General features: G+C 34.9%; 3 protein-coding genes and 1 pseudogene across 13 annotated transcripts; 3 read left to right on the top strand and 1 right to left on the bottom strand.

The window, feature by feature from the left end:
* Positions 1-24,318: 24,318 nt before the first annotated feature.
* Positions 24,319-106,295, top strand: Mtmr2 (myotubularin related protein 2). Of its 5 annotated transcripts, XM_076846498.1 has the most exons (17): positions 24,545-24,634; positions 32,940-33,010; positions 45,093-45,156; positions 61,409-61,514; positions 80,064-80,139; positions 83,435-83,529; positions 84,176-84,286; positions 86,073-86,174; positions 87,227-87,310; positions 88,979-89,128; positions 89,851-90,039; positions 96,116-96,301; positions 98,254-98,460; positions 100,261-100,353; positions 102,556-102,669; positions 104,324-104,500; positions 105,124-106,295. In XM_076846498.1, exons 5-17 carry the CDS (start codon positions 80,094-80,096, stop codon positions 105,283-105,285), a joined length of 1,716 nt encoding a protein of 571 aa, XP_076702613.1. In that variant the 5' UTR covers positions 24,545-24,634; positions 32,940-33,010; positions 45,093-45,156; positions 61,409-61,514; positions 80,064-80,093; the 3' UTR covers positions 105,286-106,295. The 5 variants fall into 5 exon arrangements, with proteins under 5 accessions (XP_076702610.2, XP_076964948.1, XP_076702611.2 ...); XM_076846497.1 differs by lacking the exon at positions 45,093-45,156; XM_076846495.2 differs by lacking the exons at positions 32,940-33,010; positions 45,093-45,156 and having other exon boundaries at positions 24,319-24,634.
* Positions 104,349-141,156, bottom strand: Cep57 (centrosomal protein 57). 3 transcript variants are annotated; one of them, XM_076846499.2, is made up of 11 exons: positions 140,933-141,156; positions 133,987-134,143; positions 123,177-123,356; positions 122,688-122,809; positions 120,528-120,644; positions 119,880-119,957; positions 116,815-116,922; positions 116,197-116,274; positions 111,784-112,028; positions 111,143-111,287; positions 104,349-109,806 (listed from the first exon to the last, which is right to left on the bottom strand). In XM_076846499.2, exons 1-11 carry the CDS (start codon positions 140,975-140,977, stop codon positions 109,573-109,575), a joined length of 1,509 nt encoding a protein of 502 aa, XP_076702614.1. In that variant the 5' UTR covers positions 140,978-141,156; the 3' UTR covers positions 104,349-109,572. The 3 variants fall into 3 exon arrangements, with proteins under 3 accessions (XP_076702614.1, XP_076702615.1, XP_076702616.1); XM_076846501.1 differs by having other exon boundaries at positions 109,689-109,802; XM_076846500.2 differs by lacking the exon at positions 120,528-120,644.
* Positions 141,157-142,067: 911 nt separating this feature from the next.
* Positions 142,068-162,445, top strand: Fam76b (family with sequence similarity 76 member B). Of its 5 annotated transcripts, none has more exons than XM_076846503.1 (11): positions 142,068-142,297; positions 143,121-143,185; positions 143,990-144,044; positions 144,962-145,117; positions 145,775-145,837; positions 146,995-147,194; positions 151,162-151,209; positions 151,400-151,480; positions 152,133-152,268; positions 155,320-155,421; positions 159,813-162,445. In XM_076846503.1, exons 1-11 carry the CDS (start codon positions 142,211-142,213, stop codon positions 159,900-159,902), a joined length of 1,083 nt encoding a protein of 360 aa, XP_076702618.1. In that variant the 5' UTR covers positions 142,068-142,210; the 3' UTR covers positions 159,903-162,445. The 5 variants fall into 5 exon arrangements, with proteins under 5 accessions (XP_076702618.1, XP_076702619.1, XP_076702622.1 ...); XM_076846504.1 differs by having other exon boundaries at positions 152,136-152,268; XM_076846507.1 differs by lacking the exon at positions 159,813-162,445 and adding an exon at positions 157,261-157,293.
* Positions 162,446-284,690: 122,245 nt separating this feature from the next.
* Positions 284,691-285,739, top strand: LOC143387753 (dnaJ homolog subfamily A member 1-like; annotated as a pseudogene).
* The last annotated feature ends 2,619 nt before the right edge of the window (positions 285,740-288,358 follow it).

A 288,358-nucleotide genomic window follows, 5' to 3' on the forward strand; every position in this document is an offset into this window, starting at 1 on the left:
AAAATGTCCCCAAGACTCATGTGTTGAAGCGTTGGTCCCCATTGTAATAGTGTTCAGAAGTTGGGCCTTTGGAAAAGTAATTGAATCATGAATTCTAACCTCATCACAAGATTAACCCATTGAGAAATATCATTATCTGGAGGCAGTGGAAGCTGTAGGAGGTGGGATCTTGTTGGAGGAAGTTGGTCACTGGGTATGTGCCCTAGGAAGAGTATATCTTGTCCTCAATCTCTTCTTCTCTCTTTCTCTTTCCCACCACGCTTTTCTCTCTCTGCTTCCTGACTGCCATGAGGTGAACAGCTTTCCTCCACTATGCCCTCTGCAATGATGTTCTGTCTTTGCTCAAGCCAAAAGCAATGGAGCTGATCAACCATGAATTGCAATCTCTGAAGCTGTGAACCAAAACAAAAAGCAAACAAAAAACAAAATCCTTTAACCCTTTGTTCTTTTGAGTTGTTTTTCTCAAGTATTTTGCCACAGCAATGAAAAGCTGACAAACACAACCTGGAACAGGACAAATATGCCCACATACACTTTTTTTTTCCCAGCATAGTGTTATAAGTCCTAGCCAAAACAATCAGGCAAGAGAAAGAAATAAAGGGCATCCAAATTGGAATGGAAGAAATCAAATTGTTGTTGTTTGCAGATTACATGATCCTATGTATAAGAAACCACCCCCCAAAAAAACTATTAGAATTAATTAATAAATTCAGCAAAGTTGTAGGATACAAAATCAACATACACAAATCAGTAGCACTGATATATGCCAATAGCAGATTATCTGAAATAGAAATCAAGAAAGCAATCCTATTTACAATAGCTACAAAAATAAAGTATTTATAAATAAATTTAACCAAAAAGATGAAAGTTACAAAAAATTGATAAAGAAAATTGAAGAGGACAAAAATAAATGGAAAGATATCCTGTGTTCATAAATCTGAAAAATCAATATTATTATTATGTTCATACTATCTAAAGCTATTTACTCATTCAGTGCAATTCCTATCAAAATGCCAGTGATGATCTTCACAGAACTAGAAAAAAACCCTAAAATTTATATGGAATCACAATAGAACTCTAATAGCTCAAGCAATATTGAAGAAAAAGAACAAATAAAACTTTATACTACCTGACTTCAAAATATACTGCAAAGCTGCAGTAATAAAAAACAGCTTAGTACTGGCACAAAAACAGACACATAAATCAATAGAGCAGAATGGATAGCCTATCACTTGGTAGCCAACTGATTTCCAACAAAGGAACCAAGAAAGAACCTGCAATGGAGAAAAGAATGTCTTTTCAACAAATGATGTTGGGAAAACTGGATTTTCTCAGGATGTTGAAATGGGCAAAGAGTTTTTGGACAAGACCTCAAGAGCACAGGAAATGAAAACAAGAACAGATGAGGGATGACTGAAACAAAATAAGAAAGCTTCTGCATTGCAAAGGAAATAATTGACAGAGTGAAGGCAGCTTCCAAATTCAGAGAAAATATTTGCAAACTATACATGTGACAAGGGGTTGATATTCAGAATAGATAAAGAACTCCAAAACTCCATAGCAAAAAAAGGCAAATAAGACAATCAAAACATGGGCAATAGATCTATATACAAAGAGTACCTGGAAAAAATGTTCAACATCACTAATGATCAAGAAAATGCAAATCAAAACCACAATAAGCTATTACCTCACCTCACTAAGAATGGATATCATCAAAAAAACTAATGATAACAAGTACTAGGGTGGATGTGAAGGAAAAGGAACTTTTTCACACTGTTAGGGGGATGTAAATTAATATAACAATCATGGAAAACAATATGGGGTTCCTAAAAAATGAAAAAAGAGCCCTATGGTTCAGCTATCCCACTACTGGGATGGATGGAGATATATATATATATATATCTCCAAGGGAAATGGAATCAGTATGTCAAAGAGGCATCTCCTCTCTTGTGTTCCTTGCAGCACTATTCACAATACCTGAGAAATGGAAACAACATAAGTGTCCATTGACTGATGAATGGGTAAAGAAATGTAGTACATACATAGAATGAAATACTCTCTAACCATAAAAGAGAATGAAACACTACCACTTCCAACAACGTGGATGGAATTAGAGAAGATTATCTTAAGTGAAACAAGCCAGGCATAGAAAGACATGTACTACGTGATTTAATTCATATGAGGAATCCAAAAATGTTGATCTCAGAAAAGTAGAGACTACTTTTCTGGGAGAGTAGTGGGGAGGGAGGGGTGGAGAGAGGCTGATCAATGGGTGCCAAGTCACAGAGAGGAGTGAGAAGTTCTGGTGTGCTATCGCATAGAAGGATGACTGTAGAAAATGATTATGTACTGTATATTTCAAAAAGCTAGAAGAGAGGATTGTGAATGTCCTCACCATAAAGAAATGGTAAATGTTGGAGGTAAATATGCTCAGACTGATTTAAACATAATGCGATGTATGTGTGTGTTGAAACATTACATGGCACCCCATTAAGGTGTACATTTTTAAATGTTTTTATGTATCAGTTAAAAATAAATTTATTGGAGCTGGGGTTGTGCTCAGCAGTAGAGTGCTCTCGTTGCACATGCAAGACCCTGGGTTCAATCCTCAGCCACATTAAAAAAAACATAAACAAGTGAAATAAAGGTATTGTGTCCAACTACAACAAAAAATAAATATTTTTAAAAATAAATAAATAAATGTAAGCAATCAAAATATACAAATAAAATATAACTAATTTCAAGAAAGAGGGACTTTTAATGTATGGTAATATTTTATTTCTTAATTTGCTTGTGTGTCTATCGATGTTGTTATATTATTATTCCTTAAATTATGCATATATTTTTATTTATGCTTTATGTATTTAACATATTTTGCAATAAATAATTTTTAAATTAAGCATGTGAAAAAATGGATGCTGGATTGTAATCAACTAATCAGTGATTAAATAAAAATATTTTTGCATTCAGGCTGCATTGTAAGTCTCTTTAGGTTTTATTCCATTTTAATGAAGCCAAAATTTGAAATAATAGAAATTGCTCTATGTATATGACTCACATAAGAAAGACTTCAGAGAGGAAAACCATACCAAAAAGAAAGGCCTTAGCCCTAGTAACAAAATATTTGTGAATGATAGCACTTCATAAGCTTTACATTAAAAAGAAAATTTAAAATTGTATTAAGTTAAAACATTTAATTTATGTAAATATGTATATAATGCATATATTATTATATGTTTAATCCAATTTTTTAATTTCTTAAAGCAACCAACTTCTAGTTCTATTCACCTCATATAAGAAGACATATACTCCATTGAACAACATGTAAATGAACTAAATAAAGGTGGCATAAGGCTTTAAGGACTAATGCGGGGTGAGGATACAATGGCACAGGTTATGTGCATTTAAAAAATAAGTTTGGTCCTTACATTTATTCCCCCCAAATATAAAACTTAAATATTATGAAAGATTATCTCCAATATAAATTAATATATCAATCTAGAATTTTCAAAGTTGTTTTTGCTCAGAACTCATTCATATACTAACCTGAAAGCAGCATGTTATTTTTTCAAAGCACTGTAGAAAAAGTTAAGTATATATGAATAGTGAGAGAGGAAAGATCTTATGTATAAATATAAACTAAATATATACATGTAATGTGTGTCTCTATTTGTATAATTCTGCCTTTCATCACTTTTGGAAAAATAGAAGATCATTCTACATCTGGTCTTTTGGTTAAAGTTAGCGGGGTGTTTTTCTTAATCTTTGGAATGGCTGGAAGATTTGAAGGATATCTTAATCCTGCTCTGAGTGGGTCAGAGTAGATGTCTTTGTTCATTTCATAAACTCAAATGAGAATGGTATTGTGAGGATTAGATTTTGACAATTCAATTCCGACAACTACTTTATTATGAAAAAATATTCATTGTTCTCTATCTAATCCAGAAAGTGTATTAATACAGAAATCAGTATAGCTACACTATAATGCAGTTGCAAATATTAAAATTAAAGGTCATAAGAAGAAATGCAGCTGTTAAAGGAGTGACAATGAATGTATTTGAGTGTTACATGGTTGTGATGATGTGGATTATTCAATATTTTTTCTAAAACTCATTTTTTAAAAGCTCTCATTTTAGCTTTAGGAAAGTATTTGAAAAAGAAGTTTCGCTTCTTTTAAATATGATAATCATAGAGTTTGAAAGCTAAATCTGAAATGGCTTGTAAAATAATGCTTACCAGGGTGTTCTGAATGTCAGTTGTGTGCACAGATGCCTCGGGACATGAAATAGTGGCCATTTCATAGTCATTTTTCTTTCTACAGAAGTTATTTGTAGTTGTGTAGTGACAAACTTTTTATGTGACATAAAGAAAAAGCAACAATATAAAAAAATGGATGATGGTTTGGATCTCCAAATTTAACTGACTCTGGAAGTGAGTTATTAAACATATCATTGCACATGTGTGCTTATTTCCTTTTATTTCAAAGATTCAAAACACTCTAAGGCCTATTTCACCTCAGAGAAGTATGCTCAAAATATTTTGAGTTTTGAAGTTAAAGCATATGGTTTCCATTTAGAAATAAAGGTTTTAAGGAGAAATTTTATTTAACTCCATCATCTTTCCAAAGTAATGATGCTTCTCTTCCTATTTCATTGCAGAGTCAGAGACCTTTTTATGAATTTCTCCTGTTAGTTATTTAATAACACAGCTGGACTCAGCCAGTAGAGACTTGATTAGGGAATTATGTCGTGACACATGACTAAACTGGTTAGGGTCACTCTAAGTGAATTTTGGCTGACTAAATAAAGACACAGACACAGAAAGTACCCTTTTGGGTTCAGTGACCACTCCTCAGCCACAGCTCCCAGAACAGGGGCAAGGCAGGCAAGAAAGAGAAGGAGCACACCTTGAACCCGGGTTTTACTGGGGAGAAGCCATTCAAATGAGGCAAGGGGTAGGGTTATAACAAACAAACGGGTGTAATCCAACCCCACAGGGTAATGCCCACTCCTAGAGCTGCACCTCTCTTATCCCAGTGGAGGTAAGGTCCGATTGCATTGCAATGTTCAGTACCTCTTTTACTCAGGACTTGAAGGTGTGTACATAGCTCCTGTCCAGAGTGGCTCCCAACAGAATTATACTTTTACTGTGGAGTTCTTGAAACTGCACTTCCAAAAGTATATTTTATGAAATATGACTTCTGGCTTTGCAACATACTTCAAACAAAGGGATTCCATTATTAAATTAGTGTGAGAAGTGCTAGAGACCATTTATAGAGATGTATAACAGATCAGTTTGAGAAATTCTCTTTAGAAAACAAAACTGTTTAACTTATCATAAAATCATAATTTCCTAATATTATTTGGCCATTTTCACACAGGACACATTGCTATTCTATGGCATTTTTAGGCAAAGGCTGTCTGGTGTTATTTAACCTAAGAGTACCCTCTGGTTGACTTTTTCTTATTGTTGTCTTGTACTGGGGATTGAATACAGGGACACTTTGTTATTGAGTTGCATCCTCAACCCTTTTTATTTTTTATTTTGAGACAGGGTGTCACTAAATTGCTTAGGGCTTGCTGCTTTGCTAAGGCTGACCTTGAACTTGCATTTCTTCTGTCTCAGCCTCCTGAGTCACTGGGATTATGCCATCGCACCCAGCTTGGGCTGACCTTCAAAAGAATGTTAATTTTTATAGCATGCAAACATGTCTATGTTTGTATTTGCAGTGAAACAATACTTTGTACATAGAGTTAAAAAACTAAAATTTTACTTAATCAATCTCCAAGATCAACACTAGTCTTTCCAGAGATGACTTCATTTGTTAGCTTTGCCTAAAACCAGTAAAGAGAGGAAAGAAACTGGAGAAGCACTGCTACATACAAGATGAGAGACGTCAGGTAAGAATGATATCAAGAAACTTAAGCTTTAAAATGAGAGGGCCAGAATGGAGAAGCTATCTGACATTTTGCTGTTTTGGAAAAAAAGAATTTGGAGCAGCTTTCATCTATATCTTCAACTGTTATAGATGAAAAAAGGCTGATTCGATGCTTAAGGCATAAAACAGGGTAAGGGAAATTGGTCTGTGTTCTAAAGGCATGAGCCTGAGCAATTGTTGAGGAAAACTTAGGACAGAAGTGCTAAGATTTTCCTGAACAGTTTATGTACTTTTGTTTAAAACCTCTGATTGCCCTTTTAACTGTAAGTAAAGATTTATTTCCTTCTTTTTAGCTAAATGGTTCTTATCTCTGTACCAGCTCTATGTTACACAGTAAAAATAGCATATTCATACTATTTTTATTTGATTTTACTTTTGTGTTATTACTTTAATTTTCATCGTGTAGTCCTCTAGTTGTGATCAATAATTATCAATAATTATACCAATAATTCTTAATCTTGGTTCTTCTTTATCTATTCATCTAGTTTGAATTCCACAGGGCACTAGTTTGATTCCATAACTTAGTTATTGAGAATTGAGCTGCTATAAACTTTGGTGTGGCCGCATTACTATAGTATGCTGATTTTAAGTCCTTTAGGTAAATACTGAGGAGTGCCATAATTGGGTCAAATGGTGGTTCCATCACAAGTCTTATGAGGAATCTCCATACTACTTTCCATAATGGTTGCACCATTTTGCAGTCCCACCAGCAATACATTAGTGTACCTTTTCCCCATATCTGCACCAAAATTCATTGTTGCTTGTATTCTCGTTTATTCCTATTCGGACTAAAGTGAGATGGAATCTCAGTGTATTTTTGATTTGCATTTCTCTAATTGCTAGAGATGTTGAATATTTTTTCACATATTTGTTGACCATTTGTATTTCTTCTTTTATGAAGCATCCCAGTTCCTTTGTCCATTCATTGATTGGGTTATTTGGGGTTTTTGGTGTTAAGTTTTTTGAGTTCTTCAAGATGGTATATTTTGTCTTCATTGTCTGAGGTTCTGTCTTCCAAGTAATCTAGTCTGTTGGTGATGTTTTCTATTGAATTTTTAATTTGGTACATTGTTTTCTTCATTTCAAGGACTTTTTTTTTTTTTTCAGAATCTCTCTTTCTTAAAGTAATCATTTGCTACCTATATTTGTTCTCTTATTTCTTTGTTGGAGTGATTCATTGTTGCCTGTATTTGCTCTCTTATCTCTTTTAGAGTGATAATTTTTTTACATGTATCTGCTTTCTTATGTCATTCTTCGATGTGCAGATCATTTTAATTATGTACATTCTGAACTCCTTCTCTGATATTTCACCTACTGTGTTGTCAAAGGAGCCTAGAGTCTTGGTTTGTTTGGGGCACTTTTTCCCCTTGTTTTTTCATGTTGTCCATGTGTCTTCCTTTCTTGCAGTATAGTTCTGAGATATTACCCTATAATCTTGTAGTGCCTTGCAGGTTACCAATACCTCACCTTTAAGGGAGAGATCAATATTTACAGCACCCAGTGCAAACAATATGTAACCTTAAATCAAATTGCTCCTATTTAAACAATTAGAGTTTGTCACTATAAACATAAATAATGTGTTCCATATCATCTATGATATAAACAGTCAGTTTGCATAAGGGTTTACATTTTCTGATGGTGGACAGAGAGAAAGGGGGTTTGTGGAATGTGATGTTTATGAGGTAGGATGTGAGAATATAGAGATATTAGATTACAGGAAGAGTGAAAGAAATAAACAGAAGTTGGCTGTTATTAGGAGAAAAAGAAAAAGAGGCAACCCCTGTACAAAGCTCTCTTTTGCTTCTGCAACAAGATGATGTCTATTAGCACACCTAGTAGGGATATCTCTGATGTAACCCAGTCCACAGGAACCTTTGTGATAATCTTCCAGATCCTGTTTTGTTGTCCCTAAATGGCAGCAGCCACATCCCTAGTTTGAGGCGGTAGTAGCATCAAACCCGTAGGTACCTTGATGTTGGGCTTCCAGGCCCAAGTCAATGTCCCAAGATGGAAGCTGCACCAGCAAAATATGGTGGAGGCAGCAGCTTAGATAACTCAAGATGGTGGCAGATGCATCTTAAGATAAAGGTGACCACTTTCAGAGATTGGGCTGAAAGGGCGGGCCATGCAATGGGCACCCCTTCCCATTATCCAATGGTGGAGACTACCACATGGGGAGGGCTATGGTGGTGGCTGCAGCATCACAAGATGGAGGTAGTCTGAGGGGAGCCGCACATTGATAGAAGGGGAGAAGCAGAGCAGAGCGGTCATCCTCTCCCCTGAGGCAGGGCGTGGTTGTCCTCTCTTCCAAGATCAGGTGCTCCCTGGGATGGGCCCTCAGGTCTCCTGCAGGTCATTGAGTTCTTTAAAGATCCTGGAGATTAATTTTCTATCTGAGGTTCAGGTGGCAAAGATTTTTCTCCCATTCTGTAATTTCTCTTCACATTCTTGGTTATTTCCTTTGCTGTGAAGAAGCTTTATAGTTTGATAACATCCCATTTATTAATTTTTGATTTTACTTCTTGTGCTTCAGGACTCTGTTGAAGAATTTGTTTCCTAAATCAACATGATGGAGATTTGGGTCTACTTTTTCTTCTAGTAGGTGCAGGGTCTTTGGTCTAATGCCTAGGTCTTTGATCCACTTTGAATTCACTTTTGAGCCTGGCAAGAGACAAGATTTAATGTCATTTTGCTACATACGGATTTCCAGTTTTCCCAGCACCATTTATTGAAGAGGCTGTCTTTTCTCCAATGTATGTTTATAGCACCTTTGTCTAGAATAATATAACTGCATTTAGTAGTTTGTCTCTGTGTCTACTACTCTGTACCATTGGTCTTCATGTTTTTTTTTTTTTTGCTTCCAATACCATACCATTTTTGTTACTACAGCTCTGAGGTATAATTTAAAGTTTGATATTGTGATGCCTCCTGTATTAGTTTTCTCACTGAGGATGGCTTTGGCTATTCAGAGCCTTTTATTTTTCCAAATGAATTTTATGACTGATTTTTCTGTTTCTATGAAGAACATTATTGGAATTTTAATAGAAATTTTATTAAATCTGTATTGCTTTTTTGGTAGTGTGACCATTTTGACAATATTAATTCTGCCTATCCAAGAACATGGGAGATTTTCCATCTTCTAAGGTCTTCTTCAGTTTCTTTCTTTAGTGGTCAGGTGGAGTTATGTAGCATTCTATTTCCCCCTTTTTATTTTTTAAAATTGTAGAAAAAAGTTAATATAAGCTGGAGCATCATTAGCCTTAAAATGTAGAGAATGGCTCAGCACCGTACAAGTATTTAAACAGTAAAAAGTGAGTTAATAAATATTTTTATTTGGCCACAAAAAATTAGCAAAAGTTATCTTTTAGGCATGTGAGGATTGCTAAAGTCAATGTTATTGAGCTGACAAGGGCATTACAGTAAAGGAAGGCATATTTACCAAATATATGCTTTGAATTGTCTCTAGTAATGGGCTGAGCAACAAAATTATGAAATGGGGTCAGTATAGATATTGAAAGGCTTTCTAGTTGTGAATTCTTTTAACTCTTGTTTACCATGGAAGGTTTTTATTTCATCATCAATTCTGAAGTTTAATTTTTCTGTGTATAGTATTCTTGGCTGGCATCCATTTTCTTTCAGAGCTTTGTATATTTTATTCAAAGACCTCCTAGCTTTGAGGGTCTGGGTTGAAAATTCAGCTGAGGTCCAGATTGGTTCACCTCTAAATGTGACCTGTTGATGTTTTCTGGAAGACTTTAAAATTCTGTCCTTATTCTGTATATTGGGCATTTTCATAATAATGTGCTTTGGTGTGGGTCTCTTGTAATTTTATATTTGGGGGTCCTGTAAGCCTCTTGCATCTGATTTCTATTTCATTCTTTAGGCTTAGAAATTTTTCTGAAATTATTTCATTGAAAAGATTATGCATTCCTTTGGTTTGTATCTCTGAGACTTCATCTATCCCAATAAATATTAAATTTGGTCTTTTGGAGTTATCCCATATTTACTGGAAGTTTTGTTCATGCTCTCTTAACATCTTTTCTCCATGGTCATCTTTATTTTTAAGATTATATATTTTGCCTTCATTGCCTGAAATGCTGCCTTCCAAGTGATCTCATCTGTTGGTGAGGCTTTCCATTGAACTTTTAATTTGGCTTATTGATTCCTTCATTTTGAGAATTTCTGATTTTTTTTCAGAATTTCTCTTTATTGAAGAGATACTTCACTTCCTGTATTTTTTCTCTGATATCCCTCCTTACATCATCCTTTACCTCACAAATTAGATTAACTATTTACATTGTAAACTCCTTCTCTGGCATTTCTTCCACTGTGGTGGTGATAGATTCTGCTATTAAAAAATCTTGGTTTGTATGGGGTGATTTGTTCCCTTGCTTTGTCATGTTGTTTGTGTTTCTACCCATCTAATTATGGATCTGAGGCAGTAGAGTTTCTACCCTGTATATTTATAGTGTCCCCGAAAATTTCCAGTACTTCACCTTTTAAGGGGAGGCAAAAAATAACAACAACTGATTCAAACAATGTACAACATTGAACCAAATAGTTGCTGCTATGGCACCTACAATGTTGCCACAATAAACAGAAATGATATGATGAGTTATTACCTATAATAAAAACAGTAAGTTTGCAAAAGAATTTACAACTTCAAATGGTGGATAGGGAGAGAACAGAAGTAATATAGGATGTGATGATTACAAGGGAGGAAAAGAAAAGATAGAAGTAAAACATATGGAAAAATACAAGACAACTATAGAGATTGGCTGTTAGCAGGAAAAAACAGAGAGAAACAGGATCAAGGGAAATAGATAAGTGAGAGAAAAAAAACATATAAAATAAAAATTTTAGAAATGAAAAATTTAAAAAGAATATAAAACAAAACTGAAATATACTAATCAAACATCTTAGACCTCAAAAAACTGATCCATGAAAAATAACTGGTTTCAAAAATGCTAGATATGAGAACAAAAATATGAATATGTATAAACATCCATAAACCATTAAGGTCACAATTAAACAGAGAAAAAGAAAAATTTAGGGAAAAAAAGATCTCAATGAAAAGTTAAAGAATTCTTTCTGTTGAAGTTCAAAAGATTCTCAGCTTCCCTTCTCAGCAGTGTTAGGTGGGGTTATCTGGAATATGATGCTTGCTCCACCCTCAGGCTGGGTTGCTAGAATGAGGGAGGTAATCCAGAAGGCAGAAATCCTGGAGGCAGGGTTTAGGCTTAGGTAGGCTTCAGGCTGTTTCCTGAGTGCAAATTAGTCTGGAGATTTAAATCAGTACACCTCCAGAGCCCAGCCCAAGCTGGAAGTCTTCACCCCAGGAATTTCCCTTGGGTTCCACTTGTCTGTTGGAGGAGCCAGTTCTTAGTCCATTACATCACCTTCAGACCCCATGTTTCCTGATTTTGGATTCAGTCTCCAAACTCAACCTCTCCCACCCCAACCCTTTTGAATTCCCAGGTCCTATAAGAAGCAGGGATGGAGGAGCAAGGGGAAAGCTGGGTGGGGTTTCACAACCAGTATTCCCCTGTGTGTCACATGGGTTGCATGTGGGTCACCGTACATCAAAGCCTAGTGAATAGAAATGTCTGGTGTCTGGGACTGACCAGCGGACATTTTTTCTGGTCAATTGCCCAGAAACATTTTGAATTTCTATCCTGCTCGGCCATGTTCCACATAGCACCTGAGATGGTTGTGACCTGCCAAGATGCCAATCAACCTGCTGACTGCAAGACATCACAAAGCAAGACTCCGCCTTGAAACCTTATCCCTGCCTTTGATGTACCTCCTTAAATAAATCACTAGAGCCATATTTTCTTCATCTAGTTTCAGATCTTGTGTGGACTGGATGTATCAGGGGCTCCACTTTTGTAAATATATTTCTGACTCTTTGTATTTTGTTCTTCACTAATTATTTTGGACTTTAAGTTCAGGTGGCTTACACGCTCCTTAGCAGGAAGAAGAACCCCCTAATGAGACACTGGCTATCACCCCCATTACCTGTGTAAACCTCTATTCACATTTGATTTTCTCCTGGTCATTAAGCACACTCTATGTCAGGCAGTGTGAGTTTGCCAGGCCTGTATTTCATGCCAAATTTGGGTTTGCCAGGAGTCAGCTCTCTCAACTACCAGCTATGACTGCAAAATGGTTCCTTTCTCTGTCCTCCACATGCCACCAGAGAGATAAGCTTTCTTTCCTGTACAAGGATATTGTGCAGCCCATCTTTCAGTTTAGTCAAGCAGTGTCTTTGATTTCTAAACTCTCCATACCTAGGCACACTTCAGGCCTTCCAGTTTCCTTTAATTAATTCCCCTATCCCTCCAGTTTGCTCATGGGGGGACTGCTCTGGCTGGTTCCTCTATCTGTGGCAACAGCTGTGGCACTGGGGATTCATCCTTAATTTATTATATCCAACCTCCTAAGTCCCTGATCTGTCTTGAGTGTCCAGTATTAAATTCCAGTTAAGTACCCACATCCTTTTTTTTTTGTTCACCCACCTTGCTGAGAAGCTGCCCGTCTGCTTTCTTGATTTTATACCATAGAGCAACCAGGAAAGGGAATGTCTCTATTCCACCATCTTGAAAACACTGCTCTAAGATTCTTTTAACATTGGCATATTTATACAGTCTATTTTTTAAACATTCTTTTGTTTTTAATTTGGGTCTTCTGTTATAAGATACCTCAAAATGTTTGTGTGAAAGACAGGAGATTCAATAAATATTTATAAAAATAAAATGCAGAGGAAGAGGGCAACCTCTGAAAATTCCCTTATTCTAGAGCAAAAATGAGCTATTAAGTCAAAATTCCTGCTTTTGTTTTCTTTCTTAAGTTTGGGTTTTTGTTTTCTAAATCATTTTCGATAGTTTGTATCTATTGGAATAATCCTAATGAAACTGCATTCAGTAAGGGATTAATTTATTAAACTTCAAGTCATATTATGAGGGGTTAATTAAAAATATTTGGCCTTGTATAAATGCTAAAACAATCCTTCATAATCAACATCCTTCTACTTCTTTTTTACTATTTACCTTTATAAGTTTCCTTTATGTGAACCACACTGACTCAACAACACACATATGTATATACATTTTGAAACTAAAGCCCTCAAATGGGTGAGGGGTAGAGGTTTTTTTTTTTTTTTTTTTTTTTTTTTTGGCTAACATTTCTTTTTTTTTTTTTTTGCCATTTAATTACTGCTAAACAGGTCACTACTTTTTCAATTTTCTGTTAATTCTTAATTTAAAAAAATGAGTAATTTGCTTTAAGAGCTTGAGAATACTATACATAACATATACAGCACAACATAGTGATTTTATAATCCAGGCTTTGAAATGTAAACACAGACCCAGAGATCTCTATTCAGATAATACAAAGAATCTTGCTAGTTTTTCATCTTTATTCTACTACCCATGTGTTGTATCTTGAACTTTTCAAGTCTTAAAATTATCATGAATAATGTGAAAGCATTATAAATAATGAACATGCATTTTTTGACTAAACCTAGTCAAGGATAGATTGCCTGGAAGGCAATACACAAGAATAAATGCATGTGTTCTACCAATACAACATCCTCTCAGAAAGTCATCACTCACCCAAGATATGGTCTGCATAGCTACCATTTTCCCCTTGTAATGAGGTGGGGTTCTCATGAGCATTATCACATCAGATCAATAATTTTATAAAATCATCTATGCAATATATTCATTCAGTCATTTAAATATATATTCATCAAATGCTTATTTTGTGCCAAGCCCTCTTCTAGATGCTTGGGATATATCAGTGGGCAAAACATAACAGATTCCTTTACAGAATTTACATACTAACTAAAGGTCACAGATAATATATAATAAACATAATTCTTAAGCTCATTACATGACAAACAGAAGGTAATAAGTGCATGGAAAAAAATAATTAGAGGAAAATATAGAAAATGTGAGTGCAGTGAGTGTATAAAATTTTGAATGGGATATTCAGGTAGGACTGAAGAAAGAGACATTTGAACAGAGATTTGGAGGTGGGAGAGCATTAATATAAGGATGGAAAAGTTGTGAGCACATATATATCAAACTTATTTCATTGTGGAAAGAAAGAAGCAAAAGGAAAGCATTAGGCCATTTTGACTCAATCTTGACTTTAATTCTAAATATTTAAAAAAGATTGCAACTCTAAATGAAAACATTGGGTTTTGATTAGTTTTCAGCTCAAACACAAATTTCATTTAAAGTCAAGGAGAAGTGATTTTCTTGTACTCATATTGGTTGTCATGAATCGGAGCAAAAATGCAGTAGATGACCTTGAAACTATAAGTAACTCACACCACATAAATGTGATATACATTAGATACTGCACATTTGACACTGAAAACAGGTACCAGAGCTTGACAGTTCATACAACAATTTCCATGAGATTCAATAACAATATATCAAGATATACTCTCCAGGACAAATTCATCCTTCCCAAGATGCCAGAAATCTTTTATCTATTTCACAGTACTTGAAGCAATATATCAAGCAGTCATGAAAATGCCATGAATGTGAATCAAAAAAAATGCAGCATATCCATAGATACATCATTTAGGAACTGTAATCAAACTGAGACAAATAAATTTACTCAAAGCTAAAGTGACAGTTAGTTGCTGGATTAAATCACAATCATACAGATAATATTACCTGGAAAGATGAAATTAATTGTTTTAAATACTAAGACAGATTTTTTAAAAAAAATGTATTTCAAATTGTTATGTCTGTTGATATTGTTTAACATCCCTTAGATCACTAGAAAAAAAGTTGGCATTGGGGACTTCAGTTGCCACCAAAATTTCAGCAATGCTGTATGGACTGTTCTTTTTTGGTTTGGTCTATACTTCATGTCTTTCTTATGGGTTTAGTAAATTTGATAGAGAACTACCATTTGTAGAACATGGATAACTTGCCAGGCACTTTACAAGATGCCTTACGTGTATCATTTCACTTAATTCCCACATTCCTATACTCATGTGTAGTTATGTGCACATCATGTAAGAGTATGAAGATGAAGAAGGAATATTAGAAAAATATTAGCCACATTTATTGAAACACAGATAGGTAAGATGGCCTAAATTCACATGCAATACTTAGGAAATACTAAAGCCATAATTCTTCTCAGGCTTTCTAACTATATTAAGCCATCTGCTACTCTAAAGAGGCCACTATAATAACTACTAATTTGCATAGCATTTTATTGTTTATAAAGCATATTCATATTTTGATTATATAATAATCCTAAGACAGTTATAGTCAACTTACTTTTCTTCATAATTATCAATCTATGGTATTGTTATAACTCTGCAAATTCTTTGAATTGGGCTACAGTTGTGTGACTGTCTTTCATGTATGAACTTTCACATACTATGCTTATGAGACAATTCATCCATTTGCCTGTATCTCCTGAAGTCATCCATGAAATTTTCAGCAAATACAATTATACATAATATGGTGCATTACTTAACTTCTGTAAGAGTATTTCCTGTACTATAAAATAAGGATAATAATACATAACTACTTCTTCACCTCAAAGATTGTTTTAAAGATAAAATGTGATAATACTGTGTCTATTAAAGAGAATTAAAATTGTATATGTGATACTAATGCTTCTTATTATTTAACCATCTTTAAATATAATTTATACTTTTATAAAGCATTTTCTTTTTGGCTTCTACTTCATTGCTTTGCAACTTACATAAATATGTGCTTGATATTGAAAGTTTAAAAAAGTCCCAAAATGTATAAAGCTAAAATTCCATTTCATATTGCCCTTCTCAATCCAACTTACTTTCAAAAAAAGATATTATCATGATTACTATCTTCTGGATACTCCATTGTATATAACAAAAAGATTTTTCATTGCTGCTTATAATTTCTATCTTTGACTTTAGGAAATTTGAAAATAATGTATCTTGGGTGATTCTCTTTAAACTTCTTAAATCTGTGTGTTCATTGTTCTCTTCAGATTTGAGAAAATTTCAGCCAATATTCTTTCAAGTAATTTCCCTGCCTCTTTCTATCTTCTCCTCTATTTTCCATAATGGGTATATTTGTTCGCTTAATAGTGTCCCTTAAGTCATTCAGGCTTAGTTGAAAAAAAAAAAAAACAACTTTCTTGTTCCCCTGACTCAATGATTTCAAATGACCTGTCTTAAAGTTCACTGATTATTTCTTCTACCTGATCAAACTTACTATTAAATCCCTCTAATGAGTTTTCAGTGCATTTACTGTATTTTATTACTTAATTCCAATTTGTTTTGGTTCTTTTTTATGGTTTTGATTTCATCGTCAATATTTATAGTTTGTTAATGCATTGTTTTCCTGATGTTTTTGTTTAGTTATCTATCCGTGTTCTCTTTTAGCTTACCTTTATAGCAGTTGTTTAAAATTGTCATGTAATGCAGTTTATGGTCTTTGTTTCTTTGGGGTGGTTTTTTAGAGTTTTATTTTGTTCCTCTTATTTGACCATGTTTTTCTGTTTATTTTTATTACTTGTAATTTTTTGTAGAATTAAAATTAAAACCCACCTTTTAGTATTGCATACTGATTTTATATAGAAGAATTTTACCAATCAGCTGTGCTGGAAGTTCTTGGATTTCTCAAACCTTTTCTGATTGTTTGCTTTCTTGGCTTTTGCGTGCAAAACTATTGCTCCAATGTTTGCTTGCCTCTGTTTTGGGCTCCAAATTCTGGTGTCAGTCCCATCAATGGTCAGAGTCAGGCAAGGACAAAACTGATTCCATAGCCAACATCCAGATGACCCAGAACATTGAATGCACAATCCACTCTTTCCTTTCTCTCCTAATGGAAAAATTCTGATAAGAGAGAATGTCTTCCTTATAGTTCCATGTTATTTCCTCTAAGGAGAGGGCCATGACCAGATATAGCAAGTTTTCCTACTGCTTCACTGGAGTCCTTGCTGCCTTTAGATTGGCCTGGGTTTTAAAGCTTTTCAACAGATCTCTTGAGTTCTTACAAAGATAGTCTAGTTTATACCTTGATATTAACTGAAAATCTTAGTTGGGGAACAAAGGCCTATCATTTCCTAGTCTGTCTTTCTGCGGGCATCACCATATATTAACTATTATTTCACTTAGGAATTCACTTGAGTTTTCATGTGTTCACAAATGAAAGGTTCATATATGAAATGTGTCAGGCGATTTTGTTTTTCTACACATTGATTACTTGAATATCTGTTAGACTCGACTGATGAAAATATTTTTAGGAGAGGTATTTGCTTCCTATTCTAATTTATGTTTTATAATTTCTTTACCCATTGTAGGTTCAAGGCTGAGGTCCATATTCAAAAGAGATTAACAAGGTAAATCCAAATTTATTTGACAAATTTTTGTTATATTCTAGGCTCATAAAAATGTGAGACCCAAATAAATAATTCCACTTGTATATATTCATGCTAGGTTTGATGAAGAGTGGGTAATTGTGGGGAAATAAGATAGGGTAAAAAGGGTACAATCTCATAGTAATATACTGGGGGGATTTAATAAGTTCTGCTTGTTCAAATTCTTTTCTGTAACCATTCATCTTCAGATGTAAGGATGTTCCTTCAGACACAAGGAGTGCATCTCTCACACAAAAATCTTAGGACCTATTTCAGAGAAGTGTCAGAAAATTTTTCCTAGGTTACATGCTCTACTTTAGGGAAGAAGGATGGGAGAAGGGTGTGAGAGACTTTCTTGTTTTTGCACTTTTATCAAATTCCTTCAGCTTAGTCACTATGCCAATATATGATATTTTGGGTACTGTGTCCTGAATCCCATCATGTTCTTGCAACTAGTGTTACCAAGAGAGGTTTGCTGTCAATCTGATCCTTACTTTGTTTTCTTTGTGTAGCACTGATGATTGAACCCAGGGGTGCTCTATCACTGAGCTTTGCCCACAGCTCTTTTTTCATTTTTTAATTCTGAGACAGGTCTCACTAAGTTGCTGAGATTGGCACCAAAATATGATCCTCCTGCCTTACCTCACAAATAGCTGAGATTACAGGAGTATGCCACCACACCCAGGCATTTGTAGATGCTGTTTTTCCTTTTAGAAATTTTAGTTTTATCTTTATGTTTAATGTTTTTAATTCCCTTAGGATGTGCGAAGCATGAAATTTATACACACACTATTCAACACCGAGAGCTCTTTTAATCTCTAGTCTCTTGTCTTTTTCTGGGAGAACATTTAAAAATCATTCTTCAAATATTACCCTTGCTTCCATATTGAATCTTATTCTATCTTGATATTGACATTTTTTGGTCCTCTCTCCACATCTCTTAATTTTTCTTTTGTGTTTTTCCATTTTTTTCCTGTGCTTTACCAGAGGGTTGTTTTATTTTAACTTCAAGCTCACTAATTCTTCTTTGACTAAATACATTCTAACATTTAACTCATCTATTGAATTCTTCATTTCATACACTATGTATTTAAAATACAATCTTTATAATAGGTCCTTCCTTTTATGCTTTTATTAGTGCATTTAGTGGCACATAATGTTGGGTTCATTTTGACATAATCATATATGCATGGAATTTAATTTGCTCCATTTCAGTCCCCAGTGTCTCTTCTTTTTCTTTTCTCCCCCTTTCCTCCTAATTCCCTTTCCTCTATTGTGCTGTTTTTTCTTCTATTTATTTATTTATTTTTATTTTCAATTAGTGATTAATTGGTGTAAAAGAGAAATTCACTTTGGTATTTTTTTTTATACATGCACATAAAGTAATTTTGTTACATTCGTTCTGCATTTCCTCCTATCCCTTCCCCTTCCCCTTCAATCTCCTTATACTCCACTGATCTTCCCTCTATCCTTGTGATATCCGACCCTACCTTTATTCCCCTTATTTTGCTCTGACTTCTTCATGTAAAAGAAAACATTCAACCCTTGATTTTCTGAGTCTGGCTTATTTCATTTAGTATAATGTTCTCCAGTTCCATTCATTTACTGGCAAATGCCATAATTTCATTACTCTTTATGGCTATAAATAAAACTACACTATGTACATATACCACGTTTTCCTAATTCATTCATCTAAGGATGAGCACCTGTGCCGGTTCTAACTTTGCTCTTTTGAGATGTGCTACTATAAACATTGACAAGGCTGTATCACCATAGTATGCTAATTTTAGTCCTTTTGGATAAATACCAAAGTCCTTTTTGATAACTTGTTTTTCCTGCTTCATGTAGCAATAGCCTTCTACTTCCTTAAGATATTTTAAAATTGTTATTTGTCCCCTACCGTGTGTATGTTTATAGTCATTGTTTTCTTCACATTTATTATGGTTTTCCCCTCAGAGCTCATATTCTCCTAGATAATGTATTTTGGAGGAGAAAAATACAAGCTTGTGTTTATCCTAGAGACTTCAGGGAAAGCTCATGCTCCCTTTGCCACTACAAACTGGACTTGAGGACTCTCCACTTGCAACCCTTCCAGCAATCAGGCAACACTGATCCTTAAGGAATTCTATTGTGCTTCTATCAAGGAAATGGGTTATTTCCATAAAGCCCTCTGAGCTTATAGGGTAAGCTGACAAGATGGAAATGCTTGAGACCTGGCTAGTTTTCCAGCATCTATTATTACAGTTTCCTACTCCAGCTGGCTATAGCACCACATTGTGGTTGCCTTTCCATTCCTTGATACAGGGCTGGCATTTATTTTCTGCTTTGCAGAAGAAACAGGAAGATAAAGATCTAATCATGGTAATATGCAAAAAAGAAAAATATTTACATTTTTTCTTCACTTTTTATATGGGCTGCTATTCTCCACTGTTGACTAGACTCTAGCCATTTTCTGGCTCTCAAAAGACTTCTCACAGTTTTTATGTTATGTTCTCAGCTGCACCAGTTTCCCTCCAGCTGTAAGTGTTGCATTGGGGAGGAAGACAGAGCCCACATCATTTCATCATATTGTCAGGAGCTGGAAATTCTGACCTTTTTCTATTATTGTATCTGTAGGGAACTTAATAGAGTCTAATCATAACTTCACAGAGGGGATCAATATGCAATAATCTCTGATTTTTGCAAGCAATATTTAACAATGAGCAAGAATGTTTACAGAGAGATTTCCTACAAAAATTTTGTAGGTGTATTATATTGTTAAAATACATTTATAAAACTAATACATTTTGGAAAAATACGGATTGCAGCATGATTTACTTAAGTATACCAGCATAATTTGCTAATCCCCTTCATCTTCAAAAGCATGGTGTACTGAAAATATGGAAATTATAGGAATTTAACCAAGAAACTTATAGAAGTATATGTTAGCAAAGGAAATTTTATTGTTCATCTTCAATGATTTTAACTCCAAAGACTGTAAGACTTGCATAAGTTATTTGTGAAGATGAACAGTATAAATATTAAGAAGATGGGCAGTACAGTTAAAGTCTACACTTATGTCGCTTCATGTTACCATAGGATATTTAAACTGCCAATGCCACAGGACTTTTACTTCTAATCTCTAAAAAAATAAAATAAAAATATAATAATAAAACAACATACCTTACCATAAAACAACTTTAGAGCATATTGTACAAGTTTACATAAAATATAGCAACTTTGCAATATGTAGGCCCATTTACCAACAACCTTAACAATCTTTATTTTCACATAGCTTATGTATACATGTATTAGAAAGTCCACAAGAAAATGCTATAATTTTTAGAATTTGCAGGGAAATGGATGGCATTAGAGCAGATTATGCTAAGCGAAGCTAGCCAATCCTTAAAAAACAAATGCCAAATGTCTTCTTTGATATAAAGAGAGCAACTAAGAACAGAACAGGAAGGATGAGCATGAGGAAAAGACTAACATTAAACAAAGACGAGACGGGGGAGAGAAAGGGAGAGAGAAGGGAAAGCATATGGAAAAAGTAGGAGACCTTCAATGTTACACAATATTATAAGAGGTTGTGAGGGGAAAGGAGGAGGGAAAAAAGGGAGAGAATTAAACAACAGCAGAGGAGGTAGAGAGGGAAGATGGGAGGGGAGGGGAGGGGAGGGGGGATAATAGGGGATAGGAATGGTAGCAGAACACAACAGTCACTAATATGCCATTATGTAAAAATGTGAGTGTGTAACCAATGTGATTCTTCAATTTGTATTTGGGGAAAAAATGGGAATTCATAAATCGAGTCAAATACATGAAAGATGATATATTAAAAAATTTTGTTTTAAACAGATGTATGTATTTTAAAGAAATTTAAAGGAAAAATAATTGCTTACATTTATCCAGGTTTTCCCATTCCTAATCTTCATCCTGAATGTCTGAGTTTCCTTCAGTATCACTTCTCTTAAACCTTAAGAATTTCCTTTAGAATTCATTTCTTGTAGTTGTGTGTCTGCTGGTAATAAATTATCTCAACTGTTCTTGATCTAAAATCATCTTTATTTTACTCTTTTGGGGATGGTACTAGGGATTGAACCAAGGGCCTCATACATGCTAGGTCAGCACTATCACTGAGCAATAACCTGGATCCCTATTATACCTTTTTGAAAAACGTTTTGCTGTATATATAGAATTCTTTCATCCTCCCTTGCCAGCCTTTTAGTACTTTAAAGAAGTTATTCTACTATTTTCTACTATCAGTACTTGCTAGGTATTTTGTGCTCTTTAGAATTGTGGTTCTTCCTTTTGGGACCATAAGTGCCAAATCCCCTCTCCTCAGTTTCTCTTTATTTTTCAGTGTTTGATCATAATACATTAAGTCATGATTTTCTTTGTTCTTTTTATTCTTTGTATTTATCATATTTTATGTGTTTAACATCTTAAATATGCAAATTTAGGTTGTTGGCCAAAATCAGTAAGTTTTTGGCTACTCAGTTTCTTTTTCCTAATTCTTTCTTTTCTTTTGAAACTCTTAATTACCTGCATATTATGCAATTTGATATTGTCCCACATGTGCCTCAGATTCTGTTAACATTTTTTGAAGTTTTTTAGATTGGATAAATTATACTGATTTGTCTTCCAAGTTCCTTATATTCTTCTCTATCAAGTCCATTCTTGCCATTAGGTCCAGCCACTGAATATTTTTATTGAATTTATTTAATGAATTTCCTAAAATCCTATTTATACCTCTTTTTAAAAAATTCAATTTCTGTGCTGAGATTTAGTGTCTTTTCATTTAGAATAGTATATTGTTCTTTACTTCACTGAATGTATTAATATTAGATGCTTTAAACCATTGTAGGATAATTCCAACATGTCCTCTTGAGTTTAGCAACTTTTGATGATCTTTTGAGAATTTGTGTGATTTTCTTGGTACTTTTGAATTATGTAATTGGCACTTAAAGTAATTTTCGATCATGCCCTAGATATTTTGAAAATTACCTTTTGGAATCTCTGAATTTTTGTTATATTCCTCTGGAAAGTATGGTTACTTTGGTAGAAAATTAATTTGGTTCAACACAAACCGTCTTGCTTAAAAAAAAAAAAAACTGTCTTGCTTATATAGGTAACAACTTAAATCTCATTTCAGTTCTTTCATCTGGACAAGTAAGAGGGATAGCTTACTTTTGGTTCTGTATCTGGATCGCTTGCATTGTTCTTATGTTGTTCAAATCGAATTAGGACTTAAATCAAAAAATAAGTTCATATACAGTTTGGAGTCCTCCTTTCTGGTTTGCTCCTTTTGAAATTCCTGCCTCACTTTCCAGCTTTCCTGGGCTCCCTTTTCTTTTTTTTTTTTTTTTTTTTTGGTACTGGGGATTGAACTCTGGGATACTTAACCACTGAACCCCATCTCCGGCCCTTTTTTGTATTTTTTAATTTAGAGACATGGTTTCACTGAGTTGCTTGGTGCCTAGCTAAGTTGCTGAGGCTAGCTTTGAACTCTTTGTTTTCCTGACTCCGCCTGAGGATCCACTGGGATTACAGGTGTGTGCCCCCAGGAACTGGGGTTCCTTACTGTTAGAAACATAGCACACTTTCTACTGGAGTTTTTACCATTCTGTGCTGCTTCACAGTTTTTGGCTGTCCATTAACTAAAGCTACCAAAAAAAAAAAAAAAAAAGGAAATTCATTCTGTTGGTCATGTACTCCATGTTTTTACCCTGCCTGCTTCTCTTTACTCTCCTGACTCCTCTGGTAGTTTTTTGTTATCTAGAGTTTTTAGTTACTTTTTGTAGAAAGGTCAGTCTTTGGACCCTGATTACCCACACATGAGGTGACTTGAGATTCAGTCTCAATTTGAAAAATTCCATTATGGTGTCCTTTCTATGTTCTTCCTGAATCCTTTGTAACAGAAAATTACACACAGAAACATTTCCCCTTTACCCAGTTCCTGTTCTCTTATCACAGTTTTATCTTCCTTCACTCACTTCCTGCTTTGCAGGGGGAATTTGAAAGGGTAAGGAATCACTAAAAGTTGGTTCCCTGTTCAAAACCAAGACATTCAGTAGTGTGTATATATATATATATATATATATATATATATATATATATATTTAATTCTTTTTGTGTTTATCAGTTCCCCCTCCAAACCCTCTTCCATACTTCCTTCTGGGACAATGGATTAATGTCAAAGTGCGTTTCCTTTACAGACACTTCCAAATCACACAAATCCATAAATCCAAGCCAAAGTCGACCCAGTGCTTGTTCTACAATGCTGGCCAGAGGTGGAAAGAAAACAATTTTGAGCATTCCATACTCCCTCACCTGTATTTTCTGCTACTCTTTCCTTACCAGCCCCTTCTTTCTGTTCTGCCACCCTTCCTATAGCTCCTACTCATAACATCTACTATTTATTGAATTTGTTAGTTTATGTCCAATCCATCCTACACACTCTTCTTAAGTAGGACTACTAATGGCTAATACTTGTGTGCTTATTACTTGCCAAGCACTTATAAATACATCTCTGTGAGATTATTCTTCCTTTTTTTTTTTTTTTTTAAAGATAAGGAAGCTGTTGATCAGTGCCTTGGGTTACACTGCAGGTAAATAGCAGAGCTAGACTCTCAATCCATGTCTTCGTGGCTCCAAGCAGCCTTTACATAAACCATTCTCATCCCACAATCAATATTTTCAGCCCCTTGTTCTGATGAACACTTTGTCATCATCTCTGGTCCCCCATTCTTTAAATACCCCCATTCTCCTCTTTCCCTGCTCCCCACCCGCCACGTTCCTTCTGCCTCTAGATCCGACAGCCTACCCACGTTCCTCTCTTTATTCCTCTCATTTTCTTTGTCATCACATCCCTGTCTCAATCCTTCCCACGACGTCAGCTCCTGGTTTCTTTCTTCCCTTGAGATCCTCCCTTTTCCCCTCATCTCCAGAATTTCCTCACTCCAGGCCGCACGCCTCTCCGCTCCAGCCCGCAGGCGTGCGTGGGGCGGGGCAGAGGTACGCAGGGAGCGCAGCGCTTAAGGCTCTGCGTCCGAGGGGCGCCGCGGGGTCCTCCAGTGGCCGCAGACCCCGGGCGCGGTGCAGTCTGGGGGAACATGGCCGCTTCCGGTCTTCCTCCCGGGCCGGCGCTGGCATGACCGCGGCCCCTGCGTGGTGCACTCCGCCCTCCGCTCCCTGCCTGGCAGTCGCGGAGGTCCCTTCAGCCTTTTGCTCCCGTTGTCCCTGCCGTGCCATGGAGAAGAGCTCGAGCTGCGAGAGTCTGGGGTCCCAGCCCGCAGCGGCTCGGCCGCCCAGCGTGGACTCCCTGTCCAGGTAACCGGGACTCCCAGGGCCCCGCCCAGCGTCCGAGGGGGATGGAGAGGGGCCGGGAACTCGCTGGATGGTGCCCCAACTCACAGATTCTGGTTCCTGAAGGTTGCTCCGGAATTTCTTCTTTGAGACTTGGAAATTACTTCTTCCTCTCTCTCTGGGGCATAGAGGGTGAGGAAAAGGAGGTCGAAAACTCGCTGTTTCTTTTTGGGTCCCTTCACCTTTCTTATTCAGTCTCGTTTTTTCCCGGGTATTCATAGCTCCAGTTCATTATTTTTTCTTATCTTTGATTTTCAATTTTTTCTTTGGGTAGCCCTTCCCCCAATTTCTTTCCCCTTCATTTCGTGCTTTTTGTCTTTAGCACTCTTTCCAAAACCATCTGTCACTTTTTCCTCCATCCGTTCTGACGTCTTTAGTTTTTGTGTTCATATTCAGCTCCGCCTTTTTTCCTTTTTCATCGCTTCTCTTTCACGCTTTGCCCTACACTTTCATTTATCTCCCCATTCCCCAGTTTTGCTTAAATACGTAAATAAAAATGTCCCCTGTGCTTTGAGTCTTCCGGCTGAAAGTCAGTATCTGAACAGTCTTTATCCTTACTGGTTTAAGAAAGCAAAGTGAATGTTTGTTTTCATCCCTCTTGGACTGCTGGTTCTACAGGTTGTCATTTCTCTGGTAACATATGGGTATTTTATTCTAGATTTTTGAGGAGGATTGTATACATCTTTGTAGACAGCTGTTGTGAATATTAACTGGACATGTTTTAGATACAGTCTTTTTAGAATGGTAATTTAAAATTTTATTAAGAAATAGTGTTTGTTTTAAAGCTACAATGAAATCAGGTCTTTTCCACTAAAACATAGTGTTATTAGATACTAAATTGCTGTGTGAGAGCACACAATTTTCATTTTTTTTTCTTTGAATAAGTTGAAATTGCTCTGTCTTTTAATTTGTTTTGGACTCTACTGCTCTAGAGTGGTACTGCTATTTTTTCCCCCATGGATATTCAGTACCTCATTGAGGAACCTTTGACTGATCTCATCATTCCAAATTAGATTCTTTCTATTATATGCATGTATAGTTCAGACCCACTCCATTTTCAGTTCTTAACAACTACACTCTTAATTGTTGGTTTAATTGTTTTCTAGTAGGTTATAGGCTGTTTGAAGGCAAAGACCTTATGAATCATCTTCATATCTCTAGCACTTAACATAGACCCAGCATGTCGTAGGTGTTCAATGATATATTGAATTTGTGCATTAAATTATCAAGAGATAAGAATTTTTCTCTTCCTCTCATTATATACATTATACGTTTGTTTCGAAATTTTAAAATTAAATTTAGAATGTTGAGGATTTACATGCTCAACAGTAAAACCTTTCATTAAAAAAGTTGGAAAATTATAATTTTATGGGAAAGTTACAAATGACAACTAATGTTCAGAATAATAAAATACAATGAAAACAGATGACACAGCTAGTATTCTAATGCAGGAGAGAGCAGTTAGAGGAGGCCTTATAGTATGTTAGAAGAAAGTACTGAAAGTCAGGAAGCTGCATGCTGAAGTCTGCTAGCTATTTGTCCTGTATCATTTAATTTTTCTAGTTTTCAGTTTTCTAATCTTTTAAAATATAGGATTGATGTAGAAAATCTAGGTATCTTGACACTCTAAAATTCTTTTTTTTTTTTTTTTTTTGCTTTTAATGACATTACTTAGTAAAGTGAATGTATACTTACTAATTATTAAGGCATTATCTTTGCAAACAACTTCTGTTTTGGATTTTGAAATTAGGCTAAATAAATATTATCTGTTATTAAGAACTAATGTTCCTAACTATTGCACTGTAACACATTAGTTTCCTGAAAAGAAACAAAGTTCAGCAGGTTTAAAGTTTATATATCTATCTTTATTTCTTAATAAAAAATGCGTTAACTGATACATGAATTTGAGAAAATAAAAACAACTAGATAGAATTTTGACTATAGTAAATTAGTCTCCTTTCTGGTCAGAAGTATAATTTCATATTTTCCACAAGAGAAAACCAGCTTTCTTTCCTAAGTAAGATAGAAAAATAACATTTATTGACTATCTACATATAGAAGTTACCCAACCACACTTTCACATTTTAAGTTTCATTAATCATAATATTCATTTGTGACACTCTTTCTAATCAACATGTATAATAGCTTCATCATATGTATTTGTTAGAAAGCTTACTTTTAAATTCTAAACTTCATTTAGGCTAACAGTCACAGATGATCTAAAATGCAAGTAGGATAGTTTTAAAAGCTGTTAAATGTCTATCTAGTTTTATATTTTTACTTTTTGTTAACCTGTGACAAAGCAAAATATCAGTGTTTTGACTGTGTTATCTCAGTTTTTTGCAGTACTGTCACCCATTAAGTGTAGTTTATTTTAGGTTTTTGTTTTTTATGGAGGCTTAATTAGAAAATTTTCTTGTGCATTTGTTTTGATATATTGATAAAGCTGTATAATATAGTTACACAATAGTTAAGACTGTTAAATATGTCACAGAATGTCTTTTACACAGTAGAGTTGACAAATTTCTGCTGAATTTAGCTATGTGGAAAAATTATTTATGCAAAAAAAAGAGTGCTATCAGGTTGTTAGAAAATAGAAACTATGTGACTTTCTCTTCAGCTTAGCAAGATACTTAGATCAAATATATAATTGAAGCTGGTAATATATTTAGCTCTAGTTTCTTTAGATACTTCTACCATGAGATGAACTGAATTGAAATATTATCTTATGTTTAAATGTTTATTGATAGATGTGTTGAGTCCTTCCGGGAAGAAGGATGGACATAAATCTGAAAAATAGTACAGCAACCTATTTGGTGGCCCATTGGTTTTTGAAAATGACACACATTGTTGAAGTTTTTGGCCATTGTACAGTGTATTAAACTCAATAGGTTGAGTCTTCATATACATTTGTAATTGTTTCAGAGTTGCTGTTGCCTTTAACTTTTCTATACCATGGAATTGATGCCGTTGATCGTAAAAGAGTAGTTTTACTCTTTATATGATAATTCAGATAGCTGTTCTGTAACCAATTGTGGTTTTGTCATCTAGCATCCTTAAAAAAAGTAGTATTCTTTGTTGAGTGTTGCTTGGTATTGCTCGACTTCTGCAAACTGTTTATCAACTCTTGTGTATCTACTGTTGACTAGTCTTTGCATGTGTCCAGCCTCTCAGAGAGAGTTGTGAAAAAATTCACTTAGCATACTGATAATCTTGCTGTAGTCCCTAATTTTATTCTTATTGGTCTTGTTGGTTCTTGGTGTAAATGGAACTGTATGGAATATAAATAAAACAAGATTGTAAGTTGGATGCTAGGATAGGCCTGACACTCAGAACTATACATTTTGCCCTCATAGTCTATTTTTTCATTTTTCATTTTCTATAGTATTATTTCCATTTTTCAGTCTGTGCTTGAGTAGGTTTCTTTCATTATTTTACTTTCTATTATGTGTAATCAAATAGTAAGATATCAAGTGCCAAACATGTGCTCTGTGAACATCTAAATAAAAGAATGTTATCTGAATTCTCACCACTAATCCTATTTATAGTTCCCATTCAAGGGATTGAAAAGGTTTTCTTCTTTTGGTCTGACCAATTACTATTTTAGGTTCAAGCTGAAGTTAATTTTATGTGGATTTCACTGAGTGCATTATCTTTTCAGTTCCCAATCTTAACTATATTAATATTATTATGGTCCCTTTCACTTACCTGTTTTACCCTTTGCTACTCTTGATTACTTTGGCTCCCTTTTCTCTTGTCATTCATTTTATTAAATTGCTTTTTCTTTTATCCATCATATAACTTTATGGTTTCATTATTCTATTCTGGCCACTACTGTTTTGTCCCAGTCTTTTTTTTAATCAGATGATTTTTAGATGATAAGTTCATTTGTATATTTGAGCAGTACATATTTACATTTAATTCACATTAAAAAAAAAAAAAACAAAGGGCGAGTACACATACTCAAAGTAGACCCCAACTAATTGCATTTTTAAATTGCTATTCCTTAAGATTACCATCGTTTTAAAATAGCAAATCCTGGATTTCTCTTTTCATGAGTTTTTATTATATTTATAGCCTGAAGAGGTAGAAGAGTTTCCGAGATTTCTAAAACATTTTATTGCAAGGTGTTGTCTTTAGTTTCAGCTTCAAGGTCTCTTAAAGGTGATATGTTGGTTGGAAGTATGCTTTTGACATATTAATTCAGTAGTGGTGATGGACTTTTGTACAATCACATTTTTGCTCACATTGTGACTCTTGGAATTTCTTTTGAGGCACCTGGCCAGAATTAGCGTTGCAAACTATAGATGTAGGGCAAAGTGAAGCTACCAGGTTGAACCTACAAACTTGATATTGTTATTAGAAATTTGCATCAGCTATTGAACATGTTGGTAATCTAAAAATTACTTATTTTTGATTTTATTTTTCCAGGACTCTAAAAGAACATTAAAGTTCTCTTAGATAAGACCCAGTATTATTGTGAATTAATCAGTAATTATCATTTAAATTTTTAAAGAAAGGACTTTTAACAAGATTAATTGCCACTTAAAAGTATATGCAGTTTCATATTGAAGCTGAGATTGGATCCTGTACACTTTTTCTTTTTTGCTTCTTATGCCATCATTAGTGGTTTTCTTTAATGTAAATTAGTAGTTCCCATAGTATAGTTCCTGTTTAGTAGTATCAGCATCTCTTGGAAGTTTATTAAAAATGCATTTTTTTTTCAGTCCTGGGGATTGAAGGTAGGGGTGCTTTACCACTGAGCAACATATCTCAGATCTAACTGAATCTAAAACCACCTGTTTATGTTTTAATATGCACTCCAGGTGATCCTGATGCTTGCGGAAGTTTGAGAGCCACTCACTGCCTTGGATTTTTTGCTGATTAGTGCCTCAGAGCTTCATCTACATTAGTTGAAACAGACTAAATTAGGGTTTATATTAGCCAGAAGTGTGATGAGCCCATTATTTGATAGCATATTTATAAACATGTTAACTGAAGGAGTGAAAGGTAAAAGTCGTCTCTTGTTGATTTACTATATCTAATTTTTAAAGGAAAATTTCTGACTTTTTCTCAGTCATGAGTAACAAATCAAAAGTACAAGTTGTAGGCTTTTAATTCTTTTTAAAAGATACTTATTGTGATATATTGTTGGTAACAAGAATTTTAAAAAGTGTTATAAAGAAGAAATTCCAGGAAGTTATCAATGACTTGAGTGAAATCTGGATTGTGTCCAAGAGAAGGAAATAACCTGGATATAGATGTCCAGAAAGCAGTAAGTTTATTTTAGAAAGTTGCTAAGTTAATACTATTGTATTCAAAATCACTGGAGCCAAAGACTGCATGTGAGTAAGGATTTGAGTAATGGAAATTCTCCAGATTTTAGTGTGGAATATTTTCCCTTTTAAGGCAAATGGTTTTGAATATGTAAAGCACTTTCTATCTTTGTGTCTTATGATTTAGTTCAATAAGTAGAGTATTAAAAACTCTTAAAGTGGTGATATTTGAGGATAGGAAATGATTTTACAAGCCTGCCTTGCACAGGAAATCAGGTTAAAAATGGAACGCTATAAAAAGGTTGGTACAAGGCTATTAAAATAAAAAGGACTATGGCAGATGCCCTCCTAATGAAAATAATAACTTCAGTTCCCTTTCCTGTGACTTTATTACACACAACTAATTGTGCTTATCTCTAGGACTCACAGTATTAACTACTGAAGCATTTTCTTTTCTTTCTTTTATTTTCATTCTTTAAAGACTCTTAGGCTTCTTAAATACTTTATAATTTATATTAATTAAGGGCATCTAACTGTGTTTTAAACATAATTAAATAAACTCCAAAATATGTTTTAATATATAAACTTCAAAAAATCTAAATACTAATATTTGGCAAATTCTTGATTCATTTTCTTAAGGTTGTATTTTATTATTTATTTATTTGCAGTGCTGGGGATTGAACCCAGAGCATCATGCTTGCTAGGCAAGTGCTCCATCTCTGAGCTACATCCCCAGCCCTACAGTTAGGTTTTAGATTTGACAGAATATAATAGAAAATTCAGGCTAGCAGTGATTTAAAACCAGATATAATTTTTAGCCCCTTGAAAGCCTAGAGATAGTCAATACAGATCTGATATGGTAGTACTGAGGATCAAGGACCCAGATCCTTTATGTATCTTATATCCATATTTATCTCATAAACCAAAATTGCTATTGGAGCTTTAGCCACTACAACTTCAGAAGAAAAGGAAGAAGCAGGACATAATTCCTCTCTTTAAAAGACTCTTGCCAGTCATATGTAGTTGTTGAGCTTACATCCTATTAGTCATTACCTGTTCCCATGACCATGGCTAACCAGGTTAGGGGGAGGGTTGTATATGCAGTCTTTTCTTAAAGGCCTTGTGCTGAGCTAAAAATGGAGGTTCTGTCATTAAGGAATAAGAGAGGATGGGTATTGAAGATAATCAACTGCTTCTCCATGGTGTACAAAGTACTCCTCGATTTGCAAATGCAATGATCAAAAAATAGAAAATAAATTGAAAGAGAGAGATGGCATATTGTAGCCACCTGAAAAAAAAAACATATCTTAGAACACTTTGAATTTTAATTTTGTACTTTTTTGTGTATTTGAACCATATTTTTACAATCCTAATTGAGGACCATAAAATGAAAGTGATACATTTAATAATTGCTAGATCATTACCTGACAGGCAAGTAGAAATCAAATGAAGAATAAACAACTATGCTGTTTCATTTGAAGAACTCAAGGAATTCCATGATAAAGTAGTGGTGATAATGAGCTTTATACTCTGTTTACTCCTTCTCCAGTTTTGTGTCAATTCCTAAACCATTTATCCCTGATTTATGTCTTACTAGAATATTGCATCAAGTTCTACTTAGGTATTTTCTATTGTTTCAGTTTTAAGTATGTTGTCTTTATATGGGAAATAAAATTAGTCATCTTATGCCATATTAGTTTATGAAAGCTTTTGCCAGTAGTTTGTGTTTGTTTTATATCCTTGACCTAAAAATTTTATTGAAAAATCGGAGAAATCTGTTCTTTATGTTTTCTTGTATTGCTTAATCTAAATATTTACATTTTAGTTGTGAACTTTCAAACATAAGGAGTGTAATCATTTTGGAGCAAGTAGAGGAGAGTAGATAAGTCTCCCTGGATTGATAGAACCTTTATTCATCAGGCTTTGAAGGTTTAATAGGCATAAGTCACAACTATAGCCATCTTCCTTCTTAGCAGGATTGCTTTTCCTGATAGAAGCAAGTGAGCAGTTGTTGAAGTAGCTTTTTGTCAGGAGTTTGTGTATTACTAAGGGAAAATAACTGCCTCAGAGTAATTTTCATAGTAATTATTATTTCATAATAATATTCTTGAGCTGAGCCAAGATGCCTGCAAAGGTCAAAAACAAAGTTTTGTATGGTTCAGATGTTTTCTGTTATTGATATTAGAAAACATTCTTTCATTACAACAAAGGCAGAAAGCTAAAAACAGAAACACCTGAGATAACCTGTGCTTTCCAAATGGTAGAGTTGTAGTAATTGATTAATACAATTAATATTAATAAATACAATGTAATATAAGTAATAGCATTTAACATTTATGTGTTACTTGTGTGCTTACCATGTGCTGAGTATGGTGCTAAATCCTTTATGCATTTTCTCATATAATCCTCATAACTGTGTAAAGACTATTAATTTTTCCATCTTATAGATTTTTTAAGAAAACTGAAGATTAGAGAGAATAGTTTGACATTTGAATCCAAATCTGCTGGACTTTAGGATCTGCGAGTGCTTCAAAGAACTACAGAACTGCTCATGCCTGAAGATCTGGTGTACTTGGTCCAAGCCAGATCTTTTTAGTTAGAGGGCAGTCCCAGGGCAGGTTTATTGGGTGGTAGTGATGAGGATGTGCATTTTTTCAATATGTTGCTCTGTTAGAGAAGGATAAAGTTACCTAGTACATTAACAAATTTGGAGAAGACATATTTGGAGAGAATTTTTTTTTTAGCTTTGAATGTTTTTTTCTTCAGATAGAAAATAGGATGATTTTTCTTCTTTGCCCTATGATTAAATGGGTAATGTATTTTTTGTTTAAAAGAAGTCTTATGTTTTGAAGATCAGATAAATTATGAGTCAGATAAATAATACCAAAGCCTCCCCCCACCCCCAACAACCTTTACACAGTGATTTAGAATACTTAACTCTAGGCTTCCTTAAATATCTGAATTCCCCTAAGTTCCTTTGTGTTTGTTTACAGTTAATGTGTTAAGAGCCATTGACATTTGAAGATCATCAGAAGTGAAGATAAAACATCTCAAAAATTATAATGTAAGTGAATGGGAAAATGCAAAAACTGGACAGAAGTTAATGTCAACAATATTTCTGGAATCCATATATTGTCCCAAATGAATTTTGTGCATATGAGTAACCAGTAACTTCAGATTTCAATCCCAGTTTCAAGTTCTGGTCTTGAAAATTCTTTGTTCAGTCCATTTCTTCCTGTGGAAGACAGTCATTGGATTTTAGTCATCTAATAATATTCCATGAGAAACTTTTTTTTTTTTTTTACTTCCATGTATTATTTTCTTCCTTTTCCTGCTTAGTACTTTGCAGTTTGACTTGAGAAGATAATGACAAAGGTTCATGTTATATTTAAAGTTGTATTTGTGTAGACAGAGGTCTTTGCTTTCCAGCTGCTGATGTGTGTTGTATATTTTACCTAAGTTTAATTTTGCATGTTTCTTAGCCTAAAATAATTATCAGTTTGTTAACATCCCTTTTTTCTTTTTCCCTTTCCCTCTCTTTACCTGATCCCTTCTTTCCTTTCTTCCATTCTGTGAATGTTTGTTTAGTTATCTATCTGTTGTGTCCTGCACACTATGCTAGATATTCCAAAGAGCTGAGTCATGAGGACTCTGCATATTTCCATTACCTGTGGTGCTTGGTGAACATTTAGCTTCCTAGGTTCCAGACCAGACATTCTGAATCATTGGGAGTGGACCATTGATCCAGATGCTTTCAGGAGTCTGGTCCAGCTCTGTTAAGTTTGCAAATGGGAGGATAGACTTGGAGAAGTTAAATAATTTACCTAATGGCACAATACATGTTAGAAGGTCAGGAATAGTTGATGATTTTTCTTTCAAGATCACAGAGATATTTATTGCTAAACATGATCTCCTGGGCTGTGATTGTGGCTCAGTCACAGAGTGCTTGCCTAGCATGCTTGAGGCACTGGGTTCCATCCTCAGCATCACATAAAATAAAGGTCTCCTGATTCTCAGTTGCATACTTTACTAAGTTATGCTATAATTTTTGTTGAGCCAGATTGAGTCATTGTGTTTCTTGTCTGTAAAACTCTCCTTTAATACCATATATGAAATCATAACCAACTCACCACTGTAACTGAAAAAATAACTAAAAGTACATGTCAGTTATATACATGAAAAACATGGATTGTTTCTTTGTGTTTAGTCAGATAAGTGACTTAATTCTGATTTCGAAATCATTGAGTGATAGTCTTGGTAGAGAAGAGCCTTTGTTTTTATATCCAGGATAATATTCCTACCTTTTAAGTTTTGTACTGCCAAAAAAGGAAAATCTGATTTCATTTTTGAATGAAATAGTAGGGACAAATTTCATAGTGTTTTATAAATAGTAGGTGCTTGGTAAATTGTACTGTTTTGTACAGTTTGCTCTTAAAAAGTTTTTTTCCCCCTTTGGCTTCTATTAGGAGTGGTTTTATTTGCTTGTATAGAAATTAATTTATAATACTGTATTGTCATAGCAGATATTCACAGTGTGTCTGAGTGACTAACATTTTCTAAGGTATTTTTTTAATTGTAAAAGTTCGAATTAATTTTACTAGTGTATATATTTTATATTATATTGTGTGTTTTTATAGTTCCTGAATTGTAGCTTCATATTAACAAATATAGTTACTATAATTTTTGGAAATATTTTTAATGCTTGAATTATTAGAAAGTTTAACTATAAACTGCTGTTACCCAATTTTTCTGAATATTTTGGGACATGATTTAATTAAATTATTTTTTAAAATGTTATTTCATTTATTTGTTTTGTAGTACTAGAGGTTCAACCTAGGACCTTGCACTTGCTAGGCAATTGCTCTATCATTGAACTATACCTTCAACCCTAAAAATGTTATTTTTAACACTTATTCATTTTTGATAAGCTTATTATATCTTACCATTTTAGATATTATTTTCTTTAAATCTTTTTACAAAGAAAGTATAATTTTAACTATAATAGCTCTAAAAAGGGACTTTATTAGTATAATTCTGTCTTTTTTCTTTCTTTTGTATGGGGCACAAATGTTAAGGGACTTTCCCAAGTGTTGAAGTTTTATACACGTTAAAATACTCTTGTGAACAAAACAGAATGATATTCATTTTATTTTTATAATGATATGTGTAAAATGTTTTGATCTGGATGAATGACTTGACATCTCTGATCCTTGATTTTCTTACTGTGTAATGGGTTACTAATTATTTCTGTATGTCCACAGTGTTTCCTTGGGACTTAATTGAATGTTTAGTATTACTTACTTAAAATTTAAAATCAGAAAGAAAAATGCATGCTCAGATTTTATTTTCATTTTTGGTACTAGGGATCGAACACAGAGATGTTTAATCACTGAACCACATCCTCAGCCCTTTTTAAATATTTTATTTAGAGACAGGGTCTTGCTGAGTGGCTAAGTGCCTTGCTAAGTTGCCAAGGCAGGATTTGAACTCGAAATCCTCCTGCCTGGCCTCCTGAGCCACTGGGATTACATGTGTGCACCACTGCACCTGGCTCAGATTTTATGGATTCTTCTTTTATCACATGATATTAGAATAGGTACTATGCAGGATACCTAAATTTCTCTTTCTTTGTGAAAGAATAGCAGTGATTAATCCAGATTGTCATCTTAAATAATCACACAAAATAATCAAGATAATATTATATTGGAAGACTTCTATCAGTCATTTTCTGTGGGAGAAAATGGATACTGAATGAATGAGTATTCAATATAGTTCTCAGGGTATTCAAAATAGCTAATAGTAAAGTTAATATATTTTGGTGTAGTTTTTAGTTCCAAAGATGTTTTACAGACACAATTTTATTTCTCATAATAATCCAGTGAGATAGGTCTTAATTTGACAGATAAGTAGCTGAGGCCCAAGAAGTATCTCTGGTTATAAAAGGTGGAACTGGAAGTTTATTTTTGACTCTAAATGCCATGTTGCTTCTACTCCCAGTGTAAATAACACAGAAGTAGTAAAATTTCATGGGGGTTTACATTTTACTGTTTAAAAGAAATTTGGAATCTTGGAAAGTTGTCAGCAGATTCACCTTGTTCAGTCAGCCTAATTACTCAGTGCATACTTTTCTTTTGAAGTCAGACTCAACTTTTCTTAAAATATTTAAAAGAAATGCCACTATCTTGGATAAAAGACTCATTCTCAATGTGGCTACCAGCATGTGGTACCTAAAATTATTTGAGTGTTTAAATATCTAAAAGAGAGTGATTATGATCTTTAGAAGCATATAGAAGTATATCAACAGGAAAAATTGTGTGATGTGTTATAGCACAATGTAATGAATAGTACTGATCTTTTGTTTGTCCTTAGTTTTAAAATTCTGATTCTGCTTTTTAAGGATGACTCTAGATGAGTGACTTGACATCTCTGATCCTAGATTTTCTTACAGGCAAAGGGCAAAGTGATAATCTGCTGTCCTACCTTTACAGGATTTTTGTGGAACCCAAATATGATGATTGATGATGACAATAATTTTAAATAATACAGTAAGTTTAGGCATCATTTTAAATATTTCACTTATATGAATTTAATCCTTATAGCAGTTTTTCTGGGTATAAAAATGACCCTTATTCCAACTTTATAAATGAGTAAACCAAGGCCTAGAATGGTTAAATAACTTTCTCAAGGTCAAAGTGATAGAAGCAGAATTCAGTACTTGGCAATCTAGCTCCAGAGTTGGTAATGTACATAGAAGATAATGTGTGTGAGAGCACACTGACATTTGTAAAGGGCTATGATAATGTAAAATGTTACTAATTAACATTTTTTCCTTATCCTTATTATATAAATAGAGAACAAAGCAAGCAGGAAAAAATGTCTTTATATGGTTTGATTTCTAACAGCCCCCTAATCTAGTAAATAGAGTATAGTATTTAAAATTATGGACAGATGCCCTTGGAAGATAGGAATAACTGAATGAAGTCAGTACTTTAATTTCTAATTTAGTTTTCTGGAATAGCAAGAGAAAGGGATGTTGAAGGCTCTTCTTTTTATACTGAATGTGACTGAAAATAAAACATCTATCTTTTTAAATTTATTATTCTAATTTGTTTTATATGACAGCAGAATGCATTACAATTCATACTACACGTATAGAACACAATTTTTCATATCTTTGGTTGTACACAAAGTATAGTCACACCCTTTGTGTCTTTATACATGTACTTAGGTTAATGATGTCTATCTCATTCCACCATCTTTTCTACCCCCAATGCTCCCTCCCTTCCCCTCCCACCCCTTTACCCTATCTAGAGTTCATCTAATCCTCTCATGCTCCCCGCCCCCAACACCATCCAGTTCTCCAAAACCAAATGCTGAATGTTTTCTCTGATACGAGGATGCTGATTCAATGTAAAAACGTCTATCTTAACTTCACGTGTCATTTTGAAGTTTATACAGGAAAGTGATATCTCTTCACATTGAAAGGAGAGTGACATATTATTGGTAATAATCACTTTTGCTTGTCTTAGGAAAACAGTGTCTATCCAGATAGCCAAAACAATGGATATATAACTGATTTTAATAATGAAATCAGATTTCGCATGATTGCCCAGGTAGAAATGTTTGTTGAATAAATGTTTTGTGAATAGATTACTCTTTTTTAGTATTTTTGCCCTTGTACTTTAGTTCGGATGAAAGTGTTTGTTTCAGAGTTTGTTTAGAGTTCTGATATCTAATAATCTAATTTTCAGCTTATTGTGACATTTTCCCCAGTTAATTGATTATATATATAGACCTGCTAGGCTACTTGTGAAATTCATATAGAGTTTGATTTAAGCTGTCTTCAGAAATTGGATCAGTGATTTTTGAACAAATTTTGAGAAGCTTTTTTAAGCTGCTGCATTGAACTGTTGGAGTTTTGTTAGATCTCAGGATCCTTCCGGCTCCCCAGTCCTAACCTACACTTCGTCATTGACACATTCATTTTGACTAGAATTTGACTTTTACCAGTTTTACTTAAGTTTTCAGGTAGGATCTCTGAAAAAACATTAAGAGAAAAAAAGATACGCTTGCAAACTGTTGTGCAAACTAGTTGCTGGTGGCCTTATCAAATATTATGCATTGATTTTTTACTTTGGGAAGTAAAATGGACAGACCTGGAAATAAAGTGATTCAGAATTAACTGTATGCTGGGTCACATGGACCTTAATCCCATGGATTGTTCAAAGACTATACCAGAGCTCAGATCCTCTTTGTTTCTCTGAAGAATACAAAATGTAGTCTCATTTTTATCAATCAGATGTAGTGATGAAAAGATAAGTCATGCTATCTCTTCTATCCTATAAATTGGTTCAGTTAAATAACGCTGGGTCTGGCATAGCATTTGTAAAATAATTAAAAACTGCATTAGTTTGGATAGGTTTGTAATTTTTTTTTTTTTAATTTTGGAGATACTGCAAATGTTCTGAGTTTGTTTGCTTTTTGTGTGTGTCCTAAATGCAGAAACACTCTGTAGGCCTTTTGTTGTTATTTTGAAAAATAAAATTTTCAATAGAATGACTAATAGAGCATGAACAGTGCTTATGACACTGTAGTCCATTGTGTAAGTATTGAGAGCAAAATTTGCATTCCTAGAAAAGCTTGTTCACAATCAGAATATAGAAGGCATTCTTTAATGTTTTTGGGAAAACATGGTGTGTAAATGCTCAGGACATTACTTAAAGAGGATATTTTTAAAACGTATCTTTTCTTTCCATGGGATACTGAAGAAAAATTGGCAGCAAGAGTGAAACAGTTTAAATAAGGCAAGTGATATAAATCTTAAAGTAACGACTGTGGTCAGAGGAAATAGGAAAAACGCAACCTTTCCTAAGTCATCTGGAGGTGTTTTTTACTAGGATATATGGAAAGATAGGTGACTTGTTTTCTGCTTTCTAGGTGGTTTTGAATTGAGAGTGATTAATGCTGGTATGTTTATTTGCGTCTCTAATTTTTAGAAATACTTCTGATTTTTATAAGAAATGTGTTTATTTAATTTTGAAATATTTGATTAGGAGAAGTAAAAGAAATGTAAATATATTTATTGCATGTTTTAGTGCTTGAATTTATTTTCTGCTCATTATTTTTAGGTATCTAGAGGTGATGGTGTGATTGACAATGAAATAGTGGTAATTCCATTAATAGTCAAGCAAACCAATGGAACCAGAGATGGTTAATTCTTTGCTGTTGATTTCGTTGAAAATTATTGGTGGTGGACTTGGTTTTGTGATTGAAGCTTGAGTTATTTTTCTGCTTGTATGTTTAAAGTTACATCAGATACTTATTTACATGTGTGGGTGAGTGTATTGTAAAGAATCCCCCTAATAATTTGTGTTTTGTGTTATGCTAAATTTATCAGTTTACTAAAAGTTTTATTTTGACTTTAAAAGTTTGTATATTCAATTTTCTCAGTGCTCATGAAGACATTTTACAATTCAGAACTAACAAAAAGAACCTTTAGGACCCATTTTAGGACCCATCTAGACTGTAGGTGGGTCTACAGTCTAGATCTAAATGAAAAGAACTTTTAGGATCAAGTGCTTTGCTTCATTTAAATTAAATTAATGGGTTTCTTTTTAAAAGGAGACCCCTTGGGCTGGGGTTGTGGCTTAAGTGGTAGCATGCTCACCTGGCATGCGTGCGGGTTCGATCCTCAGCACCACATACAAACAAAACTTAAAACTTAAAATAAATAAATAAATAAATATAAAAGGAGACCCCTATTTCTGATTCCATTCTATTTTTCCTTCTGATGAGGTTACTCAATGTGTTTTCCACAATACTATTTGTTAAGACAGTTTCTACCATTTCAGTATTTAACACTAAGTACTTTCTATATATCATGCTTTCTGATCATTGTTACAGTCTTATAAGGTATCATTATTTTCATAAAGAACTTAGATTAAGTAACTTGATTTATTTATTTATTTTTTTGCTAAATGATGAAATTAAATCTGTGTGACTCTAAAGTTCATGTTTTTAACCACTAAACACTTTGCCTGTGTTTGGAGGCAAAGGATCTCAGTTTCCATCTTTCTAAGGAAACTGAGTAGTGCTTTGAGGTATGGGGATATTTGGAGATGATTTGTAAATCCTTGTTAGTTGGTGACAGATTTCTCCGCTTTGCAGCAAGTGTCTTAAGCATCTTAACAGGATGCTTGTAAGCCAATGTACTCATAGATACCAAAGTTCATTTGTTTAGATATATTTTTTGTTGTTGTTTTTCAATATTAGGATTGAACAGAGAGCATTATGCATGCTAGGCAAGTGGTCTACCACTGAACTGCATCCCTAGTCCTAGATGTAATTTCCTTAATTTGTAAATTTTTATCCTTATCAGCAATATATAAGAAAGAAAAAAAACCTCCCCAATAAAACAAAAGGGGAGAGTGCTTTATTTTTTGATACTATTTTGAAAAGCATATAGAGGATAGTTCCTATCTTTCCTACCAATAATTGGTTTGTATAACTCTGTTCACTTAAATGCTACACTTTGAAATAGGAGAACTTTTGAGACCGAAAGTGTGGTACATTGCTTTTATTATAGCAAAGGAAAATGACATTCTGATATAACAGTAGACCAGTTAATATGTGGCAATGACTAAGAGTCAGATGATGGGATTTCTGTTTTGTTCTTGTAGTGGAAAGAAAGCTGTCACTCTGGCTGAGAAAGTGGCATGGTTATTTTAAAACAAAGAATGACTAGTGCTCTATTATATTTTGCCTCTTTTACTCCAAACCCAAGTTCTGTTATTTCATAGGTATATGTGTATGTATAACTTCATTTAGTTATTGTCTGGAACCAGCATTCAGTATTTAAATAATATTGACAGTTCTTTTTGCTTATGAGTTGAGAATAATATAATTTTGGATAGAATGAGTGGGTCAGAGAGAGGAGATTTTAGAATGACTTCCATTTATAAGAATCATGGCTCATTGAATTTGAATAAATACATTTATGAATATGAATTGTATGTTCATGTAATCTTTAACTGCTCGGAAGGGTTAATAATCAGAATTAGTACATTAGAATATAATTACAGTTTTAGTTTTAGAGGTATTTTGAATCTCTTGGGAAAAGGAAATCTATGAATAAGTATGAATACTAATTAATAGTATTCCAGAATGTTGGTTATGTTCTGATCAGTTTTGTTGTTCTTGGAAAATAAATTTCTCTCTGTAACTGTCTCATTAATTTCTAAAAGTATGTTTTGTTTATAAATATTTTTTGATGTAACATACTTGACTTATATGAATAAGATGTTAATGCTTTTGGGGGTAGAAATTACGTTTTTTGCCTACCTTTTGATGTTATGTTTGTTTCTATTAAAAATTATACATAACTGTTCATTATTTTTAATCTTGGTAGTTATTTGCAGGCCATCCAGGGCCTGGGAATGTTAATTTACTTATGGCTTAGATATTTGAGCCCTGTCAGTTTTTTTTAAATCTTCAATAAAGGATTTATAGGAACAAAAAGGAATTATGATTATAATTATTTATAAAAAATAAGTTATTTCTTTTTTTTTAATTTATAAAGAACATAAATTTATTTCTATATTACAGTTCTGGAAGCTGGAAATCCAAAATCAAGGCACTGGTATGTTTGATGTTTGGTGAGGGCTGCTTCGCTGCTTCCAAGACGTCACTTTGAGTATTGTTCCTCTGAGATCCTAGGGTCTTTGAAGGGTCCTTTTTTCCTTGGCCAACTTTGTGTGAGAATCATTGTCCCTCAGGTCCATGCAAGTACCTCTAGCTTGCTCAGCCTCTTGGCCTCTGCAGCAGTGGCAACATTTATGACCAGAAAATGTCTTCAGAAGAAAATATACTAGATGCCAGGCTGCCCATTCTGGGCTCCCTGTCTGTAGTTCTGGAGCTTAGGAAGTCCAAAAACATAGTCCTGGCATCTGGCCCCCCAAAAAAGGGCCTTTTTGCTGTGTCATAACATGGCAAGACAGAACAAGCATATCTAGTGTTATTTCTTTTTTTTCCCCAGGCGTCCATAATATTTTGTGTGTTTTATTGAAATATTATAAATTACAGTTAAATTGCTTCATCAACTTTTGAACAAATGTTTTATGTCTCATACTTGAAGTTCTCTTCTGATTCTTTGAAAATAATTTTAATTTAATTTTTTTACTTATTATTAATTTTTTTTTTTTTTTGCACAAATGAAGCATAACTTTTCATTTGTCTGGTTGTACACAAAGTAGAGTCACACCATTCGTGCAATAATACCCATACATAGGGATAATAATGTCGGTTTCATTCTACCATTCACCCCCCATCCCCTCCTTTCTCTCGCCTCCACTCAATCCAGAGTTCTTCTATTCTTCCCTTGCCCCCCACCCATATGGATCAGCATTCACTTATCCTAGAAAACATTTGGCCCTTGGTTTTTTGGGATTGGCTTACATTGCTTAACATGATATTCTCCACCTCCATCCATTCACCTGTAAATGACATAATTTCATTCTTCTTTAAGGCTGAGTAGTATTCTGTTGTGTATATACACCATAGTTTCTTTATCCATTCATCTATTGAAGGACATCTAGGCTGTTTCCATAGTTTAGCCATTATTAATTGAGCTGTAAATATTGATGTGAGTGCATGGTTGTAGTGTGCTGCTTTTAAGTCCTTTGGGTATAGACCTAGGAGTAAGATAGTTGCTTAAAATGATGGTTCTATTCCAGGTTTTCTAAGGTATCTCCATACTGCTTTCCAAAGTGGATGTACCATTTTGCAATCCCACCAGCAATGAATTGGTGTACCTTTTCCCCCACACCCTTGCCAGCACTTATTGTTGCTTGATTTTTTGATATTTGCCATTCTGACTGAAGTGACATGAAATATTAAGAGTAATTTTAATTTGCATTTCTCTAATTGCTAGAAATGTTGAATATTTTATCATAAGTTTGTTGCTCGATTGTATATCTTCTTCTGTGAACTGTCTGCTCATTTCCTTAGCCCATTTATTTATGGGGTTATTTGTTTTTCTGGTGTTAAATTTTTTGAGTTCTTTATATATCCTGGAGATGAGTACTGTATTTGATGTGTGTATGGTAAAAACTTGCTCCCATTGTGTAGGCTCTCTCTTCTCCAGTGTTATTTCTTAACAGCTCTGGTTAATGGTTTAGACAGAAATATCCACAGTAATTGGGAATGAGAAACAAATTTTTATGATGCTACAACTGTGTGAGAGGGCCTTTGGATGGGGAAAGTTTATGTAGTATAATTAAAAAATGATGTTGAAGGATAAGTCTTCGAGTCGCATTTTCAGATGGGACAATAGTTTGTATGTATAAGTGCTTGTATGAGGGAAAAACGAGGGTATTTTGCCTGTTAAGAAGTGAAGAGATTCTAAAAATGGTAAAATCTATTTTAGCAGAAATTTCCAGTATTAGAACTATCCAGTATTAGAACTCTTCATCTGTGATTCTAGAATTTTGTGCCTATGCTCGAAATCTTAGAATTTTGGATTTTATGACTATCTTGTAGTAAGTAGTACCCCTACCCACCTAGTCTTCCTTATGGCTTGTGAATATCATAATTGACAATACCTATATTTTTCAAACACTTCCTAAGCCATTTTGGAGCCCCATTTTTGATGACTAGGTGTTGTAGTACACAAGAAATGGAATTTTATGTAGCTTATTAATTAAATGGAAAATAGGAAATGCAGAATGATTGCTCATTGGAAGCATAGCTTTCTTTTTCAATTAAACAGACATTGAAAAAAATCTGGTTTTTGGAGGGACAGAAAGGCAGTGTTTAGTGATTACAACAGATACTGTGAAGGATTGATTAAAATTTGAAGAGGAGCATTGACACCTTTAAAATGTTGAATATTTGAAATCTTTGTGAAATCCCTCTGAGATGAAAAATCACCTAAAAAAAAAGTATATTTGGGCCATGAGCTTAAATGTGTTCTCAAATTTTGTCTAATTAGGCTTTTGTCAAAAGTGACAGTGATTATTTTTTGACGTTTGTTAACTTTTGCTCAAATCTTGTAGTCTTTGTTATGATAGTTTTGACTTCTCAAAAATTTATTTAATATTATAAGTCAGTTAACTCTTTCTTTTAATTAGGATAGCTCTGGCCTACCATTTTATTGCCATAGTGAAATATATATCTTGTTTAACCTATCTCTAAAAGAATTCTGATTTTTATTTAGAAGTTTTCTTGAGTTGTGCATTTATTGAGTTTATGCATTTTAAAACTTAACCAGAAAACAAACTGGCTCAAAAAACTTCAGAAACCAGTTAGAGAGATAGCTGTGAATTAAAGATGTATGTCCTTATAGCAGCATATATTCAAGAGAAATAGCATTAACCTAGAAGTCTTCCTGAGAAGATGGTTTTTGTTTCTCAGCCCCATACATAAGTATTTTTTCTTTAACTTTAAAGTCTTAAGCATTTTAACAGTAACTTCATTTTTCATATTTGACACCATTGTCAGTTGCAGGTTGCTGTCTGCTCATTTTCCAATTCTTTTCAATAGTTGTGTGTGTGTGTGTGTGTGTATGTGTTTTTATATATGTGAGTGTATACATATATGTATACACACACGTACACTACTTATTTTATATGTATACACACACACACACACATATATGAATGAACAGGATTGTTTAAATGGAGTTTTTAGTTCATTTCTACTTGGTCTTTATAAGAACATATAAGTACATAGTGAAATAAGTAGAACAGGTGTTTTCATTCCTACTTTGGGTATGAAACTGAGGTTCTGAGAGGCTAAATGACTTTCCATGATTTATGACACCCAGTTTTTCATTCTCATCTACTACTTAAATTTACATGTCCTTATTGGAATGGAAAAATAGTTTGTGTTGGCATTTGCTAAAATTTCCTATGCTTAATTAATAATTGAATTAATAATTAATAATAAATTAATTAAAATTTCCTGTGCTGAATTAATAATTAATAACTGTTTACTGAATGGGAAATGTGAAATTTTCTTTTCCAGAGATTATTTTCAGTTAAGTAAATTGTCTTAATTTTCCTCTGGCAGAGACAATGACTAGGGCTAACTCCTTTAAAGATAAAGTTGTTAAGAGTTTTATTCATTTTGATTTTTTGATTCATGTCTAGCTTCATTCTGCTAAACCAGGATTCTTTGATGGCAAAGAAGTGTCCTATTCAAGCCTTCATATAGGTAAAAATAATAGTTTACATAACTTTGTTACTGTTTGTCAGATGACCTGCTAAACTCTTTGCATTTATTTATTTCATCTTTATAAGTATGTGAATAGTTCCTAGCATATGGTAATTTCTCAGTAAGTATTAACTACTTGATTTAATACAGTTCAATAAAATCAAACTTTTGAGCCCCTTCTGCGTGCCAGGTATTAGTCTCCAGCTAGACAGTGTTTCTCAATCCTTTTTTAACTCTATGAACTAGTTTTAGATGCCCTCCACTCAACTGTCCTCTCCATGTATGAAAATATGGTAGCATAGATATAATACATATAATTTTATGTACTTTTTACTTTAGAATTTGTCTCCTTGCCTTCAAAGAACCATTTTTTTTTTTTTTTTTTTTTTTTTGCCCTTGGGGGCAATATTCTTATTGAATGTTCTAGATACTTAGGATACAGAAGTGAATAAAACAAAGCTTGGAACCCTCAAAGAGATTACATTTTAAGGGAGATGATGTAGAAGGAAATGTGGGAAAGAAAAAACAAGGAAGTAAGTAAAACAAAAAGAATGTCAAGTGAGAACTAGTTCTCTGGGGAAAATTAAGGTAGGGGATAGAAAATGAGTGGGTGGATTTGTGGTAGTTTGTCTTCTTAAATAAATGGCTAGAAAAGTTTCATTAAGAAGACAGTATGTGAACAAAAATGCTGAAGGAGGTAAAAGAAAAAGGTATATTTAGAAGAAGAGTTTTGAATGAGAAAATCAAAGCTTTTGAGTATATTAGATGCCATTGGAAGTATTTAAATAAGTTGGTTATTGGAATCTGGAATTCAAGGGGGAAGTTTGAAAATGAGCTATAAGCTGTGAGTCTGGATGAGATTATTAAGGGGAGAGAGGATATACAGAAGATTACATGATCAAGGACTGAGAGTTCAGGGACATTACAGTGTTTTGAGGTTAAGGAGATAAGAAGGAACCATTAAGGAGATGTGAGAGTAGTGGCTACTGAGCTAGGAGAAAAGTTGTAAGGGTAGAATGTTCTGGAACACAAATGGAGGAAAATATTTCAAATTATCTACCTTAATGCTGCTCAGTGGGTTTAGTAAAGTAGAGGCTATTGATGCCCTCAACAAGGGCATTTGTGTTGGTGTGATGGAGGCAAAAGCCTGACTGAAGTGGGTTTAAGAGAGAATGAGATGTGAAGAATTAGAAGTGGTGAGTATAGGCATCTCTTAAGTTTTACTCAAAGAAGCTCAGAGAAATCAAGTTTCTGAAGGGACTGAGGGAAATAATAACGTGTTTCAATGTTGGTTGGAATGATTGGATAGCAAGGGAGTATTTTATGATGCAGGAACCATAGAAGAGAAAAACTGGGCAGGTTTTTCTTGTACACACAAGAGGAAATAGTATAGGAGGGGCTTAAATGGGCCTGGTTGAGGTAAGTGGTCATGAATTTAAAGTGAGCTTGGGTCATATGGTTGGCAAATTTTCTCTAGACTCGTTTTGTGAGTATTACGGGTCTGGAGTAATAGGGAGTTGGCTTTTAAAAATCATGGAACTTTGTAGTATTGTAAAGAACCAGGTGATTCTGAAGCTAAATCTTCAAAGAATGAAGGACAGTGACTTAGAGATTGGTGGGTGACTTGAAAAAGGAGCGGTAATATGTACATGGTATATCCTGATGACATGAAATTTAATACTTGGGATCTTTTTTTTAAAGTTTTGGAGAAGAATAATCTGAAAGTGGCAATGAGGAATGAATTCCAGTTTCCAGGCCCAGACTGGGGAGAGAGGTATAGGAGGGAATATAAAGGGGCTGATTTCTTCATTTGAGAGGGCTATTGGGAAACTGTGTCCATAGGCAGAGAAAAAGGATTTAATAGGCATAAAAGATGAAGTAAATACAGTTTTTAGGAAGACATAATAAATACAGACAGAATTTTTGTGATAGAAATAAAGATTTTTTTTGCGGGGGGGTACATGCTGTACCTCCCAAGGGAGAGAAAAAGCATCCTAAGATATTTCTCCTTTTAGTTCTATACACTATATCAGAAGCAATGTAAGTTGGTCAAAAGGAGACCTGATTCTATGTCAGATTTATCTGCATATTTCTATCTATCTACCTGTGGTATATGTGTTTATATACATATATCGCTTTCTGGCTCTAATTTGTTATATTCAAAACCATGCATTTCACTTTTCTGAGCTGTGCTTTATATACAAATGAAGGGGCTTTTGCTAGAATGATCTCAGAGATCCTTTATATTTCTGATACTCTGTTAATTCGCTCATTAGCTATCAGAATAGTTGGCTAACTGATATCTGGACTTATATTTAAAAGAAACAATTTAAAAAAGCATTATTTGATATAATTCTGGCTACTCTGTGGCTTAATGTTGTTATAAGGTGTAGGCGATAGCCCAGCAGGATTAGAGTAAGAAATAAGGCTGGAGAGAGAGGGTAAAGCCAAACAGCAGAATGATCAGACTTACAGAGGGTATATGTGAATGAATGTGAATATGAGATATAAATTTGATAGTTGTTTGTACAGAAGTGATAAAAAGTACATTTTAATGACAACAGAAACCTAGAGAGAAAACATTTCCAAGAGGCAGTGAAAGTAATATTAAATATTGCCAAGAGTTTAAGGAGGGTGAGAAATGAGGAGACAGGGCTCCTGGATTTGTTCCTGAGGTTGTTAATAACATCTAGAAAGCATTATCAGTAAACTAATTGAGTCTAGAGTTCAAGTTGAGTGTTATTAAGTCTCACGTATGTTTAGGTAATCACTATTGAGTTCTTAGTAAATGTTCACTGTTGTTTAAATTATGCACCCCTACCTTCCACCCCCCACCCCCCCCCACACACACACAAAAGAGGAGACTGTGTGGGCCAGAATGAAGAGCACAGAATGAAGGACTGCCCTTGAATCAGAGAAAGTACATGTCACTAAGATTCGTGAGAAGGAAGAATGGATTTGGGTGTAGACAGGTTTACTGGAGAGGCAAGAAGTTAAGGAGTCCATGCTTTAGTACCTCTGTTTTTTAAAATTTATATCAGGTTAATGTTTTTAAAACACAATGGAGGCCATCTTGACGTAGTAACTGGTTTAACATGTTTTTTTTTTAAATTAATAAATCCAGTGGACTTTTCTCCTATTTTTCTTGACTGCTCTGTCGTGTTAGATACTATGAAGTACTTATTTTGAAACACTTTTTGGCTTTCATAACTTTTTTTTTTTTTTTTTGGTCCCACATTTGTACCTCCAGTATCAAATCTCTGATTCGTGGGCTAAATAATCCAATGTTATAGATTCGATTTAGCTATCACTTCCCTGTAACTACTCCAGGAAATCAAAACTGTTTGTTTTTCTGCTTGCATAATGAATAGTTCAACTGGAATATTTTGCAGGAATCTCAAATTCAGTGACAATTTTTTTGCATTATTTTCATAGACTATATATCATTAAAACCTGATATTTCTTGTGATTCCCATCTTTGTCATAGTGTGCCCTATTCCATTTATTTATTAAGTGATCTAGCTGCCTATTATAACCTGTTAAATAATCTAACTTCCTGTAGAATCTTTTCTATAGTTGATGCTTTATAAACTGAACAGAATATCCCTCTTTACATAGAAGTAATTATTTGAACTTTTTCTCAGAAAGCTTTGCTGTCTTCCTATCATCTACAGATTATAATCTGTCTGAATTCTTAGGGTGGTACCCATTTTTTTTTCATACAACATAGCCTCAACCTTTCTTGTTTTCTTCCCATTGAGATCCACAGAGTCCAGTCATGTAGATTTCTATATGAGTCAGGGTTCTTCAGAGGAACAGAACCAATTGGAGGTATGATTATAAAAGGGGGATTTATTAGATTGGTTTACATAAGAGAATCTGGATAGTCCACATGATCATCTGTAGGCTGGAAAACTTAGGAACCAGTAGCTTCGAAGTCCAAGATGCTGAAGCCCCAGAACAAGGGGGATCAATGATGCTACCCCAGTTAGAGACCAAAGGCTTCTGTAAACTCCCTGAAGAATCACTGGTGGAGTCCTCTTCGGAAAAGTGAAGGAGTGAGAGTTCGATGTCCTCAGGCGGTCACAGCAATAATCAAGAACCTATTCAAAGAGCTTGGTGGCACATGCCTGTAATCCCAGCTGCGAGGCTGAGGAGGAGGATCACAAGTTCAAAGCCAGCCTCAGCAAAAACAAGGCTCTAAGCAACTCAGTGAGACCCTGTCTCTAAATAAAATACAAAATAGGGCTGGGGATGTAGCTTAGTGGTTGAGTGCCCCTGAGTTCAGTCCCCAGTACCCCCCCCCCCCCAAAAAAAAAGAACCCATTCAAGAAGAATCAGGCTTACATCTGCTGCTGCTTCCTTGTTGTTCCAATATTTATTCCATCCAACTCCAACCTATTGGATGGTGTTTCCCTAAATGCTCCCTAAGTGTTTAGGGAGATTCTCCACTTCAGTTTTCCCACATGGCAGGCATTTGCAAACACACCCTCATTAACATATCCAGAAGCCTCTTAATCTTGGGCATCTTTTAATGTAATTGAGTTGACAATTCAGATTAACCATTACAGTTTCCCCATATAATCTGTTTACTTAGGCTGTTCTCTTTCAAAAGTTTTTATTCTAATGTTTCACTGTCAATTTCTAGTAACAGGATAGAGATGCCTGAATTTTTCTGTTACATTTAATCTTTTCTTTCTTTATGCTCCTATAGCGTTTTTTTTTTAAAACCATGAATAGCATTCTTTGTAATCAGATTCATAGTTAAATAGGAGTATACTCTTCTTTGACTATTATTTGGAAGCACAGCTAATATTGTTGTGTTGCATATATCTTCACAGTGCACCTATCTAACAGTAAATGAATACTGCCTGAATGAATGAAATGCACGATCAGGTAAAATCTAAAATCCAAAATCCCTTAGCTTATTAGTATACCTGGTGCAATGGATTTTCCTATGGAATTCTTTGCTTCCACCTCCCCTTGAAAAATTTGAAGATGAAATTCATCAGCTCCTCAAATGATCCACTTTTCTTCTTTACTCTCTAATTTGGCACAGTGGTTTCTTAGCAGATTAGAATCATATTTTGACTCTCCTCTCTCTTGATTGTCATGCCAAGTTATTTTCTAAGTTCTGTTGATTCTGATTCTAATATTGCTTGTATTCACTCCTATTTTATTTAGGTTGCTAGTTTAGGATTTCAGTACCTCTGACCTAAGGCCTCCTAATAGTCTCCAAACAGATTTTTCCACTTTTAAAATTCATTCTTTGACCTATTGCTAAAACAATCTTCCTAAAGCACAGAAACTTTAGTGGTTTCTCATTGCTTACAGAACTAAATGTCAGCATGGTTTTCAATACCTTCTATAATCTGACCCAAATCTATCTTTTCATGCTTATCTTTGTGCTATTTGGTACTTGTACTCACAATAAAAATGGTTCATCTTTTAGAGTTGCTTTAACATGCCTGGAATTTCTCCTCCTCCTCTTCATCCTCCATGCTGTTTATTTGCTTAGTGAAATTGTCAAGATTTGAACCTCTTCTTGCTAACCTCAAGTGCTACTTTTTTCTTAGAGCCTTTCTTGAGCCTCTAAATTTAAACTGTATATGAGTTTGTCAGTCTCCAAACCCCCAAGTTCTTCATTTCTCCCAATCATTTATCATACTATATTTTTAAAGTACTAAGTATACTGGAATGAAAGCTCACTAAAGGCAGCAACCTTGTCATATTTATCTCTGCATCTCTAGGAGTTCCTGGAAGAGTAGTATTTTGCATGTAGTAGGGGTATAGTAGCATTGATTAAATTAAACCGAGAGGTAGGATAACCAAAGTAACATGATAGTGAAGGGAGATGAGATTTATAGATTCAGAACTGAGGAAAGAACAATATTGTTTATAATTGAGTCATTAGTAATTATAGAAAGAGATTTTTCGGGCATTGTTTGATAAAGGCAGAACCTAGATTGTAAGAAATTAAGGAGTGAGTATGTACTGAGAAAATGGAGACAATGAGGATTAACAGTTTGCTGAAATGTGGAAGGTGGCTGAACTCTAAGAAATGGAATATGGTCTGCAGAATTTGGAAAAGATTTGTAAAGGAAAATTACATGTGGTGTTTGGAAGGAAAATGAATATGCTGTCAGAAATGCAAGTACTGCGATTACTTCAAGTCATGCATTTCCATTTTTCACCCTGGCAGAAAAGTACTCCAAATAAGTCAAGCCACTGAAGCTAATAATCAGCTCCAGAGTACTGAGGTTACAGGGCAGAGTAAGTATTACTCTGAATCACAGAATATTAAGGCTTGTAAACAATGCTGCTGAGCACTGGTAAGCTGATATTTTGGAGTCAATTGAATATATAGTTCTCTGTTCTAGGTCTGTCTGGTTAAATTATTAATTTAGAGTTATTGAGCCAACCAGTATGTATGTATGTATTTTTATAGAGTTCTCATTCTCCTTTGAATTATTATAGGTACAATTTAAAATGAGGTGTATTTTGGAATTGCATATACATTTGAAATGGGATTACTGCTTAGCCAAATTAGAATTTTTGGAAATATATTTTAAAAGATAGGTGTAATTCCTGGTAAAATCACTTATTGTAAAGAATAGAAATATTTAAAGAAACTGTGCTTATGTTTTGTTTGTTTGTTTGTTTGTTTGGTACCTGGAATTGAACACAAGGGTTCAATTCAACTTAACCAGTGAGTCACATCTCCAGTCCCTTTTTGTATTTTATTAGAGACAGCGTCTTGCTGAGTTGCTTAGGGTCTTGATAAATTCTGAGGCTGGCTTTGAACTTGAGGTACTCTTGCCTTGGCCTCCGGCCTCCTGGGATTACAGGCATGTGCCACTGTGCCTGGGGCATATGTTTCTTAATAGTATGCCATTTCTATTTATAGATAAGCAAAGGTATTGAATTTACATGGTGATAGCACAGAGCTGGATAAATGTAGAATTTGATTTAGTTTCCCTCTATTATATGTAAATGGTCTCTTAAACTTTTTATCATAAAAATACAATTTTGGAATAATTCGATTTAGTTTAAAAAACATTTAAAAGGAAACTTTCAAATATGAAGCTGTTTTAGTGTATGCATGCATGTATATGTAAACTTTTAGTCAATTTTTTAGTATTCATCTAGGTATTGTGGGGATGTTACAAAAGGTGGACTACTCATTTCAGAAGCCCTAGACTACATTAGAAGTAGCAATAATCATCCTGGCCAAGATTATTTTTTTAAAAAAAAAATTATATTTTAGTTTTAAGTGAAACTAGTTTTAATTAGCCAAGGTTGTTGCTGTTAGCTTGATGAGACTAAGATCCTGATTTCTCCATTCCCAACTACTTTCTCTTTACCACCCTAGTGAAAATAACAATACTCAATAACCAGGTCCCATCAGTTGTTTAAGGATTATTTGTCATTCTCTTAAAACATATAGCATCTTTAAAGAAATGTTTGCCTTAGTATCCTAAGGAACCTTTTGATGAGTATGGGACACTATTTGGGTATATAAAATAATATACACAAAAGGACTCCAGAAGGCCAAAAACTTGGTTTATTCTTCCCCTACTCTTTTTTTTTTTTTTTTTTTACTTCTCTCTCTATACCTTTACCAAGTTTCTTTTTCATTATATCTTGTATGTTTTTATTATAATCTCTGATGAGTTTGATTAGAATACTCCAATCTTTTGACCATTAATTTACTCAACATGTATTTCCTGAGTGTCTGCTCTATGCCAGGTGTCATACTAGATTCTAGGAATGGAATGGTGAGCAAATCCAACATTCTTTTTTCTTCTTGACATTCCCCTTCCTTCTTGAAGTTTCATGTCTTAGGGAGTATAGGCATTAATCAGAAAATTTCCAAGACATGTGAGAACAGACTGTGGACATGTAAAGAAAGAAAACACAAAGTGCTGTGTTTCCTTGAGGAGGTGATGTTTCAGTTGTACTTTCTCAATTGAGAACTAAAGTTCAGAAAGTGTTTGGCAGAACCACACTCCCTGCAGAAGGCCAGCTTATTTAAGAATCTCAAAGAAGTGACATGTAGTTGGACTGGGGAGAACAAAGGAAGAGAGAGAGATGCACAAGAGGGTATCTGGAGAAGGAGTCAGGGATTAGTTTGATTATATATTGTGAGGCTGTGGTTAAGTATTGATCTTTATCCTGAGAACATTGGGGAGCCATTGAAGGATTTTAAGCTGAAGAATGGCATGAGTTATTTTTGCTTTTTGGCTGTTACGAATAATGGTGCTATACATATTAGTATATGTATGTTCATGTGTTTTTTTGTGTGGACATGTTTCATTTTTCTTGTGTATATAATATGTTTAGGAGTGGAATTGTTGGGTCAAATAGTGATCATGTGATGATTTATCTGTTGCGAACCTACCATAATGTTTTCCAAAGTGACTGTTACCATTTTTGCATTTCCATCAGGAGTTTGTGAGTATTCAGATTTCTCTAGATCTTTATTAACGTTTGCTATCGTGTTGTTTTTGATTGTTGTTTTGATTCATGGGTATGAAGAAGTATCCTTTCACTAGCAAGGTTTTTAAGTCCTGAGTTAAGGATTCACCAGGTTACATTTTTAGCTTTTTACTTGTTTATTTCAAACAAACTACTTATCCACCAAATATGCTTTGTACTTTCTCAACTAATTTATTATTATTTATTGATTTTTGTGTGTTTATTTGTGATTTGCAGAGCCTCAGTCTGAGTCTTAGAATCTTTAAATGCCCACGCTTAATTTTTTTCTCTTTCCTTTAATTTATCTTGAGTTAATATTTGATTATTTAATCAACAATAGTAACAGTTTCAAATGGTTCAACTTATATTTCTTCGTTTCCTCTAGTTATAGTTACTATCATTTTCTTAAAGTTTTTTTTTTTTCCTTCTCCTGTCTCTTATTTGTGTCATCAATGTGCTTATGTGGTAAAGGTCTCTTATTGGGAAGAAATGTCAAGGACAGAGGCTATTCCTTATTATTATTATTATTATCATTATTATTTTAATGTTGGAGATTTAGTTGTTATTGCTTCAATCTCATTGTTTTTTATTTATCTATTAAGTTTCCAGCTTATTGGTATTTAGGTTTTCAAAATATTCCCTAATGAGCATATGAATTTTAGTGACATCTGTTGTAATATCCCCTGTTCTCATCTATAATTTTATTTTCATCTTTTGTCTCTTTCTTTTGGTTAGGTTTTAAAAAAATATTTTTAGTTGTAGATGGACACAATACTTTTATTTCATTTATTTCTTTATTTTTCATATGGTGCTGAAGACCGAACCCATTGCCTCAAGTGTGCTAGGCAAGTGCTCTACTACTGAGTTGCAACCCCAGCCCACTCTTTTGGTTAGTTTAGCTAAGGGTTGTCAATTTTGTTTCACCTTTTTAAAGAACCAAGTTCTTGTTTCAATGAGACTTGTTTTTTTTGTTTTAAGTTTCTATTTTATTTATTTGTCCTCTGAGCTTTAGTATTTTTTTTTTTTCTTCTAATGATCTTCAGTCTAGGGTTCCCCCCTCAAGACCTTGATATACACATTTGGTTACATATTCTGTTTTTTAATTGTAGGCACTGAGAGTTATAGAATTCCCTTTTAGTACTGCTTTCACTATATCTCACAGGTTTTGGTATATTGTGTTTCCCTTTTCACTGGATTCTAGAAATTTGCCGATTTTGCTTTTGATTTCTTCAGTGACCCACTGTTCATTCAAAAGTGTACTGTTCAATCTCTATGTGTTTGTATGATTTCTGTAGTAACTCTTGTAGTTAATTTCTAGTTTCATTCCATTATGATCTGATAATATTCCAGAAATTATTTTAATTTTTTGGAATCCGTCAATACTTGCTCTGTGGCTTAATATATTGTTTTGAAAAAAGTTACATATGCTGAGGAAAAGAATGTGTATTCTGCAGTTTTTGATGGAATAGTCTGTAGAAGTCTGTTATGTTTATTTGATTTATAGTATGATTCTGTGATGTTTCTTTGTTGATTTTTTTTTGGGGGGGGTGGATGTTCTATTAGAATGAGGTATTTAAGTCACCTGCTCTTCTTGTATTAGGTTAGTCTCTCCCTTAATGTCCAATAGTGTTTGTTTTGTGAAGTTGGGTGAATATTTATTTATAGTCATTTTCTTGAAGTGTTCCCTTTATCAAAATGTATTGACCTTCTTTGTCTGTTTTGATTATGATTTAAAGTCTGTTTTGTCATGACTTAAAATCTGTTTTGGCAGATATGAGTGCTTGCTTTTGAATTTCATTTGCTTGTAATATCATTTTTCATTCTTTTGGTTTCAATCTGTGTATGTCTTTACCAGTGAGGTGAACTTCTTACAGGTAGCATATTGTTGGGTCTTGTTTATTAATCTACTCAGTCTGCATCTTCTAAGTAAAGAATTAAGACTATTTATATCCAGGGTTTTTAGTGAAAGCTTGTGCTTGTTCTGTTTTGAGTTTTCTGTTTGTTTTAGATGTTTGATGGTTTACTGTATGAACAATGTTTGATTCTTTTCTAATTCTCATTTGCTTATCTACTATTCTAATGAGATTATTTCCCATATAATTATGGTTATGTTTATCTTTCTTACTCTTTTGGGTATAGGATTTCTTTGAGTATCTACTATAATGCTGGTTTAGTGGTCATGAACTCCCTTAGTTTATATGCTTATCTTAGAAGGTTTTTATTTCTGCTTTGATTCTAAAGGATAATTTTGCTGGGTATAGTAATCTGTGTTAGCAATCTTGAACTACATTTATAATTTTATAAATCATTTATAATTTTAATTATAATATGTTGTAGAAGGTTCTCTTTTGGTCATGTCTATTTGGGGTTTAAAATGCATTCTATAACTGGATGGCCATGTCTTAAAATTTGAGAAACTTCCTATTCTTTTACTATTAGATTTTTCTCTGCCATTAGCCTGTAGCTCTTCTCCCTCATCAAAATTTTGATTATTTGTAGTTTTTGCCTTTTAATGTTTTCCCAGGGTTCTTGAATGTTCTGGTTATTTTTTTCCCCATTGAATCAGTATTGTAATATTGCTGCTAGGTCCTGAAGACATTAAATTCAAGGTCCTTTGACTTCAGGAGCAGCAAGCTCATATGACACCCTCTCAAGATGGCTCCCCATTACAGTACCTTGTGTGTACACTGGAAAGTGTGGAGAATTTCTCCAGAGCCAGTTTGCTCTTGCATCCTAACCAGACTCTGGTTTTTTCAGAGTACATTTTTGCATGGTGCTGAATCCTGTAATAGTGGTTCTTACTTGGACTCTGCCGTGTTCATGTCTACCCTTGCTCTCTGTTGTGCTGCTAGGTGATTGGTGCAGGTGTCTGTTTCATTATCCAAAGTCTCTGGGTTTTTCCAAGTCCGCCTGGCCACTCTCAATCTTTAGCATTCTCCCTCAGCCACCAATCTTGATAAATAGCTGCTCTCCACTTGTTTTGATTCTGTCTTATGGAGGAGAGGTAAATGCTGGGTGCCTCTATTCCACCATCTTGGGTCACCTCCTTATAGAGTTTCACTAGATTCAATGTAAGAAACCATTAACAATAACTTAGGATTGTTTTCCTATGGGAAATTGAACTTTCAAGAAAGGTTTTATGTAGCAAACCCTTCAGTTGGTCAGAAAGGAAGAACATTTGGAGAGTAAAAAAAAATATTCACATAGAAAATAAAAGAAGACTGTTTCTCAGGATCAGTGTTAAGAGAAATGTTTGTCTAGATGGAGTGAAGTATAAGCTTCAACTAGAATTAGGTATGTTGCCTCATTAGTGGATATCCTTCATCCTCTGAAAGCTAGAATTATGAGATTTGATTCAGAGGCAGTTGGTGGCTGGTATAAGCATCTTCATTCTAATGAATACTGGTTCCTGTGAATCACTGAAGTGATGCTGGGAAAAAGTTATCCTTGTAGATTTGGATATAATATATTAGGAGGAACTAAGAATGACAGCTCTTAGATTTGGGGTAAAGATGGTCATGTTTAAAAACTCAATGGGGACATGAAAGTATTGTGGAGCACTGTCTTAGGTCTAGCTCATGTTTCTAATCATGATTGTTATGTGGTCCCATTTTGAAGATTTCCTTCACTTTAGTATGTGAGAAGGAAGATGGTTATATAAGTACAAATTTAGGGATTAGCTGGGCAGTTGTGGCCCATGGATAAGAGTATAAGAACACTGAGGATTGCCACGAGTAAGTATAAAATCTTAACACTCTATATTCCTGGTTGAATAGGAAGGAAAGTCAAATGAGTAATGGTGAACAATAAATCACAAAGTACAGTGAAAATGGAGAAGTTGAGGGACTAGTTGTCTATAATAGCTTGAAGATTAGGTGAAGGGAAGGTTAAGAAAGTGAGATTTGAAAAGGATAAAGTCTGTGTTCAGAGATTAAAATTATGTGCCTCCAGTTTAAATAAGAGAGGCACATTAGTTCCCATAAATGACAAGGTCCAGAGTATGACTGTACAGATGCATCGTAATGGGAAACGTGGATGAGGGATATGGAGACTTTAGGAATTTTGAGGTGACTTGTTAATAGTTTATCCTTATGGACAGTAAATTTCCTGTGATCATGGCAGCTTTAAAGTAGAATGAAATATCGGGGAAAGTGAACCAAATGAAAAATCCTGAATGAATGAAGAGGAGTGATTAAAAGGTGGTGAGTAGTAACAGGAGATTGTATATTGAAAAGCCATGATCCTTAGAGAAAGAAGACTTTTTTATATGGAGATGGAAAAGTAACGTACTATTAAAGAATACGAATTGAGCTGGGAATCTGCTGGTTTCATTTTGGGCTTCATTAGATATGGGAAAAGAAGAGTGTCCTCTGTTGAAGGCTGCAGATATGTGGATTCCTGGGTGATGTTAGTTGAGGCAGAGAACTAGAGGGTAGAATTTTAGATTTTGGAATTAGATTTTACTATAAAAATTAGGAAGACAGTTAGTAGTTGAAGGAAGATTGGGACAGAGAAAGTGAGTGGATGAAGCACAATAATGTGATGAACACATCAGACAGTGAATTGACCAGAAAGTCTGACCAGTTGAAAAGAAGCTCAGGATGACAAGGATAAACAAAATGTTTGGGTTGATTGTAATTAAGTTTGGGGGCCTAGGAAATCTGAGAAGTGGCATTTATAGACAAAATCTGTGGAAGTATAAAAGATTGGGAGTTAAATTGATGGAAGTATAAAAGATTGGGAGTTTAGTTCCAGCTATAAGGACTTGGAGAAGACTTCATGGAAAAAGCTAGATTTTTAACTGAGTCATAAGGGGTAGGTAGTATGTTAATAAATAGACTGGTATAAAGGAGCCTTCTGTTTTGGAGTGGCATGAGGAATAACATGAATTTTTGGAAATACAGAACTGGCTTATGGAACAGTTCATAAAAGGTAAACAGAACTTGACCTCAAGATGAGCGGGGAGAAATGGAAAAAGTTATGGAAATATAGGATGATTAATATCAGCAGCTGTGATTATCAGAAGCATGTATCAGTCACTGTGACACAAAAAATAACTACTTAAGGTAGAGCTCTGCATTCTAGTGTGCTTGTGGCCACTTTCAGTCAGAGTAGTACTAAAGGCAATAAATACTTAATGTTTGTAACAGGAAAACTTTTAGTAGGTGTGCTGGTATGTGTCTGTGTGTTTCTGCCACAATTCCAAGGATAGTACTATGATATATTCCCACCCTCAGTCTCCTCCAGCTCCTCATTGTTTGCCTAGAGTTTAAAATCTTTTGTAGAATGGTTATATTGAATTCTACATCAGTGCTTATTCAAACATAAATGATAGATTATTATATCTACCTGTGTTTATGCATGTCTGAAAAGATAAATTAACCCATAAAGTCTGTTTGTCACACTTTTGCTTGGAAGACTGATTTCTTTGAAATTGCAAAGTTTTAGTTGTAGTACATGGTTTTGTTATTTTATTTCTTTTAGATTTATTTACTTTGTACTTTGACTCTGAAAAGTCATTTGGTTTCTTGGTGCTACATGCTGCAATGTTCTGTCAATATTATTTTTGTAAATAGTACACTACCTATGATTTAAATTGTTTTCTCTTTACGTTTTCTCCTGTTCTGGGAAGATCATGTGCATAGAAAGTAGTAGTATAATTTTGAACTTTCCCAAAATAGACATTATGAGGTGATGATTGCTTTATTAGTTAGAATTTTGTGGAATAGAAAACTCTTACAGTGATTTAAAAAATGGAATTTTATTTGTTTTATATAACACAAGCTGAGAGTTGTTGATATGGATGTAGCTGCTCAATGATTCCATAAGCCTGTGCTCATCCTGCTGTTCAGCTTTTTGTCCTTAGCATGCCAGCAAGTTGCTCATGTTTACATGGTAGTTACTGTATAACCAAGCTTTACATTATTTCATGCTAGAGAAAGCGGTAAAAAGTAAGGACTGTCTTGAGATTCCTTTTCTTTACTAAGGAAATTATAGGTTTCCTTAACCCTCCATAGATTTCCTGTTAAATATCATTGACCAAAATTGTGTCTCATGACTTTCCCAGGGAAGACAAATCAAGCCTGTTATCTTGAGCTGTGCAAAAGATTAGGGAGAAAAAGGGAATCTATGTGGAATAGGAAGCTAACAACATCTGTCAAACCTGGTGCCTTAGGTTTGATTATTTCATCTATCGTATTAATACATTTGACATTTAGTTAGAAATTAGCTAAAAGAAAAGAAATGATTCTCAGCTTATCAGTTTTTCTTTTCTACATTCTAAAACTAGATAGTACAATTTCTGATGACTTATATAATATTTAAGGTTCTTGGATATAAATAAGTATATCATACTTGAAAATGATAAATAAAGGAATTTTTATGTTTGAAAAAAACCTGATCAATGTTCCCACTAAAATACCATTTTCATCCATTTAAATGAAGTGACAGTTTTCTTTTGGGAAAGATGATTTTCACATTGTATAAATAATTTGATTATTATAGATAGTTTATAATGGATAAGTTTATTTTAAAACTAAATCATGATTCTTCAATATGACCAATCAACCTCAACATAGGAAGTATTTTAAAAAAAATCTATAATGAAATAAAATTGGCTTTTTGTTTGGGGAAGACTTCTAATATTTTGGGAATGGAACTCTAACAAATATTTTTTAATGTGAACTTTAATCCCTAATTCAGAATGTCTGAGGTTTTTCCATCATTGATTTTTCTTTCCTTAAATAATTTTATCTTTTATTGAGAAAAGGAAATGATAGTAATCATTCAGTTTTTTGCATATTATAATTTTTTTTAAATTTACCAGATCTAGTAAATGGTAACAGTATATACAGATACCAAAGGAGATTTAGTGGAAAATAAAAATAAGGAAAGACTTAACAATTGCCCTTGGGGCACTTAAAATTTAGTTGTTGAGAAAAGAAATGTGTATACTTGGAATCAATAAACAATAAATGGTCATATGTGATCAAGTATCAAAAGTTCTTGAAGAATTTAAGAAAACACTGTACAATATGATTACTTAAAATGATGGAAAAAGATTATATATGTATGGCAGGCTTGTTAAAAGTATAGGGTTTAATGTCATGGGATGGTACAAGATAACAAAGGCTCATTTTTTTTTATCATCATGCTTTCCTATTCATCCAGCCTTTTTGAACTGTTTATATGTCTCAAATGTTCTGTGTGCCCTTTGATATTTCCATACATAGCAGTATTTATTGTTTGCAGAATTCTCTTACTTGTTTTTAATCCTGACAGTTTCCTGTCTTTTAAGACTGTTTACATATCCTTTCTTTCTTCTGTGAAGTCTTCCCTGAATTTTCTGGCCAGAGTTAGGGTTTTTTTTTTTTTTTTTTTAATCTAATATCCACATATGGAGCATGTTTCTGTGTATGTTTAGAGCCATTATCACATTTTATCATTTATTTACTTGTTTGTGCTACATACTCACAAGGTTTGGGAACATGAGGACTTTGCTATATTTATCTCTGGATCACTGTGCCTGGTATAGTGATTTTGCATATGGGAGCACTTAATGAATGTGAGTACTGGAAAAGTCTGCCCAGAGGGAACTTGGTAAGAATAATTAACTTTGAGAATAGAGTTTATAATTTATCTGCATTTGGATATAAAAATGAATAAAAAAGTATAATTTGTTGGAATTGGAATAATTGTCAATAAAATATCTAAAATTGGTCTTTTAAAGCTCCCCATTTTCAAACATAATTTTTTTTTTTTTTTTTTTTTTTAGTGCCTCCACTTCTCATTCAGAGAATTCAGTGCATACAAAATCAGCTTCTGTTGTGTCATCAGATTCCATTTCAACTTCTGCAGAGAACTTTTCTCCTGATTTGAGGGTATGTATGCCATTTTAAAGTTCTAATGAAGGACTTTATGTTAGTTGCTTGTTGCCAACATTAACAATAAAATTTTAATTAAGCAGGAGAAACTAGTGGAGTGTTCTAAAACACCTCAATCTTTACAAAATATCCCAGACCAGGTCAGCATATTATTTGTAAAAGAAAAAAATGTGTAATTTATTCTTAAGACTGATACTTCTAAGTTCTTTGCCAAAAGATAACTGGTGGATTTCTTTGTGGTATAAAAGATTTTCATGATTACTCTTAAAGTTATGGCCAGTAATAACTAAGTACTACTTTATTGAGTACTTATTGTGTGCACAACATTGTTCCACATGCTGTACATAAATTATTTCATTACCCCCACTAATTTTATTATACATATGATAATTCATAGAGAGATTGAGTAATATGTTCAAGTTATCTTACCTAATAAATTATTTTACCAGTGTTCCAGCCCATGCAGTCTAATTGTGGAGCTATGTCACTTAAATACTATGTAATAGTATAGCAATTTGTACATTTATGAATTCATCTATTTTTCTATAACCACTTGCTTATGATTGATGGAGAAAATGAATTTCATGTGTGGTGTTAACCCCTGACCTTTGCTTCAGAATCTTTAAAGATTTTAAACAATAAACATTTATTTTTATGGTTCTGGAAGTTGGGAAGTCCATGATCAAGTATTGGCAGATCCAATGTTTGGTGAGGATATGTTTTCTGATTTATCTTTTCTTTGTATCCTCACATGGTAGAGAGCACCTTTATTCCAATCAAATGATTTCTTTTTTAGTTATACTAATACAATTTTAAGTAAGATATTAGTTATTTTCATGAATGGAATCATTTGCTATTGAGCATATATTGAGAATATCTTTTTCATTTTCACAACAATTTTAAATATAAAAAGACAGACACCAGAATGGCAATATGTAAATCAATGGTTGTGCAACTGATGTGATTCTGCAATCTGTATACGGGGTAAAAATGGGAGTTCATATCCCACTTGAATCAAAGTGTGAAATATGATATATCAAGAACTATGTAATATTTTGAACAACCAACAATAAAAATTAATTAAAAAAAAAGATTAGAAACATCTATAAAGACTTCTACATATTATTTCCTTTTGTGAAATTTCATAAAACACTGGGTGTAGCATGATTTTAAACATTATTAAAAATTATAAGGCATTATTTTATCTTCATAATCTGGATATGTGTTCTGCTAATTATGATGGCTTCATTATATCATTAGCTATTATCTTGAAGCATGACTTAGAATTAGGGAAGGGTTCATTGTTAATAGTGAATATGAATTCATTGTTGCCTCTCCTTAACTTGATACTACTTAAAAAATATATATTTTATGTATATATTTAATTTCTGCTCATTTGCTACATTAAGAAAAATCCCACAAAGGCGTATTGGTTTCTTGATAATTTTGAAAAATATTGTCCTACTTCTGGTCAGATCTTTTTAAAATACAATTGTTTCTAATTTCATATTGTGACTAAGAAAGGACTTATACTAGGAATGAAGAAATGTTACTTTTACCACTTGTTTTTGCTTGCGTTCTTAATATTATATTCTACTTGGTGTTTCCTGAGTTATTTTAAACAATTTACATATTCTTTTAGGGTTACTTTAGTTCAACTACTTAACTAGATTCATAGGTGAACTACAGTACATGGCAAGGTGCTGAAAGTGCATGGATGAAGAAAGCCTCTAGTGTCACTTTCTCTGCATGTAGTCCTCTTTATTTCTTCAGGTCACCATATATACCACAAATAATGAGTGACTGGCTTATATCTGAACAAAATAAGGGCCATAATGTTAATCTTTACATAAAATATTGTAATTTTTATTAAACTTTTGATTTTAGATCAGTTTTAGATTTACAGAAAAAGTATAACTACAGTTCCCATAGATTTCACATCTAGATTCTTCTATTATTAACATTTTACATTAGTATAGTACATATGTCACACATAGTAAGCTCATATTGACACACTGTTATTAACTAAAGTTCATAATTTTTTAGATTTTTTTTTTTAAACTGGATTTGTCTTTCGTTGTAAGATTCCATGATTCCATCCTTACATTTAGTCGTTACACGTTACATTTAGTAGTTATGTCTCCCAAGGCGTCTCTTACCTGTGACATTTGGTCAGACATTTTTTCTTTTTGATGGCTGTCAATTGAAGACTACTGGTTAGGTATTTTGTAGAATGTGTGATATTTTTTTTTTTTTTTTACTCATTATAAGCTGGGCTTATGTGTTTTGGGGAGGAAGACCACAGAGGTAAAGTGCCATTTTCATTACATTATATGAAGGTTATCAGCATGACTTATCACTCTTGATGTTAATCTTGATCACTTTGTTGAGGTAGTATTAGGTTTATTTACTGTAGAATACTCCCATCCCCTTCACCCTGTACTATTTACTCTTTGGAAAGAATTTGCTACACACAGCTCACCCTTAAGAAGTTATGCTCTGCCTCCTTGAGATGCCTTTACATGGGTCTTGGGAATTCTTCTGCATGGAAGATTTATTTCTTCATGCAGAAGAAATAATATTTATTGACTTATTCAACCATTTATTTCATTATGGACTTGGGAATTTTTATGTGATATGTTTGTTACAATCAAAACCATCCTACTTTGTCATTCCATTGTTTCTACTCCACATTTGGAGATCTTGTGTCCCTCTGATGTACTCTTCTGTCACTGTCACCATCATTTCTTCCTCCTCCAACTCCTCTTCCTTAACACTTTTTAGCACTATAAAATGCATATCATGTATATTTTCTGCTCAATTTCTAGAATAATCATCCATTTTTTCAAAAGAATCCTATTTCCTTTTTATAGAGAATGGCATTACACTTTTTAGTATGTATATCTTAGCAATCATAAAATGGTAGTGTTTAGTTGGTTATAGGTGAAATTAACTGCAGATAACTTGGTGTTACTTTTTAACTGACCATGGTTTGGCTTTCTGGAATGAGGGGTTTGGTAATATAGTCTTGAAAGTTGTCATTCTCAGATTTTTTTGAAGATGGTTAACTTCTAGACTTCGAGTTTTCTACATAGCCTCATTGTTTATCCCACTTGAGCCTCAACATTTTATAAGCTCCTTGAGTAGCAGCCTTTACACAGAAGTGCAGGAAACACAATGGCCTTGAAAAAGCAATCCACTTTCATTAACAATATTACATCAAATTGTATAGGTTTTTTGCTACTGGTGCTATACAGTAGCGCTCCCTGGAAAAGCATAGTAGCTATATATAAAAGCTTTTTCTATTAAGAATTTTGCATTCAAATAAGATTTTTTGTCTTTGTATCAGTAAAGCAGAACAGTAAGTTGAATGGAGAACAGAGCTACCCTAGATATCTTGAACTTTTACTTAAATTCAATTGCAATTCTATTCCTATTACTTTTTTTTTTTCCTTCCTTGTTAGCCTTGTTAACTTTGGGGAAAAAGTCTTATATGGGTATAATATAGTAAGTGTATTTCTGAAAAATGGAGCACAAATCCATATTTTGAAAGTTGAATTCTTTTTTCCTGAGTGACATTGTTGTAGAGTTCTTTCTTTTCGCTTCCATTGCTCTTCACTTGGCAGTCGAACTTCTTTAATTCCATTTAAAAAACTTAAAAAAGTCTTTTATGTAGAACTTTTAATAACACAAAATATTTAAATTAATTTTTAATTTTTAAAATTAGGTTTTTAAAAACTAGAACATATTTTTGAAGTTTGCCAGTTAGTGAAATTAAGAATCTAGGGAAATTGTGTCTAGGTTATTTATTCACTCACTGAAAAATACAATCATAAAATACAATATTTTAAAATTCAAATGTATATCTCCATTTATTTATGTTATAATTTGTATAGCATTGGGTTTTAATTAAAATAAGTTTCTCAAGAGAGGGTGATTGCGCTGGGCGCGGTGTTTTGCATGCCTGTAATCCCAGCGGCTCGGGAGACTGAGACAGGATAGCAAGTTCAAAGCCAGCCTCAGCAATGGTGAGGCACTAAGCAACTCAGTTGAGACCCTGTCTCTAAATAAAATACAAAATAGGGCTGGGGATGTGGCTCAGTTGCTGAGTGCCTCTGAGTTTAATCCCTAGTTCTTTTCCCCCTGATCCCCCCAAAAGAGGGTTATTGCAAGATGAGTTAGAGGTCAGACTATATAGTATTACCTTTCCTTTGTGAAGCCTGTGATATGGCCCTAACTGGTCTACAATTCAGAATTAAATATTAAAAATGTAACTGAATTCTCTTTTATGTCTTTATTTTAAATATTTCCTTGTATATGTATAATAAATGGAATAGTATTTTGGGTTTTGTTCATAACCATCTGCTTTGTCTTGAAATATTTCATAGGCTTAAATTAGGCATATACGATTATCTCTTCAAAATTTGTGTTATCTTATGTATATTTTCTTTGTGACCTAAACTCGAGATAGTTAAATTATTTATTTCCCAGCTGTGTCCATGAACGTGAATGTTCTGAAAATTTGCAGATCTATTCAGAATTAGTTAAGTCTCATAGTGAAGATGTTAGTAGACAGTGAACAGTGCTATCACACATGATAATATGGAGAAAAGAAACGATTGAGGGCTGGGGTTATAGCTCAGTGGAGAGTGCTTATCTAGCATGTGTGAGGCACTGGGTTCAATTCTCAGCACCACATATAAATAAATAAAATTAAGAAATGATTGAGGTTAACACTTATTGATGATTATTACTATGACGTCCAATGCCAGTACTTTTAAGAATCTAGGAGTTGGGCCAGGCATGGTGGTGCATGCCTGTAATCCCAGTGGTTCGGGAGGTTGAGACAGGAGGATTGCAAATTCAAAGCCAGCTTCTGCAAAAGTGAGGCACTAAGCAACTCAGTGAGACCCTGTCTCTAAATAAATACAAAATAGGACTTTCAGAAAGGAAGGATGTGGCTCAGTGGTCGAGTGCCCCTGGTAGAATCCCTGGTACAAAAGAAAAAAAAAAAATCTAGGAATTGGAAAAAACAAAACAAAACAAAAAAAATAAACCTTAGCCGGATAAAGGATATTCTTTATCAAAACTTCACAATAAGCCTTATTTTTTTTTTCTTTTTTGGTACCAGGGATTGGACTCAAGGGTGTCTAACCCACTGAGCCATATCACTAGCCCTTTTTTATATTTTATTACAGACAGGGTCTCACTGAGTTGCTTAGTGCCTCACTAAGTTGCTGAAGCTGGGTTTGAATTTGCAACCCCCCTGCCTCAGCCTTCCCAGTCATTGGGATTACAGGTGTGCACCACCATGCCCGAGAAGCCTGATATTTAATGGTGAAGTGTTAGAATCATTTTTATTAAACTTGGGAACATGTTGCTTACTATCACAACATTTAATTAGTATTTTTACTAGACTTTTTAGCCAGTAAAATAAGAAAAGGATTTAGAATAAATTATATAAGAAATGAAAGGAAGAAACAAAAATTTTATTACTTTCAGATGATTAATTGTCTATATGGAAAATCGAAATATAAACTATTAGAACTAACTAGATAGCCCAGCACTGTTGTTAGATAACTAAAATAATCATGCTTCTGTATCTAAGCAGAAGTATTTAGGAAATGTGATTAAGAAAGAATAGTGGAAAAGCAACAAAACTATACTACTCAAGAATAAAGAAATAAAAGATATGTAAGAACTTAATGAAGAAAATTATAAAACTTTATTAAAAGCCTGAAAGAATGCCCAAGTAGATGAATGAATACATTTAATAGCCTAGAGATAGCATATATTTTAAATTTGTCTGTTAATTGAACATAATTTCAAGCAAAATTCACAAATTTGATTTGTAGAACTTGGAAGTAATTAGAATAGGAATAGACCAGTGAAGTTTAGGAACAGAGTCACATTTGTAGGAAATCTGTATGTAATAGAAGTGCTATAATAAATCGGCAGGACAAAATGAATTATTTGATAATCAGTGCTAGGTTAACCATTATTGATATTAAAAAAAAAAAAGTTTGGTTCTTACCTGACAGGAAAATTGAGTTCATTAGATTAAAAACCTAAAGTTGAAAATTAAAACTTCAAAGTTTTAGAAGAAAAATATTATATGTGTGCGTGTGTGTTATCTAGAAGGATACTTTAAACAAGACTCAAAAGTATTAACCACTAAAAAGATTATTATTGCACTCTAATTTATTGACTTTATATGACAAAAATACTGCATATATGAGGACTATAAAAAGATGTCACATTTTAGGTAAGCAGATCAGTGAATACTAGATTACAACTGTGATGACAGTTTAGCTAGGGAACAGAAAGGGCAGAATATTCTAGAGCAGCCTGTATCATAAGTCAGTACATACTATTACTTTAAAAAGTACTTACAAAGGCTGGAATGGAAATCACAAAATCAAGAATTTAGGGCTGGGCTGTAGCTCAGTGGCAGAGCACTTGCCTAGCATGTGTGAGGCACTGGGTTTGACTCACAGCATAGCATATAAAAAATTAAAAAAATAAAGGTCTATCAACAACTAAAAAAATACTAAACAACAACAACAACAAAAAACTAGAACATGACAGGGATGCCGTCTTTCACTACTTCTATTCAACATTGTCCTTGAAACTGTAGCCAGAGCAATCGAGACAGATGAAAGAAATTAAAGGGATTAATTAAATAGGAAAAGAGGAACTCAGACTATCACTATTTGCTGGTTATATGATTCTATATTTGGAAGATCCAAAAAGTTCCACCAGAAAACTTCTAGAATTAATAAATGAATTCAGCGAAGTAACAGTATATAAAATCAATACCTGTAAATCAAATGCATTTTCATACATAAGCAATGAATCCACTGCAAGAGAAATTAGGAAAACTACCCCATTCATAGTGGCCTCAAAAAACAAACAAACAAACAAACAAAACAACAACAACTTGCAAATCCATCTAACAAAAGAGATGAAAGACGTCTACGATGAAAACTGCAGAACACTAAAGAAAGAAATTGATGAAGACCTTAGAAAATGGAAAGATCTCCCATGCGCCTAGATAGGCAGAATTAATATTGTCAAATTGGCCATGCTACCAACTCTGTTATACAAATTTAATTCAATTCTTATTAAAATCCCAATGACATTCTTCATAGAATTAGAAAAAGCAATCATGAAATTCATGGAAAAGTAAGAGACCTAGAATAGCCAAAGCAATCCTTAGCAAGAAGAGTGAAACAGGAAGCATTACAATACTAGACCTTAAACTATACTGAAAAATGCATGGTATTGGTACCAAAATAGACATGTAGACTGGTGGTACAAAATACAAGACATAGAGATAAACCCATATAAGTTCAGTTATCTCCATACTAGACAAAGGTGCCAAAAAGATACCTTGAAGAAAAGATAACCTATTCAACAAATGGTTCTGGGAAAACTGGAAATCCATATGTAGCAAAATGAAATTAAACCTCTAACTCCCACTCTGCACAAAAATCAACTCAAAGTGGAACAAAGGCACTAGAACAGAAACCCCGCCTAATAGGCCCAAATCTTCTTCATGTCCCCTTAGGACCTAACTTCCTGAACAGTACTTCTAAAGCACAAGAAGTAAAGTCAAACATTAATATATGGGATGGATTCAAACTAAAAAGTTTCTTCTCAGCAAAGGAAATAATAATGTGGAGAGCTCACAGATTGGGAAAAAATCTTTACCACTTGCACCTGATAGAGTACTAATCTCCAGGACATATAAAGAACTCAAAAACTTAACACCAGGAAAAAGAAAAAAACAATAACAACAACCAAATAACCCAGTTAATAAATGGGTAAGGAACTGAACAGTCACTTCACAGAAGAAGAAATACAGTCAATCAACAAACATATGGAAGAATGTTTATCATCTCTAGCAATTAGAGAAATGCAAATCAAAACTACTCTTAAGATTTCATCTCACTCCAGTCAGAATGGCAGTTATCAAGAATATAAGCAATAATAAGTGTTGGTGAGCATGTGAGGAAAAAGGTAAATTTATACATTGCTGGTGGGACTGCAAATTCATGCAACCATTCTAGAAAACAGTATAGAAATTCCTTAGAAAATTTGGAAAGAAACCACACACTCCTTGTTTTATACCCAAAAGACTTAAAAATGAGTGACACAGCCACCTCATTGTTTATAGCAGCTCAATTCATGATAGCTAAACTATGAAAACGACGTGGGTTCCCTTCAACAGATCATTGGATAAAGAAAATCTGGTACATATACACAATGGAATATTACTCAGCCTTAAAAATGAAATTATGGCCTTGCAGGTAAATGGATGGAACTAGAGTAGAGTACATAATGCTAAGTGAAATAAGCCAATCCCAACAAACCAAAGGGCTGAATTAGTTGGGGGAAAAGGCTAGGGAAGAATGAAGGAACTTTGGATTGTGTAGAGGGAGTGAGGGGAGGGGTGGGCCTGTGGGGAAGAAAAGGACGGTAGAATGAAATAGGTATTATTACCCTCAATATATGTACGATTAAACTACTGGTGTGACTCTACGCCTGAGGAATGAGAATTTGTGCTCCATTTGTGTACAGTGTGTCAAAATGCACTCTATTGTCATATATAACAAATTAGAACAAATTAAAAAATAAAAATAGAAGGGATGCCAGTAGAAACGAAGAATTAGATCAGGGGAGGGAGGAGAGGAAAAGGGAGGTACTGGGGAATGAAATTGTTCAGATTATACTATTTTATTATATGTACATATGAATATGTTATAAAAAATCCCACTATTATGTATAATTATAATATGCCAATAAAAAAGCAAAGCCACAACAATGTTAATAATAAATTCCCATACTTTGTCCTTTAGAGATTTAGAAATTTTTGGTAGCAATGTTTGCTGAAAAGGGAAGCAACTGGTATTTATTAGAATGTACTTTGTGCCAGGAACTATTAGATACTTAATTTATTATCTGTGTATTTTGGGAACAGCTTGTATTAAAATTAATGAACTATTATTTTAGAGCAGTTTTAGTTTTACAGAAAAACTTACTGGAAAGGACATAATTCTCACATTATTGAATATCTCTACCTACCAGTTTCTCCTGTTATTTATATCTTGATTGGTGTGTAACATTTGTTATAATTGATGACTCAATAGTATGTTGTTATTATTATTGATTTTATTATTTTGCAGTACCTGGGGAGAAAACCCAGAAGGACTGTACCATGAGCTTCATCCCCAGCCCTTTATTCATTTGTTTTTATTTTTTGAGACAGGGTTTCAACTGGTTGCCCATGTTGGCATCGAACTTGGGAACCTCCTGCCTCAGCCTCCCAAATAACTGGGATTACTATGTGTGCCACACATACCTGGATGATTGATTATTATTAATTTAAGTCCATAGTTTGTGATAGGGTTTTAGCTTTGTTTTGACAATATAATGACATGTATCCACCATTACTGTATTATTTAGTATAATTTCAGTACCCTAAAATTTCCTTTTGCTGTCCTATTCATCACTGTCTCCTTCCCTTGACCTCTGGAAATCACTGATCTCTTTTGGTCCCTATACTTTTGCCTTTTCCAGAACATTGTGCAGTTGGAATTAGTATGCAGCTTTCCAGATTGATTTTTCTACTTTATGCGATACAGTACTGTCTTGTATGACATAATGACATTTCAGTCAATGATGGGCAGTATATGCCATGATTGTCCTGAAAGATTTTTAGGGACCTAAAAAACTTCTATTGTCTTATGAACTTATAGCCGTCTTTGTATTATAGCACAACATGATACTTGAGTGTGTGATAATGCTGATGCAAACAAACCTATTGTGGCACCAGTTGTATAAAAGTATAGCACATAAAATTATGTATAGTATACAGTATTTGATAATGATAATAAAATCTATGTTACTAGTTTATGTATTTACTCTTCATTGTTATTTTAGAGTATATTCTTTCTCTCTCTCTCTCTCTCTCTCTCTCTCGAGAGAGAGAGAGAGAGTTCACTGTACAATAAAGTTCACTGTTCACTGTAAAGCAGGTCCTTCAGGAATATTGCAGAAGAGGGCATTGCTATGATAAGAGATGACAGCTCTGTGCATGTTATTATCTCTAAAGACCTTCCATTGGAACAAGATGTAGAAGTGGAAGACTGATATTAATGATACTTTCCCTGTGTAAACATAGGTTAAAGTGTGTTTGTGTTTTAGTTTTCATCAACATTTAAAAAGTAATAATAATAAGAAGAAGGAGAATTTTTAAAATTTAAATAAATTTAGGGCAGTCTAAGTGTACAGTGTTGATGAAGGCTGTAGGTAATGTGCAGTAACACCCTAGGCCTTCACATTCACTCACCATTCACTCCCTGACACATACAGAACAATTCTTCCTATAAGCTCCATTGTGGCAAGTTTCCCACACAAGTCTACCATTAAAAAAAAAAAAAATCTTTCATACCATTAAAAAAAAATCTTTCATACCACATTTTACTGTACCTTTTCTATATTTAGATATATTTAGAGACATAAATGCCATTACATTAGATTTGCTTACAGCATTATGCACAGTAACATGCTGTATCGATTTTGAAGCCTGTGAGTAAAAGGCTATACCATATAGCCCAGGGATGTAGTAGGCTCTATCAGCTAGGTTTGTGATAGTATATTCTATGATGTTTACACAGTGACAGAATTGCCTAATGATGCATATTACAGAGCACATTCCTGTTGTTAAGCAAAAAACTGTGTTTTTAAGGTGCTCCATATCTTTTCCTGGCTTGATACCTTATTTCTTCATATCACTAAATTATGTTCCTTTGTATGGATATATCACAGTTTGTTTATCCATTCACCTATTGAAGATTGCTTTAGAGTTTTGGCAGGAATGAGCAGTTTTTAATTTATTTTCAGATTAAATTTGAAACTCTCTTATACTTGGTGCATTAGTTTCCTAGGTCTGTTGTAACAGACTAGCTTAAAACAATATAAATTTATTGTCTTATAGTTCCAGAGGTTAGGAATCTGAGATCAAGGTGTTGGCAGGGTTGGTTCCTGCCAAAGATTGTTTTGAGGGACAGTCTGTTCCATGTCTCTTTCCCAGCTCCAGGTGAAGCTAGCAATGTTGGCATTCTTAGGTTTGTAGGTGCATCAAGTCAGTCTCTGCTTCTGTCTTTACATGACATTCCCTCTGTGTCTTCTTATGGCTGTCTTCTGGCAAGAACAGCAGACGTACTGAATTTGGGGTGCATCCTATGATCTCATGAGCTCATCTTAAGTATATCTGCAGTGACACTGTTTCCAATAAAGTCACATTCTGAGGTACTGACTGTTAGGTCTTCAACATACCTGTATTGGAGGGCACAGACCATAGCATAAAGTGGTGCTTTTGGGCTAGGGATGTGGCTCAAGTGGTAGCGCGCTTGCCTGGCATGCATGCGGCCTGGGTTCGATCCTTAGCACCACATACAAACAAAGATGTTGTGTCCACCGAAACCTAAAGAAAATAAATATTAAAAAAAAAAGTTCTCTCTCTCTCTAAAAAAAAAAAAAAAAAAAAATTAAATAAAGTGCTGCTTTCTAGACTACTCATCTTTAAATGCTTGTCCATTTTTGTTGTTGTTATTGAATCACTAATGGTTGACGTAATGTTGTCCAGTCCTTCGTAGTTGTGGTTTCATCTGAAAAGTAAATTGCTGTGTCTGTGATATAAAAAGAAAGGGCTTCCTAGTGCTGGAATTTGGATGTATTTTCAAATGTGTAACCAATAAAATGTATCCCAGAAGCCAGCCTGTGTCTCTACCCTGTTAAGATTTTTGTTTGTGTGGTTCATATGTTCACTTTGTGGTTTGTCAGTCAAGTTGTATAAAAAGTAGAATAAAATAAAACTGATGTAAACAGTTTTTAGTGGGGTTATGCAGCATTTTTGCTTCTCAATTTTAGCACATAAAGAAAATATGGATGATGGTTTGTAGCTTGCACAGACTCATTTTTTCCTTTTAGGTGATTATTAGTGCTTTGCCAATTTCAGAAAAATTATTTCCTATTTTTCTACAATCTTAACTATTCCATGTGAAAAGTGACTCTTAATCTTACTAGTTTTGAGATCAAGATTTCTTTAATAGTAATTTCTGTGTGTGTGTGTGTGTGTGTAAGAGAGAGTGAGAGAAGTACAAAAGTGAGAGAGAGGTAGGGAGAGAAGTGAGAGGCTAAAGTCACAGAGAATATTACTTAGTAGTTTGAAAATAATTTGATAGGATGGCATGGAAGAAAATCAAGGTTGAGGAGAGAGTAAAACTAAGTGAAATTTTAAAAAATGATCAATAGAATCTTGTGATGTAACTTATCCTGAACTAAAGATACTTTCATGTGAATGCTAAAACACCTTATGAATCAGTCTGGCATTGCTCTCTTGCTTGCCCAAACACCTTTAAGAAAAGCCAGTCCCTGGTGTTTTTGAGTTCCCCTCTCGTTTTGACCTTTGTCTCTTCGTTGAATCTTCATTTCTCTCTTCTTCCATTATTGACATTGAAGATAAGATTTCTTTGAAGCAGAAATCATCAAGTATTTATATAATCACATCTGTTTTATAAGCTTAACATCAAATTTGATCACTTTTTCTTTTTTAGTTGTAGATGAACACAATACCTTTACTTTTATTTTATTTGTTTGTGGTGCTGAGGATCGAACCCAGTGCTTCACAAGTGCTAGGTGAGCGCTCTACCACTGAGCCACAACCCCAGCCCTGATCACTTTTTCTAATGTAGCATATTCCTTTTTTATTTCAGCTACCATAGAGTAACCCAGGACTTTTCTGTTTCTGTCTTAAATCATTTCACCTTTATCATTCAGTTCTGTGCATCTCCTTGACCAGGCCATCTGCCTTCATCAGAGGCTTGCAGTGATTTTCTTTACATGACTGGTCAAGTCTAAAATCCTTACCTCCATCCCAGTATTTTATTATAAAGATTCTTAAGTACTCGGCAGAGTTTACAAGGAACTTCACTAAATTTGTCATCCAAATCCTGCCATTAACATCTTACTGGACTTGTTTTTATCTCATACCCACCATCTGCACATCCCTCTGTCCATCTGTTCATCAGCTTGCTTTTTGATGCATTTCAGTATAAATTGCAGATATTATTACAATCAAAACTAAATATTTCTGCATCCAGATTAGAGTTAAACATTATATATAGTTTTTCTTTTGCTATAAAATTTATATTGCAAGAAGTGCTAAAACCTTGACACACATTCTGTGAATTTAGAATAATGCATACATATATGTGTGCATTGATCCTTATCAAGATATAGAAGTTGCCAGTATCACAGCTCTTTCCTTCAGACTGCTTTCTCAGTTTGCATTACTATTCTTGCCCTCATAGCAACTATTGTTCTGAGTCCCTCTCCCTCCATAGGCTACTTGTCTGTTGTAGAATTTCCTGTAAATGGACTTATATAGTATGGACATTTTTTGCTAAAGACTTCTTCAGTAAATTTCAGATTTTTTACCCTATTTATTGAAACCCTTCACTAGAATTCCCTAAATTTTCACTCTTTTTATTTCTCAAACAAAACTTCTTTATTCTCTCAGCCAAACATTACAATTATTCTGTTAATTTATTTCTGCATTTTCCTTTCATAATCTTTCCATGTGCAACATTTTTTCCAGAGTACTGTGTGAAGTCTTTTGATGTAATTCAACAGATATAGATGTGTTGATTTCATAATTAGAAGAAATTTTTATCAAATTTTGATAATTGGTCTGAATTATTATTATTTTACAATACTGAGTTCATATTTCAGTCCATAGAAATATTGGGGAAAAAAAGATTTGCTGCTTTCTTTAGACTAGTCAGATGCTTGCTGTTCTGTAGCTACATCTTGGATTAGTTCAGTATTTAGGAGGGGGCATTGATTGATTTATGATTCCCTATATGGTATGTTATCTTAAATACTAATCCCTTGTGTATTTTAGAGTAGAGGAACAAGCACCATGTGAATATGCCATTGTGAGAAAACAACAGACTTCTGTTGATGCTTCTGTTAAGTGAATAAAAATATTTACATTTTAACAGTATTTTGAAATTTTGAAAATCTCTTTATGAAGCAGTTATCTTATTTGTAGTTGCAAACCTGTAAGATGGGAAACAATATTATCTCAATAATATAGTTGAATGAGTAACGATGAAACTAAAATACAGACTTTAGTGGTAGTGAATGAGTGGTTTGCTTTGAAGAGGGAGTTAAAGGATATGAAACCTGAATCTTGAATTTTAAATTTGATTTCCTTTTTTCAATTGGATTTAGGCTTAAGGTTTTTCTTTCCCTCTCCCTTTTCAAAAAAGGATTTTCTGGGATGTATTTTCTGAGATCTGAAAATTACTTGCTGTTGCCATTAAACATCACAGAAGGAATTCAGAGCTCTGATGACATGTTCTTGTCTTCTAGAATATGGTAAATTCAGATAATTCTGAAGGTTATCTTAATTCCTTTGAAGATAATTTGTCTTATTTTTTCTGCCTATATTTTTATAGTTTGTCTTTTGATTCTTCTAATTCAAAAAAATTTATCAAAGTACACCTAGGTATGTTTCTGTTCATTGGTTTTTGTGTTGTACATAGTAAACTATTTAATCAACAAACTTAGAAAATATTTCTTTATCTCAAAAGCACATTCTTCAATTATATGTTAGATTTTTTAGTCCTATTGCTCTGATTTTTTTTGAAAATAGCATTCTTGATTCTTTATCACTTTCCCCCACAATTTTTCTCCTTCAAATTTAGAGCAATTTTCACATCTGCATTCAACATTCATGTTTTTTTCTGAGTAATTAATTCAGTTCTTTAGCTCCATACAGACTTTTTCTCATTACATTTTAGTGTTTTCTTGCAGTCTTTATTATTTTATTTATTTTTCTTGTCCCATTTATATATATTATATGTTATATAATAATATATATAGGATAAGAATATAATATATTATAAGATATAATATTACATATATATATTAGTTGTAAGTGGACACAATACCTTTATTTTGTTCATTTATTTCTTTTTTTATGTGGTGCTGAGGATCGAACCCAGTGCCTCACACAAGTGCGAGACAGGCGCTCTACCACTGAGCAACAACTCCAGCCCTCTTATTTCTTTTCTTAAAAGGCTTTATTTAGAATTATAATTTCCATGTTACCATGTGCCTTTTCCAGAACCTCTCTTCTCTCTTGTATGCACACATATATTTTCTGGAAGTCAGATTAATCTGTGGAATGTGGAAAATACTACTAAGCTTTATAAGTGACATAATCTTTGAATTTCTGATTGAAATGGTAGACTGAGGGAAGGATGAAGCATTTTTTTTCTATAATCTTTTGTTTCACATGTGGAATAATTTTTTTCAGTGTATTGTTGTGTTATTTATATCTGTTATAATGTGCTAATTTTATAATTAGAAGAAATTTTTGGCAGATTTTGATAATTGGTCTGAATTATTATTATTTGACAACACTAAGTACATTTTATGTGCTAACACTGATATAAATTCTTTAAATGTATTAACTCATTTAGTTTTTATAACAACCCTATTGTAAAGTACTATAATTACCATTTAATAGACATAAGAGAAGTTGCAAACTTTACCTAAAAGGACCTAGTTTTAGTATGTGACCCAGTGAGGATGTGAACCCAGGAAGTTTGTGTTTTTTTTTTACATATTGCAAGTTTTTATTATTATTATTTTTTAATGATTATTACAGGTTGGCCTGCCTTCCCTCCTTCCTTCTTTCCCTTCTTTTATAACTATATGAAAGACTGTGTCAAGGACTGATAACTAGATAGCATTTTACAAAGATTACCTTTAAAGATGATCTTTCTTGAGTTTTAGAATATGACATATATAAATATTTATATGTACGTTGTATTCTGGTTCTTACGTTTTGCATTAAAATGATAAGAAAATTGTTGAAGTTTTGAAAGAATGAATTTGAATTATGAGTTTGCTGAAGATATGTGAATTTGTTCTTGTAATACTTAGCTGTTGGCATTGCATTATTATTGTGAACATTGGATTATGACAGTAATGTCTAAACACATTTATCTAATTTTCCCTAAGCACCTGTCATAAACTAAGGAATGACTTGATCATCAAGAAGAATTAGATTCATTACATTTGTTCTGCCCAATAAAGGTGCTACTACACCTGTAGCTACCTTGTGCCTGAAATGTGGCTGGTCTGGATTGAGATGTGCCATAAGTATCGAATATACCCTGGATATATTAGTATGATAAAAAAGGAAAAGAAAGTAAAATGTCTCATTAATACTTTAAATATATCTTTTACATGTTGAAATGACAATATTTTGGAAATATTGGATTAAAGAATGTATATTCGATTTTTCTCATTTTTATTTTTGTAATGTAGCTACTAGATAATTAAAATTTATATATGTGCCTCATGTTGTATTTCTGTTGAGTAATCAAAGGTGTCTAAGATGAGTTAGCTCTTCTCTAGAAGTTTGATAGGGAAGAAGACCAACAGGAAATTAGTATGGTTTGGGAAGTGAGATAGGAGCTCAGGCATAGGAAATATCTGAACCAGTTTTGATGGTCTTCAAAAGGTGACCTAGGGGCTGGGGTTGTGGCTCAGAGGCAGAGCGCTCACCTACAATGCATGAGGCACCGGGTTCAATCCTCAGCACCACATAAAAATAAAGATATTGTGTCCACCTGTAACTAAAAAATAAATATTAAAGAAAGGTGACCTATAACGCAATGGTAATTTTTTTCCTTTTAGTTTTGAGGTGTTTAATTAAATTTTTTAGATGGAAGGAAATAAATGACAAAAGCTAAGCATTTTTTTTCAAAAAAATTTTTGTTAATTTTTTTTCCCCTCATGGTATTGGTTCTCTGTGTAATGAAATAAATCAAGGCTGAAGAAGGATGTCTGGATTTAGTCCCAGAGGCCACCATTCTTTGTCTTCTCCCTGCTGCTTTGTATAGGCAAATGGATGGTAGTGCCATTTGCTAGTTGGGACACAGATCAGTTTTAGGTCTTTTAAGTTCATATTTTCTGTAGTACACCCAGATGGAGGTTAATGTTAGGTGGTTGAATGTGTGGAAACAGAGCCTAAAAAATGTCTGGGTTGGCAATATAGTTGTAGGTAAACTTAAGTAAGTCATGGTAGGTATTAATCAGTAAGGGTTGAGTAACATGAATAATGAGTCTGGGGTAAACCCATGAGAAACAGGCAAGGTGAGGAAAAGGACCATAAAAGCCACTGACAAAGAATGCCCAGAGAGGGAGGAGTTTAGCCAAGTAGCTTTCAAGAAGCAGTAAGTAGAGACAAATGTGTGCTTTTTTTCTTTTTTCTTTTTAAATTATACTTTCATTTTAAGATAAATACAGATTAACATGCAGTAGTAATAAATTACATATTCAGTATATCCTTTACCCAGTTAGTTCCCCTGATGACAATATTTTGTAAAACTATAATCTAGGATTAGTACAACCAAGATATATGTATAGAGATGGTCAAGTTCTGAACAATTTGATCACCACAGGAATTGCCCCTGATGTTATATTATAGCCATACTCACTTCTCTCTTGGTCTCCTTTCTTGTCCTTAACCCCTGGCAGCTTGTGTGTGTGTGTGTGTGTGTGTGTGTGTGTGTGTGTGTATGTACACACACACTTGTGCATTTAATGAGGTTTACTGGGAAACAGCTGATTCCCTGGATGGGATTGAATTAGGTTGCAAATTTAGATTGCAGAAGGCTGAAGAATTAATGAGAAATGAAGAATTGGAGACAGAAACTTGGTGTTTAGCAGTGAAAAAGTTGCGGGAGAGGGAAGACATGGCAGGTATTATAGGATATAATTAGCATATGACAAGTCGGTGTGTGTGATTGGGGATGTTCCTTGGTTGTGGTTTCCTTAGCTGTTTCAGTATTTGCATTCTTGGAATGCAATGTGGCATCCCTTCACAAAGGAGCTACCCAATAACAGTTGTTGATCAGGATTTTAATTTAATATTTTTTATTCAACAAGATTCATTATCAACATCATCTCTAAAATGTCTACTCATTAAATCTACATAAGGGCTTATTAATTTTGCCCAAGTTTAAATGTGGTATGGCCCTTCAGTGTGGCATAACAGAAAGGTAATGAACTTTTGTAATTGAAATCCAGATTTTCGTATTTTAGCTATATGGTGTTGAACAAATTAACTACCACTCTGGCCTTTTCCCCTCTAACCTATGGAATGAGAATTTAATACCTCCTTTGTTGTTGGGCTCTTATAAGATTCACTAAGAATCATGTAAAGGGTTTTTTTTTTTTTTTTTTGTGTGTGTGTGTGTGTGTGTGTGTACAAATATAACTTCACATGTTGTACAGGCCACACTGTAATTTTTGTAATTTGATTTAAAGTAGTAATTGTGATATGATGTTATAAATTTAAGAACAAGCATACTCACTTGAAACTTGAATGAAAAGTTAGCCTTTGAATTTAAAAAAAGTGTTTCTTTTCTTGTTCCTCCCTCCCCTGACATCCAGGTCCTGAGGGAATCTAACAAATTAGCAGAAATGGAAGAACCACCCTTGCTTCCAGGAGAAAATATTAAAGATATGGGTCTGTAATGGTATTTTTTGTTTTATTTCCTCCTCCTTTCTGACTGCAGATTATTCAGTTCTCTTGGCACGCAGAGAATAAACTGGTAACACTTATTCCCTGCAGCCTTCAAACCTCTAGTTTGTGCTGCAAGCCTCTGCTTGCACCTGGTGATAGTGTTCATGTTTGGGCTACTGGAAAATAGAAAAAGTGAATTTTACCCAATTTCATCTCTGGTTTGTTTTATTTTATTTTATTTTATTTTTGAATGTAGGTGCATTTATTTTTAACTGTTGTTGAATTTCATGAAGGAAAATTTTTATTTTTTTGAATTACTACATTAACATGGGATTGTATATGAAAACATTGAATTGTCACTCAAGACACATTCTCTCATGCTTGCCTCCTTTATGTTTTTTTTTTCTTTTCTTCTCTGAATAAAGTCAAGTCAATTTTTGGATGAAAATACTTAACTCCATTGCAAAATAAGGTATTTGTAGAAAGATGCCTTTCTCTGTTCATCTGGAAACTCAAAATGAGCATCTAAATTGTATTTTTATCCCCATGCTCTAGCTTTATTTTTGATAATTTACACAATACTCATAGATTTTTGAGAAAGAACATGTTTATTTATTTACAGATCAAAATACTTTTTTTAGCTAAAGAAGATCAAAGTAGATATCATTTTCATTTTATTATCAATAATATTTTTTAAAAAAGGATTTAATGAATGCTACATTTGCCCTGTCTAGGTGTCATTTTCTTGTGTACAGATAAGCCAAAGGAAAAAACTACTACCCTCTAAATGGATGGTCATTAACTGCTAAATTTAGGTTTTTAGCCCTAGCAAGGTTTTTGTCTTTTGTTGCTCTTAACACAATTAAATAACCTTCCCCTGTCTTTTTTTTTCTTCTTAGCATTGTGTGTACATTAAGCTCTCAATCTGTGGAATAATTTACTGAGCTATCATCATTGAATATTATGACAATAGTCATTGTCTGCTTGCATTCTCATTTAGTCATTCTCAGAGTTAATAGTCTTAAGATATTAATCCTATTTGTTAGATGAGGTACACAAAACATAGGGGGATTACTTCAATAATAAAGTGATATCTAGCACTGTTGACAGTTTCTTTTTTCCTATTCTGAGCCTAATGTCTATGCTACCTCCACTGAAATATGTGAACTTAACAAAAGACTTTCAAGTTACCATTCAAGTCTCTTTCGTTGGTTTTTCTTCTTTAATATCAATACTAAGACTAGACCTTTACCCATTTTCCTCTTCCCATTTATATACTATTTCAGTTGATCATATCCAAATTAATGATCTCTGTTATATTGGTTGATGACTACTAGATCTGTATTTCTGTCTGAGGCTCTGTCCTAATGCATGCCTAGTAGAAATATAGGTACAAACCCTTGTATTTGTATAGTACTTTGAATAATTTTAGAGTAAAGAGGAAGGAATCCATTATACATCTAACAAATAGGATTAATATCTTAAGACTGTTAACTCTGAGAATGACTAAATGAGAATGCAAGCAGACAATAACTATTATCATAACATTCAATGATGATAGCTCAGAAATTATTCCACAGATTGAGAGCTTAGTATACACACAATGCTGAAAAGTAAAAAAAAAAAAAAAAAGACTGGGGAGGTTATTCAATTGTATTAAGAGCAAGAAGAGCATTATACATGGACTTCTTCCTCTTTACTCTAAAATTATTCAAAGTACTATACAAATATAAGGGTGAACATATTTTATATACAGAGTTATGAAAACTTGTGCTGTAAATAGGTAATAATGAGTATAATGCATTCCACTATTGTCATGTATGTAAAAAATAAACAAATAAATAAATAAAAGAGGAAGGAGTCCAAAAGGGACACATCTTGTGGTGGGTTATAGGATAAAAAGAACAATTTTACTTGTGCAAGTTAGAAAACTAGTTCTTAAAGGAATCCAGAAAATATTTAGGTTTTCCTCTAAATGAAACATACTTTGGAAATAATGGTTAAAAATGTATCTCATACTTGAGCCTTCCTTAGGGAATCATTTTAACGTTAGAAATGATTGTTGAAAAATCAGCCCCATTTCAAATTCCATACGAAATCCTTCAAAGTGATGAATAAGAAGAAAAGGCAAGAAGTTGCATTATCCTATTAAACATATTTCATGACCCCAGGCTTTCCCAGAAGAAGCCTCTTGAAAGGTTCTTGAAAAGTTGTGGCTCCACAAAATTGTATCTTCTTTAATTGGAATGATAGATTCCTTTATAATGGTATCGAATGTACTTATATTTAAAGATTTAAAGGAATCCTCATATTGGTCATTATGACCTCTGCCATTTTTTAATTTTTTTTTAATTCTTTAAAAAAATTGTTCTAAGTGGTTATTCATGACAGTAGAATACCTTTTGACACATTGTACACAGATCATTGTACAATTTCTCATTCCTCTGGCTGTACATGGGCCAGAGTCACTCTGGTCATGTACTCATACATGTATATAGAGTAATAATATCCATCATGTAATCATACATGTATATAGGGTAATAATATCCATCTCATTCCACCATACTTCCCTCCCCTCTTTTCCCCTCCTATCCCCTCCCCCCCTTATGGATCAGTATCTGGTGAATATTATACTAAGCAAAATAAGCCCAAACCCAAAAAACCAAAGGCCAAATGTTTTCTTCTGTGCCATTTTAAATAATATTTTCAGCTAGTGGTTTCTGAATTATCCTGCTTTATCAATTAATGCATGCTTTAAAAAATAAAAATGTCATATAGATTCATTGTTTATTTCTTAATAAAACATTGCATGTGATCATTTCTCTACTAACTTGAACATCAGTTGATTGGTCAGGAATAAAATATCCCCTTATAATTGTTTTGTGTACATTTCTTTTTACCTACAATATTTTCCCCAGGAATATAATCAGATCAGTAATTTCTGATATTATATATTTGGGGTATTATATTTTTAGAGATACATTGACAAACTGAACTGGGCAAGAAGACCAGGAGATCAGCAAAGTGGTCTAGGACCTGAAATGATAAATGCTTACTGTGTCTCAATACATTTTCCATCATTGCCATCATTACCAGTGCTCCTCTGCCCTGCTACTCCAGCCATAGCACTTGTTTTATCCAACATAGATAGCAGGCATCTCTGTTTTCTTCTGTTGTCTCAGTGGAAGACATATACTTCTACCTCTTCAGTTTTTAGGCATAAATCAGAATAATTTTACAAGATGAGGAAGCTGTTTTTAATAAGTATAGAATGTAAATTGAATGTTTTGCTTTTCAGCCAAAGATGTAACTTACATCTGTCCATTTACTGGTGCTGTAAGAGGAACTCTGACTGTCACGAATTACAGGTTATATTTCAAAAGCATGGAACGGGTAAGACTTGTTGGATTTGATTTTTGTATGTATGTATGTGTGTGTGTTGTTTGCAGCCAGGTTTGTTTACTTGTGATCATTTTTTTTTTTTTTTTGAGAGAGAGAGAAAGAGAGAGGAGAGAGAGAAATTTTAATATTTTATTTTTTAGTTTTCGGCTGACACAACATCTTTGTATGTGGTGTTGAGGATCGAACCCGGACCGCACGCATGCCAGGGGAGCGTGCTACCGCTTAATTAAAGAATTTCTGGCTGGGTGCAGTGGCATGCCTGTAATCCCAGCGGCTTGGGAGGCCAAGACAGTAGGATCACAAGTTCAAAGCTAGCTTCAGCAAAAAGCAAGGAGCCAAAAAACTCAGTGAGACACTGTCTCTAAACAGAAAAATTCAAAATAGGGCTGGAATATGGCTTAGTGGTTGAGTGCTCCTGAGTTTAATTCCCGGTACCAAAAAAAAAAAAAAAAAAATCTGAAAGAAATTTCAATCTCTCTTTTTTTCTTCTTTTTTTGGTACTTGGGATAGAGAATCCCAGTGCTTTGTACATGCTAGGAAAGTCCTCTACCACTGAGAAGATATACTTCCTATCCTCTGATTAAGATTTCTATCTTTAATTATAATTGTGCTTAGTCTTTTTTTTTCTTCCTTTTAGGACCCCCCATTTGTTTTAGATGCTTCTCTTGGTGTTATAAGTAGAGTAGAAAAAATTGGTGGTGCTTCTAGTCGAGGTGAAAATTCTTATGGACTGGAAACTGTGTGCAAGGTAAATTTCATAATGTGTGTAACTTTATTTGAATTAAAACATTGACTACTAAATAGAACCTATAATTGGAAACTGGTTTTAAAAATGTTAAATGGAAATACTAGAAATATCTTTCTAGTAAAAGAAAACATTGACATTTACCACTGTGTATAGATATTTAATACCATTAACTGCTTCCCAGGTGGCTATTGTACTTATTATGGCCCAGTTAGCACCTTAGCACATTTCAATTTCAGATCATTTTGTTCTTTTAGTTTTTATTATTATTATTGTTATTTTTTTGCTGTTCTATCTGTGCTCAAAGTAAAAGAAACAACATATGTATAAATCAAAATACTTTCTTGTGATAATCGTCAAAGTTTTGTGAATCTGTTATTACATTATTTAGTAATTATTTTCATTATAGTTAGAAGGGCTCTGTGAGTGTGGTAGCTGTCAACCATGTCTCAAGAATATTGTTTCTTGATCACTTTTCTGCAGTCTAATAGTAAATAGAACATAAAATATAAGAGGATATAAAATGAACTGACTTTAAAAATCTTGGTTATTTTAAATGTTTTTTTCCTATAGAATTAAGACCATTATCCATAAACAAACATTTGTAGGGCTCCTGCTGTGATAGTTTCAGAGAACTTCTATGGTTAGAGTGATTCTGAGTAATTTGAATAGTTTTAAAGATATTTACTGGGGGAAAACCAAGACTCCTCAAGATCTCAGCTTCAGTTCCCACATATGGATATTTTGAAATACAGTAAATTTAGCATTCTGGTTTTGGGCAAGATTTGTAATATACATTGTTTTTTAAAAAATATCTTTTTAGTTGTAGATGGACTCAACAACTATTTAACTTATTTATTGTGTTTGTGTGTGTGTATGTGTGTTTAAATGTGTGCTAAGGATGGAACACAGTGCCTCACATGTGCTAGGCAAATGCTTTACCACTGAGCCACAATGATACCCTGGTTTGTGGGTGGAATATTATTTGTGTCTCCATGTTTGGTATTATATTATGAGATATAATAAAGATATTTTGAATTCTTCCTAGGTTATAGCATTTAAATCAAATGGATAGTCTTAAAGATATTCTTAATCTCTATTTTTTTCTAAGTGCTCTTAAGAATCAATAAACCAGAACATGAATATCTGAATTCAGCCTAAGCATAGAAAATTGGAGTACAAATAATGGAAAACAGTCCTGGTCTTTAGATCTGACTATAGAGCCTAGATGGTAGCAACCTAACTATTCAGAATTTTCCTGCCAGTAGGTGGAACTTGACTTACCACTGGACAGAAGATCTTTGGCAAAGTTTGGTTCTCTTAGTTTAACATGGGACTTATCAAGAGAAGTTCAAATGAAAGTGAGTCCTAGGAAGAGGTAGTAAAGTAGAAAAATGATTTCCAGATATCATGGAAAGTAACAACCATTAATTAGGATTTTAATGGAAGTTCATGACAGAAAGTAGGCATTCACATTCAGATACAGTATGTGTAATCTCCAGTCCATATGTGAATTGCTGCCTCTAACTGACCTGTGTTGAATTCACAAGTCCATAAGCATAGGGGAATTTTCTGCCCTCTGAATTCTGCCTTTTTTTAGAATGTCTTGTGTTTCTCATTTCTCCTGGTGAACCATTCTAACCTGCCTCCTTCCAGACATTACTATATATTTTTCTATTTCAAATTTACAGATTTTAACATTTTACAAGATAATTCCACATAAACTTATTTATTCATTAAGTAAAAAGTGATCAAACAGTGATTAATTTGTATCTAAAATATTTTCTAGGATATTAGGAATTTACGATTTGCTCATAAACCTGAGGGGCGAACAAGAAGATCCATATTTGAGAATCTAATGAAATATGCATTTCCTGTCTCTAATAACCTGGTAAAATGTTTCTTATCTTTAGAAAATCATATTATAATTACTGATATAAATAAACTTGATTAGGCTATCTAGAATTTCTACATTTTTGTCCCTGCTTTGACATTTAACCAGATATATAGTTTAAGTTAATCTAATCTCTTGGGCCAGTTTCTTTAGATAGGAAATGAGGAAGATGTACTAGTTCATTTCCAAGGTCCATTCCAGCATGAACATTCTATAATTATATGATCTTTCTATACAGAATATTTCCATGATGAAATGCTATAATTGAACTTCATTAGGATTTGAAATTTCAAATTCATAGGATTTGAAATATTTTCAGTTGAGAGCTACAGTTAAGATTAGCAATTTGGGAGGGAAGTAGGGATGAATAGTAAGTTTCTACTATGTGGTATTAGGAAGTTTTGTGACAGTGTTAGGCTCCCTCATTTATGTAATATTATTTCACTTTCATACTAGCCCTATTTATCCCTATTTTAGAGGTGAACCAGGATCAGTATGCATTTAATTCAAGGGTATAGCTAGTAGAGAATAGACTTGGGAATCAACACTGATTCTCTGACTACATTTTTAATTTTTTTTAACATTATAGTTGTTTCTCTTATTATGTCTATAAAAATGATAAATTGAAAGCCAAAAAATAAAAAGTTCATTCTGTGTGGCTTAGAAAATAGCATAAATTTAATAGCTGTTTACTGTTATATGTTATTGTCCAACTAATTCTATCAAAAAATGTGTTTTTGGAAAATGTAATATTTTAATTATTTAGACGTAAACCTATAAAGCTACTATATATATATATATCTAAAGGAGATGGGATGATAAGATAGTATTTGATAAATTTTGTCAGGTGGGTCTGTGTGCTTTGTATACTTTAAAAATATGTAAAAAACAATACTTTTAAAAATATAGAACAAAAACTAAAGCAACAATATAAAAAGGTGCCAATACACAATATTCTTGCAGATAAGTATTGAAATTTTTGAGTGTAAAGATATATTCTGATTCATTACCTTCTTAAATATCTTTTAACTCTGCTTATTATTTTGTAGCCTCTTTTTGCTTTTGAATACAAAGAAGTATTCCCAGAAAATGGGTGGAAGCTATATGATTCTCTTTTAGAGTATAGAAGGCAGGTATGTACTTCTTGTTTTAGGTTTAGTATTTTATATTTTTTTCATTGTAAAGAAGATTTCATGGGTAGAAGTAAACAACTTTTTAGGATTCTGTTATTAAATGAAAGTTAATACTGATTGTTTGACTTCCTTTTATTTTCTTTGAATTGCTTTCCAGGATATGCCAGTGATCTTTTATTTATCTTTTCTTATCTCAGGCTTACAAATACTAGTTTATTTAAAAATATTTAATAGATATAAAGATAAAAATAAATACAGGCAAATTTTAATTATCTTTTATACCATCTAGTATTATTCTCTCAGATTTTTCTTTTTGGATATCCTATAATTTAATTCTGAAAACATTTCTTAATAATTTTAAGGAGTATTTCTTATAATTTACCTCCGTATACAGTTTTGAAAATTTTATACATTTTCACAGAAGTCATGGTATACTTCCTATTTTCATGTGCTAAAAGCCACCATTGATTTACTTTTGTCAGTAACCATAATAAGATTAACCCCTCTACATTTTGGCATTAATTTATCATATTTTATATTATTTTATATGCAGATCAAAATTTAACTGCTGTTTGGTAGCCTTCTCATATACTTATTGTCCTACTTTGATTCAGTTTGATAATATTTACTAATGCCTGCTTGCCCCTTTTATTCTATCTACCATTTCTATGCTAAAACCACTTTCTAATTCTTCACCAATACTAGCAGCTTTTGAAGGAATAATCTCTCTTATTTCCTTGAAATTTTTCATACAACAAGAGGGAAGGCACTGCATTTGTTTTCTCATGGTGTATCCTTAGGATGTAGCAGTGCTTGGCATGTAGTAGACAATATCTCTTGAATGAATAAATGGATGAATGAAGCTTAAGAGAGTATTCTGCTTATAGTTTGTGCTCTGTAAATATTAAGTAAAAAATACTTTTATTTACCACAACATGTGTGCATGTGTGCTGTGAGTGTACACATACACACACAAATATATATATGCTAGGCTTTTCTTAGGTACTTTGTATATATTAATTAATTTCATCTTCATAATTAGGTAGTTACTAATATTATCTGCATAGCATATGAGTGAACTAAGGTACAGAACATTGAGTAATCTGCCCAAAGAAACACAACTAGTATGCATGGAAACTAGGATTTGAATTCAGGAAGTCTAGCACCAGAACCATGTTCCTCACCATTATCTTTTTTTCCAATATCAAAATAACTTTTTTTAAAATTGGGTTTCTGCTGCTAAGAGACTATTACTTCTTGAAGAGAAAATTGTCCAGAGTAGTTATAATAAAGATTTCACTTCTTACAGAGAAATGTGTTTGTAGTTATCAGATAATTGGAAGAATATAATTTAAAAATTAACTCTAATTGTAACTGAGGAGGATGTTTTCATTTAGGTATGACTCAAGGAACATTTGTAGTTTATTTCCTTTATTGACACAGACACACATTATACTATATTTAATGGCTTAATTAACATTAACATTTTGCTACAAAAAACACAGATCCCTACATTAGAATGTCTCATCCTAAAAGCATGGTCACCATAGGCACATTGCTCTTTTAGTAGTTTCAGAGATGGATAGTGGAAGTATGAGAGTTTGAAAATGATGGCTACTTCTGGGTTTTTCAATTATTAATTTGTGTTATATTTTAATTCATGTGTAGGGAATTCCAAATGAAAGCTGGAGAATAACTAAAATAAATGAACGATATGAACTTTGTGATACATACCCTGCCTTGTTGGTTGTGCCATCAAATATTCCTGATGAAGAATTAAAGAGAGTGGCATCCTTTAGGTCAAGGGGCCGCATCCCAGTAAGTATGATGCTTTGATGACACTGCAAAAGTTTTAATATTCTACCTCATGCTGAGATTGATGAATTGGGGAATTGGATGCAGAATAAAAATAACTAATGGCTACAAGTACTTAATAGGGATACTTGAGATGGAGTTATTTAATAAAATGAAATCTGTTAATTTAAATTTTAAATAATAAAACTGCAAAATGAAAACAGAATTTCGTAGTTCTTAACTTGAAAATGTTTGCTCTGGTATTACTCACTGTTTCTGTGTTATATATTCTTTAGTCACAATGATAAATGTTCTTTTCCATTAATACCAAGAAAGAAAACTTTACAAGTTTACAATGAATAACTGGGTCTAGAAAGATCATCTCAAATTATTTTAGGTTCAGAATTTTCATAGATTCTGAAGACTTCAGAGTTGGGCAGATTCACTGATTTAAAAAAAACTTTAAAAGGAGTCTTTACTTAGTCCTGTTTTAATGTATTTTCTTATAAAACTGCACCTCCCAATAAACTGACTTACATAAATCAGTATGTGATTAAGAATTAGACCAACTTTTGCACATGCCAGAGTTGGCTTGAAAGATAATAATTTTTCTGGATACTGTGAGCTGTCCTTTTATGGCGAGGCTTTGGATTCAGTTGGAAAGCAGAGCTTCAGAGAGGACTGTTTTTAAAGAAACATTAAAAACAGAAGCATATAAAGAGTGTGTTACCATTTTCACCTTTAAGGTTTTATCCTGGATTCATCCTGAAAGTCAAGCCACAATCACTCGATGTAGCCAGCCCATGGTAGGAGTGAGTGGGAAGCGAAACAAAGATGATGAAAAATACCTTCAAGCCATCATGGATTCCAATGCCCAGTCTCACAAAATCTTTATATTTGATGCCCGACCAAGTGTTAATGCTGTTGCCAATAAGGTGAGATTGTCTTTCAGTAATTAAGAATGTAATTGTGCATTTCTTAAATCAGATGAATTTGACAGGAGCCCATGTAGTAAAAAGTAAAAAACCACCAGGCTCTTCAGTGGTAAATAGGGAGTTTCTAATCTTGGCTCTTCTATTTGATGATGTGATTTTTAGTCGTTATTTAATCTTTTTAAGATTGTCATTTATATGCATTATAGAAGAATTGGTTAATACAGATATGCAAAAAGAAGAAAATAGTTTTGAACACCACCAACTCGGTAACTGAGAAACACCACTAAACTTTGCTTATACTTCCAGACCAGTGTGTATACATATGCATGTATATTTGAAACAAATTGGAATTTTAGTTCCTTTTCTTAAAAATTAACACTGTATATTTCTAGGTAGTAGAAATTAATCTATAATATCATTTTAAGCCACAATAACCAATTATACCAAACCATTGTTGGCTATTTAAGCTTTTTGCTTGCTTTTTTGCTATTAGGAACAGTGATTGGACAATCAACCCTTTAATTAAATTGTGAAAGATGTTCTTATTTTCATTCTGCTTTGCTTTTTGAGAGCATTGTGAGATCTAGCTATTCTTTATTAAACTGTAAATATATTCCTTAAAGGAAACAAGGAAGAGCATGGCCTCCTAAATCATAAATTCCTCAGTTATAGGGCATAAAAATAAAATGAGATAATGTGTAAATGAAACCCTTAGTGCAAGAACTGGTATATATTCTTAGAGTAATTGCTAGTCCTTCCTAAGTTTTATGCCATGGATAAACAGGAATGAGACTTAGGATCCTTCTCTAGGATCAGAGGAGAATATAGAACAGAAAAGTTGGCAGGGTGAAATGTTAAATTCTTTAATGTTATCAAAAAGCATCCCTATGCGTAGTTCACTGTGCACAGATCCCTGTTTTAATTGATGAAAGTATAAACCCTTATTTACTAAGGTTACAACACATTTTTATTTGTAGTAGCTTAATGAATTACTATATGACAAGTTTATGTAGCCATGACCCATGTCAAGAATTAAAACTTTTTCAGCCTCATTAAGGCTTACATGAATGCTTTGTTCCAATTTCACCTTCTACTCCTGACAAAAGTAATGACTCTAATTTTCAAATAATTATTTTTATACATTTCTTTATATTTTTATCCCAAACTATGCATCCATAGACTTTGTTTTTTAGTCTTACCTTTTAAAATATTTACTCAATAAGTTTCTTAATCTGTAGTCCTCCCTTTACCCATGTATTCCTTATATTTTATCTGTAGATTTCTCACAGCCCACACTTGGCTGGTTGCATCATAATGTGTCCATCATTCTTCTGGTCCCCTGAATTTCTGTCAAATGAATCCAGAGGTTTTTCAGATTTAGATTCAGACCCTTTAGCAGGACTATAGGTGGTACACCATGAGGCACATGGGGTATTATCGGCTATTGATGCTCAGTGCCTAGATACATTAAAACACTGATGGTTACAAAATGGTGGTGTTCTGTTATTAAAGTATCACTGTGAACTCATGTATTTATAGTTAGCATTTTCTAATCTTTTACAAATATATTTTTTTAAAGAGAGAGAGAGTTTTAATATTTATTTTTTAGTTTTTCGGCAGACACAACATCTTTGTTCATGTGTGGTGCTGAGGATCGAACCCGGGCCACACGCATGCCAGGCGAGCGCACTACCGCTTGAGCCACATCCCCAGCCCCAACAAATATACTTTTTTTTTTACCATACGATTTATTTTTATTTTTTTTTAGTCATACATGACAGCAGAATGTATTTTGACATATAATACATACATGGAATGTACATACATCAATCCTATTGTCTATTCTATTTTGCTGCCCTTCCTATCCCCCCTACTCCTCCAAATATACTTTTTTGAAGTAAAAAATTTTCTCATCTTTGGTCAGAGGCAGCCTTTTCAAGTTATCTTCTGAGTTAGTAATTACTATGGTTTGGAGACGTGTCCGTCCCTCTAAGCCCCATGTGTTCAGCCTTGGTCTCTAACCCAAAGCCCTTTTAGGAGGTGCTGAGGGCCTAAGTTGCTGGGTTAGCTTTAAGAAGTGGGGAGCCTACTGGTAGGTTTTCACATAGTTGGGGGCATGTCCTTAAAGGGAATGTGTAACTGTGGCATCTTCCTCTTTCACTTGCCTGCCATGAGGTAAATGGTTTTGCTTCTCCATGTGTTCCTGCCATGATGTGTTGCCTAAGCACAGGCCTAAAAGAAGTGGAGTCAACTGATTATGAAGTCAAACCTCTAAAATTGTGAGCCAAAGTAGACTTTTTATAATTTAATTATCTCAAATATTTGTTATACTAACAAAAAGCTAGCTGACACAGGAAGCTGTCTGGTATTATTGAATATACCAAATTCATCAGGAAATCTTGTATATGTTCTGCCCCAGATGGGAAGAATCATTTCTTCAAGAAGTACTGGTTTCTGTTGGTAGGAAATGGTATTTCAAATCATGATCTGTTGCTAAGGATGCTCACTTATTAATTGGCTTGGTTCTGTTTCTAGGTCTTTTCAGTGGACAGGTACTTTGTATTAATTATATCTGTATGGTCACAATATATAGCCTTTACATATTTTCACTTTTATACACAGACCTTTCCCTTCTATGTTTTGTTTCTGTAATTAGCTGTATACATTCATCTTTCTGTTTCTAATGATTTTACATCCACAGATTTGAAACTGTTTTTTTATTTTGCTTTGGCTTTTGGTACTGGGGATTGAACTCACAGGTGCTTTACCACTGAGCCACATCCCCAGCCTTTTTTATTTTTTATTTTGAGACTGGGTCTTACTAACTTGCTGAGGGTCTAAGTTGCTGGGCTGGCTTTAAACTTTTGGTCCCTCTGTTTCAGCCTCGTGAGCTGCTGGGATTAAAGTAGTGTGCCACCGTGCCCAGCTGAAAATATTTTTTTTAAAGTTGCGTGTATATCAAATAAGTATACTTTTTTCTTGTCATTATTTCCTAAATAGTACAGCATAACAACTATTTGCTTAGAATTTACATTAGGTACTAATATTTAATTAGATACTAAGTCATCTGAACAGGAGATGTGCACAGGTCATCTGCAAATACCATGCCATTTTATGTAAGACACTTGAGCATCCATGGATTTGAGGGATCCTGGAGTCAGTTCTCTATGGATATTGAGGGATAAGGATGTTAAAACCAATGTAGCCACTTTTTTCTATTTATGTCTTTCTAGTCCCTCCCATTTTGGGGGGTATTCTGAAGTTTGTTCTCTAGTATTTCAGCAAGGGTGCAGGGGAACAACATTCTCTAAGCTGCTTGCTGATAGAATTTTTTTTTTAAATAATGGAAAATCACTTTTATTATATATATAGTCCACGGCTCACAGTTGATTTTCCTGAGTACCTGAAATACATTATTCCATTTTCTTTTGGCATAATGTTTTAACAAGTTTGAAAAAATTCTCTAAGTCACTGATTTTGTGTGAATATCCAAAGGATTTTTTTTTTCCTGCACAACATCCCCCACCCTATCCCGGATTATGTGTTAATGTTAGGTGTTTTGCGTCTGTATTCTCAGGTATACTTGTCTGCTATTTTGTTTTGTAATTTTCAATATTTAAAAATTCACATTTTAATTATAATTCTTAATATTTATTTGGTTTTCTTGACATGGCTCTTCAGGTATACCTTTTAAATTTGTGTTTACTCTTTACTTACTTCATCATTTGCTACTTTCTCTTTAATTCTTTTTGTTTTTTTGATGTTTTTGGGGGGTTTTAAGACTTTTCCTTTTCACTCATTTGTTTCAGCGGAGCTTGTATTCCTTTTAGTTTTTATTTCTATAGTGATATTTTATTTATCATTTGTTCCTAAATTTCTGTAATTTATTTGAGGTTTTTCAATTCTATGTTGTTTTCATGCCTGGTATTATTTTAAAAATGTCTTTAGCTTACACGAAGATAGATGGTTTAGTTTTATGTGGTATTGTCTGTAGGGATATTATGAATGCTGCTCAGTCTTTATATTTTTATTTTATTTTATTTTAGAGAGAGCGGGGGCGGGGAGAGAGAATTTTTAATATTTATTTTTTTAGTTTTCGGCGGACACAACATCTTTGTTTGTATGTGATGCTGAGGATGGAACCTGGGCCGCACATATGCCAGGCGAGCGCACTACCGCTTGAGCCACATCCCCAGCCCTCTTTATATGTTTAGATATCTTATATATCAGTCATCTTCCTGCTATTCATTTTAAGGTGAAATTAGTTGTCCTGAACTTTCAGAAGGGAAGTTAGATACATGATGATGGCACACAAAAGTGAGGCATGCCCTGAAGTCTAAAGTGCTCATTTCACTGAGCATTCTTTTTTTTTTTGCAGCATTAAAAAAATGTGAAATCTTACATCCTAGTATTTCTTGACTCCAATTTGTCTTCCTACTCTTCACCTACACCTCTGGCCCTCCTAATCCTAACTGTCCTCCTGCCCACTTTTATCCAGATTTCTTTTCATTGCCTGTGTCCTGCTCAATTTTCATTATGCTTTGAGCTGAAGGGATACATGGCCAGTCAGATCCAAGAGTGTATGAGGGCTAGATAGAGCTGGCCCTTAAATTTACCTCTATTGTTGTGTTTATCAGCTGTTAAATGAACAGACTCCTCTCAATTTCAGATGCACTTGGGAAATTAACCTATTGTGCTTACCTGTAGTTCTAAAAGAAAACCAAAGCAAAGAAACAAAACAAATACTCTTAGGTTTTTCTTATCTTCCATGTGTCCACTGCTTTCTTTTGTTTACTCCTGTGTACCGATAAGCAGCTTGACCTTGTGGCTGTCCTTCCTTTGTTCTACCTGTTGGCATTTTGGAGTTTGATGGGATACACTGTCACTAAGTTATCTTTAAAATTTTTTTTAAATTTTATTATTTAGTTATTCTTTTTTTAACAGTTGTATGGAGATATAATTCACTTTATCATACAGTGCACTCTTTTTAAGTATACTCTTTAGTGTATTGACAGTTATATAACCAAAACAACATCTGATTCCAGAACATTTTTATTCTGTATTTTTGTTATAGATTTTTTGTAGTTGCCACCACTGCCATCTTTCTAAAAATTGCTTCAAAAAATTTGATTTGAAGTCTCTCCACCTTCATCCTGTCTTATCCCCATTCTTCAGAAGTAATCTTTGTTACCAGGTAGCCACTGAAACACTGCTAATTTTGTAATTGTGTTAATCATGAATCCAAACTGTTTCCTAGACTGTTAGTGTCAAGAAATCTGAACTTCTCTTCTTTTGGTAATATGTCGGTTAGGAATTGGTGAGTTTTGTTGTTTTTAGAGATATGAATTATGAAGTTTTAAGTCATGATCACTTAATTTTATATAACTACAATGGCTTCTCTAGTACTTTTGTTTCTTATGGGGCTCTCAGAAGTGAAATTTTATACATGTTAGGTGGAAGATAGGATCATGTTTTAGTCATAATTATTTGGTTCAGAAAAAATTAGGTTCTCCTTTCCAGTTATAGCTTATTTTGAAAAACACCAAATATTTTCTCATTCTGTTTTGTAGATGTGAATCCTATACCTTTATACTTATTTAAAAATAAGCTGTTATAATTTATCCTGCAGATATTAAGATTAAAATGATGTGAAGAGGCAGGGAGGTAAAGTAGCATGGTTGAGCCACACATGGGGTTGCTGCACATGGAACTTAAGTCTGGTGATTTTAGTAGGTATGAAGGAGAGTCTTCTGTAGTAATTGTTAGGATAGAATTTGAAATATTGGTAGGAAAAAGTGTTTTTAAACATTCAAATACCTAAGTTTAACATTTAATATTTATAACTGCCACTTAAGGAATGGTAAATACATATTTTTGTTTTACAAAGAACATGAGGTATAGCATGGTTGTGCTAAGTTGCATCCAATCATTTACATTCTCCCATGAGGTTTTCCTGGGCACCAGTAATGTGTATCTTCTTTTATGTTTTGAGGTATTTCATGGAACTTTTTCATGGATGTCCACAGATAATGGATATATTCATTTATGATATCCTGTGATCTGTGCCTCTTTTCAGGCAAAAGGTGGAGGTTATGAAAGTGAAGATGCTTATCAAAACGCAGAACTAGTTTTTCTGGATATCCACAATATTCATGTCATGAGAGAATCATTACGAAAACTTAAAGAGATTGTGTACCCCAACATTGAGGAAACTCACTGGCTGTCTAACTTGGAATCTACTCACTGGCTAGAACATATTAAGGTGTGTGATGTGTTACTATTTCTCAAACAAGGACTTTCTCTAACCTTTTGTCTGTATTAGCTTTTATAATTGAAATCAGCATAAAAATGTCTTTCTGAACAGTGAGGAGTTGATAACTGCTTTGATACTTTTAAATTTGATGTTTGTTGAATGAGTTACATTTCCTGTCTTGTGCTTTGGGTTTTGTTGTACTTCTTATTTCCCTCTTTCTGATCCTATCTGAATTCTATTCATCCTTCTGATCCAGTTCATTTATCATTTCTTCCATGAAATCTTTGTAGATTATATCCATTTCCATTTTCTCTGAACTCCACATTTTCCTTTTCCTTTCCATTTAATTAGGTGATACCCTGTTGCTTTTGTTAGGTCAAACAATAGGTGACCTAGACTGAATAAATCATATTTCCTTTTTGTCCCCTGAGGAACTTGGACAGCAAGGAATAGGTACCTAGTAAATACTTGTTGTATGATGTGAGGTTAAAGTCATCCTGCTCAGAGAAATAAGGTATAGTAGTTGAATGAAGGATACTATTTGGGCGTTAAATCCCTTGGAGAGTATCATGTGAATACTAATTTACCCAACATGCCAATTTAATGTTTGCAGCACCAAACTATTTTAGTTAACAAAATTATATATTTTCAGGTATGGTGTGAATCTCAGTAACATCAGGGCCTTTCATTACCAGCTACAACATTCTCTCGAAAAGGTTGGCTGTAACAGAAACAAGTTTCCCTAAGGGTTAAAGACATAACAGTCTGATTGGACTTTCTCCTCTGCCAGTCCTCACACAGGCAAGCTTACCTACCATTCACTTTCTTCAGATCTCTACTCAAATATCACCTTCTCAGAGAGGCCTTTCCCAAATACTTAATGCAAAATAACAGATCTACTAGTACTCTTTATATCCCCTTGCAGAGATTTTTCAGTTATGGATATCTGTCTTTTCTGTGCTTGTCTGGACTCCCCCAAGTAGAATTTCAGTTTCTAATATTAAACAGGTTCTTTGTTTTTTTCACTGCTTTATTTCCCACCTAGAGCAGTGCCTGCCACATAGTTAGGGACTCCATGATTGTTTATGAAGCTATTATTCTGGATAGTCCTTCCTGATCAGTCTTAACTAAGGATTTGGGTTAATGATTCTTATGTGTGCATATACATTTGAAATACAGGTGACTTATTTAAAACAGTGAATTAGAGCTGTTGGAAAATTGGGCCATATACTTACATGTGTTTTTTTAAATGGTCATAAATGACTCTGATTAGTCAGGATTGAGATTGCTTTAGAGTGCCCCATTTCCAGAATATGCCTAATAATTATGTTGAAAGTGATCTCATGGCATTTCCCAAGTTTAGTAAATGTTTTCTTTATTCTGATCTCTGTGATGCCAGATTTTTTTCTAATTATGATATTATACAGTCACTGCAGAGAATGCTGTATTATCCACTTTTAAGGATGGTTTTTGTGGCTTTCTTGGCTACATCTGATTGTTTGATTTTTCACCCAAGATTTTTCCAAGTAAATAACTTTATTTTGCAGAGAACTTCTGCATATGTATCAAAGTAAGGGCCGAAATTAGATACCAGGTAAATTAACGTTAATCTGATGAGAATTTTCATGCTTACTAAAGTAGCTTACTCTAAAGTTTATAAGTGCTAATTTTGTGTTATATGATATATAAATCTTTATAGTCTAACAAATTCTATAGAATATTAGAAAAGATCCAGTTTTATTCCTGTTAGGTATGTGGTTAAGTAAGCATTGTTTTAAAATATAAGATTTTCTAGTTTTAAAATCAAATTTATGCATATTTTACCATGTACAAAAATTCTGTTTAGGGTTACTTGTTCTTTTCTCCCCATGTTGATATCTGCAAGAAAACTACATTATTAGTAAAAAATTTTAGAAGTATTTTACTTTTTAAAAATTTCATGTAGAAAATATATTTTCCAGCTTATTCTTGCAGGGGCTCTTCGGATTGCTGACAAGGTAGAGTCAGGGAAGACGTCTGTGGTGGTACACTGCAGTGATGGTTGGGATCGCACAGCTCAGCTAACTTCCCTAGCCATGCTTATGTTGGATGGATACTATCGCACAATACGAGGATTTGAAGTCCTTGTGGAGAAAGAGTGGCTAAGCTTTGGACATAGATTTCAACTAGTGAGTAATGAACCTTGACTCATGATGCATCTCATGTAAGGCCTGTTAAAATAATAGTCCCAGACAGATCATTTATCCAGTGGGGCATACTCCTCATATGCTTTGTATTAGAACAGTATTAGGATATCTTAAGTGTGACTACAACATGGAGCCAGGGTTGTTAGCTGCCGCAGTCTGGCTGGGCACAAAATTACGAGCCACTCAAGCAGGAACAGACTTTATTTTGTGAAACTGATATTGCCGCAGTCTGGCTGGGCACAAAATCACGAGCCACTCAAGCAGGAACAAACTTTATTTTTTGAAACTGCCGCCAATGCATACTTGTCCGGGAAGATTGCAGATCGACCCACGCTGCGTTCTCCCCATCCCAAGAGGAAGGTCCTCCTCCCGAATTCCCTCCTACCGCACTTCCCCAACCAATGGGAACTTTCCAGGAGTCCCGTAGCAGGCCCAGGTGGACAGCAGGATATCCGTATGAATGCAAATCTTAACATAATCATCTCAATGGCTTGCTGGCATCACCTATTCTTTCACCTTCCCTCAGGGGGGAGCAATTTTACTCACCTCCAAGCTTCAGTCCCCCGCAGGTAGCTTTTTCTAGACTTATCAAAAGACAATAGTTATTCTTAAAGGAGAAAAAAAGTTGGGAATAAAACACAGCTTTTTTATTATCTTTATGAGGTGCTGAAGCTATAATGATCATATATATGAAAATCACAGATACTTTTATGGAAATAACAAGATTTTGAGCCTTCTGTGTTATTCAAATTTTATTTTTAGGTTGCTAAATTTCAGAATTGGAAGTACCTTAGGGTCCATGCATTCCCAATTGGACTAAATAGCCCTGTGAATCCAAAGTATGGTGCTATAAAAAAGCAAAGATCTGCTTGTCAAATGACATGGTTAATGTAGGCTAACAATTATTCTCAAAACCTTCTGATTTAGTTAATACCATCACTGATTTTATCAGGAAAGTCTTTAAGCTCAGTTTAGTAGATAACAGTTTTCTAAAAACTTAAGACAGTAATGATTACTATTGTAGTTTGGCACTACTGCCTTGATTGATTCCTGTTAAGGCACTTAAGTTTTATCCTTTATTACTTTTGCACCATTAGTACAAATGCCAACATATTGGAGAAAGTAAATAAAAATACCTTTTTTATTGTGAAAAGTTTTGGCCTCAAGGCCCCCATAAATTTATAGGCAACACTTTTAGAATTAACCCCTGCTTTGGAATATGGAGCAGGGTTCTGTTTGAATCATCTGTATAAAAGGGCCTCAAAGGAGGAAAGAACTGAGAAACCATATAGATGAATGCAGGGTGGATGGCAGGTACTGTTGAAAGGTTTGAAAAAATTTGTGCTAATGTAGTTCCTCCTGATGAGATATGTACTCTTTATTTACTGGCCAAGGTATTTTTAATAGGGGTACTTTCTGAAACCAATGTACAAAGTAACTGTTCTTTATTAGAGGAAAGTAAATCTCCCAAATGAAAATCTAGCCTTGGAGGTCTGACTACTCATTCCATTATGAATCTTTTAGGATCTAGGTTTCATTTACTAAACAAGGTGGTAAATCCCTGTCATAGCATTTCATGTCAGAAAAAAAATCTGGAAGTTCATATCAAAACGTTAATAAAAATATCTGCTTGGTTGGAATTAAGGTGATTTCTATTTCCTTTGCAGTGTGTTCTTTAAAAAATGTTTCTGAAGTTTAAAATATTGACCAAATATTACTTTTGTTGGAAAATAATTTCCATTAAAAATTCCTACATTTAACATTTCACTTTCTTTGCTTCAGAGAGTTGGCCATGGAGATAAGAACCATGCAGATGCAGAAAGATCACCTGTTTTCCTTCAGTTTATTGACTGTGTGTGGCAAATGACAAGACAGGTAGCTTCTCTGGGGTATCCATTCTTACATATCTCCTTTAAGCTCAGAGTCAGAGTTGGGAAATTTAGTCATCATTATCTTACAGTTCACATGAAAGAGAAATCCTTATAATCTTTCCAAGTGATAAAGCTGTTATTGACACATAAATGTCTTTGTTTGGGAATAATATTAAACACTTTACAATTTTGATTCTATTGGCTATTCAGAGAGTGGCATTAATAATTTGAGAAGTTTCCTCCTTTGCTATGAACAAAAGTGTTAAAAATAGTAGTGTGCTCACACAGAGGCTTTTCTATACATTACTAAGGAAGGTGAATAAATATGCTAGGTAGCCCAAGCAAAATAAAATCCTATTTTAGTAATTTTAACAATTTTAAGGAAAAAAAATATGTTCAGATAGAAATTATTACAAGGTAGGTGACAGATATACCTCCTTTAACTATGAAGAGTATAGTTACATATATATTTTAAACCTTCTAAAAGCTTTGTAAAAAAACATTTAATTGAAATATTAATGTACATACACTTAATGTTTTGGGAAACATGAGAATAGTCTGAAAAAGGGTCAGTGCCGTAAAAATATGATTTAATTGTAATTCATAAAAGTCATTCCCAAACCCAAAAGTTGAATGCAGCTCATCAGTATGCTATTTATCTGGCAGTTTGTTAGGCCTCAAACTTTTGTTTTAGTTAAGACTGCTACGTGAATATAAAGTAGGGCACCCATTGGCCCTGCTTTGGAATAAATATTTTAGCTTCAATAAAATATTAAAATAGATGACTTGTCAATTGTATATTTAATAGGTTTTTTTCTTAGCATTTCAGCTTGGGTGGATTATTTTGAAACCTTCTATGTTAAATGAAGCATTGTCATAGATGTGTGTGAGGGTAGGATTTTAACACAGAAAATGTGTGCAACAATTCAGTTTTGTTTCCTAAGTTATGAGCTTTTTGTCTTGAAGGTGGCTGTTTTCTTCCTAAACAATCATTAAAAGTTTATAAATAATTGAATACTACTGCAGACTTAAATAGCATATTTGTTAAAGTAGGACAATTATGTTGTAATTAGGCCACATTCTATAACTTTCCTGCCTGTTACCTCTCCTGGTTGGGATCAGAAAGCTCTTGTTGGAAGTTCCTTTTGTTTTACGCATGTTAAAAAAAAAAAAGAATGGGGAAATTATTGCCCAGCTATTTTAGTTTCCTTGTGATGAAATGCCCACTGAATAAGCTATCTTCTCATAACTTAGCTAATACTTCTTGTCAAAAGATTGAAAAACTAATCACAGGCTTAGCTTCATGGGCTTATTTAGTAAGCCAGGATGTATTCATTTTTGCCTAGTAAATAAGGTCATTAAAAATTTTTAATAAACACAGATGGGATTTATTAAGGGAAAGAATGGGATTTACTTATAGTCAGCTAGTTTTTTGTTAATGGCATATGCTTGATCTTCTGGTTCTTTAGTTTCCCAGCCACAAAAATTACTCAGGGACTAGGAATTGTCCTTAGTTGTAGAAATCTGCCATGTTAACTTACCATTTTACATTCTGTAATCATTCATTTGATTAATTTCCCAAAATAGAATTTTGTAAAATTAGAATATCCATTGACAGGGCCTGGAGTTGTAGCTCAGTGATAGAATGCTTGCCTAGTATGCATGAGGCACTGGGTTTGATCCTCAGCACTCTTAAAAAAGAAAGATGCTACCTAAGTACAGGGTATGAGGGGCCTTGATTCACCAGGATGTTCTTTGAAAAAGATAAGTATTTTTGCCTTATAAATTATGTACATATATGTGAAGGATAGTTTTGTCTAGTGTTGATTTTTCTGGACAAAATGTTGATAGTTTAATTCCTGAAAACAAAATTACCTTTTTGAAAATTTATAGAAAAACATTATGGGAAGGGAAATTGCCCAAGTCAAAATTCAGCTTCCAGTAAGCATAGGGTTGAGAGAGAGTATACTGAAAAGCACACCATTCTAACTTTTGCAAAAGAAAAGAAGTCTCCAGAGAAATTACCTGAGAAAAGTGACAAAGGATTTTCGAATAGAAAAGCAAGCTAATAATGGCACAATGGCTTAGATATAGTTTTAAATGTCGTTAGACTTAATTTTTAAAAAGTACAACAAAGAATCTACTCATGAGGATGAATATGCCTAAAAAGTCTTAATCTTATGCATATGTGATGTTCCATTTACAGTTTCCTACTGCATTTGAATTCAATGAATATTTTCTCATTACCATTTTGGACCACCTATACAGCTGCTTGTTTGGAACATTCCTTTGTAACAGTGAACAGCAGAGAGGAAAAGAGGTAAAATATGAGCTGTGGCCCACCCCTTCCTTGCATTATCCCTATCTGTACTTTTCCCACAAAAATGATTGATAGCAACCAAGCAGGGTTTTTTCTTTTTTTTTTTTTTTAATATTACCTTTTGGTCATATTTTATCTTGTAAGCAATAATGTAATTACTTTCTCCCACATATGTGGCCCTGATCTATTTTGAAATACCTATCACAAGGCTGATGGTGCTAGCTGTCAGCTGAGGGTAGAAAGTAGTGTCTGCTAAAGAGAATTGAGGAGCATGAGTGTTCCCATTATTCCACATAGGATGGAAATCTTTCAAAGCAGGTGTAGAAAAATATAAATTAGCAGAAAGCACACCTTTGAATGGGTAGCTCAAATCCCAAAATATATTCTGTGCATAAATTACATTTTAAAATTACTATAAAGTAACACTGTAGTAACTATGATAAAGATTTTAAATACTATTAAGATAACACTGTATAAATTTTTTTTCCAGTATTTCTCTTACCCGGAGAGATCACTGTTAAGTGGCTGGTACTAAGAACTAGTTTAAATTGGAGTTTTCTTGTTTTTCAGAATACATCTTTGTGTGTGAACATTTTAACCATCTTGATCAGTGCCCCTCTCTTATGTTGTTGATGGACCCTTTATTTTTTTTTAATATGTGGTGCTGAGAATCGAACCTAGTGCCTTAGGCATGTAAGGCAAGTGCTCTACCACTGAGCCAGGACCCCAGCCCTACATAAACTTTCATTCGAAAAAAATTTATAGAGTAGCTTCTTAAAGTATACCAGGGAAGATAGCTTTTAAAGCCCAGTTACTTGGTTGAGATCTTTGGATCTGTCACTTACAAATAACCTTGGGCAACATAATCTCTGCTTTTGTAAAATAGGGTTGTGTACTTATACCACAAAGAATGTTATGAATTTAAGTGTGTCTTAGACTAAAGGACCATTTGCATACCATAGAATCCCACTTAAAAAAAAAAAAGCATATAGCAGTGGTTGTACAATACCATCATTTATTTCAGGATGTTTTCATCATCCCAAGTTAAGTCCCATACCTGATAGTAGTCAATCCCCTTTCTCCCACTTCTGGCAAATACTAACCTATTTTCTTCCTCTGATTTCTCTCTTCTGGACTTCATGTGACCTTCTTGCCTCAGCTTCTTCAGTCACTGGGTTTATAGGCAATGTGCTTCCATACCTGGCTGTACTTTTTTTTTTTTTTTTTTTTTAAATGGAATCAACTATGTGATCTTCTCAGTGTTAAATGTTTTCAAGGTTCATCTTCATTTTAGAATGTAATTTCTTCTTATTACCATATTTCATTGTGCATACTATATATACTCATGAGTTGATAGGATTTTGGGGTTGTTTTATCTTTTGGCTATTATGAATACTATTGCTTTGAACATGTGCAGTTCTTTGAGGAACTGCAGACTGTTTTCCAGCACACTTTGATTATAACAGACCCACTTACATTAAAAAGGTTTTTCAAACCAAATACGTGGGGGCATTGGAAATGGCAGTGAAAGATGTCACCGAGTTAATCTCCATTGAGGAAAAAAAGGTTTTTTAATGACTACAAAATATATCTTTACAAATTTCATCCAAAGCATAAATAGCTTATGTGAATGTTTACCTATTTTTCCTGATAGAATCTTCCTAAGAGGACTGTGTCACTGTGGTCTTACATAAATAGCCAGCTGGAAGACTTCACTAATCCTCTCTATGGGAGTTATTCCAATCATGTCCTTTATCCAGTAGCCAGCATGCGCCACCTAGAGCTTTGGGTGGGATATTACATAAGATGGAATCCACGGATGAAACCACAGGTATGATAAAAATGATGGGAGTTTAGATCTGCACAATGTAATTCTATTAGATGTGTCCCCTTTAATTCTATATTTCTAGTTGAAATATTATCTGTGCATACTTATAACTTTCAACTATATCCATTGAGAGTTATAAATGTGTATTGGAAAGAGTCCCACACTGGATAGTCAGTATACCTGTTTTCTCATTTTGACTTTGGACAAATCAGTTCTCTTTTTGTCTTTTCCTAATTTCTATGAGTCCTGTTTAATATGTTGTTGAAAACAGCTTTAGGAAAGTTAAAAGCCTAAGAAAATTCTGTTTCATAGTGAATATATTATTGAGTGTTTACTATTAGGACTGAAAACCTACAATTAAATGATAGGAATCTTTTGACTACTAGGTTCTAATTGTCATAATTATGTATTATAATACATATATTATATTTGTAGATGTACCGGTTCTAGGAGCATCTCCACAGCAGGTATTGTCTGGAAATACTTGAGGGCATTGGAAATGGCAGTGAAAGATTTAGTAGCCACAGTAGTCCCTGAATTTAATCTCCACTGATGGATAGAAAAGGTGGGACCCTAGGTTTGACGAGGATTGCCTAGTTGAATAATTTTATGTTTTGCTCTTGTAGGAACCTATTCACAATAGATACAAAGAACTTCTTGCTAAACGAGCAGAGCTTCAGAAAAAAGTAGAGGAACTACAGAGAGAAATTTCCAACCGATCAACCTCATCCTCAGAGAGAGCCAGCTCTCCTGCACAATGTGTCACTCCTGTCCAGACTGTTGTGTAAAAGGATTGTGACTAAGGACATCATTGATATGAACTCTTCATTACAGTGGCAGCTTTATGAGTAGAAAGTCTCCCTATTTTGAACCCATCTCTGAGAGAAAAGTTCAGATGCTTTATTTATTTTAAGTCTAAGATGAGTTTAGAACTATAGCAACTATAGCAATGTGGGTGGCTTAAGAGAAACAGTGATTATGACACTAAATCTGTTCAGACATCTGGTAAAAGTACAAACTACTTTAGAAATACACCTCTTGATTGGAGAAAGCTCACTGCACAGAGGAACAAGTTTTCAAATCAAATCAACACTGAAGTTCTGTGGCATCATCTATATTAGGCCTTTATGTATGACAGATCAAAATCATTTAATATCTTTTTCTCCATCATGGGCTTTTCTTCATGTAGTAATTGATTTACATTGATCACTGTTCAACCTCCATTCTTAATATAGTGAAAGGCAAAGCATAGTGTGGCAGTAGTTAAAAATTGCTGCTGACATTATTTACATACTTGATTAGGGCATTCTACTGTTACAGAATGATGCCTTAGAGAGATGCTTAGGGACCATAAGGAGACAAAGTGGTAGCCATTTTGGAGTTCAAAGAATTCTGACATTCAGATTAATTTCCATTTTTTTCCAATTAAAAAAAAATTTTACCCCTTTCTGTTTTGCTTAATGCTAATTGGCAAGTTTTAAAATTTTTGAAGACTGTATAAATAGCATATGGTGAGAAGTATAATGCTTAAATTTTACATGAAATACTTCACTACTTTATTCCACCAAATTAAGCCTACCAAAGAACACACTGCATTTAAAAATGAATTACAATCTCAATACCAGTAAAAGAAAGAAATCTTGCTTCACTGCTTGCCTGAGACTTTGGTGCTGGTATGGACATTTCACTGTCTGATGTCTATTTTACTCTATATGAGAGCCATATGTAATGTACTGTAACTAAGAAGCTTCTTGTCCCTTGGTCTTTTAATTAAAAGAAATTTCAGCTAATTTTAAAACTTTGTTCTTGTCCAAAGTTACATTAAGGGTGTATGTGTGCGCACACACAGAACTATTTCTTGGAATTTTTTTTTTCTGAGGAGTGCCTGGTACAGATGGAAATATTCAGTTTTTTGACTCCTTGACTCCCAAATGAAACAAAAACGGTTTTTTTCTGCTCATAAATTCACAGGTCTAAGTCTTATCCTTATTGTTGGTCTTAGAGTTGAGGAAATAGGGGGCTGGGATTGTGGCTCAGCGGTAGAGCGCTCGCCTGGCAGGATCCTCAGCACCACATATTTCTATCAGTACATTCAATATTACCAAAATCGGGATCCACTGATTTTATCATGTGAAATTTGTTACAAGAAAAATTTAACAGGTGTTTAAATGGCCAGTCAGTATTAAAGCTAATATGTCTAATAATAGAATATTATAGTAATTAAGCTAAATTTGGTATTCCAAATCTATTCTCTTCCCTCACTTAAGCTTTATCATCTTGGTCTGGTAATCTCTTCAGCTTTTCTTTATGATTAAGAATTTAAAGCCTCTAGTCCTAATGTACTCATACCCACTTAATTCCACTAAAAGACCAAGAGAAATCTAAGTATAAAAAATTCTCTTTGCTAGGCATGGAGGTGCACACCTGTAATCCCAGCAGCCTGGGAGACTAGGCAGGTAGATCCAGAGTTCAAAGCAGCCTCAGCAAAAGCAAGGCACTAAGCAACTCAGTGAGACCCTGTTTCATTTAAATAAAATACAAAATAGGGCTGGGGATGTGGCTCAGTGTGAGTGCCTCTGAGTTCAATCTCCAGTATCCAAAAAATAAAGTCTTGTGTTCAAAACATTTCGGTGGTTTCCCTCACCCTCTGCAGCAATCTCCAACCTGGAGTTTATGTGCCTGAGAAGAAGACAAAGAAGAGAGCTAAAAATACATACTTGTCTATACAAAAAAAACCTTAATATTTCATAGGCATTTGTATGTTTTATGACTATATGTCTATGAATATTAGTTGTACGGGTATACGTTTTCCTTTATGATCAGGAATGCAAAATTTAGACACCAGTATGATCAAGTTGAAGCTCTAGCCTCCTTAGACTCTGCCTACCCCTCTATTCTCATTGGTATATAAAAGGAACACAGATATTAGTCTACTTATTCACAATTCTACCATGTAAACCTCATATTCCTACCTGCCGCTTTTGTTTTTCTATCTTACTGACCTAGCCCAACTGTTATCTCTTGTGACTCAACTCAGTCCTGTTCTCTAGAAGTTAGGTATTTTCCTCCAGCAAGTTACTTCCATTCATCATACCTTCTCTGTCATGATCTGCCATGGCACTGTGTACCTGCCTGTTAACCACTGCATTCACCACACTGTATTCAGAAAAACAACTTTGATGTCTGCCACCAGCCTGTAAAGACATCTTGATTACTCAGTTTGGTATCCTTGTTGGCATTGTTGAAATGCACTGTAATAAAGCGCTAGTACACCATCAGTGGATGGATGTGTTCTCCTACTGTAAACTCTCAGGTAAGAAAACTGGACTAGTATTTAAGTTCTCACCTGAGAATATCAAAAACTGGAGAGGATACAGTTTGAATCCCAACCAAAGGATGGGGTGGGATTTAGCAGTATTTAATCACTCTTCTCCTAATTAGGATTTGTATTTACTACCATTCAAATGATGGCCATACAATTTAATGACCTGAAATTCAAACAAAGAGATAACAAAAGTTTAATAGCTGAAATGATGGCTGAGACACAAATATTTACCATGTTACCAGAGCAATTTCTCACCTTCTATGGACTCAATTCAATGACTGCAAACCTGCTCATCAGAAAAATCACACGTATAAGCAAACGATTACATACACTCTCAGGAGGTTCACAAAATAGGTATTTAGGACACTAAATTAAGAACTCTAGCTGTAGAAAAAATAATTCAATAAGAGGCTTGACAAGATCAATGCTCAGGAACTAGAATAAGTCATGCTGTCTAGGTATAATCCTTAACCTCCATCTCAATTCAAGAAGAGGCATATGAAAAGAATTCCCTTAATATGTGGCTAACATGTTAATTAGCCCTTTTTAGGGTATCTCATATACCATGAGGCAATTCAAGCTTGTTGGGCTTAGTTTCTTGTGAAAGCATTGAAATAGTAAACATTTAAGTACTGAATATTAATATTCCTTATAATCAAGATACTAATGTCCTATTTTAAAATGCATTTTGAGAGTTAACAATAAATAAAGCCTTAGTTAATAGGCTGTTAAGGAAAGTTTCAGTGTTTCCTTAAAAAAGTTTACTTTATTGACATGAATGGCAAATTTATAAAAAGGTAACATGTCTTGATCTTTTCAAAATTATAACAACATCATTAAAATGAAAATTTTGTGTGTATTTTGCTCATACTGTACAGAAAAAGGAAAGCAAATATTCACGGGGTTCTCTGGGTTTCAAGATTTAAAAATATCACAATGCCTTGACTGAATAACATGATTACAAATGGGTATATATAAAAACTGCAGATGTGTATGCTTCACAACATCTCCCTTCTCTCTCATTCTCACTTTCTTCAAAAATCTCATTTATTAACAATTTGTTTACACTTTAAAAAATGCTTTCATAAATCTTACAGGTAGTTAGCTTAAAATGATTGCTTGGATCTTTAACTAAAACTAACTGGATAAAAAAGCAATATAAGTGCATTCAATACTGATCAATGTCTGAAATACCAAAAAAGAAAAAAACAATAACCCAAATCCTCTTAAATATATAAATATTTAAATATGAAAACCTCCATCAATAGTTGAAACAAAGTGTATTTAATGGTTTTAAGGGAAAAGGGAAGTGGGCACTTTATGCCAGAAGATTTAAAAAAGACTTTTCTAGCAAACCCTGCTATGGAAAAGCCTCATATTTTGAAAATTTAAACCTAATTTGAATGAAGAACTATTTTAAAAAAAAATCACACCCACAAGTTTAAAAAAAAAAAAAGGGAAAAAAAAAAAAAGCCACCCGGTAATTAGTGAAGGTGCAATATGTCAGTGAGGCAAATTCATTTCAAAGAAACAGGGGCTTCTTAGGCCTTAAAACTCCCTTGGTTTCCATTAAAATGGTTTCACAGTTGTTGTGCGTAACACAGGACTGGGTAATGAAGCTTGGGCCCCCTAACACCTGCTATTAATTAACTCTAACATAAGTGAGTATGAAACCTGGAAAGTGAATTGTCAACATCTGATTGATGAGGTACAGATTATCTGAATAAAATTTATGACCTGGCACGAGGAATCAGTAATCCCAACACAAGTTACTGCTTTGTAATGAATTCTGTATGGTTTGCATGTCCTTCAATAACTGAAGATTTTTCCTGCTTTTTTCTCCAGGTCTCTGTTTGGCAAAATCCTTCTTACTTGTGGTCCCTGTGATTCCAGAAGAACGGCTGCTGACATTTCCTTCTTCATCGAGAGTCTTTTTGTTAGCTCTTAATTCTTTCTTTTGCTTCTCTATCTTCTGTTTGTCTAGCTAAACCAAATAAGCAAGGTAGGGAAAAGAAGAATTTAAGGAAAACATTTTCTTCTGATGAGTACTTTTAAAATAACTCTCACATTAACAAAAACTCAAAAAATACATTCTAGGTATGTATTTTTAACAGCTTGAAGTCTATGGCACTCGTCATTTAATACTCAGTACTTAAAATATTTAACAGTATTAAAAATGAACAAAAGTACACACATCAATTCCAGTTCTTTATCATAAATTTAAGGCAGCACTAACCAAATCCAGAATAGGTGGGTTAGAAGGAAAGCTGAGGAAAGGACTGAGGAGGCAAAAAATGAGACACTGGGAAAGGAAAAATGAGAAAGACTTTGGCAGATGCGGGAGAAGGGCATTGTAGAAACTAGTGTGAGAGGCCAAGAGGCAATCTGCAGATAGATGAAGAAATGTAGTGGTAACTTAGCAATATGAAAAGGATTTTTAATTCATTATTTTTCAAATAATTTAAAATAAAGGAGCTTTATTTTTACTCTAGCAAAACTACTGTTTGCATGTTGGTTTTTCATTAGAATAAAGCCAAGTCTGCTGTACGAGAAACATTAGAACAATACTCTGAAGTAATTGTATGCTTCTATTTTTTTTTTTTTTTAACATGAACTTTGGAAATAGTACTTTTTTAAAAGACCACATTTTAGATCCCATGTTTGCATTCCAGTTCTGCCATTTACCAGTGAACTAGTTGGGCCAAGTACTTTAGTTTTAAGTCCTTAGATAACATTCTTAAAGCACTTTGGCACTGTGTGTATCATATCACACCAATCAATAAGTAGTTGTCACATCTCTCAAACCACAATCTTTCATAATAAATCTCCCTCCATACTTTATCCAGCACCAAGTAGCCCTGATATTTCTATTTCTAAAACAAACATCAAATTTGTGCACCTTTGCCCAACTCCAAATACTGTCTTGACCCTGTGACAACCATTTTTGATAAGCCTAACAGCCTAAGTGAACTCAGACTTTTAGGGCCCTGATATCATCCCCTTAGTCTTAGCAGTCTCAGTAATCTCTTAAATACACAAATCACTCTGTTTTTCTGTGCATGAAAACCCTGAGTATGATTTCACCACTGCACTTAGTAAATACCATGACTGGTTTATGATGAAATCCATTCTAACTAAAGATAACATTTCTTTCCTAACCCACTTAATACTAATTTTAATACTCATTGTTTAATAAACTCAATTCTTCTGTAAAGAAGTGTCTCTGGTAGTTCTTTATGACCCACTTTGTGTCATTATTAATACATTTGAAGAAAAATATGTTTTAATTATTAAACTTCAGTGAAGGACAACTGAGTTACCTGGGCTTGGTATTTTCTGACTTTAGTTATTTGGTTGGCTTTTGCTTCCATCCTTCCCACTAATGCCTCAAGTTCACACTCTAAATTATCTTTTAATTCCATGGTTGGTGACTCCTGGATAAGTTTTGCAAGCTGCTGATGATCACTATATACAAAGCAAAAGGAAGACTTCATTAAGTTTCTTGTTTTATGGTTAGGTTCATTATATCTTTACCATAGAGTCACTGCTGTGTGTTAAAAAAAATGACTCAGTTTAACAGACTACGTATGTAGAAAGGAAATTCTAGACAAAGATCTTACTCTTCAGATATTCATTCTAACTCATTAGTTTAAATAAACATAAATGTATATCAAGCTCTCAAAAAAATGAAATAAAACTTCAGTAAAAACCTTGTACTTCAAAACATTTAATAGGATCAGAAAAGGAAGACTTTACTCATAAGTTATATTTGTTGAATTACTAGTAATTTTAATTAAATTAATTTAAGTGTTAGATTACCTATAAATTGGCTGACATAAGATTATGATCAGTAATATTTCTTGCACAAGCAAAACTATGATTACTAAAGTAACCAAGAAACTAAAAAACAATAAGACTTTAGAACTGAATATATTTTAAAAAACAAAAACTAAAAACTCACAAGCTCATTTGCCCAAATTCATCCTGCAAAGTCTGTAAGACTTCTGACAACTCTTCATTAATGGTGCTGGAGGAGGAAGGTGTTACAGACTTCTTACTTTTACTACTTCGTGAAGATACAGATACTTGTTTTGCCAAAGGAACACTGTTGACTACTCGGTCATTACACAAGGCTTTACTATGTTGTTTCATCAGATGCAAGACATGCTGAACATTGGCTACTACAGCATGGCTAGGACTGGTGGACTGGAGAGAAAATGGTAAGTTAATTGAAGGTACATCCTATATTTCTGTTTTTCAATCCCAACCTGAGTAAAAGTAAATATCCAACATAAAATTTCCTAGCCTATAGTAAATTACTTAACCAAATCTCCTGGATGCAAATTCCAAAATATCTCCAATACATTTCTCTGCCTCCTTCCTACTGTTATGCACCAACCTCTAACTATTAGAAGAACATCCCAGTTGGTTTTACTTGCTCTCATGTCATTAACATCATAGGTGTATCAGTTATCCTCCTAAAATTATTATTGTAAGTATGCTGTTTTATTTGAAATCATTTGATTAAACCCGATGAGAAAGTCCTCAGCATGGAAAATATCACTGATATGCAACTTAAATACTCTTTGGCTTCGTGTTGCACCACCTCCTTATTTCTATTTTGTGAACAAGTCGTATCTGCAGATAACATTTCTTTTGTGTAGTAACTTATACCATTCTTTAAGACCCAGTTTGAATACATCACTTTTAAAGGTTTTTTTAATTGCCAGGTAGTAACTGGTTCATTTCTCAGATCATTCGTAACACTTTCTACATATCCCTATTATAGCATTTACCACAATATAGTAATTTCATTTCATATATTTCATATCTACTTTACCTATTAAACAGTGTAGTTCCAGGTGGTCAAGATTTACTGTATTAATTTTTCCATCCTTGAACTGTAGGAAGCCCTAAATACATATTTGTCACATAAACTACATGAAGAGGAAAACTGGTAAGCTTCTCAAATTTTGAACAATAAACAACAATCCAAATATTCTATTCCAGTTTATAAGTAGATGGCTGGGCCTGCTTGGTTCCACAAGCATCATTAGACAGCTGTTTTAAATGCAGATTCCAATGCAAGTTTCCAAACGTAATCAGCATATGGTTAGGACTTGGAAATTTGTATTTTTAAGTACTCAAAGTTGATTCTGATCAGCCAGTTGTGGTAGTCACTGTGCTTAGTTTCTGTTGTTAATCATCGAAATTGAATGAAGTAGTATATAAAAAGAATTATACACCACATCCAAGTGGGGTTTATTCAAGAAATGCAAATGTGGTCCAATATTTGTAAATCAATATAATCACTGTTTTGCTCATAACCTGTTGTGCATATTCACTATTACTATGTACACTTTTTTTGGGTGTGTGCGTGTCAGGGATTGAACTCAGGGCACATGACCACTAAGCCATATCCTCAGCCTTATTTGGTATTTTATTTAGAGACCCCAAGGGTCTCAGTGAGTTGCTTATTAGTACCTCGCTTTTGCTAAGGCTGGCTTTGAACTCACGATTCTCAGCCTCCCAAGCCACTGGGATTATAGGCTTTTGCCACCACACTCGGCCCCACATGTACACTTTCAATATACAACAAATAGATCTAAATTCTCTTGTTCCTTCTACTGTTCCATTTATTAAGGTTACTTTGTTGAATCTAGTCATAACTGAGACTTGTATTTTATGTCCTTATTTTTCTAGTAATTCACTCTTACTATATTTTACAAAGACATTATCTAAGATGATATGTAACTAAAGATAAAAACTGGTCATTTTATCAGATAGACTGAGAAACTGTACAGTGACTGTATAATCTCTCTGGGAACCACCATTTGACCCAGCTACCCAACTCCTTGGTTTATACCCAAAGGACTTAAAATCAGCATACTACAGTGACGCAGCTACCTCAATGTTTATACCAGCTCATTTTACAATACTTTAACTATGGAATCAACCTAGGTGCCCTTCAAAAGATGAATGGTTAAAGAAAACGTGGCATGTATACACAATAGAATATAACTCAGGCTTAAAGAAGAATGAAATTATTGTATCTGCAGGTAAATGTATGGAACTGGAGAATATCAGGTTAAGCAAAATAAACCAATCCCAGAAAAATCAAAGGCCAAATGTTTTCTCTGATACGCAGATGATGATCCATAATGGGGGGGAGGGAGTGGGGGCTAAAGAAGAATGAAGAAACTTTGAATTGGGCAGAGAAAGGGGAGGGGAGGGGATGTAGGGGTAGAAAGGATGATGGAATAAGACAAGACATTATTACCCTATATACCTGTATGATTACACAACCGGTGTCACACATGATATGTGACTCTGCATCATGTACAGCTAGAGGAATGAGAGGTCATGCTCTGTTTGTTTACAATGTGTCAAAATGCATTCTGTTGTCATGTATAAAAAAAGAATCCAAATAAAAACATCAAATGGAGAGAGCTCAAGTTGAAAAGCCCTTTCTTTTAATCTACCTGTTCTGCCTTTGTTATTAAGGACTTCAATGAGAATTACCAATGACAGGCAATCAAATTTGGGATGGAATACTGAAACATATTTAATGTGAAATAGCATGAATCTATTTGTTCAAAGTTTGATTAAAAATTCTCAATGAAAAACAAATCCACAAGCAGAGGACCTAAAGTGGCAGATGCAATAGTTGACTCTATAATCAATGGTGAAAGGAATAATGTGTCTTCCAGTAAAAAAAAAGTGAGGTGGTAGTTTGAATTAGTAGATAATTCAGAACATGACAATTCTGTTCTCTGGCAGCCTATCATACCACAGTTAGAAGGCTATATTCGATTTTAGAAGGAAGAGTGTGATGAAGTGGTAAAGAAATACAAAACCATAATTATGATGAACAGCTGAAGAAAAACCTGAAGAACAGCCAAAGAAAATATTCTCTAATCTAGAAAAAATAAGGAGATAAGAAGAGAAATAAAGCTATCTTTAAAAATCCAAATTTTCTGGTAATCAAAGATTCATTTTTCCTATATATGGATGACTAATGGTAGAAAATAAGTCAGGTAGAATTTACAAAGTAATAAAATTCAACTCATTTTAAGGAAGAACTCTAAAATAATGTTCAGAAATGTTAAGGGCTGACTGGAGTGTCTTAGAAGTATTCAAACACAACCATTGGTTTGGATGTTTACACAATTAAAATATTGGTGTGGAATGTTACTAAGTGGGTACCAAATTTAAGTGACTAGAGAGCAGATTGAAAATAATTTTGGGCCCAATATGCTGATTATTTTAATTCAGTAAGATTGTAGTAGGGCTTCATAATCTGCTTTTCAAAACTATGTTCAGTGTGATTCTGATGTAATTAGCCCTTAAGAAACTCAAAGATGCTATGGTAAAGCAAAACAAAGAGCTTGGTGAGAAGAGGAGATAAAAGAATAGGTAAAAATTTGACTAAAATATAATAAGAGATTGAATTTATGGCAAAGGAGAACAATGACAATATCTGTAAATAATCTGTACCCCACACACCTACAAAGCAAAAGCTAAAAAGTAAGATGTAATTCATTCTCCAAGCTTTCGCTGAGGGTTTGCTGTGGGTTTAAAATAAATAAACAAGCAAATAAAATTCAAAGTTACATCTGTTATCCAAGCCTCTAAAATTGACAATCCAGGTTGATAATCAAGCCACCTAAACATGAAACAACCAATTATACAAACAAATCACTTGTTAGTATAAACTAACAAGTATTTGACAAAATTATCAATTACAGTTAAGCGCTAAAGGAACCTAAGATTCAAGTCTGTATGATGATTTCTTGAAGAATCAGTCCCACTTATGGTATGGATATGAGGACAAACAGGATGTGCTATTTACTTAAACATCTAATTATATCAAAGTATAAATCAATAGGGTTGATACTAAAAATCAAATGCTAAGTGGGTGTGGTGATGCACATCCTTAATCCCAGTGGCCAAGGAGGCTGAGGCAGAAGGAATGCAAGTTCAAAATCAGCCTCAGCAACTTATCAAAGCCCTAAGCAACTTAGCAAGACCCTGTTTCCAAAAAAAAAAAAAAAAAAAAGGCTGGGGAGGTGGCTTGGTGGTTACGTGCCCCTGGGTTCAATTCCCAATACCTTCCCCTCAAGTCAAATGCTACATATATACTTTTTCTTATTTCCTTGACCCTTATCTGAAATGACATCTTCTTAAACCAGAAATGGTTTAAGAATGTGCTTTAATGACTTTTATCCCCGTTTCATTCTCATTCTTAGATTACTATGATCCACACTGGTAAATGGGAACAGATAAATGTTTTCACCACTCACAGGTATAGAGACAGATGCATGGAACTTAAACATGTATGTTGTATAAAGAAAATCTAGTTTGACCAACTCACCTTTCCGGCCACAAATGGCATATCACCCAAGCATAATCGATAATGTGGTTGCGCACCAAAATAGTTTCTAGGACCTTTCTGAATGAAAAAAAAAAAAAAAAAGAAAGAAAATTTTAATTTATTCACATGAAGATAAAACCTATCTATATACCACTAACCTGAGACTTCAGCTTACTACATGGGTTACTCAACTTGCCTCACCTATACTGATATTTTATTCTTAAGCAAGTCCCTAATAAAACTTGTGAACATGTATCTTAGCCTTTGAAAAGTGAGGGGGGAAAATTATCTAACAAAACAGCAGTTACAGTCTAAGTAAAATAAACAAACAAAAAGTATACAGATACATAAAGCATTTTAAGAGCAAAAGGTAATTAATGCAATACTTAGTATTATTTATACAGTGTTCTATAGTTCTGAAATGTATCCTTATATATTATCTCACTACCAGGTAAAAAGTTAAAAGTAAATATTATTTATCCTCACCTTGTGAGTGAAGAAACTGAGAATAAAAGAGATTCACTCTCCCAAGGTTGTAGCACCACACGGTTTATGAGTATTTTCACACAAATTACACCAAGTAATCAGCACTTTGCCTGACTGGTTCTGTTTTCATACCTTTTCTGGTGGTTTTGACTTCTTTTTTTTAATTTTTCTTGCACTGGGAACATATGAAGCTGCATTATCTTCAAAGATAAGTTTATTTGTTTCCAGACCAGTCTGCAACTAGGAAAAATTTAAATTTCAAGTTAATGATGCAGAAATAAAAGTTAAGATTCAAATTTGAAATCTTCCCTGTAAAAGCTCTTAAAAACCAACATTAGTATCCGACTAAAAAATACATAGCTGGATAACCATGTTTTGAGCCAATCTTAATCTTGTTCACTTTTGTTAAATTAACTCCAATCTTTCTTTTTCCCTGAACTGTATGTTATAATTTGTCCTTTTCCCAAGCTTAGAACCACAGCTCCACTATTTGTAGTTGCTTCATAAACTTCATCTAGTAAGTTAAATGCAAGGTACAGAAGCCCAAACTAATGGTTTGAGAGCTTCTCTTTTCAAGGATGTTATCTACCACAGTGCAAGCCAGAGTCAAAGCAGCTGGAAAGCAAAATATACTTCTTCCTTTTCTTAAAAATTCATACACTGTAAGAAAAAGGAACTGGATATTGTATGTTCAAAAGTACCAGAAGTTATTTTAGCAAATATTATCAAGTACTTTTTCTATAGAAGCTTGGTATCTACATTAATTTAAAATAATACATTACGGTAGAAATTCCACAAGCAATTACTAAGAATTTTTTTTTAAAAAAAATCAATTTCCCCTAAACATTCAACATTCCTTAAAAATATATTAAAAAACTTGTCTATAATTACGATTCTTTTAATTCTGCCTCTATCAAAAATTGTCTGGAATTTGAAAAAAACTCAAGATTACAAGGCTTCTCTTCAGACCTGATTCTGAAACTTCCTGGTTAAAGAAATTTATATTTTAAAAGTATTTTAAAAGTTCTCCAGAAAATTCTGATGGAATTGTAACAAACACTCAGAAGCAATGGACTGAACAAAATGAAGCAGACCATTTCTATTATTTTCCACAACTATACATGTCAGGAAAATAATCTAATCACTGACAAAAGAATACAGAGATCCCTACCCTCAAGAGTATTTATACACTTTCACATAAACAATGCTTAATATATAGTTAATTGACTAGATGGAACATAATGAATAAAATATTACTACTCTAGAAGACTTATTGTGCCAATGAGCATGAACAGAAAACAAAAGAATTTTTCTGAATTCTTTAAAATTATTTAGTTTTACCTGGCAGTTGTCTTATATTTGTGTGCCAGAATTTTAACATATTTGGGGGGTTTCATTATCACTTATCTCATCTGATCTCTCCAAAACTAAGATATAAAATGAAGATCCTTTTATCAATGGAAAAATCTAGGCTCTTATTGGTTAGCTTGACCAAGATTATACAAATTAGAATTAGCTAGACTTCAAATCACATATCATTGGTCATTGTTCTTCAATAATAATGTTCTATCAGAACTCAAAACCTCTACTGATAATACATTACTCAGCAGTTAAGTGCTTTGGTCCTTACTTTTGTCAACTAAATGAAAAGGAGAGCCAAGGCATCATGAATCAATTTTTAAACTTCATAAAATAATGAACTTGTAAAATTTTGTATTTTGTATATAGTGGATTCAAAACCACAATGTATATACAGCATAATCCATAGGTTTGCATGCTACAAGAGAGGACATGGAGCCTACCCTAAAGACAGAATAGGCAGAGAAAATTTGTTGAATGTCAAAAATAAAGCCATGGGGTTACATATCTCAGAAAGCACAATGAGAAGAAATAGAACAGTTTAAATATTAACCAAAAGTAAATATCTGAAAATATATTAAATTAATGCATTCAGAGAACTAGAATAGGAAACATTGATATTCCTGTAATTACATTTATGAGGTGAGCCCAGGACACTTTGCCAGGTTGAACTCCTAATTATTTTGGAATCAGGACCCACCTTCTTGTATACTGAGAAAAGGTACACATAAATGTCATCAACTTAAAGATCTTGGCAAAGTGAGAAAAATATCTGGGAGATATCTGACCAAATAACCTCAAAAGGTAGTCTCCAGTTAACAACACAAAAGTCTGGGCTAGGGTCACAGCTCAGTGGTAGCATGCTTGCCTGGCATATGTGAGGGACTGAGTTCAATCCTCAGCACCACATAATTAAAAAAAAAAAAAAATTAAATTTAAAAAACACAAAAAGTTATATTTTATTGAGTTTAAGACTTACTTCAAATCTAAATCTCTAGAAATTCAGTTGTGACTGATACATAAAAATTTCTCAATGTTTTTGTGAACCCATACTGCCTTACCTATTCAACCTGGTTACTACTGTAGAAAAAAATAAAAAACTTAAAATAGGTTCATTTTCCTGATGTGGTAATTTTGTGAACTTGTTTGAGTCACTAGCTACTGGGCAACTCACTACCTTAACTGCTGTACTGATATCTTCTTGATTGTCTTACAAAAAGAAGTACTTCTGTGGTTTATTCTTTACTTTCATATTTTTTTTTGAGTGCTGGGGATTGAGCCCAGGGCACCCTCACATATGCTATATAAATGCTCTGCTACTGAGCTATACCTGCAGTCCAAGAAGTGCGCGCGCGCGTGTGTGTATGTTATGTGTGTATGTTTTTGACACAACCCGCTCTACTACTGAACTACAGTGACAACCCTTTTTATTTTTTATTTTGAGACAGTGTCTAAGTTGCTGAGTCTGGTCTCAAACTTTTGATCCTCTGCCTCATCTTCCCAGGTTGCTGGGAGTATAGGCATGTGCCTCTGCTCCTGGTCCAAGAAGCTAAGAGATTCAATTATAGTTTTCAATCATTTCCTATAGTGCCCATGATACCTAAGTTTTATATGATACATTACTTTAGCATGTGTAATTTGAAACATGCTAAATAGCTACTCAAATTTTCATTCTTTGTTAAAACATATGTTCATAATTTTCTACCTTAAATTATATCTGAGAATTTATATACTGTACTATTCTAAAGAGCAAATAATCTAAAGTACCCAAATATAACTGTTTATTTATATCCAGAATAGTAAAAATGTAAAGCCTACATAATCCTATTTCAACTTACCTCAGCTGCCTTAGCTTGCATACGTTTCCTTTCCTGTTCTTCTTCATGGAGTTTTGCTTCCAATTCTTGCATTTTTTTCTAGTGATAAAAACATCAAAAGTGTAATAGTGAAAAGTATCTTATCTATAAAATTTTAATATATCAAACAGGAAATGTTATAAATTTTAAGCATGGTTAATATAAATTTGTTCACTCCAATAATGCCTCTGGGCTCAGCAGCATCCATGACATACTCTTGTGATCAATTAATAGTCATTTATGAGGTAGCTGCAAAGAATTATAGGTAAAACCTATAGCCAAAAAACAGAGGTCTACATGAAAGTTATTAAGTTACCTTGACGCTGTTAACCTGAAACTTCACTTAGTGGCATTAAATACCTCCCAAGTGAAACAAAATAGTGCAGAGAACAACTTAAACCAAGTGATGTAAGCCTTAAGTTACCATTTAATCTTTAAAAAATTACAAAAAGAACTTCTTTATGCCCATTAAGGTTGAATATTCTTCTCCAATCTTTTTTCTTTTTTAGAAACTCCTATACATTTCTTTGCTACAAGATCCCTTATTGCTATAAATATTCAGTGATATAAAATTAATTTTAAAAAATGATCACCCAGTATTTTGCATTGAGAAAAGATACATTCACTGACTTCTGCAAGGGCCTGCATTGTGGTAAGTTTGTTATACTCCTGTTCAAGAAGATCCAGTTTTTCAAGTTGGGTTTGAACATGTGTTTGATCATGTTGTCGTTCTCTTTCTAGGGAAACCTGGAAAATATTATTAAATATCGTATGATAATTTGATGATCAAAAAACCAAAAATTATCACTGAGAATATCTTTGAATACACAGTATGCTTTTTGTCTGGCCTTTCAGAGAACTACTTAGATACAGAGAAGTTCTAGGAACATAACACTAGGTTGAAACCATGGGGAATAAAACAATGATTTTATAATTTGAAGGGAATATTGCCGTTCCTATAGATTATTTTATATACATGTGGTTTTACATAGTGAGACTGTCTTTACACCTGGGACAGCAAGGATTTCCTGGACATACAGGCCATGTAAATGCACAAATAGTAAGTATTACCAATTAGTTTGGTACTCTTAAGTAGTTAATCGCTTAATTAAGGCAATAATTAGAGGCTTTGTGTCTTTTTAGATTCTCTCCAAATTTCATTTAAAATGATTTTTCCTTTTTAATCTTCTTTCCTTCAAATTTAGAGTAAGAGGTTTGAAAAGCCTGCTTTCTATATGTACTTAAGGACCAAAAGTGACAGGGTAAACCATTTACTAGGGTAAGAAGTGGAAATATAGTAAATTAAGATCTATTAAAAGAAAGTCATAGCTAAGTACCTGAACTTTAAACACTGCATCTTCATATGCAAGTCAATGACAATGGGTAATCATACTAAAAGAACTTTGAAAAAGACAAAAACAATACAAGGTAATAATTTATCATTAATTTGTGTGAACTACTAATTTTCTTCTATACATTCTGGTGCATATCTGAAGCTCTTGAAGAATACACTAACTTAAAAATTAGCACAAACCACACTTTACTTCCAGTATTGGTGCCCTTTCTATTAAACTACCTTTATTAAAAATGGTATTTAAAATTTACTGATGAATCAACAACTATAATCAAGATATTTATTCTCTGTCTACTAGTTATCTTCCAGGTACATTAGTCAAGATATCTCAAAAGTTTTCTTAATAAACCAATACCCTTTCCCTTTACACCACCTGTCACAGAAATGTTAGACAAAACACAGCAAATTATAATAAAGTGTTACATAGAACCAAAAGCAAATAAAGGAATACTGAAGTCAAATATCACATGAGGCAGTACAGGAGATTTGGCATATAAGATGGACAGGTTTATACCTGGGCAACTCACTACCTTAACTGCTGTACTGATATCTTCTTCCTGTAATCAGGTATAAACCTCAATGATGCAAGAATACCACACCAATATAGTAACTAAAATCTGGCCTCAAATCATCAAAACCCATCAAGTGACAGCAAAGGCAAATGCACATCTGCCTCATAAAGGCTGCCCACATAATTTAGAAAGTGTGGAATTTCCAACAAAACTCCAAAGAATATGAGTTTGCTGTAAGAAAGAAAATAAATGCTCCCCTAAAGAAAACACCAGAAGGGGGAATGAGTAGATGAACCAAAAAGATCAACTGAAAGCATATATACTTTTTCTCATTCTACACTGCAAAGCACCTTTCATGTCAAGCATGTAAACCAACTGTGAATAAAGTGAAGATATTCAGAAGTGATGGTGTTCATGATAAATTCAAATTCCAGTCACAGGAAAAAGGGATGCTTTAAAAAATATGTTGTAGATAGAAGATGCTAACATCCTCTCACAAATGTGCAAGTCACTTAAACATGAAAGACCTCTGGTGTAACACAACAGAAATATTTTGTTAAAATAACAATTATAAAGAGTTATAAAAGAATCATGAACCATCAAATCTGCTTCATTTGACTCTTTAAACATATTTAAGAGGTTCAGAGAGTTAAATGATTACTTACACTTTTCATAATGCAGACTATGTTATTGTGACTTTAAAATATCTCATAACTATAGGATTTTCTCAATTTAAAACTTTGTCAAATACAATAACAGCAAAAAGAGCCAATCTAACCTTTTAATACCATAACTTATGTCACAAAATTTCAGTTCTAAGCTATTATAACAGCATCATTCATCCTGAGGAAAAAAGGTCTATATTTAAATGAATTTTCTGAAGAACTGTTCCATTCTTGAGTATCAGTCTGTGAGGTGCCATACCTGTTTTTCTAAGACGGATGTCCTTTCCATTTCTGCATGCTTTATCATATTTCGCATGTATTCCAATTGTTTTTCCAAAAGATTACATTTATTTTCTGCAGCTAATAACTGGGATGTCAGTTCTAAAATGAATACATAAGAAAAGTAGAAATCAGTTCACCCATAGAATAGTTTTAACATGCAGTTAACAGGAATGGGATCTACTGTGTTTACAATATAAATGGCATATCCCAGTGGCCCTAGAAGACTTTTTGAATTACTTTGCAGTTGCCCTAGAAGCTTTTTTTGACTTCTATATGCTGGTCAAATCTACCTTACAGTAAATACAATGCATGACATCAGTCAGCACTTAATCCTTAAAATGTACCTGGAATATAATGTAATTTTGTTTTGAAGACAATGTATACTAGAAAGTGCTAATTTGGAGTTTCAGAATAATTTTACAATACTTATTTTGACAGAATTTAATTTCTTCAGAATTAAACAAACCTTGATTGTGTTTTGATTCTTCATTCTTTGAATTCTCCCTTTCTTGAATCTGTTCATCCAGTACTTTTTTATACTCAATGGTTTCTCTTGACAAGGTTTTCACACTTTCTTCTGCCTGAATCCTTTCAAGTTCCAATCGACGAATCTTATCTTGAAGATTCTTCAGAGCAGAAAAGATGGCTGCCAAGTATAAAGCAAATACCATAAAATAACAATAGGTATGAAGAAAATCACTGAAAAAAATAGAAAAAAAATTGATGACTGGGTCCAATGGAGAATCATTCTTTGGGAACAACAAATGCTAATCATTCTTACTCAAGTTGTTTATTGGTTATTTTTAATAGCCTATAAACATGAAATTGTAAAAGAATTTATTCCAATTTTAGTGTTAATTTATTCTGGCTGAATATTACATAAAATCACAAATAAGTTGAAAATGCAGAAAATTATAATAAAAATCAAGTTTACAGTGTGTAGGAAATTTTTGATTCTCTCAAAAGATTTAATCTATTATGCAGTTCAATTAAGCTTAAAATAAAAGTAAATTATTAAAATATTTCCTTTGTTAAAAATGTATTGATACATAAAATTATTTAATTTTCTTTAGGACAATTAAACACATATTTCAAAAAATAAAAAATCCTTTTCAAGATACCTTTTTGAGTCTCTGAAATGTTCTAAGTAAACAGTAAAAAACCCATAACTATGATAGAAACATTTCAAGGATTTTAAAATATGGTCCAAAAAATTTGGCTAATCATGGAGAAATTCATACAACTGTCCCAAAGTACATATGAATTGTCTGAATCTTTTTTTCTGTTATTTATAGGATCACACGTAGACTCTACTTATAGAGTTAAAGCAGTCAAGTATAAAAAGGACTTTCTTTAATCTGCATTTTTTTTTTTTTAAAGGAAAAAAAAAGTAAGCACTCTGTAAACACTTTCTCAAGTTTCTGACTCTAGACAATGATACACATTCATCGTAAAAACTACAGGGAATGACTAATACTACTACTAACCAGAGAGAACAACTGCCATTTTTGGTTCTTTCAATCTTTTTCTACATATGTGAGATAAATTGAGATGAAAATATTTCTAAATTTTGCTTTTAATTTTAGCTTTTTAAACAATGAACACTTGGTTCATATAATCAGATAGTCTTTTTGATAAATAAAAACAAAAAATAAGTTAACTTCTTAGTAAAAAAATGGTCACTTTTTAAAGACTCCTGAAACACAGTACCTTCAAAAGTGATTTCAACAATTTATACTTTCATCAGAAGTATGTCTTTGCCAACAGACTTAATTATAAAATATATGCCATTCTGATAAGAATAACATGACATTTCTGGTTATCTGGCTTATCAATTAAAGTTTAAATATATTTGCATACATTTTTGGCTAATCTTCTCTTTTCCAAGAATTTCCTTTATCCATTCTTATAGGAAAAAGTTTCCTTCCCTCTATTTTATTGTCTTCCTTTAACCCTAGTTTTGGTATTTATTGTTATTTTAATATATAGGTTTTCTGATTTTTCATATAGTTTTATCTAGTATTTTCTCAAGTTCTACTTTTTATGTATCTACTTTATATGTAGAACCCAATCTCACATCAGAAAAACTTTATATCTTCTTCTTTCATTATTCTTAGTTTCATACATTTTTACATTTAAATATTAAGTAAAATATTTTTATTGGAGGAATAACTTTACACATCAAATTTATCATATACTAACCTCATGCATATACCAATATATAGAGATATTATTCATATCTACTTCCCCAAGACAGCTTCTGAGCTTTCATCTATTTTGGCATTTTTAATATTATGAAAGTATTTTAATTATTAAAGCTTTATAAACTTCAATGTTGGCACCACCTTGCCATATTACAGACATCTTTAAAATGTTTCAAAACTATTCCTATCAATTAATTCAGAATCATTTTGCCTAAGTGTCAATTTAGATGAAAATTCATGTAAACTGTACAGGGAGAGATGCCAACTTTTTAAGAAACAAATCTTTTTATTTAACACCAGGTACACTTTTCCTTTTATTAATGAAATTTGTTCATTCACCATCTTTTTTTTTTTTTTTAAATGCCTGGAATATAACAGGCCCCATGTAGGAGACTCACAGATTTATTATACATAGTTTACTTATTCTTGCTGGCATCATCCTCAATGAGACTACAACGTAACTGGAACAAAAGCAGACATGAAATACACATACACATACCTAGAAATCTGGAAAAAAAAAACAAAACCCCTAAAACAGCTGAAAGAAGATATGAAAAGGTACAGGAAAAGAGCTCAGATATCAGTTTAACTTCCTCTGATGTCAACTAAGTTTAACCTCTTTTAAACCACTAAGGTGTGTGTATGTGTTTGTGTTTTAAATTTAATATGCTTACTATATTAGTATATAAGTAAAACAGCTCTTGGGAACTGTTTGCCTAACTTATATATCTCTTTTCCTGGGAATTCCTCCTTACCTTAACATGGCTGTAATTCTGATTTATTCCTTTTTTTATGTTGGTCCAACATATGGATATCAATAAATGTAATTCATCACATCAACAGACTTAAAGAATCATATATCAATTAATGCAGAGAATACATTTGACAAAATACAGCACCCTTTCATGTTCAACACACTAGAAAAACTAGGGATAGTAGCAACATACCTCAACACTGTAAAAAGCTATCTACAGTAAGCCCAAGGCCAACATCATTCTAAACCGAGAAAAATCTGGAAGCATTCCCTCTAAAAACTGGAACAAAACAGGGATGTGCTCTCTTTCTTCACTTCCATTCAACACAATCTTTGAAACTCTAGCCAGGGCAATTAGACAGACCAAAGAAAATAAAGGGCTACAAATAGGAAAAAGAACTCAAACTATCGTTATTTGCCAGTGACATGATTCTACACTTATAGGATCCAAAAAACTCCACCAGAAAGCTTTTAGAAGTAATTAATAAATTCGGCAAAGTAACAGGATATAAAATCAATACCCATAAATCAAATGCATTTCTATACATCAGTGCTGAAGCCTCTGACAGAGAAATTAGGAGAACTACCTTCATTAACAATATACTCAAAGAAAAAAAAAATACTTGGGAACAACTTAACAAAAGAAGTGAAAAACCTCTACAATGAAAACTACACAACACTGAAGAAAGAAACTGAAGAAGACCTTAGAAGATGGAAAGATATCCCAAGGTCTTAGATAGGCAGAATTAATACTGTTACAATGGCCATACTACCCAAAGCACTATATAGATTCAGTGCAATTCCAATTAAAATCCCAATGTCATTCCTTATAGAAATAGAAAAAGCAATCATAAGAGATCCAGAATCACCAAAGCAATCCTTAGAAAGAAGAATGAAGCAGGAGGCATCACTATACCAAACCTTAAACTATACTACAAAGCTATAGAAACAAAAACGGCATGTACTGGCACCCAAACAGACATGTAGACCAATGGTATAGAAAACACTGAGACAAACCCACATAAATACAGTTATCCCATACTAGACAAAGGTGCCAAAAACATACATTGGAGAAAGGATAGCCTCTTCAACAAGTGGCGCTGGGAGAACTGGAAATCCATACGCAGCAAAATGAAACTAAACTCCTATCTCTCACCTTGCATAAAACTCAACTCAAAGTGGATTAAGGACCTAGAAATTAGACCAAAGACCTTGCACCTAACAGAGGAAAAAGTAGGCACAAATCTTCATCATCTTGAAGTAGGCCCTGATTTCCTTAACAAGACTACTAAAGCTAAAGAAATAAGATGAATAATCAATAAATGGGATAGATTTAAACTAAAAAGCTTCTCAGCAAAAGAAAAGAGAAGAAAAGAAAAGAAGCAATCAACAAGGTGAAGAGAGAGCCTACATTTTGGGAGCAAATTTTTGTCACACACGTCAGATATAGCACTAATCTCCAGGATATATATAAAGAACTAAAAAAACTCAACACCAAAAAAACAAACAACCTAATCAATAAATGGGCTAAGGAGGTGAAATGACACTTCTCAGAAGATATACAATCAATCAACAAATATATGAAAAAATATTCAACATCTCTAGTAATTAGAGAAAGGCAAATCAAAAAGATTTCAACTCATGCCAGTCAGAATGGCAGCTATCAAGAATACAAACAATAAGTGCTGGCAAGGATGTGGGGGAAAAGGCACACTCATACACTGCTGATGGGACTGCAAATTACAACCACTATGGAAAGCAGTATGGAGATTCCTCAGAAAACTTAGAATGGAACCACCATTTGACCCAGTTATCCCACTCCTCAGTTTATATCCAAAGAACTTAAAAACAGCATTCTACAGAGACACAGCCACTTTAATGTTTATAGCTACACAATTCACAAAAGCTAAAATGTGGAACCAACCTAGATCCCTTCAATAGATAAATGGCTAAAGAAACTGTGGTATATATACATAATGGAATATTACTCAGCATTATAAGAAAATAAAATTATGGCATCTTCAGGTAAATGGACAGAGTTGGAGAATATCATGCTAAGTGAAATAAGCCAATCCCAAAAAACCAAGGGCCAAATATTGTCTCTGATAAGTGGATGTTAATCCATATGGGGGGAGGTGGGGTGGGGCATGGGAAGAGTGGTGGAACTTTGGGTGGGGCGAAGGGGAAGGGAGGATAGGGCACAGGAATAGGAAAGATGGTGAAATGAGACGAACATCATTACCCTAGGTACATGTATAACTGAATGAATAGTGTGACTCTACTTCATGTACAACCAGAGAAGTGAAAAATTGCGCTCCATTTGTGTACAATGCATTGAAAATCTTTCTGCTGTCATGTATAACTGATTAGAACTAATAAAAAATAAATAAATAAATGTAAAAAAACTATCAATTTTTTAGCTCAAATAAAGGTAGTGGTACTTAACTAATTTTAAGCTTTTCTTATAAGGAAAAACAAGCCACTATGTCCTTATAAAGTAGTAAAAACTGTTAAATCTTGACCATTAACTACACATCTTTTATTAATGTATAACAAAAAAGTCAAGTACACATCAAATATATATATCAAAGGGTGATGGTCATGAAAAAGATTTGCCTGAAGGTTCTAATAGTAAACTTAACTGAAATCATTTCCATCAATGAATACCATTTTTATATTATTTTAATAAATTAAGGCTAAGTTAGATATTGAACAGTCATTTTCTCAAAAATGTAAGAAGTGATGCCCCTCCACACACAACTTCTAAGATCTAACTATACTTGTTCATGGTATAAAAATTCAAGTTAAGGGTTTATAATTCTACAAAACTGAACTATGCTGTAAGCTTTATAGCTTCCCAATATAAAGACTTTTCTTTTGATATCAATTATATTTTAGTGTAGTTTTTTAATGCTGTATAATGAAATATGGCAAAATTTTAAAATGTGAATACATTAACATAATGATATAAAAACCATGCTTAGGTAATAAGCATTCAAAGTTCAAAAAGGATGAATGAATTCCAGTGTCACAATTTACAGAAAAGTTAACCAGTAGACCTAACCTTTTGTTTCACTAACCTCTGAGAATTTGTCTACCTGAGTGTTTTCTATATTACTAATTGATAAAGGTGTTTATATGCCTATGGCATACATATCCTACTAAATTCTACTATATCTGTCTACCTAGATTATTTATGCAAATAATGTGATTTACAGTGAATCCCTGTTTCACTTTGGGAAGGCTGAAATTTTGGTAATTGTGAATGGTTGCTCAAGTACAAAATACGTTTATAACTAATCTCCTATAAAAGCTCTAGTGTAAGGGGCTGGGGTTGTGGCTCATTGGTAGAGTGCTTGCCTAGCATGCATGAGGTATTGGGTTCAATCCTCAGCAACACATAAAAATAAAATAAAAATAAAGGTTATTGTGTCTCCCTACAATTAAAACAAATATTTAAAAAAAAAAAAAAAAAAAAAAAAAAAGCTCTAGTCTAAGTCATATATGAATGGCCTTTCCTTGGCAACACTTTGCATGTTGTGCAACCCTTTGGTAGACACGTGTATTCTGTGGTGTGTATTTTAACAATCCCCCCTCCCCTAGTAGTCTGATAAACTTTTATGAATTTCAATACTTGATGCAAAACTCTTTATAAGATACCATAAATATGAAAAAATAATGTTAATTAAATTAACTAAATGATTAAAACAAATGATAGGATGTTACACATTAGAATAGCAGTTAAAGACTGACAATCTAAAAAAAAAACAATAAAAATTGTATGATATTCAAAGAACATCATAGGTTAAAAAAGCAAAAAAATATACAACTGAAGCCCACAAAGGAGCAAAACCCCACTAATTTTCAGTTATAATTTCTTACTTAAAAAATAAGCACAAGGGGGCTGGGGTTGTACCTCAGTGGTAGAGCTCTTGCCTTACACGTGTGAGGCCCTCGGTTCAATCCTCAGCACAACATAAAAATACACAAATAAAAATAAAGATACTGTGTCCATCTACATCTAAAAAAGAAAATTTTAAAAAATAAAAAATAAATAAAAATAAGCACAAGGGGCTTGGGTTGTAGCCAAGTGGTATAGCATTTACCTAGCATGTGTAAAACACTGGGTTCAATTCTCAGCACCACATATAAGTAAATAAAATAAAGGTCCATTGACAACTAAAAAAAATATTTATTAAAAAAAAAAGCACAAAATAAAATAACTATGCAATTGAGCTCTTAACTCTGTAGGAACACAAGACCCAAGAATTACAAATTAATACTTCCACTACAATATTATATCTAGTTCTGATCTTCACATCTGTGAAAACAAAAAATTCAGAGTACAGCAAATTATTAAAGAATGAAGGATTAAGAAAAATTAGAGGGGAGGTGGATTTTTTTTCACAGAGCAATCAGTAAAACTTTCAGCCCAGTAATGTTAACAAAAAAGCTAAAATCTGTTTTTGCATCACTAATGATTTTAAGGAATATGAAAGAAGGGGGAAAATGGAGATGATGGGAAAAACAAGACAAATAACATGCAAAACTGTAAATAGTTTGTTTTACATCTTTAGAGAATAGCATGGTGAGCTATTTTAAAAATGTCTCGGGATATTATCCTATTGTTATATTGTATTATACAGGTGGCCTTCAACATCCATTGGTAATACAATGGTTATCCAATCCAATGATTATGAAAATCTTCCCATCCCACACCAGATAACAAAATCCATAGATGCTCAAGTCCCTTAGACGGAATGGTGCAGAATTCACATATAATCACCACATATCCTTCCATATACTTCAATCATCCCTAATAAAAGAATTGAAATGCTATGCAAACAGTTGTTATGATGTGTTATGGAATAATGACAAAGAAAAGAAGTTTACATGCTTGCTACAGATGTAATTTTTTTCTCAAATATTGCTGACCAGTTGGTTTAATCAATGGATTCAGAACCCAGAGATATAGAAGACAACAGTACTTTTACAGTGTTTTCTTCCATCAATCCAACAATACCTGCTTTTCAAACGGAAGGACAGACACCAAAATCATCATCCCCTTTATATCCACAAAAATTAAAGGCTTTAAGTTATGAACAAAGGATTAAGATATTTCAAAAACAACACTGAGGAGGGCAGAGAGGTATGTGCTGGAGAAGCTAGAGGAAAGAAAGACCTCTTGATGTAAATAATATATATTTGCTTTAAAGAACAAGTATAATTCCAGACAAAGAAAATATCAGTATGAGGCTGGGGATATAGCTCAGCTGGTAGAGTGCTTGCCTCGCATGCACAGGCCCCAAGTTCAATCCCCAGCACCACAAAAAACAAACAACAAAAACCTTTTTCATTGCTGGTCGGACTGCAAATTGCTGCAACCAATATGGAAAGCAGTGTGGAGATTCCTTAGAATACTTGGAATGGAACCACCATTTGACCCAGCTATCCCACTCCTTGGTCTATACCCAAAGGACTTAAAAACAACCTACTATAGTGACATAGCCACATCAATGTTCATAGCAACACAATTCACAATAGCCAAACTGTGGAACCAACCTACATGCCCTTCAATAGATAAACGAATAAAGAAAATAGTATATAAACACAAGGAACTATTACTCAACAATAAAAGAGAATAAAATTATGGTATTTGCAGGTAAATGGATGGAATTAGAGAATATCATGCTAAATGAAGTAAGCCAATCCCCCAAAACTAGGGGCCAAATATTTTCTGATAAGTGGATAATAATTCATACTGGGGGCAGGGGCATAGAAGGAAAGATGGTGGAATGAGAAGGACATCATTACCTTAGGTACACATAGTATTGCATGAATGGTGTGACCCTACTGTGAGTACAAGCAGAAAAGTCAAAAATTGTGCTCCATTTGTAACATAATGAATCAAAGAGCATTCTGCTATCATGTCACTGATTAGAACAAAAGTTTAAAAAAAAATAAAGAATACAAGTAACAATGTTGGTGAGGACGTGGGGAAAATATACATGCATACATTGCTAATGGGACTGCAAATTGGTACAATCACTCCTGAAAGCACTATAGTTCCTCAGAAAACTTGCAATGGAACCACTATTTGACTCAGTTATACCACCCCTCAGCATTTACCCAAAGGATTGAATATCAGCATATTACAGTGACATAGCCACATCAATGGTCATAGCATCTCAATTCTCAATAGCTAAGCTATGGATCCAGCTTAAGTGCCCTTCAACAGACGATCAGATAAAGAAAATATTGTATATGTACACAAGCGAATATTACTCAGCCATAAAGAAGAATGAAATTATGGTATTTGCGGGTAAATGGATGGAAGTGGAGACTTTCATGTTAAGTGAAAGGAGCCACTCCCAAAAAAACCAAAGGCCAAATGTTCTCTCTGATATGCAGATGCTAATTCACAATAGGCAGTGGTGGAGATCAAGAAGGGGAGGTTTACTGAATTGGACTGGAGAGTCAGGGTTGGAGGGGGAATGGGAAAGACAGTAGAATGAATTGAACATAACTTTCCTATGTTCATATAAGAATACATGACCAGTATAACCCCACACCATGTATAGCCACAAAAATGGGAAGTTATATTCCACGTTTGTATGATATGCCCAAACACATACTACTGTCATGTTTTACTAAAAAGAACAAATTAAAAAAGAGAAATTAAAAAATAAAAATAATATTAAAAAAAATTTCAGTATGAGAGAAAACAAGGGAAAGGCTTGCAAACTTCAAGTTGATATGATAGGCAGAATGGAAACCTAATCTCTGGCTACTCTGGTGAATTATGATACATAGCAAAAAGGACTTTCAGAGATGTTAATAAGGTTATGGCTCTTAAGATACTGAGACTATTCCTGAACCTAACTAATTACATGAGTAGAAAGTTTCCTCTAGTTATGGTTAGAGAAATGTAGCCACAGCAGAAGTCAAAGAGATTTAAAGCATATGAGACCTGATTCATTGTTGCCATAGGAGACCTTGAGGAAAGCATGAGTAGGAATAAGAAGTCTAGAGAGGTGAAGACTGGTCCTGACAGCAGGGAAATGAAACTGTAGTCCAGCATCAGCAAGGAACTGAATTTGGCCAAGAATATGAATGTGTGGAAGCAGATCGTCCCTAGCATCTACAGAAAGAATATGCCCAGTCAATACCTAGATTTGAACCATATCAGACTGTCAGCAGAGAAGAACCCACCCAGATTTCTGACCTGTAGAAAACTGCAACATGAATAATTTGTGTTATTTAAAGTGGCTTAGTTTGTGGCATTGTGTTTATATATTTTTCGTGTCTGACTTTAACCTAGAGGCCCTCTAACATCAAGCCACATCCCCAGTCCATAAATATACATACATACATATATATATCTATAAAATTATGTTATATACATATAAATATATGTATGTATACCTATTTATTTATTAATATTTTATGACTATTTTATCTATTTATTTTTTATATAATGCTGAGGATCAAACCCAGTGCCTCACCCGTACTAGGCAAGCACTCTTGTCAGATTGCTGAGGCTGGCCTTGAACTTGCTATCCTCCTCCTCAGTCTCCTAAATTGCCAGATTACAGCTGTTTGTGGTATTTGTTAAGGCAGGCAAGAAAACCAACAGAGGTACATGTATGTCACAATGTCTTCCACAATTATGTAATTACAATATGCCAATTAAAAATTAATTTTAAAAAAAGAAAATTAACATAGATGTCAAGCTCTAAGAACAAATACATTTCAAGTAGCGAGAACAAAGAATGTTTAAGAAAGGAGGTGGGGATGAATTTACTAAGGCAGACAGGGTTTAAGTTGTAGGAAATCTAAGACTTCATTATTATGTGAGCCATGGAGAGGTGCTGAAACTTTGTTTAAAGTGAGAGACATAATAAATGGTAGTGATGTTAACTGGGGATCAGGAGGAGACAAAAGGCATAGATATTTGTTAGTTTTCTATGAACATACTAGATAATAGATAAGAATGTGAATGAAATCAGTGAGAATTAAAAAAATGCTTTTGAGTTACTGCATTTTACTGAAGTAAAAACACAGTCTAGGATCCTGATTCATGTTGAAGATAGACTATTGAGGTATGATTCAAAGTACTTTACCTTAAGTGATGTGGTAGATGATTATGTTCACCAATCAAAATAAAGAGCACCCAAAAAAGCATATTTTTAGTAGGCTAAAAACAGGCAGTAAAGGGGAAAACATATTTCTCAACTTTTGAAATAACGGAGAACAAAAACAACAATTTTAAAGCAGCAGGTAAACAAAAGCAGCATCTTTTTGTCAGGGTTTATTACCTCTACTATTGCTTTCTGGATAGGCAAGGGTAGGCTTATTTGGAGAGCGTCGTAGATCACTATTAAGGAAAGGCTTATCAGATGGATATGATACATAAGGAGATGAAGAATGGCGAACCACACCCCTATTAGACCTTGATGGTTCAGCTGAGATGTTCTGAAAAATAAAAATACAGAAATTACTTTTCAAAAATTGAAACCATATTCATGACTTAAAAATTGAACTGTTTATGTATTCTTCTGATAAGAGACAATGGGAAAAAGAGCCCAATAACTATACACAGTAGAATTCAACCATCATTTATTTTAAGGAAATACAACTTTAAAAGTGTTTCAAATTTGTCTAAATGTAGCCATATGCCAAACACTACAAAGAATACTCTTACAATCTAAATACAAATACTGTATAGAAAAAAAAATGGTACTCAACAAATATTGTATCTTAAGTATATACCATGAAACATACATTCAGAAAAGTAAATATACAGAATGAGAGATTGCTACAAATTACTCTATTCTCAAATGCAACAAAATACTTCTTAAATATTTTAGTGTCCAAAACTTAAAAAAAAGAAAAAGAGATATTGTCCTTGCCTCAAAGGACTTATTTTAGTTAGAAAACAGGGAAATAATCGGACATAAAGACTTATCAACATTCATATATAAAATTTTATTTCCAAACATACATCATCTGTCATGAATGGAATTCTAACAAATTTAGGATTATGTTCCATATGATATGAAAATTATATCAGAAAATTATATGATATTATATTAGAATAATGGACTTTCTTTGATACAGTGGAGAAAATAATCAAAAAGTTGAAGTCTATGGTATAAGTTGTGACTACGACTGTTCTAAATTCTCAAATATCCATTTTTCTTTTTTCAACTGCCACAGCAAAGTCTTACCTTTTGAGAACTGCACTTTATAGAGTACTAAATAATCTGTGTTCAGAAAAGCACAAAGGAACAATAAATATTAATAATAACAATAAACAACTTTGTGGAATAGACAAATGCTATCAAAATACATATATTTAAATGTTACTAAAACCAAAGATTCTACTTTCATGTTAGAAATCACATAAATTCCCAGTTGATTTACAAAAGGAAATATAAAACATACACTATTGCTGTGAAAACAAGAAGGTAAATAATATGATCAAGGTGAAAATATTCTAGAAATGAAAAACTAGATTGCATTATAATATCTTTCAATGTAATCCACCTCATTCAAGTAAAAGTACACATGATCAACAAGAATGAGAGCATTGAATAACATTCATTATCCAGCAAAGAATAATTTTTTTATGGCAATATAAAACTTCATTAAAAACCATGGCAAACATACTTCATTTTGCAAAATTTGAAACATTCCTTTTAAAACCAAAACAAAGCCCTTTGAACAACTTCTAGTTGATGTTCTTAATATTAAATTGCATCTCTTAAATTTAAGCATATTAGGATAGCGAAAAGAAAAGATATACTACAAGTGAAAAGAATCCAAACTTCACAGATTATGATTCTCTAAATAAAAAACACCAAAGAATACTAAATTATTAGAATTAATTTGAGCCTGGAAAGGTTACTAGGTAAAATTCATGTACAAGAATCAGTATTTCTATACATGAGTTGGAAAATGCAACTTAAGAAAGCACAGGTCATACAATAAAAAAATTAACTAGAATTAATGTTCGGAAAAAAGATTCAGTATACTAAAAAATATCAGATTAAAACAGAAATTCAATGAAATTTCAATTAAAATTCCCAAAACAAGTTCAACTATTTCTATTGAAGAAAAGCGAAGACCAAGAATACTAACATTTCTCTTAAGAACAAAGAAGATAACCGCCCCCCACTCCCAACTATATAGAAAGGAGAATCACTAAGACAGTGAGTATCTAGAAAGAAAAAACAAAACAACAACAAAAAAGGACAAAGCACCCTAACAAACTAATAAAAACATGGAAATTAATATACTCACAGAGCTAAAATTGTGGACCTTTGGGGAAAGGTTAACTTTTTAACAAGTAGTTCCAGGACAATTGTTTCATCTTAAATAAAACATTAAATTAAATAAATTTCAAGTAAATTAGGATTTAAAAGCTCCAACTTTAAAATGTATAGAGAATAATTTAGAGTAATACCATTAAGATCTTAGAATGAACGAAGAATTTTTCAAATCACTAACTGTAGAAAGGAATGACTGACAAATTTTACCACTTTAGTATTAAGTATTAATCAAAAAATACCAAAGACAAGCAAAGATGTCTTTGGACTAGTCCTATCAGAGTGAGGATTAACATTCAGAACACAAATGAGTATACATCACTAAGAAAAAACAGCCCAGTAAAAAATAGGCAAAAGATATGGATGGGCATTTCATAAAAGAAAAACACACAAAAGACTAGCAAAGGTATGAGTCAAAAAGGTGCATTCTCATCAATGACTAGGGAAGCATAAATGAGAAAGAGAATAGGATAGCATTTTATAACTTACCCCTTAGAAAAAATTTACAAGTGGAATAATACTACCCATTAAAGGGGACATAGAATAAAGAGGACTGTTGGTTGGCATATACATAGAAAAACAATTTAGCATGAGTAAGCCAAAGTTGTACCTATTCTATGATAAATCAATTTCACTCACAAGTACACCTACTGACCTATTTTCATTCTCTCATTTTTGAAAATGACAAAGCATAAACCAAACACATATTTTATAAGCCTGTATTGAGGTCTAACCCACATGCCAATCTGCAAGTTGCCCCTCTCAAACTTTTTGTTTCACATTTGGTATGTTTTGGTTGACATATATGAAGCAAACCTAGCATTGCACAAACACTTGAATAAGAAAGAATCTTGTAGACTCCCTGAGAACCCTGTAGAGACCCGCCTAAAGTTCCCTAGATCACTTCTTCCAAAACTGCTGCTTTAGAGAAATTTTTGCAATGTTGAGCATTAAGGATTTCAAGATTGTTATAATATCTAACAAACAAAAAACCCAAAGACCCCCAAAGCCTATCAAGATACTACATAGTAGTATAAATGAGATGAACTGTTACCCTTGACTAACTTCATGCATCACTTTGCCCATTTGAAAATGTAAATATGTCAACCCCACAAGGTTATTGTGAGAATTATATGATTTCATATATGAAAAATGCTTAAAATAATGCCTGTCAGTATCATCTAAGTATTAAATATTATGGTCTTAGAAAGTATAGTAGTGTGGAATGGAAGAACGGAAAGATTAAAAAAAAAGGCAGGGAAGCATTCACTTTATTATCCCCCAAAATAAAATATATCTTAAAATATATTTCATATTATAAAATCTATGATATATTCAAAAAAAAGTCATGGAAATTAATATGAAGCTACTGTGTTGCTTGGTTAAAGGACGGGACTAAAAAGCATAAGACAAATTAGGAGATTAATTTATTAAGTCCAAAGTGACATAAGGGTGTTACACATGGATTAAGAAAATATTAACAGATGGCCTGAACAGACATTTCTCAGAAGAGGATATATAATCAATCAACAAATATATGAAAAAATGTTCATCATCTCCAGCAATTCAAGAAATGCAAATCAAAACTATTTTAAGATTTCATCTCACTCCAGTCAGAATGGCAGCTACTATGCAGATAAACAACACTAAGTGTTGGTGAGGATGTGGGGAAAAAGGTACACTTATACATTGCTGGTGGGACTGCAAATTGGTGCAGCCAATATGGAAAGCAGCACGGAGATTCCTTGGAAAACTTGGAATGAAACCACCATTTGACCCAGCTTTCCCTCTCCTCGGTCTATACCCAGCATACTATAGGGACACAGCCTCATCAATGTTTATAACAACACAATTCACAATAGCCAAACTGTGGAACCAACCTAGATGCCCTTCACAAGATGAATGAATAAGAAAAATGTGGCATATATACATAATGGAATAGTACTCAGTAATAAAAGATCATAAAATCATGGCATTTGCAGGTAAATGGATGGAGCTGGAGATGACAATGCTAAGTGAAGTTAGCCACTCTCCAAAAAACAAATGCTGAATGTTTTCTCTGATATAAGGAGACTGATTCATAGTGGGATAGGGAGGGGGAAATAGACAAACTCTAGATAGGGCAGAGGGGTGGAAGGGAAAGGAAGGGACAAGGGGTCAGCAATGATGGTGCAATGTGATGGACAACATTATCCAAAGTACATGTATGAAAACATGAATTGGTGTGAACATACTTTATGTATAATATGAATTGTAATGCATTCTGTTGTCATTTATTAAAAATCAATAAAAATAAATGAATAAATTTTAAAAAATTAACAGATAGAACATAAAGTCCTTTTGCTGTTTCAACACTATGTTATCTATACTTTTACTTAGTATTAATTTCATTAAGCCCAATTATGTTGTATTCCTGTTGTTTCTTAACAGTGAGTTGATAACAAACAATAAATGTTACCTGCTGTTGCTAATCTTGCTGTTGCTGCAATGAAAAAAATACTCCAAAAAGACTGACTACTGCTTTCACGTTGTCCATGTTTGAGATTTATATGGTAGCTGCTTTCTAAAGATTATTATTTGTGTAAAACATCTCCATTTATTGTAATTAGTTCGGTATTGGGTTTATCAATGTAAAACATACAAATTGTTAATATTCACAACCCTGACATCTTAATGAGTAGCCTTCTGGTTTCATGTTGTAGTTTTAAAGTTTTCTAATATCGTATTACTTATTATCGGCTGTTTGCTAATCTAAAGTGCTTTTCAAATTCTGTTGTAAATGACAGCTTTATTTCTAATGGGACATTTACTAAGTAGCACCATTTCTTGTGCACTGAGAAACCAAGTAAGTTTGTTTTTGTTTTGAGAAATAGTAACTTCTAAATTAGACATTTTAATGCAGCAAGTCAAGGTAATTAAATTTGTTGCACTCTGACTTGTAAAAATATTAGCATAGTCTTGATACTTAGAATCCAATTAAAGCTGAGCTTAATGCATAAAAATATCTATGCTTTCCTAACTGAAACTCTGGAAGGATTTCTGTTCAAAGCTACTGTAAGGAACAAGGGTTTACTACATCTCAGTGGCACTGCTCAACCAAGTGGCTGAATTATACATAGAATGGCTCAGAAGTCTTTCTGGTTTGGTCTCCAAGCATTAAGTTTTGAGAGCAATGGAAAAAAGTATTCCTCTCCCAAATTTAACCAATCACATCCCCTGTATAATTCAATCATCTGACATGTTTCTAACAGTTTCTCTTTATCTTACCTTTTTCTGATCTAATCCTTGAAGAACTCCCATTGCTTCACTCATTACTTTTCCTTAATCTCCCAGAAGGCTCTGGAAACTTTTACCCTATTCTAAGGATACTGTGATACTTCTGGTCTCATTATCAAAAATTCTAATCATAGTCACAAAAAAATGAAACTAAGGGAAAATATGACTTCCCCAGGTGACTATGCATTCCCCTAAATTCTCTCTTTTAGTGTCTATGATATTATTGATATTCTTCTGACTTCTTTACTCTTTTTTTCATTTTCATCTACTTTTCTAGTTCATCTCATCCAACTCTACTTTCATATTACCTCTGTTTATTCCAGATTATCTCAAGTTTCCTCAAAAAGTGTCTATTTGTCTTGGCACATATCTCAAAATTCTTTTTTTTAAATTAGTTTTTTTTAGTTGTACAAGACAGTAGAATCTACTTTATATAACTATTATACAAGCATGGTATATATCTTATTCTAATTTAGGACCCCACTTTTGTAGATGTACACGATGGTGGGATTGATTCACCGTGATGTATTCATATATATATATATATACACACACACACACACAAGAAAATTATGTCAGATTTATTCCACTATGAATAACTTTTTGACAATTGCCTCTAAATGGTGAATCTGGAGATTATCATGCTGAGTGAAATAAGCCAGTTCCAAAATGCTAAAGATCAAAATTCTTGCGGTGCTTTCTCCTGCTATTTTTGTGAAAATTGCAACTCCTTCAGTAGGTAGCTAGTTCCACTTTCCCTTTAGGAAATCTTCTCTAACCTACCCAAGAACTGCTAATCACCTCCCCCCTTAAACTATTCTAGTAATGGTATCTCATAAAACTGTACTCTGTAGTAATTATGCATAACTTCTCTTCAATGCTTCTCTCCTTCAGAGTAAGATTTCTATCCTATTCATCTGTGTAATTTTAAAGTTTAACAGTCTACAAGGCACTGAATATTTATAAATTGGCTCCAACTTCATCACATTTACTTGTGTCTTCCCAGTGTGCATTTTCCAGAACACTGAGTTCAACACTTCTATTTGCCAAATAACAGTGACTAAACTGGCTGGTAACTCTTGTGGTGAAAACAATGTTTACTATCTCTGTGGACTCTCCCAAACAGCACTTCCACATTGCAGTCCTAGCAACATTACAGAAAGCGCGGGCTCTGGCTAAAGGATCACGCAACAAAGTTCATGAGATAGGAGGCGGAGGCACTGCAAAGAAAACTGCATAAGCAACGACTAAAACGCACACTCAAGAGACTGCGCACCGCTCAGTGACTACCTGCTCTAGGCGAGTTTTCAAGGGGAGCCGTTACACTCACGTGACTAATGGAGCTGTTTTCGCAGGCCAGGATCTGCGAAAGCCCAGTCTCAGCAATATTAGGCAATCTGGCCTGCTAGGCCACAAAGCGAATGAGGGATGAGAATAGAAACGCACCAGCCTGTTTCAATGGAAGCTAGAGGGTGTAGCTATGACTTAGGAATAGTGGAAACTTGCGCAGCGTGGAGCCATCTAGGTACCCCACCCACCCGACGCTGTCTTCCAGGATGGGGTCAGAAGAGGAACCGAAAACGGCCTGAAACGTGGAAGTGTAAAAAGGCGCTGGAACCAACCTAAAGAGCCTATTCGAATGCCGATCACTTCTTACCGAGAACTGAGAATCAGAAACTGCAGAGACCGATGCCGTCGCCATCTTTCTGTCTGCCCAGCGCGGGCCTCCGCAGCTCCGGAGCGGTCTAGATTCTCTACTACTTCAAGAGTCGAGAGCCGCCCCCCAGGGGCGACCCTAAGCCGAACCCCTGATGGGAGGGGTGGGGGTGGTGGCGCCGGGTCTAAATACCCTTGCTACACACCCCCAGTGGGACGCCCGCGCTCACAGCGCACGCGGAGAGGGCAACAACACGTCCTAACAGACGTCTTCTATAGCCAATCAAAAAAGCGGACGTCTTCCTTTGGTTGGAGAAAATTCGCCTCTTCCTCGGTGACGTCACAAGTATCGCGCAGCTGCGTCTCCCAGGGCCTGGTATCGCTGCCGGCTGCTAGGCAACTCAGGGAATTCTGCAAAGGGATTCTACAAAGGGGATTCCTTTCCAAGAGGAAATGTGAGCCAGGGTTTGTGTTGTCGCTAGTGGCAACTGAATGGAATGACTGAAGCAGAATTAAAACGAACGGGAAGTTCAAACACTCCATCATTTCTTTTGGATTTGACCCGCGAGAGAGCGTGAGCTAGACTCGGGGACGCCTCTCCAGGTGAAGTATTGACCTTCTGACCAATAACAAAATAGGAGGGGCTTAATGGTTTAGTCTAATGAAAGTCAAATGAAAAGGAGCAGAGAGAGAGAGAGAGAGAGAGCAAACCTTCGCGAACATTTGCCCAATTGGACTGGGGAGCCCTGACCCAAATCTAAGATTCGCTGCTGGAACCGGCGGAGACCGGGACTTTTGGGCGGGGCAGATTCGAAGTGGATTTCGCGCTCTGAGAGCGTCGGACTCTTATTGGCCAGCGCCTTCCTCCCTTTGTGGGCGCTCCCGCGTAACCGGGTCTAGGGGTTGGGAGGAGCGGCCGAGTGACGCGATGTCCTCCGCAGCCAATCAGGGTTGCGGAAGCGAGGTGGAGAAGGAAGCGGATCCGCGGTCGCGCAGCTAAACCGCATTGAGCTACCCGCTTCGTCTCCCTCCGCCGCTATCGGGACCTCAGCGGGAGCGGCTGGGACAGCGTCACTGGGTGGGCTGGGGCGGAAGTGTAGGCGGAGGGAGACGGCGGTGTCCGCGGAGCCTGGAGCTCTTGCGGTGAGGCCCTGGTGGGCGAAAGGAAGGGGGTGGGGGAGGAGGAGGAGTCCGCGGCCCGGGCAGCGGCGGCGCCCGAGTTCTCCGTAGGGCCCCGCCTCGAAGCGGGCGGCTGTGGAGGAGGAGATTGAGGAGCAGGATGGCGGCCTCGGCCCTCTACGCCTGCACCAAGTGTACCCAGCGTTATCCCTTCGAGGAGCTCTCCCAGGGCCAGCAGCTCTGCAAGGTCCGTGGGCACCGGGCGGGCGGGGTTTCCTTTGCCTCATCCCGAGGGGCTGGGTGCCCGCTGCAGGGCACCCCGCTCTTCGCTGGCGCATTGGGGTTTGGGAGTCTGTGGAGTCCTACCTCCGCACCTTGGGACCCTTTTATCCGAAGGTCTGGGCATCAGGTGGGAAAGACCCCTGAGGGGAGACAGCATCCTACCCTCCTCCAGGCAGTCCAGGAGGGAGCCGGGCCCCATTACCGTCCGAGGGTCTCGGGTGGGGCTGAGTGAAGCAGCCACCTGTCTTATGCCGCAGAAACCTTGGGGTGGAGATATTTTCATCTTGGTTTTCTGCCTGGTCTGTCCTCTCCTTCCACCAGGAGGCAGGGGACGGTTTTTGCACTTTCTTGCTAGGAACCTGAAGCCGCAAAGCTGATGGCATCCTTCTTCCCTGTCCAGGAAAGCGAAGCGACTGGTTTGGGAACAGAATGCTCTATGATTTGGAGCTCCTCCCATCCCATTAAAGCCAGGATGCTGTCTGTGAGCAACGGTGTAAAATAACAAGTAGTTTCACATTTAACCAACCCTTGAAATCATCCCTGACAGCTTTCTTAATTTATCTGTAGTATATCCCACATATCTAATGAAGACAAAGACAACTATGCCTTCTCTAAGGAATTATGTTGTGATTGGCCACTTACATGATAAGTCACCCAATTTTTTACATTGGGGGCCAGGTTTTATTGATGTTTTAGACATTTGATTAGGTTGGGTAATAATTTTCTACCAGAAAAGTGAGATTCAGGACTTTGAGGTAGATGCTGACTAATGTATTTTCTTATTACAGGAATGTCGGATTGCACATCCCATTGTAAAATGTACTTACTGCAGATCAGAATTTCAACAAGAAAGGTTTGTATACTGAATAGTTTTTGATTGTTAAGAACAAATGTTGTCTAAGGAATACTTGGGGATTATAATCCCATATCTGTGTTACTCTGTTATGGGATGCCTTAGTTTCTGAAGTTTTAGTTATAAACCTTTAATGTATGGTGGGACAGAGAATGTTGACAAAAAAAATACCTGGTTTTTACTTTACAACTAGAGTTCAGTTTATACATGAAAAAAAGAGGGGTAAATTTTAAAAAAGAGGGATAAATGGAAAATGTACAGTCTTGATAACAAAAATGCAAATATAAAAATTGCTATTAAAATCCAAAATGTTAATGGACTTGAGGAAAGGTTAGTAGTGTTACCAAATGCCTTCCAAGTGTGCAGTCAAGTCACTGATTCACAGAAGAATAGCACAGACTTTTTTAACAGGTACTTTGAGAGCACATACAAGAAACAGATTTCTTCATGAGTGGGTATCAAATTAATGGAGAATGGCTGAGTAGAAAGTTAGTAGGCACTGATAATCCTGTGCATTAATGGTGACATGTGAAAATGGTAAAACTAGAGAGGAGACATTAGGATTTTTTGTTTTGTTCCCTTTACAAAAAAATACCCAATAAAGAAGTATAACATTTGACTTAAGTTAATGGAAGATAAGTAAATTTGGATAAAACAACATTAAAAAAAAATCTTTAAGTTTGTCTTTTTTGAATAAAATGTGTGGACTAAATTAAAGTTTTAGGTACTACATTTAGATCAACGCTGTGCTGATTACCCCAGAAAACTACATAATGTGGTCATCTATATATATTTTCCTTTCAGCAAAACCAATACAATTTGTAAGAAGTGTGCTCAAAATGTGAAGCAATTTGGGACCGTAAGTATGTCTTAAGATTTTTTTTGTTACTGGTCAGTTAATGTTTGTCACAAAGACAAAAACTTTTAGAATTTATATAGTGTTATGTTCTTATGTATTCAAACATATCAAAATACTTCATGGGAGAAATTTTCTGTAGATAGTCTTATGTCAAGACTACATTTAAAAACAGTCAAACTGTGCATTTTTTTAAGTACTGTGTATAAAGTTATTCTTTAAACATTTAAATATAAAGGACTTCTTTTTGAGAATCTACTTAGCCATAAAATTTGCATAAACAAACTCTTTTTCTCTTTAGAACTATTTTTATACAGCAATATAGTTCAGGTACTTATTCACAACAATTATAACAATACACTAATAAAAATTGTCTTACATGTGTACTATAGCAATTATTGGTATATTGGCAACATTATTATTGGTCAAAATGTTCACGTTAAAACTACTAATCAAAATTGTCTTTTGAATATTCAAGTACATCAAGATATTTTTATTATAATTTATGTTGAGCATGTTTGTCAATTTTTTAAGTTGAAGATTAAAAACTAAACAGGATATTATTAGAAGTTCATTCCTCAAATTTGGATATATGAGATTTTTTTATGTCCCTATATTCTTTTATGTTAATTCTTTGAGGCTTTTTTTATGTGCAGCTTTTGTATGAAAATGTATCTTATTATTTAAACATTGTAATAGAGTAACAATGAGTTTCATGACTCTACAAATAAATACTAATTGAATGAATAGAAACATAAGTGTTATTAAATATGGCAGATGACAAATTTGAGCGAAAACCAGTTTTTTACCTTTTAGTTTCCTTAATTTTATCCCAGAGTTCCATTTATATGTATGGATCTTTATGCAGCAAACTTGAATGTTTTTTAATGTCTCAGTCAAAATGTATGTCTGTTTTTCAGCCAAAACCTTGTCAGTACTGTAACATAATTGCAGCATTTATCGGTACCAAGTGTCAGCGTTGCACAAATTCAGAAAAAAAGTATGGACCACCTCAGACCTGTGAACAGTGCAAACAACAATGTGCTTTTGATCGGAAGGAGGAAGGAAGAAGAAAGGTATGTTTTATTTATGTTATGGTATCTTCCTGAAATTAAATAATATACCAACCAACCTAGAATTTATAATTGATACGGGGATCAGATATGATTATTTTTTGGGTCCTGAAAGCAGATAGTTAGATGAAAGCATAAGAATACTGAAAATAATGAATTTTTTCCTTGTTTGCATCGTATGTGAATTCATGTCAATCAATCAGGGTTACTGTACTTTTAAAATTTCAATCCAGGCACCGTGGCACACACCTGTAGTTCCAGCTACTCAAGATGCTGAGGCAGGAGGCTCGCAGTTCAATACCAGCTTGGGTAACTTAGTGAGACCACCATTTCAAAAATAATAAATAAATAATTCTGTGATGGCTATTCTCCACTATTTGGTTGCCCCCCAATATGATCTCTGAGACAGATTTTTATTGAGTAATTCTTTTCACCTATTTACCCTTTTGCTGGTTACTTGAAATTGCTGGTGTGAAAAAAAAAATACCTGATGGCACATTAGCACATAAAATTCAAAGTTAGTCTACTGCCTTTTGATATGGGCTCATATTTGAAACCATTGTTTGTTTTTCTCTACCTACAGTGACTTAATAATTATGTGTATGCATGTGGCATTCTTCTGCTGATCAGCATTCACACAGGCCTCCTGTTGTCTATCAGTTTCAGTTGACTTGGAGGATGACTGTCTCTTTGAGGGGCTTCCCCAGGTCCCCCCACAGCAATGTATGTACCTTAGTTGTAAGACATGCTCCTCCAGCACTTTTTGTGTGAAAAACAGAAGACAGAAACTATTTTATAGGTTTTGTCTTAATTTGGAAAGAATTCTCTCCCTCTCCATTGACTCACATCACAATTGATTCTCGTTATTTGCAGTAGTTAACATTCTTTGAAGTTGCCAGAAATACTGAATTGATGAAAACTGAATTCCTAAGGGAAATACAGGATTAGGTTCCTGTGTCTATTTATAACATGTTGGGCAATCTAACAGTACATAATATTATTTTGTGTTTACCTTTAGAGATGCCTTATTGATTAATTTAATTGAACTAATGACCAGTAGTGCTAATAATGCCTGAGTAAAGTTTATCTAAAATATGTATTTTTTCATAAGGTACATCACAGCCTTCTTGAGCATAGGAGCACTGGGCAACAGTTCATCATTACTCTTTGGGACTATTAAAACAAAATCACAAAGAGAAAACAAAAACTTGAAAAATACAGCATTAGTGAAAAGGACATTTGTTTACTGTATGCAATATAAAACAAGAAGGTAGAATGTTACCTTCTGCCTTAATTGGGAATGTGTATCTTCTGGTGGCACACTTTTCAGTGCTATGTACCTGCTGGGTGTGAGTAGCCACAAATATGCTGCAAGTATTGCTTTGAGGGTTACAAATAAATTTTAACAAAAAGGCAAATCTGCAAATATGAAATCTGAAAATGACGAGAATCAATTATATTATTTAAGCACTCCTATTTTTCTGTAAATTCACAATACTTTACTGTTGAGGAAATACTTTATCATTTTGATAATCACACAGTGACTTAAGAGGTCAGACTAGATTACTTGGAAATATGTCAGCAATTTATGCTTATTTTGTAGGAATAAGAAAAAAGGTAAAATGTCTCTTCACAATTAAAATGCCTCAGGACTAATGGAAGTCCATATATCATACTAACCAGTTTTATAATCTTCAAAACAAAAAGTTTTGAGAAAAGTCTAATTTGGCTTCCATTTTGCAAAGATCTGTGAATGTATATATTCACAGAATTTTGCACATATATGTGAAATGTAACTAGAAGTTGAGCAGTGTGTCTTATCTGGTTTCATTTACAGACAGATAAATACATTTAATTTAATACCAATATTTTCTTAAAAGGTTGATGGAAAGTTACTGTGCTGGCTGTGTACTTTATCATACAAGAGAGTTTTACAGAAGACAAAAGAACAAAGGAAGAGCCTGGGATCTTCTCATTCAAATTCTTCATCTTCATCTCTCACGGAGAAAGACCAGCATCATTCTAAACATCATCACCACCATCATCATCATCACCATCGTCATAGCAGTAGCCATCACAAGTAAGTACTTTGAAGTCAGGTTTTCTAAAGTCCTTCCCAGTGTTTTAATGCCATATTGATGTTTATTTGCCATTGTTAACTATCTGCTGCTCTAATTTTCATTTTATATTGTAAATTCCTTGAGTATCTCAAGCTGTGTTATGTACTATGCAGTGTGTAAAATTATACACATGGAAAATGTTTAGGTGTTTATCATAATTACAAATATAGGGCATTTAGGGAATAACATAAAATGATCATACATAGTCAAAATAGTAATACATCAGAGAGAATACTTCACTGATTTCAGATATCAAGAGCCTCAGTTTTTTCAGAGGGTTAATCATTGGGATTTTACTTATAAAAATTTATATTTATACCAGTTGTCATTAATTAAAAGCAGATAAGCCAATGACTAAAAAATACATCTAATCTTTTGGAGAATACTTTGTAACATTACCACTTGTGACTTAGAAGTTAGTAGAAGCATGTTTTGTGTGTTTGGTGGAGGGGTGTGAGGAATTGAACCCAGTGCTAATGAGTGCTAAGCATGAGCTCTACCACTCCACTGAGTGCATTCCTATTACCTGTAGATGCTTTTTTAAACTAGGAATTTAACCCAGATGTATTTTACTACTGAGCTACATATCCGGTCCTTTTTTTTATTATTTATTTTTATTTTTTTAGTAGTTGTAGGTGGACAGAATGCCTTTATGTTTATCTTTATGTGACACTAAGAATGGAACCCAGTGCCTCACCTGTACTAGGCAAGTGCTCTTAGCTACAGCCCCAGTCTGCCTTTTTTAAATTTTATTTTAAGGCAGGATCTTGCTAAGTTGCTTAGGGCCTTGCTAAATTGCTGAGGCTGTTCTTGAACTTGTGATTCTCCTGCCTAAGCCTCTGGAGCTACTGGGCACACCTGGCTTGTGGAAGCATTCTTAATCTTGGAGGTCACCAAAGTATGAGAACTAATATTTTAAACTAGTGGTGCTTTGCTGGTTTTTAAAACACAAAGTAGGAACCCTATTCAAATACAAATAGTACTTGATTTTTTTTTTTTTTAAGATGTTGATGGACCTTTATTTTATTCATTCGTGAACTACTTGATTTTTTTAAAGTGACTTGGGGCAAGGGGGAGTTATGTAGAAGTAATATTTTAAATAACTGTGTGTGTAGTATACTTCTAAAAAGTGATTTTATTTCTCATGGAAAAATGAATATTAAAATACAAATTGAATGCATAAACACAAATCAGGAACATGATGCACACCCATTTTCAGAAGACTTCATTGTTTTTTCCTAAATTTTACTATGACTTTAATTTCTGATAGTTATTTAAAATATAATTTCATATATAGAAAATGGATACCCACCACATTTTGGAACACAGAATAGTTCTGCCTAATTAAGATTTGATTATGAACTGGAAAATTTTGAGGATTTATCAAGGCACTATGTTTACTAGTTAATTTCCTAGGCGTGATATAGTAGATGGCAATTCTTTTTTTGTTTGTTTGTTTTGGTAGACTACAATTCTAATTTGGCACTTTTGAAGAAATTTTGTGGTCATTCTATCAGTTTCCCAAAGGGAAAATGTACATAAAATTTCCTTGTTTTTGCTTCTTGATTTGAGAAAAAAATATGACAAAATAATTATATACTATAATGGCATCTGCCTACTTAATCTGAAGACTATGCCAGAATGTCTGTTTTCCCTGTCATTGTAGATAGATTTGTCTTAGCATGATTTGAAAGAAAGCAATCAGTATATTTGAAAGATCAAATGAGGTGGCAGTAACCTAATCTTTGGAAAGAATAACAGGTTTCTAGAGTAAAGGGAAAAAGGATAGTCTTCACTTTGCAATTTTCTTTTCTTTTGACTAAAGAAATACAAATATATAGTCATTAGTAAGTATCCACTGGCAATTGGTTTCAAGTCCTCAGTTCCCTTATTTAAAAAGGCACAGTTTTCAGAATCAAAAAAAAAAAAACAAAACACAAAAAACTTTGCCTTTTGTATACAGGGTAAAAATGGGAGTTCATAACCCACTTGAATCAAATGTATGAAATATGATATGTCAAGAGCTATGTAATGTTTTGAACAACTAATAAAAAAAAGAAAATAAGAATAAATAAAACCCAAATTCAAAAAAAAGGGCACAGTTTTTGCACATAACCTCTGTACATTTTCTCATGTACTTCAAATCATCTCTAAATTATTTAAAATACCATTGGAATGTAAATGTTACATAACAATTGCTGTACTGTATTGTTCAGAGAATAATGAGGAGAAAAAAAATCTGTACTCAGTATAGACAACAACAATCTAATGATATTTTTCATCCACAGTTAGTTGAATCCTCAGATGTGGAACCTGAGGATATGGAGGGCCAACTTTACCATTTTATATTTGATGGTCAGGGACCATTTTATGAACAGGCAGCTAGTTTTTAGGGATAAATTGAAAAGATCAAAACAAATATGAGGAACATACATATTGTGATAGATGGTGATTGGTGTGCAGGGACGGTATGGTCATGGTCACAGCAGTTATGATGCTAAGTTCAGTTTGGATTCGGGAATGGTCACCCCTCAGAAAACTAAGATGGGGATTCCAAGTGTTTCTGATAAATAGTATTAATGTGATTGTTCTCACTTCAATATCTAAGTAGTGTTATTAATTGATGTATGATTATTTGGCTTCTTAATGCTTATTTTGTTAGTGAAATATGTAAAAGAATTTCTCAGTAGAATTGCCATTCATTGACACAAAAGAGTAACTCAGGTTAATAAGAGTTACAGCTATGATTTCCTCAACTTACTATTTATTTAAAAATGATTCTTAAGAACACAGTTTGTTTTTTACTTTGGCTTAAATATTTCCCATAGCTAAAACAAAAGTATATTTTATACATACATAAATTGGCTTAAATATTTCCCATAGCTAAAACAAAAGTATTTTATACATACATATTTTATACATACATAAATAAATATTTCCCATAGCTAAAAAAATGTATATTTTATACATACATACATATTGTATATGCTAGCACTGTACTAAGTGTTTTTGTCCTTGTAAGAAATGCACTGCATCCATTTACAGATGGGGGAACTGAGATTATGGAATTTTGAATAACTTGCCCAATGTTACATAGCTTACATGTTTTTAATCTCTTAAATTGTATAATATCTGGCTTGTAGGAGATGCTGTATACCTGTTAAATGAATAAAGACAGTAGTAAAGGATTGACTAAAGTGCAAGTTCAGAAGAAAAAAATGTGGGATTCATAATTATGAGTTATAAGTTAATTTATTAACATGGCAAAATGAAACTGACATCATCATTCTAAGTCAAAGGACAATCATTTTTTACTGTGAATCTTTTATTGTTTTCAGTATGCCTTCTCTAGACTACTGACTAAAGAAAGATCTAAAGACTTCAGAGAGGATTCTTAGGAAAATATCAAAGTAAATAAGAGTTCTTCAACCAGTATGATGCATTATTCTGAGCAAATTGACTTCCTTGAAAGAAAGTGTCTCCATTTTGGATTATTAAAAAAAGTCTTGACTTTAAAGATACAATTTTTTGTATGAAATACTAAGGGCAGCTAAAGTATAGTGATTCTTAGATTTTATAATTATAGAACCCTGTTATAGTTTTTATGTTTATATACCCCAACCCTTGGTATATTAAATGGAATTTTGGCACTCATGATGAAGAAGAAAGTTTAGTCTCTACCACTGAACATGTTTTTGAAAATTTAATGTGGCTAGGAGTCATTTGATTCAAATTTATTCCATTAAAATATAATATATAAAATATATATTAGGTTAGCTGGAAAATTTAATTAAATACACCTTTCTCTGAACAAAAGATTTATAATGTTTTGTTTATGACATAATAATTTGATGCCATTGAGAAAGAATGCTATTAAATATGTGTTAAATAAGTGTTGTTATCAGATGTCGTTTATGTATTTTTCAGAATCAGCAATCTCAGTCCAGAACAAGAGCAGGGACTGTGGAAACAGAGGTAAATACATTAACATATTTTCCGAAATATTTGAAATGTATTCTTGTAAGTGTGATATTCCTTTAACTTTGTTACTTAGACTTTAAAAGTATCAGTGTGGTTTAGTAATATTTTAGGGGAAGAAAAATAACTTATCACTTGGTGCTACTATCCTTTTTATCTAATTATTCTTATTAATGTTTGGTTTCAGCCATAAATCCTCTGCAGCAATTCAGAATGAAACTCCAAAGAAAAAGCCCAAATTGGAATCTAAGCCATCTAATGGAGATAGGTAAAAATGAATTCCTTTAGTGCTGTAAAAATTTAACTCAATTGAACAGTTATGGTTGATTGCCAGTTATTACTAGATAAGAGAATAGAAAGAAACATGTGTCTTCTACACTGACTTCTTTGTGTCATCTAGAAGAATAAACATCAGTTAAAAAAGATTAATTTTGGCAATAAGAAAGTGGCACTAAACTTTTGTTGTTCTATTTGGGAATGAATTTGGGTTTTGAAAACAAGAAAACATTGAATAAAGAACATTATCGTAATTGTTCTTCAAGGAAACACAAATCTTGATTGTGATATTTTAAAATTGACCTACTTAGAAAATGTTTTTAGATTTGAAATATTTTTAGTGTGACTTTGTTTTAGTTCATTAGCCAAAAGTTTGCTGATGTTACTGTACAAATTGGCTGCCTATTGCTTTACACTAGAAGTATTGACCCCCTAAAAGCTAATACTGAATTATATTTCTGCAGGTGTATGTAATGTGTGCCATTAGTAAGGTAATTTGCCAGTTGCATCCATTTCTGTCAGGTACATATTTTTTTGCATTAGCCTTAAGGATGTTTGTGGAATTGTCTAATTTATGCAATTTGAACACATGCTGATTTTTCTTCTACTTTATTTAACTGTGTTTTACCTTTTTTTTTTTTTAGTAGCTCTATAAATCAGTCAGCAGATAGTGGGGGAACAGACAATTTTGTCCTTATAAGTCAACTGAAAGAAGAGGTGATGTCACTTAAGCGTCTCTTACAGCAAAGAGACCAGACCATTTTAGAAAAAGATAAAAAGGTAAGAGCATGGTTCACTGAAGCGGCTTAAGAATAATGTCCAGAGTTGGGATTGTAGCTTAGTGGCAAAGAGCGTTTGCCTAGCATGTGTGAGGTACTAGGTTCAATTCTCAGCACCTTATACAAGTAAATAAAAATAAAAGTCCATCAATGACTAAAAAACTATTTTAAAAAAAAGAATAATGTCTTGACTATCACTTGATAATTGGAAATTTTCCTAAATTCTTTGGTAATGTTTGTCATTCACGATTCTTATAAATTACCAGCTAACTAATGAAGATAAGTAAAAATGGTCTTTCAAAATTTTTGTGATTCTAAGAGTTAACTGAGAGCTAATTAGAGTAGTAATAATTCCAGTTTTCACTAAGCATGTAATTTTAAAATAGGTCTAATAACTTAATTTGAAAATGAGATGTGATTGGAATATTGTGTGAGTTCTTGTGGTTTAAGAAAGTAATCGAATATACTCTGATATATACTGATGATTTGTTTTTATCAGTCCAGATCAAATAACTCTTGGTTAAAAGTAATGGTATAAGAATTTCCTGTGTAGTACTCATTTGCATTAGGTATCTAAGATCATTTTGTAGGAAGCATACTTACTGATACTTAGTTTCTCTGTTAACTTAATAGGAATATCACATACATTGTCCTTTTAGGGAAAAGAGGAATGTTAATAGAATTATGGATTTAAGGTTTTCTTATGCCATGATATTAGGATTGGATAATAGTGGGCAAGAATGGAGCAGGAAATGGATTTTGAAGACATTTAGCCATACTCAAGGTTCAAACTCAGTTCTGTCACTTTGTGATCTTAAGCAGAATATTTCCTTTTCTTTAGGCCTTGGTTTTCTCATTTAAAAAATAAACCATCACTACTACTCTTATTGAATGGGAAAGTGATTAAATGAATATGCAAAGTGTGTACTGTAGCTTCTGACTTAAGTACTCATGGATGCCATTACCAATGTTTTATGATCTTTGAGGGTAGAACCTACTCTTGTACTTGTTTTGTTATCCCAGAGAATGCAGTTTAGCCTATATTAAACAGATGTCTTATGCAGTAGGAGAACATTAAAAACATTCCATTTAAGAGTATAAAACATGTGGGTGTGGTGGTGCGCACATGTAATCCCCAAAACTTGGAAAGCTGAAGCAGGAGGATTGCAGGTTTGACACCAACCTCAGCAACTTAGCAAGGCCCTAAGCAACTTAGTGAGACCCTGTCTCAAAAAGGACTGGAAATGCAGCTCAGGGTAAAAACACCTCTGGGTTTGATTCCTGGTAACCCCCAAAAAACATAAGACATGATTATAAATACATACATGAATTATTTATCTCTGAGTCTCCATAGTAGCAGAACTTGAGCCTGAGCTGGCTTTTACTTCTTGCATTCAACAACTTTTTTTATTACATTTTTCTCACCTTTGATGGATATGTATATTTAGATACATTTGTACCTTTAAATTTAGTATAGGAAAATTAAAATTGATATGTTAGATAAAATAGGATAGTTATAAGTGGTTTTTATAGTTCTTTTTGATAACATTTCTTAAAAATTAATGCCTTTACGGAAATATTTTCTATGCACAAAATTTTAGAGAAACTTTATTATACAAAGCCAAGTATATCTACGTTAAACTTGAGAAAAGATGAATAAAATGCCAAACTTACTGCAAAATTACAGAGATTCGAAAACCAAGTAGTTACACTCGTGGAATACTGACTTGTTTTCTTTCTCTGCCATTATTATTCTGTATTAGTTTAGTTGATTGAAGGTTTGTTGTTGTTGTTGTTGTTAGTGTTCCTCATTAAAACAAAAATAAAAAAACAGTGGATTGAAATTAGCAGTATTGTAAGAAACATAATTATAAATTTAGTAAGCTAGTAACTTTTTCTTTTAAATCTAAGACGAGTTATTTTACTGAATTTGTTTCAGGTTTTCATTGACTTCTAGAGCTAGACATTAGGTCATGGGGGTACAAAGAAAAATAAGACACAGTCTTTATCTTAACAGAAGTTTATACATTGGAGGAAACTACAATATAGTGAATAGAATAATTATCTTAGTTGATCTGATGTGAACTGGCATTTCAGAACCGGAGTTCTATAATATGGAAAAAATAGAAAATTTAGTTATTTGAATATGATAAAGCAAGGGATTTTATTTGGAAAGAGGAATGTCAGACATTGTGACTTTGTTTTTGCTATTGTATATCTTTTGGTTTACTGGATACTGGATAATGATAGGAAAGAAATAAATAAACTTAAATCTTGCATAGTGAAAAACACTTGAAAATAACCTAAAGCAGCTTCTGCATGTATGTATCACTTACTTTTTAGTTGGATGAGATTATTTTGTGTATGTTATAAGTAATTACAGCTCTTGGTTTATAGGACTATTCCTCTTTATACTTACACATTGTGAAACTTTTTTTCCTTTTACCACTGAAAGATTATTTTAATTCAAAACTAGTTTAAATGTTTATTTTTGCTTATACTAATGTGAATTACATTTTAATTGAAACGCTAATATATTTTTTTTTAAAAGAGACAGAGTGAGAGAGAGAGAGAGAGAGAGAGAGAGAGAGAATTTTTTAATATTTATTTTTTAGTTCTCGGTGGACACAACATCCTTGTTTGTACGTGGTGCTAAGGATCGAACCCGGGCCGCACGCGTGCCAGGCTAGCGCGCTACCGCCTGAGCCACATCCCCAGCCCGAAACGCTAATATATTAACATAATTTAGTATACCAGTAATGTAGCTGTGTCCATTGTATACTAGTAATATAGCTCTGTCCGTTGAAGCCAAAAACAAAAATCTCAACTTAAGTTTAATAAGAGCAGACAGAATTCATCAGTTCACAGAACAAATTCTAACTAAATTATAAAACTCAGGAAAATGTTAACATCTGTTTTCATAAAAATGTGAGAAATATTTAAATGTTGTTTATATGGGCAGAGATATATATGTATTCTGAGGTGGCACATATATATATTGTGTGTGTGTATGGGTGTGTATATATATCTTCTTTTTCTTTTATTCTTTCAGTTAACTGAACTAAAGGCAGACTTTCAGTACCAAGAGTCAAATTTGAGAACAAAGATGAACAGTATGGAAAAAGCTCACAAAGAAACTGTGGAACAACTTCAGGTAAATGACAGTATTTATATATAAAGTGTCGGGGGTGGGTACTAAACTTAACTGATAATGGCATTCATTGACTTAGATTGGTATTAGTATCTATTTTATGCATATGTGATTTTGTAAGTTTTTAATCCTAATTCCTGTAAAAAGTTATTGTTTGAAATCATTCAAAAGGTGATTTATTCAGTTCATTAATCCTGAAAACTTTTGTGTTAACTTTAAACGGAATTTTCAGAAGAGGATATAATTGGGGTATATTGATCATTGGGCTAAAAGCAAAAAATTAAATATCACTTTCATGAAACTAAGTTGAAAGTAAGGTTTTTAGTTGCAATCTTTCTTCCTATTTCCTTCTAGATAATAAAAAGGGAAGTAGACATAGAAAACCAGTTCTCAAGACCTTGAGTGAGGAAGTTTATGCTGTGGGCAGTGATGGAAGTCAAGAGAGTGCCCTTAATCTGTGTACTGTGGTTTGCAAAGTGCCAAACAGTGACTCCTCCTTAATCTCAGAATATTCCAAAATACAGTAAGCAGGATTTGAATATAGAGAATAGCTGGTAAATCTGAGAATCATACTAGCAAAGCTGGTAGAACCTAATATCTGGCATTCAAAGATGGTGAGCATCTATCATGTGATAGAGATTGTTCCCTTAGTAAACAAACAAACAAAAAAAAAGTTCCCTTAGTTTACTCTTACTTATGTTGCATACATTTAGAAATGAAACCACACTAAGTTAACTATATGTTCTTCAATGTATATATTCTGATATTTGTAGAACTAATTTATGAGTAATAGAGTTTTAAGAAAGGTTAAGAAATTGTTAAGTCTTAAAAGCATAGATGAGGCCAGCACACAGACTTCAGATTTGACAGAAGAGTTTATCTTTGAAAGGCAGGTATTAATACTGCCCCAGTTTTTGCTTTTGTTTTAATATTGTAACATTAAGAGATACTTGCTATTTCTGTCTTGGGTTCTAGTACTTGTCAAATATGGAGTAGAATTTAGGTACCTGTTGAAATTCTAGGTACAGCTTGCTTGGTCTTAAACCTGACTTTACTATTCACAATTTTTAAATAGGAACCTCATGAACCTGGAACATCGTAGGCATTCAAATGATTTGTTGAACGAGTAGTGATTTATGGAAATGTCCTTCTGTCTTGAGAAATTACCCACATCTTATATTGGACATCTTGTGCGTGAATTATTGTTTTTCACCCACCATCAAGTATTTTGAGTTTTGATATTATTACATTTACTATTAATGCTGAATGATTACATGAAGTATAATCTTCAACCTGATAATTTCTGACTTAATGCAATGTAACCAAAGCTCTGAAGTAAATCCAGAATGAAATAACAGTATAACTGTGAGCAATAGTTATGTATGATTTAACTTGGTACTTACCACTGTTAAAAAGATCATTGAAATAAATAAATCATAGTTGGAAGCACAAGAAAACCCTCTTTGCTTTTAGCCTGATTGTTATCTTAAACCTACCAGATGTTTGGTAGCTGAATTTTCATATGATGTTGGAGTAATTAATATTTACATAGAATTAGGATGGTTTCAGCATGATTTTACATGCATTGTTTTCTTTGCTTCTTAAAATGAGTTAAGTGCTGTGCTCATTTTTTAGATGAAACTGTGTTCACATAATTAATGATATAGAAACTTGCATTTTCTGCCTCAGGTTTACATGTCCTTTTACCTATTCTTCATGGGCTCACACTACCCAAGTTACTCAGGTTTTCTATTTCATCCTCATCTTCCCTGTACCTTTTGAGTTATTGCTAGAGACGTTCTGTCAGAGCTAAGTGCCATCTTTTTACCCCACTCCCTTTAGCAACCAGTGTACTAGTAGGATTCTCTACTGAGGTGAGTAAACACAGTTAATTATTTTCTTATCTTTTTGTGATAAGGAATTGAATTCTGTAATGTATAATTTATCTTGCTCTAATAGCTCACAAAAAATTTTAACGATCAAACCTAGGAATAAGCCTGAGTGTAACTCCCAAAAGTGTGAAAAATAGCTCTTAAATACCAAGAACACCAAATAAAATCTGTGTTAATTTAGTAGATGAGTGGCTAAAAGGGAAAAGGAACCATTTGAATGCCTACTATGTACCGGTTGTTTTATTAGGAGCTGTTTGATATGTTTGATTAGTTCTTTCAACTGATTTCAAAGTGGGTAGTTAAGTTTCTTTATTACAAATGAAAAGTTATACTCCAGGTTACATAATAGGTAAGTGACAGAGCTAGAATTTAAAGTGGGATCTATGTAATTCTTAATTTTGATTTTGTTTCCTTTAGGCTAATATTTAATTTGCTTAAGAGTTTCTATTTCGTAGAGTACATAATAAAGAAAAGTTTTTAGGATAAAACATTTAAAAGTATAAAGATTTATTTTTAATATACTCTAATTATAGAGTAAGACAAATTTGAGCCTGTGTCCATTTAACAGATACACTGTTTATCCTAAAGAGTTTTGCTTACATAGTTTATCAACAATCATACTTATTAGTAATGTGGTTTGGGGACTTAAATATATAAATTGCAGATTGAAAATTGGCAGCTAAATCATTAACAGGAAAAAATGATTCCAAGATCTAATTTTTAATTTTTTTGTATTCTGTACTTAGAATATAAATATTATAAGCTCTTTTTAAATTTCTCAACATGTTTGAGAAAAGAATTTGGAGATTCATTTTTTAACCATTTGGTATATTAGTACAAATTTTTTATATACACGTAACTTGCAGATCTGGGGAGATCTCTGTAGGCATAGCCCCTTCGTTACTTTGTATTTCAAAATTTCTGTTTAATTTTCCTGTTTTTAGCCAGTAGATCCATTATGGTCATGAATTAAATAATGTGTAGCTAACAATTAGTGAAAATTTTTAAACTACCATGTTGACCATAACTGTTCCGCTGAATAATAAATTGAATAAAATGTGCATTGCTACTTGATTTCCTCCAACTTCCAACTCCCAAGCATTCTTGCTTGATTTGTCCTTTTGTTTTTCAGGCTGTTTCATTTTAAAGGGAAAATAAAACTCCTTTTTGATTTTGATCACTTTCTAGATTTGAAGTTAATATTGATTTTGAATGAAAAGTAATTCCATTTTAGTTATTTAATAACTATTGAATATGAAAACCTTACTCATCATGTAGCCAAACATGAAAGATGATTTGGTTGCACATTGTAAGAGACCACTGAAAATATTTGCATTTTGGAGGCCATACGTGTTACTTAGGAAGAGTTTGTAGACGTCCAGGGGAGTAGAAGTACATAGCCTAAGAATCTATTTTAAGATGGCATACAGGAAAGGCAGAATATTATCTGGCCATACAGAAGCTAAAATTAAAGTAGAAAATGAAGCACTAACATTAAAGAAGTCTGTCTAAATAGAAGAATTTAAAACCTGTGAATTAAAGTAGTTTTCAAACAGAAGGATATCTTTAAAACTTTTGTTATTTTTAGGACAGTGCTCAGATTTCAAACCATTTTTATCATTCTTTATACTTTGGATCAAAAACTTGGCAAATGCTTGATCATTAATATATTTGTATGTACTAGAGATTCTTATCAAAGTTTCCAGAGTCAAGAAACTGCATAGAGTGGCAAAGGCAGTCAAAATATGAAAATACTCATTGAACGTAGCTACTTAGACAGTCCTCCACACTAAACACTAGTGACTGTTGTAGCACATTGGATCGAGGGGCAATGTCTTTGTCAATAATTGTTGGGACATTATATAGTGCAGTGTTAAGTTCAGTTCAGGTTGTTGGCAAAGAAATTTTGAATCTTGGCAAAAAAAAAAAATAGTCTTTATTGAAAGTAAAAGCACTAATGATGATAGAAATTACTTAGATCCTACAAAGCCAGTACCAGATGACTATATGACAATTAAAGAAACAAAAATAAGATCAGGAAGAGTGGTTGTAAAACAAGAAGATCTTTGGTGAAGTGATAAAGGGGATAATTTTTATTAAAAAAATTGCTTAGGCTTGTTCTACAAGAAGGTAAAAATCAAATGAAAGACTTTATACAGCTTGCACATGTCATGTTTTAAAATAAAGGACCAAATTGTTTCTCCTACTTAAAACTTGAACCTTTTAAGCAGACTCACTTTGTTGCCTTTTTTGTGACCAAGTTTATCTCTGGACAGAAATTATATTAATACTGACATTTACCAAAAAAGAATCCATTAAACCGATATCTAGAATTTTTCTTCTACCTGTGTAATCTTAAAAGGAAGAATCTAAACACACCAACTCTTTCATTTGATCTGTTACTATTTTAATCTTTTGTTATAGAAATGAAAAAACAGTATTCTGCAGCGTGACTTTATAATATTTCATACTTTTTAAATCTTGAATTTTTGTCTCTCACAGGCCAAAAACAGAGAACTACTCAAACAGGTTGCAGCATTGTCAAAGGGTAAAAAGTTTGACAAAAGTGGAAGCATACTAACATCTCCTTGAAAAGGTTGTTTATTTAGTGTTTCTGCTTATAGTGTAAATTTGGGGGAAAAAATTCTGTGAAGCCCTTAAATTCTGTGTTGTAGAAAATATTTTTGCACACCAAATAATTTGGCGTGTTTCCTATTCACTTTTTGTAATTGATATACAGCATTTTTTAAGTTGTAAACATTCAAATAAAAACTTCAACTGGTTTGAAGTAACTTTCTAATTATTTGATATCCAGGAAATTCTTGCCAGCAATAGTATTGAACAGTTGTAAAGGAGTGCATGAGTAGTGCTCTTTATGAAATGAAACATGCAATAATAGAGGTAGGTATGGTTTTAAGAAGTCAGAGCAGCAGGGTTTTTTGAGTTTTTGTTTAACACTATGCTAATTTCAGAAAAAAATTAGTTTTCAATTTAGAAATACAAAAACTTTTAAACAGGAAAATGGTGAACACTGGTTTTTTTGGAATTGTATTTTTACTTTGCATCAACATGAATTTAGGAGAGAATCATGGTGCTTTTATTAAATGAACTTCAGAGTATATGTAAATATGTTTTTAAAAGTTACATCATTAACATTAGATAGTAACCCAGCATTTTCATTACTGGTATAGGAATTAACATTTATTGTACAGTATCCAAGGTAAAATGTGTTTTTGTTTTGTAAAAACTACTGTAGATTTTTACTTACAAGTGCCTTTTTGCCACCTAATGTTTTTATTTATAGGAATGCTGATATTTTGTACATACAATTTGTTTTAAAATCATGTTTAATAAGTGTTTGTATATAAATACATATGTATAGAAGCCTATTTCAAAAGAAATAAAAGTTGCTAATAACATTTGAGGTTGCATTAAAGAACTAACTGATAATGCATAGAGACTTTAGGTTATTTGTGGTTGGTTTTCTATGTGATAAGGGAAGCTATTGGTCATTGAATTCATTTAATTATATTGAAGTACTTCCCTAAAGATTTAATTTTAAATAATTTCTGATAGAGTGTTTTTATTTTTTATGGTATGTGGCTTCATGTTCATGTTTTGTGAATTACATGTTTTACTTTATATACATATTTTATATATAAAATTTCTTTAAATTTATGTTTCTGCAGCAGTCCATATATCTGCTTTCCCCATAACTTGTGGTTATCTAAGTTAATATTTATGTGCAAAATACTTATTTTGTAAATTTAATGCAAATCTGGAAAATTAAATAACTTTTTATAATCTAATCTGTGCTTACCTTTGAATAAATTGAGTCTACTATAATGTTCAGGCACTATTTATAAGTAAATTGTCTCAAAGTCTTCAAAATTGCCTACAAAAAAAAAAAAAGTTAAGATAGTGTGGGGTGTGTTACATGAAGTTATTGACTAATATTCGGATCTAGTTTTTTTCAGTCTATAGTGGAAATTGATCTACTTAATATCAGTTTAGACTTTTAGTTCAATATTAAAACCCTCAGGCATTATAAAATATACACTGTATAGAGGAAAAGAGTTATTTCCCTTAGGAATTTTTTGGTAAAGATAAATTTCCAGTAAATTTTAAATTGATCTATTTTGAAGGTTTTGTTTTTAAATGTTGATTATGAATTTCACATCAAATTGGCTTTATAAAGGACATGAGTATAGCAATTCTTTTTAACATCATTCTTGTTTCAGTGGACTATTCTATAGTTGCTCATTAATCTTTGTCCAATTTGGAAACACATAATCTAGGGTAATTTTCAAGAAATAGTAAATGATTGAATCAGCCATATTTGGAAAAATTAAGCTGGTTTTTAAAAATGAGACCTTCATGCAGTACTCCTCTTAAATTTAGTACTCTCAACCATGGTAGATACTGCCTTAACATGGATTTCAGTGTTTGCAATATTTGCTGAGTTCATAGATGATCATTCTTTAAAAATTTTATTGTTTTATATTTTGGTTTCATAGCCATTTGTCAATCCACAGTGATTATGATTCTATAGTAAACTGTGTGATGGTTTTTATGCCTTCCTGAAAATGCTTCACAAGAATATTGCCCATCTCCCATTAGCTAAAGTTAAAATAGAAAATCAGTTTAAATGATTAAGCTTTATACATTTCAAGGCTAAAACCATTTAGGGGCTTCACAGTATTTCCTAATTAAATACTCTCTCTTTATTCCATGATCTTATTTTTTATAATTTAAATTTTTTACAATTGTATAAATTAGTAATTGAGTCCCAGTCCTGATCTGTAGTGTATTGACATAATGAGCTGATATTCTTTAAATGTGGGCCTGTAAGGGGATACTATGGTGTGCTGTATTGTGCTTCTAGCCTGTTTTCCACAATTAATTAGCATTTACCAGTTAGGGTCATTTTGGCTCAAGTAATTTGTGTATTAATAGCCTGTGAATATTGCAGTCCTTTTTAGATTGTATTGGTCTAAATAAACATTTGGCAGTGAACCTGGTAAGCTGTTCACATGTATAGACTATGGAAATACTGTACTTGTATACATCTGACTGTTGACATTTTGTACTTTTTTCTAAATCCAATATTTCACAATAAAAACTTAGCAAAAGTTTGTATGTATTAATTTTCTATTTCTGTTGTAACATTACCACACATTTTATGGCTGAAAACAACAAAGTTAATTCTCTTACAGTTCTAGAGGCCATAAATCTAAAACTTATCTCAGTAGGTTAAAAGCAAGGTGTTGGAAGGACTGGTTCCTTCTAGAGGTTCTAAGGGAGAATGTGTTTCTTGCTTTTTCCAACTTTTAGAGCTGTTTCCCTTGCTATCTGTGAGCTGTTGACCCCTCTTCTGTCTTCAAACCAGAAGTATGAAATTCCAAATTTGTCTGCCTTCATCATCATATAGCTTTCCCTCTCTTGAACATCATTGGGTCCACCTAGATGAACAGGATAATCTCCCCATCTCAGTTCTTTAATATAGTCATATATGCAGAGTCCCTTTTGTTCTATAAGATTCCAAGGATATTCAGCATGGACTTCTTCAAGGGCTATTACTGACCCTGCTATAAATAATATGTCCCCCACCAACCACTTTATCCCAACATAAGATCCCAGAACAACAGATATGTGAGGAATGGCTCAGGCTAAGAATTAGAAGTTAGAAGTCTTTTTTCAGGCTAAGCATTAGAAGTTAGAACTCTTTTCCTATTGATTCAGTCTACTTTAGTACAAGCTATTTGGTGGGGAGGATTTTTTAAAAAAATTTTATTCTTTTTTGATATACATGACAGTAGAATATACTTTGACATATACATACATGGAATATAACTTCCTGTTTTTGTGATTGTACATGATACGGAATTTCACTGGTAGTATATTCATATATAAACATAAGAAAGTTAGGTCTGATTCATTCTGCCTTTCCTAATCCCATCCCTGCTTTCTCTTTATTCCCCTTAGTCTAATCCAATGAACTTTTTTTCTTCCCTCCGCTCCCTTATTGTGTGTTAGCATCTGCATATCAGAGAGATCATTCAGCCTTTGGTTTTGGGGGATTGGCTTATTTCACTTATCATGATAATCTCCAGTTTTATACCTTTATTGGCATTTGCCAGTAATATTACATTGTGTAAATATACCACATTTTCTTTATCCATTCATCTGTTGAAGGGTACCTGTGTTGGTTCCATAGTTTTAGCAATTGTGAATTGAGCTGCTATATTGATGTGGCAGTGGCACTATAGTTTGCTGATTTTAAGTCTTGAGTATATGGGTTGAGGAGTGGGATAGCTGAGTCAAATGGTGATTCCATTCCAAGTTTTGAGTCTCCATATTGCTTTCCAGTGGTTACACCAGTTTGTAGTCCTACCAACAATGTATGAGTGTACCTTTTCCCCCCAACATCCTCATCAACATTTATTGTTACCTGTATTCTTGATAATTGCCATTCTGACTGGAGTGAGATGAAATCTCAGTGTGGTTTTAATTTGCATTTCTCCAATTGCTAGAGATGTTGAACATTTTTTCATGTACTTGTTGACCAATTGTATTTGAGCTATTATTTCAAACAATAGAGAAAGCTAAATATAGCACGTGTTTGTTTAAGCTTTGGAAAATACATACCATGTCAGGAGGATAAAAAATTGAAGACATGATAAGTAACTTATAGACCAATTGGGAAGATAATTATACATGAAAAATATATAACTTAGGTATTATACAATATAGCAAAAGGCTGGTAGCTTTTAGAAAGGGAATTCCAAGAATCATGGAATGGTTTTAATTGATTTCTCAAACTTTAATATGTGTGAGTTACCTAGAAGGCTTGGTAATGATATGTTGCTGGGGTTCATCAGTTTCTGATTTGGTAGGTATGGTATGGGGCCCAAGAATTTGCATTTGTAAGTTCTCAATGCTGATGCTTTGGAACTAGGTTCTACTCTTGAGAACCAGTGATGTAAGAAAAGACATGTGGTGGTAAAAATTTGGTTTAAGGAATAATGGATGGAAGACATTATTGGAAGAATTGTGGCATGAACTTGGAAAAATTATTTGAAGCCCTATTTAAAATGCAGTTTGGGTAGAGAGACCTCTAAATTTTTTAAACAGAAGTTAAGTATATGACCAGATCATTTTATACTTTTAAAGAAAACTAGAAATCATTTTCTTCAACTCTCTGATGTTATATCCCCACCCAAAGCAGGAAACTATAAATGGCTTATATATTGACTTTTAATAACATCCTGTTTTCCAAATAAATTCAAGATTATTTGACTTAAGTGTCTTGTATGCAGCAAGTTTTCTGCATAAATGATAATCATTTTTTAAGGAGGTTTGTATATAGTCATCATGTCAGATATATGTAAGAATTTGAGAATAATCTGAAAAGGCAATTGGATGTGACAGGCTTATAAGCAGAGTAAAAATCTCACTTCTCAATAATGCATTGACATATAAGGTGCAGCATTTTTTTTAAATTGACAAGCTGGTAAGTTACAACAATAACAACAACAACAAAAGCTCAGTATTTCTATGATGCTTAATACTGGTATGATAGACTATGGAATATGGTGTTTGTCACCACTTCTCAAGAAAACTAAAATCTGAGAAATACAATTAGGTTTAGAGACTGGAATCTTGCATTCTAAACAAAAAGCAATATAACCCTACAGAAAACTGAATCAAAGAAATGAATAGACAGTTCATAGGAAAAGAGCAAATAGTTCTTAAGCATATCAAAAGATGCTGAGCCTCATTGGTAATAACATAATTAAAAGAAAGTAAAGTTACTTGATGCAAAATCCAAATTTGACAGCATTGTTGACAAGGTTGTGGGGAAACTGAACCTTGTATACATTGCAGGTGGTCATAGAAGAAAGGTCCCTGTGAAGGTAGATATTGTTAATAACTGGCAGAATTATAGATCCATTTATACTCTGACCTGGCAATCCAATTTATAGGAATCTATCCCAAATTTACACTTGGAAAAAAAAGACATGCTCAAAGCTATTGAAAAATTATTTGTAATAGCAAAAATCAGAAAACAATCAAAATCAGAGAATTGGTTAAAAACTATGAGAGAGCCACACAATGGATACTATGTGGTGGTAAGAACAAATTAGCTACTACATAGTAGTACATTCTTAGGAAGAGGAAATACAGAAGTGTATTAAGCATGTTACTGTTTTCTTAATGTGGATGTGTAACCGATATGATTCTGCAATCTGTATTTGGGGTAAAAATGAGAGTTCATAACTCACTTGAAGCTAATGTATGCTAATGTATGAAATATGATATGTCAAGAGCTTTGTAAGGTTTTGAACAACCAATTAAAAAAAAAGAGTTAGGACACACACATACATGCCAAAATATTTTTTATGAATTGAAGGATTAATCATCATTTTTTGAAAAAATGGTTACTAATAAGTTTGGGAAGAAATGAATAGATTGGAGGAGGGGAGAAGCTGGGTTTCTTTGAATATATTTACCATATTTGTTGATTTGATTTTGAAGTCATTTACAAATTTTACAATATTTTAAAATGAAATAAACTCTTTTAAAATGGAGCAAATGTACATAAATGTGTATCCAGTTGTTTTAAGTGATATAAACTTCAAAATAATTTGTACCTCCCTAGTTGGATATATCCTGATGGGGAAAAATGAAAAAAAAATGTGTTGGCTGTAATATTATTGGTGGCAATGTCAGTATTATTATTCTAAGATAGTGTAAGATAAAATATTGTGGGATAAATAAAGTGAATAATTATGTGATGCTCTAATTCCATTTATTACATCATTCTGGCATTTTTGACTAGAAGAAAAGGAGAGACACAAGTAAAATCTGTGTAGTCTTATTTTTAGTTAGAATTGTGAATATAAACTGAAGCTATTTTATCTGAGAAAAAAATAGACATTCAGCATGAAATGTATGAAGAAGAACCTGTAACCTCTTGTCAGACCAAATAGCAAGAAAAGTACAAGGACTATTTTGTATGCTTTCAAAAGAACAGATGAGCCAATTTAAATGTAGTATAATATGAACAATAATATAGAAAATAACAAGTTGGGTGAGGTGTGCACACCTGTAATTCCACACAGGTTCTGGAGGCTGAGGCAGGAGTATTGCGAATTCAAAGCCAGCCTCAGCAACTTAATTGAGACCCTGTCTCTAAATAAAAATACAAAAAAAAAAAAAAAAAAAGGACTAGGGATATGACTCAGTGATTGATTGAGTGACCCTGGGTTCAATTCCCAGTACCAAAAAAAATAAATAACAGCAGTGAGTTGAAATGTTGAATGAATTTATGTACGTGAATTCAGAATGATACTAAAGAGACAAACCACACAAAAACAAAGCTCTAGTCAGTCACCGATGGTGGATGACTTGTGGTTAATTATTTTGAAAATGGGTAAATAAATGTAAAATAATATTTTCTGACTTTGCAGTAAAAACTGTGTTGCTGGGTAGGTAAATTAGATGAAAACTTATTTCTCTTTAAAAATAAATTCCATTTAATACATGAAAAAGGAATACAATCTCACCGTTTTGCAACTTCTAAAAATGATAAGCATTGGTCATCAATAGCTGCTAATGGGAAAATAAACAAGGAGAGATGAGTTACAGTAGATAGGGTAGAGGGAGAAGAGGGGAGGGGAAGGGGGATAGTAGAGGATAGGAAAGATAGCAGAATAAAACAGTTACTAATAGGGCATTATGTAAAAATGTGAATGTGTAACCGATGTGATTCTGCAATCTGTATTTGGGGTAAAAATGGGAGTTCATAACCCACTTGAATCTAATGTATGAAATATATATATATTCACATGGTTGCACAATTTTGATCATAATATAAATTTAAAATTTTCATCACCCTGAAAGAAACCCTGTATCCCCTGTATCCATTAGCAGTCATTCCCATTTTCCCCCAAATCTCCTAGTCCTAGGTAGTCATTAATCACCTTTCTGTATCTTCATGTGCCTATTTTGACATTTTATGTAAAATGAATTCTATAATATATGTTTTTTGTAATAGGATTCTTTAAGTTAGTGTTTAAGGTTCATTGTGAAATATATCAGTCCTGAATTCTTTTACATTTGTGAATAGTATTCCTTTGTAGGTATATGCACATTTGTTTATCTGCTCATTATTTAATGGAAATTATGGCTTTTACTAGTTTGGGGGCTATTATTAATGAAGCTGTCATTAACAGTTGTGCACAAAAAAAAAAAAAAGCACATTCTTATGCCATTTGCCAAAGAGACACACCTTAATCTGATGAAGCATCTACCAATTGATAGCAAATAGAATTGAAGGTCATGTTGACTGACAACAAAATAATGCAATTGGCACAACTGTTTTCTTAGTAAGTTGTGTTGGTGGGGGGGGAGCAATAAAGGTAGAACCTATAGAATAAGAGGGACTTAGGAAATAGGAACCAGTCACAATGTGTGGACCCTAAATCAATTTAAAAACTTAGAAAAGGGGGGGAGGGGAAGAAATGCAAATTCACACATTATTTAACAAAGGGAGAGAAAAGGGAAATTGCATGGAAATGGAAGGAGACCCTCATTGTTATACAAAATTACATATAAGAGTTTGTGAGGGGAAGGGGAAAAAATAAGGAGAGAAATGAATTACAGTAGATGGGGTAGAGAGAGAAGATGGGAGGGGAGGAGAGGGGGGGATAGTAGAGGATAGGAAAGGTAGCAGAATACAACAGTTACTATTATGGTATTATGTAAAAATGTGGATGTGTAACCGATGTGATTCTGCAATCTTTGTAATGTTTTGAATAACCAATAAAAAAAAAAGAAAAAAAATTACTGTTAACTTTTTGGGTATGATAATGATATTGTTAACTATGTTTTTTTTGGGGGGGGGGGTGGCATTGCGGGGGTTGATTTTGAACTCAACCCCTGTGCCACATTCCCAGCCCTATTTTGTATTTTATTTAGAGACAAGGTCCCACTGAGTTGCTTAGCACCTCCCTTTTATTGCTGAGACTGGCTTTGAACTCGAAATCCTCCTGCCTCAGCTTCCCAAGCCTCTGGGATTACAGGCTTGTGCCACTGCGCCCCACTGTTTTTGTTTATGTTGTTTGCCTTTTGGTACCAAGGATTGAATCCAGGGGCACGTAACCACTGAGCCACATCCATAGCCCTTTTTGGTTTTTATTTTGAAAAGGGTCTTGCTAAGTTGCTTAGGACCTCACTAAATTGTTAAGGCTAGCCTGGAATTTGTGATCCTCCTGCCAGCCTTCCAGGTCACTGGGATTACAGGTGTGTGCAACCATGCCCAGCTTTTCTTAGAGTCTTCCTAGTGACACTAAAATATTTACCACAAAATGGCATGATTTTGGCATTTGCTTCAAATTAAAAGTGGGGAAAGATGGATGGGAATATAAATGAAGCAGGATTGGCTATGAGTTGTTCATTTTAGCTGAGTGATGTGTACAGTACTGGGTGGTTCACTTTGCTGTTCAAATTTTCTGTAAGTTTGAGTTTTTTATAATAAATTACAAAATTAGACTCATCTTAAATAATATATGCTTACTGAGAACAGAAGAAAAAAGAACAGTACTAAAAAAATAAGAAAGAAAAGACATAGCCAAAGAAAGAGTATCCACAATTCTACTGCCTAGCCACATCTTTGTATTTATTTTTTGTGTTTTCTTCCAGCCCTACTTATGAGTAATGTCTATAATTATGCCATGATGCAATTTTGATTCCTGTTTCCATTCTTCTTTTCTGTCTCCTTTCCATAACAAAAGGAATTAAGACATTAAAATATAACAACATGGGGCTGAGAGTGTTGCTCAGGGTAGAACACTTGCTTAACTTGCAGGAGGCCCTGGGTTAAATCCCCAGCACTGAACATAACAAGAACTTTGTCCTTTCATGGACAAGGCTCATATTCACAAGTGATCACATGAAAGAGGCAGTTACTAAGATAAAGCCATTTCATGTAAAAGCTGTGTAAAAATACATGACTTCCAGAATATCACATTGTCTTATCACATTCCTGCTGTTGTCTTTTTTTGTTGATTCCTTCCCATATTCCTTACATTGAAGGGTAGGACTTATTCAAGACTCCATTCACTTCCTAGGTGCATTCAATAAATATTATCTATAAGCCTAATGACTCTCAAACTTGTGCTAACAATCTGGCTTTCCTAATTTCCAGACTATATTCAATGCAACTTGAATCTCCATTTAGGAGTCTTAAAAAACCTCTCAAATTTAACATGTTCAAAATCGTGTGCTCTTTAGCTACACCCCCGCTTCCCCACCCAGTCCAAATGGCAGCGAAGACCATACTTCCTTCTGACTTCCCATCTCAGTTAATGGAAACTCAATTCTAGTTGTTCAGGCCCAAATCCTTCATGTTATCCTTGATTATTCATATCTTTCTCTCACTCTATAGCTGTCCTTTTTCTGTCAGCTTGAACTTCAGAATCCAGGATTTGAGCACTTTTTACCATTTCCCCTCTCAAATGATATTTCTGTTGCCTGTTGTCTCTTCCCTGCAGAAAAGCAGAGAGTGAGCCTATGAAAAGATGTCAGATCATGTTGTCTCTCTGCTCCAGTGGGTCTCAAATGAAGATGATCTTACCCTCCCAGGGACTCTTGATGGTATCTCAGTTTTGATTACCAGAACTGGTGGGACTATCAGGGGTTGCTACTGGCATCAAGTGGGTAGAAGTGAGGGATGTTAATAAACATCAGTCCGGAATGTAATCAACACCCCAAGATGCATAAAACAGCTCTACACAAAAATAATTGTTTAGTCCAAAAGGTCAGTAGTACTCAGATTGAAAATCGCTGCTATCTTAGTTCTTTTGAACTGTTCTAATGAAATACCTTAGATTGGGCCTCTCAGAAATGACAAATTTATTTCTCACAGTTTCATAGGCTAAGTTCAGGATCCAGGCATTGGCAGATGCCATGTGTGGAGAAGGGCTCTTCAATAGTGCCTTCCTTCCACATCCTCACATGGTGGAAAGGGCAAGGCAGCTCTCAGTTCCTCTTCTATAAAGGCATAAGTTCATTCACCAGGGAAGATCCCTTATGATCCCATCACCTCCCAGAGACTTCACTTTCCAATACCATTACCTCAGTGACTAGGATTCAACATGAATTTTGGAGAGACACAAACATTAAGATCATACTACCTGCTCTACTCAAAATGCTAAAATGGATTTCTATCTCAGCCTTTCATTAACCTAAAAGGCCTTGACTTTAAGTTAAACTTTTTTTAAAGAGAGAGAGAGAATTTTTTTTTAATATTTATTTTTTAGTTTTCGGTGGATGCAACAACTTTATTTTTTATGTGGTGCTGAGGATTGAACCCAGTGCCCAGCACATACCAGGCGAGCGCGCACTACCGCTTGAGCCACATCCCCATCCCTAAGGTAAATTTTTATATCATATTACAGCTTATATTTAGTTCATCAGTGAAATAGCTATTCTCCCCACACTTTTGTTTATAAATTCTGTAAACATTGAAAGGAGATGAAAAGTATTTTAACAGATTTTATCCTTTTTGTTAGAATTCCAATGCATGTCCACAAGGGGGAGCACTTTACTGCTAAATAATATTAAGTATGCAGTATATTATTCATTTGCTGCTCCGCAGCCGTAAGAGTCATTATAACAAGAGCAAGCACAATTACTCTTTATGACTGAATGACTTTTTGCATATGGTAATCCATTTTCAGAAGCAATTGGTTTTGCACAATTCTAGTGTGTGTGTGTGTGTGTGTGTGTGTGTGTTTAAATTATCCAACCAATTTGCTTAGTAAAAGTTAGTTTTAAAATATAAGTTTGTCTTTAGACAGATTGTTTTTTTATTTTGGAAGTACTATTTTAAAAAAGATCTCTGGGAGTCAGGAGGGGAAGGAAAGAGGAAATATTGAGAATAATATTGACTAAATTATATTGTTATATAGTGCATATGTATAAATACATAACAATGAATCTCACTATTATGTATAATTATACCCATAAAAATATGGGGGGAAGAGTTCCTTGAAGAGTATCTGTATTAAAATTTTTGCACATATTTTCCCCACTAAATACAGTTCTTCTGTTACATTGAATACAACATTTATTTGGTCCCTCTATCTACCTCTGAGGAAGTTCCTGCACTCGATATACTCAGGGGCCACATACTGGGTTAGGGAATCAACAGTAAGTCTCCCCAAGAGACTTGACATGGACACTGTATTATTAAACTTTTCTATTTCAATGCATCCCTGGAGGCCTGGAGCAGTATACCCAGCCTGTGTAACCATGCATAGTCACTGAGGCTTAGAGTACTCCCTGGCTAGAAATGGTGCAATCAAGCTGTTGCATATATTAGATGGTCTTAAGTGATCTTTTCTTTATAGATTTTGCTCATTTTTGCACATTTCAGGTGGTTTGAATTTTTCTTTGTGAGAGTTGTTAGGCATCCCTTATTCATTATTAATGTACATTATCAACTGGGAAATCAGGAACTCATATGGGCTGGGTCATTCAGCTTCTGTTCTGATCTCCTCGTTTCATATTGTTCATTTTCAGTGCAACTAGAAAAAATTATTTCTGCCTTGTCAGTGTGAGAGCCAACTGAATTGCTTCCATGGAGGAAAGGGTTTATAAAATTTATTTTTGGGGTGAAATTGTTAACTGTATGGTGTGTGTGTGTGTGTGGTCATTACTGAAGTACTGGGCCAAATAATTTACATGAGTTAACATTCTAGATAATAAGCCTGGCATGTTGTAACTTATTCAATGTACAGTTTCGAATATTCCTGAAAAGTAATGAGTAAAACTAGAAATAAATGATGGAGTGGGAAGGTAATCAGAGAATAGCTGGAAAAAAAAAAAAAAAAAGCTGGAGCTTTGGCATAAGTAAAGTTCAGGTAGAAATCTATAAACACCAGAAGCCAGCACAAAAGACTTTTAAAACAAGTGTAAGACTGAGGATGTAGCAATAACCATTTTTCAGCTGGATGCTTTTATCGATAAACTGTGTTGTTAGCCTTTAGTTACTGTTACAAATACCTGAGATAATCAACTTACAAAGAGAAAAAGGTTATTTTGGTTCACAGTTTCAGAGGTTCCACTTCTTAATTTATTGGCTATGTTGCTTTGGGCCTGTGATGGAATTTCATGATGGGAACATAGGATAGAACAAAACTATTTAAGACCAGAGAGCAAAAGAGAGAGAGAGGAAGGCACTGGGGTCCTACAGTTCCCTCCAAGCCACTCACCCAATAGCCTGAAGACCTCCCACTAGGCTCCACCTCTTCAAGGACCAAACCTTTAACACACGGACTTGTGGGGACATTCAAGATGCAAACTAGAGAACAAACCAGTCAAAACCAATAATCAGTAAATATATAAAATGAGATCTGCATTCTTATTACTTTACATCATTTTAAAATTGTCTTATGTTCTTTTGTAATATACATTAATACAAACTGAGGGATTAAGAATAACTTCAGGAAGTTATATACATCTTTTACTAATAGTTTCCAAGGACTTCACAAAAGGATTAAAGGCCTTTACTATCCCATTTTCTTTACACCACCTTGTGGTTTTCTTCATACAGCAGTGCTAAACAAATAGAAGCCCCCATGTAGCCTTCTGTTGTCATCACTGCCTGCCCCTCTGAGGTGAGCCCACAATTACTGACCACCTATGTCAGTGTTGTAGCCCATTTTCTAGACTACAAATGTCTGTAGAGTAGAGGGAGTCCATCAGTATTTAGTCTTTCCTTTGGGTAATATAAATGAGAATTTGAGGATATAAATTTTTCTAAAACATAAATATATATTTTTTTCTGTGTTTTCAAAATAGCTATGTCCTCTATCCATCCAAATCAATGTACCTAGGGTAAGAAAACCTTTCAGACCATTCAGAAAGGTATGCAAAACAAATATATGGCTGGAAGCTGTGGCACATGCCTGTGATCCCAGGAGGTTGAGGTAGGGGGATCATGAGTTCAAAGTTAGCCTCAGCAACAGCAAGGCCCTAAGAAACTTAGTGAGACACTGTCTTTAAATAAAATATAAAAAGGGATTGAGGATTTGGCTCAGTGGTTAAACATCCTCCAATTCAAACCCTGGTACAAAAAAAAATGGATTAGGAATAGGACTATGAACTCAGCTTGTACATATAGGTCATTAGCAGTGGGATATGAGATTGAAAGTTAGATTGAGACAAGATACAGTGGAAATTAGAAACAAAAGTGAAATGGGACACCCATTTTCAGGACTTGCAAAAAGAAGTCCTGAAAACCCAGGGCACAATTCTTAAATTCCTTGCCAATCCTGAGGGTCTGAAAAACTTGGGGGAGGTACCTAGGAGATTTATTTGGAGACAGCTGATGTGTAAACCCTCCATTCCCATTGCTTTGGGACTGTTGCCTCATCAAAAGAAAAGATCTATGAATTCACTTGAAGAGCTTGATATGTTCCCTGCCATTAAGTGGACAAAATGGACTTAATGTTTGACTGCCTCCTGGAAAATCCAAAATCTGGAAGAGGTGACTGGCTAGCCACTCCAACGTTATCCATGAAGGAGATGCCACTGTGTTGAGACCAATTTCCATTCCAGGATTGGTGGGTAAATGCTGTGTGAGTAGTTTCCAAGGGAAGAAAATGTGATATAGGTGGCTTGGACTTGTGATAGATTTTGCCCAAGAAGATTACTTTGAGTGAGTGGGAATGAGCCATGAGGCAATTTTGGCAGAATGTCTTTATTAAATAGCATAAAGAAAACTTGAACTTTCAGGGGAGCAAAGAGACACACAGGAGCATCAGTAGAAAGTACAGTAAGAAAGTACCATCAGAAGGAAAGTACAGTAAGAAAGAAGTTCCCAATTACCTGGAGGGAAATCTCAAGGGAACTTACGGGATTCACTGGTTCTGCTGCAGCCACTTGTCCATCACGGCAAAAGGAATTCAACTTACATTGATTGAATCCAGAGTGACACCATCTAACTCCCACCCTTCTTACTGCTTTTGCCTCTCTGGGCTTGGGTACAAGCTGGGCCAGAAACACTGCAAGCTGGAGGGAAAATCTGACTGGGGAAGAGAAAGACTGTGCACAACAGTCCTCTGAGGAGGAAAACATCTTAACTTTAAAACTTTAAAGTTTCAATTTGTACAATAGATATGAAAGCTGTCTTCAAAAATTAGCCCCATGAACTATGCCTTCCAGGGTTCATGCCATTGCAGTCTTCTCCTGCACTGAATCTGGGATGACCCTGTGTCTCCTTTTAACCAATACCATGCAAAGGAAGGGATGCTGTGCCAGTTCTGGGCCCAAGTCTTTAGAAGATCTGGCAACTTTCAGTTTTGTAATCTTGGGAAAACTTCCTGTGAGAAGCTCAACTCTGTTGTCAAAAGGCTACATGGAAAGACTACAGGGAGAAGAAAAGTCTGCCTACACAGGGAGGGAAAGGAGACCAGTTCTACTCAAGTGCAAGGCCATTCACCTGTAACCATGCCCAACTACCTTCAATTAATGTTCAAGCAAATTTTAATCCTCATATAATTTTATTCATAAATATGGTAGTATGACCCCAAGTGAAAAGGTTTCTTTCTAAAAGTATCACCTTAATTCCATGATATCATTTAAAAGTTATAATGACTTAATATCAATTTTTAGTGTTTGGATTTTCCTAAATAGAGCCTATTTTAGTTTATTGAAACAAAGGTCTATGTAAGATCTACACATTATATTTATTAGGTTTTTAGGTTTATTTTCATCTCTAATTTCTCCTTAAATTTACCTTCCCACACCATATAACTCAGAGATAAGAATCTTAAACAGAAGATTCTGAGGAAAGCTTGTAGAACAGATACTCCTCAGTGTATTCTAAGAAGCCAAACTCAGTCCCTGTGAGCTAGCTGGCACATGCACCCAGTTTATGGAGCCCAGCATTTAGACAGAGGCCCATCAACCAGAACAAATAATTCATGCACAGTGAACTGAAGATGCTGCTGGAGAGAAAGAAAATTGTGAGCAGGAAACTAAAAAAACAAAAACAAAAAACAAAGAATTGCACAAATATGGGGGAAAAGAGACTTTCCAGACTTAAAAAAAGATAACTTCCCACTAGACATTTCAATAGATAGAGAAGATGGTAATTGCTGAGATCAGATTAGTGGACTGGAAGGATAATGGCAAGACCAAAGTGAACACAGTGAGAAAGATTTATATATTTTTTTGCAATATAGATCCCAGCGTCCCATACTCAAAGGAATAATTTTTTTAAAAGTTTTTAGAGAAAAGTTTTTGTTTTTAAAGGAAGCTGATTTGACTAATTGTAAACAGGATACTAAAACAACAATAGCAACAAAGGCACTTCTCAGAAGGAGAAAAAGTTTTCAAAGGAACAACAGAGACAGTCATTATAGTAGAAAATAATCCCAAAGCAGATGAAGGGCATTTCTGCATAGGAATCAATGAGTTTCTAATAAAATTGATCCATAAAAAGGTTGTATCCTTGTCATATTCCTGTATTCTAAGGCTAATGAGAAAAATCTCAGAAGCTTCTACATGGGGAAAAAATATAGGTTTCCTGCAAAGGAAAAAGAATGAGACTCATCTGTAACATGGAACATGACAATGAGCTAATATCCTACAAACACAAGGAAAAGAAAGATCTGCCACCTAATAATCCTACACCAGCCAATTACTGTTCTACTATGAACATGAAAAAACTGGATATTAATGTGGACACAGAGAATATACCCCCATGAAGAGATTTTTTCATACGAAGAAAATATTCTAGAAAAGATGCTAAATGAGGGAATGGCAGGGGGCAGAACTCTACATTATGGAGAGGTGGTGGGAAGGACATGGTGCTGAGCAAGGAAGCTGGCAAGATGTGTTTATCCTTCAGTAGCACACACAATGCTAGACTGGAATGTTTTGAGTCCAGAAAGTGATTAAAAATGAACTCTTGGAAAATAAGGGACATATCAAAGGTTTTTAAAGACCTCTGCAAAATCTAGGAAGAAAACCAAGTGATTCTATTCTAAAAGTTTCATTCATGGTGGGCAGGGCAGGTGGCAGGGGAGAACTAGAGATGGAATAATGAGCATATTTTAAATATTTAACTTTCTGGAATGAAGGGTAAGTGGAAAACTAGAACCCTGACTTGGGAGAAATGACCATATCATTTCTTTAAACAGGAAGACACGGGTGTCACTGTGAGCACAGGAGGGGGAAGGGAGCCATTAGTGAAGTAAAAAAGGAGAAGGGTGTCAAAATATCAGCAGAAAAACTGGACTGAATGCAGCTTGCTCAAACCAGCAAAAATAAGGGGGAAAAAAAACCCAGTTCCTTTAAAATGTAATTATGAGAAGGGAGAAGTGGCAAGTGTCCCAGGGTGGTTGTAGAGAAAGAGAAGGCAAAAGGAAGGAAAGGGACTAGACAATCAGAATCCAGCAGAGTCATATTCATGCCTATATAAAGCAGGTGCATATGTAGTTTTGAAATGAATTACTACTCAGAAATTTTATTTTTAGAAAAACTTCTGCCTTATGTAAATAAATATGATAAAATTTAAATGCTAAAAGTGATATAAACTTTAGCAAAGATTTACAAAGTAAAAGTAAAAACAAAAAACTCATCTATAGTTGCAGGGAAAAGAGTAATTAAGGAAAGTAATTTGTATTGATAAGTTTACTTTTAAGTTTACTTAAAAGTCAAAAATTTTAAACCAGCTTTTGATGAAGAATGTCCATGAAAATATAATGATTCCTGATATACTTAGGTGGTGATTTCTGAAAAGAATTTATTTCTTCCTTAATCCAATATGGTAGTATATGGAGACCACAAAAAGTGATGGTTATGAACCAAAGCTTCAGGTTAGATCCTGATTCAAGCTCAGTCTCATCCATTGTTTGGCTGTGTAACATGTAGAAGTTACTTAACCTCTCTGAGTCTCAGTTTCCTCATTCTAAAATGAAGGTAAATCGCATGACTGTTGTCAAGTTTAAATGGGGCATGTAAAAGGAGGATCCCATTACCCCTGTAAAGAAAATATAGGACTTCTTAGGAAAGGACATTTGACACTCAGATATAAAAACTTCTTTGATATCTGCTTTCTTTTTAATTATTTGCCTGTTCCAAATAAAGAGAAGGGATTTCTATGTAGTTTCCTGACTTCCAGAGCTGAGCCTCCACTAAATTAATCATTGAGTCAAACTGTGTTACAATGGAGAGAATTAAAGGTGAGACATGGAGCCAAGAGATATTGAAAATGAGTTTTCTTTTTCATTTTTAGTTTCCTCGCTTTTTAAAGTGTCTTAAAGGACTGTAACTATCAACCTGTGGTTGTAAGAATCAAGTGAGGTCACAGTTATGAAAATTCCTTAGATATCATAAACTGCCATCAAACACTGTTACCCAAGACCATGCAGCAGATGCTCCCTGGGTAGCTGAACAAAGCCAAGCCAGCAGGGCACCTTAGACACGGCACAGTCTGATTCTGCCACTCTGCAGAGCTGCTCAAGTTCACGCATCAACATGCCCTTTCATGACTGTCCCTCCAGACCTTAGAGTTCCTTCTCAGATTGGTTTAAAAGGATAGATGTATAACAGGGCTGCTCTTAGGCCTCAGAATTCTTTTAAAAATGTTTTTTCAGGGCATCACAGTTATACACAATATTGGGGATCGTTCTGACATAATCATGTACTCATGGGATATAATTGGCTCCATTGGCTCCATTTCAGCAACCCCCCCCCCCCCCCGCCACCACCCCTGCCCCGAATTCTTTTGGTGCTTTTTTTCGCATAACAGAGTCTTTTCTTACTGTCACCTACACCCTCCTGCAGTTTGCTGCCCATGTCAGGGCCAAGGCCAGTCGGCTCCACCTCTGTCTCTACTATCCATTCTGCTTTCCTTGGTCTCCAGTTTTTGCTCCTTTTTGCTTTCATTTTCCTTTCTTTTCTTGTGTGTTAGTTTGTTCTCCTTAGCACTTTTATTATTTTTTGCTTTCTTATATTTGCTTTTTTTTTTTTTAATTTTGCTATTCTAATCAGGAGCTTGACTTTTCCGACCCCCAGAGACCAATGAAAGTGGGTTGTTTTTGTCTTTATTTTGCATTCTGAATATTCCAATCAACCAGTCAATTGATCCAAATCAATAAACATGACAAGATGACTATGGATCTGACTGAAAAATCCAAATTTGGGGAAATCTACAATAAGCCAACTTATTTTTTGATTATTTTGTTGAGGTCATGGGAATCCATGGCACCATGAAGAGTTGAAAGGTTTTGCCTCACAGGAAATGAATGCTCCCACTACCAATTGCCTGGGGTGAGTGGTAGACCAAAGACTTTGTCTTCCCTCTGGAGCTCTGAGTAAGTTGGGCATGATTTCTGAGAACTAGAGAGGCCTTGAACAGCCCAAGGAGAAGGAACAAGGTACATCAGCAATGAGTACAACAGGCAAATAGAAACAAATGAAAATAAATAGCTGTTTTTTTTTTTCATGGCAGAGACAGGAACAGCAGTAAAAATAATCCCAGAGGCAACAGCTTCCAGGGCAGCATGGAGAGCCTGGGAATCTACAGGCTCCTTTTTGAGTTCCACTCAGCCCAAAGTAACAAGATAATCCAGCAGATGCAAGAAAACACCTCAGGAAAACAAGATTTCTTTCAAATATAAAGTGAAAGTTTGAATTATATACCTTGCCAATGAGATGTCTGTAATTCCAACTAATTTAATCATTCATTCCTATTGCAAGGTTTTCATACTATGTTCCACAGAAGCTACGAATCTACAAATATAATAAAGATTCATTTAAAATATTTTGAACATTTCAAAAATGAATGAGAAGTAAAAAGCAGTCTCATATTGACAATGAATTTTAACACATGGCAGGCTTTTCTTAGGATTATGACTTAGACTAACAGACACCAATCTTTCAAATTGTTAAAGCAGAAATGGAGAATTTTATTTGAGGGACTCAGGACTTGTCACTGACCTGAGGCTGGAATGCAGCCAGGTTGCTGAAAGAGATGGAAATCAGGTACTAAAGGTTAATGAGACTCTCTATTTTTCATCCTTATGTGTTCCCTCACATTTTTTCTTTCTTTTTTTTTTTTTTAGGAAGATTGCAGTTCCAATTCCAAATGCTCAGGTGACAGAATCTAATTGACTAGTTTGTGTCAAGTATCAAATGTGGATCCAATCTGCTGTGGTCAAGAGCACAGACTCACACACTATAAACTGCCAGTATCCTGTGCCATCGGAAAGGGAGTCCATGTGAGGCAGCACTGGGACGTCCCTCAGATGTCTACTGTAGGGACCATGAGTTATGTGCTGACTTGTTACCCACTCTAACTTGCTTTTGAGCATACTTTGGAATAAAATTTTTCTGAAAACTTCCAAAGCACACTTTGGAATAAAATTGTAGTACTTGTACTTTAAAGAAAAAACAAATGTGTTATATTAGAGGTGTGTTATGTTTGCTCCACCCTAGTGTTTTTCAAATTCAGGTGGGTGCATGTGGCCTCTCCGAAAGTCAATATGTACATTATAGCAATCCAGGAATGCTGTGCTCAATTCAACTTTAGGCGACACGCAGATGCCTCCACTGGGTGTAAGGCCCAGAAATAGCCCATCTAAAGAAGTACGTGAATGGACAACATGTTGTGATCCAATTATATTACGGATAGTTTTAGGATTTGTGAGTTTGTGGTGCTGTCTGACTTTTAATAAGCAGAACATGCTCAATTTTAAAATGCAATCTTTGAGTACTTTCCAACTTATAAATGCAGATAAAATGTCAAGAATAAAAGTGAACCTTAACATTTGAAATCTACATGCAAAACAAAATAAATATAACAGTTTAAAAACAGGCTCAGTATGGCAAAGCAGTTAGTTCTGGATTTAAATCACTTGAGTTCCACACGCAGCTTCCCCATCACCCACTGGAACACTTTGAGCATGCTGCTCTGCTCTGCTGGGCCTCCTTTTTCTCAGTTATGAATTAGACAGTATTGGCTATATAAGGTTTCTGTGAAGATTAAATGGGACAGCATCTAATGAGGCATTCAGAACACAATTTGGCATGTAATAAGGACTCAGTACAACTATCAACTCCTGACTTCAGGGGCATCACTACTAAAGCTGACCATCTCTCTATCTCAGCCTCTCTGGGCATGCTCAGAGCTGGAGTTACCTCTGTTTGCTCATTAACGGGTATCACATCAACTAGCTTCGATTTGAGGAAAACTTACCAATGACTTCCACATGTTGATATTGCCCTTCCCTTTTTAGTTCATATATGACTCCCCCCCACCCCCGCCTTCTTTGCTTATTGCTATTTCAATGAGCCTTCAGGAAGAAGAGAGGGAAGTATGTGCTCCACTTATAGCGTGGAACAGACGTCTTTCTGAGATTTTAGAGACATTCTTGGATATCTTGTAGTGATCTCAATTATGTATGCTTAAGAAACTGTCTTACCAGCTCACTCCAAACTGAAAAGTTAACCATGACAAAATGTGAGCTATGTTAGATATTGTTGGTGAGTCAACTTTGAATAAAACAGAATTTTTTATGATTGCTTTTTTAAGCTTCTGAAGGAGTTGTAGTATCAAGAAACTGCTAGGTACTCTGTTAAAAACATTACTACTTACAAGTACTTGTCTCTATTAATTAGAAGTTTCTTAATACTCTGTACTCCAATAAAAACAAAATACTACACAGTGATTAAGTACAGGGGGTAATTATAATTCATAATGATCTATTATATATTTTACAAATAACTGGAAAAAAGGAGTCTGAATGCTCCAAACCTAAAATAATGATAAGGAGTTCGAAATGTCAAGTACCCCAATTAAATCAGTATGCATTGCATTCATTTATTGAAATATCACAATGTACCCCATAAGTATATACAATTACTATGTGTTAATGAAAAAAATTAGACTTTAAGGAGATAGAAAGTCTAACCACTCTGATTTTATCATTATACACCAAATATATGTAAATATATTTTAATTAGCACACTCAGTACTCCATAAATTTGTATAATTAAATTATAATAAAAAGATTTGAAAACAAAAAAGTACATCAGAGACTGAGGGTGATATAAAACAGCAACTACCATTCATGATTGCTATCAACTCTGATTTTTATGTAAGTGAAGATTTCATTATTTCATTTTAAGTAAATATTGGCAATTTTTTATTTAACTAGTGTACTGACCATATACAGTTATTTTCCTTTCAAACCCTCACTAAAAATAAAGAAAATTAAAAGATACAGACTCAGGGATAAAATTGGCAGATGCAAGAGTTTATACATTTTTGAAAGGTGCAAGTTGGCTGAAGAAGTGATAACTGTCTTAGCAGAGTAGAGGAGACTATGACACCAAGAGTCACCAAACAGGAAAGGGACCAGCAGCAAGCTAGCCCATCCCCCACAGAACTTGCAAGGCTCAGAACTTGGATTTATCTAGTACGTGAAGGGCTGGGATGAGGCACAGGGCTGAACATAAGAAGGTGGTTTGAAATTCGACAACAAACCACACAAAACATGAACGCAGCACTAAAAGGCCTGGCGTATGGCTGAGATGAAAGGCAGGCTGAGAGCAGGGGCTGAGTGGAGTTTACAAACAGAAGAGCAGCGCTCCAGACACTTTCCCCTGTCTCCCTTCCAGAAGGCCAGAGCCTTAGAATAAGGAGATGGAAATACACAGGACAGAGAAAAGGGGGTGAGAAATCACAGCAGATATGAGATGCCAATAAGTATTTTAGAAGAGAAAAATCTGATGGGTGGGTGGTTTCAACTTAGAGTGAAAACAGCTGAAATATAAGTGACTGAAAAGGGGGTTCCAAAAATGAGGCAGCCAGTTTACCTTGCAGGACCCAGGAAAGATGGAGGAATTGGGGGGCAGGGATAAAGAAGGGCTGAATGAAGGCAGACTGAAACTTAGACTATCTGACTCTTTCCGACTGCTCTTATAAAGCCAGGGATCTGGAGGCTTATTCTTGAGAAAAATTAAATGAAGATACTGTGAACTTAGTGATGACAGACACAGCCCAGGGCCAGAGTGAATCAATGTACTGGAAATGCGGATGACATTAAATTCTGCATAGTGAATAGTAAGATCTCTCAGTCCATTTATTTAGCTGGGTTCCCAACTGAATTATAGTCATTCCTTGGGTTGTATTGAACCATGAGTTCCTTCCAAGGCAGCAGGCATGGAAAAGACTAAATTTTTTTGGTTGGTTTCTTTTTGTACCAAGGATTAAATCCAGGGGTGCTTTACCCACTGAGTAATATCCTCATCCCTTTTTAAACATTTTTTATTTTGAGACAGGTTCTTCCTAAATTGCTGTGGCCTTGCTAAATTGCTGAGGCTGGCTTTGAACTTGTGATCCTCCTGCCTCAGTTTCCTGAGTTGCTGGGATTACAGGCATGTGCCACTGCATCCAGTGGGTGGGTGGTTTTTTTTAATGTATAACAAACTATGACAAAATATAGTAGCATAAGCATATACCATTTTATTATGTTAATGGTTTCTCTAGGTCAGGAGTTCAGACATAGCACTCTAATAAAACTTAAATGAGATGGCTTATCTCTGTTTTACAACACTTACAGGCTGAACTGGGAACAGTCAAACATCTGGAGTAATGCAAAAGATTAGGGATTAAATAATCTATAAAATTCCAGAACCCCAGATATGTGACTAAAGAGATGGCAGGAAGAATGGGTTCAGTTGGGACTGTCAACTGAAATTTCTGCATGTGGTCTCTCTGTGTGGTTTGAGATTCCTTACAGCATGGTTGACTGATGCAGCAAAAAAAGATAAAAACTTCTTGCACATCAATAATTTAGCCTTGTAAATCACATTGTATCACTTCTGTAGTATTCTATTGGCCAAAGCAGTTGAAACTTGTAGATTAGAGGGGGTCACAGTCTCCACTTCCTAGTTGGAAGCAAGTCAATTCATAGCCAAATTTTAAAACTGCCATGATATCAGGAGACTTGTAGTCAAAAAGTTATTAGCTCATCAGGAAAATCAAGGCAGAACCCAGAGGAATATCATGCTGAGTTTTAGCTCATAAGGGATACACGTCTCAATCAGCTTTTTTACTGCTTTGACCAAAAGACCTGACAAGAATAACAGAGAAGGAAGTTTATTTGCTGTTCACAGTTTCAGAGTTTTCAGTCCATAGAAGGCTTCCTCCATAGCTCTAGGCCCAAGCTGAGGCAGAACATCATGGTTAAAGAGCAAGGTGGAGGAAAGCAGCTTAGGACATGGCAACAGGAATCACCATGAACAAAATATAAACTCCAAAGGCACATTCCCAGTGACCTGCTTCTCCAGCCATACCCTACCTACCTACAGTTTCTACCCAGTTAATTCATATCATTGGAGGATTAGATTATACATTTCATAATCAAGTCATTTCTCCTCTGAAAATTCTTGCATTGTCTCACACATGTGCTTTTGGGGAACACCACATATCTAAGCCATAACAATATGACAAAAAAAAATTGTCAAGATCTATCTGCTGATGGCTGAGGTGGCTTCCATAATCAGCCTGGCTGGATACACCCTGGTTGAGAAGCTTCCGGAGAAGGGCAGCTAGGACCCTACATGGGAGGATGTGGAAAGGTCCAGACCTCTGGAACCCTAGTAACCAAAGTTTTGAGTGACCCTTGTTTTTATAATGCCTGAAGAAAACAACCAGAAACTTGGATAGTGATGACTCAGGGGATTTACTGTACTATTTGGTGGTGATTATAATACTATTGATATATTAAACATGATAATTTCATTTTGTTTAAAATGAATCCTTATTTTTCAGAAACATATAAAAGTATGTACAAATAAAATAATAATATCTTCAATTTGCTTTAAAATAATCCAGCGAGGGGAGGAAGAGGAGATGGATATATAGATGAAACTAAATAGACTATAAGTTGATAATTATGGAAACTAGTAGTGGGCACATGGGAGTCAATTATACATTTTTCCTCTTTTGTTTGCATTTGAAAATATAGTCAGAAAAAATATTTAAAAGCTTAAGCATAAACTCATGCATGCACACGTGTACATGCAGATAGGAGTTAACCTCCAGAGTGGATTTGCCATATTTAAGAGAAATGAGGAATTTCTAATAAATAATAAATATTTGCATTTATATAAATCAAGTTATCTGTATAGATAAATAGTCACACAGCAATTATGTGGAGGACCCAAGTCTCATATTTTAGTTTTTTGGCCCCATAACTCATTGTTATTTTCTCAGTCACTATGCAGCAGTGACTCTTAACATTTAGGGGTTAGATGACACTTTGATGGCCTGGACAAAGCTATAGAACTGCTTCCCAGAAACATTCTCATGTGCACATATCCAAAAACATGAAGACAATTTCAAGGATGAGGAAGTTCACTTCCCCCAATACATCTGAAGGTAATTCATAGACCTCAGGTCAGACACGTTACTACTCTATGAAGAGCATGCTTATTAGTCAGTTATATTTCTCCCCCATTTCCTCTCATTAGTCACCCTTCTAACCAAGTTCTGGCTTACTCCCTCATCCAATTACATCAGATATGCTCTTTTGCTTCCCCCTTCTCTTTGTTAATGATCTGATTACTGAGCAAGTCTTAAATCATCTTAAATCATCTCTTCCTCACAGACAAACCCCCCATAGCTATTTTGTTCTGTAATGTTTAATTTACGGCTCCCTGTACCTCTTACAATGTTTCCACTATTATGAGAAGTTCCAGTATACTATCCATCATCTGTTGAAAAGGTACCTGCTTTGGGAAGCTTTTCCCATGGCATGAAGAATTAATCCCTCTTCTGTGTTCCTACTGTTGCTCTCTGAACATGTCTCTATCAAATGAGAGAGTCCACACAATATTCTGCTTTATTGCATAATAATGTTACTATTATATTATGATCCAGTTACCCATATTCCTCCTTCATGGAACTCTGTGCTCCTTGGGATCAGGAACCATATTCATTCATCACTATGGAATGCTAGCAAGGGGCATGACACATAGTAAGAGTGAAACAAATATGTCTTGCATTAATAAATAAATGACTATGAACATATTATTTAATGGATTACTTCAAAGAAGTAAAAACAAAAGCAAAAACAAAACAAAACAAAAACCCTGTAAATACTTGCTAGGTATAATTTTATCATCTCCTAGAGCTCAATTAAGTAGGAGTTATTTGAATGATTCTTTCTATTGCTCTTCTGGTGACTGGAAGGAGAGATATATATTTTGCTTAAATGTCGTTAAAAATTCTCCAATATTATTAACTACTTTTTCAGAGACTTATTTTAGGGCAAGATCTAGTTAGAATGTTCACTTCCAATGCTGTCCATCAGGTCACTGTTCCTACCTGGATTGCTTAAATGTTCTCTTCTGGGTTAAATAACAAAGATACAACTGCTGTTTCCAGAAAGCATTTGCTGAAAAGAACATGTGTTACCTTGGTAAATAGCAACAATCCCTGAGCTAGTCTCTCTACCACCACTGGAGTGTAGCCCAACCATATAGTTCCTGAATGGGGAGTTGAATTCTGAACAATTGGATAATTAGACAGGAAATTCTATTGAGAGACATTTTGAAAAACTGAGGAGTGTAGTGTATTGCATGGTAGTTCAGAATCAAGGATACAGGTGAAAAGGGGTGGTCTGGCCGGGGACTGCTACTAAACAGAAAGTATAGAACCCTTTTTCTAAATGCAAAGCCTGCCAGTGTCATGACTTTTGGGATTCTTTGCTCTTTCTCAGAGTCTGTTCAACGAAGAAAAGGGATTACTAGTATCTTTAGGGGTGATGATTAAGTCTTTTGTAGATTAATATGAATTTTACTTACATTGGAAAACCATTTTGCTCAAAATATAATATCAATCAAAACCCAGAGTTTGAAGCAGGGCGTAGTGGCGCATGCCTGTAATCCCACTGGTTTGAGAGGCTGAGGCAGGAAGATCTCGAGTTCTAAGCCAGCCTCAGCAACAATGAGGTGTTAAGCAGCCTCAGCAACAATGAGGTGTTAAGCAGAGTCTCAGTGAGACTCTGCCTCTAAATAAAATACTAAAAAGGGCTGTGGCTATGGCTCAATTGTTGAGTGCCCCTGAATTCAATCCCCAGTACCCAGAAAAAGCAAAAAACAGAAAAACAACCCGGTATTTGAGTTCCGTTGCCAGATGTGACTCAGTAACTGACTTGCTCTTTTAAACAAAAACACCAGAAAAATGGGCGAAAATATATTTAACAGCTATCTTTAGACTTTGAACAACAGTAAGAGAAGGACTGTGATCCTGGAAAGAAGGTAAAACTGTAATGTGGGATGCAGAAGGACCCAGGCTTTCTGTACTCTGTCCATGGCTGCACATAACAGGGAACCTGAGTAGAACCCAATGTTCTTATGCCGAGAACACAAAAAACAGTGGTTGGGTGGTTGAGGTGGCTGAAATTTGTAGGACAGGCAACAAGAGAATTGAGAGCTATGCAAAGAAAGAGCAAGACGTCTGTATACAGGTCTACTTGAGTCTGTTCCTGAAAATTAAACAACATATCCAGAGGGTGAAAATTCCTCAAGGCCAAACAAGGAATCAATTACATGTGTTTAGAGTACTTAAAATTGTTCCACAGATTACTGAGGCTCCATTTATTTATTTTAGTATTCTTTTCTTTGCTTCCATCTGGAGAGTTTCTATTGCTATGATTCAATGATCTGTTTTTCTATTCTATTTGATCTTTCATTTAACTAATATTTGTTGAGCAACCTCTATGTGTCTGATATCATGCCAATCACTGGAAACTCAGATATAAATAAGATATAATTTCTACTTTCAAAATACTGGAGATTCCTCCAAGACGACTTAGTGAAAGGCATGTAGTGCAAATAGGAATTTGGAACACGAGCTACAGTACTGTAGACTGGGTACTGAAGCAGCACACTTGCATTGATGTTATCTGGAAACAGTCTGCTTGACTCACTGAAGGTGACACCTGGGCATCCCTGGGGGTCCTCTTATCTTTACCATTAAGCAATGTGAAGCTATAAAATAATTAGGGTTGGCATGCTCTTAGAGGTTTAATGTTCTAACAAATTGGGTGATTTTGCTCAGTGTGGCTATTCAGGATAACATATTGTGAATTTACTGAGCTCATCTGTGACCAGATTCCTCTGCAGGGTAATTGAAAGTGAATAGAAATGGCTATTTATGTATTCTCAGCCAATAGATTTTGCTTTCATCCTTGATTTTTTTGGATGATGAGTCAAAATATATACTGAGATCATTGCCTGCGGGTGCCACTTTGCATGTTCAATTAACTAAGGCCTGTGCTTAGTAGTGGCCATGAAAAGGCAGATGGTGAAGGGAAGCTGTACTGTAAGAATTCAGAAGTGACCCAATAGTCAAAAGGGATATATTTCTGAATTGCATCATCTTCTACAAGTGCTTGATAGCCACCAGGGGTGTGTGGCCTTCAGCTAAATTCAGTCCTATGGCAGGATTGTCCAAAGCTTTTGCAAAGATGTTAAGAATAATTAAAATCCACAAATAATGGGTTCTTGGTGAAATAAATTTAGACAGTGCTGGATTAAACAAAGTATTTCTTTAGTTCAGAGGTTTTTAGATCTTGAAGCATTTTTTAAATTTCTCTTAAGAGGGAGGTGACAAAATTATCAAATTTACATAAGGATACCCGCACTTATTGAGTACCTATGTGCTATTTATTGCATTAAATATTTTATATAGATAAATTTATATAATCCATTTTATTTTATTTCAATTTTTGGAATATTGCCCATGAGGCCCAGAGTGCTTAGTAAAATGGCCAAGGTCACACTGATCAAATGACTTTAGCTATTAGTCTGAGAACCCATATTCTTTATCATAAGGCTCTTTTCATGCTTTTTCTTTTAATTTCTTTCACAAAAAGCATCTTGCTCAAGCAGACCCACAGATTACACTAAGAAGGGAATTTTTAGGATAAAGATAATAGATTTTGCTGGAGTATGCCCTTATTGTGGGTTAGCATATTAATGATATAGTGGAGACAAGGAAACATTAAGCATATGTTAGATATTTTTCAAGTTGCCTTATCTGATCTTAATCCATAAAGTACCAAATAAATGGATGACTCTCAAACTTTTGGAATGCAAGCTGACTCCACCTGATCCTGAACATTGGAGTTACATTGTCCTTATGTAGTTCACTCCTCACTTTTTAATTCAAGCCTCACAAAAACCCTGACCACACCATGTCACCCACTATACTCACACATTTTTGAGCACGTATTATGATCCAGGCCCTGTGCTAGCTGTTTCATTCAGAGCCAATTCCATAGTAAATGCAGGAATCTAAGAGATGTAAAACTGGCTTTGGTGGTAAGGCTGATTAGAGAATGTGGTTTAGAAATGCCATCCTCAATGGATCACCTAAGATTTCACTTCTGAATTAGACAGACTTACCACCCATGCCCTGGAAGAGCTGTTTAACTCCATCACTCAGCCTGCCTAATACAGATAGTGACAGGGAATATGGGTATCCTGAGGGCCAGTGGGATCCCAAAGGAGAGGTAGATGGGGCAGAGTGGAGCATGCCTGATTTCTTCTCTTACATCTTCTAATGAAGTCAGTCACCTGGCAAGTATGAGGGAGGGTTTAGAGAGATGTCATAATCTCCGCCCCCCACCCTCCCCCTGCTTTTCTCTTCTGAGGACAACAATAATTCCCTCTTCTCTGTGGTTGGAAACAGATATATAATATATAATTTTTATATATTAATACTTTTCCATTCACTCATCATCCATCATCCACCAATCAAATGACTTTTGGATATTTACATGTGGTAGTGAACCTTAAGCATATAAGATGACTAAAATGAAGCTCAACTCAGGGATAAAAGTTATATTCTCTTAGAATATTTAACTGTGTGAATTAAGTATAACAAAACATTGGTTTACTGGTTATGTGGGAAGTACTCGAGGTTCACATGACACAGAGGATGTAAACTTTTGGATAGGGGAGCTGTGTCAAGGGTACTCTCTGAGCACTATAAGTTAGGAGGCAGAAAAAAAGAAAAAGTAGTTCTAGGGAAGAAAAAAGGGTGTGGGGAAATACTTTGGAAAGATACTTTGGAAAGTACAGTAATAAGTGGGTTTAGAACTTTATTTATTTATTTTAAGAGAGAGAGAATTTTTTAATATTTATTTTTTAGTTTTTCGGCAGACACAACATCTTTCTTTGTATGTGGTGCTGAGGATTGAACCTGGGCGGCAGGCATGCCAGGCGAGCGCGCTACCACTTGAGCCACATCCCCGGCCCAGGGTTTAGACTTTAGAAATGAGTTATAGGGAAGCTCCCACCCAGTCTTCAGGTGTTTCACAATTTTGCCTGGAGTCAGAATGTCTTTTATTAAGATAAGAGTGTACCCATGAAAGTCCAAATGAGGTCTAGGAAATCAAATGAAAGTCTTAGGATTGAATTGGTAAAACACTGAGAGTGGTCAGAAAGTTCTGACGTCAAAGGACACGAACTGGTAATTATTCTATTTGTGAAGAGAATATGGAACGACTGAGGGCTTAGAGATAAAGGAGCTCAATTAATTCTAATGAATTATGGTGGATATGCGAACTGGGGTATCCTAATATGTAGTTCCATAAATCAGACCTGGAAATTAAAAGAGTAAAAAAAGCACCATGTAAAATTCCATTGCTTATTTGCTAAAGGAAAAAAATCAGTACTTGCTAGTAGGAGCTCTTGTTTCAGGGGAAGGGGTGTGGCCTTTATAGGAAGTTCACTCTTTGGATGACTGACTGCTAGGAGGAGGAGGGAAATTTCTATCTATCTCCCCAACACCAACTCAGCCTTTCTGGGCCTGCCCTACAGTTCATTGTTCTAAGGCATAGTACTTATCACCTTCTAACACATTATAGCCTTACTTCTTTTTTATGTTTCTTGTTTACATCAGTCTTTCCTTTTAGAATATAAGTTCCATCAAGTAGGATCATTTTACTGTTAAGGTCTGTAAACAAGTCAGATTGGCACCTGTTATTTTGCCAGAGAAATGTTAGAGTCTGTAAACAAGTCTGGATGGCGCCTGGCAAAATGCCAGAGGGAGTGGTTTGTAAAGTAACAAAAGCGAGCCATTAAGTGTGGAGATTCCTGATTGGTTGACTGCTGTATCTAGTTTATGCTAATTAAGATAAGCTGTGCAAAATGTATAAATACCTCTGTTATCCTACAATAAACGGCTTCCATTCCTGCTGCATCAACGTACACAAGTCATTCGTCACCCCCCTGGATATTTTGCTGCAGCCAGCCGGCCAGCGGCATTTTACCTTAAAAATGTATTCCGGGTGCTAGAAGATTGTATGCATATCATGCTTTGGATCTAAAACAAATATTTATTGCAAGATGAATTATTTGCCAAATGCCTCCAAGGAATTAACACAGAGGTATTTTCATAGAAAAAAAAAAAAGAAAAAGTAGTTCTATGGGGGGAAAAAAAGGGTATGGGGCAATACTTTGGAAAGAAAAATGAACGGGTTTGCTATAGGTCATTCTCAAAGGTTTGAATTAGAGATGAAGACAAAACCATTTAACTAAAACCAGAATGAGATTGCAATAAGAATGCTTCCAGGGTGGTATCTGAATAGAAAACTGCTCCAGATTTCACACTGGCAGGTGGAGCAAGATGGCAGCCATGATTATTTGCCTACAGGTACACCAAATTGAAAATCTACTCATGCACTAAACTGACTTCACAAGAAACCACAGTGCCTGCTTTTGGTATAAAAAATAAAAAGACATGTTGAATAAAGCAGGAAAGAAAGAGTTGCTAACATTACCCCTCCCCCAACTCCAAGCTGTCCACCTTGAAGGAGGGGGAGAAAATTAAATCTAGGTCTTAGACTTAAAACTCAGTACAAAGTCCTTCAGCATGAAACCCAATTCTGGGGAGAGCACTACAAACTCTATTGCCAGGCCAGTAACTGTGGACTGACCCAGTGGACTTGCATTAAGCCAGGTAGCTGATTGCCTTTACCACCTCTCCTCCAACCTCTGGTGACAGAGTAGGAAGCAAGATTCCACTTGTTGGAGAGTAGGGTATGAAAACTAGCACAGGGCTTTGTCTTGTGGCCCAGCACCTGGTAGAAACTGATGACTCTATATTTAGGCCAAAACTCACAGGCTGATCCTCTAGATAGGCTCTGGCATCAGCTAGAATCCTGTGTGATGGTAGGACCCACTCAAGTTTTGACTGCATCATCTCCTACCCTGGAGTGGGCCTAGGACACATCTGCCCTGCTTCTGACAGTACAGGTTCCTGCTGCTGTGAGACTCTGGCACAACCCAGTTTAGTGTCAGTCTAGGTGGCCAAGGAACTGCCTTCACCAACACTAACTAACCTTGGGCAGCATAGTGTGGTAAGAGACTCTATTTGCTGGGAGACAGGACAGGGGTGTAAGCACTACACTTTGCTCTGAAACTTAGGGCTGGGTTGGTAAACCCAAACACCGGTAGACGCAGCATCTACGAAGACCCTGTCTCAAAATAGAAAAAGGATTGAGGATGTAATTCGGTAGTAAAATGTCCCTATGTTCATTCCCCAGTACAAAAATAAAAAAGGAATAAAGAAAGCTTACAATTTTAAAAGAGCAAATATTTTGGGTTGTTGATTCAAGAAGGACATGCCAATGCCAATGAAATACAAAGGTTATTCAAAGAAAAAATAACAAAAAAACTTCCTAAACCTAGAGAAGTACTGATATTCAGGAATAGGGAGGCCAAAGATCACCAGTCAAATTTAATTCAATCAAGTGTGCCCTAAGACATCTTAGATCAAGTTCTCAAAGGTGAAAAGAAGATTCTCAAGGTTATGAGAGAAAATAAGCAAATAACACACAGGGGTGTCCCCATTTGTCTGACAGGAAACTTCTTAGCAGAAACCTTATAGGCCCGGAAAGAATAGTATGACATTTCCACAGTACTGAAGAAAAAACCCTGTCAATTCAGAATACTGTATTCAGCAAAGCTAGCCTTTTGAAATGAAGGAATGATAAAACATTCCCAGAAAAACAAAAGCTGATAGAATATATCTCTATCATTGTTCTAAGAAAAATGCTTAAAAAAGTTCTTTAAACCAAAATAAAGAGATATTAATAACAAGAAACATAGGAAAGTGTACAATTCATTGATAAGATTAATCAAACTTTCAGAATGCTTTAATATTGGAGGCATAGTGTATAAACTATTAATTTGTTTAGTATTAAGACTAAAAAACAATTAAAAATAATAGCTACATTAATGAATTAAGAGATGGACAATATAGAAAGCTGTACACTGGGATACCACATATTCAAAAATGGGGAAGAATGAACTACAAGTGGGAAGTTTTATTAGTATATCTACTCATTTGTTTGTTTCTATTCTTTAGAATTATATTAAAGTTGCTATCATTTCAAAATCACATGTTATAATCAAAAGATGTTTCTTGTAAGCTTCATAATAATCCCAAAGCAAAAATCTATAATAGACAAACCAAAACAACAAGCAAGGACTCCAAACACACTAGCAGAGTAATTCACTTACCCATAAAGGAAGACTCTAAGAGAGGGAAAAAGAAAGAGACTATACAAAACTAGAAAATAAGTTACATGGTGGCTGCAGTAAGACCTTACCTGTTAATAATTCCCTTGAATTTAAACAGATTAAATTCACCAACTGAAAAACAAATATAAACTGAATGAATTAAAAAAAAAACAAGACTGACTGTATGTTGCATTTTTCTTCTAAAGATATCAGAAAGGGAAGAAATGAAATAAGATATTCCATGATAATGGAATCTAAAAGAAAGCAAGAATATTCACATCAGATAAAATAGAAATCAAATGAAAAATAGTAAAAAGAGACAAAGAAGGTCAATTTAGCAAAAGGAAATAACAATTCCCAATGTGTACGTAGTATACAAGGATCAACATATGTAAAACAAATATTAATAAACCTAAAGAAAGTGAGCAAGAGAGAGAGACTTCAATAGAATAGTAGTTGGGGACTTTTACATCCCACTTGCAGCAATGAACCCATCATCTAGAGAGAAAACCAACAAAGAAACAGCAGAGTTAAACTACACCCTAGATCAAAGAACAGAGCAAGCATCCACAGAACATTCCATTCAACAGCTTTCAAATACACATTTTTCTCATTTGTACATGGAACATTCCCCAGGGTATATCATATGGTAGTTCACAAAACAAGTCTCAACAAATTTTAAGAAATTGAAATCATATTGAGTATTTTTCGTCTGACCACAACATAATAAAGCTAGAAATTAATAACAAAAGCACTTGAGAAACTATAAAAATGTATGGAAATTTAACAACTTACTTCTAAACAACCAATGGGTAAGGAAGAAATCAAGAAGGAACTTAAAACTTTTCTTGAGACAAATGAAAATGGAGATATGTCAGAACTTATGGATAGAGCCAAAGCAGTAGTGAGAGGGAATTTTATAAACTATGAATGTTCATATACAAAGAAGTAGAGAGATTGCAAACAAATAACCTATCACAGTATTTCAAGGAACTAGGGAAAAAAAAAAAACAAGAAAAAAAAAGCCAAACCTACAATTAGAAGGAAAGAGACAATAAAGATCAGAGCAGAATAAATGAAATGAGGACTAAACAAACAAACAAAACCAGCAAATCAAAAAAAGAGCAAAAAACAAAGAACCGATTATTCAAAAACACAAACAAAATAAACAAACCCTTTGCCAGACTAAGAAGTCTCAAATAAATTAAAACAGAGATGAAAAGTTAGACATCACAACTAAAACCAGAGGTAGAAAAGATCATTAGAAATTATTATGAATGATTATATTTCAACAAATTTGATAAACTAGAAGAAAGGGACAAATTCCTAGACACATTTTACTGAGGGAGAATCTGAAGAAATAAAAATCCTAAACAGACCAATAACAAGTTATAAGGTTGAATCAGTAATAAAAAGCCTACCATCACAGAAAATCTCAGACTAGGGGGCTTCACTGCTGAATTGCACTGAACATTTATAGGACAACCAATTTTTCCTAAATTATTCCTAAATAAATAAATAAATAAGGGTAGAATTGTTTCAAACACATTCTACAGGGCCAGTGATATCTTGACACCCAAACAAGATAGGGACACAATGAAAAAAGAAAGCCACAGGCCAATATCTCTGATGAACATAGACACAAAAGTCTTCAACAAAACATTAACAAACAAATCAACAGTACTTTAAAAAGATTCACTATGATCAAGTGGGATTTATCCCAGGGATACAAGGATGGTTCCACATATGCAAATCAATAAACATGGTCCACCACATCATCAGAATAAAGGACAAAAGTCATATGGTCATCTCAATAGATGAAGAGACGGCATTTGATAAAATTCAGTTATCACTTCATGATAAAAACACTCGGCAACAAATTAGGTATAGAAGAAATGTACCTCAACATAATGAAAGCCATTCACAACAAGCCAATAGCTAACATTATACTGAATAGGGAAAAGCTAAAAGCTTTCTTTCTAAAATCTGGAACAAGACAAGGATGTCCACTGACATCACTTATTCAAAAGAGTGCTCTAAGTCCTAGCTGTAGTTATCAAAGCAAGAGAAAGAAAAGGACATCCAAATTGTAAAGAAGTCACTGTTTGCAGATGATTTGATCTTATATATAGAAAATCCTCAAACAGACATCAAAAAACTCTCAGTACTCAATAAATGAATTCAGCAAAGTTTCAGGATACAAAACTAAAATATAAAAATCAGTGGCACTGCTATATGCCAATAGCAAATTATTTGAAATAGAAATCAAGACTGCAATCCCATTTATACTAGACATAAAAAAATCTAAGAATAAACTTAACAAAAGAAGTGAAGGATCTCTACATTTAAAATTATAGAACATTGATGAAAGAAATTGAGGAGGACACAAAAAAGTGGAAAGATACCTGTAGTCACAGATTGGAATAATCAATATTGGTAAAATGTCCCTACTAACCAAGATGATTTACAGATTCAGTGCAGAATTATTTCTATCAAAATACTAATGATATTTGGGGAACTAGAAAAACAATTTTAAATGTCGTATGAAACCACAACAACCCTGACTACTGAAGCCAGCTTGAATCCAAAGAAGAAATCAGGAAGTGCTATACTACCCAACTCCAAAACATACTACAGGATAGATGCAGTGGTGCACCCATGTAATCCCAGCTGCTAGGGACACCAAGGCAGGGGGATCACAAGTTTGAGGCCAGTGTGGGTAACTTGGTGAGACTCTGTCTCAAAATAAAGGGCTGGGGAAATGGCTCATTGGTAGAGTGCTTCTCTAGCATTTGCAAGGCCCTGGGTTCAATATCCATAACTGTAAAAATACAAAAACAACAAAATATTTCACAAATCTATAGTCATTAAAATAGCACGGCATTGGCATAAAGTCAGGCAGATAGACCAATGGAACAGAATAGAGATCCTAGAAGTAAACCTATACATCTACAGCCAACTGATTTTCAACAAAAGTGGTGAGCATATGTATTGGAGAAAGGACAGGTTTTTTTAATAATTGGTCCTGGAAAAACTGGATATCAACACGGAGAAGAATGAAAATAGACCCCTGTCTCTCACCAGTTATAAAGATGAACTAATCATGACTTAAAGACCTAAATGTAAGACCTGATAACATGAAACTATAGAAATAAAAAAAAAAACATAGGGGAAACACTTCAGGATATGGGAATGAGCAAGTACTCTTTTGGACAAGACCCAAGAAGCACAGGAAACAAAGGCAAAAATAGACAATAGACAAATGGCATTGCATCAAACTAAGAAGCTTCAGCACAGCAAAGGAAACAATTAGCAGAGTGAAGAAACAGCCCACAGAATAGGAAAACATCTGCAAACTGTATATTCACAAGGAGTTGATATCTAGAATATATAAGGAACTCTAAAAACTCAATAGCAAAAACAAAAACAAAAATCAAACAAACAGCAACAGCCTCCATCAAAGAAGTCTTAGTACTCAATAAATGAATTCAGCAGTTTCAGAATACAAAATCAACATATAAAAATCAGTGGCATTGCTATATGCCAATAGCAAAATATCTGAAATAAAAATCAAGACTGCAATCCCTTTTATACTAGCCACAAAAAAATGTAGGAATACATTTAACAAAAGAAGAGAAGGATCTCTACAAATAAATAAATAAATAAATAAATAAATACCTTGATTAAGGAATAGACAATATATCTAAATGGATAATTCTCAGAAAACACAGGTACATGAAAAAATGCTCCACATCACTTATCATCAGGGAAATGCAAATGAAAACCACAAATCAAAAAACCCAACTAGCAGCTTGGGAGGCTTAGATAGAAGGATTACAAATTTGAGGCCAGCCTTAGCAAAGTAGCAAAGCCCTAAGCAACTTAGCGAGACTCTGTCTCAAAGTAAAAAATAAAAAGGGCTGGAGTGTGGCTCAGAAGTTGAGTGCCCCTGGGTTCAATCCCTAGTACCCAAAAGAAACAAACCAACAAACCCACAATGAGCTATGACCTCATCACATTACCTTAGTAAGAATGGTTTAAAAGGACTAACAAAACAAAACACTTACTGGAAGAGTGTAGAAGAAAGGGGAACACTTGCACATTGTTAGTGGGAATGTGAATTAGTATAGCCAGTATGGAAACAGTACGGAAGTTCCTCGAGTAATTAAACCAGAATTACCATATGTCTAGCAAACCCAATTCTGGGTATATCTATACAATATCCAAGACCTGGAAACAAACCAAATACCTCACAACCATTGAATGAATTAAGCAAATGTGGTACATATATGGGTAAACTTTCTATCTTTGGACAAAATACCTAAGAAAATCAACTTAGAGGAGGAAAGGTTCATTTGGTTCATGGTTTCAGAGGTGTTGGTTCATGGTCAATTGACTCTGTGGATCCTGGGCCTGTGCTGAAGCAGAATATCCCATCAAGGAGCAAGTGGCAGAGCAAAGTTGCCCACTTATGGTGGTCAGGAAGCAGAGAGCAAGGCTGGGACCAGGGTTAAAATATGCCCTTGGATGTCATGCCCTTAGTGACCTACTTCCTCAAAATAGGTCATACCTCATAGAGTTTCCACCATCTCCAATAGATCCATCAGCTGGGGACCAAGTTTTCAGCAAAGGAACTTTGAGGGGACATTTAAGATCCAAATAATAATAAATACAATGGAATACTCTTTATCCACAAAAAATGGAATTCTACAATTTGTGGCAACATAGGTGGAATTGGTGGTCATTATGTGAAAGAGAAATAAGCCAGGAACAGAAAGACAAGTGGTGCACAATCTCATTCATATGTGGTATCTAAAAAAGTGGATCTCTTAGAAGTTGAGAGAACTGTGATTATCAGAGGCTGGGAAATGTAGGTGTAGCAGAGACAGATAGTGAGGAAATATTGATAAATAGGTACTGAGTTACAGTTGGGAGCAAGAAGGTCTGGGGTTCCATTGCAGGGTAAGATGACCACAGATAACTACTATGTACTGTACATGTCAAAAAGCTAGAAGAAAGGGATTTGAAAGTTTTCACCACAAAGAAATGGTAAATGGTTGAAAGGACAGATATGTTTAACCTGATTTAAACATTATGCAAATATACACATGTATTGAAACATTACATGTCCCCCTCCCATGAGTACATACAATTTTTATGTATCAATAAGAAATAAATTTGAAACAACTGCAAGAAACTTGAACTCACAGAATTAATCCTTTCCCACCCTTCTGTGAGCTAAGACAAAAATGTCCAGGTGGTCTTCATTTCTTTCTCTGATTATTGAGTCCATTGTTCTGTAGAAAATTATTGGTTAACTTACCAGACCCAAGTGAACCCTATGCATATGGAATCTTTAAGGCTGGGCTGTAAATATTCTGTTACGCATGGGGTGCCCTCAGTGAATTTGACTTGATTCACTCAGCTGCTGCTGGAAGTGAGGAGGCATTGAAAAGTGTCTTGTTCTTCTTTTAATCCTATAATTGTTTGTACTTCTGAAGACTGGGTTAATTATACAGTGGCTATTTTAGGGTTGCTTCTGGCTACATAATGCTCATTTTGGTATTTTTTCCTTGGATAAAAGTAAAGCGTATTCCTGAGTACCTGAAATCAAAAGGAAAACAACAGTAGATGGCATTTGTTTTGTAGTGACCATTGAATTTTACTTCATGAGATCACAACTGTGAGCCTGTGGAATGGTACTACGGCTGTAGCTTTTATTTCAAATGACTTAACGCTTAGGGTCAACATGCTTATCCAAAAACACCCAGCTAGGAAGGTACACCAAGTAGTATTCAGATCCATGTCTTAGGACCAAAATCCTGGGCAGGTTTCTGCCCATAAGTTATCATAGTCTTTGTGCAACCGTGGCCTAAACATTAGTTTTATCATAACATTCTGCCTAGTGATTTGGAGATATAACATGCTTACAGACCCTTGAACTTCAAGGGCACACTCATTCTTCAGACTGATTTTTTTTATTGTTGTTAAAATTGCTTTACTATGTCAAATAGAAGAAAAATAAACTACCTCTCAATTTTACCTGCCAGGTTCATTTCTCTGAAAAATACACAAATCAACAAGATTATCATTAAGATATGACCTGTAAGAGTCCCCTTTTTTTTAAAACTTATGCTGCAGCTAGAATAGCCAGAAATAACACCTTTGTTCACCTTACTACCACCAATCTCTGTGCCATACGAGGCTTAGAAAATAGAATTACTGTGGGATAGAATCGAATAAGATTTCCTTTTTCTATCTCTGCTTCAGTACTGATCTATTCTAATCATGTTTTACCATTACATAGCCTTCCTTCCTCTTTCCTTCCTTTCTTCTTTCTTTTTTCCCCATTTGGAAACTAAGAGAGCATAAGCCTTTACCCTCCCTCATGCTCATATGTATATTTTGAAATATTCCAAAATAGCACCATGCAGAAGACCATCTACTGTGATAGAAATTTTCAAATGCTTTCCTCGTTCTCCTCTATGAGTGTATTCTAGCGGATTGCTGTCTTTAGATCCATCCCTTGCCCTTCCCCTGCTTGCAGGGCTCATCCATGGAGTCTGTTTTCCAGGTTCTTGTGCCAGCAGGCTTGTGGCTGGATACGGCTAATAAGCCTTGAAGGAGACTGGAGGTGAGATAAATGGAGATACTGAGATGTTTCTCTTCCCTTGAGTACTTATTCGGTTCTCCCTGGCTAGGCAATGTATTCCCATGGCACTAGCTCCTGTTTGACAGATCTGCCATGAAACTGGCTTCTGCCCAGTAGCCTGGTGCCTGGACCCTGGCAACTTAGCCTTGTTCTGGCCTAGGATTGCAGTGTTTCCTTGATGTTGTGAGGAGTCCTCTCAGTGTTCCAGTTGGCTTCTCAGATTCATTACTACCTGTGGAAACAGTAACCCTCATATGTATTCCTCTGTTGGAAACACTTCAAGTGAATTGTATTTTCCTGGTTACACCCTGACTAAAAGAGACACTGATAATCTCCTTAAAGATTGCCGACACAAGCAGTTTTGCTAAACCATCTAGTAATAAACATTGACTTGCTTGATGAGAGAATCGGCTTAAATTGTGAATGAATTCACAGTCACTTGAGTGAACAAGTAGAGAAATGAGTGATCAGTGATTTTTATATGAATTCATTGTTATTCGCACTACTTTAAAAATTAATAAACTCTATTTTTAACATAATTTTAGGCTCATAGGAAAATTATTTAGAAGGCAGAGATCTCATATATCCCCTGACCACCATATATCCATCATTTTTTTTAAAAAAAATTAGAACAATAGAATTTAATCAATAAATAGCAAAAATCAATCCTAGTTCTGTTACTCTGTGAAAGCATGTATCAAGAGGGCAAAAGAAACACAACTTTCTAGAATTTTCTGCAGGTAATATAGTGTATAATATCTACTTCTATTCAGTGTATTAAGGTTTGGATGTGAGACAATGCAAGAGGGTTCAGAGGGGAAATGATTGGGTTGTGAGAGCCTAAAACCCAATCAGTTAATTAATCCCCTGATAGGGATTAACTGAGTGGTAACTGAGGATGAGTATGGTGTGGCTGGAGGAGGTAGGCATTGGGGGCATGGCTTTGGTGTATGTATTTTTTAATTGGCCAGTGGAATCTCTCTCTCTCTCTCTCTCTGCTTCCTGGTCATGATGTGAGCTGCTTCCCTAAAACATAATGCTCCACCATGATGTCCTGCCTCACCTTGAGCCCCCAGGAATGGGGCCTTCTGTCTATGAATTGAGATCTCTGAAACTGTGATCCCCAAATAAACTTTTCCTCCTCTAAAAATTGTTCTTGTTGGATCTTTTAGTCACAGCAGCCAAAAAGATGAATAAAACAGTGAAAGATCTGTTCAGCTGGAGGAATTCTGGCAATGGAGCATATGATTTCCTTTTAGGTTCTGAGAAAATGGAAGTGGGCAGGACGTGGGGTTTGGGTGTGGCTCATGGGAGAGGGAAAGGAAAATTGAAACTATCCTCACAATTAGCTAGTGCATGTTGGGAAGGAGGAGGGGAAAGATAATTAAAAACAGATCTAAACACACCTAAGCAAAAAACAAACAGATTAATAGCCAGACATTTTAGTAACTCCATTTTAAAACATGGAGGCTTTCTGTATGATAGAAGACTCTCCATATAAATGCTGAAGAGACAGTCTGTGAAGTCCACAAACAGTGCAGATGGAACCGGAATGAGCACTAAATTTCACTGGGAACAACTGGCTACTGCCTTGCAGCTCAGAAGGCCTGAGAAGTCACATAGAGCAGAGATGGCCTGGAAGTTGGAGAAAAACTTCAGACTTTGCCTTCTTGCTTCCCTCTTCTTTCCTTCCTTCTTTTCCATTTAATAGTTATTTGAGTGCCTACTTAAATGTTAGAGACTGTTCTAGGCAATGGTATCTCATTAATTGATGATAGAACAAAATATTCTTGTCTTCATTCTGGTGGGAGCAAAGCATCAGTAATTCTAATAAATAAGTTGTTATTGTATAGTTTGCTAAAGGACGGAGAGTAGTATGGGACAATCTAAAGAGAGAACAAGGATTGGGTTGGAGGATTGGTTAGGGTGAGCTCACCAAGAATGTCTTTTGGCAAAGATGTAAGGAAGCAAAGGGAGGTGCCATGAGATATGTAGAGGGACAGCATTCCAGGTAAAAGGAACAGCAAAAAGAGAGACCAGAAGGCAAGAATCACCATATAAAGCTAAATATACATTGAGCCCATGACACAGGAACCCCATTCCGGAACATTTGTTTGACAGAAATGAACATATATGTTCACATATAGACTTGTACACTAATGTTTATAGAAGCTTTATTCATATTACCCCAAAATGGAAAACACCCCTAATCTACCAAGAATATGCATGGTATAGTGTATGTGTGTGTGTGTGTGTGTGTGTATATACCAACATGCATGGTATAGTCTTAAAATGGTATATAAATCCATGCCAGAATATGAATGATTCTCAAGCAAATTATTCTATGTCAAAATAACCAGTCATAAAAGAATATATGTATATTATTTGATTGCCTTTATAGTAAATATAAGAAGAGGCAAAACTATGGTGACAGAAATTGATCAGTGGTTCCCTATAGGTTGGGAGGAAATTTGACTGGAAAAGTACCTAAGGAAACTTTCTGAGGAGACAGAAATATTCTAAATTGGTTTTGAGTGGTGATTACATGCATATATGTAATTATCAAGATTCTATGAACTGAACATTTGAACATTTTATGTTATGTAAATTATATCTCAATTAAAAAAAAGTATATGTAGTGTTTGTTGAGCTCAAGCAGGATATCAGGGTATTTGGTGTGAAGTGAGATGGAGGAATGTTGCAGGAGGTGAGGCCAAAGATAGAAGAAGCAATGGATTGAGTCCTCTACTGCATAGCAGCCTCTGGCTTTCATTCAGGATGAAATGAGGAGACTTCACAGGATTTTGAGCAGAGGCATGAAATGATCTAAATGTTTTAAACAGATCATTGGCTGCTATGTTGAGAAAGACTGTGGGAAGTAGGATTAAAAGAGGCAGATCTATCAGAAGACCATTATAGCAATCTGAGCTAGAGCTAATGATGGTGGGGATGAGGAGGGCGGCAGTGAGGAGATGTTAAGAAGAATCTGGATTCTGAATTTGAGTTTGAAGGTAGAGATGTTGGGATTTGTGGAATGATTGGATGTGGGGCAACAGAATATGAGGAATCAAAAGTGACTCCATGTGGCTGGGGTAGTAGCTCAGTGGTAGAGCACTTGACTAGCATGTGTGAGGCACTTGGTTCAATTCTCAGCACTGTATATAAAGAAAATACAATAAAGGTCCATTGACAACTGAAAAAATAATAAAAAACTTTTTAAAAAAGTGACTCCAAATTTTGGCTCTAGTAACTAGGAACATGTAGTTTGCAGTTGCTGAGATGGAGAAGACTGTGGATGGAGAAGGCTTTGTGGACATGTTAAGCTTGAGATGCCCAGGTAACATCTAAGTAGAGAGGATGGTCAGGCAGTTGGATACTGGGAGTTTTTAGTGTACAGATATTATTAAAAGTTACCTATCTGAAATCACCAAGGAATTGAATGTGAATAGAAAAAACAAAAGGGCCACAGATACGTGAGTGTCAGTCACTCTGAAGGTATTACTGGCCTGCCCATGTAAGGCAGGAGAGGAAAGGCCACCAGAAGGGAAGGGCAGTTACAGAAGAGAAACCATTATCTCTTCTGCCAAGCCTCCTTTCTGCCTCAGTATCAGAGGAGGATGGAAAGCAGGATGGGTGGGGAAAGCAGAGTGTATCTCCTCATACTCCCAATTCCTAGAGTCATGAGTTTAGCTTTTGTTAGGATGAAGAAAAGGAGGGCTTTGGGTAAACTTTTAGACCAAAGCTAAACGAATAGCATTCAGTTTTAAAGATCCAAAATGTAAAGCTGCCTACAGAGTTATAGAACTGGAATAATACCTTTTGAAAGTCTGCAACCTCGCCTGGAAAACTGTGTGGGCTAGAAAACAGTATGGGTAATGTTAAACAGAGCACAGGTGGTATCAGTTATTGGAAAGAAGCCAAAATTTTTTCTGTTTATACCCCTGTGAGTTGAGACTGCTCACAAAACTCAGCATGCTTCTCATGCAATAAAGTCTATGAAAGAGAGCTCTTGGCTTCAATTTGTGTGCCTTAAAAAAAGTAGGTTGGAAAGCATGATAATCTACAAGATCATTTCTATCTTTTGATTTGAGGCACTTTAAGATGAGTGGTAGCACATTGGCTGGTGCTAAATCAACATTTTGCTCAAGAATCATTATTTTTCTTTTAAAGTACATCTGGAAGAATAGGATTTGTCTATCTGAGTTGCAGTGAAACTAAAGAACCTTCTAAAATCCAGTTATTACAATACTTTAAAGATTCTGCTTTTAAGGCAACAATTACCTATAATAAAGAGCAATATAATTCCTATCTATATGCAGAGCATGCATGTCAATGTAATTTCAGTTTATGCAGACACCTGCTTTACAAGGTTTAATGAGAATCTAAAAATAAGAAGTAATGTCCTATGTGGAAATAAACATCTGACAGATTTGTTTGACACAGAGTTCCCAACATTGAAGAACATATTCTTCCAACTCATGTTTTGGCTTCTTTAAGCCCTTTAAACAGCTATCTTTTAGCAAACTTAATGACGGATGTATTCCAGAAATGATTTCCCATAATTCTTCCACATTAGTGTAGAAATCAGCTAAGGTCGCAGAATGCAAATCAGTGATTTTACCATACAAAATTTATTCTAATTTTCCTCTTGGGAAAAACCTTGCAGTTGAAACACATTGGTTCTGAGCAGATTTGAGGCCCATTTTGCAACTGCAAATATACAAATATTGAACCTCAAACAGCAACCAATGGTTGCAGCATCTGTGCAACTGTATGTTACAAAAGAAGAAAAACCATCTGAAATTGACTCTGAGAATTCACTACTGGTTTGAGCAATTGTTTTTTAATTTAACAGAATTAATACAATTATTTAAAATCTGATTGTTTGGAACCTGAGTGTGTTATTCCAAATGAGGGGAAAAGCATTCAGTGAGATCTTACCTGATATATTCAATACAGTTCTATGCCCTGGAAGGTACTGGCTGGTCAGTTGACTGGGTTTTCACGGAGATAGAGGGATCAAATGTAGTAAAGGTGCATTTAGAACAGAAATGAAGCTATTATGATTTGGATGTGAGGTGTTCCCTAAAAAACACATCTGTGAGATAATACAAGAAGGTTTAGAGAAGAAATGATTGGGTTATGAGAGCCTTAACCAATCAGCAGGTTAATCCCCTGGGATTAATGGGGCTGTAACTAAAAGTAGGTAGGGTGTGGCTAGAGGAGGTGGGTCATTGGGAATATGCCTTTGGGGTATATATTTTGGATCAGGTGAGTGGAGTCTCTGCTTTCTGATCATCCTGTAAGCCACTTCCTTCTGCCAGGATACTCAGCCTCACCTCAGGCCCTGAGAAATGGCACCCATTGGCTGTGGACTGAGACCTCTGAGACCATGGGCCCCCAAATAAACTTTTTTTCCTTAAAATTGTTCTTGTTGAGTTTTTAGTCACAGCAGTGAAAAAGCTGACTAAAACAGAAGCAGTCAATTTTATCTAAGCAATACAAATAGGCTAAATTACTAATACCAGAAAAATTTTAAAAATGGATTAAATTATAAGTTTAAAAGTTCTTATTCAGAATACTAGAGTTTGTGATGATTTTCTTGACTGTGTTGCATAGTTTTACTTTTATTTCTGTATATGTAGTATAACAAATTTGGGAAATGCCATGTTCTTTGGAAACAAAGAAATATGGGTACTAATATATGTATAAATATATAGATGTAGATGTGTGTGTTTATACAGAAATAAAACATGGTGTGTGTGTGTGTGTGTGTGTGTGTGTGTGTGTGTACATATATATGAGAGAGGAGAGAGACAGCTCTGGTCTTTAATTTGCTTACCTTAAAATAATTAAGGTGGACAGTCCAGTGGTCCACAAGATTATTTCCTATCATATATAACTACTAGTACAAGTCTTTTACACATTTTCTCTGAGTAAGTTGTGAGATTACTGACAGGCTCCATAAATCTAAGAAATGTGTTCAAGGTCACATGGCTAGTTAATTGCAGACAGTATTGATTGTGAGTCTATTTGACTTGAAATCATACTCTTTCACTCTGCTCTGCTTTCTCTTTCTGTTAACCTACTAAGAAGACAATACAAATCTACCAAAAAATTAAAGAGATACTATGTCCTTTACAAATGAATTCATCATAAACATTTTTAAAATGAGCAATGTTTAAATACCATCTGCTCTTATATATAGTCCATCATAATGTATCTGTTTTTTACAAATGGAAGTACTATATAATATAAAACATGTTTTTAAAAATGAATGCCATGAACTGAGCGTGGTAGTACCTGCCTATAATCCTCATAATTCAGGATGTTGAGGCAGGAGGATCATAAGTTTAAGGCCAGCCTGGGCAACTTAGTTAGACCCCATTTCAAAATAAAGAATAAAAAGGGCTGAGGATGTATCTCTGCAGTAGAATACCCTTTGGTTAAATCACTAATACCACAAAAAGAAAGCAGGAAAGAAAAAGAAAGAAGGGGAGAAAAACAAGAAAAATAGCCAGCCAGTTAGCCATAGATGTATTCTGGGCTTCAAAAAGCATTTGCTGCTTCATTCCATATGTATTAGTTTCTGACATGTTCACTGATATCATGGGTAGAATCCTTTACAGAGAATAGAAATGACATTGAGAAGATCATATGCACATGAGGCACCAGGACTATGATAAGCAGCCAAGGTTTATCAAATTCCTAGTGTGTCAGAACGTGTCAGGGAAGGGCACACAAATGTACAACTTCCTTACCATTAAGTACTGTGAAGTAGCATGGCAAAGACACAACAGAGAATGTCTCAGATGCAGAGAGGGAGAGAGATGTTCACATATTTCTAGTAATATATGCAACACATTTTCTAACCCACACTAGGTAAGAAGTGAAAATAACAGGGTTAGAACATCAGGACAAATACATATTTCCTTTGGCTCTGTCTCCTCTACCTAAGACACCTTTAAAATTGTGTTTCACCAGAACACACCCCCCCCCCCCCACCCCAAGCTCCATCAATTTACTTCCAGCCCCGGCTTTGCTGCCTAAGGTAAAGTCTCCTGCCAAATTTTCCAATGCCAAAGAGGCAGATGCTGCTGCCCAGGGCTCCTGCCTTGGCTCCCTCCTCCCTCCTGCCCCCTGCTTTCCCCAATACTGAAGCTATTTTCACTGTGCCAAAGCCATTGATGCGAGCAGCTCTGGTGCAGAAATCTCATGTTGTGCTCTCCACTGGTGTGTGGAGAATCCCCCCCCTCTCTTTTGTATCACACTCTTAGAATATGTGTAACTCATGTCCTCAGGCCCCATCAGTCTGTTAGAAGAAAGGAAGTCACATTAACATAATGCCCAGGATTTGCTGGCTCCTTTGCCCTCATTTATAAAACTGCAGTGATTTTCCAGTCGTTATCCCTGCCTGAGTCTCCCCACTTTGGTCCTTAGAGAGCAGCAGCTCTATGCCCTCAAAAACAGATCTGTTCATATTTTTCTACACACTGAGTCCTTCTTCTAGCTGTTCTCTCCTTTATTCCAGTCTCTTTTGTTTAGAAAGTTTCCATGTAAAGAATGTTTGAAAGCAGTCATGAGCTCCAGATACATGATCCCGCATTTAGAGGCAGTGTGGATCTTTGTAATACATTTCTGAGTTGCTTAAGTGGGCTTTAACTTAGTGCCTGTCATTTCCAAAAAGAAGAATCAACTGATAATAAATGTGGCAGAAAGGAGTGCCGTTTGTCTCTGGACACAGTTGCTTTTTATGTTGTGAATCATTTATTTCTTCAGAATTCCCAAGATTGTCCCCAAACATTCCATTACTAGTTAAATTCTACACAGTGAAACTCTCAGATTTATTAATATAGAGGACACAAATCATTTCTCTGATGTGATTTGCTGTAAGCATGAATTGGACAGTTTTTACTTATTTAAAATTGTTTTTATTAGCACATAACCGTACCCATTTATGGGGTACTGTTTGACATTTGATACATGTATACATTGTGTAGTAGTCAAATCAGGGTAATTATCATTGCCATCTCCTTAAACATTTGTCATTTCCTTGTAGGGGGAAACTTTGTACTCCTCTCTTCCAGTTTGTCATATGATATATACAATATCCTTGTAAATGATTGTCACCTTACAGTGCTATAGAAGACAGAACTTAGTCTTCCTGTCTATTTGGTAATTTCATTTTTCTTTGAGATTGCATAGTCTAACATTCTCTTTCTCATGAATTTATTTATATTTTATACACACTTAAGTTGAAAAATCAATTGTTCTTTTGATAAGCTACTCTCATCACAGCTGTACTACTATCTTCTGTGCTGAAGATAGTAGAAATATGTGTTAGTGATAGTTCTGCTACTGTAACAAAAACTTTAGATGATCAGCTTCAAAAGAGGAAAAGTTTATTTTGGTTCACAGTTTTGGTTAGCTGGTGGGAGCACGTGGCAGAGGAAGCTACTCACTTTATGGTGGTTGGGAATCCAAGAGGGAGGAAGAGACCAGTGTCCCACGTTCCCTTCAAGGGCACACCTCTGTGCGACCTAAATGCTTCCCATGGGGCCCCACTTTTTATAAGTTCCACCACCTCTCAGTAATGCTAAGCTGGGCATCTGGGGACATTTCAAATTAAAAGTATTGCAGACCTTTTAGCCAGGAGACCAGCAACTTGGTCCAGGATCCATCACTTTTTCTGTATGGCTTTTATTTAGGCCTTCAGTATCTCTGAAATTATTCCATCACCTACCAAAGAGGAACATGAGATAATGTTATGAAAAAGTTGTGCAAATATATGGAATCTATAAAATGTAGAGTGTTTAATAAAAATAATAAGCTAAAGATCATTGAGAGATTCATCTCTTTATAGAAGATAGGTTTTCAAAATTTTCACATTTGAATCATTTTCAAAATAATTTTGGAAGTGATATAAGAAAATTTTCAAATAGATAGCATTTAAGGGAAATTGTTAGAGAAATAATAAAAATGTAATTGAACAAATAAAGATTTTTGGTAAAATTAAAAATATACTTATGCCTTTATAAATGAGATGAAGATACATATTTTCATTAGAATATTTTGTAGTGTTTTTAGTGTTTGATACAGATGGTATGATCTTCTTTGGATATAACACCCTCAGAGAAAGCTGATTTTTAGGCTTATGTTAAGGTTAAAAATCCAAATTTATCAATGTTGAAGCTAGCTAAGTAGTGATTAACTCATCCAGATTTTAGGATGAGGAGAAGGGAGGCAGGGTTAATGTTTAACCTTGTTTTTTCTAAAGGACTGGTGAAGGTGATACACCTTCAACAAGTACTAGAATTAATCACGTGAACTAGGTAAAAATTAAGACTAAACAGTTATTGTTAAAGTCTTAATTACTAAACAGTGCTTAGACTTGAAATAAAATACATTTTCATAAGTTGCTGTTAACTGTTAACACATGGATGTTCTCCTTGAAGTTCTAAGTTATTTTTTCTCTTTTCATTCCTGTCCTAACAACATTGTTTATTTGTTTCTTTGTCTGCTTGAATTCAATTATAGCAGGCTTGGTAATATTAAGTTAATATAGCATCATATATCCAAAATAATTGCAACTAAATTAGTCAATAAATTAAAAGAAACTAAAAAAGTGTGTTCTCATACATATAATTTCACATGGATTTTTTTTTAAAGAGAGAGAGAGAGAATTTTTTAATATTTATTTTTTAGTTTTCGGCGGACACAACATATTTGTTTGTATGTGGTGCTGAGGATCGAACCCAGGCCGCACGCATGCCAGGCGAATGTGCTACCGCTTGAGCCACATCCCCAGCCCTTCACATGGATTTGTTTCTAGCAAGCCAACTAATATAAATAGAATATACCACGAAATATATTGCACTGGAACTTTTATTTTTATTCAATAAAACCACATCAATTCTGTCTGCATTGTCAAAAATTATGAAATAATAGCATACAAATTAATGCATAGCATCTCTTAGATTTTAAGTTTGAATGTATTCTAGTTTTTCCTCTTTCTATACGGCATATTCTTTGCTTCTGGAAATAAATTGGATGAAGTTTCTTTCACCCTCTGCAAGATAAATGGAATTATCTTGTGTAGAAGCAAAGGAATTAGGAATATATATATTTTTTCTGTCTTGGACAACTCTGTTGAGTTATGGCATCATTGCACACCAAACCTTTATAGATAAGCAAGTCAGGTGTGGAGAAACAAGAGTTATTAAGGAGAAAGGGATGTATTGGTGGAAGATGGAACTGTATTTGGCAAACTTGCAGTCTATGATCTACCTGGAAAGGGGATATAGCATGTTGGAGTAGGACATGGTCTTGTGTAAATACACAGACTTATGTTCCAGCTAAGCCACTAAAGGTGGACCTTCAATGTATTTGGAAATTTTTACAATCACATTTAATTTTTTAAACAACTCTTCAAGGCAGGTATTATTACCAGAATTTTATTGACAAAGGAATTGTAGCTCAGAGAATTGCTATGGGTAATAGGAGATAGAACGTGGAATTTGATCCTGGCTCTTTTGATTCTAATAGACTCATTCATATCCTATTTACCATCACTTTCCTGAGAGTCCCCCTTATTATCAATGGAAACTGCTTGTTCTGGGCCTATGGCTGCGAGGCCCCGAGTCAAGGAGTTAAGGATGTATGCTTCTCTCTTTGGGATCAGCCTCAGGACACTGCAGTAGCCTCTGTAGCCATTAGGTTTTATAAAGTCCTCAATCTGTGTTCTTTTCCCATATTTGTGCATTTACTTGCTGAATGTTACTGCTTCAAATTAGACCATAAGCTCCTTGAGTGAATGGACCAAATTTGTTTTCCTCAGTGTTTTATCTGAAGTGTAGCCCACTACAATGCAAAAGCAAATGTGTCCAATGTAAAAGAGAAAAAATTTTAAATACCCTTTTTATTTTAGGACAGTTTTAGATTTACAGAATTATTGTAAAGGTAGGATTGTATACTCCAGACTGTTTCCCCTATGATTAATATCCTAGATTAAGATGGCATTTTTTCCACAATTAGTGAATCAATATTGATATGTCACTCTTTACTAAACTCCATACTTTATTTAGATCTCTCTAGTTTTTAACCTGATGTCCTTTTTGTATGATAGATTTTATAGTCATGTCTTCTTTTGGCTGTGAGAACTTTACTTAGAGTTTCCCTGTTTTAAGGACCCCAACAGTTTTGAGGAATTCTAGTCAGATATTTCCATGGTTTCAATATTTGTGCTTTTCAAAACTCATTTTTAAATTTCATTGTCATTGTAACAGTATTAAGAGATAGGACCTGTAAGAGGTGATTAGCCATGAGGGCTCCAGCTCTCTGGGTGAGATCATTGCGTGGTAAAAGGGCAAGTTTGGCCAGTCTTGCCCTCTCTTGCTTGTTTCTCCTTCTACCTTTGCCAGATGCCAGCTTGGATTTTCCAGCCTCCTGACACATGAGTCAATGCATTTCTATATATATATATATATATATATATATATATATATATATATCCATATATATCCATATATATCCATATATATCCAGTGACAAGTATTCTGTTACAGTAGCAAAAATAAACTGAGACAGATGTTTTATAAAATGTCTCTAATTAGGGTTTGCCCAGTGTTGTTCTTATGGTTAGACTGGGTTGTGTGTTTTGGGGAGGCTGAACCACAGAGATAAAAAACCATTCTCATTATATAATGTTAAGGGTTCATACTATCAAGATGACTTATTAATATTGATGTTAACCTTTACCACCTGGTTGTGGTAGTGCTTTTCAGGTTTCTCCAGTATAGACTTATATACATTCCCCACCATGCTCCTACTTTTCCCTTCTGTACTCTTAGAAGAAAGTCATTGTGCATAGCTTATATAGAAGTAAGTAGTGGTGCATTAGACTACTTCTCCTCTAGGCTGGTTAACGTATATAAATTATTCGGAGTTTTTTCCAACAGAGGCTTTGTGTCTTCTTGGCAATTTATTTATTCAATCATTTGTATTGGTTTGCACTCATGGACATTTATTTTATACTTTGAGTTAAAATCCAATGGTATTTTGTTTTCTTGCTCAAATTATTCCAACTTTGACCACTGGGATCCCTCTCAGTAGCTTTTTTTTATCCCTCTGACCCCTAACAATGTGGGGTTTTGTTTAGAGCCCTTCTTGTTTTCTGGATCTACAAGATACTTCATTTTGTATATCTACTGCCCAAGTCCTAGAGCCAATCTTTTCCCCCAAGAAACCCAAGTTCCTTTATTTTTAGTAGTGGGAGTGAATCCAGGGTTGCTGAACCACTGAGCCATATCCTCAGGCCTTTTTTGTATTCTGTTTGGAGACAGGATTTCACTGAGTTACATAGGGTCTTGCTCAATTGCTGAAGCTGGCTTTGAACCCATGATCCTCCTGTCTCAGCCCCTCAAGCTGCTGGGATTACAGGCATGGGCCATTGTGCCTGGTCCCAGTTCCTTCTACTGGAGGATGGAATTAGAAATCAAGATCTGGGTACTAGGTATGCTTTGATTGCTTCTAGGTTGTGTCAGGTAACAGAGTAAGAAGATATATATGTGTATATTTTCTTTGGTGTAAATATAAATACATACAAATATTTCTATATGTAGCCATATGTATCTATATTGAGCATGAATTTATACTGATGTTCCTAACTCTAGCCAGTTATATATGGATCATTCTAGGCTCCTTCCATTGTGTATCTGTAACCTCTAACTCAAACATTGAGAGACCTGTAATCTAGTATCCACTGTCATTACTTAATTGTTCAATTTTACTATTCAGGCTTGTGATTGCAAAATTGTTAACTGATACTCTTGAGGGAAACAAGTTTATCAACTAGAGTTTGTATAGAGTATCTTTTGTTTTTAGAGTTTTAGACTGTACCCATTTCCAATGTTATTTAGGTCAGCATTCTAATCCCCCAACCCACTCAGTGAGGTTGCTTTATATATTTATATGTAAATTTCTTTGTCACATCTGCATCCAATCTTGGAATTTTCTGACCTCCTAAATGATTTTTTTTTTTTTTTTTTTTTTTTTTTTTTTTGTGCTGGGGATTGAACCCAGGGCCTTGTGCATGTGAGGCAGGCACTGTACTAAGCTATGTCCCCAGACGCTAAATGATTCTTAAACATTTGAAAACATGATAGCCACATATTGTACTTCATGTTCTATAGACTGAAAAATGCATTCTATCGTGTATATACCATTATAGTATCATACAAAATAGTTTTACTACCTTAAAAATCTCATGCACTTTTTTTTTTTTTTTTTTTTTTTTGGTACCAGGGATTGAACCCGGAGGTGCTTGAACACTGAGCTACATTCCTCGCCCTTTTTATTTTTTATTTTGAGAGTCTCTCTAAGTTGCCTAAGGCCTTGCTAAATTGGTAAGGCTGGCTTCAAACTTGCAATTCTATTGCCTCAGCCTCCCAAGTCACTGGGATTACAGGCATGCACAGCTTTAAAAAAAAAATCGCATGTACCTTCAAAAATCCCACATACTTTTAAAATTCAATAATACTCATCTCTTTTATCATACTCTCTGCCTGACCACGTAGCTACCTCTGATCTGCTAGTGGTTTACCATCTCCATAGTTTCGCCTTTTCCTGAATGTCATATTATTGGAATTTTACATTATTGTAGCTTTTTAGACAGGCTGTTTTCATTTAGCAATATACATTCAAAAATCATTTATATAATTTTGTGGTTTGATAGTTTCTTTCTTTTTATCTATCATTTCATTGTATGGATGTAGCAACGTTTGTTTATCTACTCACGTATTTTAAGACATTTTGATTGCTTCTAGTTTTGGGCAATTATGAACAATCTGATATATACATTCATGTGGAAGTATTTGTGTGGAAATATGTTTTCAAATAATTTAGGTAAATAGCTATAAGCATGATTGCTTACAAGGCTTTATTAGTTTTGTAAGAAACTGCTAAAATGTCTTTTAAAGTGACGGGGTCATTTTGTATTTTCGTCTGCAATGAATGGAGAGTTCTAGCTCTGTGTATTTGTCAGCACTTAGCATTGACAGTGTTTGGGATGTTAGCCATCCTAATAGGTATATAGTGGTATCTCTCTGTTGCTAAATGGATGGATTCCCCCAACCCAATAGGAAAGGGTACCCATTCACTCCTGTTCCTTGGAAATGTACAATTTATAGATGATCTTCTGGACCAAACCCTTGTTTCACAGATCAGTAAATTGAGAACTAAGGAAGAGTAGTAACTTGACAAAGTTCAGTGGAATTCAGCAGAATAAAAAAATTGCACTGAGACTGTAGTGTGAAGATTGTCCTTCACCCCCCACCTCTGTAATTTTACAATACTACAGCTAGCTTTATTGCATAAAATTTAAAAAACTCAATCTAGCAAGGGTGTTTTTCATTAAGTTAAGAGACTTTAGAATGAGAGGCAAGAACTCTGATCATTAGCAGATCCTGGGGATGCCTAGAATTGTGGAGCTCAGGTGCTGTGGAATCATTTGGTTTGGCCCTGGTAGCTTTATGCTAAGGACAGCTCTACCCATGACCATGAGATCATATATTTTTAAATACTAAAATAGTTAAATTAATGCATGAAACATTATAAGAAGAAATATACTTTTAAAAAATCTATTACACTTACCATTTGTAAAACACAGAGATGATAAGCACATCTGCTGATTACCTAAACTTCATGTCTAGATACCCAGAATCTTGACTGCAAAATTCAATCAAGTTCCATCAAAATCTAAAAATCTTTTTATAACAAACAATACCTGGAGAACTTCTTTAACTTGGATTTTATTAAGAAAATAAAAGAACTAATATATGGTTAGTAAATATATATTTTAGATTGAAAATCATGTGAACTTTATTTTATTGTTAGCATGAGAAAAACAATAATGGTAATAATCAACTGAACATCCTCTTACTTTGGGAATAATTTTGATTTCTTCATTCCAAAGAACTGTTAAAGACCTAAGCCAGATATGACCAAGGAGAGCATCTCTATTTTTATTCTTTATTCAGGGCCCACTTTGTTTACTTTGGTACTTTATACTATTTAAGTTCTAGACTCTGAACAGATACATTACTTTCCTCATGAGTTTGTATCTTGTTGCATATAATTTTCTATATTTTTTTGCAATCACCCCAGTTGAGATGGTGTTTGAGTGTGAAGATGTTTATTATCTCCAGCCACCTTCTTTATATAACTCTTTCACTTACAACCAAAGCTCTTCAAAACACTGGATGCAGCTTTCTGCAGCTCTGATCTATGCTGCAGTGATGGGCAGGGTATGAGGGGAAGAGAGCTATTGCTCAACTAGGTCTGACCTGGAAACATTCCCCCAAAGCATAGAATCTGTGGATTCTTCAGATTGATGAAGTAGACATTTGTGATTTCCTGCTGCAGTAGTTGCAGTGGGTGTTCCCCAAGTCATTTCTTCGTGCCCAGAAAGAACTAGTGGTGGCCCTGGTTCCCAGATTCCTCTTAAAGTCAAATTTTTCTAATGGCAAAGTATGCTAGTCCTGCTGAATCATTTCAGGATTGGTGAATTCTATGAACTTGTCTGTATACAGAAGAAAGAGTTCAGTGATTCAGCCACAGGATTTTTTGATTTTATTGTATTCATTTTCAACTAATGAGGGGCAAGGGGTAGCAGTCTCAAGGGCAGGTTTCTTTTAAAGACTTCTCTCTGCTTCAGGGTTCTCAGGTCCCTTCTCTTCAGCTTCCCTTTCTACATTATTTCCACAAAGATCCTGCATCTGGGGCATAGCCCACTGACATTGCCACTCCCCAGCAAGGGTGTGAGAGCTCCAAGCAGAGCTGATAGAGAATTCCAGGAAGAAAACTGGAGGAGGAGAAAGGAGTTACCTGTAAAGTATGGCTTGAGAGGCTAGAAAGCTTTTTGACTTCTTTACCCAAATGTTTCCCTTTCGGATTCTGTCAAAGTGCGTGGAATTTTCCAAAGTTATTTATCCTGTGGGTTTAGGCACTGAAGTCTAATGTAATATATTTGTGCTGTTTAGATGCAGGAGCCATGAAAAAATTAACTCAGGTTTATCAGTTAAGCTGCAGTAATTTATCAGAGGAATAGGGTATTCCTGAGGGAATAGATATGAGACATGAGATTTGATGTGGAAAGAACAGTGGTTCTTACCTTCGGTCGTTGTGGACTCCTTAGAGAATATATCAAAATCTATCAAACTTATCCCCAGAAAAACGCATATACAAGGGAGGTGACTTTGCAGCGGGGCATTTGCAAAAGTCAAAACTAGTTGCTTACACACCCTTAACTCACTCATGAAGCATTCTTTTCAGAATTTTGAGGCATTTGGCTTTTTAGTAGTTATCAAGCATATTAAAATTTGATTACTGTTGGTCTAGACTACAGAGGGAATAAAAAGAATGCATATAGGTTGATATTTGTCCTTTCAAAGCACTTTACCTTTAAAGTAACTATCGAATCTTTGAAGGAGAATGGGAGATAGTCGTAAATTCTAAAGCCTGCCTGTAGGGTGTATTCAGGTCTGGTTTTTACTTAAGCCCATATAACATTAATACCTGCTAATGAATTTACTTGTAGTTAAGAATTTTTAAAAAAATTAGCAGCAAGGCTAGGTTATAAAGTCAGAATACAAATTTCATTTGTGCAAAATGAGTCTCCAATTGTATACACAAAACTGACTTCTGCTTTGAACTACTTATTGTTTCAGGTGGTTGGGAGGCTGGGGAATGGAACAACTGGAAAGAGGGTAGGAACTGAAGTGAAGATAATGCTGGAGAGAGAGAGAGAGAGAGAGAGAGAGAGAGAGAGAGAGAGAGAGCCTGCCTCTCTCTGAGAGAGGGAGGCAGAGACGTCTGTGGAAATATCCTTCTTCTACTGACCCTCATTTCTTTGTTGGATCAGTTTCAATTGGAGGCATTTTTCCTTTTAAAAACACCCTTTTTTCCTTCTTCTCTTTGCTCCTTCCCACTCTTCTGTCTCCTCTATTTTCCCCAGTGTTCTCCCCTGGACTCTTGGCACTCAGCAAGTGAGGCCCACAGGAAGTTCCCAGTTGGACAGAGGGAGAGCATAAAGCAGCCTTATCACAGCTTCTTGGTTCCTCTGGGGTTTATTGTTATTTTCTTATGCAGTGTTTCTATGCGACAGCTGTATTTTCAGCTGAAGAAATTTGTGACCTTAAGAACAGAAGGAAAAATAAGCATTAAAAAAAAAAAAAGTTAGTGAAGAATTTTAAAAGTCAGGATTTCTTTAAATAGCCCCAACTGTAGCCAGTTCCTATCTTTTCAACAAATTCTTCTCTGGCTATTGAATAGAAGGTAGATGGTCATTCTCTATGGTGTTACATTTCTTTTTTGGCACAGGGTTATGAACAACAAACTTTCTTGGTATCTAGTGAGACCATTCATTATATTTGTTAGGAAGTTAATTGGTGATTTAGTAGCTTTGACCATCAGAAAAAACTATCATCATCTATTGGTACAGAAAGGTAAATCTCTACCTCTTACCCTATTTCCTCATTTGGAAGAAACAAAAAGGAAGGGGGCAGAATGTGATTTAGTGTGTTGTTTATGTATTGTAAAGATAAATGTGATAAGCATTACTTAGTTCATGCGAACATTCAGTACCTGTTAGTTTCACTTCCTTTCTCTAGATGAACACTCCCACACTCCAGATGTTTCTACTTCTACCAGAACCCAGTGCCCACTACTCAGAACACTGATGTGATAATAAGCAGTAAGACATATGCATTTATGTTAAAGCAATTGGGGAACTTCTAGCTTCACACAGGGAGAGGTGAGTCTCAAGTAGTCAGTTATCTTTGATATGTATTCTAATAGGTTTCTATACCTTTAAATTACATTCTCAAGTTAAAATTCTTCTGGTTTTATGGAGATAATTCCTATCTGATTAGAATAGACAATTTGTGAGATCCTTAGTGACTTTTTATGTTCCAATTCCTGGATTGTTAAAATTTCTTTTTTGGGTGCAATTATGCTACCATGCAAGCTCACGAGGATGGGGAGTTTGTCTTTTTCTCATTGTAGCACCCCAGTCATTTTGGTGCCTGATACATAGTAGGAACTAAAAACTTCTTTGCTGAGTGAATGAATAAGCTTGTTCAAACTGCCTGGGGGAAAGAATCAGTCCAGGCTCTGCCTCTGGAATAATTGAGAATATCTGCCAAATATTCTCAGGAGTTTTGAAAAAAAAAGTTTTGAGATCTGACTATGTATCTGGCATTGTGTTGTACCCTGGGGATTTTGTGGTTAATCAGTCATGTTCCCTGCTATGAAATGAGTCTATAGTTTAATGGGAAAGGGTAACATTAAAAAAGTGAACGCAACAGGGATGATTTTATGAAAAAGAAGGTAGAAAGTGTGGAAAGTGCTCTGCAGGGTCCCCCAGCATGTGCCTAAAGCAAGGGTAGAGAGCAGGAAGGTATCCAGAAAACTAAAACCAGTATTGCAAATGAAAGGTATTGTTAGCAAAGGCCTTCTGATTAACTAGCTGCCTCTTTCCTGGTGCTCAGTCTCTTTCTTGGGACACAGGGTAAGGAACTTGGTGTCTCAATGGTTTCCATGTGTGCATGACCCTGAGCTGCAGCTAAAACATTGAACCTGAAGAGGTCAGCAAGCAACTTGCTCTAAAATGCTTCTTTTGAGGAAACATCTGTCTCTCTTTCAGGATGCTGTCACATGTGTCTTCTAACATTAGCATATTTTTCAGCCATCTGCAGTGGTTGCCTCCCACTTACACAAGCTTAGTCACTGCACACAAACACATACCCTTGCCCAAACTTCAATTTCAGGCTGAAAAGTGCTGCAACCATCTTAATGCTTCATAGCCATGCATATTTCCCCAAGGTACTACTTACTTATCTTATTTGCAATGAATTTATCAATTTTTAGGTCAGTTGGAGGCAAGAAAAATAGGAGAATGAACTGTGGTTGTAGGTCTTTCTTTTTGTTGTTACTACTGTCCCTTAGAATTGGAAGAAACCCTGAGATATCATTTGGTTTCACTTCCTACTAGGCGTTAGGCAGGCCCATTTTTAAATGAAACCTCGAATTCAGTACCTTCTCATTGTTAAGCCACCTACAAGGATGAAATTATTTAGGTTCTCATGGTAAATTATTCCAGTTAATAAATCTTGTTTTCAGAAATCCCTTTTACATATAGCTAATGTATCTTTCTTTGCCTCTGTTCATGCATGTAGTTTCATTTACAACACAGCCTATGACGTAGTTATGAGTGAGGCAGATTTGAGTTCAAATCTGGCCTCTCTTCTGATGGATTATATAATTAGAGACAATTACATGACCATTTTTAAATCCCAGTTTCTTCATTTGTAAACTGAGGAAAACAGTTCTCATATCAAAAGGATAAGTGATCCTGAATTGTCCCAGTTTCTCCCACATAATGCATATTTAATAGACAATGATTACAATTATTGTTTAGTAGAAAGTATCTAATCATAATATCTATGGGAGCAGAAAGCATAATTTATATGGGTTTGTGTCATTCATAGCCCTTAGGTAGTCCTGTGAACATGATAGGCACTCTAGAAATTATCTATGTTAATGATCTATGTGTATATCTATAGATGATTAACAAATAAAACAATAAGAGTAGGAAACAATTTGCTTTTCTATTAACTAGCTTAATGCCAGGAAAAATCATTTGTACTTTCTGAATTTTAGTTCCTATACTGTAAAATAGTGTCAAAAATGGTCATTTTCTCTTAAATATTTATGGTGTTTATTCTGTCCTATAAGAACTCCAGAGAAGGAAGTTCTTCAAAAAAAATTTTTGGGCCTGAAAATTATTTCTTATTAATTCAGCTCATTTTTAAGAATATATATATATATATATATATACACACACATTTTTCTGTGCCTTAAATAGGTAGAGGTTTATTTCTTTCCCCTGTTAATAGTTTGCAGGTGAGCCAATTAGGTCCATGGGGTACCTCTGCTCCCTGTGGTCATTCAGGATCCAGGTTCTGTCCATTTTTAAATTGCATTTTTAATTAACATGTATGATTGCACATATTAATGGAGTTCAGTGTGGCATTTAGCTACATTTTAAAACATCTTTAAGGAGAGACATTAGAAATTTTGTCATTTATTACATTTGATTATATTCAATATAAAAAGGAGGAAATGTTTAGTTCTGGCTCCCTTGGTATTACTTCATGGACAGCATGGGACCAATATTGAATACTGTTTCCAAAGTAAAAGCAGAGATGGGGAAGGAGTTGAAGGCGCCAAGCTCCAGAACAATTTCGTTTCATTTTTTGATTGGGTGACTAATGTCTTCAGCATTCTCCTTGGAGTGTTTCCGAAACTTTGCTCCTGTTCACCTGGACTCTGCCCATATTCTCAGCCACAGCTAAAGGAAACAGCTGTCTCTGTCTACATAGATGCTGAAGAAATGCAGCCTGAAAAGCCTGGGCCCAATTCTACTTAAAGAGACTGATCAACCTACCCTTATATTGTTTTAGCTCTATTGATTTCTTTCCTTTAATTTAAGTGGGTCAAGGCAAAGAAGTACATGATTAGGAGGCAGTGGAAAGCCCTCTGGGGGTCTTAGATGCTCTTAGGAGTTTCTTTTTACATCTAACTCTTCTCAGGAGTTCTGAAGTTTCCAAAATGAATATTAATCACATCACAAAATTCTAAACAATTAATCATTTTGTCAGTTTCACCAGTGACCACTTTGGATTCTCAAAAACCACAGTAAACTTCAGTTAGGTGAGCAAAACATTAGGTGGAGAAAGAAGTGTGTCAGCATTAGCATAATCTTCTCATCTGATTCACCAGGCAACAAATCTTCTGCAGTCTATGTTCATTGTTATACATATTGGCAAGAAAACAATTTGAAAGAAGTAAATTAAACTATATCCTTCGGTGTATATGAAGACTCACAGAAGCCTAATTGTAGAGGGTATTCTACAATGGAATTTTGCCATATTTACTTATTTATTTATTTATTTTTTTGATAGGCAGGTGGCCTTCCTTAGGCTTTTTAGTAGGACTAAGCTGTAATGTGGGAAAATTTGTCTAATTTCAGGTTAATTGATTGCACCAATGAGAATAAAATTCAGGTAGATCAGTGAAATTTCATAGTTTCACTGTTAATATTGAAATCGTGTTTTTATATTTAGCAGTTTTGCTTTGAGTCAATGAGAAGTTCAATCCTAAAGGAACTTTTTGTGTTAAATCATTGTAGCAAAGTCATTTCTTCTTAACTTCCTAAATGCTACCACTGATCTATTGGATACAAGGTAAAGAGTCTTTCCTTTGAGAACTTTCTTTCTGCAAACTAAGAGTATATGGTTCAGGAAATTATTTTAGTACAAACTAGGAGAAGTTGATTTAAATAAAAATAAGGTGAAATGAAAGCAGTGGATAGAGTTTGACATGTTTATTTATTAAAATACCATAGTTATGAATGGTACAATATGGTTCAGATTCCACTAATATTTACTTAATGTCATTATCACATACACCATCTCATGTAATATTTGGATTAGATTTGTCAAGTAGCTTTTACTATCACTCTTTTTTCAAAGGAAAAAAAAATGCAGGCAGAGAAAAGTTAATTAACTGCCTCAAACAAATAGCCAGTATGGGTGGAAAACCCCAATTCAGTTCTAGCTCCATCTAATTGTAGGGCAGTGGTCTCCCCCACTCCCCAGCTACTTTGCACTTGGGAAACCAGTTTTTCACTCAGTGCATCTGGTGATTCCTCAATTTTTTTCTCACTCAGTGTCCCTGGTCATTTGTATCCCTCAGTAGCAAGGTGGTGCTGGTGGTGGGGTGTCTCTGTGGGCTCTGTGGGGTGAGAAGGTAGAAGTTTTCCCTTGGGGGCCCATCAGAGTCTATGTGTGGGTGGATATGAGTAGTTTAGAGAAGATGCCAGAGATAATTTCACTTCCCCACCACCCACCTGGATTCACATTTTCTGTATTATCTATCCCACACTCTGTACCATTTTGGTTTGATTCTAATCAAGCAACTTTATTATAGAACGTCTCCCAGTTTTCTTGTTTAGTATCTCTGAGTTGTATTTATTTTTTTAGCACAAATTTACTGGGTAATTAGTTTCATGGTATATTCCTGGGTTGGCACATTTCCTTCTCTTAAAATTAAATCTTATAATATACGGGGCAAGAGACTCTTACCAGAGAGTTATATTAAAATTTAGTTAGGATAAAACATCAATTCAGGGGTTATGAGAAGGAGTTGGGAATATTTGTGTTATGTCTCCTTGTTTCTCATCTTGTGAGAGTCTTGACATTCTATACAACAGACTCCGTAATAGGAATCATCCTCTTTAGTTGATTCAGACCATGGCTCAGTTGCTCCCTAATAAGCCTCAGGAACAGGATTTAATTCCTTTCTCTACCCATTACCTGTAGGTGCCTTTGTTTTCTGACTGGGGCCATCTCTAGTCCCCCAACCGTGCTCAGCATCTCAGCCTAGTTCCGTTCATACTTAATATTCAGTTGTGGTTTTTGCTGGTTACTTTGGTTTTCCTTCGTTCTCCTCTAAACCATAACTCATTTTTCTCATTAACGAAATGAGGTTTTATGGTATTGAATTGGACATAGGAAAAACACAATATTAGGTTGTCAGGGCCATGGGGCCCACTGAATTTTAAGTGCCTTTAGCCCTGTGGAAACAAAATCAAATAGGTCAGATTATATGCTTTATGTCCAGTCTGTGTGTCATGCTGCTGCTCAAAGGAACATTTCTCTTTTCTCTCCGTGTTGGTGGTTTCAGTATTAAAGTAATATTCTCTCAAAATCATTGACCAATTTGGATTTTACAGACAGCACAATCCTTTCAGGTTTTATCTGAGAGAAAGGAGCTGTCATTTTTCACAGAAAGTCTGCTATCTGACAGAAGCCAAACCAGGAGAGGATTTTTCACAGCTGGCCTTGATTATTCTAACTCATCATGGAACAGCTGGGAGCCAGTGACTTTGCTTCTAACCTCAGAGGTTATGTGAAAGAAGAGAGCTATGTGTTCTACATTCTCACCTCCATCTTTCTATTGCTTTCTGTCTGCTCTGCCTGGACTCTGACATTCATGAAAGATGGAGTAAGTGAGCCCACAAATGATGTAATTTCAGGAACAGATGTAATTTTCAACCTTTGTCAAGATATCTGAAATCTAACCCTGAGAGATTCATTCCCTTGGGGCTTTATTCAAGAGTCTCATACAAAAGTGTGTAAATACCATTGGGAGGTATTGTATTTTAAGCCTTATGCTTTTTTTTTTATTTGCACTTAAAACACCTTAAGGCAATGTCAGTCCACACCTGAAGGGCATCCATTGACAATGAGTTGAAAGCTAAATTATAGGGAAAGCAATGACTCAGAAACAGTCTGTCAGGGAATGGTGTTAAAAGAAACCAAGGACAAACTTTGACAAGTTCACACCTTTCCGGTCCTCCATATGTGTGTAATAATAATTCCATTGCAAAGGGTTTTGGCACATTGCATTTGTAGGATGCATATCATGGATTGTGTTTGAGAATTAACAACAGGGAACATTAGTTTTTAACAGTGGATAAGCTAACATATAATGTTGAAATGTGAATATTTTACAGCAACTAGTAAAAATATAGTCACAAAGTTGAATGTGTTTTCCTCTCTTAGGTAAATAATGGATCTTTTTGCTTTTGTTAGCCAGTTTTTCATTTGGATGATTGTAATCCCCTCCTTCCCTCTGTGAGATCAGCAGGGCTTTCCTGGATAGGATGCAAAGTGGACATAATATTAAAGCAGACAGGGGTGGACCCAGAATATGACTGATGGTTCATCTGGGTCTAAGAGCACAAGGACAGACCAGAGGGGCATGTCTTTCTGGGTTATTAAGGCTGAAGGATCCAGAAGTAGAAACTAGGAGGAGAGTTCAGAAAGACAGAGAGGATAAAAATAGGAAGAGTTATGGTTAAATGAACAGTCTGGAAAAAAGATTAGACATTAGGACTTTGGTGTTACAGATGGACATTTACGTATTCCTGAAGCTCTTGGCTTTATCAGGCCTGATCTGTCTATAGGATATGGGACAGGACCTGTCTATTCTATTTTAACATGTATGCAGATGTTGAGTACTTCCTGAGAGCTAGCTGTCTGCTAGACCATGTAAATATAAATACAACCACCAATAACTCTTACTTCAGGCACCATGGTAATATTCTTTCAGGTAAATGTTATCTTTATTGTGCAGATGAAGGAACAGGTTCAGTTGTGTCAGAAATGTGCCCAAGTTTACATGGGATATAAATGGTAGAGTTGAGAATTGAATTCAGTTCTTTCTTCCTTTAAAATTTATGATCCTAAAATTTTTATAAGCTTTATAGCTACCTATATCTGTTAACCTGTTATTGTACATTCATGAAAACAAGGAATTCAAGAATTTCTGTTATATGACTGGGTTGAAATTAAGCTCAGGCCTATTTGTGGTGGGGAATCTTTAGAAACAAAGAAAAAATACCTTGTGCTTCAGCCTTGCTATTGCTTCCTACTGTTGCTAGCACTCATCCTGTGCTCCTGTGCACCACGTTGTGAGGAAGAGAGTGCAGGGTATGAAGTGAATTCAGAGCTCTCTCACACAATTGAGCTCCTGTGAGGAATGGTGTGAAATGCAGTGAAAGGTCACAAAGAGGAAATGACCAGAATACAACAGTTACTAATACGGAATTATGTAAAAATGTGGATGTGTAACCGATGTGATTCTGCAATCTGTATTTGGGGTAAAAATGGGAGTTCATAACCCACTTGAATCTAATGTATGAAATATGATATGTCAAGAGCTTTGTAATGTTTTTAACAATCAATAAAATAAAAAAGTGTTTGTTAGGTAGGTCCAAGGCACTACTGGGGTTGCATGATATGAATAAATATCACTACTGCTCTCCTGGAGTTTAGAAATATGCTGGGGATATTACCTCAATGCACATAACTACTCAGAGAATCAGACACGAATGGTTTAATAGTATGTACAGAGCTACCAGTAGGAAGTTCAATCAATAAGTAATTGATGTTGATCATGTGTAGCATGAAGAATTGTAAAGACATCCATGAATAGAGAAAAATATTCATAACTACTCCTTAAATAATACAAAGGTTTTGACTTTGTGGTGAAGTCAAACCAATGGGAATGGAGTAAAAATATGAGAAACAGTATTGGAAAAATTGAGGAATCCAACTTGGTACGGACTTGGCATAGGGGGCTGGTGGCAGATATGACAGGAAAGTGGACTGGGTAGAGAGTGTATAGGGTTTCAAAAATCATGCCAAGGCGTTTGTATTGTTAGAAAATGTCACCTTTTAAAGGAAGAAAAGATACTCTTAAAGGGCGTTTTAGGAACATACACGGGGGTGGGGTGGGTGGTAGTGGTAGTGGTTAATGGTTATTGAGGGAGGATTCAGAAGAGAAGGAGCATGTTCTAGCCACATGCTGAGCTCTTTCATCTTTCAATTCTCTGCCTGGATTTTGCTTTCACCAGGTCTTCAACTGTCTACCTCCTTTTCACAGCTCAGACAAGACCTCTCTCAAGACCTCTCTCAAAAGCCTCTCTTCGATCTCTCCTTTCTACCATATCACCCTCTCGATTTCCTTCATAGAAATGTCTACCACCCCAAACCATCATGTTTATTTATTGTTGACTTGTTTATTGCTTTTCTCCCTTAATGTTAGCTCCCTGAGGTAGAGATCATATGCAGTTATTTCCTACAGGACTCCTATATCCTCCGACTATGTCTCTTGTGTAGTGCCTGACCTGTGTTAGACCAAAAAAACTGATAAAGAGAAGTTGTGAACCAAACTGGAATCTGGACATTATTTTTGATGGCTAATATAATATTCCAAGCATGAAGTAGTAAAAGCTTGGAAGTAATTTATTGGGAATAGAGCCAGAATTGAAATGATAATTATGTGCATTTTCAAAAAGTAGAGATGGAAAGTGAAAGAAAGATTAATTCTGTCATATGTCTAGTTAATTCACTGCTTTTTTCTTTTTCACTTGGACTTTATGTCTTAGTAACTGCCAAAATGAGGAAGACCTCAAATCAGTTTCCTGGGTAAGACTGTATAGATTCTTTTGACAATAAGAACAGAAATTACAGGACACTGAAGGACGTAGAGTCATAAAATTGTTTATTCCCTCTTTATTCTAAATGAAATTCATGCCAAAGTTATCCAGCTCTTGTGTAGTTCCCTATTCTCTACCTGAGGATGGAACTTTTCTCCTATCCGAACAATCCTGATTGCAGAGCTGCTATGGCTTTCTCTGCACCAGTTGGAGGTGACAGTGGGGTTGCCTGTAGAGTTGCTAAGTCTCTGAACCTGAACAGGTGACTGTTCTCAGGGGTGAGAGTATTTCCATCACTATCACTGCTTTGCTCAGCTCTGTGAACTCACCGTAATGCTAATCCTTACTTTTCCTGTGCTTTATTCGTGACATAGCAAAGATGACCTTTGTTAGGGTGTGATCCTACTAATCACATAATATATAACAGATAACATTTATTAAATACTTTGTGCTAGCCATGGCTATATGCACTGACAATGTCTTAGTTCATTTAATTCTTGCATTTGCATTATGAAGTAAGTACTGTTACAGTCCCCCTTTTATAGTAGAATGCATCAAGACACACAATATTTAAATCATTTGCTCCAGTTCCCAGTTAGTAACATCTAAGCTGCGCTTTTGAAACCTACGTACAATCTGCTGTTAGAACTGACATTCTTAACCCTTATCCTGCCAGTCATATTACTTGCTGTAGGCCTTCTTCCTTGATGCATGTCCAGTCTCCTTCCAGTGATAGCTGCATAGGCCTTAGTGCTGTGGTGCTCTGGAGCCAGCATGTGTGGGCTCCTAAGAGCTGATTATGCACAACCTTTCTCAATTTTGCATTCAGTGATAGCTTAAAGCTGGCCATGGTTGGAGTATTTATACTACAGAAATCAGCAAATACTATAAGTCAGGGCTTTCCCCCTCCAGAGAGCTGGTTGTTAAGCACTAACGAGTGCCCTGCTGCCTTTATGTAAGAAAGAAAATGATGTCATCTGCTTCCTACGAGAAAAAAAAATGTTTATAGATGATCTCAGGATTTTTGTAGAGTGCTTTCTGAAGGGTCTCTCATAACTCTTCCATAACATTTACTTGGCAGTTACATGGTAGTTACAGCATTGCTACATTTACTTTGTACAAATTCAAGGGTACATACATATTAAAAAGGAAACCCAGAGAGGTAACAGCATCAGCAGGATGTTTTGTAGACTTGTGAAAGTTGGGGAGCATTTCTCTTGGAGTGAGCCTTGGTGCAGTGAAACACAGGAATAGAGAATAGGCTTTGTGATCCATAGGTTCACATCCTGTTACTCACTGTTTGACCTTGGATAATGCTTTACTTCTCTTAACTTCATAGTTTATTAGGAATATTGGATGAGATGTCCTATGAAGACTCCATTCTTCAATATCCTTGATAAGTTTTAGTTACCCACCCTTTCAAGAACTACATGGAGAACCAGACTCCACTGTCTCAAGCGGCTTCTTCAGGTGGAAAGGAGCCTGTTTGGGCCTGAATCCTGAGATGCCAACTCTGAAAGATATATCAATGAGGCAGTGTGAGCAGAGAAGTGTCAGGAAGTAGAGGACAGACAGAAGCAGAGCTGGCCTCAATGAAACACCAGCCAATGCATCAAACAAAGAACAGCAGAAACAACAAAACAATGATGACATATGAATATCTGTGCAAAATCACTGGCAGAAACGAATACTGACAGGGAACCACAGCTCCCAAGACACATATCTCATGAAAATGCTAAGTACTGAAAATTGTAGAACTGGTGGACAATTAGGTCAGACATTTCCAAAGGTGAATTCTTGCCTGGGTAATTCGATAAAACTAGGTGTTAATTAGGAACCAGTGTTTTAAAAGGAGGAAAGAATGCAAAGAAAAGGAAGTCTGTTCTTTTGCTTTCTTTCTGGTTCTGTCTCTATTCTTTTCTCTGCTTTTTTGTTCTTTAATGTCTCCTTGGCTCTGTCTCTCTAGATTGTTATTTCCTTCCTGCTGATTATCTCTTTTTTTTTTTTCTATGAATGGTCAGGGGTAAAAAAAAAATCTGATGCCAGTTTCTTTTGCCCTTAAATCATGTTGGATTTTCCTTTAAGCCATCCTCAGGATGAGTATCTGGCGAGTGAAGGGGAAGTCTGAAATCCTCCTTCCAAATATGTTTTTCTTTTCCCAGCTCCAAAGTTGCCCCTCCTTCCCCTTCCTTTATCCCAATACTTGTCCAATTGGTACTTATAAATATTAGGGTTGGCCCTGGGAGGTTGGGATGTTTGGAGCTCACAAAGGGACTGTTATGTGAGAAGTAGCAAGGGAGGAACGGTAGGTGGCGCCCTGAGGTCAGCAGTGACTGAGGAGGCAAGGTCAGAGTGCAGGTCTACCCTTCCTTCAATCTGCAGTGAGGAGCTTCCCAGCTCATTAAAGGAATTACCATACTGCAATTGGTATATTGCTTACTACTTTTATTTTAACTATTTAGCTTTTTCATAATGTTTTTATGTGTGGGGACTGAAATACTTATTTTCTAGAGACTTTATTAAACCTCATTTAGGCTGATAGAATTCAGAGTTGGATTGATATTCTGCCCATATATCAGGTAGATGGTAGTCTAAGAGAAAAGACTTGTAGGTCAATTGGAGGCCTCTTTTCTTTCCAAGTGCTCAGTTTTTGCATAATATTGCTAAACTTTATGGCAATACATAAACAAATAATCAACAACTGCAGACCTTTTTTGTAAGTGTGAAGAAAAGTCTATTTCTGTTTGAGAGGGAACTTGGGAATATTTAGAATAGAAGGCTCAGTGTAAGTGGGGCAGGAGGTGTTGTCTCTGGAGAGTTGCTATGGTAACATGCACTTTACAGCTGGTCCTTGGCTCCATGGAGGGGCAACACCTGGCTCAGGGCTTAGTCCAGAGTAGGGACTCAGGAATGATGAATTGAACACTGACTGTCACCCTATTCTATGTTCAAGAAAGTAGGATATTTTGTCTTTGTTCACTTTTCCTTTACTGTTTTTTTTTTCCTCAGAAGACTGCAGCAAAAATTTTGAGGGCTAATAGAAACATTAGGGTCACCAGCAGTCCTGTGACATTTTTATATTCAGATCCAGCTGATTTTCTTTTCCTATCTTGCCATCCTCTGTGAATTATGTGATGCTTCCTGGCAATGATGGCTACATGCTGTTTGTTCCATTTCATGGGATCTGTAGCCTACCCACCACTTTCTCCACGAACACAACCCTATTTCATGCCTATGAGAACTTAAGATCTCAGTTCCTCTGGTCTGTTGTGATTTTTAAAAGGTTGAAAATTTATAATTACATTTTTACATGTCCAATCACTTGACCCAGTTTGAGACTTGTAAAATATATTCACTATTTAGAAGATTCTTTGTTACCTAACCTGAGAAATGGCTTTGTAAATTGCCATTTTTAAGTTGAAGCAAAGGGCTGACAGTGTTAATCAACCCTTTCCTTCGAATTGGATTTTGACATAATGCTTGCTTTAACAAAGGGAGTGAAGAATTTCAGACAGAAGGCAGGCTGATGAAGGAGATGATTTGGGGGTAAATGGGTCAAGTCATACCCTCTGTGAGGAGAGGTATATACTCCCACAAAATCTTTTGGGACCCTTCTTCTGCAGCTCTGCGGCTGCTGGCATGTAGTGTGACATATTCAAGTAGGGATAGTCTTTCTGATGCAACATTCTGGAAGGGCTATTGCTAATATTTTCCTATGCTGTTCATCAGAGTCTTGGTTATGATTGGCCATTGGGAATATCCTGTCCAGATAATCATTCATCATGATATATGCTGGGGATAGCATATCAGATGTTAAAAGGAACACAAAAAGGATTAATTGAGAATAATTAAACCTATTACTGGAAATGTACTAGTTTTTAGTTATTTTCACCTTCTTTTCACTATTTCATCTGATTCCAGCATTTGAGTTTAGAGTGTCTTTTATATGATATACAATTTCATGTTCTCTGTAAACCTGCTTTGAAATGGTCACTTGTCTAACTATAGCTCTTAAACTACTTGAGAATTCATAGGCTGTATATATGCAGTTGCTTAGCATTCACCCTTTAAGGTGAATTTCTATCAGTTGTTATTTATCCAGCTCCAATGACTCCTTTTTTGTGTGTGTACTAGTCCCTGAATCTGTGTAATGCTGAAACTTCTTGAGATTTTCTTTTTTCCAGTCTGCTCACAGCTCTGGTCACCTGGAGATGACTTAACTCTCCTGTGCCTGCCTGCTTTCTTTTTTTTCCCCTCCCTCCTTCCCTCCGTCCCTCCCTCCCTCCCTCCCTCCCTCCCTTCCTTCCTTCCTTCCTTCCTTCCTTCCTTCCTTCCTTCCTTCCTTCTTCTTTCTTTTTCAGATCATTCAGTGAGGTAAGTGTTAGCAAATATATAGAAATAACTCTGATTTTAATTGAGAAGAAAACAACTTCTGAGCAATAACTACCTAAAAGTCTCTATTATGAAAGTTCATTTGCTTTGGGCTTGTTCCTCCATCTTGTTTGTGTGCACAGTGGTCTTTACCATGTTTTTGCCCACCTAGTTATGCAAAACTAGAGGTGGAGTGTGCTCAGTCAGCAAGCAGTGCAGCAGGGGCATGCTCTATCTGCTAAATATCTGTAGCTTTTCTCTAATGGGAAACTGACACAAGAAGACAGGCAGTGTTGCTGAAAAGAACAAGCCAGGAAGGGAGGGGTAAATTACTGGAGAAAGAACTGTTAGGGGCTCTCCTATTTCTGTGGCAGAGAATAAAAGTTGGAATTATCCTATCTTACAAACACTTCACCACTTAAAGTCTTGTTGCTGGATACCCTGGTAGTAGAACCCGGTGAGTTTTTCACACTCATGCCCTTGATACCTAGCAAGCAGCACCAAGCTGCACCAGATTTTCTAATTTCTATCTTTGAAGACTGGTTAAAATTGAAGTAGTCAGTCCTTTGTTGGGACTGAGGTTTAATTCTGGGCTGAACTGTGGATCACATACTTAGAAGGATTGAAGAGAGGTGACGGAGCAAGATTTTGTTGAGCTATAAAAAGCATTTATCATCTAAGCACCATTGTTTTGAAAATGCCATGATTCAAGTTGCTGTGAAAGCGTGTGTGTGTGTGTGTGTGTGTGTGTGTGTGTGTGTTTTCACATGGCTCCTTTCCCAGCTCTTAAAGCCTCCCCATGACTCACTGCTTTCTTTCCCCTAACAAATAACCATCATTATGTTTTGAATTAACTGGAAATGACAGATAGCAATGTTTTATTATTACTATAAATCAGTAGTATCAAAAGGATATTGGCTTGGTAGGTTCGAACTCTTCAGTCTTTGTGTTCTTTGAAAGTCACAGCTTTGCAAAAATCAGAGGGGTACCGAGTATGGGTCTTGAGATTACTTTTCTGTTTGGGAGAGGCATAGATGAGAGAATATTTTCTACAGACTTCTTATAAAAAATGTTTCTACTGGTTACTGCCTGAATGAGTGGCTTGAGCATTTAGGTACTTTTTATAGTGATGCTTTTCTTTATTGGAGTGAAGGAAGTTAAAATGCTTGAAGAACTTAGGCTGCTTTATGCAGCACTTAACAAAGTAGTACTAAGGTACTTGGAATGCATTTGTTGATTAAATGATTGAAAAGTCGGCTCTAATATGCTGCTTGACTCTTTTCTCTGTTAATAAAAACAAATGTAATCCTGGCACACAAACTGTAATCTGGAAATGGGTTTTAGAAATCCACTCTACTGGATAAATGGGCCATTAGAGCCCATCATTACTGAGGTTAAGAAGGTACATTAGACTAGATGGAGGTGGGAGCTGAGCGGGAGGGAGAGGTGTAGTTAACTATTTCAAGATGTTGATAGAGGAGAAATTTTAGCCTTTAAGTCTCCATCTGTGTAATATTCTTACCGACAGGCTAAAAATCATAATGTCTGGAAATTGTAAGGAACAGTAAAGGGTTGAGATTTTTTCCTATTTGTAAGCTAGTACATTAGCCTTCTAGTTTCATAGATGCTGGCAGAAGACACAAGAGTTCTGGGCCAGAAAGAAAGGACTTTATTACTCAGAGTAATAGCAATAGGCAGTGTAATAGAATTTGTGTGTGGGTGACAGTTTCCTCAACCCCAGTTTCTACAGGTGATGTGAAGAGGGCCAGGTGACATTTGTACAGATAGTGGTTGTAGGTCAAGAGAGGAACTTGGAAATTAGAGAGAACTCAAATCCATTACAATGGGCAGCAGGCTTGCCTTCCCTTTGCTCTGGAAGCAGTTATCCTATCTTCAACAACTGCTTTCTATACATACATCCTTGAAAAGATAGTTTAGGACAAAGGAAGTCAGTGCCTCTTCTGCCAAGATGTGCAGAAAGTGTGAGTCTGCTAACACTGAAGGGAAACAGTCTTCTAACAGAGAGCTCTTGAACATACATGGCATCTACGCCCACTGCATGCTCCCTGTCTCTTTTCCACTGCTATCTGGAGGCCACTATCTCATCTGGAATGTAATGGTTCTCACTGGGTCCAGTTTCTCTGCTCAAACCTGGCTTGAAATTTCCCTGGTTATCTTTATTTTCCTTGTATCCGATCCTTGAGAAGTCCCAGGATCTTTGCAACCAAGAAAATGATAACATAGAAAGTGAAAGTCTCTTGTGAGGCTGGGGATATAGCTCAGTTAATAGAGTGCTTGCCTTGCATGCACAAGGCCCTGGGTTCAATCCCCAGCACCACAAAAGAAAAAAAAAAAGTCTCTGGTGAAATAAAGTAACTTTCTCTGGGGCCAAAGGTGACAGCAGATTGACTAAGCCATGGGGAAAACAGAATAAATAGGAAAGGAAACAATGCAGGCTGGGGGAGAATGGGCACAGAAAGGGTAAGAGAGAAAGGGAGAGGAGAACCAAAGATGTGTCCTCCTCTTCCTCACCATAAAAGCCTGTATGTTGTGGAAAATGAGAACTAAAGAGAACAACATTAGCTGACAGAGTTAGACAACTACTGTTTATGAAAAAGCAGGCTGGTGAGTAGAAAACAAAAGAGAAAGAGGAGAGAAAAAGGGGGAGGTGGGAAATCTATTGCATAGCTCAAATCTAATTACATTAGTTAATATTTTCCTTGAATATTTTTATCTGCCCTTTCCAGTAGAATCAAGGACAGTATTTAGCATCTATTTATGAAAAGTAAAGCAGTGAGTCATAGCATGCTGGTAAGGCTAAGGCCCCAGAGGAAACTGTGTGGGTAGCAAAGAAATCAAGCTTTCATACATTGAGCTAGTTGAAAAAGATAAAGATCCTTTAAAAAAAGGAGTCTTTCTATTTAGTATAGTGAACAATTTAAAGGAAACTTGAAGAAAACATGTTATGTAAGTAAGAAGTGAAGGTTTGATGTCTACCACTTAAAGAGAAACTTAAATTCAGACTATTCTAAAGGTGAGAAGGGAACTCTACTAGTACCACCAGACTTTGAGGGGTACCTGTGTCCATAGGTAACAACCTGATTAAGCTTTTTAATCTCCTCAACATCCACACAGGCTTTACTAAGCCTCTTTAACAGTAGAGCAGACTCTGGTACAAAGTTCAAACAACTTGTCCTCAATGGTCCAAAACCATGAACAAGACTAACTGATTCCAAGTCCAGATTTTTAAAAATGTTTCATTAGTGCATATGATTATACATAATAGTGGGGTTCATTTTGACATAATCATACATTCGTGGAATATGATTTGCTCTATTTCAGTTCCCAGTACTTCCTCTTTCTCCCCTCTCCTCCCTCCCACTGTTTCCTTTTGTCTCTTCCACTAGTCCTCCTTCTGTTTATTTATTGCTTTTAAAAATTGGTATCTGAGCCCAGATTTTGACCCATAATGTCAAACTGTAATAGAAGCCAATAATGTGGAAAAGCAAGAGAGGAAACCTGCCATTTCTCTCCCTCTCTTTGCTCAAAGTTGACCCTCTTCTTTAATATAGTGAGAGACAATATGGCATCTGTTTTCACACTGACTCACTGCTGTATGCAATTAACAACACCCTCTCTGTGACATGCAGAAACAAAGGCCTAGGCAAACAGAAATGACGGCAAAGGGACATGCTGCTCAAATTGGGAGAAACAAACTGATCACTCTTGGGATGTTTTATGCAGAAGGGCCTATGTTTATAAAAGGCAGGGAAGGAAAGCTTCAAAGATGTTGTCCTCACCTATATTCATTTGGGGTTCTTGTACTCTGAGTTTTAAAGAAGCAGCTGGATTTTCTAATGAAACATTGTGATCTTTCTTATCTTCATTCAGGTGATTCAACCTGGTGTGCTGGAAGTTTGAGTTTGAGGTGCCACCTTCCTGCAGAACAGCCACATGATCTTTCACAAGTTCTGGAATCCATGGAGAAGATGCAATAAATGAGTGAAAGGTATTAAGTCCTAGATAAATGAAAATAATAATTATCATATAAACAACATACCAAATCCATTTTCCTTTGCTAAGGAGATGATGACTTAAATCAACTCTGCCAAAACAGAAATTCTAGATAATTTCCTTTTTATCTCCAACCACCAACATCCTGCCATTGGTCTTATCTAAAAGTATCCTTCCTCTTCCCTTGTTTCCTGCTGTAGAGGATGGATACTACTTTTGATCTTATGTAGGTATTGTTCAATGATTAGTACTCTACCTTTGTTTTCTCAACATATTGATCTTGTAAATGTTAGCTGTCTCTGGAAATTTCTCAAGGACACAGAAGCTGTTCCAGTGAACTGTGTCTACAAAAGTGACAAACACAAATAGATGCTGAATAACACTTTGTGTTAACTTGAAGACAAAGTTGAGGGTGATGATAATAACCTTCCTCACATCTTATGAAGAGTAAGGCTGGTGATTAATTTCTTTTTTTTAAAAAAATATTTTTTAGTTGTAGATGGACACAATTACTTTATTTATTTATTTCCATGTGGTGCTGAGGATCGAACCCAGTGCCTCATACTTGTGAAGCAAGGGGTTTGCCACTAAGTCACAAACCCAGCCCTGATGATTTTCTCCCCTAATATCCCTAAGGAAAAGAACCTGAGATATATTCAAAATCACGGAGAGAGAAAAATAGTGATAAAAAGGAACAATGTCCTACTCTTACCCTCTTAAGTTTATAGATAGCTTTTCTACTTATGAATTCTATCATCATATGAAATTCAACATACCTAAACCAAATTCTCTATTTTCCCTCTCAAAGCAGCCTTTCTGATTAGGGTCCTTTTTTTTTCAGATTTATTCTCATAGCCACCTAAGCACAAAACCCAGGAGTCAGTTATTACTGCCGCCTCTTCCATACACTCATATCTAATCAGTAATCAAGTCCTGTTGTTTCTGCCTTCAAAATAATTTTTATATCTTTCCCTTTTGGTTACCATGGATACCATCGAATCTCCCTCTTTGCTTCATGCCTGGACAACTGCAGTAACTTCTGAGTCTCTTGGCTCCAATCTACCCTGAATACAGCTGCTGCTAGAATAATTTCTTTCGTCATGTCACAATTCTGCCCAGAAACTTTCAGTAGCTTCTCACTGTTATTATTTAAAGTCCAAATTCTTTAAAATAACTTGCATGACCTTCCATAATATGACCATATTTAAAGGATCCCTTCTAATTTACATGGTTCCTTTGTGTAAAACTGGGAAAGCACACACACTCTGGGCATAGGAAGCCTGGAGATTTAAAGGTTAGCAAGCAAAACTATACTTTTGTGTGAATTATAAGGGTGGTTGCAGCCTCAGGATGTACCCCTCACTGCTGCAGAGTACACAGGGCCCTTGGAGAACAGGGCAAAGGCTGTTTATTGGCCTCCAAACATTTAGAGGCCCTTGCAGGAAACAAGCCACAGGCAGTGCCCTGCAGCCTATCTGTACAACCTGATTTCTCCTTGCACCTGAAATCAGTCCTTTTCTTAGACAACTTCACTCTCCTTGAGCATACTATATACTTGATTTTACCAGTGTCCCTTGACTGGTTATTGTTATCATCATCATTATTATTATTTGCATTTTTGAAATATAATTCTGTTTCATCATAACTGTATAATTTCTGCTTACTCTTCAAAATTCACCTCAAATGTTATTCCTCTGGGAAGCCTTTTTCTAACTCTCCAGTATGGAAAAATTAATTGTTACTGTCCCCTTACCACTATACATATTCAATTATACTACAGAAGGGTCAATTTGATAATTGACTGTACATATGGGCCAAACTATGTGCTTCAAAACTTTTTGGTGACTAATTTCATCTTGCTCTGGAATTTCTGGCAATGTTGAGAAAAATATAAACTTTCTGCTTTCAAGGTAATTCTGTGTCTTTTAAATAAATAGTCACTTCAAATATTCAAACTCCCTCCTCAAAGGAGTTGATGGAACATGGAACCAGGGGAAGATCTGCATGTTCAGAAAGTGCTAAGGAGGTAAATGAGTCGCATGTTGTCTTCTGCTTGCTCTGGTGCTCTGGTTAAGTGCATCTCAACTGGTATTTGGGAGTCACCTTTTATTCACATTAAATCTATTACTAATATTTTTAACTAATATTTAATATTGTAATTCAGGTACAATATTTAGTATTGTAATTCAGGTTCTGCTCTTCCAGGATAGGTTATGCATGCTTATGGCTGCCAAAGAGCTTGGCTGTCACCTCCTGTTGATCAAGTCCCACCACATATTGTCTCTTTCTGGTGCTTTAGACTGTTAGTGATTCCATTCCATCCCTGGCTTAGCCCATATCTGCCTCTAGCAAGTTCATCTGCCAGTATTATGGTCTACATTCCATGAATCATCCAGGAGTTTCTGGATTCCTTCCACATTACATAAATGCCAAAGGAGAGTCAGGTGCATCATTCCAGGCCCCTAATAGCAGATACCTCTTCCACCCTTTGTTGCTCTGCTATTCCAAGACTAGCTGGGCAGCCTGGCTGCTAATGGGTTCTGCTTCAATGTGTTTGGGGTTTTTGTTGCATTCTCTATTGTGACTATTGTGCAACTGGGTGTTATGATGATTTGTCAGGTAAGAATTTGCAATCCTGCCAGTGAATCTCCATATAGGAAAGAACTAGATATAAGCTGTGTTGCTTTAGGCTGCTAAAGAGAGAAAACTATAGAACTCTTATTTTCATGGAGCTGCCTAGTAATAGTGCTGACTATTATAGAAAATAGTATCCCAATTTTTGGATACCTCTGTACTAATTGTATGACAATTATCAACTGTTGAATGACACTGTATGTCAGAGGCTCATCAGAGAGCTTTATGTATGTTCACACATTTAATCCTTCCATGATAAAGTAGTTGCTATTTTTAAATTCATTTCACAAATAAGGAGATGGAGATACAAAGAGGTTAAGTGATTTGCCTACAGTCACATAACTATAGAATAGCACAGCTAGGAGGTAAACACAGGGACTGTAACTCTACAGCCATGATTATGTGTACGTAATCCACCTGAAAATCCTACTCAGATAATTCAAACATAATATTTGTATATAAATTCAAACTGTTGCATTACAATCAAACCGAATAAGTCTATTTTATACTTCAGACTCATAGCCTTCAACAAATCTAGGGGAGAATCTATTGACCAGAAGAAAGAGAGTTTGTTTCAAGGAACAGATGTGCAAAGAGGGTACAAAAGGAAATTCCCAAGAAGGAAAATTTCCTGGGCTAATCCACTAATATGCAAAGTCCTAGAAAATTTCTTTTATTATTCAAATGACTCTCAAACTTTATTTAAAGCAATACTTGTAATTTTTTCCCAAATAAAATCTTACAAGAGAGCAAGACAAATAGGACAGATCAATGTGATGCTGCAAAGCTAGGAAATGCATCCTCACCCAGTCCCATGAAGCATTTGGCAAATTCATTGTATGCCTTTTTTTATTTTTTAAAATTGAAAAACTTTAAGCATGATTAAAAGAAAGAACTACTCTTCAAAATGTTGTCTGAAACTTGCTTTATGATCTTTTCTTTGAACACACATGCACAAATGTTGGAATAGCTGGGAGGACAAATGTTCACTTACTTGAGGGAGTATACATGTTCATTTTTGTTGAGGAAAAAAGAAAGAAGATTGATTTGATTTACTATGATGACTGAATTTTCTGAACTAAAATTTTGATGTGATACATCATGTAATAAAAAAATCTAAACTATCTATATAGCTTATTATATATGGTTGGCAGTTTGATGTAATTAAGTCAGAGAGATCTGGTTTCAAATCCTGATTTCATTTCTGTTGATTTTGAGCAAAATAGTTTACTTCTTTATGCCTCAGTTTGCTCATCTACAATTTGGGGATACTTATAGTATTTATCTCTTTGTAAATGTTCTAGGGATGTTCTAAGTATAAATGAACTCAAAAAGCAAAATGTGAGTTCATTTATAAGCCAGGCATAGTCCAAACTTATCCAAACTTCAAACTTGATGTCCTCCAGGACTAAACCAGGCATAGTCCCTGGGCTTATAGTAAATATTAGTTAGTATCATTATTATTACTATTTCCAGGCTGGCAAAATATCTTTGTGTTGGCATCATTTTCCAAATATGATTAGTTTTTAATGATCAGTGAAGAAGCACAACTCATACAGCATGCATACATTAAAGTATATTTATTACACTGAAATGTGCAAGAGACCCCTAGATATTAGGCATCAAATCAATGAGACCCATTCTTTATTCCCAAAGGATATTCACTGTAATTGTGGAGTCAGAGAAGACCAATTATTACTGTCAATGGGAACTTTGAGAAGTAGTGTTCTCAGTTTGTATAATGTACAAGGTTAACAGAAAAAAGGAGACCATAAAATGTAATGGTATAAATAGAAGAAATTTTAAAAAGGTTATATTTGGGCTAAAATTTGAAGAATGACTTAGTGAATTATGGACCAAAAGGATAGCATGTCCAAAGGAATAAATGTAAGAAACACTTTGACATGTTACTGAATTTAGAGTAAGTTAGTTAGTATATTCTAAGAAAAAGGTACATGGGGGAGGAGCTGGGGATTTAGATAAGTGCCATATTATGTGGGATACTGCCTACTGAGAAAAAGAATTTGAATTTTGTTATAAAATAATGCAGAAGTATTAAAGAAGTTGAGTCAAAGAAAGTGATATTACTAGGTTGACACTTTAGAAAGACCACTCAGGAATGCAGAATGAATTGCAGAACAGACTAAAAAAGGGAAGCCATTTAGAGCTAGGACGACAGGAAGTTATTGCTATAATAAAGAGGGAAGTTATAAGTGCACAAATAGGAAAGCATCAATAGATATATAAGGGTGGGGGTTAGATTCAAAAGATATTTGGGAGGTCGAATCAATTAGAATTGGGAGGTATTGAATTTGGGCAGGGATGGTGAGAGACAAAGAGAAGCATGGATAACACCTGTTTTCTTCCTGTTTGGGTGACTAAATTTGGAAGATGATGCTCATTATGATGGCAATTGCAAGAAAAAAAATACAGGTTTGGTAAGAAAAGCATGATTTGGACAGTAAACTTGAAGGTCTTTGGGGTTACTAAGTGAAAATGTTTATGCACAGTTGAATGTTGTATATCTGAGTTTAGCCCAGAGGTACAAGTCAGAGTAGTGTGTTTGTCAATAATATGTATATAGGTAAGAGTTACACTGTAAATGTGTATGAAATTCTCAAAGGAGAATACATAAAACATAAAAACTAGGATAAGTAATGGAGCCCTGGAGGACAACAAATTTGAAAGTTAATTAGAGAGAATAGGATCTACAAAGGAGTGTGGGAAGATGAGGCAAGAAGAAAACCAAGAGATGACTGGGTTCTGGAAAACACAGAAGGAAACAGTTTCACATAGGATATAGTAGTGAGGAGCACCAAATGCCACAGAGGTCAAGTGACATAAAACTTTTAGGATGCCTATGAGAACAGAGAGCTAAAAGAAGTCACTGATATTTGGGAGGAAAGTAGAGTTGATGGGAGAGCTAAAGTACCGAATAACGACTGGTATGACTGTAAGGAAAGCAAAGATGAGATGATAGATAGCTCATGGAAAGAAGAGGCCTGATGGGGCTGGGGATGTGGCTCAAGCGGCAGCGCACTCGCCTGGCACGCGCGGGTGCTGGATTCGATCCTCAGCACCACATAAAAAATAAAATAAAGATGTTGTGTCCACCAAAAACTAAAAAATAAATATTAAAAAAATTCTCTCTCTCTCTCTGTCTCTTAAAAAAAAAAGAAGAGGCCTGATGTAGAGGAAGGTAATTGTGTTTCAGTAACTTACATACCCATTCATTATTTCACAGATTTTTTTTTTTTTTTATGACTTACTAGATTCTCTGCTTGGGGTCTCTCTAGGCTGAAATCAATATGTGATGCTGGCTTTCACATGAAGGATGCTGGGGATGAATAGGTATCCAAGTTCTTTCAGGTTGTTGGCAGGATTCAGTTTCTTATATTTCCATATGTTTATTGGGTTTAGGTTTCTGGTTTCTGGGTGAGCCCATTCTCCAGAGGACTCCTCAATTCCTTACCATGTGCCCTCTGTGTCTTTCAGGCTATAGTGCATTGAGTTCTTTTTGTGTTCTAGATCTCTCTGATTTGCTTTTTCTGTTTTAAGATTTTTGATGTTTTAATTATAGTTTAGCTTGACATAAAACTTACCATCTTAATCATTTTTAGTGTATATTAGTAGTGTTAAGTTTATTTACATTGTTGGGCAATCTATCTCCAGAACTTTCTGATCTTGCAAAAACTAAAATTCTATACCTATTAAACAACAACTTTTTGTTCCCTTCTCCTCCTACTCCCTGGAAACCACCACTCTACTTTCTGTTTCTAATATTTGATTCCTCTGTGTATCTCATGTAAGAAGCATCACGTAGATTCTGTCATTCCATGACTGGCTTATTTCACTTAGTATAATGCCCTCCAACTTCATCCACATTGTTTCATGTGTCACAGTTTTTCTTTCTTTCTTTCTTTCTTTCTTTCTTTCTTTCTTTCTTTCTTTCTTTCTTTCTTGTACTGGGAATTGAACCCAGAGGGGCTTCAATGATATCCCCAGCCCTTTTTACTTTTTGTCTTGTGACAGGGTCTCACTAAGTTACTGAGGCTAGCCTTAAACTTGTGATTCTCCTACCTCAACTGCCTGAGTCACTGGGATTACAAGTGTATGCCAGTATGCCTAGCTTGTAAAAGGAATTTTTTAAATGAAAACATAATGTACAAAGCAGGCCACAGGAGAGGAACCATTCCACAAGTTGAGATTGAAGAGGTTCTACTATCTGAAAATCATTTATTTGATTCTGAAGATTTTTGTTCTTTCAGTCTCCCAGGTGAAAAGCTAATACACCTGGATAGGCATCAAAAGATTGATTAGTTAGCTGATTATTGAAACAAGTTGCTACAGAGGATGGGAAGGCAGGTGGATACCTATAAAAGCAAAATGAAGGCAGGAGGTGATGAAGAGGAGGTGAAAGTTAGTAAAAGGGTCCATAGGTCAGATGGTGGTCAGAAGTCATCCTTCTTACCAATCCTACCAATATCATCTGGGTTGTCTTAGAATGCAAGTTATGACTTTACTTGCATTTGGAATTTTCTTTGGTTTGGTTTATGTGGATATTAATTCTGTTTGCATTTCAAGAAGATACTGATGATACGAAAAGAGAACCTAGAAAGGCTCTAGTTGGAGAGAAATGAGATGATACCTAGAAAATTTCATAGAGAATTGATTCTAAAAGCAAATTTCTTATGTGTGGGAAAGAGTACATAACTGTTTGGAAGCTGGTGTAGCACTTTGCAAGGAAGGGGCCCAACCCTCAGCAGTATTATATGATATTCTATATATTTCCAGTTGTGCCTGCTCCTTTAGCCTCTTGAATTCTCAGTTTCCTACTTGACATCATTATTTAGAAGACTAAAAAGAACCTAACCTCAAAGTTATACTTTGAGGTTATACTTAACCCAATTTCCCATTTCACCTCCAAATCTATGAATTTCCTAGTCTTCCAAAATCCAGAAAATGTTACTAGTATCAATCCAGATTGTTCAGGCAAAACCCCAGAAGTCCTTCACATTTTTTTTTGTAATCTATGTCAGATTTTGGCATTTCTATCCTGAAAGACATGTATTTTCTTCACTGGATGACAGTCCAATGTCTATTTTTTCTTATCTGAACTTCTGTAATTGCTCCTAACTGGTCTTTCTTCTTCTTCTTCTTCTTCTTCTTCTTCTTCTTCTTCTTATTATTATTATTATTATTATTATTATTATTATTTATATCAGGGATTGAACTCAGGGGCACTCAACCACTGAGCCACAACCCCAGTCCCATTTTGTATTTTATTTAGAGACAGGGTCTCACTGAGTTGCTTAGTGCCTCACTGTTGCTGAGGTTGGCTTTGAACTCGCAATCTCCCTCTCTCAGCCTCCAGAGCCACTGGGATTACAGGTGTGTGCCACCATGCCTAACTCTGCTCCATTTTTTGCCAGCCTATGTCAACCATCCAAACACACAACCTTGAAATCCTTCAGAGTCTTTTCACTGTTCTTGGGATAAAAGTCCAGATTTTCTACCATGGACTCTGGATCCTCCTGATCTCTCTGGCCTCATCTACTATTTCTCTCTCCACTTTTCATGGTTTAGCTGCCCCATCTGCTTTCTATTTCCTGAGCACCCCAATCTTGTTGGCATCTTGAGGTTATTGTTTCTACCTGGAACCTACTTCCTCTATATACTACCATTACTGCCTTATGACAATTCTGATGTCATCTCCAAATGTTTCTTCCTTAGAAAGACTGTTGCTGACCATCCATTCTGAAGGAATTTACTCTATGCACTCTGTGCAGTGCCCTCCTTTTCTACATTCCTTCATAAACATTTCCAATATCTGGAGTGATCATTTTTATTTATATGCTTATCACCTTACTTTTCTCTATAGAGTACAAACTTCTAGGAAAGAAGATCTCTTCCATCTTACTAATGAATTCCCAGAAAGTTCAACATGTTTGCTTCAGAGTAGATGCTAAGTGATCCTGTGTTCACTAAATAGGTGAATCCTTTCAAATGGGTTGGTTGAAAATTGCTGGTGGGTGAAGCAGATGGTGAGCAGGGAGCTCTGTTCTCAGAATGAATTTCTGCTCTTGTGAAAAGATGAAACAAGAACACATTATTTTAAAAATTAACAATAACAGTTCTGGACTCTTCCGGTTACAGGGTAAGTGTGTTTGAAGGTGAAAACAATGTGGTGTTGATCTCCCTTCCTGGCTCCGCAAAGAACCAGGAAGATGAAATCAGTAATTTCAAAATGAGTCACTGGAAACAAGTGGTTTTCAAAGAACACACCTTGAAGTTTAAACCAGGTGACAATGAAGGAGGAAGAAAAACACGATAGTCTTTTAGAACTTATCAACCTTTTAGCAGTTTAGAGTAGGTTTTCCATTTGAAATAAGTGTGCTAAGCCATGGTCTATAGCACCCCCAAGGAATGAGTGATGCTGGGTACATGTGGATGGATGCCTGCTTTCCTGAAAACTGATGGTTAACTTGTAATTGCTATAACCGATTTTTTTTTTTAAAGTGGAAAATGTTCTAAAATTTTTCCCTCAATTAAGGGAGGCAGTGGAAAAATACATGAGCTTCAGAGTAGGATAGACCTGGGCTGTGTCCAAGTTCTGCAGCTAAAAAATTCTGTGACCCTGGCATTAAACTGTGCTGAACTAAAAGTTCTTTATCTGTGAGATGGGACTAATGATATCTCATATATGTGTTTCATGAATGAAATGAAACAGTAGTTATAAAAATGTAATTATACAAAAGAGTAACTTCAGAAATGATAAATATTATAAATGCTACTAATAAAGGATACTCTTTAAAGACTTTGAACAGCATATATCTTTTCATTGTCACCATTATAAACAGATCATTTCTGTGACAACTTGTTAAAATAGCTATAGATGCATAAGGTGTGAAATATGAGCTCAGATATGTGTCACTATCACTAGCAGCATTAGAATTGTCTTTTCCCAAAAACTTCTTTGATATCAGATTGTTTTTGATCATTCATGAAAGTCAAGTAGAACACAGCTAAATTCATGACTTCTAAGGAAGCCTAACATGGTCAGTTTTTGCAAAGAAATCAGACAATTAAAGCTTGCCCTTCCACAAATGGATTTCTGATTCTCCAAAAGGTCTTCTCTGTGTCCATATACTCTCTTGACAGGCTGTAATCCTGAAAAGGATTTTGTGATGGATTATACTTGGGAATTAGATTCAGTATACAGTGACATCTCTGAAATATCCTACAGCAGGAAAAAACATTTAATTTTGTTTGCACTAATATTTCTTAAGCAATTATGATTTTTCTATAATAAATAGAACACCTATGGGCAGGAAATTTACTTACTGCAAAACACTTTTGAAGTAATGCTGCTAAAAGAAAATGCTATATTTCCTTAAAAAATAAAAATAAAACTGAGGCCCAGAGTTCTTCCTGGAAGGGGACGTGCCTGTAGGGAAGGAAGTGGCATCATTCTAACCCTGGGTTTTATTACCTTCCCAGGAGCCGTTCCTGGGAACAGTTTGAAAACATGAGAGTGTCTAGAGTAGTCATGCTTGAGCCTACATGCAGGAAAAGAACTACAATTATTTTCAACTAGTTTCTCTCTCTTTTTCTTTTAAAGTACTGTTTGGGAATTATTCTGATCTCTTTGTATATGCAGATAGGTTACAGTTTTTGAATTTTATTTAAGGATAGCAAAGAGGAGATTACAAAATATTTATTATAGAAAATTGTTGCTTTAGTAGGGTTGGAAGTTACTCATTAAGGGTTTTCTTACTTATTACACTGTCACGTCCATATAGGTGTGCAAATGTTGGGATATCTTTGTTCTTCTAATTTAATTTCAAGCAAAATAAAGCCAAACAAAATTTTGCTGTTTAAGGATAAAAGGAGGAAAATAAACATAGAAAATTGGGAAAACTCAAAGGAAGAAGAATCTAAACATGATCTAACTTGAAGCAGAGTCCTATGTCTGAGAGATAAAGAAATGACTGACTCAAATCTCTAATTTTGTAGTACCCAGCTTATCCCTATGGGTTGATTATCTGTTTTTAAAGTGTCACCTAACAACATTTTATTAGAAAAAAATCTACATTCTCCAAAGTTCAAGTCAGGAAAGAGATAGTTGTCTACTATTCCCTTGTGTCTTGTGGGAAATATGGTGGCTTACCCCAAAACATTTCATTATCTCATAGACAATCTGGAGGTCAGCATCCATGGATTGCAGGATCCACATTATTTGTCTGGAACCCAGGCTTCCTTCATTTTTCTTCTCTGCTGTCCCTTAAAGGTATTATATGTGGTCCAGAATGTTTTCTCAAGCTCCATTCATTGCACATATCAGTCAAAGGAAAGAAAAATGAAAGGAGAAAATCGTACCCTGTTAGGACATTTTCTCGAAGTTGTGTGTACCATTACTGCTTACATGCATTGACTAGAACTTGGTCATGTGGTTGTACCTAACTGCAAAGATGACCAGGAAATATAATTGTAATTTCAGGAATCCACAAGTCCCGCTGAAATCAGTGGGTTCTAGAATAGTTGAAAAAAGGGCAAGTCTCTGCCATCCCCGTGTTCCAAAAGACCCTGTAGATTTGCTTGGGATTTTTATATTTCCAGACTTGACTCTTTTATACAAGTGATGTTAGGAGTGACTTCATGCACTTTGAGTGTGACCAGTCATTTTTACAGATCTAATAGTCATGTAATAACATATCTTAATACAATAATAGAATTCATATGATAGAAAATTTTAATGCATTATCATGGCACATGTGATATTTTCTCATGAATATAGTTCATTTTTTTCTCTTATTTCTGCATTGTTGACAGTGAAAATATCTTCACAATATTATTCCTTCACAAAGTTTTTCTAAGGAGGTGTGATTGAGTAATTGTTTCCTCTAACTAGATTTAATCTTCTGATGTTATACCTTGGTTAGAAACATTGAAATTTGTCCCTTTGAAAATGTATGTTTCAGTCAGCTTCAATCACACATGAGACATTATGATTTTTTATTGACCATTGAACCAGAAATAGGATCATTATGATGTTTTATGGTTGAAGACATAGAGAAAGCAGTGCAGACTCTTCAATTAATGGAAGATGCATCTTCAGTGTTTGCATGCTTAGATAAGTTGTAGTTGTCTCTTCTGATTATCAGTATCACAGAGGCTGGATAAATATGTTATTGTGATCTACTTGCAGGTTTCAGTGCTTCTCTTACCTTTCCATGTAAGCTTTGTGACCTCAAGTTTTCCATTCTTCAAGGCCACACTTACTTTGATTAATAAGGATATTAGTAGTTGTGATAATAGTGTACACATCCTTTCCACGTGTACAGAAAGTGCTGTAACTTATCATGACACCTCCGTAGACATTCCTTAGAATCCCCACGGAATCTTACATGCTCCACACATCTATCCTGGGTTTGGCTTCTTCCCTCAGCTGGTCATTTTGTTCCAGGTGGTTTCTCTGGGCCTGAGCTCAAATCTTGCTGTATCACAACCAGCTTCTCATCACGGACACTACTTTACCTAAACTGATTTGTCTCAGTGTGACCACAGGCATCTTCTGTAATTCCCTAAAGCATCAGTGGGACTGGCTTGCAATCATTAAGAGAAGTGACCAATGGCTTAGGAAATACAAAGGAAGTGAGAGGGGGGAAAATGTAAGCCTTTTCATTATATATTGCTACTCCTAGAGCCCACTTACTGCCCACGAGTGGGGAAATTCTCTCTTGATTGACTTTCAAAATGCCTCTGGGTTTTACTTCTTTCCCATATCAATGCCTTTGCCCATGGGCCCCTGCCTCTTCATGATCTCCAACAGCTGTGCAGACAACCAAACAAGCACTCTCAGGGCCATCCAGTTCTAGTAAGGACAAATTTGTACACAGAATTTATCTTCCATGTTTAGATTATCAAAGGCATTTTGATTTGTGCACTTAGGTTTTCATTAAAAATATAATACAATTTAAATCAAGTAATGGCTTCACCAAGATGCCACACTTTTGTTTACAGTTTGGTGCTGGCAAAGTTCCTGTTTACCTTTAGTTTTACCATTTAGTTTTGCCTTGGGTGAACAGGAAACATCCCTACAAATTGCTAAACTATTTACCAAACATTATGCCGTTGATGAGATCTGTGGGTCTTTCAAGGAGTATAGGGAATAGGGCAGGTGACCCTTGGTTTCATCTCTTTTCCCAGTTCATGTCAGCAACCTCCCTGGACTTACTCCACCTTGGAATGTCTCTTACTGCTCTTCCCATGGTGGCCTCTCACACAGTGCAGGTTATCTGCTGCCCACAGAACTCCATCTTCAGAGCTGCCATCAAGGTTACTCACGTTTGTCTCTCTGCTTCTTTTCCTACTTTCTGTCCTTCTAACTTTTTACATGTTTTACCATTGTACTTAAGTTTCTTGGATAATTAGATGCATAAATATTGCTATCCAGTGAGAGCCGTTCTTCCATTTCATGGCCATGGGATGAATTTAGGCCCTTGGCATTGGTGGATCCTTTGTTTGATTTTGGGTTTCTCAGAATTTTTTTGTTCCCTGCTGCAAGGCTTTTGCTCTGTTTTGTCCAAGTTTCTCAGCCATCTTTTAACCTGGAAGTGTTCCAGAAGTCTAATGGCTCTGGAGGGCTCCTGTTAGGACAGCCAGGGGTTTTTCTGTACATCAATTATTGTAATGGTACTTAGTATTCCACATGTGTCGCACACCAGCATCTACAGAACCGAATTAGAGGCCGCATTTTCCAGGAAGGCTCAGCTCAATCTTGGGGAAAAAAATATGTCTACGGGTTGTAAATGCTTCAGAAAGATGCAAATCTGTTCTATCCATTATAGATTTCGGGCCATCCTAAGTCTGTTAAAAATAATTTAGTGTTTAAAAATAGCTGTAAAGAAAAATTAAGTTTGTATAAAACATTCTGGATATAATAGAAGAAGACAAGAAAGACTGGGAGGAAAGGATGAAATTAGTTGAGAATTCTTTGATTGTAAGTAACAAAAATCCAACTGAAATTGACTTAAGGAAACAGGATTCTTTGGTTTGTGCAACTAGAAAGAACAGGGTAGGGCTAGCCTCAGGGTAAACTGGATACACACTCTCTCTGTATCTCCATCTCTCCTTCCTTTGGCCTCCTTTTATCTAATAGTGCTTTTCTCTGATGGATGGATCTTCACCAGGCAATGTGGCCAAGGTAGCACATATGATTTATTCATTGTTCCAGACTTTGGGCTTATTGAAATTTTTTCTATCTCAGTGACTACTGAGGAATGAGTGGATCTTTCTTTCCCTGCTTCAGTGTATATAAATTCCAGTTAAAGATTCTGATTGGCTCAGTTGATGTCACAAGCCTATAATATTTCTCTAATCAGACTATTTTTTGGCCTGACTCTGATCACTTGCCCAGAGCTGTGGCAGGTCATGTGGATTGTGGATATGCTTGTGGGTTTTTTTTTTTTTTTTTTTTTTTTTGCGGGGGGGGGGGGGCTGTAATTTTCAGTTTTCCAGAATTGTAGTATTTTCCAGTTACCTGGAAAAGCAAAAGGATATTACACAGACAAAACATCAGGTATTCACTATAGAGGTGAAGAAAGGAATTGATTTTTTTCTCTCAATTTTGGAAAAAAAAGTAGATGGAAAGTAGAATAACATTACAAGAAATACAGGAGGAAAAAGGACAAATTTATGGTGAAAATATAAAATAAAAATGATAATCATAGTAATAAACATTTGAAAATTATCCAGAATAATTAAAGTCTTGAGGCATCTAGAATATACCTAACAGTAGGATGTACTATTAAAAGTAGGATGGACTAAAGTGGAAATGATTTAAGGACTCCAGAAAGGTATAGAGAAGAATCTAAAGTATCTGATTTAAATTTCATCTCCCCGTAGGCTGAAATAGCATTAGGTGGATTTCCTGAAAGATTCAGTCTCTAAAGTAGATTTGCTGTGAGTTAAAGCGTATTCCATGAGGAAGAAAAAAAGGAACCGAGGTGAGGGTCTGTTCTGGGAAGATATGCCATCAAAACTTTAAAGAGCTGGAGAATGCAACAGTGACCTCAGCCAGGATGAGTCGGTGACCCAGCACAGCCAACCACAGGCAGCCTGAGCACCAGAGGAAATTTCCAGAGAGGACATAAAACAGCCACCTCATCTGGACTGAGGCTTGTGCCAATGTCAGGAATTACACAAGCAGCACAATACGGGGAAGTGTGGCCTATGTTTGGCACTATAAGGTCCAAAAGTTCATGGATTATTCTTTCCTTAGGAAATAAACAGTCAGAACTCCAAAGCAGTGAAAGGAAAGTTACTCAGTGTGAATGAAGCTTAACTTCTTTAGGGTCTCTTGTTAAATAAATCCATATCCTTAATCCCTGGAGAAGACAACTATTCATTCTGTTCTACCCTCTTCTCTGATTTAAGATAGCAATCAATATCTTGACCTATCTTTATAACATAACAAAACAACCCATTTCTATGCTGATGCATTTATGTAAATGGAAAGCGAAGTTGGTCTCAAATCTTAACTTCACCATTTGGGTATGACATAGTCATTTATCTTTTTGAGTCTCACCTTCCCCATTTGGAAAATGGAGAAACCTGGGACTAAGAACCTAGACTTTTTTTTTTTTTTTGGTCTAGCTTCCTTTCCCCTAAATAACAATATTTCCTTCTCAACATGGTAGTTATGCGAGCTGAGCTGAGTGAAGAATATATGAAAATACTGTATAAAATGTAGATAGAAAGAGACTGACATTTATTGAGCATCTACTGTGATCCAGGCATTTGTGATAGAAGGGTGAGGAAGATGTTGTTCTTTCCAATTTTGGAAAAAATAAAAAGTAGATGAAGAGTAGAATAACATTACAAGAAATTACAAAATTACAAAAAAACCCACAAGCATATCCACATGACCTGCCCTTGAGTGATGTACTAGACAGACTGATGGTCTCCCCCAAATGTCCTTGTCCTGTGAGTATACCACCTTTCATGGCAAAAGGGACTTTGCAGATGTAGTTAGATTTGGTTTTTGAGAGGGGAAGATTATTTCAGATTCTCTGGGTGGGCTCATTGTAATTGCAAGGTCCAATACAAGGGAAAGAGAGAGCAGGAAGGTCAGAGTCAGAGAGAAGAAGATGTGCAAATAGAAGCAAAAGTCAGAGTGATGTGAGGACGGGGCCATGGGCCAAGGAACGTGGAAGCCGGGCAAGGCAAGGGCCAGCTCTAGAGCCTAGAGCCTCCAACCTCCAGAAGGAGCGCAACTGCAATCCTGCCAACAGGATTTAGCCATTAGACCCATTCTGCTAGGGTAATGCATTTTGATTGTTTTGATGATCCACTAAGTTTATGGTAATTTGTAATAGCAGCAATGGGATGCTCACACACATGGCTTATAATGTATGGGATGAAGAGATCCAATAATGAACATTTCATTTCAGTGTGGCAGGCCATGACGGGCGGGTGCAGTCGGGTGTGCGGTAGACTTGCTCAGAAGAGGTTTAGGATGCAGAAGAGCTCGGTTATGAAGATGCCATTCGTTTCTCAGGCCTGTCTTCAGTGTCTCCCTCTGTGGTCTTTTCCTATCAACCTGGCATTCCAGTCCTCACTATATGCCCCTTCTTTCTATGCCTCTGTCTCTACCTTGACTGCCTTTAGCTCCCTCTGGACCTTCTCCAAAAATCAAGCTCTTTGTCAGAGTTGCCTGTGGGGCTGTCACCAGTCCTACCTTTCCTTTTCCTTATGCACTGCATCCTAGCTTCCATTTCACTTACAGTTCCACTGACCCTCTACTCTTTTCTCCTAAAACAGAGAGAGAGAGCATGAGTGTGTGTGTGCACGTGTGCGTGAATTATAAGTGGATTCCTACTGCGGACATAATGTGGGGGGAAGAAGCAGTAAGTAAGGAGGTTGGGGAGGTAGTAGGGCCTGGCATGTTGTGATAAGCTGTTTGGTTTTATTCTGTAAGCAATGGGGAGCTATGGAAGGCTTTTGGGTAAAGGAAAGTGAAGGGAATACTCTTTAAGTCAGGGAAGATTGTTAGAAGCACCAGTAAAAGGGGCATAGAAATTCTGTCTCCAAGAGTTGTAGGAAGTAAATAAAACCAGCAAGAAATGTTCTTCAAAGGCTATACAGAACTATACATATGGGTTCTTCAGTTTTACCAAAACGTTCTTTGTTATTTCTCAGAAAATACCATATATTTCTGTTTATTTTCTTGTATAGAATTTTGGAATGTTGGAACTGGGAACTATGTGAGCTGGAAAGAGTCTTAGAAATCTTAAATGATGTGATCATCTTATTTACATATTAGAACTTGGAGCCTGGATGGATTTAAAGTGAACTGACAGCAGAATAAAAGAGCAGTGATAGGACACAGACTGGAACTTGGAACTCCTGACATCTAGTTGGGGGATTTCCCAGCACACCTCGACTTCCCAAGCTGTTCCACTCATTCTATGTGATTATGATGGGGTGGAGGGATATCCCATTGTTAAAGAATTCTGAGAAAATGGGAAAAGAGAATGATAAAAATCAGAAAACTCATTATGTTGCATCTTTCACTTCATAGTTCATATTAACATTTTAAAGTGTCTAAAAATCCCATAGTAAAAAAAAAATTAACTTTGCCAGCTCACTATTTTGCAGACATATTATCCCATAGGCCTGCCTCCTCCTTTTGGTTTTCACGTAGGCCTGACAGTGCTGCATGAGTCCCTCGTGGGGGAGCCCATCCTGCCTCTTTTCTTCATTTTCTCCCTTTCTTTTTTCTTCCTTCTTTGTCCACATAATTACCAAGGGGGGCCAAGGTAGCTGTATAATTTGTTCCTAACCTATGTGAAAGGGATAGACATTTATTTACATTGTTTACTAATCTTGTTTGGTTAATGTGAACTCTAGCTCTCATTTTATTTTTAAAATTCAGTGTTTATTATCTGCCTTTCTCTGTGTCTATTAGTTAGCTGGAGAACCATTTAATCCAGCCAGAAATTGTAGTGCTTTAACTTAATTTAAAAAATAAGTTATCTTTTCGTGGGTGGAATATTTCCTAGTGATACCCATATGTAAGTTACAATAAATGCAATTGGACTTATTGCCATTGCTTAACCACTCATTTCTCCAGTACTCTCACATGCTTTTCTTCGTGTTCCTTGTGCCAACCTCCTAAAATCAGTACAATGGACACCTTATCCTTGTTTTTCTAAATGTTAATCTGTAGCTCAGGATGATTCTATCACTAGTGACTATGCATGGCCACTGTGGGAAAAGATGTCTTCTCATTATTAACTGGAAGGTGTTGATTTGAAGGCCTAGAGAATGGTTCAAAAAGGAGTTCTCAAATTTGACTTCCTGAAGAACTGGCTCACACAACTGTGAGGCTGGTAAATCTACAATCTGCAGGATAAGCTTATAGACAGGGGACTGGGGGGTGGAGGTGGGTTCGTGTTGCATCTTGAGGGCAAAGATAGACTGGAGGCAGAATCTCCTCTTCCACAGGGGATCTCTTTTTATTCTTAAGGTCAGTAACTGATTGGACAAGGCCCACCTAAATTATCTGCCTTGATCAAAATTTTCTGACTTAAATACTTCATTAATTTAAATACCATCTAGAATACTTTAACAGCAACATTTAGACTGGTGTTTGATTAAGTATCTGGGTCTTGTGGTCTAGTTAGGTTGACACATAAAATCAATCCTCATGGCTAATAACTGATATTTATACCTGACAAAACTCTCCCAAACTAGGCTGAGCAAGTGATGCATCTTCTAAAGTTTGGAGCCTCCCATGTTGTTTCCGAGTAAGGAACCAGACAGGTGAGGAAGTAATGCAGACAGAGACCTGGTCAGAGAGAGGCTTGCCATTTTAAAAGCCTGAGTCAGAATGAGGTATGTTATTTGAAGAAGGCCAAATATTTCCGCATAAGACTTATGGTTACTACCCATCCCCAAAGGTCACCAGAGGTGGGCAAGCCTTGTGGTCTTCTAGCTCCTTCCCTTCAATAAGTAGATTTGGGATGAAGGAACATCCAAGACCGAGAGCCTTCTCTAAAGAGAGGACTGAGAAGTTGGTTCCTCTGTGTCCTCATCCAAAACTATCAATTCTAAATTGTTTTAAAATACTGAATTCCATGGGGTCCTTAGTGACACTTTGGGCTGTCACACACCGACTATGTATCTCAGTCAACAGAAGAAGGGCTATTGGAGGATTTTAGATGGTTGAGTATTTGATTTAACAACAATGTCTTAAGTTGGGAAGTGTTTGGGCGAGTTGCAATTTGGGCACAGGTTAAAGTAAGATTTTCCCTAAGTGTCTATTTACTTTACCAAAATCACAGTTCACATGGCAATTTAAAGTGTCCCTAAATATTAGCTAAATGAGATATGAATAGTTGAGGAATTAGGAAAGGAATGAGAAAAGTCTATATATGTGATTTCTAAGCCTGAAAAAAAAAAAAAACCTCACAGTAGTAAGAAAAATTTAAAATAGATCTTTCTTATAATCCAGTAATCCCAATACTGGGTTTATATTCAAAGAAAATGAAATTAGTATGACAAAGAGACATTTGCACTCTCATGTTCATTGCAGCATCATTCACAATAACCAAGATATAGAATCAAGTGAGTGTCTATCAATATCAAGTGATGAATGGATAAAGAAAACATGGCATATAAACACAGGGGAATACTATTCAGCCACAGAAAGGATTAAAACCTGTCACTTGCAACAACATGATTGTAACTAGAGACCATTGTATTAAATTAAATAAGCCACATAATGTCATTCATATGCAGAATCTAAAAAATCTTTGATTTCATAGAAATTGAGAGAAGAATGGTGTTACCATAGGTATCACGTACAACCCCATAAATATGCACAATTTTTATTGTTTTAGATACATTAAAATAAATTTAAATTAAAATCACTTTAAACAAATGTTTTTGTTTCTCTAAGACTGCTGAATTCTTCAGTTCTATCTCCTACTTAGTAAAACTGGCATTTTCTTTTTATCTTTTAAATGTTTATTGACTTATTTTTTCTTCTTGATTATATTTTTCTTTTGCCTTTAAAGAAAACAATAGACAAGTGAAAGTTGTACATATTTATGTGTATACAGCATGGTGTTTTGATATATCTATACATTGTGGAATGATTAAATCAAGTTATTTGTCTTATGTATTACCTCACTAATCATTTGTGTGTGTGTATGTGTGTGTATGAGAGAACACTTAAAATCTATTCTCCTAGAAATTTCCAAGTATACAATACATTTTTAACAAATATCATCACTGTGATGTGCAATAGATATTTTGAACTGATTTCTCCTGGTTGAAATTTTGTGTCTTTTGATGTTCTCCCAATTATCATCACCTGCCAGTCCCTAGCAACTCCCATTCTATTTGTTGCTTCTAAGGATTCACATTTCTTAGATTCTACATATAAATGAAATCATATGTTGCTTATCTTTCTTTATCTAACTGATTTCACTTAACATAATGATCTCCAGGTGAATCCATGTTATCACAAGTGATGGGATTTCCTTCTTTTTAGGGCAGAATAGTATTCCATTGTGTGTATGTACCACATTTTCTTTAGCCATTTATTTGTTGATGGAAACTTATGTTGTTTTTTAACAGTGCTAAAATGGATATGGTAGTACAGATAGCACTTTGACACATTGATTTCGTATTCTTTGTATATATATCCAGAAGAAAATTGCTGGATTATATAGTAGTTCTATTTTTAATTTTTTAAGAATGACTATCTTAATTTACACTCCCACCAAGAGTGTACAAGGGTTCACTTTTCTTCACATCCTGGCAAGCATTTTTAATCTTTTGCCTTTTGGAAATTACCATTATATTAAGTGTGAGATGATATGTCTTTGTGGTTTTCATTTGCATTTCCCTGATGATGAGTGATGTTGAGTATTTCTCATATACATTTGGCCATTTTGATATCTTCTTTGGAGTGATGTGATTTTGATATCTTCTTTGGAGTTGAGTGATGTTGAGTATTACTCATATACATTTGGTCATTTTGATATCTTCTTTGGAGAACTGGGTAGTCAAGTCATTTGTACTTTTCATTAAATTTATTTTAGTGGGTACATAAAAAATAAAATCATACATATTAATGGGTAACATGAGTTTTGAATCATGCATACATTGTATAATGTTTAATCAGGCTAAACATATCTATCTCCTCAAATAATTAGCATTTATTTATGGTAAAACTTTCAAAAATCCCTTCTTCTAGGTTTTTTTTTAAAAAGTGCCCTTCATACATTTTTAAAAATTTAGTTGTTTTCTTGCTATTTAGTTGCAGCATATTTTTCTTATACATTAATCCCTTATTTGAAATATGGTTTACAATTAATTTTCTTGCCTTCTGTGTATTATCTCCTTATTCTGTTAATTTTTTTTCTGTGCAGAAACTTTTTAGTTTGATGTTATCCCATTTGCCTTTTTTTTGTTTTTGTTGTGATCTGGGGATTCTATCCAAAAGATCATTGCCTAGACAAAGGTCTTGGGTTTCCTGCTATTTTTTTCTAGTAGTTTTAAAATTTCAGGTCTTATGTGTAAATCTTTACTCTATTTTGAGTTGCTTTTTATATATGGTGTGAGCTAAGGGCCTAGTTTTATTTTTATTCATTTAGATATCCAGTTCTTGCCAACACCATTTATTGAAGAGACTGTTCGTTCTCCATTTCATGTTTCTGACATGTTTGCTGAAAATCTTTTCTTGCACACAGTAAACTCTCTCCCATCTCAGGGCCTCTTACACACTGTTCTTTTACTGACCAGAGAATCAATCTCTTCTGGCTCCTTCTAATTCCCATGACACAGATTAAATGCTTTTCTCATCTTATCTGAATCAGATTGTCATCCTCACACCCTCCATCATGGTTTCTTCACACGTCTTATCACAGTATGTAACTATATGTTTCTTTGCTATCTGTCCTTTTCCATTAGAAGTAAGCTTTCTGAGAATAGGGACTCAATTCGCCAGGGAAAAGACGGCACTCTGTCAGAGGACACATTGGTGGGAGCAGGAACAAGGCATAAGTCAATACTCCAGAGCTAGTAAGAAGAGAACTATTTCTACCCTAGACCTGCAGGGATAACAGAAAGGAGCAATCACTGGACCTGGAGGGAGAGAACCATTTGCAGAGAATCAAATTGAGTGGAGCAGTCCCCTTTGATTGGAATACATCCAAACAACCCAACTCCACAGGAGCCAGAGTCAAAGGGACCCCTACATCACTCTCCTTTCTCTATCCCATTTTCTCCTGGGAACCTGAGGGTAAGAATGCCCACTGATATATCATCAGTCAGAGAGGAGGGTGAGAAAGATGGAAAGTACGCATGGAAGATGTCCAGCATGGAAACCATACCTGCCTAATTCATCATTATTCTTAGTGCTGAGCACAGAACACAGTTTATTTATTATTAATTTGCATATATTCATAGATGCAGATAAATGAATAATCAATAGAACAAATTCATTTCCTAGCATGTATTTTATTACACATTCCTTCCTCAGTTCTCATTACTTTTAAGGAGATGCAGTGGAGATTTGTTCGATGCAGATCAGTCTGAGAACTTTCAAGTAGATGGGCTTCCAGGCACCACTTCGAGTGAGAAGGACAACTTGATGAGATTGAAGGCAGTGACTACACATCAGGGAGGCAGCCAGAGACTGCCAAGTTTGGAAATATCCTTCAGGGCTGCCAAGATTAGAAATATTCCTTCCCTTCAGAGAACAATTGCTGGTTTTTAATTATCTTGGCCTTATACCAGGGCAGGGATGCACTTGATACAGAATCAGGATGCATAAGCTTTGCATGGGAAGGAGGAGAGGGACAGGCAGTCATCACTTCCACTCCCATCTCTCTATCCCCTTTCGTCTGTCCCAATGGTGAAGAGATGGTAAAAACTGGAGCAGCCACCTGGGACCCAGATGTGAACCCATGTATGCAGGATAGCAGAACTGTTTGCTTCTGGATTATCCCATGTCAGAAATAAGGTCTTATCTTATTTGGGTCACCAATTTGTCTGTCTGTAACAGCAGCTCAGCTTACATCCTAACAAAAGCAGAAAAACTCCAGAGCATTTAGAGATAGGATCCAACACTGAGCCTTTTGGGTGAGTCCAGCAGTCTCCGGAAGAGGGATTAAAAATATAAGAAAGAGAAAAATAAAAGATGCATCATTGGGAATTTTAGTATGAAGCTAAAAGGAAAACAGCCATTATTCTCCTGTGTTCTACAATGGATAAGAAGAAGCACTTTGTAAGTGAAGGTGGTATGTAGATACTACACATGGTGGCATTTGCACCCATACATCATAGGAGCAGCAGGTAAAACCTTGGCAATCTGATATCCCAAGGCAGGTGGGGATGTAGAAGGTGACAGATGGAAGGATATACACAGATAGTTTATTTTCAAAAGAGGACATGATTTAGATGTTCACTGAGCAGATTCTGAGTCAAAAAAATTATTATATTGCTACCAATTTTTTGAACCTATACTACTGGGAAATCCTTGTTACTTTGCCTACTTATGATAGAAGAGTTTAGGCCAAACTTAAAATCACTGTGCTTTCTTAGAGAAGGCTGATACTCAGATGTAAATGAGAGAGGAGGAAGCCTGGATGCCCAGACAGGTGTCATTCATTGGTGGGGAGAAGAGCACATATGTCAGTAGGAACTCGATTTGCTCATTGCCTCAGACTTAGTTCTCAACTCTCTGGGGCTTAATCAAAATAACAGAGCCCACAAGAGATGCGTATATAAATCAAAATTTGAATTATTCATTTGTAAAGTTACTCCTTCTTTCCAGTATATGAATTTCATATAACTATCATCCATCTCCTCTGTTTTTGCTATTATAGAAGAGACTGTTTACTGTATTTCTATGATTTCAAAATGAGAATAATAATTAGGCTACACCATGGATTAATTGTCACTTTTGGAAAACAAAAACTAGTACCATACTAAGTGTGACCATTGAAAGATGCTTCCAAAATGTTATAAGGGTAGAATGTGGAAATATGTACAGTATATACTATAATAATAAATTACAAAATGCTACATTGATCTAGATGTTCCTTTTAAATTATAAAATACTATAATGATCTAGAGGTTCCTTCATGACCAGAGGTTCGGAGGAAAACAGGTGAACCATTCAGACTGATGGCTCCCAACGGATCTGGGGAAACATTTGGGGAAAGAAATGAAAAGTTTGCCTGCCTGGGAGAGAAACTGAAGTTCCAAGAAACAGAGAGGAAGTGTGAGGTAGAAAAATCACATTCAACTTGAAATCATATGCGAGCATTTAGATAGGATCCAGCACTATAGCTTTTGGGTGAGACCAGCATAAATTATAACATTTATATTTTAGTTCTAATTTCACATTAACCTAAAGGAGAATAAAGTTTTAATATTTAAAAAAGAGCAAATATTCACCAATTCAATCAATATTTATTTATGCTAGGTGTCATACTGGATAATGGGGACACTGTGAAGAACTAGATAATCTCTTTCTTCATGGACCTGAAAGCTCAAAGATAAAGACTGAGACATCCTATTCCAGGCTTAAGACCGCTCAATAAACAGTATCACCACCATGGTAGAGAATGTCCTAGAGACCACGTTTAGTTCCTCTACTGAGAACAGTGCTGAGAAAACATTGATAAGTTCTCATTCTCAGTCCCTCCTCTTTCTAGGCTCCATGGGTCTATCTTCTTGTGTCTATACATTATTTTAAAATAAATTAAAATAATAGCATTGATTTAGTTTTTTTATCATAAATACAATTATTTGTTTTCCTGTCCCCGATCTTTGTTTGCAGAACAAAATATTTTTTTATATTGTTTTCTGTACAGAGACAATCCATTTAGAATTGATTTACTAGTATAAGCTTCAGAGTGAGCTTTTATTTTCAGATTTTCAAGGGCATCTTGATGTCATCTCTACTTTAACAATACATGACTACAGCCTTTAATGAGTGCTTAAGATGTGACCAGAATTGTACCAGACATGCAGGGTACAAAGACCAAAAGAATATGGTTCTTGATCTCAGATAGCTTAAAGCTGAGGTGCACTTGTATAAAATGACAACCAGTCCAAGGAGCCACCTCGTGCCAGGACCATGCACAGGAAGTGCTAAAGAATTTTGGAGAGGAGAATTGTGTGGGCTGTCAAGACTGTGGTCAGAGTTGAGCCCAGCATCTTGTCATTTAACTTCTTCATGTTGTCCCCATTATCTACAAGTTAGAAGTCCAACCAACCTTATCTAAACTTACTTGGGTTTGGACTAAGCCTAGCTTTAAAGCTTCATCTCTACCCAAATGGGCTCAATTGAAGAATTATTTTTTAAACACATGATGCTAGGCACCATAGGGGATGATAAAATGTAAGATATCACTTTCTTCTGAGTAGTTTGAAGTCTGATTAGGAAGATGAGATAAAAACACCGAAGCTAAGATGCAGAATAATATAAAATATAGAGTTAAATACTGAACTGTGCAATGCAATTAGGAAAACTCTACCAACCTTGTTATTGAAAATTTTCATTTAGCTGAAGGAAGCAAATGATTTTTCTACTCTGATGGAGTAAAAGGCAGTTTGCAGGCCCAAAGAGACCCCAAACAAAGTCAGCCTGGGCAGGGAGAGGGTTGTTCTGGTTAGGAAAGGGTTTCCATGATGAGTTCTGGCAGCTGAGAATAGGAAGTAGCTCTCTCAGGACTCAGGCCACACTGCTTAGCCAACTGTTCAGACAACTCAGAGCAGAGTGGGAAAGTTAACGTCACAGGCCTTAAGAGTTGTGTCTCACACTTAGAACTCAGGTGTGCTCTCGTCTCAGGTTGGTCAGGAGAGCAGGGGATGAAACAAAACAAGGAAAGGGAAATGACCATTTATTGAGCATATACAAGGTTCCAAACATAGTATATGATGTATCTTTTCCTTATAGTATGTCATCTTAATTTTACAAAAGTTTTATATGGTATCTGTTATCATTCCTCTTTTACAGGTGAGGAAAGAGAAATTTGTGGAGTTTGAGTGACTTGTCTCAGGTCACATGCCTAGTCACTAGAATAACTGGGATTCCAAATTATCCTCAACTACAAGCCATGCTTTCCCTGGTCTCACTCAGAGAGCAGGCTTGGGGGAAGTGCCTCTCTGGCAGAAATGCATCATAGGCCATGCCTTCTCGTAGGGCAGAAGTCCTGTCTTCTGCAGCACACACAAAAAAGAGGAATTCTAAATGTTTTAGGATGCTTCCCTATGACCTGCCATGTGTTTTTTATTCTTTTTTTAATTCTACAGGTTTTTGTCAACAGAGAATAATACACACATGCACTCCCTAGTTATAAAATATCATTTAACTGCAGTGAAGCAGAATTAATACACCATTCCTTTGTATGTAGCAGACCTGAAATAAAAACTGAGAAGAGAATAATAATAATCTCAAGCACACCCAGAAGATGAAACAGCTGGTGTCCATCAGGGCATTCCAGTGGAAAATTCATGAGTCTGCCAAAAAAAAAAAAAAAAATTTCTATTCAATTCTCACTCTTACCACTTACTCCTTGGCAGTAACTCTTGAAGAATAATGACATGGAAGATGTGTCCAGTATGATGTTTTCCTTGATTTTTACCAACACTCTCCAATTAAGCATTTTCCTGCCCTTCTGATTCCTTCTAACACAAGGTAGAGGCAAAACCATGTATGCAGTGATAGGGTTGGGGGATCTGGATTCTAGTTCTAGTTCATTGGTGATAACTGCATAATTTGGGGAAGGTAACTTTGGAATCTCTGGCCTCCATTATTTCACCAATGAGGGTATTGTTCTAGGAGAAGCACCATCAATATTCAGTGGTACAGAAATTGAATAAAAAGTTTTGATGACCCCATTCAATAGGAAAAATGTCCAAGAAGCAGGGATTTGAGCCCAACTTATGTCCTGTAAAGAAAACCAAAGTAGGTAAGTATAGTAGAGTTGTTTCTTCCCTTTTCTTGGGAATTCCCAAGAATTATTTTTCTGGTCATTCCTTGTTCCTCATTGGTTTGAGTCTAGTTACCTTGTTATTAGGATGGGACAGAAAAGATATGAAAGAGCAAAGCATGCACTTCCAAGAGATAATAAGGAAATATTTAACTCTGGATATTTAAAACTGATTTAAAAAAAAGAAAACTGGTAAAATAGGACTTGAACTTCAATTAAGTATTCCTTTATTGTTATAATATTTTTTTGAAAAATCTTTCTTTTCAATTAATAGAAATTGAAAACATTCCTACTAAATTAAAGAAATAGAGTCCATCTTTGGTTCACAATTTCGAGTCATGATAGTGTTTCCTTTTTGTAGTTTGTTATAGGAATAGGTATAAAAATACTAAACAGATTCTACTCTGGTTGCTTATGAGTTTAAAAGCCAGCAAACCCTTTCTCCCTTTTTTCTTTGCACATTTGCAATACAAGAACCTATGTTTCAATAATATTTTTGGATGCAAGTGACAATAACCAAACTTGAATGACGTTTGGCAAGAATCAGAGATATAAGAGCTCACAAAACCAAATTCTTTGGGGGCAGAGGTAGACTGACTCTGGAGGTGTCTCTGACTAGAGCTCACATGCTTTCAGGGCTTCCTTGCTTTCACACTCTTGTCTATTTTTATGTTTCATGGCTATATTCTTTTAGGTACTTGACTGCTCAGCTTCAGGCTTACATTCGTTGAGTCTTTTAACCAGGGAAATGACCGTAAGCTTATTTGTAGAGGGAAAAGAGGTTTTTCTCTATGAGCAACAGTTTGGTCTTGTTTGGGTCCTATGTCTATCAGCAAGTTAAAGGAAAGGTGCATGGAAATTTTCCTTTCCTGTTGCATTGTAATTTAAACTAATATCTCAGAGTTTCTTATCTCCTCATTCTATATATAAATCTAAATAGCCCACATTCTTGGTTCCTGATCTATGCAAAGTAAAATTCCAAGACTTAACAAGGTAGGTAAAGTCTGTTATTATCTGATTCCAGTCTAGGATTCCAACTTCTATTTCTAGTTACACACTCTTTCAAGTAGTACCAAATTATTTCCTTCTGCTCAAATTATGCACTTTTATGCTACTGTGTCTCTGCATATGCTCTTCCTTAGCTTGGAATTTAGCTCAAAAACTCTTAGTGACATGCTCACACATAACTTTCTCTGTGCGATTTTCCTGGATCCCTCCATATATAATTATCTCCATAGGATTTTGTACACATGTCTATTATATATAATTAATTGTGATATGATTATTTACTTGTACATATTTTTCACTTTTCATATTGTGAATGCTTCCAGGTTAAAGTCTAAATTTTGTTCAATTTAGTGTTCTTCACAGTATCTAAGATAGAGCTACACTTAATAATATCTTAATAAATACTTGTTGGTAATAAATGAATAGATGAATGGATAAAGTTTGTGTATTTGAAATGAGCTTTGAAGTTGAAATAAAAACTGGAAAGCTCACCGATTAAAAGACAAAGACCGGCAGAATGTATTTAAAAAACTGATCCAATTATATGCTCTTGGCAAGACACATAATATGTTGAAGGTAAAAGGATGAACAATGGTTCTCTTTAAAATATTAACCAAAAGAGAGCTGAAATGACTATAGTAGAATAGAAATTTTGAATAGAATTTAAGCCAATTTTGCATGATGCAAATAAGGTCATCATTTATTGCTAAAAAGATCAACTAACTGCAAATTTATAACAATTATCAACCTATTTGCACCAAACAGTGGAGTCCAAAATTATATGGAGCAAAGGCTGACAGAATTGAAAGGAAAAATAGTTATGTACTAATGGTTGCAGACCTTAAAATTTCACTTTTAATAATGGATTAAGTGTCTAAACAGAAGAGCAATAAAGAAACAGAGGGCTTAAACAACACAGTAAGCCAACTAGACCTAACAGACACATATAGAACAAGCCACCCAACAAGAAAACACACACACATATATATATTTTTAAATTTCCATGGAACCTTGCCTGAGATGAACCCAAATCTTATCCCAAAATAAAATACTGATAAATTGAATAAGACTGAAATTATACATTTTTTTCCAAAAATTCTGATTGCAATCAGAATAAAGAGAATAAAAAAATCAGCTACAGCAGGAAAATTGGAAACTTCACAAGTATGTGGAAATTAAAATTCTTTTTGGAGGCTATTATCTTTAGGCTTTATTAAAATAATTTTTGTAGTAGTAAGATGAAGACACAGAAAGGGAACGATCAAGTAGAAGAGTAAATTATAAGAATTTGTACATGAGCATTTCAATGGAAATGAGGGAATAAATTGCACAGTTTTAGAAAAGAGACAATAGACTCAGAGGATAATCAGCATAGGTAGACAAGAACAAGAAGGCCTCTGGGCTCCAGTGTGAGTGCCTGAATGGGGGGGGGTGGCAACTTTTTCTTTATTCTTCCCCTCAGATAGTTCAGACTTGAGTAAATGAGAGATGAGAAATTTTTATCCTATATGCAAAGAATAAGAACTATTACAGTATACTATCAATGATTAATAGTAGTTATATGAGGGTTTTTAAATTGAGTTATGATTGACATATAAAAAACTATACATAGTTAATGTATACATGTTGATGAGTTTGAAGATAAGTATACAACTGTGAGGCATCATACGGTAAACATAGAAATGACCTATAAAATTCTCCTTCCTTCTCCTTTTGGTGGTAAGATCATTTAATGTAAGATACACCTTCTAAAATTTTACACACACAATACAATATTGTTAATACATTCTCTATGCTACTAGGTAGACTTTTAGGACTTATTCATTTTGCATAAATGAAACAATGTACCCTTTGACAAAACAGTCCTTCCCCTCAGATCCTGGTAACTACCATTCTACTCTGTGCTTCTAAACTATATTAGATATCCCATATAAGTAGAATCATGTAATATTAGTTCTTCTGTGACTGGCTTATTTCACAAAGCATAATGTCCTCTAAGTTTATCTATGTTGTAGCAAATTTATGATTTCCTTTTTTATTAGAGGCTGCACAATATTCCATTATAGGTATGTACATATTTTCTTTACTTATTCATTAACAGATACTAAAGCTGCTTCATATCTTTATATCTTTACTCTTGTAAATAATTCTACAATAAATACAAAAGGGCAGATATCTCTTTAAGATCCTGATTTCAATTATTTTGGGTGTACATCTAGAAGTGGAAGTTCTGAATCATATGGTAATATTATTTTTACTTTATTGAGCAATCTCCATACCATTTTCCACAGTGGCTATATCAATTTATATTAACAGTGTACAGGGTTCTCTTTTTTCCATATCCTCAACAACAATTATTGCTATTATTATTTTAATAGTCATCCTAACAGGTGTGAAGTGATATATCTTTATGGTTTTGATTTACATTTTCCTGGTGATTAGTGATGTTGAACATTTTTTATATGCCTATTAACTGTTTCTTTATTTTATCTTATTTTTTGGTACCGGGGATTGAATTCAGGGGCACTCAAGCACTGAGCCACATCTCCAGCCCTATTTTTTGTATTTTTTTTAGAGAAAGATTCTCACTGAGTTGCTTAGCACCTTGCTTTTTGCTGAGGCTGGTTTCAACTTGCAATCCTCCTGCCTCAGCGCCCCAAACTGCTGGAATTACAGGCTTTTGCTACCGTGTGGCTATTAGCTATTTCTATATTTCCTTTACAGAAATGTTTATCCAAGTCTTTTGCCCATATTTAATTGGGTTATCATTATTGTTATTTACTGCTGGTTTGTAGGAGTTATAATATATTAAGTATATTTTGATTATTAACCCTTCATAAAATACATGATTTACAAATATTTCTCCCCTTTAATAAATTGAATTTTCCCTTTCTCTGTATTAATTCTTCAATTTCATTCATTTGTGTTTTAAAATTTCTGTGATCAATCTTTCATCTCCTGGGTTTACATTATTCTTAAGTACTTTGTTATTTTTGATGCTGTCGTAAATGGTAAATGACATTTTTGATTTGCTTTTCAGATAGTGCGTTGGAATTGTGTAGAAACAATAATTACTTTTGTAACTTGATTTTTTTCCTGCAATTTTAATAATTTTTTAATTAGTTTTAACAGATGCATATGTGTGTGTGTGTGTGTGTGTGTGTGTATGTGTGTGTAGTCTTTATGATTTTCTACATATAAAATAATGTCATATGCAAACAGAGATAATTTTACTTCATTCTTTTTGATTTGGATACTTTTTCTCCCCTCACCTACCCCCACAGTCCCTCTAATTGTTCTGGTTGACTTCCAGTATTATAGTGAATAGAAGTGGCCTTTTATTCATTCTTGCCTTATTTCAGGTCTCAGAGGAAAAACAGGCAGAATTCACCTATGAAGCCAGCTTTAGTTTCTTTTTTGGGAGGCTTTTAACTATTGGTTCTATCTCTTGGGTTGTTTGGGGGAATTTTAAGATTTCAATTTGTTCTTGATTTAGTGTTGGGGGCTTGTATATGTCTAGGTTTTCTAATTTATTGATTATGGTTGTTGATGAAAATCTTATATATTTAAAAATTTCTATGGCATCAATTGGAATGTCTCCTTTTGTTTACAATTTTATTTAAGTATTCTTTTTACTTTATTTTTTAGTCAGTCTAGATGTTAATTTTAATTATATTTTCAAAGAAAAGATGAACCCTAATTTTATTATTTTTTCCTACTGTTTTTTCCATTTTTTGTTCCACTTATTTCTGCTGCAGTCTTTATTAGCTCTTTCCTTCTGTTAAGTCTGAATGTTTGCTATTCTTTTTCTAAAAGTTTCTCAAGGTGTAGAGTTAGATTGTTTGAGATTTTTTTTTTAAGTGTAGATGTTCATTGCTATCAACCTCCCTCTTAGTATTGCTTTTACTGCATTCCGTAAGTTTTGATACTTTGGATATATTGTGTTTTTTATTAAATCTTTAAGTGTTTTCTAATTTTCCTTTTGATTTCTTCTTTATTCCAATGGTTATTCAAGAGCATGTTATTTAATTTCTACATATTTGTGAATTTTCTCATTTTTCTTTTTACTGATGCCTAATTTTATTCAATTATAGTCAAAAAGATGCTTGTGATGATTTCAATCTTGTTATTTTGGGGCTTGAACTGTTATTTTGTGGGTCTAGAATGTGATCTATTCTGGAGGATGTTCCATGTGCACTTGAGAAGAGTATACCCTGTTGTTAGCACAGTGTTTTGTGTTTGTTAGGTCCATTTGACCTATAGTCTTGTCCAGGTCTGCTGTTTCCTTACTTATTTTCTGTCTGGATTATGTAACTATTGTTGAAAGTGAATTATTTAAATTTCTTAATATTTTTTGTGTTGCTGTCTATTTTTCCCTTGATTTTTCAATGTTTTCCTTAAATATTTAGAAGCTTTAATATTGGAAGCATATACACTTATAATTGCTGCATTTGCTTAGTGAATTGACCCCTTATATAGGAGTAGTGACACCACAATCCTCTAGATTTTATCTGGCAAATTCCCTTAGACTTTGTTTATCTGGAAATAGTTTTATCATTACTTCATTTCTGAAATACAGTTTTGCAGGATATACTATTTGGGGTTGTCAGTTTCTTTCTTTTAGGCTCTGAATACATCACTACTTTCTTCTTGATTGGAAGGTTTATTATACTGATAGTCTTATGGGAAACCTTTCCCTTGTATGTAGTAAGTTGCTTTTACTTTATTTTCAAAATTTTATCCGTCTTTAACATTTGATAAATTAATTATAATATGTCTCAGTATATATCTATTTACATTTAAAATACTTGGAGAATTTTCATGAATCTTTCTTGCACCTTCTTCATCTTCTTTGGCTCCCACTATATATGTATGAGAGTGTGTGTGTATGTACATGCATATTGATGGTGTCCCACAAGTACAATAGGCTTTAAAAAATTATTTCTTCTTTTTGCTTCTCTGTGTGAAAAAATATAAAAACATGCTTAATTAACCAATGGGTCAAAGAAGGAACCACAAAGAAAGTGGAAGACATTTAAAGATAAATGAAATAAAAACCTCAACATAAAATTATCACAGGATGCATTGAAGTCAGTGCTCTGAGGGAAATTTATAGCTGAAAGTGGCAACATTAAAAAAAGAAACATCTCCAATCAATAAACTAACCTTGCACCTTAAGGAACTAGAAAAATAAAGGTGAACTAAGCCCAACCCAAAAGGAATAAAATAATAATTATTATAATGAAGATATATAAAATATAAAACAGAAAAGCAATAGAGGAAAATCAATGGAACGAAAAGTTTATTTCTGAACTCCCAAGTATATTCTATATTTATAATATATTAAAATTATTATACCTTATGCCAGTACCAGTTTTGATTGCTGTAGTTTTAGAATATGTTTTGAAATAAAGAGCCTCCCAACTTTGTTTTTCTTTTCCAAGATATTTTAACTATTCTGATCCCCTAACAATTTAATATGAATACGAAGATTGAGTTTTCCAATTCTGCAAAAGTGGTTGTTGGAATTTTGATGGATATTACATATTTGTAGATATGTAGACATGTATTTTCTTTGTGAATTGTTGTCATGTTAGTAACATTAAAATTTCCAGTTAATGAACACAAGATGTCTTTCCATTTATTTAGGTTGATTTTATTTTTTATAGCAATATTTGAGTATTTCACCTATTTGGTTATGTCTATGGCCAATTAATTTCTAATAAGGATGCCAAAACTAAAGGGGGAAAGAATGATCTGTGTAACAGATGGTGCTGGAAAAATTGAATATCCACATACAAAATGAAGAATAGACATCTATTTCATGCCATATACAAAAATTAACTAAGAATAAATTATTGACCTAAATATGAAACCTAAAACTATAAAACTCACTAGTGAAAATGTAAATTATGACATTGGATTTAGCAATAAATTCTTAGATTTTATATTACAAGTATCAAAAGAAAAAATAGATAAATTGGACTTCATCATAATAAAAGACTTGTGCATCAAGGACATTATCAAGAAAGTGAAAAGATACCCTACAGAATGAGAGAAAATATTTGCAAATAATATATCTGGTAAGTACTTAGCATCTATGATAGATAAATAACTCTTATCACCAAAAGACAACACAATTTAAAAATGGACAAAGGATATGAATAGAAATTTCTTCAAAGAAATAACACAATTATTCAGCCACAAAAAGGATGAAGTACTGTACATGACACAAAACCTCAAAGCATTCTGCTAAATGAAAAAAGCCAGATATGAAAGGTTACATGAAAGGTTGTATGGTGCTGATTATGTGAAATATCCACAAAAGTTAGATATTTAGAAACAACACACATTGGTTTGCCAGGAGTTCAGGGATTGAGTGAAAATGGCTTAATGAATACAAGTCTTAATTTTGAGGTAATAAAAATGGAACTATATAGGGGTAATTTTTGCACATTATGAATGTACTATATGTTACTTAACTTTCACTTTAAATTGCTAAATTTTATGTTATGTGAATTTTACCTTAAAAATATGAGAAATAAACATATATTCAAACTGGGCACAGTGTGCATGCCTGTAATCTCAATTACTTGGGAGGCTGAGGCAGGAGGATTGCAAGTTCAAGGCCAGCCTCAGCAATTTAGTGAGACCCTGTCTTATATGAAAAACAAAAAGGACTAGGGATGTGTCTCAGTGGTAAAGCGCCGAGGTTAAATTCCTAGTACCAGAAGGAAAAAAAGAAAAAAAAAAGAAAGAAAGAAAAAGGTATTCACTCAGGTAGTTCTTAGTTTCAATAAATCTGTTTTGATGTAATTCCATGTGCTTCAAAAATCCCTTCTATATAGAATATTATGGTTGAACCTCTTAAATTGAAAGCTCACACTCCTTGTATATCTGAGAGAATCTCAGGATAGATCAGTAACATGCTGACTCCTTGATATGTATGTGTCTGCTCAGCTGGTACTTTTGCTATTTGCAACACCTATTTCAGGCATGTAACCTGCATGCAGCTTTTCAATTCAATCACTCCTAATTGTCTGACCTCAATTCCCTTTGTTTCTGCATCTTTCTTTTTCTTTAAGTTTGTGTTTTTCTTTTCTTCTTCTTTGTGGTCTGTATGACTAAAGTGAGAAAAAAAAAAAAAAAAAAAAAAAAAAAAGACCTGTGACAGTTGAGCCATCAAAGTAACTGGGGTGAAGAAAGCTGAGTGTAAAAGAAAACAATTGGGTTTGGAAGCCTCAGGGAACATTGTCCAACACAACATTGTGGCTTATGTGGCCCTGAGTACATAAAAATCTCTGCTAAGCACTATTCATTCTCATTTATTTTAGCTGTTCCTTATGTCTGTCTAATCTTAAGGTGAATTTTCAACCTAGCAGAAATACAAGCATTACCAGTTTAAGTGATCCGTCCAAAGTGCAGCGAGCTTTGTCACATTCTCTCCTTGATCCCTCACTTTTGCCCCTTGGTGAGTCTGAACGGTGGCTAAGGAATTTTCCTCTTGAAGGTTTCAGTGACCACACCAATTGAGCCCCTGCAGCAGGCAATGTTTAGAAATGTTTTCCTCCTCTCAGGTCAAGTTCTTGTTAAGTGCAATAAACTTGCCCAGAAAATGCTTCCATCAAACCTGAACTTTGATTCTCTGGAGCTTCAGTGCAGTACATTGTGCTGTTCATGACACCATGGTCTCCATGGCAACTCCCCAGTGAGACTTCTCATGGTCAAAAGAAAAAGAAATGCAGAGAAATTGCTGCTCAACCTTAATAGCCTTGGTTATTTTTTATTGAAGGAGGATGGAGAATTGAATTGTACTGGGAATAACTACAAAAGAGTCAAGCCAAATTTTAAGAGTCTCACTTACTAATCTCTGTTCTCCCAATTTGTTCCTCATCCTCTCCCTAAATCTGAACTCTTCCAAGTCTTACTTGAATCAGTATTCTGATTATTGGAAAGTGAAAGAGAACTTTATTGAGAATGTGGAAGAAGCTCCACCTGAGGCCACAGGATTAAGACCCTTGTCACAGTAAATAGAAACTGACCAGCTGTATGATCTTGAACAAGTCAAATTTTCTGCGCCAGTTTCCTCTACTGATGAAAGGAAGCAAGTACATCTTTTTTTTTTTGCCACCTTCAGAGAACAGATTGTGATGATAAAGTATTTATCATTTAAAATCCTAGATTATTTTAAAACAATTTAGAAAATTTTTCAATATAGTTATGTTTCATAATAAGTTGTACAACACATCTCAATTGTGGTAGCTGCCACACCCATAAGCTTTTCTAAGAAAAATATGTCTTCTGCTAAAAAAGGGATCTAGATAGTCATATTTACTGCTATCTAACCCCCCCCCCCCACCACCATAACTGACTAGAGAAGAGCACCTGCAAATTCCATCATATGACCTGGGACATGGAGAAGAGATAAATAATATAGGGTACCTGAAATTTGTGTGGGAAGATAATTGAAATTAGGATATAAATTTAAGAATGTAACTGAAAAGTAATCATGAGAAAGATCAGGGCAATGGGGGACAATGGATGGTTGTAAGTAAAATAAAGAATAAAAAAGAGTGGCAAAGGAGATGTTATAAAGTACCATATTTCAAGTTCACTAAAGCTGCAGGGAGAGGAGGATGAAAACATTAAGTCAGTTGGTAGAAAGAGAAAAATGGTGCATGTTGGAGAGACAAGTGGAAACACCATAGAGATACCATTTATTCAGCAAGTATTTATTGATTGCTTTCTACACAATGCTGGTCTCGAGCAGTTCGACAGTAAGACTGACATGGTTTCTAACTTCATGGAGCCCACAACTGAATGGATAATTATTTTTAAAAAGATTTCCTAAGTATTCTGAGAGCAAATATGCGGGGTGTTGCAGAGGTGCATAGCATGTATAGCTAACTTAGTCTGAGCAGTTCTAGGAAGATTTCTCAGAGAAACTGACCAGTTAGGCTCAAACCTAATGGACAAGTAGGAGTAATTATTGTGAAAAGGGTGAGATAGTGAAAACGTATTTCAAACTGTTACAAAAAAAAAACAAAAACATGAAAAGACTTGATAATGATACATCAGCAGCTTGCCTGCACCAGGACACATGCATGTCTATAATTAATTTCTTTCTCTTAAGATGCTCTGAGCAAATTTTTGTTTCAGGGTCTAAATTTTTGTTCTGTAGGATCTAAAAAGAAAATGCCTACAAGAGTGCAGACAGTATACACAGAGCTTAGGTTCATAGAGACAAATAAAACAGTCTTGTTTTCAAGAATCTCAGGATGTAGTCTGTAATCCACTGGCTCAGGAGACTGAGGCAAAAAGATCACAAGTTTGAAGTTAGCCTCAGCAATTTAGTGAAGCCCTAAGCAACTCATTGAGACCCTGTCTCTAAATAAAATACAAAAAAAGGGCTGGGGATATGGCTCAGTGGTCCAGTGCCCCTGAATTCAATCCCCAGTTATCCTCCCACCCCGAAAAGAGTCTCAGGATGTAGACAGCCAGATGGACACCAGTGACAAAAAATAACTAATAATAAAACATGCTGTGTTTTAAATGTAAGTTATAAATACAGATAGCAAATGGTATATAAATTTTAGGGTGACAAATCATAATTTCAAATACAAACTTCTTTTCAAAATAGAATTGTGTGTGTGTGTGTGTGTGTGTGTGTGTGTGTGTATGGTTACTATAGGGCTTTTCTAAAATGTCTTCTTGTAGTTATAGCAGTCTATTTTATGATGATGCAACCTAATTGCAATTGCACACAACTCTACATTTTAATTTTTCTCTCACCACAGTTCATATTACTGATATCACAATTTACATATTTTGTATTGTGTATCCATTACCATTTTTATAATCATGCTTATTTTGAATACTAGATTCTTCAACTTTATGCTAAAATTCAAAGTGATTTTTGTTCCACTCTTATAGAATACTTTATTCTGTATTTGTGTTTATATTTACTTTTATATTTTCATACACTTTTTGTCTTGTTTTTTAGGGAAATTCCATTTCAAAATTGAAGAACTCCTTTTGTTCTTCAGCTCTAAGACATCTATGCAATTCTTTTGTATATTTTTCTATCTATTGAAATTCTCAATTTGTTCATGAATTTTTCTTCTGGTCCATTGAACATTTTTATAAGGATTGCTTTTAACTGTGTGTCAAGGAAATCATGCATCTCCATTCCCTTAGAGGGGTTTCTGGGGCTTTGAGTTGTTTCTTTGGGTTGTTTCTTTGAATTATCACTTTCCTTGACCATTTGTGTTAGTATCTGAACATTATAAAAACATCTATATCTCCAGTGTAGAAGCAATGAAAAGCAAAAAGGAAAAGGAATTAAAGCAAATAACACACACACACACACACACACACACACACACACAAATCCATGAAATATAAATGAAGAAAGCAAGAGAAGAAGGAATGGAGGCCAAATGGCTGCCAGAGAGGCAGAAAACAATTTTTCAAATAGCAGTAGGACCTTATTTCTACTAAGAACTACTTTACATATAAATAAATACCCCAATCAGAAATATAGTGTTTGAATTGATAAAAGAGGAAAGGCCAAATCTAAGTTGTCTACAATTCTAGATTCAGAGTACACATGGAATGAAATTAAAAGAAAAAAAAAAAGATACTCCATGCGAATGGTAACCAAAACAAAGGAGGAATGGTTACACTCATCAGACAAACAGACTTTAAGTCAAAATCTATAAAATGAGACGTGGAAGGTTATCATCATTAATGATAAATGAGTCAATAGCAATTGTAAATACATAGGTACCCAATATCAGAGTGCCTAGATATGTAAGCAAGCACCAAGAGAACTGAACAGAGAAATAAACAATAATAAAGTTATAGTATGAGATCAGTATCAAAATTTCAACAGTGAATAGACTTCATAGAGAAAATAAACAAGGAAATAGTCGATGTGAGCAACACTATAAAGCAAGTGGACCTAAAAGACATGCACAGAACGTTCCACTCAATAGTGGACAGATACACAGAGAGCATTCTCCAGGACATATTATATGTTGAATCACAAGATAAATCCTAACAAATTTAAGAAGATGAAAATCATTTTGTGATCTTTTCAGACCATAATGAAATGAAGCTATAAATCAACAGCAGAAATGGAAAAAAATCTAAAAATTCCCAATGTTTGGAAATTAAGCAACAATTTTTGAGGTATTGGGAATGAACTCAAGGCCTTATGCATTCTAGAAAAGTGTTCTACCACTAAGCTACATTCCATGTCCAAACAGACACACACCTATGAAAAACAAACCAAAGAAAATTAGAAACTATCTCAGGACAAACATAAATAAAAATATGACATAGCTAAACTTAGGGAATGCAACCAAAGCAATACTATGAAAGAAGTTTATAGCCTAAAAGCCCACATTAGAAGAAAAGAAAAAAAATCTAATAAAAGCAACCTAACTTTATATCTCAAGGGAATAGAAAAGGAAGAACAAGTTAAGCCCAAAATTGCATAAAGAAAATAATAATAAAGATTAAAGCAGAGATAAATCAAATAGAAAAGAATAGGAAAAAAAAACAATAAAAATGAGAGGTGGTGTTTTAAAAAATACAACAAAATTGACATACTTTAGCTAGTATCACTGCAGAAAAAAAGGGAGACTCAAATAAATAAAATCCAAAGTAGGAGATATACCACTGATACTACAGGAATAAAAATGATCATAGGAGACTACTATGAACAATTATGCACCAAAAAATTGAACAATCAAGAAGAAATGAATAAATTTGTAAACACATACAACTTTTCAAGACTGATTAGGAAGAAATAGAAAATTGGAACAGATCTATAATTGGTAAGGAGGTTGAATCAATAATCAAAACCTTCCCAAAAAAAAGCAATCTAGGAACTGAAAGTTTTATAGCTGAATTCTACCAAACATTTAAAGAAGAGTTACAAAAATCCATCCATCTCAAACTCTTCCATATGTATGTATGTATATATATATATATAGTAATATACATAATGGAATATTATTCAGTCTTAAAAAAGAAGGAAATCTTGCTATAAGTGAGAACATGGATAAATGCCAGAAAAATTATGCTAGTGAAATCAGGCATTTATAGAAGAACAAATACTTTATAGTTACACTTTTATGAAATATTTAAAATAGTTAAACTCAGAGGCAGAAAGTTCTCAGTAGCTGGCAGTAGAAGGAAATGGAAATTTACTGTTAAATAGATATAAAATTTTATCTATGCAAGATGAATATTCCTAGACATATGCTGAACAATACTGAGCCTATAATTAATAATATAGTATTTATTGTACACTTAAAAATTTGTTAAGAGGATCTCATATTAAGTGTTCTTACCACATTTTGTATTTAGAGATAATTTGCATGTGTCAAAGTTTCATGTGAGTGACTAAGGATTCTCCAGAATGACGTAGCTAGCTCAATGAGGATATGAGAAGCAAGGATATATATATATATATAGTCCGTGGAAATAAGTGTGCTGAAATAAGATTACAGGAAACCGGCTCTGTGCCGCAGTGAATAGCACATTGGACTTCTAGCCAAAACCTGCAGTGGCCATTTGAAATAAGATTATAAAAATTAGATTAAAAATCTGACCCTGATCAAGTTTTACTTAAAATTATATTTCTGGAGAGACCCAGATGGCTCTCAGAAGTACTTTTTAGAAAATGACTTACTATGATATGTAAAAATCATAAAATCATTTTTTTTCCCTGTTTTCAAGTTTTGGATAAATTGTAATGAATATTGTCTCTACTTTCACAAGTAAACTGAGTATTGTTCTTCATTAAGCATTTGTGCACATATCCTTATACACAGAGAGCTGATCTTATGTGTTTTTGCACTAAGATTTTTATCTGAACCTGTTTGGTCTCAGAACTGTCATTATATTTAATAGGTTCTAGTCCATTTGTCCTGATTCATTTACATTAGTGCAGCAAGAACATTTTTTGTTGTATTGTCAGCAAAACTAAAGAGAAGTTCACTTAATTACTTTCTATCTGGAGATTATGTAAAGAAACTGAGAATCTAGGATTGTATTTTCAATAACCTTAATCATTTCAGAGATTTCTTTCTTACTACTCTTATTAGCTTATCCATTCTGTGAATACGAAACCTAATCTTTAAGAACCTAATCTCCTCCAAGTTTTAGATGCAGCCCAATAACTGCAAGAATTCTGCCCTCTGCAAGTTTCCCCAATCCATTGAGGTTTCTGGCTTGCCAAGAAGTGACTTTCTTTACTACCAGCTGAAGTCCTCCTGCGAGGGCTGTGCAAGTATTAACTCCACATAAAACACAACCTTTGCCCCTTAATGGTGGGCCCTTCCTACCCAATTAAAGGGAATTTTTTTCCAACATGGCATTACCAGAATAGCTTTGGTTGCACAGTTGATCTGTCCAGTTAGATCTTGGAATAGGACTGATTCCTAGAAGTTCTGGGTAAATAATTACATTTTCATTAAATGTTAAGAGTTTCAATTCAGGTGGTTATAATACTATATGTTCAATGTTCTAAATACTTATAAAAATAAGGCAAATAGTATCTTATGTATTTTCTGTAGAATCATCAAAGATTATGCTAGAGATAATTTTAGTAAATGTATTTGCTTATGTATAGATGAATTATAATTAGAAACTATAGAACCTGAAGTTAGGAGTGTTTTACCTTTTCATCTTATGCATCTTTCTTTTTTGTTAGAGGTCAGTTGTGATTTTTCTAAATTTGATCCAATATAAAAGCATTTTTCTCGATTACAAGGAGCAGAGTCATTGTCATCCTTAAGTTGTCCTGATGATTATTAGTTCATAATTTACAGTAAGATTTCCTGTAGGATAGCTCTACTTGATTCCTAAGGGTCAGTGTGGATAAGAAAACATTCAAAGAATATTTCCTTTTAGTACACACAAGATAGTCTGATAACCTGAACATTTGGAATACACCAAAAAGAAAAGAGAAATCATAAAAAATAAACACTACCAACAATATTTTAAAGCAAATCACCACAGGTAGGTTCTCCTCTTTGATTTTATTCAGTCTGGTGTAATTTATTTACATTCTCTTGACCTTGGTTCAACTGCCTACGCTCATGAAATTGTCTCCTTCTGGGTCAGCATCATCCAGGAAAGTTGGTGGTCTCAGGCCACAGGTAAGTGCTAGGTGCAGGTCCCAGGATGATGTCACTGTTTCCTGGAACCTTTCCCTTGCAGCACGGGTTGTTAAAACTGCTAGTTACAGTTCTCTCCTCCAAAATTCTAAGACATTTCTTCTTTGCTATTTTTTCTAGAAGGTCCAATTTCTGGTCTGTGGATGACAACAAAACAAAACAACAGAAGCTGTCATTGCAAGATGAAAGAAGAAAGAACTTAATGATGACAAAAATGAAACTTTGAGATAATTTTTTCCCATTTAGCAGAAAAGTTATGAAACAACAAGCGATTAAGCTATGTAAAAAAAGCAATAGAGTCATAAAACAATAAAAAGATAAATATTTAAGGAATAAATATTGAAGTCCCAAGTAGGAAGTGGGTTGTGAGATTTACTGGATAAGAAATCAGAGGGCAAGAGAAAGGGAAGGAAAGTAATGACATCAAGGCCATTTGGGAAAAATTGGGTCATGGTTGATGAAAATAGTTTTTGATTTATTGGAAAAGGCACTGTAAATATGTCAGTCAATGAAGACTTTACATACTTACTGATAACTGTAAGCAATAAATGAGATTTTAAAAATATTTTAAAAGGCTGCTGATATTCAAAAGTACATGTCAGGGAGACAGGAGTATTTCTGTTGATTGTAGTTCTCTTCAACAATACCAAAGAGCAGTTTATTCACGGTGTTAGTGTTGACATGGAAATGATTGTAAAAGGAGAAGAAAAGTAGGGAAAACCACTTAACATTATTATTATATCCCAAAGTAGCTTTTCCAGCTATTTTTAACTATTATTTCTATATAATGTCCATATGGCTTTTAAGCTGTGACCGGAAGTCTAGTTAAGTATTCCATTATTATTTTTCTAGGTGAAAAGGGAATGGGGTTGGAGCTAGTTTTAGTTTTCTAAAATGAGAACAAATTTAGAAGAAACCAAAATATTAAAGACATGTGGCCTTATTTCTAAGATAAAACTTACGAGGTCCTTCAGCTCCAGCCAGAGTGAAAAATCAACCCCAGAACTTTTTTTTTTTTTTTTTTTTTTTTTTTTTTTGTAGAACACTGCACTGGCACATAACCTAGCACCTGTTGGTGCCCACCTCTAAATCTGCTCATTCCCGTGTTGGTAGGTTTGTGCTTTTGGGAGCCCTCATCTCACTCCCCATGCTCACTCTCAATGCCACTTCATGCCAAATCCAACTCCAATCCACTTCCTCTGTGAAATCCATTCTGCTTTGCTGGCTTTTATTTATCTCTCCTTTACAGTTGAAACAGTGCTCAGAGGGTATACTATAATACCCAGCATTTGTGAACCAAATGATGAATTTACAAAGTTAAAAAGTCATAAAGTGTCACCTGACAGTGGTTGTAATCTTATGTGATAGAAAATAAATTCCTAGTGTGTCTGTAGCCTTGTACTGCTTTCTGACTAATAGAAGGAGATTGCAACATTTTGTTTGTTTGTTTGTTTTGGTACTGGGGATTAACCACTGACCTACATCCTCAATTTTTTTTTCTTTTTTAATGTATTATTAGAGACATTAATTGAGTTATTAATTAATTAATTAATTAATTGAAATTGCTAAGTGCCTCACTAAATTGCTGAGACTGGCTTTGAACTTGCTATCCTCATGCCTCAGCATCCTGAGCCACTGGGATTACAGTGTGTGCCATCATGCCTGGCAACATGGTCTTTCTGATCACTTTCTCTGCCCAATCCTTCAAGATGCCAGGCAGTTCTTTTGGGCTCTTTTCATGGGAAATCAAGACGAAGAGGAGAGAGAGGGGAAAAAATAAGAGCACGTGACCCAAGTCTTACAGAAGGAGATAGTGCTACTTGAGAGAGTGAGAATAGTGAAAACAAGGACAAACACATGTGGAAGTGCAGCTTTCTTCTACGATAATTCATGTCGAATTGGTAGTATTTCTTTCTCATTGATAGAATTCATTGGTGAGATCATCTGGGCCCAGAATTCTCTCTCTCAGAAGTTTTGCTTTTCTATTTTTGCTTATTTTACCACATATTCACTTTTTAAAATATATGGTTATGTTTCTTGAGAGTTACTTTTGGTGGTTTGTGTCTTTTGAGGAATTTTCCCATTTCATCTAAATTGTAAAATTTATTGGTATAAAGTTATTCACAATATTCCCTTATCATCCTTTTAATATTTGTAAAAATCTGTGATGATGTCACCTCTTTCATTCCTGATTGTGATAATATTTACAGTCTTCTTTTTTTAATAATCAGTCTGTCTAGACATTTATCACCTTCTTGATTTCTACAAAATCTATTTTATATTTCACTTGTTGACCTTATGTTTTTGTTTGTTTGTTCTTTTTGATGGTTAATTTAAGTGCCAGTTTTAAAGGTGTTTTTGAAAGAGATTAATATTTAGATTGGTAATCTTTGGGTAAAATAAATTATTCTTCAGAATGTGGGTGGTCTTCATTCAATCAGTTCAAGGCCTAAAAAGAACAGCTTTGCGTTCGAGAGAAAGTTCTCCAGCAGAATGCTTTCAGACTCCATGTGGACCATTGCCTGGCACCTGTCTTTGACTGCCAGCCTTTGGACTGGAAACCCACTATATTTTGGGTCTCAAGCCAGCCGGCCCACAATGCAAGTTTTGCACTTCCCAATCTCCATAATTTTTTGAGCCAAAGCCTTATGACAAATCTTTTAAAGAAGTTATAGAATTAGCAAAAAGTGTTTATACATGTAATAACTCTTCTTGCTGTTCTTCCTTCTCTTATGATTTCCATCTGATTTGATTTTCTGTAAATTGAGTTTGGAGTGACAGGATGAATATTCAGCTTCTGTATGTGTGAATACATCTTTACTTCAACTTCATTTTGTAATGATAATTTTGCTTGGTATAGAAGTCAAGGTTGATAGTTTCTTTTATTTTGAGGATTTTGAAGGTATTATTCCACTGTCTTCCCACATTCATGATTTCCAATGAGAAATCTGATGTCGTTCTTATTTTTCCTTTGTGTATATGTGTGTATATATATATATATATATATATATATATATATATATATATATATATATATTTTTTTTTTTTTTTAAAGAGAGAGAATTTTAATATTTATTTATTTATTTTAGTTTTCGGCGGACACAACATCGTTGTTTGTTTGTGGTGCTGAGGATCGAACCTGGGCCGCACGCATGCCAGGTGAGCGCGCTACCACTTGAGACACATCCCCAGCCCTCTTTTGTATATTTTTAAATTTTGGCTTCCTTTGAACTTTTCTGTTTGTTACTGAGTTTCAGCAGTTTGCTTATGGTGTGCCTGGGTCTTTCCTTCTTCTTTTCTTTATATGTTTCTTGTGCCAGAAGGTTTTTTTTTTTTGAGCTTTTTTTAAAAAAATTTATAGTTTTCATCAAATTTGAAAAATTTCTGGTCATTATTTCTTAAATTGTTTTTCTCTCTCCACCCATCTTCTCTTTCAAAAGCTAGAATTACCCAAATTAGACCATTTGAAATGGAACCACAGTTTAGTGATGGTCTGTTCAATTTTATATGCTTCACTTTGTATCGTTTCTAGTGTTATCTTCCAGTTCACTCTTCTTTCCTTCTGCAATGTCTAATCTGGTCTTAGTTCAATCCATCATATTTTTTTAATCTGAGAAATTGAAGTTTTCATTTCTAAAAGTTTAACAAGTATTTAAATAATTAGTTTCAACCTAAATTCTGAAAATGTAGAATACAGTTATCATATTTTTAATGTCTTTCTCTATGTCATTTTAAATTGATTTTAATTGATTTATCTCTTCATTATAGGCTATGCTTTCCTGCCTTAGATGCAGATATTATAATTGTACTTTGAAGTAGATTGCTCTTTTCCCTATGGCCAGATTTTTATTTTTATTTTTTAGATGAGTGTCTTGCTATGTTGCCCAGGCTTGTATTGAATTCCTGGGGCTCAAGTGATCCTTTCTTTTCACCCTCTCAAGTAGTTAGGACTATATGTGTGTACCACCACACATGGCATATGGCCAGTTTAAAAAAATTCAGTTTATATGTGAGAGTGGGCTTGCACACATGCACATGTTCACATTCTTCAAATTCAAATGATATTCATATAAATTTAACATGGGAGTTATTTTAATTTACTGCTTTCTTACCTCTAAGCCTTTATAAATGCTGTTCCCAGTCCCCACAGTGGCATCTTTCATATATCTGTCCAGTTAAGTCTTCAGGCTTCACATATTAGTTCAAGTATCACTTCCTTAATAATCCTTTTCTTAGTCCCTAGTGCTAGTTTTGAGCCTCTTCCTCTGTGTTCTCGGATCTTCTTTCTTTTTATAGAACCTTCAATTTCTTACTCAGGGTTTGTCTTTTCCACTAGACAGTGAACTCTATGAGGGAAGGGATATTAAATCTTTTTTATAATGAAGTAAACCCAATGCCTACAACAGTATGTGGCTCATAGTGGGAACCCAATGAGAATCTACCATACTGATCAAAATTCCTTTTAGATTTTTGAAGCTAGTTAACTATCAAGGCAATATTTATCATCATTTACTTCAAGTATTCTCATGAGATAGAATATGGAGCTTTGACATCAGACAAATTTGGGTTTGAAGTATGAGGCTTCCACTTATAGCTGAATGACTTGAGGAAAGCTAAAAGTTGCTTGCTTTCTGATTCCCAGGGTAACTTTTTTTTTTTTTAAATATTGAGACAATAATAGCTTCTTCTTGGAGTTTTTGTGAAAAATTAAATAAGGCTACCTTTGTAAAAGTTCTTAACACAATGGTGAAAATATAGTAGGTGTTCCATAAATTTTAGCTTCTCATTTCATCCATTTTCCACTATACTCTCTTCTTCTTTGTTCCTTATCTGCTTTATTATAGCCTTCTTTCTTTATAAGAGAAATCTTGAGTGAATTATTAATACCAGCTGAAGAATAGGGGTGACATAACAAATTATTTCACTCTCTTCCTTCTCATTGGCAAGAATTTAGATCAACCTAGATGTAACACAAAATCAAAGGGAATTGGATCTGGAGGGGACTTGTAAATGCAAAATCTTCACTCTGAGGCATTGAACCTCAGAGAAGAAAAGTTACATGGCCAGAATCCTAGGGAAAACTTGGTGAGGTGCTTTTGGAAAGAATTTGGTTGAGTATCTTAGTGTGACGGAACTTATAGGTTTGTTGGGTTTTGAATTAATTGCAAATACAGACATGTTGAGTCCTGAATGGAGGTATCATGGAGTTGATGCTGACACACCAAATGCAGATGCTGGACAAATTCTATCCTTTTCTTCATTTCTAAACTTCAAGGCCCCTTGTCTAAAAGTGTGCAAGAAGGTGTTGTTTTCTAATAGAATTCTTGCTGTGCTTACTGTTTAGAGCAGTCCATCTGTTTAATTATTATCACGAGCTGTCCCTAATTCCATGGTGTAAAACTCATATTGCAGGCAAGTGGGTAGCGTATCTACAAAGGTTGGGTCCATATGCCGTGCTGTTGGGGCAGGCCGATGACAGTTAGGGAAAGAGAGGTGAACGCTTGTGTCAGACAGACTGATAGAAATCAGGCCGTTGATATCTTATGACTGTGTGTTGTTCCATTGAGTTGATCCCTGGGACCAGTGCCAGAAAAATAAATGAGAACCAGAGACCAAATTAAATGTTGCCTGATCATTATGTCAAAGACAAAAGCAGGAAGATAAAAATCTCAAAGCCAAATAGATCCAGGACAAAGCGAAAATAATGGCAGCTGTAACCATAGTTTGGAACTAAGAAGTGGAACAAATGAGGCTGAACTTGCTGACCATCTGTTCAGAAGCAGAGGGAGCCTCAGAAAATGCACTGGGCTTGGGTTCTGGTGATGGGCTCTCATGTCCTTGTTCAATGTCTTATTAGTGGAGGACCTGGGAAGAGTAACCTGTTCTCTCTGAATTTAGTCTTCTCATCTGTAAATGGAGATAATGAGAACTGCCCTCCCACCCCCATACTTTCGCAAGATGGGCACAAATTAGTTATTGGACAGCTTCACCCATTCTACCAACTGCCTTCTATCATTAGCACCCAACTTCTAGCTTCTATGATTTTCCAAGACCTCCTGTTCTTGCTAGACCCCTGCCCATGGCAGTCATTACTTTTGTACTTAAGCAGAAAAACACAGCTTGACAAGATTCTTACTAAATGTATGCAGAATGTTATAATCCTTCCTACTCATAGATGATCTTGAAATATTATTTATCCACTCAGGGCCTCAGTTTACCTAAACTCACAGGGTAGTTTTAAGTATTAAATAAAATAGTATGCACAAAATATTTAATACAATTCTTGGTACATAGTAAGATATTGCTAAATGTATATTATTGTAAATATTGTCAAAGCATACCTTTTAAACATTTGAAAACATACACAAATGTATGTTGAGCAGATGTCACAGATTTGTTTATACCACCAAGGAGGAAAGCAGCTGGATGTTAAAGGAGACTTTGAAAGAAAGAAGTGTATGTAGTTTGTGAAAGAAAGAATGCTAAAGTGAAGTTAAGTTTCATATAAAACTGTTAATGTCCCGAGGAGGCTAATAAAATGATAACCCCGTAGGTTATCTCTTTTATTGGGCAATTACATTTATCTTAACTAGACAAAGATACCTTATAACCTGTCAATCTTCTTCAAGTTAACATAGCTTTACATAGAGTCTGAGCCCTTATTAATAATAAATAGAAAGTCAAACTAAATCACAGTCCAAGACAATCAGAGAGCTAACAGCAAGACTATTTAGAAAATGCCCTGATATTGAGAATGAAAGGTCTGCTGGTGGTCTTGCCTTGTTTCCAAGTTTTGGATAACTATTTTAGGGTTTTTTAATATTTATTTTTTAGTTTTAGGTGGACACAATATCTTTATTTAATTTTTATTGGTGTTGAGGATGGAACCCAGTGCCCAGTGAATGTCAGGCAAGCGCGCTACCTTTGAGCCACATCCCCAGCCCCTATTTTAGGGTTTGATCAGTCTGAGATCTTGGTTTTCTGGGACCTGGGTTTCAATGATCAAGCTATAATTTCCCACCCTTCAAGTCTTTGTAACCAAATTATATCACCATAAGTATCTTTTGATTTCAAACTTATGAAGACATTTGGGAATGAGGAAGGGACAAGAAACAGGAGTTTAGAGTTGAACAAGCTTAATGTTGGTTTTTGGTTTGAGGTGGACATTTAGAAATTGGGCATGTTCCACATTTGCAGCAGCTGGATGGATGTATGTGAAACTGGTCATGTTTGTGTTTAACCAACATATTTCTTAAACTCAGTTGTTATTCTTTCCTCTTCAGCTTCTCAGATGCACTTCCTGTTTGTTTTTTAATACTTTCATTTCCCGTTATTTACTTTTTATTTTTTAAATCTCTAGCTAATGTTTCCCTCCTCCTTTTCTACCCCTCCTAGGTCTTCATATTTACTTCAAGCAGTTTTTCTTATTATTTTATGACCCTTCTCTTTTGGAGCAATTGAAAGCAGAAAAGATTTGTTTTCTTTTCACTCTCTTCTCTGATTCCTTTCTTTTGTTTACTTTTATAGTATCTGTACACCCACAGTTTCTATCTGCCCAGCCCCTTTTGTTCCTTAATTCTCTCCTTGTGGTCATTCTGCATATTCTTAGGCCTTAGAGGGTAGACAAAAGGAGAAGTGAAACTCTTATGATAAGTCAAAATATACTTTATTGGAGAATCTTTGCTTATTTTTAAATCCAGATTATTTTCATGATATTTAATAAGTTAAATAAATTGAGAGATATTTTCTTACTTTTTAAATTGTAAATACAAGCATACTGCATAGACTTTTAAAGTTCTTTTCCGTAATGTTGCCTTATTAATAAAAGAATTTTCATTTCCGTATTTTTCTTCTGTCTTTGACACATGTGCTTTTTGCATAATTATATTCATCAGGTATCTATGTTTAAAACTTCTTTTTTTAAGCTTGAAGCTTATGATGTAGCTGTAGTAAAGAGTAGAAGAAAGTTGGCAAACTAAGACTGTGGGCATTGCGGCCTTCTGAGATGAGAAATAAGGACCAACCATCAGTAAGCTGAGTCCATCGCCATGGAGGTCCACACAGTGATTGAATCACCTTGCTCTGCATATATTGTCAGAAAAGACACAGGTCAGCCTTCCACAAGTAAACCATCAGCAATGGACTTGTTTTCTAATTCATTAGAAACAGGGCAAGCTGTTAACAAAGGACATTTTCATAAACAAAGAATTACCACTGTGTGAATGCAAAGTGGCACATATTGTATAGCAGAGAGAACCTGAGATCTGGAGTCAGATTAAGTTCAAATCCTGTCACTTGCTAGTTAGGTACCCTTGATTACGTCACTTAAATTTCCAGGCTTTAGTTCTTCCATAAAATGAAGATATGAATCATTAAATAAGCAATTATGACATTACATATTTTATATAATTTGTGACAAAATACAGGTTATCATCATTGTTGAAGAAATGTTGTAAGTCTATGGAACCACTTGTTTTTCTGCTTATCAAGAATTTGTGTGGAGGAAAAGAAATTTCAAGATTTGCTATAGGTCTGTAATATTGCTCTTTCTCCCCATAATCCCTTCCAATTTACAAGTGGATCTCAGTTGGGCAAATGAGAGTAATTAAAACAGTAATTAGCAGAACTTTCCAGAACACTCAGTGAGAGGTGGAGGAGCGGCAGTTGTCCAAGCTGCACAGTTATGAGCTCCTTTCCACTTTCCCACGTTGGCCCGCTCACCAGCAGTAGAAAATGGTGAAAGAAACCACTTACTATGTGGTTTCGGGGGTCAAACCCAATGCCACCCAGGAAGAATTGAAAAAGGCTTACAGGAAACTAGCCTTGAAGTACCACCCTGATAAGAATCCAAAAGAAGGAGAAACGTTTACACAGATTTCTCAAGCTTATGAAGTTCTCTTTGATGCCAAGAAAAGGGAATTATATGACAAAGGAGGAGAACAGGCAATTAAGGAAGGTGGAGCGGGTGGTTTTATCTCCCCCATGGACATCTTTGGTAAATTTTTTGGAGGAGGAGGAAGGATACAGAGAGAAAGGAAAGGTAAAAACGTTGTGCATCAGCTCTCAGTAGTGTTAGAAGATTTATGCAATGGTGCAATGAAAAAACTGATTCTCCAAAAGAATGTGATTTGTGACAAATGTGAAGGCCAAGGTGGTAAGAAAGGAGCAATCAAGTGCTGTCCCAACTGCCTAGTTACTGGAATGCAAATGTGAACGCATCAGATAGACCCCCGAATGGTTCAGCAAATTCAGTCCGTGTGCATGGAGTGTCAGGGCCATGGGGAAAGGATCAGTTCTAAAGATAGATGTAAAAGCTGCGATGAAAGGAAAATAGTTTGAGAGAAAAAGCTTCTAGAATTTCAAATTGACAATGGCATGAAAGATGGTCAGAAGATAACATTCCATGGTGAAGGAGACCAAGAGCCAGGACTGGAACCAGAAAATATTATCATTGTGTTAGATCAGAAGGACCATGCTATTTTTACTCTATGAGTAGTGTATGGACTTCTTTTCATGTGTATGGACATACAGCTGGTGGAAGCATTATGTGACTTCCAGAAGTCAGTATCCACTCTTGACAATCAAATCATAGTCAACACCTCTTATCTGGATCAGATTGTCAACCATGGAGATAAAAAGTGTGTGCTAAATGAAGGTATGCCAATTTATCATAGACCATATGAAAAGAGTCACCTAATCATCAAGTTTAGGTAAACTTTTCTCAAAATGGCTTTCTCTCTCCTGACAAACCCTCTTTGATGGAAAAATTCCCACCTGAATAGAAGGAAGAAGAAGAGACTGATGAAATGGATTAGGTAGAACTAATGGCCTTTGATCCAAATCAGGAAAGATAGCACCATTATAATGGAGAAGCATGTGAGGATTATGAACATCATCCCAGAGGTAGTGTTCAGTGTCAAACCTTTTAATGGGCCAGCGAATAACACTAACTGGAGGCATTTTATATGCAATAGTGAATGAGTGAAGGACTATAATCATAATATGTTCACTATATCCTATTGTTTTGTTTTAATGTTCAATTATAGTAGTGTTTTAAAAGTTAAATGAAGAATAAATGCAAATATAAAAGCTCTAACTTTGCCCTGCATATATGATGACTTCGGTATGCAAAAAGTTGTTTAATACCTGTAAAAACTACTTTTAAAAAGTTCTCCTAGCATGTTATTAGGACAAACCTTGGGATTTCAACTATGTATGTGGACAAACTTGGACTGAAATACTAAGTATATGTGTTGATTTCAGTGTATGATTCTTCATTGTTAAGCTATGAAATTAAAGCTCTGTATTTAACTGGCAATAAGAAAAAGAAAACTTGGGTGAGGATGTGGCTCAAGAGGTAGCGTGCTCGCCTGGCATGCGTGGGGCGCTGGCTTAGATCCTTTGCACCACGTAAAAGTAAAATAAAGATGTTGTGTCCACCGAAAACTAAAAAATAAATATTTAAAAAATTCTCTCTTTAAAAAAATAAAAGAAAACTTAATTTGTAGAGGAGTATTGTTTTGTCTAGTTATTTGTATTAAGTGGGACTCATTGTGATGCCTCCGCCTTCTATTGTCTCAACTTACTTGAAGGTGGCATAATGTATAATTTCACTTCTGGTATCAGTGAAAGAAATGATACCTTTCAAAAGAAGGGGTTTATCATTACATGCTGCTTCTTTTGTAGAATTTCATTCTCTTCTATTGTACCATCTTTAATACACACACACACACACACACACACACACACACACACATATATATATATCTGTGTTGACCAGTCCTGGTTACATTAATTTTCCCTTTTCTTTGATAAGCCCTTGTAGTAAATTCCACAGCCTGATGACATAGAAATTAAAATGAAGAAATCAATACATGGAAAAGTAGTTTGCATGTATAATATAGGAAGGAAGGTGTTCCTTAGGTATGTTATAGGCTTACTTTAAACCATTTGATTTATGCTCCAAAGTAACTGTAATTTGATGTTGGTAGTCTAGTAAATATGATGATTAGCTTTAACTGTCTGTTTAAAAGTTATCATATGTTCACATGCTTAAATCTGGTTATCAGAATTTAAGCAATTCTTGAAATGTATGTCTCCTTAATATACTGATTACTAAACAAAAAACCCTAATTAATTAAAGACAGTGTGTTACTGACATAGTAAAAGATGAATATATCAGTAAAGCAGCATGAAGTTCAGAATGAAGCATACATATGTAGAGACATTTAGCATATGAAAAAGACGACCATTTCAGACCTGTGAACATCTGGAAGAAAGTATACCCATGTATGATGTATAAAATCTCCGTGTTTTCTTACAACACTGTTTATAAAAAAAGCCCTGAATCTTGTTTTAAAAATAATTCAATGAATTATGCAGAATAGTGAACTGAATCTTCTTCTCAAATCCTCAATGAATCAGAAGGAAGATACTTTAAATTCAATACATCCATAATAATACTGAAAAAATGAGAGAGGATGCCATAAGGAATAGAAATTTAGAAGATCTTATGGATGATAGAAGGAACATTAGGTAAGATTAATGGAGACCACCAAGAATATCTAGACATTTGAGACAAAATAGCAGCAAAACAAACAAACAAAAAAAGTTAGAGATGGAGAGCAAAAGCAGAATCAGTGACCCATGAAACAAACACTATTATTCTCAGAGAAATTTAAGAGAGTACTGCAGCCTCAAATTAAGAACAGGCTGCAACAAAAGAGGAAGAATAAGAAACAGTTCTTAAAGATAAAAAATCATGATTGTTAATTTTTTTTCAGCAGAAGGCTTGAAAACCAAATTATAGATCTAAAAGAGGAAGATGAGAAAACTCCAAAAGATGCAGAATGCAAAGACAAAAGGGAAAAAAAATGAAAAATTGGGAGATAAGGAGTTCAGATCCAGAGGTTCCTATTTGTTGGTAGAATTTAAAGCAGTTAACTGCTCCTGGGAATAGATTGATAGATTAGTGTGGCTGGTGGACTTGCATTTATATGGAAATTTATGTATAGTAAGGTGGCATTTTAAATCAGCGGGCATTTGGGGAGACAGAGTTCATTGGCCTCTGAGAGCAGTGTCAGCACCCTTCCTCTGCTCCCAAATTATTTCATTAGATGCAGAACTGATACTGATATGCCAGAACCCCTTACGACCATTGTGTCAAATTTATAACATTTTAAAGTATTTTAAATATCCTTCCAACATAAAAGTATACTTCACATTCCCAAGGAAGGGTAAAAATGGAGTAAAAGGCAAAGGGAGGTGTAAATTCTTCTCTAGCAGATGTGAGCAGGGGAAAAGAAACAGTTTGGAGAGTTTTTCCAGTCCTCTTCACCATTTGGCTCCATTAAGAATAAGCTATTTTGTTTTAGTCAGATTTTTGCTGCTGTGACTAAAAG

The sequence above is a fragment of the Callospermophilus lateralis genome, chromosome 2 (genome assembly GCF_048772815.1).
Source record: "Callospermophilus lateralis isolate mCalLat2 chromosome 2, mCalLat2.hap1, whole genome shotgun sequence".
NCBI classification, from domain to species: Eukaryota; Metazoa; Chordata; class Mammalia; order Rodentia; family Sciuridae; genus Callospermophilus; species Callospermophilus lateralis.

Bases quoted from the DNA above. Each gene is read 5' to 3' on its own strand.
- Fam76b (XM_076846503.1), top strand. From the start codon at position 142,211: ATGGCGGCCTCGGCCCTCTACGCCTGCACCAAGTGTACCCAGCGTTAT. The intron at 147,195-151,161 runs GTAAGTACTTTG...TGTATTTTTCAG, and splicing joins CATAGCAGTAGCCATCACAA to AATCAGCAATCTCAGTCCAG. The intron at 151,210-151,399 runs GTAAATACATTA...GTTTGGTTTCAG, and splicing joins CAGGGACTGTGGAAACAGAG to CCATAAATCCTCTGCAGCAA.
- Mtmr2 (XM_076846495.2), top strand. From the start codon at position 24,456: ATGACCGCGGCCCCTGCGTGGTGCACTCCGCCCTCCGCTCCCTGCCTG. The intron at 87,311-88,978 runs GTATGTACTTCT...ATTCATGTGTAG, and splicing joins TTTTAGAGTATAGAAGGCAG to GGAATTCCAAATGAAAGCTG. The intron at 96,302-98,253 runs GTGTGTGATGTG...TATATTTTCCAG, and splicing joins ACTGGCTAGAACATATTAAG to CTTATTCTTGCAGGGGCTCT.
- Cep57 (XM_076846499.2), bottom strand. From the start codon at position 140,977: ATGGCGACGGCATCGGTCTCTGCAGTTTCTGATTCTCAGTTCTCG. The intron at 134,144-140,932 runs GTAAGAAGTGAT...TTTATTTTTCAG, and splicing joins TTTCTGATTCTCAGTTCTCG to AACATCTCAGCTGAACCATC. The intron at 123,357-133,986 runs GTAATAAACCCT...TATACTTGGCAG, and splicing joins TCCAGAAAGCAATAGTAGAG to CCATCTTTTCTGCTCTGAAG.